Raw genomic sequence first — 288,358 nt, forward strand, 5'->3', positions numbered from 1 at the left:
TATAGACCTTCCAGTTCCCCCATCTCATGGTCATTCTACCTCCCTGCACCGTCCTAGAAACTGCAACTGCCTTGCTTCAGTGTAGGACCACAAGGCGCGCGGGGAGGGAGGGGGCAGAGGGGACTGTTGCCTAACAACCAAAAAGCACAGCTTTATCCAAGACAGGATGAATTTCTTGGACTTTCGTACTTCTCTAAGGAGGGGCGAGTAATCACTCTCCGTTAATCTTTATCCCTTTGTAAACATAACTTCGAGATGAAGACACTGACAACGCGGCTAAACAAGCTTTTGCCGGCCTTCAGCATCCCTGCGTGTTCTTTTGGAGACTATGATTGCCGCGGGGGGGGGGGACAGGTCCCTAGGGGAGCAGTTCTGTTTGAAGGCTGAAGTGAGGGTCTCTGGGCAGCAGGACAGCAGGGGGCACAGTGTCTGTGGTGAGAGAATGAAGAGAAGGCAGGAGGGAGCCCAGGCAGCCGGGGCTGGGTCTGCAGCTTCCACAGACTTCATTATTGTTCCGCAGGCTGGCGCGGCCACTCTGTGTCTTGGCTGGACAGGGCAATTAACAGCTCCCCACGATCTTAATGAGTAGCTTTCTTGAGGTTTAAGCTGCCTGCAGAGTTTCCCAAGGGAACTTGCTTCTGGAAGCCAGTTCCTCAGAAGTGGCCTCCCCTGGGTGCGCCCAGTCCTGAGCTACTGGATTTGGCCAGTTGGTTGGACGCTGAGACTTCAAGGTCTATGACCAGCTGGTAATTGTCACCAGCAGCACCATTCAGCTCTAACGCCAACATTTCTAGTGGGACCAGACATCCTTTTCTGAGGCAGCTTGGAAGTTTCTTCTGAGTCCCTCTCTCCACAAAGGTCCACCATGGGGATCCACCACCTTCGCTCACCTGGGGATGGTGATGGTCAAAACTCAAGACAGGGTTCCTATCTGCTCAAGACCCAAAACTCTGCCCTATATCAGAACCTGAACCAATCTGACCATCTCCTGCAGAAGTTCAGCTTGAGATGAAAGGAAAATTCTGTTCCTGGGAGTAGAAGCTAAGAGAAGCCAAGTCTGAAAGGCAGAGAAAAGGGGCAGAGCAGAGTTTCCTCAAAAGGGTCTCTGGAAGGACCCCACACAGAAAGGGCACAGTGAGTTTTCATCCTCAGCACCTGTCCTCACCTGAGATCCCTGAAACTTTGTTTGACTTTTGGAAAAGGACCCCTAGAAACAAGACCTCAAGAGGGATCAACTTCACATCAATCTTTGGAGTCACAAGGAGTAGCCAGGAAGACGTTTATTCGGTCCTGAGACCACAACGGAGGGGCAGAGACCCATGGAAAGCATCATCCTCCTTTCCAGAGGCACATTCCCTGGGTCTGCATATTTTAGTGTGGCCTGCAAAGTGTGGCTGGTCCTTGCAGTACGACGCCTGCCACCACCTTCTGTATGAAACTCCAGACACATGGTTGCTTCTGTTTCCTGCACCCATAGCTTTTGCTCCTCAAACTCTTCCTATCCTTAGCTGTGTAACCCGCTGTACCATTCTAGGATTCTTTAGGTTGCAAGATATAGATACTGGCTCCAACTCCTGGAGGTTCTGAGACAACTGTCAGGTAGAAGAGCTTACTGCATTTTAACGAGAACAAGAGAAGGTTGCCCTGGGATTCTGTCCTTCTGGAGTAGTTCTCAATTAGAGGCAATTTCCCACCCTCAGGCAGGGAACACTGACACCTTGTGGTAGGATGCTGCAAGTGTTCACTGGGTGGAGCCCTAGAGATGCTGTAAACATTCTGTGAAGCATACAAGGCTACTCTTTCTGTCCCAGTAACATGGACAAGCCCAGATGTCCACAGTGCCAAAGTCCAAAGCTGAGACACCCAGCACTAGAAGGCTCCTGCCATCATGACTGGGTTCCAATGACACCTCTAAATCTCGGCTCAATAGGAGGAAAATTTGATTGGCTCAACTTGAGTACTTACCCACAACCAGACCTATCAGATATGGCCAGAAGGGGCAAGTCATCTAATGTAGGCTTGAGGCGAGAATACCGTCTCTCCTATTTTAAATGTTTCTTTTTTAAAAAATGACTTCTTTGTCCCATTCAACAGATCCCAAATCATTGAGGTCAAAAGACAGATTAACCCCTGCTGGTTTGCCTCCCTACCCTATTAGGTGGGGACATCGCCTGCCTTTTGGGTCCCCATTAAATCTGGCATGCTTGGTTTCACCACATTTTGGCTTGTAGGTTCACGTGTGCATCTCTCCCAAAAGACTTTGACCTATGTGGATCAAAAGCGGGTCTTACTTACCCCTACCAAAACCCAGGTCAGTGTTCTTGTTACTTAACATCACTACGTGGCAAACAGTCCCAAACTTAGTCATTCCCAACAGCAGACTTTGCCCTTGATGATTGCATGAGTCAAAATGTTTCACACCATCTTTTGTCAGTGACGTGGTGGGGTTTGCAACTGGCCAAGGACCCTGGAAGTATGCACATAGCTAGACCTCAGTGGGAGAGATTCTTGACTGGAATCAGCTGCATTCTTCCTCTAGCCTCAAGTCTTCTCTGGGGAGGTGGTTTCCTAGGTGGCAGATCAGAGCTCCGAGTCCAAAGGTTGCGGGAAGACGTAGGCAGAAAATGAAAGCCAGTGAAGACCTTCTGAAAGTTTGTGGGCATCATGCCAGGTGCATCCCATGGGCTAAGCAAGTCACTAAGAATAGCCATATTGAAGGGAAGAGAAACTAGAACACTTCTCACTCGAGGAGCAGCATACAAGAGAAGAAAAGAAACTGATGGTCATATTCTTGGCGAGGGGGTCCCACACAGCCTGCTACAGTACCTATAAACATGTAACAGACCAATTTACTAATGGGAAAGCATATTAGGCCTACTGCATCTACCCAGTTGGCAGGACAGTTAAATAAAAATATTCTCATTAAAATATCTTTCACAACTATCAAATGCTATAAGAGAAAACTTAGTCTAATTTACACAGGAGTGGTTGCCTTTGCTGCTCTCTCTCTCTTCCACACAGAGAGGGCTGTGATAGACATCACTAATCAATTACAGCTCTTCCCCTCTGGTGTTGTACTCACTCGCAGAATCCTCCTCACCGAAACACTCTAGCCTTCTACTACTAATTGATCAAAGTTGACAAGAGGTTTGTGAGACCCACCGATTATTTGGAGTGTACTGCATAGGCTAGTGTGTTTGAACATCTAACCTCAGGTGATTGCACTGTTTGGAGAGGTTGTAGGATCTCTGGACCCATGCTGGCAGAAGTAGCTAGTTGACAGAGCATTGAGGGCTATACCACCTTCTGGTCCTGGTCTACATTCTCTGTTCCTTGCTTGCCACCAAGATGCAAGGGACCCCATGCACATGCTCCTGATTTCATAACCTTGACCATGCCGTCCCTGCCCAAAACTTCTGAAGCTCTGAGCAAAGGCTTCTTAAGCTGTGATGATGCCAAACCTTTCCTCTTTAAGTTGTTCCACCAGATATTCCATCACAGCAACAAGAAAAGTGCTTAATGTACTATTTTTGCCTAAACTTCTACTATTAAACCATCTTTGCAAAGCCCAGGTTTTTGGTTTCTTAAAACATGTACATACATAGACACAGGCAGCTTCTTCCTTCTTTCCTTCTTCCTTCCTTCCTCCTTCCTTCTTTCCTTCTTCCTTCCTTCTTTCCTTCCTCCTTCCTTCCTTCTTTCCTTCTTCCTTCCTTCTTTCCTTCCTCCTTCCTTCCTTCTTCCTTCCTTCTTTCCTTCCTCCTTCCTTCCTTCTTTCCTTCTTCCTTCCTTCCTTCTTTCCTTCCTTCTATCCTTCTTCCTTCCTTCCTTCTTTCCTTCCTTCTTTCCTTCTTCCTTCCTTCTTTCCTTCTTCCTTCCTTCTTTCCTTCTTCCTTCCTTCTTTCCTTCCTTCTTTCCTTCCTTCCTTCTTCTTCCTTCCTTCCTTCTTTCCTTCTTCCTTCTTTCCTTCCTTCTTTCCTTAGGGAAAATAACGTTGAAGCCCTAAGAAAGATGAAATGTCAGACACTGTCTTTCTCCAAACTCTGATTCTGGAATCAATTATGACAGGCTGTTCTACTATTGCAGATTACTTGAGAAGAAAACAGCCACATGAGAGAGTAGTCATGGGTCATCTCCTAAAGGAGAGACTCTGTCTACCTTACATGGCTTCCTCAGGAAAACTCCAACTTCATGGTGAGACGAGATAAAACTTGTCAAGTGGCAAGTGGGTTGTCCTCTGCCTCCATGTTCACCACACACACAACCCTCCATGCTCACCACTCACCTCCTCCCTTCTCACCCCCCTCCACCTCTATGCTCACCGCTCACCCCTAGGCCTCCCTACCACCCAGTCTGCGCTTGACATACAACTGTTAAGGGAATTTAGGAAATGGATGTGTGCCTGTGCCCATGTTCTCGTGTGTGTGTGTGTGTGTGTGTGTGTGTGTGTGTGTGTGTTATAATGCATACATCTTCATGATATATATATATATATATATATATATATATATATATCATGTGTGCAAATGCATATTGAAGTTGATACCAAATGTCTTTGCTACTGTTCTTCAGGTTATCCTTTTGGGGGAAGAGTCTCTCACTGAACCCAGAACTCATTGACTGGCCACACTACATACATTACCCACTGAGCTTTGGTGAGGCTTCTTTCTCTGATCCCTCAGCACCAGAGTTAAGAATTACACCTAGATTTTTGTTGGTGGTGATTGTGGTGGTCATTTCTTGTTTTGTTTTGTTTTGAGACAGGATTTCTCTCTGTGGCCCTGGCTGTCCTCCAACTGGCTCTATAGACTAGGCTGGCCTTGAACTCAGATCAGCCTGTCTCTATATCTTGAGTACTGGGACTAAAGGCATGTGCCACCACCATGCAGCTTTGTACCTAGTTAGCTTTTACACCAGTGCTAGGGATCCAAAGTCAGACCTTGATGCTCAAATGGAAGGGACTTTACTCACCATGCCATCTCCCGCCCTGGTAGATACAGACTAACTGCTCAACAAAAGTCCTAAAAAACCAAAACCACAAACACATATCTTTTAAAGGGGGGGAGGGGAGCTGGAGAGATGGCTCAATGGTTAAGAGCATTGACTGCTCTTCCAGAGGCCCTGAGTTCAAATCCCAGCAACCACATGGTGGCTCACAACACCTTAGGGGTGCTCCTTGGTGTCACAGGTCACTGCGTCTGTGTGTGTGGTGGGAGTAAGAACAAGGGTGACATGGGGAAATGGCCAAGTCAAATGCAGTGATAGGAACTGGGGGACCTCTCTTCACTGCTGTGCCAGGAGACGGCACAGAAGATGGTATAGAACAAGTGGACAAGTAGCTCTCTAGATGCCAGCCTTCCAGTTTGCTCCAACATGAGAGTCTATACAGCTGTGTGAGTCATTTTTTCTGTTTGCGTCAGTGTGAGTACAGGCATGTGTATGCAGGGGTACACGGAGGCCAAAAAAGGGTGTGAGATTCCCTAGGAGCTAGGGATGAATTTTTGTGGGACACCCAGGTGGTTACCTAGATGCTGGGATCTGAACCCCAATCTTCACTACTGTGACACAAGCACTCTTAAATGCTGAGCCATCTCTTCAGCCCCCTATACTCAGGCTTTTGCAAGAACTCTACAAGGAAAGCATGAGGCCATATTGCTTTGTGTTGCATACAAGGAAACAGAGGCGTGAAGTTAAGTAAGTGATCTAAATCTTCCCGGGTAATAGATAGCAGACCGGAGACCCGAAGCCACAGAATCTGGCTCCGGTGGCTTTGACCATCAGGCTATCCTACATCTCTAAAAATGGAAATGGCTAAAACGGGGGTCTCTCCCTGTGCTTCTTACACCTTGCAAAAAGATTTTCAGCCTTATGCTGCACAGGAATACTGAAGCAGAGCTGCTGAGAGTATTGGTAAAATTCAACTTCAACATCATTGGGTTGAGTGGAGAAAGAAGGATACATTGAAATGCCTCTACCTGATGTTTTTTCTTTCCATTCTTTCTACTTTTTGAAACTGTCTCACTCTGGAGCCTAAACTGGCCTAGAACTCATCACTGTGTAGGTCAGACTGGCCTCAGACTTGAGACAATACCCATGTGTCCACCTCCCTAGGGCTGACAGGCTCGGCCATCTGTCAACTCATATGGGAACTTACATACAGTTTTGTAGCACACAACGATGGACAGTGTTATGTAGAGGAGCTTACTTGTATAGACAGAGCCAGCACCAAGACATTCCTGGGAATGAGAAACATCACCTTCAGGATTTACCTTTGAGTAGGAGAATGCACTATGATTTGAATATGATCTGTCCCCTGTGGGCTCATACGTTTGTACATTTGGTCCTTAGCTGGTACTCTATTTAAAATGAGTATGGAACCTAAGGAGGTGAAGCCTTGCCGGAGGGGGTAAGCGGGCCTTAGGGTTTACAGCTGGGCTCTATTTCCTGTCTTTGGGGATGTGGGTCATCCTAGTCACATGTTTTGTCACCATGAACTCTGCCTTCCCAACCTCTGTGGACTGGACCTCCTCTAACTCTGAATCAGTAAGAAACCCCTCCTCTCATAGTTACAGTGATAAGAGAAACAAAATACAGAGAGGCTTACAAAAGGCTTCCAGGATCTCTATAATTCCGGCTGGATGGCAGGAGCATGAATATCTAGCAGATCTCTTTTGTCCTTTCTGTATGGCTAGAAATACTAACTTAGAAAATATTTTTTTTAATATTAGCAACCCAATGTTGACATCTAAGTAATTTGTCTCTTAGTTAACGTTGCTTCCATTCTTATCAAGATGTGGTGATACACATTTGTCAGGAAGCTATGACAGGAAGATCACAGATTAGAGACCAGCACGGACCACATAAAAATACCTTGCCTTGAAAATAAATAATTTGCCTGGCAATAGTAGCACACTCCTTTGATCCCAGCACTCAGGGGACAGAAGTAGGTGAATCTCTGAGTTTGAAATCATTTTGGTTTACAGAGTGAGCCACAGGACACCCAGGGCTACACAAACTCTATCTTGAAAAACATAAAAACAAAACAAAGAAGCAAAAAGACAAAAAAGAAAGAAACCAAATTGACTTAGTGACTTAACTAAAGTCTATCAAATACCACACTTTGAATAGATACATTGTATCATGTATGTCCTCTATATCAACAAAGCCATTTTGTCAAAGGTATTCTAGTTGCATATGAGCAGAAGTGGGTAAAAATGTGTCAGTTTGAGACCTAGGCAAGTGTGAGTCTGTGTGAGAAACAAAGCAACAGCAGGGCTGGGGGGCAGAAGCTGCAGCCAGGCAAGGGGGGCTGGAAGTCTCAGCAGGTAGGAAGTTGACCTAGAAGTGGGAAAGACATGAGAATAGAGCTTTAAGGGATAGGTCTGAGTGAAAAGGTTGGCAGAGAAAGTTAGGGGCCAGAGAAAAGCTGGCTCTCTCCCTCTCCCCTCTCTCCTCCCTTCTCTCCTCTCCCCCATCTCCTCCTCTTTCCCCTCTCTCCCCTCTCCCCTCCTCTCTCCTCTCCCCTCCTTTCCTCTCCTTTCCCGTCTTCTCCCCTCTTCCTTCTCCCCCTTTCCCCTCTCCCTCCTCTTCTCCCTTCCCCCTCCCCATCTCTCAAACACATGTGCACACACAGGAAGTGTGGTGTTACAACTCTTTCACAACCCATTGGCCTCATTCCTGTCTCCCTCTGATCTACCTGGCTCACAAACTAACCCACATAACTGTTATCATATGTATGTTCCTATGAAATCCTTTTGCCAGGACCCAAAAGGTGGCTGTGAATTTTGAAGATTGCCCGACCTCTCTATGAATCTGCCCATATTTATAGACAACCTAAGGTCTAAACTTTTTGACCAACTGTCTAGGAAAGCTGAGGCTCTGCCACCTCCCTCATCATGAGTGGAGCCAGGAAATATGGCTGCTCAGGTCATGCTCTAAGACCAACTTACCAGAGAAACAAAGTGCACTGAAGAAGGGTATCTCTGAAAGCCCCTAGGATCCATCTCAACATTCGACAGAAGAGGAAATGGGGGCTTTCACCCCGTTACTAGCTGTGAGAAGAGAAGGCCTTCTCCTGCTGGGGAATTGCACGGTGTGATCCACTGGCAGTTTGAAGGAGCCATCCAGGTCCATGCTGGAGACATTTCCAGGTCCTAGGATGGCTAAATTGGAATTCACCAAGTAAACAGTCCCCACAGCCATATTGCTTAGTCTCAGTCGATGAAGACTGAGCCCCCTTGTGATGCGGGTACCAGATTGCTGGTCTGGAAGGCTACCCTAAGTACAAAACAAAAACAAAAAGCTCTCAGAAGAGGAGGAGACCTGGAGAGGCAAGGGGCAAGGCTCATATGCCAGGAGCATCTGAATAAATGTGGAATTTCAGAATATATGAGGAAAGGCTGTGGGAGGGGTAAAATTATCTTGGTTAACAGTTCCAGAGTATTCCATCCTGGTTGCTTCGTTTCATGTGTTTGGGCAGAACATCGTGTCAGTGGAAACATGGGGCAAAGGAGATTCTTCGTCTCCTAGAAGACAACAGATAAAGAAATAGTTAAGTCTGGAATAACCTTCAAAATCCCAGTGACCTACTTCTAACAGGTCAACCTCCTGACTGTTTCACAAATTCCTAAAATACCACCACAACCTTCGGACCAAGCTTTCAACACACAAGCCTCTGTGTGATGGCTTATATTCAAACCATAACATATTCTTTTAAAGATCAGGTCCAGAAGAGCTAGAAGGAAGGACAGTAGCTTGCAGAGATGGAACCAGATGGTTTATTGAGAAAATGTAGCTAGTGTGCTCTTTGCCTCTGGTCAATGTTCCTCTCGGATCCACTTGAAACTCTGGTGCAGTGGGCTCTGCCCATCTCACCAAGAGCTTCAGTTATCAAGCACTGGTCAGTGCTGACATCCAGTGGTCACAGAGAGTTATCTGCCTGAAGCTTTGCATCTCTCTTTGTGTGTGTCAGTGCTCACATAAGGAGGGAGTGGTGAGTGAGGGCTACTAATGCTCTTCCCTTTGGAGAACTTGCATGCCTGTGGCCTAAGGCCAGGGAGCCTAAGCTTATACCCTGTCAGTTTGCAAGTTAAATGGATGCTGACCTTAGATTCACAGGAATACATGGGACTACTGCTGACAAGGGAGTGAGATCACAAATGATAAACACATCAGCTATGTGGCCCTCCTAAAAGACACACTCAACGTGGTCTTAGAAACCCTGATTCAGGATCTGGGGCCAGAGCTACACCAATCAAATCACTTAACTCTTCATTGTCTGGGACAGAACTGATGCACCTGCACCACCAGCCTCAGGGAATGCCAAATGAAATGCACAAAAAGTACATCATAAAGGCTGAAATGCTGAACAGTGGGGCTGCAGGCACTGGGATGAGGGTGCTGGTGTGAATGTGCTGGGATGAGGGTGCTGGGATGAGGGTGCTGTGCTGGGATAAGTGTGCTGGGGTGAAGGTGCTGGGGTGAGGGTGCAGGGATGAGGGTGCTGTGCTGGGATGAGGGTGCTGGGGTGAAGTGCTGAGGTGAGGGTGCTGGGATGAGGGTGCTGTGCTGGGATGAGGGTGCTGGGGTGAAGTGCTGAGGTGAGGGTACTGGGGTGAGGGTGCTGGGATGAGGGTGCAGGGATGAGGGTGCTGGGATGAGGGTGCTGTGCTGGGATGAGGGTGCTGGGATGAGGGTGCTATGGGGGTGCTGTGCTGGGGTGAAGGTGCTGGGGTGAGGGGTGCTGTGCTGGGATGAGGGTGCAGGGATGAGGGTGCTGGGATGAGGGTGCTATGCTGGGGTGAAGGTGCTGGGGTGAGGGTGCTGTGCTGGGATGAGGGTGCAGGGATGAGGGTGCTGGAATGAGGATGCTGGTTGGTAGGGCTGGACAAAATGGAATTTGGAAAGAGATACTTAGAAATACTGTGACTCTTGGGGCTTGGCAAGATGACACATAACAAATCTGGTTTCCACAGGATTATATTTAAGGACACCTAGAGCCCCACATTTTGCCCCCGTTTCAAGTACACAGACCACTCACTCTGTCCTTTTTTTTTTTCTCCTTTGTTGGGAATCTCTCCATTCAAAGTTTTCTAAATTGTATTGTTGGTGTTCTGCTGTCCCATAGATACATTGATTGCTTAGAACAAATCTTGTCTGTCTTGATCATGACAAGATCCTCAAACAGAACTGGCATGTGGTGACCACTCAGCAAATACTTATTAAATGGCATTGAACGGAATCTGATGATTGAAGAGCTGTCAGTCCATGTGGTCTGCTTTCACTCTGCAACAGTCATAGAACTTGAATTTAAAACTTTGTTTCCAATAAGTCCATGTATCCAGTATTAGCATTCTCCCTATTTCATAGATGACAAGATAAACCCTCAGACAGGCTCAGTGGTTTACCTGACATCATGTGACTAGAAAGGGACCCCAGTACTCCTCTATCCCAACTCAGTGTCCCCCATCCCAGCCTAGTGCCCCCCAAGCCAGCACAGACATGTCAAAATCAGATGAAGGGCAGCAGAGCAAAGGCTGCAACTTGGAAGTCTTCAGGAAAAAGTGGCTATGAAATATCCCAAAGTTATACTTAGTTCATTTGCTTCTGTGTGATCTATATACATACTTCAAAGTAGCTGAATCCACTGCAACAATGTTGCCTTCTCAGGCAAAGATCTATCTATCTATCTATCTATCTATCTATCTATCTTTCTCTCTTTCTTTCTTTCTTTCTTTCTTTCTTTCTTTCTTTGTTTGCTTCAAGATTCATTTATTTTTGAGTATATTGTAGCTGTCTCCAGACACACCAGGAAAGGGCATCAGATCCCATTTCTGATGGTTATGAGCCACCATGTGGTTGCTGGAAATTGAGCTCAGGACCTCTGGAAGAGAAGTCCGTGCTCTTAACCTCTGAGCCATCTCTCCAGACTGTAAAGGTCTTTCTTAAGGCACAGGTGGAGGCAGGCAGGTTGAAGGGCATTAGTGCCTGGTCTGTTGGGTACTTAGGAAAGGTTTCTCTGCACAGTATGCACAGTCAACACAGTGTGGTTTGGTTGTTGCTGTTTAATGTGTACAGGAGTTTCTTCCACCTTCGTGCCTAGTGCCTGTGGAAAAGGGGAGAAGAGTACATTGGACCCCCTGGAACTGCAGTCACAGATGGTTGTGAGTTCATGTGGGTGCCAGGAGTCTAACCTGGGTCCTTTGGAAGGGAACAATGGCTCTTAAACACTGAGTCATATCTCTTGCCTCTGTGGTTGGATCTTAAGTCCCCATATCAAAAGTTCATATGTTGAAAGCTGAGGGTGCTACTGGAGGTGGAACAAGATGAGTCACTGGGGTATGCCCCTGGGAAGGTTCAGAACCCAGTCCCCCCCGCCCCACGCATCCTTTCAGTCATCACAGGGTGAATAGCTTTACTCCACCATGTCCTCTTCACTGTGATTCTGCCTCACCCAAGCCCAAAACAATGGGGTTAAGGAACCAGAGACTGAAGCCTGTTCAACCCTGAGCCAAGGTAAGGGTTTTCTCCTTCAGGTTAACTTTCTGGGAGTTTTTTCACAACAGTGGAAAGCTGGTGAACAAAGCATACTTTAATCTGAAGTAATACAAATGCAATTTAAACAAGCTCAGACGAAAGGCATCTCACCCAAACACGGGAATTTGAGTAGCAGCTGGGCCATGAAGGAATAGGACTAAGGATCCTACTGCCTCTGCCTGGAGATTCCACTCCAGCCCAGTTTCCAGCCCAAAGCTCTTACCTCATCCCTTTGCTCCTCTTACCTCCAGATTGCTCCAACCTGAAACTTCGATCGGGAAGGACTCTGGCTGGTTCAGCTCTGGCCAGGTGCCCACTCATGAGCCAGTCCACAGCATTAGCATGGCATGAGTGTATGGGGTCTTATATCCCTGCCTGGGTTCTGCTCATGCATGTGTGCACCTCCCCCAGAGAAAGGGCAGGTGTTGTAATCTAACCATCAGAATCCCTGCATCTGCATGCCATGTTGCCTCTTAATTACTTTCATAATTCTAAGAGGTTCTCACTCTTTGCAAATGAATAACAACAAACCCTCCTGAGCTCTCAGCATTGTGTGGTGAAGTAGAAATGGTCCAGTCAGCCTCCCATGCTCTGCTAACTCCTACTAATCGCCGATGACAGCTTCTCTACAGTTCCAATGCTGACCTAGAGACAAGCCTACCTCTGCTCTCCTCACACCCAGACAGTTGGCCCAGAGAATAAACTTGGCAGGTTGGTTGCACAGTGGTCTGCAGGGGAAAATATCAGGACTACAAACACACCTCAGTGCCACTAGGCTATCACCTTGTGAGCCCAGAGTCTGACTGGGGCTTCTCTGTACATTTGCATATGCCCAGTCCACCTCTCCACAGAGGCACTACTGTCTACTTCTCCAGGGGGAACTCAGTTCTCCTCCAAACACATCACTTTCATTGGCTTGGAATGGACGTTTTAAAAGGTTTGGGCTCTACCTTTATTTCTGCCTTTTGCTGTGGGGAAGAGACAGGGATGATGCTAAGGAAGCAGTAGCTCCTTTCCACCAACAGGGGGCAGCACACAGAAGTTCCTGCTAGGTCTTAAACTGAAAACAAATAAAACCAATTTTTCTCCATGATTGTTTTGAGGCTCCGGAAGACTGAAACTCAAAACAGGTGCATCTGCAACAGGATAACAAGGTCAGAAATTGATCTGGCACTCAGGCACTCACCACTCCTAAGAGTTGTCTGCATCCCATGCACCTTACATTAGGCACTGCTTTTTGTTTATTTGTTTGTTTTTGTTGTTGTTCATGACACTGAGATGGGTTTAAAAAAATAGATGCTGGGGCTGCAGAGATGGCTCAGAGTCTAAGAATATTGGCTGCTCTTCTGGAAGACCTGCACTTGAATCCCAGAACCCACATGGGCAAATAACAACTATATGTTAACTCCAGTTCCAGGAGATCGAACACGTTCTTCTGTCCTCTATAGACAGCAGGTACTAGTGTGGTATATGGACGTGCATGCAAACAGAACACCCACAGAACACATGAAAATGAATTTAAAAGTTTTAAAGTAGATGCCAACAGATGAGCAATCAGAAAAACACTAAAGAATCTTGGCTTTGTTATGTTGATTTAAAAAAAAGCCAAGGTTAAAATCTGCTTCAGACTGTAAGTGCTGGGTCAGCCTCCTGTTTTCTAAGAGTAAACCCTTCACAAGAGAAGATAGGTGCAGGCTAGCAACCTTTACTTGCTATTTCAAGGGGCAAACAGAGCAGGATGTGGAGATGTCATGAGAGAAGGGTTCCCCAGAGGCAGGACAGGGAGGGAATGAGAGAGCTGGGGCTGATAGCAACTACCCAAATAGATGGGAAATTTCTGTACAAGCATAGACCATTCCAGAAAATTCCATCATAATATAGGCTGGAAGATCAAAGGCAAGTTCATGATGACTCTGGATGTCTCCCGAGGATTTTATATCTGCGGATCTGTGACAGGGCAAGACAGTGAGGAGGCTCCTCCATCTTATGTTATTGCTGAGGCCATTTCAGGTTCAACTAGAATTTGTTCTCCTTGATGGAGAAACCCACAGAAAATCACCCAATTCTAGGAACCTAAGGTTAAGATGCCACAGCTAACTTACCTTAGCTTCTGTTAAACTGCTTGCTTGCACAAAACCTCGCCCCCTCAGCTGCCAAGAGAGACGCCAGTATGTGGTTTTTGTCTTCAAAAACCCTCTTACCCTAAATACTCAGCTTGGGTCCCAAATACCTAAGTGTAGTCCCAGCTGGGTGAAAGAAAAAAACTTTCAGTTAGGTATAACCATCTGAGTGGTCATCTCTGGTGGGCTTCTCATAACAGATCTCTTTGTATAGAAATGTGGGAACCTCAAAGATCCAGAGCTTGTGAGGCACAGGCAGCCTAGACTACCCTCTTTCCCTCCGGGCATCTGTCAAGTCCAATGGGTCCCCAGTTTGTTCAATTGCAGCTTCCTTACCACAGTAGGCTGTGGCAAAAGGGGAAGATCAGAGGCCCTGGATGGCAAATCACCAGAGCATCCAGAGAGCAGTATAAAGGCTGGCTCTGTTAGAGCAGCTGGCAGGCCAACCCAAGATTAGAAAGAGGGACCAGAAAGTCCAGGGAGTCACATGGGCCACGGGGCCACAGTGATGACACTTGCACAGGGAGAAGCTCCTCCTTGCGGTCAGCTAAACTCCCCGTCTTTGGGGGAAAGTCTGGTGTGGTTGAAAATCATGCAGAGCTGCCTAGACACTTCCTCCTTCTTGGGAGCCATGAGTTCGCAGAAGAATCAGGCCCCGAATCAGAAGCCTCGTGCCCTGCCTCCACCCCTCTATTTAGCGGCAGGCAGCTCTCCTGATTAATTTCTGGGTGTCTGTCATTGTCTCAGCCCTGCAATCAATCTCCAGGTGTGTCGAGATGCTTTCCATTTCCTTAGAATCACTTGCCTAGGCCTGCAGAGTCCGCAATCCTATTAGCAGGATTTGTTTTTGCCGTGTTTGTGAAATGAAATACAATAGAAAGGCCACTCTCCAGTTCTCTGGGCCCCTGTGTCTCTGAATGCCATCATGCTACACACATCACAGGGTACCATGAGTCCTTTCTGAGGGGCCAGAGCCACCTTCTGTCTCTTTGGTGCTGGGTGAGCCAAGGCGGGTGCATTGCTGGCTCCTCTACCAGAGACAGGCAAGCCTATCTTGCCTTTAGTGAAGACAGAATTCTAGTGGCTACAAGGGAGAGGGCTGTGATAGGCTAAAGTAGAGAACTGCGACTGAGTCACAGCCAAGAACCTGGGATACAGGGCAACAGAACCCCCGTAGAGAGAATGGTGAGAGACACTGTTCTGCCTCTCTACCTGGTGACCTTGAGAAGTGACTTTCCACGAGTTTCATGCTTTTCATTTGTGAAGTCGGGGAACACTTCCTGCCTCATGAGGGAGGCAATGGGGTGCAATGAAATCTTGTGTCTTACGGCTGGAGTCTCAGCCCCCTCACCCTACCCCCACACCGCAGTCTCCCCTCTCCCACAGGGATTAGACCACACATCCTCTCTTTGTTTGTGGAGAGGGAAGGCACTCACGTATGCACATGGGTATGGGTGCATGCATGTGGAGGCCAGAGGATAAACCAGTGCCCTTCTTCAGGTGTTCATTTGTGTTTTTCCTTGAGACAGAACCTCTAATTGGCCTGAATGTTGTTGCCTAGCCTACACTGGCTGGCTGGCTGGTGAGCCCCAGGGAATCTGTCTTTCTCTCCCTCTCCAGTTCTAGGATTACAAGTACACCTCATCACATTCCCCCTTTTAAACTAAACATGAGTTCTAGGCATCAAGCTCAGGTCCTTGTGCTTATAAATCAAGCACTTAGCTGGCTGACACACACACACACACACACACACACACACACACACACACACACACACACACACAGGCCAGCCCAAGGTCCTCCCTTTTAGCTCTTTGTTTAGGGCGGGGGAAAACAGCTTGAAAACCTTGCAGTAGCCACAATACCCACCACGCTGAACAGAACAGTTATTTCTAAGTATCTAGAAAATATATATGTCACTGAAAATCCATTCCCATCCAAACAACCCTGTCCAGTGCTGTTTTAGGAACAAGCGATAAAGATGGCTCACTATCCTCTGGGGTAGGTATAAGGTTTGATTTCTGAGTACATTTAAGTGTTTTGAGTTATCTAGCAGCTGCATGGCCCTTACAGCTCATGAGACAAGAGAGCCATAATCGGGCGAGATTGATGAGCGTCTTGAAAGTTAACGGTTCCTAGAGAGTTCTCTATGCTGGGGAGGCTGGGCTTCCAAGGAGCAATCCACTCTTTTAAGTTTTTCTTCCTGTTTCCCCCAGGAGTGGCTCAGTTGGAGGTTTTACCTTCCTCTTTTTTTGTTCAAATATAGGACTTCTGTATTATTAGAACTCATCTGCAAATATGATCTGAAATATTAACTGAGTCTGTCAGATCTGTGTTCAGATGCATTGTCTCAGTGGGCATCCGGCAGTCTTCAAAAAACTGGTGTGCAGATCTCCATCTGTTTGGCCACTGAGAACTGAGGGTGGCCTTTCTTCTGTCTGTGGAAAGGCAATCCGGAAGCTTCCGGCAGCATCATCCAAAAAAAAAACGTTTGACTGAGCAAGAGCACTCCAAGGGGTGCAGCAGACTAGATGGGGTCTTTCCTGTTCCTCAGCAGCGGAAACCATGCGGGGAGCCTGAACCGGGAACCCCCACAGAGACAGGGACAGTGAACAGACCACACAGCTCTGCAGACCCAGCCTGCTCCCTCAAGACATTTCCTGGGGGACCTTAGGCAAGTAGTTCCCGTTCCCTGAGCTGGTGTGTTCCTCTGAAAGAAGGAAGTACCCCCTGAGGAAGACTACTTATATAATCACAAAACCATGATTATGTAAGAAAATGCCCATAACGTTTAGCAATACAGGATACACAAGAGATGAGAGAATCTAAAATCTGGGATTTGCTTTAAAAGAATTCAGCAAAAAATAAAGTGGGGGATGATTCCATTTACATTAAGTTCAAGAATAGGCAAGACTAATCCATGGTGATAAAAATAAGTAAGAACACCGATTGCCTTTGGCAAACAGCACCAGAGAACCTTCTAGTTTGGAAAGTACTCTACAACTCAAGTCAACTTGAATGAAAACCTTTCTCAGAAGTCACTGACCTACAAGGTGTCCAGAATAATAATAGCTCTGTATGTTTAGAAAAAAGTCACAATTATGTGTCTATAAAATACAAGATAACAAATGTGATTAAAAATGTTAACATTTTGAGGAGTTTTACTCTAAAAGATATGAGAATTCCTTGTATCATTTTTGTAGCTTTTTAAATTTTATTTTGACATTATATATATATATATATATATATATATTTTTTTTTTTTTTTTTGGTTCTCTTTTTCGGAGCTGGGGACCGAACGCAGGGCTTTGGGCTTCCTAGGCAAGCACTCTACCACTGAGCTAAATCCCCAACCCCGACATTATATTTTTAAAAGTCATCACTCTAGTCCCCTCAGGTTGACCCACTTTTCTGTACATAGAGTATATACAAGGGAGGAAGTGTGTATCTTGGCAAAGCCTTGATGACTGTGAGTATTGGCTGCATGGAGGTTCCTTATGCTACCTCTTCTTCCTTGCTTGACTATTTTTAGTATGTGTTAAGTATTGTTTGTTTTTGAGATAGGATCTTAGTAATCCACCCAGTTGGTAGAACTGTTTGGGAAGGATTAGGAGGTATGGTCTTGTTGGAGGAGGTGTGTTGCTGGGGTAGGCTTTGACTGACACTGACATTCCCAGTTAGTTCTCTTGCCTCACTCAGGCTTGTGGATCAGGCTATAAGCTCTCAGCTAATGTTCCGGCACCATGCTGGCCTGCTTGCCACCCTCCCTGCCCCTTGCTATGATGGACTCACTGTCTGAAACTATAAGCCCCTATAAATGTTTCTTCTTTAAGTGGCCTTGCTTATGGTATGTTAGCACAGCAATAGAAAAGTAACTAAGACACTCACTGTGACCCTTGAACTTGTATAACTTTGAATCTCTGATGCTTGCCTCTCTATCTCCAGAGTGCTAGGATGACAAGGTTGGCCACCATGCCTGTTTCATACAGATTGCATGCTAGGTAAGCACTTTACCAACAGAGCTATATCCCCAGCCCTATGCAAAGGTTTGTTTCTTTGATCTATAATTAAAATAATCAAAGACAGTGAGCATAGCTCCTAGCTCCCAGTTGGCTCCTCATCTCTCTGGGAAAAGCCCCACTGGAGCTACCAACACCTCTGTCTGGTACAGTCAAGATGCGACTTATGTGCTACGAATGCTGGCATTGCTTGTGACCATTGTAAACCCATTTCCTCTTTTTTTTTTTTTTAAGATTTATTTATTTTTCTTATATGAATGAGTACACTATAGCTATTTTCAGACACACCAGAAGAGGGCATTGGATCCCATTACAGATGGTTGTGAGCCACCATGTGGTTGCTGGGAATTGAATTCAGGAGCATTGGAACAGCAGTCAGTGCTCTTGGCCGCTGAGCTATCTCTCCAGCCCCCAGACCCATTTTCTCTAACCTTCAACTATTGTGAAAACAAATAGAAGATGAGTCTTTCATAAATGCATCCTTCAGTGAGTCCCCTAGGCCCAGCAGACGTCTTCCTCCCATAGAAGCTACTCTGGGCAGGCAACGGCACAGGAGAAATAACAGAGAATACATACATTCAAATTCTGTGAACGACAACTGGCCACCACTCAGGATGGAATCTCACTTTTTCCCCAGTAAACATCTGCCCTGACTGAGGAGGAGAATTAGGGCTGGTAATGAATGACCTTTCAAGCAAATGAAGTCTATTTCCTCACACAGCTTTTATTTCCTCCCCGGATACTGTTGGTTCTGATCCAAAGGCATGGAGACCTTGGCTCGTTTCTCACCTTTGTCACAGGTGACCCCTGTGACCTTGGTCTCATGCCTCTACTAACAAATGAGTGCTTATATCAGAGGAACTCATGAGGACAGTCCAGCTTTGTAGCTCTTTGAAACAAAATGGTGTTTGGTGGGGAAGGTCTCTAGGTCAAGGAGTAGGTGACAACTTCAGTGGTCTCTTATAGGATGAACAACAGGCCTCAATGAGGAAGCAGTAGCTGCCTCTGAATAAACATCAGGGACCTGCCTAGCCTCGGAGGCAACTTTAGCATGAGGACCTGATTGAAGACCACCTGAGGGCCTAAAAGATTGAAGCAGACAATGACAGCCAATTGGAAACTGCCTCGTGAAGACAAGCTTACTTGGAACCAATGAGACATAGGTTGGGGGTATAAATGGGTGTCCGTGAGGATTGTCTTTTGTTTGCTAAGGTGTTCTCACCTGCTCCTGGAGTCTGAGCCATTGATTCACGGCATCTCCAACCCCAAGGGCAAGTACAATTAGGTGGTTGGCAGTCCAGGGCAAAGCAGCAGTCTCTAGCACTGAGACAGCAGATGAATAAGGATACAGGTCAATTAGAGGTTGTTGACAGCTACATGTGTGATCAGATCTCCAAATCCTGGAAAGGAATTAAAAATCTAGACTCCCCACCCCCAGCCCCCACATCCAATTTCCTTTTACAAATGACAGAAATTATTTTTAAATAGTTTTGAAGTGTTACATGAGTCTAACAAAAATGTTAGTTCCCAGGCTGTCTTTGGTGTGATGTCATGGCCCCCACCCACCTGCCCACCCACCCAAGGCCTGTGAACTTTTCAGAATCAGAGTTTGGGGGACCTTACTAAGTCTCAGAGATCGCAGCCTCAAAGCTGAACGTAAACGTTCATGATAAACACTTTAGCCCATCAACTCTCATAGAAAGACTTTTGGAACATTTCCTTTGGCCCACGGCAGAAGGTCCTTTGAGGCTGCCCAAACCAGCACGGATGACCATTTTATCCACATCTGTGTGAGAGACACAAAGGAGAGACTAGCAGGTAAGCGCTCCGGCTACACACTATGTGTGCTGTGCTTTTCTGCTTCATCCCCCTTTGCCCCAATTCTGGTGGGCACACCCCAGTGAGCTGAGGTCACAGACTGAGGGGAAAGCATTGCTTTAGAATCCACATTTACTAGCTTGCCGTAGAGTTGTCTCTCGCGTTCCAAGATACGAACCTGTCATCTCCACTTCACAGAACGTAAAATAAATCTCAAGCTTCACCCTCTGGGCCCAGGGTTCCCTTCTCTCATTCTATTTATTTACTTATGTATTGAGATGTTTCACATAGCCCGAGCTGACCTTGTAGCTGACATGAACCATGGCATCAAGACCCTTGAGGTACTGGAATCCTAGGTATGCGTCACCATGCCTGTATTCTCTTTTCTCACAGAAAGGCAAGGAAGGAAGGAAGGAAGAGGACTTCAAGGGGCCATGATACAGAGGAGAAGTCCCAGAGGCAAAGCAGTTAAAGAGAACCTGGGGAACTAGGCTGTAACTCAAAGGTGGATCAGTTGCCTGGAGTGCCTGAGGCCTGATTTTGATCTCCTGTCACTGAAGAGACAGGAGAGGAGAGGAGAGGTGTGAAGGGAGTTTGAGAAGAGATAGAAACTTCTTGGAAAGACACAAAAATTCAAACAATGGAAAGATCCTCAGGAATGAAGGTGAGGACAAGAAAAAGGTGTTTGAGGAGGGAAAGCACAGCCAGAGGCATCCAGAAGAGTCCAGACTGAACCGGCCAGTAGATTAAACCTGGGCGGGAGAAGAGATTTGGAAGGCTGGGCAAGAGGGGGAGAGAAGACAGGGGAGGCAAAATGGCTGAGTTATGTAAGAATCAGAGAAACTGGGGCAAGGGAAGTGAAGTTCAGGGGCTGAGGAAGTTTAGGGTAGGGGTGGGGTAGGCCAATCAGGAGGATTCTCTAACAGGGACTTGTGAGTAGGAACTGAGGAAGCCTACAGGCTAGTGTAGACCTTGGTGTACTAGTAGCCGTCACAGGCATTGGCTAATGGAAAAGCAATATGTCCCTTTTGCCGGAGATAGGGAGAATGACTCCTTTGTTTGTTTCTCGGTGTAGGCCTGGCTGTCCTGGAACTCCCTCTGTACACCAGGCTGGCTTTGAACTCACAGAGATCTGCCTGCCTCTCCCTCCCAAGAGCTGGGATTAAAGGCATGCTCCACCACCACCTAGCCAAAAATGGCTTTTTAAAAATCTTTTAATTAACTCTTCGAGTTTCACATCGTGCACCCCAATTCCACTCATCTTCCCTCCCTTTATACCTACCCATGCAACCTCCCACCCAAGAGGAAAAAAAATCTCATTGTGGAAGCTGCAATGTGTCACAGTGTGTCCCACAGTATACCCTTTTGTCCATACTTCTTTACTTGTAAATGTTCGTTACAATGAGTCAATGATCTGGTTCTAGGCCTCTGGCTTCTGCTCCACCATCAATACTGGATCCTCACTGCGGCTTCTCTCAGACATCTTATTGTTGTCACAGGATCCTGCAGCTTAGGATCTGCAGGACTGGCCCCTTCACGTGCTCAAGCAGTTCATAGATGGGGTAGATGTTGGGGTGGCCAACACAAAGCCGTGGATCTGGACCTGGGTGGTAGCTCTTCTGCACCCACACCACCAGGGCAAGCTCTCCAACACTGCCCTGGCTGGCTCACCAGATGCACAGCCAGCTAGGAGCAGAGCCAGCTTTCCTGTTCTCATGCCCTTTGGACTGGCTCACCTCACCGGTGCACACACCAGCAGGACCAGCTCTATTGTGCTGCCCAGGTGAGGTGCAGGGTCTGCTCTCCTGAGTGCTGCACCAGGTGAGAGGCAGAGGCAGGGCCAGCTCTCCCATCTGCTGCAGGACTGGAGCTGGGGGGAAGGGGAAGAAGGGGGATCTCTCCCCTGCCCATACCACTACAGGGGTCATCTCAGGAGTACTAAGCCCCACCTGTGCCAGGTGGCACAGGGCAGGGGTCATCTCAGGTGTTGTCTGCCCTGCCAGGCCAAGTGGCCGAGAATGACTACTTCTAGTAAGTAGGAACTGTCTTCTCAAGTCCCCAAGGGAATGCTGGCTTTTGTCTAAATACCAGCGTTTTGGGAAAAGGATTTCTTGAAACCTAACAACTGAGACCAGAAGCTATGGAATAGGCAATGTGGAGGACCCTCTACCCTTTGTCTCTCTGCACAGTTCCTGTGGGGCTTTTGATTGACATCTTCAAGGAAGGGTCAAAGGTTATTTACATGGCCCAAGGATAGTCAGGGGAAATAAAGGTTGGGCCAAAGCCTGAAAGGCTGAGGTGTACAAATCAGTCACAAACTTTTATCTTCAGGCCCCAGACTTGTATGGTTACCGGTGAGAGGGAGTGGAGAAGAATCCAAGCCAAACCCATTTGATTTGGTCAGGTCAGAGCTGGCCTTGAGAAAGCCCATCACCAGATTCTACCACTCATTGTTACTGAAATGGCAGAAGCCAAGGCTCTCTCTGTGGGCAGAGATCGAGGAGAACAAGGTGAAACCCTTGGATGTCAGTGGACAATGTTTAAGGGATAAATTTGTTTTGTTGTTGTTGGTGGTGGTGGTGGTGGTTTGTTGAGATAGAGTCTCTACATGGCCTTGAACTTATGTAAATGAGACTGGCCTGGAACTCACAGAGATCTGCCTGCCTCCGCCTCCATTGTGTTGAGATTAAAGGTATGTCCTGCCTTGCCCGTATACATATTTTCTTTCTTGAGATGAGTGAGTGTGGCGACCAGTACAGAGTATAATGATATTGTTTCTAACCGACCTTGTTGCAACTGTTCTGGGGCAGGGAGTCTGGCATCCCAAGCATGGCCTCCCCTGAGAGCTCGTGAGGGCTATTCTGCCAATGGCTGAGTCTCTCCTTATCTCCTGTCTCTGCGACCTTTGTCTCCATGTTCATAAAGAGAGCCGAGGGAATATGGGGTGTGTCTTAAACCCCAGTGACGATTTCAAGCCCCAGCTCTAATGCCTTTTCTGTTCCCTTCCAAGTCACTTGTTCCATCTTGGCATAAATAACTGCTGGGTAACATGAAAAGCCAGCAAGTCTTAGATTAGCATCACAAAAGTCAATTAACAGAGACAATGTCTTCCCTTGATTTCTATTTGTATATTATTAACAACCACAAGAACTCCTGGTGCAGTAAATTAGTCTAGGTAACAAGGGATCAGAGTACAAACATATTTTTTTTTCTTTTAATGGCCCTAAAGATTCATCTCAAACAGAGAAAACTAGGGAGAACGTCCTGCACTTACAGGCAAGAAAGCATGTGGGAGCCCTTCTGATAAATAGGATGTTTGTTTATCAAAATGCTACAGGCAGGTACTGGCCAGCTGTCATTCTCTCTCACCCTGGAGCTCTCTTCATGACAGGATTCATTACGCAAGGAGGAGATATGGGGCCTCAACCGCATTTGCCGAAAGAGTTGCAACCTCGTTTTCTGGATGCTAATAATAGCAATAATAATAATGAGGTGGAAGAGGAGGAGGAGGAAGATGAAGAAGAGAGAACCAGGACCCTAACCTATGAGTGTTGGTTCCAACGGTAAAAGTCATGCCCTCCTTTAATGAAAGGGGTTATGGGCAAAGTCTGAGGCAGAGAGCCAAGATGGGCTAGCTGCTGTTGGACTTCTAGAGCCCTGATTTTAGGTTAGTTCCACACAGCCCTCTGGTGCCAGAACTAACTCTAGGGATCAGCATGGCAAGGGTGCCATGCTAGAACAGCTCTCGGACCGACTGGGTCTGAGAGCACTTGGGTGCAGCGTGGAGCCACTCAGATGAATTACTGTTAGTTCTGCGACCACCCGGGTCAGAGAGTACCAGGGTGGTCAGAGAGTACCAGGGGGCCAGCGTGAAGCGGTGACTCGCTGGAACAGGCCGCTGGTGAGATAAAGATACCCCGCGGTGCCATGTGGCCCTATGGTGCTGGTGCAGGCACTAGTGCGGGATAAAAAGTTCAGACTTTTTAAATATTTACCGCAACAGGTGTTTGTATATACAGAGAGAATGGTAATTTGAGACCGTTTCACTGAAATAACTACCTTGGGGAGGTCTGAATGCTGCCCCTCAGTGCTGCGCTCTTCCCAGAGGAAAAGCATTAAGAATGAAGTAGTGTCACAGGTAAGTAAGTTCCAAAAATGTTAGCAGGGAGACACTTACAGTGACTGTACAAACTGTATATTTAAATGGCTTCTCTTGTATATATGAGAACTGCCAGAGGCATCTGGAGGAGTCCAGAGCAAAGAAAGGGAAGGAGTTACTGGACGCCGCCCGCCAGCGGACTAGACCTGGCCGCGAGAGCATCAGGGTAAGAGCAGACACTGAGAGGAGGGGAGCGAGGTTAATGTTCTGCCAGTGAAATGAGCCAGTTTGATCCAGACTAGATTATGTTAAATGTATATTTATTTGTAAGCGGCTCTATTTTTAGTTAATTAATTATTTTTATATCCCAATTGCTGCTCCCCTTCCCTGTCCCCCTCCTCCCAGGGTCCCTCTTGGGAGGGCTCACTGGTCCCAAGGACAAAGGCCAGGGAAGTCACCATGGGGGTTGGGGAGAGAGAAAAGAGGAGAGGGAGGGAGGAAGGAAAGGAGGAGGGGGGAGGGAGGAGGGAGGGAGGGGAGGGAGAGAGAGAGAGAGAGAGAGAGAGAGAGCACAAAATGTCTGGATTATATAGGGAAGACCCTCCGAAGGAAGGGCAGCCCAGCTCCAGGGCTGGAAAGTTTAGAATAGAGGGTAGAGTATGCCAAATAGGGACTGAGGGATGCTGGGAGGACCTGGAGGCCTGGTCTGCTTTGCTATATAAAATATGCACCTCAGTTTCTTGTCCCCCAGGTCAGGAACCAACCAACTGGGAGATGGAAAGATGAAGATGGGGAGAGTAAAAGACAAAGAGTGGAGAAATAGCAGGGTTAAAAGGCTGAGTGTCTGCAGGGAGGAAAGCCCTTGAGCTGGAGACCCTAGGGTTGTGGAAGAGGTGAAGAGAGCTAGGTATTTGTGATACTGAGGGATCTTGGTGGCCAGCAATACTTTGGTATGCTAATAGCCACCACGCTATATGTCCCTTCTGTCAACGGTAAGAGAAATGGCTCCTTTAGTAGAGAGGAAGTGGCTTCTCTAGTTCCTAAGGAATGCTGGTTATTGTCTAACAAAGAATTTGGGGACGTTGGACCTATTCAGTAAGTCACTACTGGACTGTACCATGCACAAAGTAGTGGGAAAATAACCTGTAATCTTATAACTCCATTTATCTGTTTAAGGCAGCTTGGTTCAGGATCCGAAAGTCTGAGGATTAAAATAGAAAGCAAATTAATAAGGTATCTGGGGCTGGGCAGATGGTTCAGTGGGTAAATTGTTTGCCCCACAAGCATGAGGCTATGAGTTCAGATCCCTTGCATCCTTATGCAAAGTATGGGGCACATGCCCCCGATACCAGCACTTAGGAGGGAAAGGCAAGCAGATCTCTGTGAATTTGAAGCCAGCCTTGTCTACAGGGTGAATTCCAGGCCAGCCAGGGCAAAATAGTGAAAGCCTGTCTCAAAAAAACAGAAATAGATCCCCTAGAACACCCATGTAAAAGACAAGTGTTTTAGCATTTATATAACTCCAGTGCTGGTTGAGCAGGGACAAGGAATGTGGGGGCGGAGGCATGAACATAGGTGCTCTCCAGAAATCACTGGTCAGCCAGTCTAGTCAAATAGAAAAGCTCTGAGTCAGTGACAGACTCGGTCTCAAAAACATAAACTTCTGACCTCCACACATAGTTATACAAGCACATCAGTACACACACTAGCATGTAAATGTGCACACAACACACACATACACCATAAAAGATCTACATGCTTACTGCTTTAATAAGCATTTATTGAACACTTGAGATGTGCGTGCCAGATGCTAGGCACAAAATGAACTGAGTAACACAGGTCCCGAAAGAACCCTGCACCTGTTGGGGAGGCAGACAGGTAATTAGTGTTTAACTGAGCAGGCCTCGATGAGTTGAATGGCTATTTCCTCTAGATTGAAACGTTCCCTCCTGGAGGGAGAAGGAGGGCTCCTAAGACCTTGAAAGCTAAAGACCCACAAGGATCAGGGTATTCGGGAGGTTATAAGACTCAAGAAGCCCCTCCCCAAGACTTTATAAACTATACATAAAAGTGGCAAATAGGCAGGAGGACAGCCCTCTTCAGTGGAGCTGCCTGCAAGTTGAACAAGGAACTTCACAGGTGTAATTTTGTGAGTCAGTGAGAATGCTGTTGTAGACCTTAAGGTGACACACCTGCCCTCAAGTTACCCATGTGCCTGTAACTCAGTTCTCTGACCTAGACTTGGGCGGAGTCATTTGTTTGCTCAGTCATCAGCTTCTTGTATGGAGTAATTAAACATGTGCTCCCATCTTCCTAGGAAAGGTCACACATCATCAGATTGGGACATGAGCCCCTAGACTCCCTGAACATAGGGGAAAGAGTGGTTCATTCAGAATGGCCAAGATGATGTCTTGGGGAAAAGTCAACTGACTCCTACTCTTGGTCTCTCTACCTTTATCCACATTGATTCTTGTGCTTACGTGACAAACTTTTTCCTTCAGATGGCCTTCTGGGATGACTGACCAACCTTAGCATGGGTTTCAGATGGACAGAAGACAAGTGGAAAAATCTCAGCAGCACGTCTCTCTGTGCACAGAGTCCTACCTACATCCTCAGTGACAGGACGAAACGATAGGAGAATTACTTTTCCTTCTGATAAAACCTACTAGTTTCCAGTTGTTTGGCTCCTTATATAGTCTCTTCACGCATGAATAAGGCTGATCAGAGAGAGCTCTTGGTTCACTGCTGGTCCCAGGATTCCAGGACCACTTCAAATCGTCTAGAAAGATCTACATGTGATTAGAGGCAAGTGGAGACCCTCAAGCCCCTTCTACCTGTAGAAGCAACTGTCTGCTGTCCCATCCTTCACAACTCCTTCAGGGTCTTCAGGGGCAAGTTCTTACTAGTGGAACCATCTGCCTGAATGCATAATGAATGCCTTTATGCATGTTCCTTTGATTGGGACATCTCCTTCCTAACTCCCACCTTCTTCACCCAGTAAAACACCCACTCACCCTTCAGATCTCAGGCAATCATGCCTTCTTTGAGAAGCCTTCCTGCCCCTGGGGCTGTTGTCTATGGTATTTGCTCTCACCTGGCCCAGACTCCCGTCTGCCATGACCTTTTATAGCTTGCAATTATGCATTCATTTATGCCATTTCCTTTCCGCTCTCCTTGCCTTGTCTAAGGTTATAAGCTCCATGGGGGAAATACAATGTACAGTTGACTCATCTCTATGACCCTCACTTGCTACCTCCCTGTCTAGCACTTGGTACACACTCAGCAGATTCTCCTTGGCTGGTGAATAAACACTGAGAAATATCAGATCCCTCTCTAGTCTCCTATTGTGTCACACTGTCTTAGTCAGGGTTTCTATTTCTCACAGACATCATGACCAAGAAGCAAGCTTACACTTCCATGTTGCTGTTCATCACCAAGGGAAGTCAAGACTAGAACTCAAGCAGGTCAGGAAGCAGGAGCTGATGCAGAGGCCATGGAGGGATGTTTCTTGCTGGCTGGCTTCCCCTGGCTTGCTCAGCTTGCTCTCATAGAATCCAAGACTATGCTCAGGAATGATACCACACACAATGGGCTGGCTCCTCCCGACTTGATCACTAGTTGAGAAAATGCCTTACAGCTGGGTCTCATGGAGGCATTTCCACGACTGAGGCTCCTTTCTCTGTGATAACTCCAGTTTGTCTCAAGTTGACACACAAAACCAGCCAGTGCACACACCCACAACTGAACTGTATTTCTATTTGCTTTGATGATTTGTCAATCAAAAACATTACAGTCAAAGGTAAATTTCCAGTATTTGGGGGCCACTGGCCCACAAGAAGCTGAGGAAAAACAAGTGTGAAAAATAGTGATCCTAAATCTAAGTCCTAAAAAACAAGGCAAACATTACATCAATAGTGGCACACATGAGTTGTTCTTGGGAGAAGACAGCATAGGCAACAATCAACAGTTTTTCAACCGACTAACTTCACGTTTCAAGCAGGAGGAGAATCTAAATGGACCCCTTTCTGCTGCTCTTTACCCAAGATAGTGTTAATGTTAGACCAGAAAGAAGGACTCAAGTAGACAGAGGTTAGAATGCCAAGGACTTTAGCTAATTCAAGAATGAAGATTTGAGAAGGTTAGATTTTCCCTAACTCGTCAAGCTGGATACTAGAGGGTACTTAGCAGCAGGCTGGCTGCCCTTCAGAGCCATCTTTAGCATTCAAGAAGAAACCAGGAATATGAAGAGTCCCCCACCCACCCACCCCCCAACCCCAATACCCATGACAAAACCTTCAGACACAAGAACTTGTTCCTTGGGTACTTAATTGTTCCCAAACTAACCTACTGATTAGCTTCTCCCTGGCCTCTCTTCCTCCCTCCCTACTGATGATCCCCAAGGCCCTGGAAGTGACATGTGAAGGCAGGTCTGGTTGAAGGTTGGGCTGACTGATGAACTGTAGAGCTGATGGAGGGCGAAGGATAACAAGAGTTCAGCAACCACTGTCAACCATCACAACCTTTCCCTCACTGTCTAGGTGTCAGGTCCCCTCCCTAATAAGTTGTTGTGGTTTGAAACTGCTCATGTTTTGAATGCTTGCTCTCCCCCCAGATCTCAGTTCTATTCTGGGGTCTAAGGAGCCTTTAGGAGATGGGACATAGCTGATGGGACCAAAAGCTGGCCCTAGTTCTGCAGCTCTTTGCTTCCTAATGCTCTGTGATGTGAGCAGCTGCCCCCTTGTGCTCCTGCTGCAATGGGAGGACAGCAGTTGTCCTGTCCTTATCTGCTGTGATGGACTGATCCCTCCCTAGCCATAACCAAATGAGCCCCTCCCCACTTGCGTTGTTTCTGTATTTTTGGCCACAGTTTTTTATCTCATTTAACCCTTGTCCTGTCAGTAAAGGAAGCAGGCAGAATTCTTTGGACACAGAGGGATGGCCACGTGAGACTTTCCCATGCAGCCAGAGGATCTTCTATTTTTGAATCCATCACAATCTTCTCAGTCCTTCCATAAGTCACCCTTCCCCATCCGCCATTTTTCTTCTCATCAGCTTGGGTGTGTGCCTCTTCTCGCCATATGCCTTTCTGTAGCTGTCAAAACCAATTGTTACCAATCACACTGCTCAGGACAACAGAAACTTTGAGGTCAGGGTGTCAGCCGTCAGGATCCCTCCCAAGCCTCTAGGGTAACTACTCCTTCTCTGCTTCCTTCACCGTTGGTTGGCACCAGCATCCCTTGGCTTGTGGCTGCTCCATATCAGCATTTGCCCTTGGCTCAGACAGTCACTTGGGGAAGGCTTCCTTCCCCATCACCTCACTCTGGAGGTTCAGGAGTTCCTAGCCATCATTGGGGACAGCAAGCTTGAGGCCAGAGTAGGATATATGAAACCCTGTCTTAAAAAAAAAGATAAGAAAGGTATATGGCTAAAGTAGAGAGAAAGGAGCTATTGTTTTCTCAGACTAAGCACTATTCATACAAGCTTAGTGTATGATCTCTGAACTCTCTTAGACAAAGCCGTCTGTGGTGGTTTTTTAGTAGCCTCTGAAGGTCCTTTGCAAAGCAAGCAGAGGTTACCTAACTTTCACCGGGCACTGCAAGCGTGCTCATTGGGATGAACCAACTGTGTATAAAGTGTGGTAGCAATTATCAAAAAGACAGACAGGAAAGGACCCCCCAGGTGTCAGTCATTGCCATGGATGTTGAGGTCAGTTGAAAAACACAGCCGAGAAAAGTCTGCTTCGCTAAGCACTTTTATGGACAAGCCCCAACACCCACCAGCCTGGGGACACTCGTAATTACTCCCACGCTGACATGGGGATGCCTATAAAAAGTCACCTGATCTAAAACCGGCAGGATCAATCTTCTTCAGGCCAGTGCCAGGTCTCTTTTTAGCCCAAAGATATTTTGGTCGAAGCCAGAGAGAGACAGTGTGGGTAAAAGCTCCAGAACCCTCAAGTATCTCCAGCAAATGACCCAGAGATAGCAGAGGGCATAAAGTGCCCAGTGTGGCGTCAGGAGAATGACTTTGTGTAGAGGATACCAGAAACATCTGGAGAATGCGTATGAGGCTAGATCGATTCCTACAGAATTGCAGGGGAAAAGTTTCAACACCGGTTTATCTGTCCAGTGAATCCAAACATTCCAGAAATTTGGGTCATAGAATAGGTTTCTTGCAAGATGCATGTACTAAGCTACAGAAAGCTGTTCTTGATAAACCAGTGCCTGCCAATGCTCGCCAATTCTTAAGTTTTTAAAAGAAAATTTACCTGCTAAAGTACCTTTATGATTAATATTTTAAAAATTTGAGAGTATCTTCTTTCTGTAGGTCACATATAACAAAGTGTCCAGATTACACATGCAACATTATTTTTGTCCTTGCTTGCTTGTTCATTTGTTTGGAGGTACTGTCTTCTGCGTCCCAGGCTGAATGTACAGGGCCTAGAGCAGATAAATTTATTGACCCTGACCCGAGGAGCACAGTCTAGTTGAAGTGACAAGCATATTAGTAAACAAGAGGGTCCTGTGGAGGGACAAAGGTAAGAGCAGAGGCACACACAGAAGGATCAGATCCTCAGAATGCCTGGAGGGGTGGGGGTGGGGAGTGGCGGATGGGGGATGGAAGAGGTGAGGGGAGGTTGGAGGGGTGGGGGTGAGGGAGGTTGGGTGTGGGTGTGGGTGTGGGTGGTGGGGTGGGGGAATAGCCTCCTCAGAGACAGGGAATGAGAAGATAGCTTCATCAGGAAACTACTCCTCTCTCTCTGTTTCTCTCTCTCTCCCTCCCTCCCTCCCTCCCCCACCTCTCTTTCTCACACACAGTAAAGGGAATCAGTGGGGAAAGGATAATGAAATCTTTTATTCTTCATTTTAAAAATAAATGGTCATAAGAATCCTGGGTAAAGATTGGTCTCATGAACTTAATTCTCCTTCAATGCGTGCATAAAAAATTGTATATTCACATATGGTAGAGTATTATTGACCATAAAAGGAATCAGATACATGTGCAACATGGTGAACCTTGAAGACACTGAGCTAAGCCCAAGAAGACAGTCACAACCAACCACATAGATGGTGCATTTTACATGAAGCATCCAGATTCAGAAATGCACACAGACAGAAAGTTGTGAAGTACTTTCTGGGTTGGGAGAAACTAAGAAGCGACAATGTATCTGGGTTTCTTTTAAGGGTGTTAAATGTGTTTCTAAATTTAGACCGTGGGGATACAACTCTGAATATATTAAATACTAATGAACTGTACACGTTAAATGGGTGCGTTTTATGATACGTAAAAAAAGCCTCAACAAAACTGTTTAGAAATCTCATCCATAAGGAAGATATTGGTAAGACAGAGCTGCTGTTAATATTTTCGCAACACCACAACACATTTTCTCAACTTAGGATTCAAGATCCTTAAGTACTTTTTTTTTTTTTTAACTCAAAGTAACCTGCAAGGTATGCTGGTCAGAGGTGAAGGAAGCCAACACGTTGTGATTAGAGGTTCTCTGAAGTTTAGCAGTTGGTTTTCTACTCAGCAGGAGAAGTAGGCCAGCAAACACTGCTTTATGATGTCTTCTGGCCTGGCACCTCCATGCATGCTTATTAACTCTTCACACAGAGTTAATATGATTTATTTTGTTTCTTAAGGTGAATGGGAAGAATGGGCAGGGGAGAGTTGACTGCCCAGTGGTCCCAGTGAGTTTGGTAATCTTGATTATCTTGTTCCTTCAAAAATGAGATACAAGGGGATGAGTAACAGACGTGCTGCACTGAGGGTAAGGCCAGTGTCTGTGGGCAGGTAGAGGGCAGCTTGGGAGGCTCCTCCCACGGCTTAGTTGTATGACTTATGCAAGCCGTGAGCCGCTCTGTAAAATGAGAATTCTATACCACATTCACTCCATTGTGTAATGACAGCTTAACCTGTTGTCATGTACCTACAAATAGATCTTTATTTTTAAAAGGCTCTTTGTAGGTATTTATGAGTTGTCTATCTTGATTTTTTTCCTTGACTTTAAGGGAAAAGTTTGGAATGGGAGAGAATCAGTTGGTAAAGTGCTTGCTGTACAAGCATGAGATCCTGAGTTCAAGTCCCCAGTGAGCGTATGTGTAGGGTGTATATTAAGTTGCTTGTTAAGGTACTCATCTGTGTAGGGAAAAGAGAGACAAAGCAAACAACCTGTCAGTTCCAACCAGCCTAATTTTAGTATAGCGTGTGTGTGTGTGTGTGTGTGTGTGTGTGTGTGTGTGTGTGTGTGTGTGTGTGTGCTGTAACTCTAGTGTAGGGGAGCCAGAGACAGGTGGATCCCTAGGGCTGCCCTAGCCTAGTAGGTGAGCTCCAGGTCTCAGTGGAAGACTCAGTCTCAAGAAAATATAATTACTGGGTAAGGGAGAAAGCTCAGTGGGCAAAGTGTGACACATGTGCGACAAATTCAGTCAAAACCACAGGAACCCACATAGAAAACTTGTACTCCTTAGTGCGTGTCTGTAATACCACAATTACTACAGGGAGACAGAAGGTGGAGGCAGGAGAATCCCTGGAAGCTTGCAGACCAGCCAACCTGGTGTACACAGCAGTGAGTAATTAAGTGACTCTGCCTCAAACAAGGAGGAAGGACAGGGTAACATCCAAAGTTCTCTGACACCCACACGCTCACCTGACCTGTGGGAGGAGTATGTTTGCGGACACATGTGTGTGCGAACACACACATACACCATCACACACACACACACCATCACACACACACACCATCAAACACACCATCACACACACACACCATCACACACACACACACACACACACACACACCATCACACGCACACACAACACACAGACACACAGAGTTGGTGTTTTCTGGAGAACAGAATTTTTCCATTAGTTTGGTTTCATTTTGATGTGTGATTTTTATTAAGTTGCTTGTTAAGGTACTCATCTGAAACATTTATCAATAGGTCAGGAAGTTAAGGACTCAAGTTCTTCACTGCCAAGTGCTTTTCTTGTCAAGTGTGGCTGGACTGCTTAGCAAGTGCAGAGTCAGCTGGCGCTGCTGAGGTGCTGGACCATCTTGCCTGGATGTGTGTTGCTGAGTAAGGGGAAGCAAGAGGTGTTCATCTCTTCACCTTCAAATTGCCTCAAAGACTGTTCATCTGAGTCGTGGAGGCTCAGTAGTGTTTGTTTACAATGCACGTAGACACCTCAGTGGCCACCCTGCCTTTCCAGGGAGTTCCTTAGTAGGCTTCCTCAGGCAAGAGAGGAAACGAGGGGTTTCACTCATGCTCTGGGACTCCACAATCTCTCCATCTTGTGCTTCTGTCTCCCTCTTACACATACACACACACATTTGCACACACCAGAGATAATGACGGTGCTTTGTCTCTCCCCAACCTGCTAGCATAGGCATTCATTCCTGGATGCACACTGCTCCCGCCCCTAGGGGAGCTCCTCCATCTTGTCCACCAGACATGAATTCCAGAAAGGTCTGATGGTTAGTCCTGCTACTGTCAGAGTTGGACACTGTGAGAGGACATGGGCTGGGAGGTTAGACACCTTTAGGGAAAAGAGACAAACCAAACAACCTGTCATTTCCAACCAGGCAAATTTTAGTATAGTCCAGTATTATTCTGTGTAATTCTCAGAATTTCTCCCCTTTATGTGTGTTCCTTTTGCAGTTCCTAATGTGCTTAGGAATTAGCCTATTTATATAAGGTACACAAGTGGCCCCAATCAACTTCTGCCTGACCAGCCATGTAAGTAGCAGTCTGTTGGGAGCAAGATTTCCGGACCGCACTTTTGCTTGGCAACAAAGCTGGAGATGATGAGAGGAACACTGGAGGTGACTGGGCCAATTAGAAGAATCAGTAAAAATTTAGGAGCAAGATGTAATGGCTCAAACTGGTGCAGCTCCAGGATGTGGACAGAAATGGACCTGCTTGGAGAGCATTTGAAGAAACACATGAAAGCTAGTTAAAGCCCTCATCTATTTCAAGGGGATCTGCTTAGAGGTGTATGAAGTAGACGACACTCAAATTGACTCTAGCAGTCTCACAACTCAGTGATCATTTATGTTTCTGAACAGTAATGAAAGAGTCCACAGCCTTAAATGAAAGATAAGAAGTTTGGAATTTGGGTAGTGCAGTAATTAAAGTGCAAATCAGACTGAATTTAGTGCTATTGTTGGTCAGAAGCAGGTTTTCATTTCCACTAAGGAAGGGGAAACAATTCATTCTGTTCCTCCAAGGTTCCTTGAAGCATCCTGTGGTTCCCAGAGAAGGGGGGACCAAATCACCTTTATTTCCATCCATAAAACTATTGAAGGTGACAAACTTATCCTAATTTGCCCAGAATACACACACACACACACACACACACACACACACACACACAGACACGTGTGTATGTATATGTATATGTATATGTATATGTATATGTATATGTATATGTATATGTATATGTATATGTATATGTATGATTTTGCCACTGAGGAGTTTACTCCAAGAAATCCTCAGAGCACACTGGGAAGTTGGGCACCTCACATTCAGGACTCTGTTCAAGAAAGACTGCTTTCTCTTACTATCTCTAGACAGAAATGTTCAACAACTTTTAAAGGGGCAGTTTCATTGTTAATAACCAAGTAGAGGAAGTATGTCTGACGTCTGACCTTAGTTGGTATTCTGCACTGTCTTGTCTAGGGAAGGAGAGAGTTCAGGAAAAAGGGAACGAATGGTCCATACTGTCAGAGGGTCCCCAGAACTCGGAGGGAAGCAGCTACAAAGGAGTCTCCAAGAATGGGTTCCTGGAGGCGGGGTGCCCCAGTTTCATTTCTGTTGCTATGAAAAACCACCCTGATGAAAAACATTTCAGGGGAAGGAGGACTGGTTTGGCTTAAAATTCCAAATCACAGTCCGTCGTTTTGAGAAAATCCAGGCAGGGCAGCAATTGGTCCCATCACATCACCGTCAAGAGCTAAGAGAATGATGGATCCCTGCTTCCTAGCTTGCTGCTGCTTGGCCTAATCTGTTCAGGCATACAGTCCCGTGTTGGAGAGTGTTCTTGTGCACTGTATTAAAATGCTGATTTCTATACCCAGAGATCCATTTGCAGTCAGACTTCGGTGTTGTCATTACTATGTCTTTATGAGTCCTGACTCACTAATTTGTAAAACATTATTCTCCATCACCTTCTGGTTTGTTAAATAAAGGGCTGAACAGCCAATAGCTGTGGAGGAGAGGAAAAGACAAGGCTCCCGGGTTGGAGGGTAGGAGGAAGAGAGGGGGAGGGAGAAGGTCTCTGGTGGGGACCATAGAGTCACCATCAGGACTTGGATCAAGGAGGTGGTGCCAGGGCAACACTAAGATGGCAGGTAACAGGCCACATGGCTGGGAAGCAGGCCAGGCCAGGCCACCATTGCTGGGTTAGAATATCTGAGTATCTGCCCTGCTATAGTGCTCGAAACTTTTAATACACAGAAAGGCCTCCATGTTATTATTCAAAACAAGAGTGGGTTAGAAAAGCCCCGACTTTTACAGTCCAGGGCCCCAAACCAGGGACATGCTACTTCATACAGTGGGCTGGGATGTCTTACATCAATAATTAAGAAACACCTCCGGCTGGAGAGACTAAGAGAACTGACTGCTCTTCCAGAGGTCCTGAGTTCAATTCCCAGCAACCACATGGTGGCTCACAACCATCTGTGATGGGATCCGAGGCCCTCTTCTGGTGTGTCTGCAGACAGTGCACTCATATACATAAATAAATCTTTAAAAAATAAAAAGAAACAAACACCTCCCTCCCTCCACGTCCAACAACACAACCGCAGGGGACCTGATCTAGGTAATTGCTCACTGACTCTCTTCAGCCTGGTGACTGTGGATGGGGTCAACTGTGGACGGCTGGCACATGGGGTGGAGGAAGGAAGGGGAGTAGCCGTCAGGGTGAACTGGCTGATACTTTTAAGACTTGACTGTGGGTAAGAGAGACAAAGAAGGGAGTGGAGAGTTGAAGGCAGAGCTTTGGGGGCTGGGGTGTTGTGTTGTAAGCACGGAGGAAGTGGTGTGTGTGTGTGAGCTGCAGGTGAGAAGATGAACCTGCAGGAGCAGGACCCACAGCGGGAGCACAGCTTTGCTCTTGTGTTTGCTTTGTGTGCTGTGTGGGGGTTGGTGGGTGGTACATGGGCATGTTCATCTACATGCAGGGCATGTTCATCTACATGCAGGTGCACATGTGGGTACATAGGTATGGAGGCCAGAAGGCACCCTGGGGTTCATTCTTCAGGGACCCTCAAGGTTTTCAAAACTGTTTATGTGTCTGGGGGCTGGGGGCGCCTGGGGAGGTGTAGGTGCCGCAGTGGGAGTGTAGAGGTCAGAGGACAGCTTGTCAGACCTGGAGTCAGCTCTCCACGCCTATCATGTGCTGACACTTGACTCCAATCCCAGTACCAGGAGGCAGAGGCAGGCAGTAGTTTGAGGCCAACCTGGTCTACAGAGTGAGTTCCAGGACAGCCAGGGCTACAAGAAATCCTTCTTAAAAAATTAGAAACAAAACAAAACACAAGTTGGTTCTTTCCTTCCACAAATGGGCCTTCTCACTGCCCTTTTAATCTTGAGACAAGATCTTTTACTGGCCTGAAGCTGGCCAAGTAGACTAGACTGTTCAGTGAGCCCCAGGGATCTGTGTTTACCTCCTCAGGCTGGGACCACAACCAACTGTTTTTTTCAATCTATGTTCTAGGGGTTGCAAGGCAAGACATTACCAACTGAGCATCTGTCTATCCTGCATCTATATTTTTATCATGACTGTTGTTGCCACAGAAGAGAGGATTCCATTAGTGAGTTGTTGCCAGGGAAGTGTCAGGGTCCAAAAATCCATAACAACCCAAGCAGTCACAAGAGTCCAGCAAAGCAAGATCTTTATTTGAATCAGGCAGCAAAAAACTGACCAATCAGGAACAACAGTACAGATTGGAAAGCTGTGTCTTTAAATGTTCATTGTTAGTATTTAAGCAGATGACAAAAAGATCCACTAGGGCCACAGAACATTGATTATGTTACTTAACTATGGCAGGGCGACTTGGCTGGCATTCATGTCTCAACTTGCCAACTAGAATGTCGGTTACCAAGGGAAGTCTTGGAAACTTAAAAACTTATTCCTATTCAAAATGGAAGTTTTATTCACAGTGGCTTTGGTATGGTTGGTTAGCCAACAGGTCTCTTTTACTTCCCTGAAATGAAAGGCTATGTCTACCCTTGAACATGGTGGGGTAAAAGACAGTGAGAGGTGAGTGAAAGCCTGGTCAAGATTTAAGGGCACTTTGTGGGAAATGAGAAGAGATGCCGACTAGGAGAATGGAGAAAGGTGTGGGAGATGTGGTGAGGGCTGTAACCTGTGTAAGGGCCATTAGTGTACAGAAACAGAACAGGGCTTGTGATGACAGTTGGTTGGACTGCTCTGGGGTAGACATTTTGCTGGTGGGGGATGAAAGAAAATGTGTTGTTATGCTCTTGCTTAAACCCCTTTCAACACCACAGGTGGGCAAAATAGAACTGGCCTCTTCCTTATGCTCCATCACTCCCTAACTTGGTTCTCAACACTTTCCTACCTGGCCTTTGTCTTCTTTAAATCTGGCCAGCCCCAGCTTTTACTCACTCCACCCTCTTCCAGTCATCCTGCCCAATTTCCCTAAGTTACACTGGGAGGTTTTGCTTCTTTCTGAAAACTCCAAGTACCAACAGAAATGACGTTTGCCCCAAAGCCCCCATATTCCCCAGGAAAATTCGTTTCTCCTTCCCTATCAAACTACAATGGTTCATCATTTTCTTTTTCTGTTTTGGAGGGGTGACTTTGAGAAACGGTTTCTTTGTGTAACAGAGCCTGGATGTCCTGGAACTCGATTTGTAGAATGGGATAGCCTTGAACTAACAGCTCTAGGTGACTATGCCTCCTGAGTGTTGGGATTAAAGGTTGAACCATCATACCCTGCAAACCACCATTTGCTTAGTCCCTCATGAGAGAAGTTGCCTCACCCTGCATTGGCAAGCCCAGGGGCACAAATGATTTAGTGTGGGCAATCAATGATTCCCTCCTAACATTTAAGATTGAGTTAGAGGGCCACAGATGTAGGACTCTGTAGATTTGGGTCCAGAGCTAATGCTTTCTAAGCTCTTTGCCTGAGTCCAGGGTGGGCATAGAAACTAAGAGCAGATGGGTACAGTTGACAAGATAACAAGGTAAGGACAAGGTTGGAAGAAATGAGGCAGAAACAATCCTCTCAAACCTAGGGTTCTATGCAAGGCTGAAAGGAACATCTTGCAGCTGAGAACAGGGACATATTCCAATGCCATTACCAGGAATCACAGGGCAGTGCCCATAGCCACAGGCAGTTTCTGCTCTCTGCCCCTGAACCAGAAGACTCTGCTACTGCAACACCTCCATTATGCCTGTGCTAGAGCAGTGGTTTTCTTATCACTAGTTACCTGTGTGTCTGTCTGCCTGGGCCTGCCATCCCGAGGGCAGGGACTCTGTTTCCCTCATGTGTTACAGCTGTATATTGGAATTTTATTTTCACAGTTCACAAAATGATTCAATGTATCATTTCTTAGCAAACATTCTAAACTTCCTGTTTTGCCCTCAATTTTGCTACTATATTATTTTTCTAAGTTTGTGACAAAGACCAGATTAAGCAACCTAAACAGAGGATTAATTTTAGCAGAGGTGTCAGGAAGGGTGTGGCATAGCAGAGGTAAGCTCATATCCCTCCCAACCAACAGAAATTGGGAAGAAGAATGTAAGAAGAGGCCAGGACCTATCCCCAAGGATGCTCCCCTACTGACCCAATTCCTTCAGGCAGGTCTTCCCTTCCTGCTTCCTTCACCACCTTACAATAATGCCATCATATTATGAACCCATAAACCCCCACTCCTTATGCCAGAGTCCTCAGGCCCTAAATCATTTCTGCAAACGCCTTCAAAGACACTCCCTAGGCGTTTCTCAGTCAATCTAGTTGACAAGAATGCATTACTTTACATAATTTTCACCAATTGGCTTTTTATATGACCTACCCTACCCCCACTGCCAAATTTCACAGGCTTTGAGTTTCTCCTAATTTGAGCTCAATATAAAGGATTTAGAGTATAACAATACTAGAAAGCCCCACCTCTTTTGGTTGGTGATATTGTAGGTCTTAACAGAAAACCTGTCCAATTGTCTTTACCTCTGAAATAGATATTTCCCAGGAAAGCGACTGGAGCAGCTTAATTTTTCTTTCCTTTTTTCCTTTTATTGAAAACAGATTATTTTCTCATACAACGTATTTGATTATAGTTTTCCCTTCCTCTAGTCCTCCCAGTTCTTCCCCACCAACCCTGCCTTCTGGATACACCTCCTTTCTATCTTTCATTAAAAAAGAACAGGCTTCTAAGATAACCAAATGTGATTAAGTAAAATATAAGATAAAGCAAAAACCGTCATATCGAAGTCAGAAAAGGCAACTAAACAGAAGGAAAAGGGCAGGCACAAGCACCAGAGACCCACTCACTCACACTACATAGTCACATGAAAACACTAAGCTACAAGCTGTAATATATATGTGGAGGGCCTAGCTCAGACCCACGAGGGCCCTGTGTTTGCTAATTCAGTCTGTGTGAACTCTTAATGTGCTTTGCTTAGAAACTCAGAGAGCATTGCTCTCCCTGTATCCTCCATTCTCTTGAGCTTGTACACACTTTCTGCCCCTTCCTCAGTAGTTTCCCTGAACTCTGAGGGTAAGACATCCCATTTAGACTCTAACGTCTGGCTGTGGATTTCTTCCTCTGCTGGAGGAAGCTTTTCTGACGGTGACTGAATAAGACACTGATCTATGTATGAGTATAGCGGAGTATCATTAGGAGTTAATTGTTGACACGTTTTCCCCTTAAGACCAGTGGTATTGTTTTTAGCCTAGGTCTCTGGGCTATCTTGTCTATGTTTTTTGGTTACCCAAGCAGGGTCAAGTATAGGCTCCTTCTCATGGAGGGAGCCTTAAGTCAAATCAGACATTGGTGGTCTCTTCCCACTTGATCTGTATCACCACGGAACAGTTTAATTTCAATGATGCCATTGGAAACACATCAGCCAGTCAGCAGTGCATCTCCTTCATTTCTATCTAGAATCTGACTCTTAAGAGTCAAGGACAGTGGTCCCCAGACTTCTGAGCTCCTATGACCCAGCATTACTATTAAGATGCGGGTTGCTGGATTTATATTCTTCTAAGAATACCATGAAAAGCACCAAGCTTTATTTCTTTTTTCTTTTTTTTTTTTTTTCGGAGCTGGGGACTGAACCCAGGGCCTAGCAAGTGCTCTACCACTGAGTTAAATCCCCAACCCCAGCACCAAGCTTTAATTGATGCGGCATTATTTCATAAAAGTGCATAACATGCCCAAGTTATTGTGAGCACTAATAGCTAAATATCAAATATATTTGACTACAAAAACATTTTTATTTGTAAACTTTATATTTTAAAATGATAAAAGTATTTAACATTAGGCCTGACACATCAGTGCTTTGCTGTGTTAGTTACTATTATGGCAACTATGGCAAAACATCCAACAGAGGAGTAAAGATTTACTTTCATTACTGTTTCAGAGGGTCACCATCCATCATGGTGGAGAGGGAATGGCTGAGAATGCAGAGCGGCTCAGTCCTTAAGAGTAGGGGTGAGCATGGTTTAGTCTTATGGTAGCTGGCAGGAAGCACAGAGACTAGACAGAAATCAGGGTCCTACCCTAATGATCTACTTCTACAAACCAGGCTGATCTCCTAAATACTAAGTCTTCAAAATAATAGTTTATGAACCTGGGGATCCAGAGTTCAAAACATGAGCCTGGGGTAGTCATTTTAGAATCGAACAATCACATCTGTATTGTTTTTACTGGTGTTTACCATGTTAGCCTTTTTTCCGGATTTTTTTTTTTTTCTATTCTTCTTCCCTCAAGGTTTGCTGAACTCCTTTGTAGATTGGACTGTGCCCTTTGAAGATGACAGTTACAGGAGATTTGAGTGACTACTAATCTAATAAGGGATGCCAAGAACTCTGTCCTAGAAAGTAAGATGAAGAGATGGAGTGGGGTTGAAGGTTCATCCCGTGGGGCTCACCGACCTTGCTAGAAAGAGGGTACTAGGTGTAGGATGATTTAAAAACCACAGTAGATCAACACAGAGGTTTTTTGGGTTCAATTCTGTGCATGTGTGCATGCAGTATGATCATATACACATGTGTGTGTTTGTAGAGGCCTGATGTTGTCATCAGGTGTCTTTCTCAACTACACACTTTAGTTCTTGAATCTACATCTCTTGTTGAAACTGGAGCACTGTAAATGCCAGGAACCTCCTGTGTCTGCTGCCCAAGTGCTGGGATAATAGGATTATGCTACTATACCCAGCTTTGTAAGTGGATGCTGGGAAAACAACCTCAACTCCACATTTGAATGGCAACCATACTATTTATAGAGCCATCTCTCCAGCCTCACTGTTGCAAGATTTAATACTTTAGTGATGTGAAGAACTCCCAACCCCTGCCCCTTGTGCAATGTTTGGGACAGTGGTACAACATTTCTGGTGAAAACTGAGGAAAGGTTTACAGCTCTCACTTGGGTTTAAAAAAAAAAATATATATATATATATATATATTTTTTTTTGAGAAAGCAACACAAAGGAAGGATAACCATGAGCACAGACGTTATCTGAAATTTCTAGAAATGTTAGCTAGGTGCTCAGCAAACATCTGTTCTCACAGCTGCCTTCCTGTCTTAAAAGCCATTCTGATCTCAGAGATAAGATCAATTTGACCGAAGTTCTATACCTGGCTCAGCTGGGTCAGAACTCTGGTTTAAGGCTCCAGTCAGCCAGTCAAGACTAGAAAGAATCCCTGCACTGATGTCTCAAGAGCCAGACTGAATCCGCGAGAGTTTTTGTAGTGGAATAACCAACCTCCCTAGGGATAGAAAGGCTATGTCTGGGAAGAGGGATATAAGCTATGATGTAACAACTGAGTAGTCAGAAAGCACCGGAGGAAACACTGTTGCCAGGGAACACAAAGGCTTTATCCTACCCTGCTGTGCAAAATCTTCTGTTTTTCCCTGTCTCCAACTCTCCTTTATAGCCTACCTAGGGTCTGATCCCTGATCAGTTTCTTAAAAAAAAAAGAAAGAAAGAAAGAAAAAAAAAAAACAACTCCAGCATTCTCCATGTTATTTTATGTCAAGTAGAAACCAAGAACTCAGGGTCCCACGATGTGACCCTAAGCAATTTCCTTACTATGCTACTAGTATTCTGTGAAATGGATGGGCAATAGAAGCAACTGCCTGAGGAATGGACTCTGTGATAATGCCCTCAGCGAGGAAAGAAGGGAGGAGGGGGGGCGTGAACAAACAATTTGAATGGAGTCGCTAAGGCGCCTTTCAATGTACTGGCAAATTCACTTCAGCCCACCCACTCCTCCCAGACCTCTTATAAACTTCTTTCTCATTTAAATTGAAATTCCCCAAGGTGGGAAAGTTAGTCCCCTTCTTCTCGCGGTTACGCTCGGTCCCTTCCCCGGCCCAATCTGTGGACAAGGTCTGTCTGTCGGTGCGGGATAGCGATGGCGGTCCCTGATGCAGTCTGTCCTCTGGCCGGCTTGGGCAGTGTCCCAACCTCCTGAGCTCGGACTCTGCGGCGCTGCCCTGCAGAGGAGGCAGCAACACACTGCGGGATGCAGGGCGGTCGCTGCAGAGGTAACGGGGCAGGGCCCATGGCTGGCTCGGGGGATGGGTGCGGAATAACGGACGGCCGAACCGAGCCCGGTCCGCCCGACTACTCCAGGTCTCCCTCCATTACCTCCCGAGCTCCTGAGACGACAGACGCACCGACCGCCACGCCGCCGGCGACGGAATGCAGGCGTGGGGGAGCGGCGTTGGAAGCGCGCCGAGAGGCCCGGGAGGACCCACGTCCACGCGCGCCCCCGAGCCTGGCGCCGGGGGCGCGCACGCTCTGACGTCACGCTCCGCTCGCCCAATGAGCGCAGGCTCTGCGGGGAGGCGCCGTTCCCGCCCTCGCCCGCCGCCGGTCGGCCGCTCGGGCCGCCCCCGGGGGAAGAGTCTGAGGAGGCGCGGGGCCGCGGCGGACTAAGGCGCCGCAAGGCAGCATCGGGCTGCGGACGCTCGGTTCGGGCCCAGGGAGCTGCTCATTTGCGACCGATGTCCTCAAGATGGAGGCGGCGGGGGCGACGGCGTGAGGAGGAGGAGGGCGGCCCGGAGAGCGCGGGAGCAGGCCGAGGGGCGGCGGGGGCGGCGGGATGGGGCTGCTGCTCATGATCCTGGCGTCGGCCGTGCTGGGCTCGTTCCTCACGCTGCTCACACAGTTCCTGCTGCTCTACCGCAGACAGCCGGAGCCGCGGGCGGACGAGGCAGCCCGCGCGGGCGACGGCTTCCGCTACCTTAAGCCGGTGCCGGGCCTGCCCCTCAGGGAGTACCTCTATGGCGGCGGCGCCGAGGAGCCCGCTGCTGGGTCCTCCGAGGCCGGCGCCAGCACGACACCGACCCCCGACAGCCCGGCCCCGCCGACGCTGGAGACCTGCTACTTCCTCAACGCCACCATCCTGTTCCTGTTCCGGGAGCTGCGGGACACCGCGCTCGCCCGCCGCTGGGTCACCAAGAAGATCAAGGTAGAGTTCGAGGAGCTGCTGCAGACCAAGACGGCCGGCCGCCTGCTGGAGGGGCTGAGCCTGCGCGACGTGTTCCTGGGTGACACCGTGCCCTACATCAAGACCATCCGGCTGGTGCGGCCCGTGGTGGCCTCGGGCACCGGCGAGCCCGACGACCCCGACGGGGACGCTCTGCCCGCCACCTGCCCGGAGGAGCTGGCCTTTGAGGCGGAGGTGGAGTACAACGGCGGCTTCCACCTGGCCATCGACGTAGATCTAGTGTTCGGCAAGTCCGCCTACCTGTTCGTGAAGCTGTCGCGCGTGGTGGGTAGGCTGCGCTTCGTCCTCACCCGCGTGCCCTTCACCCACTGGTTCTTCTCCTTCGTGGAGGACCCGCTGATTGACTTCGAGGTGCGCTCCCAGTTCGAGGGGCGGCCCATGCCCCAGCTCACCTCCATCATCGTCAACCAGCTGAAGAAGATCATCAAGCGCAAGCACACCCTGCCCAGTTACAAGATCAGGTGAGACGCGGGGTCAGGGGAGCGGAGGCTGTTCGGGGAGGGTAGCCAGGGAAGGGCCAAGGCAGAGTCCCAGCAGGACGCTGGCCTGCAGTCTGCTTCCACCTGGGCGGGAGGCCCCCAGGTAAAGAAAAGCAGGTAGTGGGCACTTCCCGTGCTGAGCTGGAGGCCTGACCTCCTTGTCCCTGGCCAGTCAGTCAGTGCCTCTCCTGGACCTGTTGAGACACACTTGTGAGTGGTTGCTGCAACCTGGGGCCAGCGGCCGTGTGCGTGCCTTCGCAGCGTCTGCTGCACCACGTGGAGAAGTTGTTCGTGGACATACTGCAGACTTGAAGGGCGTACTCACAGCCCGAGTGTGCCGGGCCGAGGCAGGGGTTATTATTACAGCCCCGGGTGTGCTCTGTGTGGCACGGGCCTTGGCAGCCCTCCGGGCAGAGGCAGGGGTTGTTGTAGAGGGATGTGACTTGGAGGAGTTGAGTCCCGTGCCTGGTGGTCTTCTCTGTGAATTTGTGCTAACTGTCATCTGCCCTTGGGAAGTAGATTCTGCACAGACAGACCCAGACTCTACTTCTCAGGTGTCTACTCCCTGTGGCTGTTCCTTAACCCAATGCTCCAAGTCACCTTGGGGGCAGTATTTTAAAGACAGTGATTTGGAGTTTTATTAAAGTTCCTCAGTATCTGGTGACCTACTTTCGATTAATGCACGAGTTTCCTTTTGCTGACGTGGAAGTGGAAGGGGAAATGAGTATTTTGGAGGATTAGAGGTTTTATATGTGGGACTTGGAAGGTTTGTTGAAGTAGAAAGGCTCATGTTTCTTTTAAAACGACCAACCTCTCTTTCTATCCTCCTTTAACTTTGTGTTCATTAAATAGAACATTTTGGATTTTGTTGGTTAATGAGAAATTATAGTCTAGTATTGCCTTGCAATGCTATTGCTCCTTAGTGGAGATTGAATATCCCTGGGAATTCTTTTCTCCCACAGTCTCAAGGCACATAAGGCAGAAGCAGTGCAGATTTGGGGCGGAGTTTTGATTTGTGGATCTTGGACTTCATCAGTCACGTTTTGTTGGGCTGATAGAATAAACAACAGTTTAAACTTTGGGGTGCAAGAGAACTGCTGTGCGGGGCACATATTTCCATTTTCCATCCTTCACTCTGCAGGATTTCTAGTTCTAAAGCAAATGCAGTCTATGAAACCTACTTTCACAGGACTTCATTCGAGTTGTAGATTTTAAGCAATGATGTATTTATAGCAGTGTGTTGGTCAGAACATCATAATAAACAAAGGTTGTTACAAATTTTGATAATCACAGCTCTTGATCAATCAGAAACCACTGCAGAGTGCATCACTCAATATGTAGAGTTTTTATACATTTATTATATTCACTATCAGGGCTCAAGACTCAATACTAATCAGAAATAAATACTGCCTCCACCTTCATTAAGTTCAGAGTTTAGTGAGAATTGATTATTATCTACTTAATAACATTTAAACTCAGGTGGAGTTGATAGAAGGTTGAAATTACTAGAAAGCTGCTTTTGTGTTAGTAAATGGAAACTAGAAATGTGGGGATGGAAACACTGGCTGAGGAAGTGCTAGCATGTCTTGTTTGCTCATCTCCTTCTCCAGAGGTGTGCTACACGGTAATAGTGTGGGCCTGACTTCAGATAAGAGAATGGATTTTATAATGCATCTCAGACGTATCATCATTCTCACAAAGAGAAAGCAGCTAGTATCAATCCTGTTTTATTGTTGAAGGAATGAAGCACATGGTTGTTAAATAACCTGCTTAAGTCACTCAAGCAGTCAAGTGGTGAAACTCAGCTTGGGTAAAGTGAGGCTGCCTTTTTAATTTTTTTGTAACTGAAGGAATTTATTTCAACTCCATTTTTTTTTTTATTTTTGGACTGGGATTTATCCATCCATAAATGCTTATTGATTTAAATTTTTGCTTTCCTGTTTGCAAAAAAACAAAAAAAAACAAAAAAAAAACCCTTATAAATCATTCTAATGAAGAAATGAATCTTCTGATGAAGAAAACTACACAAAAAAGTTTCTTTAGCTTTTAGAATTAAAATAACATCTTACACAGCCCAAACCTTTAACCCCAAATCCAGAATGAAGTCCCTTAAGTGCATTAGAATGACTCCATTTAATTACCTTGATTATTAGTAATGCAAAAAAAATTATAATGTCTCCTAAAGCAGTACAGACTAGGAAATGGGGGAGGTTGTCTTCTCTGGGAGCACAAAGTTGTTGATAATTGTTAACATCACCACCCATGGTGCTCTGATAGAACCTGGAACCTGCTAAGAAAGCAGTCTGATACTGGTTTCACCCCTAGCAAATCCACCCCCACCTTTTTCTGGTTACTAAATGATTTTTTTCAAAGTATTACAACAGTAAGTTAGATATCATTCCAAATTAACCTAGAACTCTGAGTAAACTGTAGCTATAAAACTTCCTGACTTAAACTGGAAAATTGAAGAGGATCTTTTTTTTTTAAGGCTAAACCTTTTTCGGTAACAACTCTGTTCAACATTTCTTTTTCAGTCCTCCAGATTGTGTTTATCCACTTGAACATCTAATCTTCTTAGTAAGAGCTAAAATAGTAAAAGAAAATTATACTAAATCTCTGGGCTCTTTGCTGCTTTAATCGTTATGTAACAATTGTCTTGTTGGTGACCACTGTTGTCGCCTCTTTCTAAACTCCTGTATTCCCTTTTCATATTGCTAAAATGAAGTAGGCTTTTACAACTAACTGCCAGGTCCTAGACTTTGTCCTAGAAATAGTCAAGCTTCCTAAGGACTCAGGATAAATGCTTAAATTTAACAACTAAAGCAGTCATTTATAAAACACTAGATTTTAAGAATGAATTGTAATATGCTGAAGATATGTTCTCTGTTGTACTGGTTAGGAGTTCCTTTACTTAGCCTCATTGCTTTCATCTTTTCCCCCGTAAAATGTGTATTTAAAAATTGTGCATAACGTAGAAATATTTTTAAAACTTTCAAATTAGTCTTTATCACTGCATCGATCTCTCATACATGGAGAGTCTCTCTTCACTGTGAAGTCTGAGTTATAGTCATGGGGTGGCAGGGCAGGGATATCTAGGGTTTAGGAGTCACATATTTGAGATTCTTATTAATGTATCTGCTTTTAAAGCAATGGTTCTCAATTTCCTGAGGCTGTGACCCTTTAATACAGTTCCTCATGTTGTAGTGACCCCAACCATAAAATTATTTTCATTGCTAATTTATAAATGTAATTTTGCTACTGCTGTGAATTGTAGTGCAGATATCTGTGTTTTCCAATGATCTTAGAAGACTTGGTAAAAGGGTTGTTTAAGATAACTCCCCCTGTTTTAGGGTGTTGTCCTGTAGCCAGCACTGGTTACTCGTGGGAAGGGCAAATTCAGATTGTAAGCGCTGTTTATTTGACCTGTACTGGTTTCCCAATGGTAAAAGGTGAGAGATTTTACTTGAAGTCAATTTCTGGCTTCTGAATTTTATTTCTATATTTGCATTATACGTGACAACAAACAAAAGAAACTGTAGTGGCAGCTTTGGGGTAAAACTGTGTAAGGCTTATCCTGTACTTGAGAGTCCTACCCATCTGCCTCATTGAGCTGGTCCCTGATTGACTTGGAATCATGTGCATTTGAGGCCTGGAGTGGTTGCTGATTACTTAATGGCCGGTGATTGTTTTACTCTTTTTAAACTTTATATTTTTGAAAGAACTGCCATTGAGCAAATTTATTTATAATAGAATCTATATAATGTTGAATTTTAAAAAGTCATCCTGCCACAACTTAAAAATAAAAACCTTGAAATATTTCCACTTGGCTTGTTGAGTGGTAGTTGAAAATGGTAGGGTCTGCCTTTTGTTTGGAAAACGGTTTGTTTGAGTGGATTTGGTCAGTAATTAACAATTCTTGGGTACAAAAGAGGAAACAGTCACTTGATTGGCATTGTATTTGAGTTTATTGAATATGGAACATGTGGGGAAATCATTTATAGGTATTTATAGGTGTATAATAACTTTTGAGCATTAGTTTTTGTTGTAACTAATTGTTTTTTCTGTCTTTTTATTACTGTAAACATCCTGAAAATGTGTTCGTAGGAATTTTTATATATTCTCCGTGACTTGAAAGCAAAGACCACACTGTATTATCCTGCTAAGGTTGAGGGACAGGACAATAGCACCATTATATTAATGTGCACACCATTGATTTCCAAGAACTAAATTAGGCTTGGTCTGTCAAGCCTCCTACTTTATAATGTAGTTTATACATAATTTATTTCTTGGTCTAATGAGACGAAGAAGAGCATTTGTTCTTAATGTCAGTTATATTTAAAAGTTTTTTCCTAATTATTTGAGGCAAAGATGATTTTTAAGTAATATTCTCTTAGAAACTTCCAAAGTAAATTCACACACACACACACACACACACACACACACTCTCTCTCTCTCTCTCTCTCTCTCTCTCTCTCTCTCTCTCTCTCTCTCTCTCTCTCCACACACACACACAAACAAAACAAAACTGACACAACTGTTTGGGAGATGTATTGTACTTAACTCTTTCTTACTTTTTTGTGTGTACATAGATAACCTTAAAATTGTATGTTCTCTTTAAGGTGAGTACTAAAATCTTTAGTGGCTATAGTAATGGTTCACTTTACTTACTAATATTACTAGGAATGTAACTAACTGTTCATACATCCATATGCTAGAAACAATGGCATTGGTGTGTCATTCTAGCTATTCTCAAGTATTGATGTAATATAATAGCTGATTTTATCTGCTGTGCTTTTTTCTTACATTAAGGCTTAGAGGAAATATGTTTTCATGTCTCTTTGTAAATGGAATTTCAAGATCATTTTCTCAGAGATGAATCACGAAGCCGTTTTAGAAAGTCATTTATTTTTCAGTAAGTGCTGATTGCATACTGCGTATATCTAGTTTTTTGCTGGGTATGGTGGTGATAAAAATAGTCATAAGGAATTCATGCTGCCACACTGTTTGTTTTCTAGGACAAACAAATAATTAAATTAATAATAGTGGCATTTTGATATACCTAAGACTTCAGTTTGTGAGGAACACAAACAGATCAATATCTCTGCTTAAGCAATCAGATGATTACTTATATATAGTATAGTATGTCTAGGGAAAAACATTATATATAGGCCTCAGTACTACTCACTTCCACAAATCCACTGCAAAGAGTAACACTAGAGTTAAGTGTTCTCTGGTTTAATGATAGTTTTACTTCTGGCACATTGGGTTTCCTGAAGATGCTATTGTTATAGAAATGCATTGATAAATCTGCTTTAGAAATCTGAGGGTAAAAGTGTATGAGGAAGAAGTTAAGCTTTAATCAGTAATGTATGTGTGTATTTGGCTATGTCAGAGAACCACAGTTTATTCCTGAAATAAAGCATATCATATTGGAGGAGTGTTTGGATCTGACATTTAGTATTGATGTGAAGTATTAGCTAGCAGTTTATTAGATAAGCTGGACAATAAAATAACTTTCCTATAGGTGTCCGCAGGCACTCTAAGCAGTCCACACACTTGCTATCTCTCTCCCAAGCAAGAGAGACATCTTGTTTTTATGGACACAGAAACTCAAGGTTTACAAGGGATCGATGGCTTTCTCAGAGTCCCAAATAAACAAACGAAGTAATAGGAAGCATCCAGGAATCCCAGGTCACATGCAGTTTCAGTAGCAATAAACAATCATTACTCCAAGCACAGAGGGCTGCGAGGTCTGTGATGCTTTCAGACCTGTAAGCTTCAATTAACTTTTGTATTCTTAAATTTTAAAAGAAGGTGATGAAACTCTCTGCACCTGAAAATTCTGAACTAGTCCCTGCCTGGCTTTCTTCAGATATTTACCCTCAAAAAACAAAGAAAAAATTAATGATTCTAGCTTTCTACAAAACAAAACAAAATGCTTCTCAGATTTTTAAAGGGTCTTTTTAGTTTTGTTTTATGGAAAGCTAATGAGGGCTGTGGATAATTTCTACAGAAAAATAGAAGAATAAATTTTTGTTTAAGTTCATGAAATTAATTACCTTGAAACATATGTAGGGTTTTAAGACGTCAGACTGAAAAGTAAACGCTGACAGAAGACGATTTTGTTGCCATAAACTCAACTAATACTAATAAGCTGGCACAGAGCTGACACTTCACAGTCTAGCTTACCTTCTGTAATGCTCCCAAGAGTGTGTGGCTCAGGCATTTCTAAACAGACTTCTGTAGAACACAGTGCTGTCTCTCCCCCTCTCCCTTTCTCTTTCCTCCACTCCTCCCCCACACCCACTATCTTTCTCTGTCTCTCTCTTACCTCTTGGTGAGATTTCTCTAGCTTGTTTGAGGCATCTGATGCAATGATAGTTCAACATTGATATCTGAAGTCCAAGTTTCTACCCTTCAACACAAATATGATGCCATTAACTTTATTCTACAAATCTCATTGGGTAAGTGCTGAATTTTTTTTTTTTTTTTACAGTATTTTGCCAGTCTTTTACGGGTATCCAGATAGTGTTGAGTAGTTAAAAACCTATCCCTGCTATTCCCAGGAGTATATGTAAATAATCCAAGGTGCAGTTGTTTCGTGCACTGAGTGTAGATGCCTCTCAGTTCTTTCTCCACCTTCCTCTCTACACCTGCCCTCTCCTGTTGCTTCCTTAATAGCAAAGTGCAGTAGAAATGTGACTCCCAGGTGTATTTGCAACTAACTAGGTATCCCTCCCACAGTATATGTGGATCCAATTCTTCCTCCTTATCCCTTTATAAAAAAAAATAAAATAACTTAAGCAGTCTTTAATGAGCTTCTACTGTTCCTGCATCTCCTTAGATGTTTCCTTGTATTTGCCCTTCTTTCCTGCTTATTGAGACTTGGCTTTCCTCTCCAGGATCTCCCCCCAGCCCCCTTGGCATTTATCCAGCTTTAGCTTGGCGATGACCACATGGACAGTTATGCCATTAGGCTTTTCTTGCTGTGTTTGCTCATGTAGATGACATATTCTTCCTATACACCTGGCCTTAGTAATTTCCTCAGACAACCTGAACTTCATCATCCTTTCTGTTGGACATAGATTAAACATTACACTTCTGTCTCAGCTCTTTGGAAGAGGGGAAGACATGATCTCTCCTAGAATGTCTTTGTTTTTCTTTAGAGTTCTTAAACAGAATATATGGAGTGTGTTTAACCCCACCCTCTTTTTAAGGAGGGTGTATGTGTGTCTGTCTACACATGCATGCACATGTGTGTTCATATGCCTGTGCATGAGCAGTCTAGAGTTTGGTGTTAGGTTTCTGACTCAGTTGCTCTCCACTTTATTCTTAGAGACGAGTTCTCTTGCTGAACTTAAAACTTGTGACACAGCTAGATTGGCTGGCCACCAGCTCTGGGAGCTGTCTTGTCTCTGCCTTCTAGCTCCAGGATTACAGGCCCATGGTGTCTTATCTGTGGTTCCAGGGGATCAAACTCATTTCCCCATGCTTGCACCAACTGAGCAATCATTTCATCTCTAACTTACTTTTTTTCTTAATGGTTAAAGATTATTGTTGACTGATTTATAAACAAATATTTTTGTATAGTTTCTCAAGACATGTGCCTCCTCTCCCTGCACTGTTCTACAGATATCAGTCCATTACAAGGACTTGGTGTCAATCCTAGTCCTATATTGGGTACTAGTTCCTCTTTTCTACACAATGAAAAGACAAATATGGGTGTTTTGCAGCCTTCTCTACATTCCAAAAGCCTTGGTTTTTAATTTTACATTCCTAAAAAAGTCAATATTGATTAACTGTAGATCATTCTTTCCTTGAACTGATATAGAATAACAAAACTTATTTTCATTAGTCTAGTGCATAATTGTCAATTTTTGCAAAATCAGCAGAATGTTTTAGAACACATTTCGCTTTCTTCTGTGGTCAGCGCATTGGCACCAGAAATTCTTCATGTGGGAAGAGTAAAGCTGATTCTATGGTGAGTGGGATATTGAAATAGCTGGGCTCTGATTTGCTTTAGCAATATAGCTGGAAAACCTCTCTCTTCCCCAACATAATTAGTTCCTGTGTACTTAAAAATACTGTGGCTGCTGTAGTAAAAGTGAGCCAGGAGGCTTATCCTTTTGCATGAAATACTGTCTTCATTGCTCTTCTATTACTTTTATAAGACAGCATATCCAGAGGCTTACAGTTTCAGTGGGTTAGAGTCCATGACCATCATGTCAGGGAGCATGGCACGCATGGCATTGAAGCAGTAGCTGAGAGCTCATGTTGATTCATGACCAGATACACAACCACATGACCCAAGAACACATTTACTCCAACAAGATCAGACTTCCTGTTCTTTCCCAAATAATTCTACTAACTGGAAACCAAGCATTCAAAATATGAGCCTATGGAGTCCATTCATACTGAAACCACCACAAGTTCTTAACTTATTTACTAGAGTCATTGCTGTTGACTAGTTGAATGGGCAGTTGTGGCTTAGGAATGATATTAAAGGAAGGATGCTGCTCCTAGGGTCAAATCTGTAATTACCTCTATGACTTACAGTTATGTGACTACAAGTTTTTGCTGGAAAGTTTTTTATAGCAGTAGTAACTCTGCCTTACACATTTGTAATCCTAGCACTTGGGAGATGGAGGAGGAGGAAGCCATCCTCAGCTACATTGTGAGTCTAGGACATGAGTCCATGTTCAAAAACAAGCAAACCATAGGGGGCATGAATGAGCTGATCTTTTCATCAGAGACAGAGACAGAGACACTGACACTAACTGCAGTATTAAGGACCAGGAATCTCTATCTTGAAAATTAACTTATGCTCTGTTCTTAGACAACTTAGGCATGTAGATAAAAGTATATAGCAAATTACAAGTCTAGTGTTTGTGTTGTAGGCTAATGTTTTGTCTGTTTCACAAATGTGTTTTTTAAAGTTACCCCCCACTTGTGCGTGCGTGCGTGTGTGTGTGTGTGTGTGTGTGCGCGCGTGCGTGCGTGCGTGCGTGCGTGCGTGTGTGCATGTGTTGAAGGTCAAAGGACAATGTCCATACTATTATTCACCTTCCACTTTGTTTTGAGGTAGTCTCCTATTTGTCAAGCTAGCTGGCCTGCCAGCTTCAAGGATTCTTTTGTCTGTGCCTCCCATCTCACCATAGGAACATGGAATTATAGACAAGTGCTACTGTATCCAGCTTTACATGAGCGCTGGAGAACAAAACTTGGGTCCTCACCCTTGCATGGAAGTGTTTTACTCACTAAACCATTTCCCTCTCCTGTTCCCTGTAGGAGTTTGTCATACAGAGTAGTTACAGTAACACTCAGTATGAAGGATGATTATAGTTGCTGGCTACATATAGTCTTACCTTAGTCATTTGGTAAAGTAAGTTAACTCTTTCAGGTCTTCCAGTTCTCTGTAATTTGCTAGAGTAAGGTATTCTTACACAATTGAATGAAAATGATTTTTAGAAGGCACTGAAAGTCTCTTGTTCTTACTGTTGTTGACAGATAGAACTCTTCTGTAAGGTTTAGCACTTCAGTATTTGGAAAGATTATTTATTCTTTTTTTGAGACAGGGTTTGTCTGTAGCCCTGACTGTCTAGAACTCTGTAGATCAGGCTAGCCTTAAACTCAGATCTGCCTATTCCTGCTTCCCGAGCGCTGGGATTAAAGGCGCGCTCCATCACTACCTGGCAACTTTTTGATTTTTAAGCAGGTCATAGTAGCAAACTTTTGATATGGAGGAACTAAGCTAAATATGTGCAGTAAAGTATTTCCTTTTGTTTACTAATGTTGGGGTGATAAGGAGTATAAAGTTCAGATATTTGGGGATGAATAAAGAGAAAAAAATTGATGATCATAATTTGTAATAAACTTTACTAAGCACAGCATATCTACATTATACCTTTTTAAAAGTAAATTACTAAAATATCTAAATACTTTAAAATCTGAAAAAAACAATTAAGTAAATTACTCAAAACTTGAACTTTTTAATAATTTTAAGAATTAGGATTTGAACTTGAATCTGAGAGTCTTGGGGATTATGAGAAGTTATTGAACCAGAGTCTGTGGTAATAATTGTTGGAACTTAGGAAATATCTGTGTTCTTAAGGTTTTTCTTGAAAAGAAACAGCCTTTCTCTCTGAAATAGTAGCATTAGCAGATATGGTTCTGGTTTAGTTTATCCTAGGACAAACCATGCTGCTTATAGTTTCTGACACCAATTAAAGGAAAATCTAGATTTTAAGGTTGAGAGAGGAAAAGAATTATGTGAATATATGATTTAGCAATTGCTTCCCTGTTCTGTAGGCTGAACTTCTCTTAGAATAGATTTCATGTAGATTTCTCAAAGGATAGACGGGCATAGTCCTTAATCTTATAAGTATTGTTTTATTACTTACTACTTGAATGTGATTCTTTTAAACAGACATAGAGATAAACAGACAGAAGTATAGGTAATGTTAAAATCAGTTATACTTCAGAAAGCATTTTGCTTTTACTTAAGAGAGAACAACTGAAAAGCTAGACAGTTAGAACCTTTGAGTATAATTTCTTCCTCCTTGCTCTATTCAAATCTCTCTGCCTTCCAGTGGAGTAATGGCTTATTTTCTGTCTTGATGTGCCCAGACAAACTTTATATAGTCATACGTTATAGCCCCTGCCTTTTCCACAGTTGGGAGGCGATAACATTACTTTAGGTTGTTTTCTCTCCCCCATTCCACAAGAGTTCGATTTATTCAATAAAATTTAGTACCTTTTCAGGGATACTGTACAGTCCAGAAGTAATTTGTGGTAGAAGGACTAAATCAAAATAGTCCCCTCTTTGAAGTATTTTTTGTTTTGTTTTGTTTTTAAATCTAGTAGTGAGAAACAATGTAACGAGGTTAAGTACCTGTCTAGTGCAAGCATGAGGACTTGAGTTGGGATCCCTGACATCCATGTAAAAGCTGAAGTATTCAAGTACTTGTAATTCCAGTTCTGACCATGGGGTGTGTGGACAGGACTGGGAAAAGGGGGATCTTCATTAGTTAGCTTATCTTACTGAATCAATGAGTTCCAGATCTGGTGAGTCCCTCCACCTTATCTTTTCAGACAGTGTCTCTCACTCAGTAGATCTGCAACTCATTGATGACTCAGCAGTTAAGAACATTGTTTTTCCAGAGGACCATGGTTTGATTCTCAGCACCCATAGGGGCTCACAACTGTCTGTAATTCTAGTTCCAGTGCATCTGATCCAGGCCCTCGCTGGCCTCAACAGGCATTAGGCAAATGCCTGATAGACCTACATGAAGACAAAATATCCATACACATAAAATAAAATGAAACGACTGAAAAAGTAAGGTGGGGTTTGATAGAAGACACCTAACATTGACCTCTGGTTGCCACAGTCATGTATACCTGTACACAGACTCTAACACACAGAGTTATAATCTTTAATTCTTTTTAAAATGAAGTTGGGGCACCCTTTTGGCTGACTCTCTTAGATCCTTATAAGGGGGCCCTATCAAGTCAAAATTATACTCATAATAATGTAAAGTATAAAAATGTAATTTGCCTTTCCCATTTAGTCCTTTACAGTGGGGGTTCAAGAAGTCACATGATATATTATGATGTCATTACTGTCAGTTAATGGAATGCAAGCTTAATTTCTCATGGGGAATTAATGGACACCATCCCTAGAAACAACAGCTCTTTGGAGTCCTCAGTAATTGAAAAACATATGTGAGGATCCTAAGAAGAGAGTGTTTGCAAACCACTAGTTTAACTTGATGTTTATTTTCACTATATGTAAAGGAACTATTTTTCTTGTTTGTTCCTTTCTGAGTCACCTTTGATGAATATTGGATATAGACATTTGCAGTTGCTATTTAGAACTGCTAGTCCATATTGATATTGCAAGACATACAGGAATGAGAGTGGATCTGATGCATATTTAATTTTGCCATTTATTGTGTAACAGCAAACAAGATATTTGAGTGTCTCATCTTTAGTCTCCACCTGTAGAAAATGAGGTTTATTAAGTAAGTTCCATACATTGTTATGAGTTGTCAGGATACGTGTGCAAATATAGTGTGATTTACAGAAACTATAACATTTAATGGCTAGGAGTACTAAAATGGGGAGGGATACTGGCTATTGTTTTGTTCTCTTGTTAATTGTTAATAGATACATACCATGCAAGGTATATAGTTTTAAAACAGTTCCAGACACTGAACTCAGGGCCACCTGAAATCTAAAGCTGAGAGAAGAGAGAACTAGCCATGAATGTAACATTTGAATCAATGGAGGTTCTGAAATGCTTTATTGTGGAGGATAAGGAGATGTTTGCTCTCTGAGATATCTGTAGAAGGCCAGCCTTAATATGTACACAAAGTTTGATACGGCCTATTTCTAGAGTATATCCCTTTATGAGAAACTACTCATTTAATTCGTAAAACACGTGTCCAAGATGGACACTATTGCTGTCCTTTCAAATGAAGAAACTGGGCCTCTTAAAAGCTGAAGTAACTTGCCTAAAAGGTCTCAAATCTAGTAAGTATTAGAGCCAAAGTCTGAGACCAAGTAAACAATACTACTTTAAATTGCCTTATTCAAAAAACAAAAATCAGAAAGTTAGGGGGAAATCATAGAAAATGTTGGAGAAGGAATTCAGAGTTCTACAAAGATAGAAATTGTGGGCATTAAAATGGATATGGAATGCATCAGCAGGGAGTAGGGGCAGCTATGAGTAGAGAATTATTCTCCATTCAATGAACCCGACATGAAGTCATTAACCCAAGTTATGTCTAAGTTTTCTCCTTCTCTTTTGTTCCTTCTTGATTCTTACCCTCTACTTCCCAGATACCTACTGTAAGAGTACATTAATGGTAGAGTACATATTATTTTGTTATCACACTAGTCTAACAGCTTTTGCCAATACCACCTAAGGTGGGCAAGGTCATCAGGTTCAAATACACTTTATTTTGAAAGGAGCACTGGCCTTGGGTGTGAGTGTGCCTCTGTTCTAATTGGCCGTGTCTCTGTTCTCTTTAGTTTCTAATTTTCTCCTTTATATTACAGGATATTTGTACATTTATCTTTCACATATAGTGTTGTATAGAATAAGTATTTGGAAGTGTTTTGTTATTTTCATGATACTCTTTGAATTGTGTTACACATAATACATGCTGTTTTTAACCAGTTAAAAATAAAAGGGAGAAATGCTGTCACATGTGTGTTTAAGAGTTAAATAAGTTAATAACATAGACAAAACTCCTAGAACAATTCCTCCCACATAAATGCTAGCTGGATAAGAAGTGGGACAGGCCTAGTTGTTGTGATTATAGTTCTAATGAGCTAGTTGTGTAGGCAGCCACTTTGTTTCTCATTGCCTTTGCTTCCCTGAGGAAACAAGGAGTTACCACAGATAATGTTTAAGGTTTAAACATCTCTCCTCTTTGTTGACTGATAGTGTTCACAGTATTTTTGGTTATCATTTAATAAGAAGATGTTGCTCTTAAAATGTACTTTCTTACAGTTATGCACTGAGATCTCAGTATATGGGTGTAGAAGGCAGAGCATGTGTCCTTTATAAATATGGAACAGACTTTTAAAGGGTGAGGACAGGTACTTCAGAGGTGACATAAACACTTGAACACTATGTTTAGCAGTTAACGTCTATGATACCTTGCAGTTTAGAAAGTGCTAGCATTTAAAAACAAAACAAAACAAAAAAACCTCATCTCATAGACAGAGAATACAACCTCTCTGACTTTTAAATAAGAAATAGATGAAAAACCTGACTGAAATCATACTCTTTGTTACATAATGGAGTTGAGAGTGCTATTTATTTATATTGCTTTAAATATTGTGTTCTTTTCATAATACTTTGCTTCCTTGGCAAGTCCTCCATCCACCTTGCCTGTGTATTTCTAGAGGTAGAATTCTTGCTCTGCATTAAAGGTCTGTGTCCTTTTAAAAACTAATTGTTAGTTTGCCTTTTACTAGGCTGGAAACTCTAGTAAATTTATCATCCAGGAAAGAACACACAAGCTGATTGAAGTCGAGTAGCTCTAGACCTCAGCATATTTTTATACTAGGTTTGTAGTAAACCCTTCTCTAAGGACCACCGTGTTTGCAAACAGTTGTACTGCTGCCATGTGATGGAGATGTCACCAGCTGGCATTCAGGGTGTGTTACAGAACAATCTTGAAAAGACATCTTAGAGTAAAAACACATTTTAATGCTAAAATCCAATAAGAGAAGGAGGTTTAGCTTCTTCTGTAGGTATAAAATTTTAATTATACATTTTAATATATACTTAATTTACTAAAGTAACACATTTAAGGATACAACTTATTTCTTGTCCTTAAACATTAATTGAAGATTTAACTCGCTACATGAAAAGTTTGTGATTGTGACTGTTTAACTCAGAATATTGACAAGATGAGCAGTTATAAAACCAGAGTGAGGGCCTGAATTCAGTTCCCCTAAACTTAGCACATAACAGTGCTGGGGATGATAGCGTGCTTGTAATCTCAGTGCTGGGATAGGAGATGGGATGGGAGGATCATTGGGGCTGTCCAGCCAGTGAAACATACTTGGTAATGCCAAGGTGGTGTGAGACACTCCCTCAGAGGAAGTGGATAACCTCACTGAGGATGACACCCAGGGATGCTCTGTCATCCACAATGTCCACACGTATGTGTACCTGCACAGAAGAACACACAAGTAAGTGCACACACAGAGAGAAACATGTCATATATGTGTCGTCCTGCTTGGCCTAAAAGTAACTATTCTCCTGATTTTTGATTTTTAACACCACTTGTCCTATCTTTTAGCTTTATAATTTGAATCATATTATAAGTGCCTACTATTTTTTTGGTCTAGCTTTTTTGATTAAATGTTTATGCATATGGCTGTAATTTTATTTTCTGTAGACTATTCCACTCTACAAACATGCCTCAGTGGGATAATAATGGACAACTGCTTAGTGTTACACCCATTTTTTCTTGATGCACATTTCTATTAGATCCTGCTTGGGCAGGATTGTTGAGTCACAGACTGCTACGTGTCTTTTTAGAATTAATAGAGATTTTCTAATTAAGTCTATTCTAGCAGTTTTATATCCTATAACATTTGGTCCTATCTCTCTTTATTTTAGTTAATGCATGAAAGTTAAAAATAGAGCAGAAGGATTTAATTAGGTGCTGAGAATTTAACCCATGACTTTTATTATTGAGCCACAGCATAAACAGAAAGGTTTTATAAAAATTACTTGGCTGCCCTAAGTCTCACGGTGTAGAAGTGACCATTTGTAACAGTTTCTCTTTAACAGCTTTTAGGTGGTTAAGGCAATGGATTCTAAAGCCAGACCTAGATTTTGGCTCCACCACTTTATAGCTGTGAGTATTTCCCTTGACCAGGTTACTTAACCGATTTGTGTCTCAATTTCCTCATCTATACAATGAGTGCTAATTATATATTTATCCATCTCATAGAGTTACCATAGAAAGTAAGTTATAATACAAGGTAAGCGTTAACTGTATGCTTAGTTATGCTGTTGCATCCATGTTGCTGAGCAATGTAATAACTATAATGTTATCTACTGTTTAACCTTATAAGAAAGAAGACTTAACTAATGCCCTTTCTTACCATCCTTTTGACTTTTTCCAATATATTATAATCACTGCTTTATATTGATTACATCTATAGTCTGTTCACTCTCAAGCAGTTTGATTTTATTATTATTATATTTTCATTTTCATGCTATGTGGATCATGTTTTCATATTTGAGCTTTTATAATTTTTTGGGTAGAAACAAATTTTAGGTTAATACATTATAGTAATTCTTGGATACTGTTTTTACTGTTTTTTCCTACCCCAGTGCTTGTAACTGCTTTGTTTATTTTTGAGACAGGATTTTTTTTTTTTTTGGTTCTTTTTTTCGGAGCTGAGGACCGAACCCAGGGCCTTGCGCTTCCTAGGCAAGCGCTCTACCACTAAGCTAAATCCCCAACCCCGAGACAGGATTTTTTAAATGACATTTTCATACATGCTTGGTTTTGATTTACCCAAACGGTTTTGGGGTATGAATATGTGGATTCTTTTGACTGGTTTGTGGATAACAGCTTAATCCTGTTGAGTATATTCAACTTAAATAGAATACATACTTTTTTTTTTTTAGTTTTGATGTATTTTGTGCATAAACATTGTTTGCAAAACACTGTAGGCATTAATAAATTCAGGTTAGATTATATATCATATACTGTTTAACTGGTGCTCCTCTGAGAATTGTGACATGTTTTAACAAGAATTGATTGTTAGCTAAATGTTATTTAGCTAAGTAACTTACAGTACTAATGCTGAAGTTTCTAGAGATAATATTTATAATTTTTTAATTAATAGATTCTTATATGTTCTTCAGAAACTTATAAGACTTATATTTTTAAAGCTCTCAGATATAATAAATGTTGTTTTAATATCATAAATATAGTTTCTGATCTTTTTTTAATCTCCAAAAATTTGGAACATGTCTGAGTTAAATGGCTTCAGAAGCAAATCAGTATATTATGGCAATTCTGGGGGAATTTCTGCTTTCTATACTAGTTTAAAGTCAGGAGAAAACATCGAGCATTGTCTGTTCCCACTTTTCCTTTTCTAGTAGATTTTCCTTTATTCACATTTTCTGTAAAACAGGACTTTCCCTCCTGTATTAACATCCTTCAGAATAAACTGTAATATACTTCTGTTATCTTCCACATGTTTAATTTTTAGTGTTTGATTTTTATAAGTCTGCTCAACAGTACTGAAGTACTGGATGTGTGACACCTTGGCTGGTTTATGAGAGGCATGGGTGTTGTGAGATGAGGCCATACAGAGACTTTCGTGGCCAGTGTTTTAAATGACTACTAGATAAAGAGGAAAGAAACCAGTGTGCTTAGTTTGCTGTGATCTGAGAGCTAAAGCCAAGTAGAAAAAAGAATGATGAGAACTTCTCTCTTAAGGGAACCGGAGGTCTAAAGTCATATGCACACTACCTTCAGGAACATGCAGTGACTTCCTAGACAGAAAGGCGTGTTATATTAAGAGAATGTATGATTAGAAAGATGAACTGTGATGGCCTTTGTTTGTGAAATCTAGAATCTCAGTCTCAAAATCATACTTAGAATCAATGATATGTTACCTAGGCTGGTTTTAAACCCATGGGTTCAAATTATCAAGAGGCCTTAACCTCATTAGTGGCTGGGATCATAGATTTGTGTCACCACACCCAAATATTTGTTTTGTAATTTTTAAACCATAAACTTTTCTGCACAGGCAAATGTCATGGCTCATGTAGATTGAGAATCACAGAGCTTCAAGCCCGAGTTCTCTCATATTCTCTGTCTTTTGCTTTAATGGAGGGGTAGCAGTTGTGATTGAGTTAAAGTTTTGCTCTTTTTATACTCCTATAGTTTATAACTCAGCATAGGCACATCCATAAGAAAAGGGCTATTTTAATAATAACCACGGTGTGCCAATAAGTCGTAGATAGTTGAGCTGTTAAATAGTTTGGGCAGTGGTGAAGTCAGTATAGCTTGAATTCTGGTTGGACCATTGCTGTGTAAAGTTGAATCAACAAACGTTTAGTAACCTTTGTAAACTTTGCTATCTGGAGAAGGGGAAGTACACAGCAGCACCAGTCTGGAGTGTGAACATTAAGAAAACTCATGTAAAGCAATTCCCATTGCTAACAAATATCTTCAGTAGTAGTTTGCTACTGTTTATGTTATTATTATGTCCTAATCATTTTGTGTCCACTGGCAGTGCAGTCTAAATTTTGATCAGGTACAGGTGCTTCTCATCTGGTCCAAAAAATAAATAAATAAATAAATAAATCTGTCTTCATCCAAACTTGAGGGACTCCTGGATGCCTCTGGGTTCCCCCTTTCTGTATCTAAGTGTTCTGGGCTTGTCAATAAAGGTGTCCAGAGAAGACACCATTACCTTCCAGTGTACTATGGTTTGGTTTTGTAGAGGAAACACATAGTTAAATGTTTTGAGTCTTTTGGTATTCAGGTGGCTCTAAACTATGATCATTATTCAGAAATTTAGACTTATCTTTACTTTTATCAGGTTTAAGCCGTTTTTTCCATACCAAGCCTTGCAAGGATTTGAAGAAGATGAAGATCTTATCCATATTCAACAATGGGCACTTACTGAGGGCCGGCTTAAAGTTACATTGCTAGAATGTAGCAGGTATGTTCTTTGTTTCCTCTTTACTTTATGTGGTCAAGAAGGTATGATAGAAATATATTAAGGACTGTTTATGATTATTCTGCTTTAATGTTAGTTTATGTTGCATTATTTTACCTATAAATACTTTATACATACATTTAATGAAAACAGTCTTTTATCATATTTAGAAAGTCACTTGGAAGCATTTATTTTTGCAATAATTCCCAATTTTTTAGTGGGAATAGTGCTGTGCTGACATTTTTATCTTAACTTTGCCTATTAGAGAGCACTCCGAACATAGTAGTTTTGTGAGTTATGATTATTAAAAATTCTCACTGACTAAACAGACTATGAACACTGTGTTTGTAAGTAGTCTTTCCTAGCTCAGTATTTTACCACTGTATTCCAAGCTGTGTTCATTTCTTGCCTAAATTAACAGTCAGAATGACCTTTAAAATGCAATTTAGTCGTCACTCTTCTGCATAAAGCTCAGTGGCTTCCTTTTGCTCCCAGGATGGCATCCAGAGCTTCCTCTGACCTATGAGTGTCTTTTTATCCAGCTTCTTTTTCACTGCCTTCTGTTCATGCCTTAACTCATAGTGTGTCAGTTACACAGGCCTTCCTTTAGGAAGAGAGGGTTTGACAAGATACCCTCCAAAAAGCCAGGTAGTGAATATGGACTGACCTGGTGATTTCCCCTGGTGTCTGCCTCTTCCCAACTCTGCTGTGTACTGCAGAGCCAGTCACAGGCAATGCTTAAATGAACCGACTTAGCTTTGACCTTGAACTTGGTCACTTTCAGTTAAGTTTTATGTGTAATGAAGTGGTATTTCAATTATTTTTTAACCATTTAAAAATGTAAAATCATTGATAGCCCACATAAAGCAGGCAATTGCCTGGATTTGGACCATAGCCTGCCACTTCTCTGCCTAGACATCTTAAAGGACAAGCTCCATCCATCTGCCTTCTTGACCATCCTGCCTCATGCTTTTTGAAACCAGCCTGTCCTAGTACTTAACACCACCACCTTATTATCTGCTTCGTGTTCCAAATGCAGTACACTGTCCTCAGACTACGTTTCTTGGTGACAGTTGATTATACCACTAACTTCTTATAACTTTTAATCTTCATTCCTAACTCATGATATAGATAAATACTTGAGTAGTGGGGTTATATTTTGTACCTAATACATTTGAGTCTTTGCAAATAATTATGAGTATACTGATATTTCTAATTCATTTTTTAAAGTCTTGTGGTAACTGATGGTTATGCTTCATTCTGTCAGAAAGTCTTGACAAGAGACTTATTGAAAAAAAAAAGGCCAAATATGCTGCTATATCATTAAAGGAGCCATTGTGTAAAATAAAACAGATACAGTAGGTACGGGGCTAGGAATTTAGACAGAGAGTGACACCAGAAGGGTAAAAAGAGAAGAACAATAAAAATGCCCTTTAGAAGGCCTAGAAATGTATAATTTTACATTTTGGAAATAATATAAAGGCCTAACACCTTTCAAGATAGTTTTTACCATAATTATTTAGTAATATGAAAAAGTTTGTGATGAATGGAATAGACTCTTCAACAGTTTTAAAAGAATGAAAGACAACTAAAAGTTTCTGTAGACCACGTGCACATAAGTAAAGTTCTGAACTGGCTGGCTGTGATGAACTGAAGTTTACTGGAGTTATACTGTGCGCGCACACGCTTACTCACACTCACACACACACACACACTCACTCACACACACACACGCACTCACTCTCACACTCACACTTTTTTGAATATTTTAAAAACATGTCTATACTAATGTCATGTAAATAATTTACTGTTATGATTTTAGCATATTTTTATAACTATTACTATACTTTTAGAAATCTGACCTTGCATCAAGTTGGAAAAAAAAAACAAACCAAAAGTTAAGACTGAAGAGACGGCTCTGAAGCTAGGAACTTCCTTCTTTCCTAGTGCTCCTCTGAGATTTGTTTCCAGCTCTCTTACCAGGCAGCTCATCACTGCCTGTGTATTTTTTTAAACTGTTCATTTTGAAATAATGAAAAAGTTGTGTGTGAATAGTTCTTAAACATTTTTTGCTGTTCTGAAGTAATTTCAGATTTAAAAGCATGCATGGAGATTTTTTTAATCAAACTAATGTTAAAAAGATTTTGAGAGTGTCTTTTCCCAATGAAATAATGACTTTTTAAGATATATTTATTTTTTATGTGTATGAGTGTTTTGCTTGCAGTATGTGTGTGCACCATGTATGTGCCTGGTGCCTGTAGAAGTCAGAAGAGAGCATCCAATCCCTATGGAACTAGAGTCACAGATGGTTGTAAAACTCAAGTGTAGTTATAGTAAGAAGAGAAATAACTCAAAAAACACTGTAGAGATCAATTTTTCCACACCAAACAAAACTTAATGAATTTCTTAGTTTACACTTATTTTTTAAATTTAACTAATTTTTTAACTGACAATGTGTTTATCTTATAGCATGCTTTAAAATATGCATATATTATAAAGTTACAAAGTCCAGGTAGTCATCATTTTTCCAAGATTTCATTATTTTTTTTATAAATTATACATGTTGAATAGAAAATAATTTTGGCCCTAAATTCTAAGGGAGATTTATCATACTGTTCTGTGAAAGACTTGGGTGTTGTAATGGATATAGTGAGGGATTGATTTTATCAACCAGTTACACTTTGAAAAACAAGTTAAGAACATGACCAATAAAGTGGAGGTCGTAAGGTTTTGTTACTTGGGTTCTGTGCTCCAAAGCAGAACCTCAGGGTAGTCTGTGCTCACTGTAGGTGGGTGATGCTGATTCAGGTCACATCTTCACTGCGTCACCTTGATTCTGTCCTAACCCTGTGTTTTCTCTGCAGCTTTTAGGGTGTTGTTTTGTTTTATAGAGATCTAAAAGTACATCTTTAAAAGTTCTTGTTTTGTTTTGTTTTCAGTGTTAAGTATAATACACAGAAATCCACAGGCATTGACACGCTCAACCCCAAGTCACCTCCCTTTCTCCCATTTATTTCTTGTAATTGTAGCCTCATGACTTCTACTCTTCCCCAACAGTTACAGTTCCTTACTATCTGTACCACTTACCTTTCTTGTTGCTGTGGTAGGTGCCCGACAGAAGCAACTTAGGGAAGGAAGAGAGTATTTTGGTTCACAGTTGAAGGTACAGTACATTACAGTGAAGGGAGTATGGCTTGGTGGTGGGCATGTGTTGCATCGACAGGAGGGACATGCAGAGAGAGGAACAAAACTTCTCAGCTCCCTTTCTTCTTGTCCAGGACCTTTGATCTATTCGGTGATGCCCATATTTAGGGTAGGTCTCCCCTTGTCAGTTAACCTAACCTAGGAACTCCCACATAGGGGTGACCAGAGATTTGTCTCCACGATGATTCTAAATCTTGTCAAATTTAACAATAGAGATTAGTAATCACAAATCTACCGGTCAGCTTGCCATTCAAGCACAACACTTTTAAGCTGTAATCTTCCACTTCTGATCTACATAGGTTTCTGGTCATCTGTGCAAATGTATTCAGTCCAACTTCAAAAGTCCCACTAGTCTTTTTAACACTTGGAACACTGTTAACATGTCCAAAGTCAAATTCTCTTCTGGGAAATTACTAATCAAGCAAAAAGATCTGAATTTTAATCCTCAGCAACCACATAAAAGCTGGGCATAGCTTCATGAACTTAAAACCCGGCATCACATGTAGGGTGGAGACAAGCAGATCCCAAGAGTTTGCTGGCTCCTCAACTTAGCTGAAGCTGAAGAGATTCTGTTGAGGGAGAGACAGAGACAGAGAACAATAGAGGATACATCCATGTCGTGTGTGTTCCTGAGTATAAGCACCTGCATGCTTACACATGTGCAGCACACACAAAAAGGGAGAAAATATGAAAAGGCCACACTAATTCATCAAATTGCAGGCTCTAAACATATGCTAGGTATTTCTTGCTTTGGTTGGATCATTCCTTATTCTCTCTGGGCTTCAAAGGGCTTGGGCAGCTCCGTTTGAGTTCTGCTACCTGTACACATATAATTTCCCTCTTTGGTCAGTGCTACTCCTTGCCTGCAGCTTTTCTTAGCAAATGACTATGGCTCTGGCATTTCCAATATTCTGGAGTTATAATCTAGGCTTCCCCTTCATACCTTCAGGCAATATCCTCTTGGCAGATACTCTAACTGCCACATGTTGCCTGGCCTCTGCAAGTCTCTGGACCCTTGGTACAAGTTCTATACCTCCCTACTCCCCTTAATCTTACAGCTTTCATGTGGATCACACACTGCCAGGTTTTACATCCAGCTGGGGTGAAGCTTGGTCCCCTTGGACCACAGTTCCAATTGCCTTTGTGTCTGATCTGGGGAAACAGCTCCTTAAGCAGAGAACCCCTTTAGCAGTATATCCCCTTAAATTCTTTTCACAATAACTTATATTGACAGCCTTTGATGGGTGGACACCTTTCCTCTTGTCCCAGTTCAGAGCAATGTTTCTCTTTAATGGTGCTAGTAAGGCTGGTTTTGAACCTGCCTTGTCTATAACTTTAAATTTACTCACTGTATTCTTTACTAAATTACATTTTTTTTAAAAATACTGTTCTGCTTCACTTTTTCCTTTTTTTTTTTAATCAATATAAACTTGGATGAGAGCAGAAAGTAATAACCATGACACAACCTGAATGCTCTTCTGTCTTGACATCTCTTCTGCCAAACAAAATATTTCATTGCTTTTTAATTCAGCCTGGCTCAGGTTCTCAGAATGCAACCTCACTCTTTACCAGACCCTAAGACCTAAGGCCTCTAACCTGGTTGCTGATTAGGTCCTCGTTCCCTTCTGAATGAAATCTTATGATCTGGGCCTCTATGTCTACATTTTCCTCAGTATTCTGGTCTTCCAGATTCCTATCAGAATGGCCCATTTAACTCTGCTTATTGAATTCTTAAGGTATTTCTAACCCAGTGTTTCAAACTCCTCCAGATTCCTTCTTTAAACCAGTTACAAATGCCTGTGGACCACATAGTCCAGTTTATCATCACAGCAACAGCTCCACTTCCTGGTACCAGTTTCTGAATTAGGTTTCCTGTTGCGCTGATAGAATACCTGATCATGGTGAGAAGCATGGCATCATGTAGGCAGACATGTGCTGAAGGAGCCAAGAGTTCTACATCTTAATCCAAAGGTAGCCCGGAGTAGACTTGTCTTCAGCAGGCAGCCAGGAGAAGGGTCTGGATCACACTTGAGCATAAATATGAGATCTCAAGGCCCTGCCTCCACAGTTACACACTTCTACTAACAAGGCTACACTTCCTAGCAGTACCACTTCCATGGGCCAAACGTTATCAAACCACCACAGATAGTATTATGTATATAGTTATGGTAAAATGTTTATTTAGTTCCTCATAGAATTTCAAAGTCTGTTTACAAGGAGTGTTGGTTTAAGTATTAAAATTCTATTTTGCGTTTGTGACTCTTCCAAGAGTATTAAATAGAAAAATAGCACCTTTTATGGTTAAATTTTTTATTTTTATGAATGATGTTAAATGCTTATGATAATATCTTTCAATATTTCAATGATTTTTATTTGACATTTATTTAGCTCTATACTTTTAAATTAGTCTTTTATCTATGTCAGGTAATGATTACTTTATATTTTATTGAAATTTATCCTGTCTCAATACTAATGGAGCATATCTTTTCAATATTTGACACATCTTATGATCCTGTCTCAGAAAAGTTATTGTTATAATTTATTTTCTTAAAAACAGCTTTATTGAGATATAATCCAGATCACATGTAATTTATCATTCAGAGTATACAGTTCAGACCCTTAGCATATTTACATCCATCATTATAGCTTCAGTTAGTATACTTTTTAAATTATTATTTTATTTTCATCTCAAATGTTGCCCCTCCTCCCAGTGCTCCCCTCGAAGAGTTCTTTCCCCTCTCTCCTCTTCCCTTTGTCTCTAAAAGCACATCCCTCCCCCGCCCCTGGGCATTCCCTCCTCCCTGATCCATCAAGTCTGTGGGATTGGGCCCATTCTCTCCCACTGAGGCCAGACAAATCAGTCCCCTGCTACATGTGTGCCAGGGTCCATGGACCATCTCTTTGGTTGGTGGCTTCGTCTCTGGGAGCTCCCAGGGGTCCAGGTTAGTTGATACTGTTGGTCTTCCTATGATACTGCCATCCCCTTCAGTTCTTTTACTCCTTCCCCCAACTCTTCCATAGGGAGTCCCTGACTTAAGTCCAGTGGGTGGCTGTCAGTATCTGGATCTATCTCAGTCAGCTGCTGGAACTCTTGAAGATAGTCATGCTAGGCTGTGTGCAAGCATAGCATGGCATCAGTAATCCTGTCGGTCATTTGTTCAATCTCTGCTCCATTTTTGTCCTTGCATTTCTTTTAGACAGGAGCAGTTTGGGGTGGAAAGTTTTGTAGGTGGGTTGGTGCCCCCATCCCTCCACTGGGGGTTCTGTCTGACTTCTGGAGGCGGTCTCTTCAAGTTCCCTTTCCCCACTGTTGGGCATTTTGGCTAAGGTCACTCACACCGAGCCCTGGGAGCCTCCCCATTCCAGATCTTTGGGACTTTCTAGAGGTTCCCCCTTGCCACCACCCCTGGCAGTTGCATGTTCATTCTCCCATAACCTCATGCACTTAAGCAGTCCGTCTTCATTCTCCTCTACTGTACTCTTTCCTAACCCAAGTAACAACTTGTCAGAAAACAGAAGTATGCCAAGTGAAGATTCAGCTAGCTTTAATTTGCAATTCATTAACTCCCATTCCATAAAATAAAGTTTCCTCTGTGTGTGTGTGTGTGTGTGTGTGTGTGTGTGTGTGTGTGTGTGTGTGTGTGTGTGTGTATAAGAGGGAGGGAGAGAGAGAGAAGAAGGGAGAGGAGAGGAGAGGAAAGAAGGAGAGACAAAAGAATTGGTACTTTATGGAGACCCAAAGAGAGCATTAGATCTGCTGGAGCTGGAGTTACTTGATATGGGTACTGGAAAATGAACTTGGGTCCTCTGGAAGAGCAGCAAGTACTGTTAACCCCTGAACATTTCTCCAGCTCCAGGTTACTCTTCTATGAAGATTAAAGCAGAACGGGTTTGCTTATGCTGACAAAGATAGGTTGAAATCTGTTTTCAGGACAGATTGGTCTATTTTGGGCATTTATTTCCTTCCTTGAGGTTTCACATTGATTAGGTGGCATTGTGTTAAGGGGGAGAGGTTGGGTAGATGTTGGGTATCTTCCTCTGTTACTCCAACTTATTTAACCAGTGAGCCCCAAGGTTCCACCTCTCTCCCCTTCTCCCACCCCAGCACAAGTGATATAGGCACAGGCCTCCAACCCTGACTTTCTATGTGAGTGATGGGAATGCAACTCAAGTTCTCATGCTTTAGCAAGCAGCTTACCATGGTCTGTCTCTCTAGCCTGGATGATGAGGCATTTAACAGGAGTGACTCCATTTTTGTTTAATAGTCTATTCTGTTGGGGTCCAGAAAAGGAACCAATTTAAAACAATGCCTCCTATAATGATTCTACTTTTTGTCTACAAATTTACTTTTTCTAAAAATGCGAGTGGGGTTATATGTTCATCTGTGACTGGCTTTTTGTGACTTTTCATAGTTCGCCCATATTGCAGAGTGTTTTTGTAAGTACTTCATTTTGTTGTCAAATAACACCTGTCTGGAGCAGAATTGCTAAGACATACTTTATATTTTAACTTTTTAACCAATTGACAAATATTCACCAAAGTGACTACCATTTTACATTTTAATAGTAATGAATGCAAATCCCAATTTCTCTGTAGCCCTTAAAAGGTTCTTTTTTAAAGGTTATGCAATCTAGTGAGTGGGCTTGAAGTGGCTTGGGTTTGTGTTAGTCTTGTGGTTAATAACAAGTGCAGCCATGGGCATGTGGTGCCCTGGAAGTCAGAGGGGACTTGATCCTTTGCAGTTGGAGTTACAGATAGTTTTAAGCCTCTGTGTGAATGTTGGGAACCAAACCCAGGTCTTCTGCAAGAGCAGTAAATGGCCTTAATTTCTGATCCATCTCTCCAGTCTGTTCCTTTTTGTCTATTTTAAAATTGTGTTATTTTATGTTTTATTGTTATATTGTATCTTTTTCTTCCTCCTAAATAATTGGCTTTTATCAAATACATTTGAAAATATTTTCTTTCATTTTGAGAAATGTCTCATTTATGTGATGGTACACTTTGAAATAAAAATAATTCATTCTTTGGGGGTTTTTACTTGTTTTATCTCTGTGCAGGTTTTTGTGGCTCTAATTTTATAAGTCTAATTTTTCTTTTGGTATTTAACCCTTTGTATCATAATAAAGTACAATTTAGTCTAGGGCAAGATTTAATTTTTTCTTTGAGTTTTGTAAGTTTTTTTCATATCTCACATTTAATAATGTGACTGTTTTGAGTTAATTTTTTGTTATACATTGTGTTATTTTAAAAACATTTTGAAGTCACTATTAAAAATGTAGAATGATTTCAGGAAGAATTCCTAAGAGCTCTGCTTTCTGATTTTTGACTCCAGATCTGATCATTATTAGCATGCCTGCCTGGAGTCTGGGTCTGCAGCTAGTACAGAGTTCTTCCCTTGCTGGGGAAGCCTGAGGCAGTTCAGTCCCTGAACAGATGAGGGCAGTAGTGCTTTAGTGAATGAGAATTCTTACTATTCTAAAAACAGTATTTTAAAGCTATAGATTTTCTTAATGTGTTTAATCTGTCTTCTTTCTGGTGATAGATTATTAGGCACTAGTTTAAAGTGTTTGTAAAGATTCTTTAATATTTAAATTTAGGGACTTTCTCTACCCTCATAAGTTATTCAAGAATCTCAGTTTATGATCCCAGTTTGTAAGATGTGAATATGATCTGGGGATCAGAGTCTCCAAACTTAGGACATAATGTTCTCAAATTTCTATGGTGCGTTTTTCTATTTTTCTTTAATTATTTCATTGCTACTTGTGCTCTTTAAATAGTGATAAAGTAATAGAGTGACACCTAATAGGCTGGTAAAAGCCAAAACTATTCCTTAGCTTATTCTAGAGACAAATCGACAGGTTTCAGTCTCATTATGAGGGTGAGTAATGTAGAAGTTGGACACATAGTTAATACCCTTTCTTTTCTTCAATAATAAGAATTTTTATGTCATCTCAGAATTAGACCTGGTGTTTTTATTTTTTTTTATGGAATTGAATATTAAGCATGGATTAAGTGTTTCTTTTATTCTGTTATGGTTGTTTTCAACAAAAGGAAAGACAGTCTGGAGAGATGGCTCAATGGTTAAGAGTACTGGCTGTTCTTCCAGAGGTTTGATTCCCAACACCCATAGCTACACTTCCAAAGGGTCTGATACCCTCTTGGCACCAGACATGCACATGTTATACAGACAGACATACAGGCAAACCATTCATACACATTTTTAAAGGAAAGAAATAGCAAATATTGAACATTTGTTGTTTTATTTACCACTGTACTCATAAGTACTTTATGTATATTGTTTTCTAATTTTCAGTCTCCCAGAAAAGTAAGTAATGATTTTTTTTCTGCAGTTTCCAGAGATGAAAACACAATAGGAAAATAAAAATTTAATTAGGCCCACATTAGGTGCTGAAGTCATTATGTGTGGTCATATTCAATGGCAGTATCCTGCATATTACATTTTACAGAAATGGTATACCTGTATGGATCACTCTGCAGCTTGGTTTGGTTTTGAATTCAGCAGTATTTTGAAAATCTCCTTTTTTTAATTGGATATTTTCTTTATTTACATTTCAAATGTTATCCCCTTTCCCGGTTCCCCCTCTGGAAATCCCCTATCCCATCCACCCTCCCCTTTCTATAAAGGTGTTCCCCCACTGATCCACCCACTCCCTAAAATCTCCTTCTTGATTACTACTGGATAGAGATAATTTGGCCAGTTGTTTTACCTCACAAATATATGTTTTAGTTTATTTAACTCAGCTATGAAAACCGGCTGCCTAAGAAACCTCTAACTTGAGCCTTACTTGGCTTTTCCACTAGAGGGTGTAACAAATGGTTTTTGTTGTTGTTGCTATTAAAATATAATGTGTTTACTTCTTATAATTACCAGAGGGAAGTATTTATTGCATATAATTGGTTATTGCATATAATTTGTATAGTATCCTTCCTGTTCTCTTTTTTTCTACAGGTTACTCATTTTTGGATCCTATGACAGAGAGGCAAATGTTCATTGCACACTTGAGCTAAGCAGTGGTGTTTGGGAAGAAAAACAAAGGAGTTCTATTAAGACGGTAAAATGCATAGTTTTACATTTATGTAAGATTTATTCCTTAAGTATGCCTTTATTAGTATTTCTTTATTTCTAGGTTTATTGTTGGTCATAAATAAACAGTTACTATCTTTTTTGCTAACAGAGCAGCATCAATAATAAAATAGATCACCTGGAACTGGTAATGAGCAGACTGCATAAGAAGCAGTCTGTTCTGTCTTCTTTATAAAATGTCAACATTGTTCCAGTTAAGGAATCAGAGGTTATAATTTGTGCATGTGTGCAGGTGCACATGTGTGGGTCCACATGTAAAAGCCAGAGCTCCATGTAATTCCTCAGATGCCATCTACCCTTTCTTTTCTCAGATGGTCTCTCACTGGGCTGGAGCTCACCAAGTAGGTTAGATTGGCTGGCCAGCCAGCTGAGAAATCCACCTGTCTATTCTCCTTTCTAGTGCCACCATGGTTGACTTAAAACAAAACAAAACAACATGGGTTCTGGGAAGTCTAACTTAGATTCCTCATGCTGAAAAGGCAAACACTTTACTGACTGAGCTATCATCCCAGTCCCTAGGAGGGATTAATTTTCCTGAGTGCTCCAGATGCTTATAAGTTCACAGTGTTTGCTTTACTTACTCAGCGGGATTTTATCAAGAGTTACTTTTTCTGGGCCCAGATTCTGATGCTGGAGAAGCAGTTCAAGACAGAGGGGATACTGTCCCTGTGGGACTAGTGTCAGCTAGATGTGTGGTGTGGAAGAACACTGGGGTAAAGGAGAGGAAGCTGTAGTGAACCTGAAGAGTGAGAGTAGCTATCTCTGCAACTTGACAGCTACTACTCTGAAGAAAGCAAAATGAAAATGATGCTCTTAGATCTTACTGTTGGGTACATCCTTCAATTTAAAAATTGGTAGCATAAATTTTTCTTGGAGAAATAGAATAATTTTGACCCGAGTGAGAAATAGAAATGAAATTAAACTAACAGAGGAGGATGGTCTGACTCACAGAGCTTGGTTATGAGAAAGAAACAAGAGTTGTTGAAGATTGTGAATGTGGTAGAAGAGAGGTTTTAAGAGTGTCCTTGATGTGTCTCTGTGTATGTGTCAATATAATGTCTTTCTCTGACGTTTTGAGACAGGGAATCTTATTAAACCTGGTGTTCCTGTTTTGGCTATGCTAGCAGGTCAGGGACTCTAAGGGACCTGACTTTCTGGGTTCTATCCTGCCCCACCTCCCACCCCTTGCACTGGGGTTAGAGATTAGCATTGCTGTGCCCACCATTTCTTTAAGTCGCCTTTTTTTTTTCTTGAGACAGTTTCACTGTGTCACCCTGTCTAGCTTGGAACCCATTAATATAGACTAGGCTGGCTTGATCTCAGAGATCTGCCTGCCCCTGCCTCCCAAGTGTCTGGGATTGAAGGTGTGCATCACTCCCAGCCAGCTATGTGCAGCATTTATGTGGATGTTGGGAACATGAACTTAAGTCCTTATGCGTGTACAGTTATCTAATTAGCTATCTCTCTAGGCCAAGGTAAGTAGACATAGAGGTCTCTTCTGTCTGTTCGTCCATCTGTCTACGTCTTTGGCTTGCTCTCTCTCTCTCTCTCTCTCTCTCTCTCTCTCTCTCTCTCTCTCTCTCTCTCCTCTCTCTCCCTCTCCCTCTCCCTCTCTCTCTCCTCTCCCCCTCTCCCCCCCCCCTCCCCTCCCCCTCCCCCTCCCCCCTCCCCCCCCCCTCCCTCCCCCCTTCCCTCCCCTTTCCTCCCCCCCTTTCCCCTCTTCTCTTTCCTCCTGGTTGTTATTCCTGTACCACCTTAAAGTTTACATTTTCAATCAATTTGAAGTAGCTTCTCTAAGGAATGAAATAATATCTGGGTTTAGAGATTGTGCCAAAATACATAACTCTGAAAAAGATTATTGTTTTGTCTGGTTAAATTTGGCTTCACTTTGAGTTGTTCATAATTTACCATTGCTGCTAGCATCTTCAGTTTTCTTTATTTTATCTTCAAAGCTAAGAGATTGGACAGATTTAATATTTTATAGCAAAGGTTAGTAAGATATTTAATTTTGAATTATTATTTTAGATCCTAACATATGTCACAGGTAGTTGTCAAGAAAGAGTAATTTTACCAGGTGTTAAAAATGTCAACAACAGTGTCAACCAATAAATTGAAATTTTGTGAATTTAATAATTCTAAGAAGGCAAATTATATTGGCAGAATTGAGTCATATAGTATGAGAAACTCTGTGTGTGTGTGTGTGTGTGTGTGTGTGTACATGTGTGTACATGCATATGCTTGTAGAGGCTAAATGTCAATCTCTATTATTATGCTAGGGCTGGGGGGGGGAACCCTCTATTATTCCAGAAGGAAAACAGAACAAAACTTCTTTTTGTTCAGATGAGATCTCTCACTGGCCTGGAACTCACAGAATAGACTAAACTAACCCATTGGCCAATGAGCATTGAGCTCCAGAGATCTCCAGCACTGGAATTATAACGTGTGTGCCACCATGCCCAGGGGTGGTGGTTTTTTGGTTGTTGTTTTTGTTTTTTTATGTGTGAAATAGGTGTCAAATTCAGACTCTCCCTTGTTTTCACAGTAGGCACTTTACCAGCTGAAAAATAGAATTGTGAATGGATTTTAGATGGCTAGTTCATAAGAAAATAAACGTGTTTGACAGTTTCTTTTTAAGTTAATAGAAATAGAGGCAGTAGGGGAGGCACTCCTGAAGTGGGTGTGTGCTAATGAGCTGGAAACAGCATATACACAAAGCACTCACCAGCAGACTTAGGACCCATTGTAGGTTACTCACTAGTACTGTCTCCTAGCCCTTGTCAGTCCTAGGCTGCTTTTGTGTCTACTCTGTTGCTTGCATGTAGCCCACATGGGGAAATGTTTCCTGTCATCTGCCACTGTCTTCTTTTGTAGGCTAATCTTGATGTTGCTCTCTGCAGTTCCTACTCTAGCCACAACTCTTCCCTCGTGAAATAGCTATATAAAGATAAACGGAGGGGGGGGGGAGATTAGCATTACCGACTGACAAGATAGTGAGGCACGGAGAAGAGAAGTCTCATACCACTAATGATTAACGGTTGAGAAATCTGCTGCTGTCAGCTACACAGGTATTAATAAGTTTCTTAGACTATTTTGCAGTTTAGTGGCTGAATGTTCTGGAAGGAAAGAGGAGGCTACTGACCTTTAAGGTCTGATTGACAAAAATTATCATGCCTGTTGCTTGATCAAATCCCTGAGTGATTCCTTACTTCCCCAAAGATCAGGACAGGCTGTTTTATGTGGCCAGGAAAGTGACCTGGTGAGCTTGGTGCCTTCATATCCTCTCCCATTCTCAGCCTCAGTCACGCTAGCATTCAATACTTCTTATTGGCCTTATTGTGTACTATACATCTCTGATAATTGTATATCCTTCCTAAATTGTCCTAAAGTTCTTTCTTGAAAACTGTGACATGTGCTAACTCAGCTTGTTTCTCCATGTACATCTATATTCTCCAGACCTCTGCTTGTGCCAGGGCTTAGCCTGTTTCAGTAGAAAAAACGCTGCGCCACAGGTTCCTGCGCATACCACTCCGCGCTTCTGCCCCGGGCTCGCTCTCTCTGACCTGGCCGGTCACTCTCTCACTAGTTCCAGCTCCATCTGGCCCTAGGGACTAGCGACTAGCGCTAATTTATATCAGTGGCTCCACCATCCTCCCCCAAGCACTCTCTGACCCAGGCGGTCTACGGTCCGTTCCAGTTTGGCATCTCACCATGCTGCTTTGCTTTTGCTCACAGTTCCCTTGGAGGGGTTGTCACCACGCCAGGATCACACATCCCAATTCTGTAGCAGGCCTGGTGCGTCTGGCCACCGCATCTTCTCTTGCCACATGAAAGAACACACCACACAGTAACCTCTGATCCAATTGATAAGATATAATTTGCCCAACTAGACAGCACAAAATCTTGTACACACCCATCCCTTAAAAATATTCATAACAACCTGTATCTATGAGCAGAGAAGAATCTTAACATCTGCTGCCATGTTCTCCCAGTTCCTTCTCCTCTTTTTAAAACTTTTCTCCCACCTATCCTGTCCTTCCTTCTCATGCAATGACAGGTCTCATTCTATCCTATACTTGCCTTCTTGCATAAAGACATTAATCTACAGTTTGCCATTGTTCAGATATATTCATGGACTTCTTTCCTGTTCCATTCCTGGGGTGTCCTCTGTTATTCCATGTTCTCAGTGTCAGTAGTTTTCAGCTGTAGTTGATGGATGTGATACACTCATGGGAAATGAGAGTGGACTGGAGAAAGAAACCAGGGTATTCTTCCTCCTGCCAGCTGGTTTATCGTTTTTTTTAAATGCCCCCTGACGGATATGCATGTCTGAATACTTGGTCCCAAGTTGGTGGAATACATGGGGATGATTAGTTGGTGTGGCATTTTGGAAGCGATGTCTCACTGGAGTCCTGTGGTGGGCTTTTAGGTTTCAAAAACTACAGGCCATATGCATTGAGCTCTCTATTTCCTGCTTGTTGTTACAGATGTGACCTTTCCATGGCTGACCCTTGCCATCATATTTGGCCCACTCTCCTCACAAGACAAGACTCTATTCTTGTTTCCACTTGATGTTCAGCCCCAATAACCACTTAAGTCTATCCTTTAGGCTAAGGTTGATAGTGACCTCTTACTTTTGCTGGTATCTGAGTTTTCTCTTGTTTGGAATTCAGTTTTTCTCTTACCAGCAAGTTACTCCCATTCTCTCTTGCTTTCGATATTTCAGAATTTTTCACCTGCCATATCAATGTCAGCTACCTACAGTAGTCACTTCTGTGACCTTTCCTATCTGACAGACTCATGTGTTAAGTAGGTGTCACAGCTGGAGTTTTAGTTACATTTGTATAATTGTATAATTTGACCTATGTTGTTTCCAGCAGAATCTTCTGTTATAGTAAGTACCTTGATAGGTTTGGTTCTGCATATTCAGTAAGTGTTCTGGGAAGACTAAGTCTCACTATCTAGACATCGGTCTCCAAGTACTTTCCCAATTTTTCTTCCAGACTGCCATGATTTCAGCATGACTTTCAGTCATGCCTTGATTTCCTTTTTTCTTCCCTGGATATATTCCATCTCTTTAAAAAAATAAAAATATTTAGGATGAGGAAGTCTTCCAAATGAGATTTATTAATCAATGTTGCTTCTGTAAGGAGCTGTTTTTTCAGTGTGAGAATCTGAGTTTACAATTGTAGTACCCCATGATGCATTTTCTCTCTGGCAGGACTAAAAGCATCAAAAGAATGCCTCATAAGTATAGTTCAGCATAGCTGAAATAAACATCCTGATGTGATTTAAAATCGAACTATCTTTATTTTGTCTTAGTTTTGGACAATTTTAGAAGCCTTGTTGGGTAATAATGAGTAAAAATCTATATTTCCAAATTTCTTTACATATTACTGACAGTCCCTACAAATGATTTTAAAGGGCTTTCTGAAAAACTTTAATTTTAAGTAAGAACATTTGACTTCTAAATACATTAGACCAGATGCCTAGGACTTGGCATTTTGGTGTGTTTACTTAAGGCCACATGCCTGCCAGGTCAAATTTTGGTGTGCCTATTTAACCATTTGCCATTTGCAGTCTTAATCTTATCAAAAGGAAGAGAAAGATTAAAGCAAATAAAGCTTTATTTGAAAATGTCAGTCTTTTATGAAAACTTTGGTTTAGTTCAGCTTGATAACATTTGAGAATACAGTAGGGACTTGATGAAATTTTAACCATATGTAATTTATAATTGGTTTCTTAAATAAGGCAAATGCTCTAATAGTAAATTCTTTATAACATTTCCACTCTTAAAAGTTCATCTTAGTTAAAAATAACTGTCTTGGCTTTTTATACTCTGGTATGGTTGTGAAATTCTGAGAACAAGTAAGAATTTATATTAGAATAGTTTACTTTAAATCAAAGTAGTCTAGTATACTAAGAATGAGGAGTCTAGGACACTAAGACACAATATGAGGTGTGATCCATGCTGTGATCCTTCTTTTTTTTTTTTAAGATTTATTCATTTATTTTATATATAAGTACACTGTAGCTGTCTTCAGACACACCAGAAGAGGGCATCAGATCTCTTTACAGATGGTTGTGAGCCACCATGTGGTTGCTGGGAATTGAACTCAGGACCTCTGGAAGAGCAAGCAGTCAGTGCTCTTAACCGCTGAGCCATCTCTCCAGCCCGCTGTGATCCTTCTTGACAAGAACGAGAGGTCAGCATTTCTGTGTGCATCGTGTATTGCTGTTAGTAGCTCTGATCATGTCGGTTTCAGAGCAGAAGTGCCCTGAGCTTCTGATAAAGGAAAGTAACATTCTTTGTGGAAAGCTAGAAAATAATGTGTTAAAAAGGTGACAAGTGGAAGAAGCATCACAGTGTCCTTAGGGGTTTGAGAGACTATAGAGAACACTTCAGGGTGGAAGACATAAGACCCTTCTCTCTGAGTATCTGAGTATACTGAGTGGGTAGAGTGAGCTGTCCAAGTTCACTAAAAGATTATGGTAATGCAGGAAAATTATTCAAAACTAGAATAAGATCTTTATATAGAATCAAGACAGTAGAAACTGTGGAGGCTTTTAGAATAAAACATTTTTTTTTCTTTTTCTTTTTTCGGAGCTGGGGACCGAACCCAGGGCCTTGCGCTTGCTAGGCAAGTGCTCTACCACTGAGCTAAATCCCCAACCCCAGAATAAAACATTTTTAATCAGAATCTCTGTGGGTTTTTCTCTGTAGCCTCGGCTGTCCTAGAACTCACTCTGTAGACCAGGCTAGCCTCAAACAGGATCAAAGCTGTGTACTACCACAGCCCAGCACAGAATCTCTCTTTCGGGAAGATGAAGAGTGGCACTTGAATCTTAGCCAGGCCTTTTTGGCAGCATGACCATGTCAAGGTCTAAATCCATCTCATCTATAAGTACTTAATTATTCTGTAAATCAAACTGACACTGCACACAATCTGATGAGAGGTCAGGGCCTCTGCATTTATGAATGTCTGACGCAGCACTTGGCATGAAGTAGGTCATCAATTATGTGTTTGTTGAATCTGAGTAGTAGAGTCAAGAATGTGATCTAGCAATGGAAAAACTTGACATAGAGGGAATGAGCATCTAAATGAGGTTGGTGATAATGGACATGAAAAATGGGACCAGCATTGCTCTGGATAGCCCTGGAAATGGGAGAGTTTTAGAGAAAGGAAGCTAGAAGGAACAGCTTTGAGGAGGTAGAAGAAAAAGCAGATATTCTGGACAACTTAGTTGTGAACTGGTAGGGACTGACAAAGGTCCGTCCAGAGATGAGGTTTTCTTTTGATTTGCTGTTTATTTTGTTTTTATATATTCAGCCCTATTATTTCACCTTTCAGTGAACTTTTAAATTCAACAGTTTATTTGTACCCTATGCCCTCTATTTAAGTTTCAAATAGGATAGGAGAAATTGTGATTTCATAATATACTGATAAGAATTGAAATTCATTTTGTATTTTGGCAGTGCTAGGGATCAAACCCAGGACCTTGCACATGCTAATAAGTTCTAACAGTGATCTGCATCCCCAACTCTAGTTTGTCTGTTTGCTTGTTTGTTTGTTTGTTTGTTTTTTGTTTGTTTGTTTTTAAGGGCTGTTGAGGGCCTTGGGAAATGATTCAGTGGGTAAAGTGCTTGCCACGTAAGCAAGAACTGAGTGTGTAAAAGCCAACAGTGGTGGTAGCAATCTGTAATCTCAGCAGCAGTTGTTGGGGAGTGGTGTTGACAGACTGACCCCTAGAGCTCACTAGCATCCTATCTCTGAACAAATGGTGAAATCCAGGTTCAGTGAGATAACCTGTCTCAGAAAGTAAGGTGAAAATGAAAATCAACTGAAGACACCCATGTGACCTCTAGCCTGCACATATAAAAACATACACATAAAACACGTGCGAAGAAGAGCTGCTTGGAGAAAATTAAGGAGCTAATAGTCATGAAGCATAAGGAGCTAATAGTCACAAAGCATAAGCGTCACTTTAGGTTCTATTTTGTAAGGCATTTACTTCACTGTGAGCCAAGAGAAATGACGAGTTTAACCCACACTGTTTCAGGAACTCATCTTTTCAAAGTGTAGTAATACCTTCTCATAAAATCGTCCTTCACTAGAGAACTCACTCTCAGACATGCACAAATGCTGAATGCAGAGCTGACCACAGATGATTCAGGAATGTGTTGAAGATACTGCCAGGCCTTGTGCAGTAGGTGGAATCCACCTCACTGCCCACATGTTCTCAGTCAAAGGTAATCAACACTCACAAGGTACTATCGTGGGTGGCTGCCATGGAACATACATTAACCATATAATTCTTATTAATCCCGTAAGAATAGGCATATCATCATCATTATATATATAAAGAAAACAAGGTACAAAAAGATAAAATAATGCCCAATTAGCAGGTATCAGAGGCATTCTACAAACCCAGATTGAGTGTCTCTTGGCTGGTGCTCTGTTTTGCTATAACCACTCTGCTTCAGGTTATTCTGGATCAAATATGAATGGCTATGACCAGGAAACATGGGTTCAAGTTACTCTGAATGTATTTTGTTTTGGAAGTGGTTACACAAACTTTTACAGCTCCAGGATGAAAAAGGAAAGTCATAAATTAGCATAGATACCATTTACATTGGTAGGAAACACCAGGCAAGTAGACCACAACAAATTGGGGGGAAATTTCCTCTGTAGATTTTAGGTGTTATAGTATACTTGGCTTTTGGGTTGGTTGAGGCTAGAGCTCTACTAAATGTAAACATTCTGAGAAGTTTAAAATTGGTGTAATTTTGTAAAATTGGGAGACTATTAAGCCAGATATAGAAATTAAGACAGTTGGCTGAAAGGGGCTTGTAACATCCATAGATTTTTAGTTAAACACCTGCGGCATTTCATCTCCATAGTTAGGTTAGTCAAGCAAGTCCTCTGTGGGATATGTAACATGGATATAGCATCTTCAGAGAACATGATTTCACCCTATTATATCTTCTCCACTGATGGTATCCAGTGTGCCTGGGTTCAAGTCCAAATTCTTCCACTCTAGTTGTGTGATGGTGAACTTCATCTCCCAGAGAAGAGAAGTAAACAATGGTCTGCCTAGATCAAAAGGCTGTTAAAATAACGCCATCTGAATAATCAATAATGAAGTTTTCTTCTTTTTACATTTGATTAAAGCCTTTGTTGATGCTTTGATCTGAAATAAATTTAAGTTTTATATAACCATTCTAGTGAAATAAAAGGAAAGAAAAGCAGGCAAAGGCTGAGGCTGTGGAAGCCCCGCCCTTAGTCCCTCAGCCACGCCTTCTAGTTCTTCCTATAACAAGGTCAGGAGGGCAAGCCCATTGTTTCCTGGGCCATGACAGAAAGTGGTTTTCATTGGTACGAATTTCTTATTAATATAAAGTGGGATTGATATTGTTATTTTCTTATAGGCATTGTGTCTATACAACCCATTGAAGAATACAAGGCTTATACCCAGTCCTTTACTGCTATTAGAAAACTAATCCGAGATGATTAACCATAAGAGTTAAGGATCAGATAGCAAATTCATGGCTCTAAATTTATTGTTAGAGTGCTTTCAAGATAATTTATTAATATAATTAACAGTTCAGATTGCTTACATAGTTAGATGGTTTTCAGCAACATCAGAAATCCACAAAAAGTGACATTTATTATTTTTTTTAATCATTTGTTGATAGCTGTCTGCTCCTAACAGCTCCCATTTGGTGAATTCAATGAAGAAATTGAACATCACTACCTCCAGGTAGCCACTTCGCAGAAATTGCCTATTTTATCTACAGACAAAATACTGTTCAGAAAAGGACACATTGCAGAATAGTTGACTGATAATCTCTGCTGAGCCAGAATGATCAGCCCTTCATAATTCTGCTTTTCAAAAGTCTGTCAGGTGATCCCAGGCCCAAGGCTGAAGACTTGCTCTCACGTGTTGCTAACTGGGGAATGTGCAAGTAGACAATTGTCTCTTCAACCTGCCTCAGTTCAGGAAGCTGTGTTAGGCTTTCTATATTATCATACAATATTGGTCATTCTCAGATTTCTAACAGGGTTGAAACTAGTTATAGTCTCATAGCCTACCCAGGCTGTTTAACTTTGAGAAGACATATTTAATTGGATAATTATCAGAGTGTATACAAGCTAACCAGGACATAACATAGATTTTAAGCCTTTCTTAAGCTAGAATAGATAACTAAATGTTCTGTTTAACTGATAAAATGTTGGACTGGGTGTTAGGTGTATTTTATGCTTTATAAATTACAAATGATAATAGTTGTGCTCAGCTTACATTTGAGAGAAAAGCTTTTTTTTTGGTTTTGGTTTTTGTTTTTAATTAGACAGAAAGGGTAAAGTGTCGGTTGATGTCTATGTGCAGGTGAGGGCTGGCACAAGTTAGGTCAAGGCCATGATTGGACAGTAAAAAAATAAGGCCAGGACAAAGCTTTTGTAAGGGGGAAGAGAAGGAGGAGAAGAGAATCAAGATGGAGATGGAGAAGGACGACCCAGATCTGGGTGGTCTTGAATGGCCCTAGGTAGTTATGTATATTTCTTAAGGGATGGATCTCTGTAGGTCAGTAGGTGGGCGGTTTATATCCTTACCAGTTTGTTGTGAGTTTACTGTGTGGATGTATTGTGGATTGAGAATCTAACATATAAATCTGATTGGTGGGCTGCAGTTACTGAGTCTTGATTTCACTGGGTAGCTGGAACCAGAGAGAGTGAGGCTAGCAGAGAGCCGCCGGGAGAGATACTAACCAGAGACAAATTATGGTTAGTTCCATATGGTCCCAGGGTGCCGGAACTAACTCTAGAGACCAGCATGGCAGAAGGCTCTTGAACCACCGGAGTCTGAGAGTACTTGGGGTCAGCATGGAGCTTCTGAGATTAAAGTACCCCATGGTGCCATACGGCCCCGCTGGTCCCGGCAGTAGCGTGGGATAAAAGGTTACCTTTTTTTTTGTTTGTTTGTTTTTGTTTCTTTTTTTTAATATTTACTGCAACAGGGGTGCTTTTGTCTGTTTTTGAGATATGAGACCTAGGGCTGGAGAGATGACTCAGTGGTTAAGAGCACTTGCTATTCTTGGAGAGAATCTGGGTTCAGTTCCCACTACCTGATAGCCATATGATGGCTTAAAACTATCCGTAACTCCATTTCCAGTTCCAGCTATGTATGTCAGACACCCTGTTCTGCTTTCTGAAGGCAACAGATATATACATTGCTCACATACATATATGCAGGCAAAATATTCATAAAATAAAATGTTAAACATGAATTTAAATTTTAAAAACTATTTTTAAAGATGAGAAAGCCACGCAGGGTGTGGTGGCGCATACCTTTAATCCCAGCACTCAGTAGGCAGAGCCAGTTGGATGTCTGAGTTGAGGGATAGCCTGGTCTACAAAGTGAGTTCCAAGACAAGCTAGGGCTACACAGAGAAGCCCTCTCTCAAAAAACAAAACAAACAAAAGATAAGAAAGCCAAGTGGTCGCTCTAACATAAGCAGATAAGCAGGTTTACTATAAGGAGGATGGTTTATTTGAGAGAATGACTCTGTTAGGGAATACGTAGGTAGTTAGTGAAAAGGGGACTCGTGTCTGTGCCTTATTTTCAGATGATTCAGGAGAAAATATGCAGGAGGAAAGTAGTCAGGAAATATGGCGTGGGATAAGTAGGAAAAGTTGTAACTCTTCTGTTATTACTGAAATTATTTCAAGATAAAAAGTTATTTTTAGAAAAGTATATTTAAAAATATCTTTCTCTATGCTCCCCCACAGACTTTGTAATGTATGCATCACTTTGCAGGAGTTCATTGTTACTATGTGAAGGTGAAGGGAGGTTAATTTGGTGACTCCAATTAAGAGCTGTTTTTCTTTGACAAGAATTTAAAAGGACGTGAGTGTTCTTTGCTGTTGTTTCCATAACAACCTCAGCCTTTGCCTACTTTCCTTACCTTTTATTTCACTAGAATGGTTATATTAGACTTAGATTTGTTTCAGATCAAAGCATTAACAAAGGCTTTAATCAAATTTAAAAAGAAGAAAACGTAAGTATATTGATGGAATTATTTTAACATCCTTGAATCTAAGCAGAGGACCATTTTTTATTCCTTAGATCTCTTAAGTCATTTGTATTTATATAATGAAATTTTTGTTTTCCGTGTATGTCTATGCCTTTGTTGTCTCTGTAACTGAAAGATGCAGTCCTAATTTATCATTCAGTTACTTTAGAAACTAAGTTATCTGATGGCCAAGCTAGGGTTCTGTTTTGAGAGGCCTTGATTTTCAATCAAAAGGAACTCTTTCTGAGGAAAGATTATGGAGGTGCCTAATTTATATTTGACATTTATGCCCAGTTTCATTTAATCATGACAACCACCCAGTGTGCTAAGATAGTGGTCTCTTCTCTGCAACTTGGATATGGTTTGTTTCTCCTAAAGGTTAATGTGTTAAAAACTTGTCCCATTTTGGCAATATAGAAGATGGTAGATCCATAAAGCCATTGAAGCCTTGAGGGAAGTCCTTGAGTCACAGAGCTATTCTCAGAAAAGTTAAAGTAGCTCTCATAGGAACCCTGGAGCTTTGTAAAGGATATTATGAAGGAGCCCAGCTGAGTCCCTCTGCCTTCCTGCAATACTGTGTACTTTCTTTTATACCCTCCGCACTGCAGAAAGTAAGCAAGGCTACTTATTATGAGATCCTCAGGAGGGCTGAGCTGTACCAGCGAACCTCCAAAACATCTAAGTAAACTCTTTTCTTCACAAACATTCTGCTCCAGGCATTTTTTTGGTTGTAACAAATATGAACTAATATATTCTCTTTATAAATAAATCTTACAAGCCAAATGTGATAGCATATGCATTTAGTCCTAGCACTGGAGGCAGAAGCGGGTAGATCTCTGTGTAGGCAGCTTGGCTTACATGAGTGAGTTCCTGGGCAGCCAGGGCAATATAGTGACACCTACTGGAGGGAGGGAGGGAGGGAGGGAGAGAGGGAGGGAGGGACGGGGAAAGTCCTCTAGGGCTAAATCACTTTTCAGATTTGGTAAAACTAATATGTAGAGACAGAAATTCAAACCCCACTGTGTACAAAAGTATCCCAGCTAACAATTGTCCTTCAAAAAAATTTTTTTCAATATGCCATAACTATTTGGTAGGTTTTCACCTGTTCACTGGAAGTTAACTGCTAAATAGGTAAGCATCATTCCTGTAAGGGAAATATGTACCTGTAGAGTCCGTGTGCAGAAACTTAATTTAGAATTCATTCTTGATCCTGTACAGATCTGCCCACTTAAGCACCATGATGTGTGTGTCTCTGTGTGTGTGTGTGTGTGTGTGTGTGTGTGTCTGTGTGTGTGTGTGTCTGTGTGTGTGACAGAGACATCGAGAATGAGAGACTGAGACTGTAACTCTTAGAAATAGGTTAAACTGTAATGACAGGTTTTGAAGCTTCCATGGGTAATTTAATTCTGGATATCAGACTCAGACAGTTATCATTAGTATATTAAATACTCATCTCCAAGCTGTGAATTATAATTGAGAGGTCAGGATTTCTAAGATGAGGGCAGACAAGATGGATTTGTGACTAAAACCCAAGTTTGATCCCAGAACCTATGTGGTGCAGAGAACCAACTCTCCTTGTGGAAGTGCGGGAGACTTCCACCTGTGTATTTCCTCCACACACATATGAATAAATGCAGTAAAAGTATATTTTAAGATTTTAAAAACTAGAATAACTTTTATATTACATAAATTTTAACTGTTTGCAACACGTACGTACTTGGCAGATAAACGTGTTAGAAGTGTAACTATTTTACTGAATTGTCAGTTCAACTTGGTTATGATTAGGGAGCTCAGATAGCTTCCAGGCTAAGAACTACCTGCTTACTGTCTATCCATATAGAAAGCAGCATCCCTGCTGAAAGATCTACATGATTGATGATTTTTTTAATCATCCACGGCTTTTAAAAGTCACAACCATAATTGATGAACACACTCTGTCAGTACAGATCATAAAGAAGCATGTTCTTGCTTGTGTTCATGTTCTGTACCCCCAGTGCACAGGTGTAAGAGATACAAGAAATGTGATTCAGTTAGAAGCCACAGTAGTATTTTAAGGAGGAAAGCCTCATCTGTTCACAAATAACTGATAGAAGGACCTGTTAAGTTTATTAACAAACTGCAAACCCAAGCTGAGCAGATTTCTAACCCTCCACGGCTGCTAATACCCAGACAAATGCCCGTTACTTGCCAATCTAGTCTGGTTCTGGCTCCTTTTAATTCACATGTGATGACTCCCCAGGTACGGAGGATTGGAAAACACTAGTATCCACAGTAGGCATATAGAGAACATTTATTTTTATTTTAAAAAATCATAAATTAATATTCAAAAACATGCTTAGAGTAACTAGGTAGTAGATTTTGTATATTCCATATATTTATTAAATGATAATATATTATAGGATCTGGTCTTGGATAAACAGAATGTCCATGAAGTGTGCTACAGCTGTTCTCTAGTCCAACTCTTATAGTCAGGATTATAGTTTTAGTTAAGTCAGCTGGTGTCAGCTGGACGATTCTTGTTTCACATTGCACCTCTGTCACCATCTCGTCCCTCCAGTAATGCCATCAGCTGTAATCCTCAGTAGCAGTCCTAGCCGTACCAGCTGCTTATGCTTTTACAACATGAATAGCCAAGTGTCGTGCCTCGTGTGATGCCTTCCCTAGACCACCCACCCAGAGGCAGTCCTCCCTGTCACCCGCACATGTCTGTGCCACATCTGCTTCATCGTTGAGGTGCAGCTTAGTCCTAAAGCAAGGAACCACTGCTTAGGTTTTGGCTTTCATGCTGCCAACTCTGACAGACATTTGAGGCCCGAGGCCCTAGAGTGTGTATGTCTTCTGTCAGCACAGAATTGATGTTGAGGGGTTTGACCCAAAATTTCCAGACAGATTCCATGATACAGCATTCTAGTCAGGACAGGCTGTGGGGCCTCACTTATCACCTCCTGCTGCGTGTGTCCTGGTACTTGCTTGGGACAGAGGAAACTAGGCTGTCACAGTTTTCTAAGAGAAAAGTAAAAGGCAAACTTGCACAGTCCAAAGGGATGGTGAGCTAACTGCCTTGCTGCCTTATTTATAGTTTTATCTCTTGTCCATCCCTTGTCTGTCCTAAAACTCACCAATTGGGTTAGAATGTCCCTTGCCTCCCCAGGACTGGAATCACAAGCCACACCACCATGCTTCATCTTGTTCGTTTGTGCGCTCTTTCTTTCTTTCTTTCTTTCTTTCTTTCTTTCTTTCTTTCTTTCTTTCTTTCTTCTTTTTTTGGGGGGGTAATGTTTTGGGGACTGAACTCAGGTCATTGTGTCTACAGAGTGAGCACCATAGTTGAGCTCACTCTCAGCCTCACAGGTGCGTGCATGTGTGCGAGTATGAAATATGTATGTTAACCACATGTAGATGTCTTATGCACACATAAGTTAAAATAAATTCTTAGAAATTTGGAAGTTCAGTTCAATTATTTTCAAAGTAATAAAATAAATACTTGGAATGTATTTTTGTGGATTTTTTGCCTTGGGTACAGTATTTTTTTTTAAAGCTATATCTGATTTAATCCAGTATAAATTAAAGAAGTAAATTAAAAACCTAGGGCTCATCCAAAATAGTGCGCTGTGAATTGGGTACAATTGAGGAATTGGTACATTTGAGGAATTATTCATGTGTAAGACCTTGCTACCTGCACATGACAAGTTTCTCTTCTTCCTCAAGATGTGCACTCCCCTTTCTCTTTATGATGTGCAGTTCTCCTACACGGTGTTGAGGGTCATAGGAATGTTTTGTCATTCAGGCAGGAAATATGAATTCTCCCGTCTCTGAGCTTGGTGTTGTTGATAGATTCTTATAGTTTCTCATAATGAGGTTCCCTTGTAGTTCTAGCTGGCTGGGAGTTTTTATTATGAGTAGATGTTGGAGTAAGTGGGGTTTCTTTTCTTTCTTTACTTTTTTTTTATATATATATAAGGGAGGTTTATTTGGAGGAAGGGAGGAGCATGAGGACCTGTGAGGACAGACAGACAGACAAGCAAAGCCATGAGGGCAGAGAAGAGGGGACAAAGAAGAGGGAAGAGAAAGGTTGGCCTGGAACACGTGGAAACAGAGAGAAGAGAGTGAGAGAGCTGGGATTTCTTTTGTAGTTGTTTAAGTATTTATGGCTTTTCCCATTATTTTGTTACTGTAGTAAACTAATTGATTCCTGAATGGTAACCAGTCTCAAATTCCATTTATTTTTTTTTTTTTTTTCGGAGCTGGGGACCGAACCCAGGGCCTTGCGCTTGCTAGGCAAGCGCTCTACCGCTGAGCTAAATCCCCAACCCCTCAAATTCCATTTATGATTGTTATGCTTTTATATTATATACAGTTAGAACTGTAACGTACAGTTATATTACTGATGTGGGTTTAATCTCTTTATCCATGTTTGAATATTACAGATTAATAGTTTGGTTTACTTGATTTGTCTTTTTCTGTATTTGGGATTCATGTAACATTAACTTTAATATCTGATTTAGGTAAGCATGTTTTTATCTCTTAATAAAGAACTACCATTAGCTAGTATGTGCATACCTGTAGTCAGGTGTTCTTGGCCTGCTGTCTCTATATGGTTTGATCAGCTTGTGTTGTAAGAGATCCTATCTCAAAAATAAAAAAATTTCCAAAACTTTACAAAACCTATCAGCACAAAAACTAAAGATCAGTTTTAATAAGGTCTATTTTACCAGCTACCAGTCAACCAGCTAGGAAAAGTGAATGTCTAACTGAGCAGACTTTATATGTTAAAGCTCTAAAAACAGAAATGCTTGTATATTAGCAGAAATTTTAGAAACATATCCTTAAAAAGCAGGAGTGAGAGACGCTAGCTAAAGAACAACACAAGCATTCTGATTTCTAACTGAGCACACTTGAGGTACTACCATCTGGAAGGGTGTGGCGCCTTATGCGCTCTTCCTTTTTATTTTTTAATCAGCAAGTTGAATGGGAACAAGTTGAATATTGCTGTTATTTTAATTCATAAGTGTTAATCTGCTGTATTTATTCCTGATAAATTGAATAAGTGACAGGTTTAGTTAACAAAATGCTCTAAATGAGATAAGTGGCATTTCATTTATCAATAAGTCTTAGTAAAATATATTTGTAAACTCCCTTTACAATCCTTACAGAAAAGGAAATCCAATACACTCATCACTCTGCAGCAAATTAGTTCTTGCCTCTAACTTCTCACCCCTCTAGGTGTCCAAGTTATACATATTCCTTCATATACTTTAACTTTTATATGTTAAAGTGATCATTATAGTGTGTTGTTTAAGGAATAATGACGAGAAAGTAACTATGCATACCATCAGCACAGATGCAGTGTTTGGGTTTTTTTTAATATCTTTTAAATTTCTTCTTCCCTCCTCTCCCTCCCTCCTGAAACAGGCTATCTCTATGTAGCGCTAGCTGTGCTGGAGCTCACTGTGTACACTAGGCTGGCCTCAAAATCAGAGAGGTCCACCTGCCTCTGCCTCCCAGCACTGGGACTAAAGGTGTGCATCATCATGCCCAGCTTTAAGTATCTTTAAAGGTTTTATTTTATGTGTGTAGGTGTTTTTGCCTGCATATAGGTCTGTATACAACATTTCTACATTGTCTGCAGAGACCAGAAGGGGACATTGGGTCTCCTGAGACTGGTTACAGACAATTGTGAGCCACCGTATGGGTGTGAGGAGTCAAACCATGGTCCTCTAGGGAAGCAGCCTGCATTGATCCCATTACAAATGGTTGTGAGACACCATGTGGGTGCTGGGAATTGAACTCAGAACCTCTGAAAGAGCAGTCAATGCTCTTAACCACTGAGCCATCTTCAGGCCCCTCAATTCTTAATTTCGTATTAAAGTATAAGCAAATGCAAATTATAACAGTAGTTCTAGATAGTATGATTAGGAATGGTTTTCTTTTAATTTGTTTCTTTAATTCCAAAATTCGTACTATAGCTGTGATCCCTTTAAAAACCATGTTGAATGCACTGTAGTTAATGTTTTCACACATGTATGTATATATTTTTATGTTTGATGTATATATTTTGACCCTCACTTCCCCAGGACCTTCATACTCCCTTACCTCTCACAGTCTCATGTTCTCTAATTTCTTGATAGACTTGATTCTTTGAGAATTTTATACTTGTACCTTACTTTTGATCACATGCTCTCCCCACTCCCTCTAGTCTCCCAGACCTTCCCCGGCACATCCTTGCTCCCAATTTCATGTCATCTTTCCCAATCATTCATAGCTCACTGAGTCTAACTAGTGCTTACATAAATGTGGGCCCGGGCTATCCCCTGGAGCATGGGCAGACTTCCAATGGTGGCCACATACCCAGAGAGAAGTAACTGTCTCTTCCCCAGCAGCCATAGCTCCTCAGCCAGACTGCCCCCAGAGCACGTTTCTCTCCTTACTGCATCATCAGCTCCTCTTCCTCTTCCTTGTAAAGAATGGCACATGTCCAGTTGGTGTTGCCTGCATGTTCATGGGTATGCACCACACACACAGCATAGGCCAGGAGCATAGGCAGATACCTTTTTTGATGTTTTTATGACTACATTTAAGTCATCATAATCTGAAAGTATGTTCATTTATATTGTTAGTAATGGCTTCATTTCTCATATGTCTGTAATTATAGTCACAGTGATTTAAAAGTCATGTATTCGTGTTCTTGTGTATTACTTTATCTCAATGTTTTCTTTATTTTTAATCCTTTATCAAAGGTGGAATTAATAAAAGGGAATTTACAAAGTGTCGGACTTACACTTCGTCTTGTTCAGTCAACTGATGGCTATGCTGGGCACGTCATAATCGAGACCGTGGCCCCAAACTCACCTGCTGCCATTGCAGACCTTCAGCGGGGAGACCGGCTCATTGCTATTGGAGGTAATTACATGCTGTGCAGCATAGCTTATGTGTACAGAGGAACTACAAAATTGGTTGAAGAGGGTTTTTTTTCCCTCTCTCTTTTCCCTATTTCTGAAACAAGGGTCTGTTAGTTTTATAATGGAAAAATCTTTGATTCTAAAGAAAATTGTAAAAGAGGCCTTAACATGTTTGTAAAACACAAGTGCCAGTTTAGCCCTGGTCTTTAAATATATTTCAGCTTTAAACCACTTTACCAGAATTTTCTAATTTCCTTTCCCTTCCCACCTTCTCCTCTATGTATTTTAAATACAAAATTAAGAGCCAGATAATAGTTCCTTCCTGTATGTCCATTACCCATGACCCTAAATGTGCTGCTTGTGTTAGCACTACTCTCATCATTTTGTAGCACTAGAAATGAACAGGAGATGAATATTCCTTGCCTGAGAGGGAGGATCCACCTAATCCTATTCTGAGGCTTCATATTATATGAAAGACCTGTGGTTTGTCAGTATGCTGTTATTCCGAATCCAACCCCAATCTCTATGGTGTGGTGAAGACGGCATACCTTCCTAAACTGAATTGTTTGTTGTAAATAATAAAAATAAAACTGAGTTATCTGCTTGAGTATATACACATAATAACAGGAATCCACTGTACACAGCAGCACAGAAGTAACCCAAGAACACATGAAATTGGCTATAATTAATCTTAATTTTTTTCAGAATAGTATAGTGTATTCCTTTACAGCCGAGAAAGTAAGGTAAAGCAGTTTCCCAAAAAAGGAGTTATCGCTGGATATATTAGACTCTGCTTTTGGTTCAAATCCATCTTGATATTAAAATAATAAAAACAATTTAGTTAAGCACCTGGAGTTAAATTAGCATTTCATGTGGAAATCTCTCTGATTGTGGTATACAAAGGACCACACATTCCATAGTTACCCTGCAATAATGTTCAAAACTCATTCTGATTCGGAAAAACTGGGGTGGAGTCTTTTTATTTATTCATTTATTTATTTTGGTTTTATCAAGACAGGGTTTTTCTGTGTAGCCCTAGCTGTTCTGGAACACACTCTGTAGACCACCGCCACCAGGCAAGATCCTGCATTTCTAACAAGCTCCCCAGGTCATGCTAGTTTTCCTGGTTCATGAACACAGAGGAGGACTTAAAGTAAACCTCATCCATTACACACCTCTGTATATAAATATAAAAAGTTTGTCTTCTTCACCCAAACCATGGTTCAGTATAAATGTTTTTGCAGTAGTTTATTTTTTTTATTATTATTTTGACTTTTAATATGACTTTTAAGTTCTGTTTTCAGTTATATAAGTAGCAAATACCTAATACGCAAAATAAATAAAAGTCCAAATTATACAAATCTTTATAGAGAAAAAGCAAAAAATCAACCTGTTCAAGATATCAATGTTGGGGTTGAGAGTTTAGCTCAGTGGTGGGCGCTTGCCTATAGCGTATAAGGCCCTAGGTTAGGTCCCCAGCTCGAAAAAAAAAAAAAAAAAAAAGATATCCAATTTTTATAAAAGTACCACCAAGTTTTATTGATTAAAAATTCAGATATTGTAGACATTTGTTGTTAAAAGTTTCAAATATAACAGAAAAACTTGAATATGCATGTTTTCTTTCCATGAGTTTGCATGTACCACATGCACGCAGTGTCTGCAGAGGCCAGAAGCAGTAACCTTTCCTGGAACAGGAGGTACACAGGACTATGAGCCACCATGTGGATGCTAGGAATAAAATCCCATTCTCTAAAAGAGAAGCAGTGCTCCTAACTGCTAAAGCTGTCTTCTCAGCATGAGGAAGCTTTGTTTCCTCATGTCCTCCTCCTATATAAATAAATATATCCCTTGTCCCAACTCTGGGACATAAATTCAAGTCCTATGATATATTTTTAGTAATTCATTTTTTTAAATAAATTTTCCTTATGTTCATAGGTATTTCTTAAATTATAGTCATAGTTCATTTGGATTTACAAAAGTTTTAGTAATAGATTGGTAGTAGTAGAAAGAAGATTGGCAAAATATGTTCAGTTTCAATAATAAAGTTAACTTTGCTGTTTTCTAAATCTCTGAGCATGTTTAAAATATTCTGAGAGAAAAATCCAGATCCCCCACAGATGCTGGTTATCATGACCACCTCCAGAGTACCTGAGATGAGGACAAGTTTCCCGGAGCACAAATAAAGAGGTAGAGTTGGGGTGAGGCTTTTGCCCATGTATTAGCAGATGATATTTTATCAGTGCATATGTCATGCTACTGTGCTCCTGGGACATAGTACTCTTAGACAGAAGCAGTAGAAGTTGTTAAGCCACATCAGTCAGGAAGATCCCTATGAAGAAGCTCAGAATTCCACTGATGTTTTGAGCTGAAACTGGAAAATGTGGCCATGTGGGCATCAAAGCTGCAAAGGTCTGATGAGAGATGGTTAAAGGTATTTTGTGACTGAAGTTAAAGACCAGTGGTCAGGAGGAAGATCAGAACATCAAAGATCAAAGGAACAGAGAAAGTTATGACTGACACCTGTGGGAACAAGAAGTCAGCTGTCTCCAGAATTGCATTAAGAGGTAGCAAGTTGATTTACAGTCAGGACAAGACAATGTGTATTGTAATCAATTTGTAACTTTAAAGCAACTTACCTCTTACACTTTTCATTCTTAAAACAGTTGATCATTTATAAACAGGATCTGTGAAAGGGTCTGACATTGGTTTGTAAATGTAAATCAGTTGTTTGCCAGCACTGGACTTTTTTGAGAACTTCCTTCATTCAGTAAAAAGTCAGCTTTCCACCATTCAGAATGGTTTATCCATTCATGAACCTGTTTAAATAGTCTCTGCTCACTTCCATACTTGCTGGACATGAGGTTGTTTATGTCAAGAGGGAGTAGGAGGCCATTAGAATTAGAAGCTGCTCAGGGTTTTGTATCACCTAGGTAACAGTATTTCCAGGGTACCATGCGCTGATTAATTTGAAATTTAAATATTTTTTGAGGCTTCCTATTACTCTTTTTTTTAAAATTAAATAATCATGAGGTGATGACAATAGACGAGTTTCATTGCTGTAGTTTACGTTGTGCCCCTTTTGAATCTTAACCAGGTGTGAAAATCACATCGACACTGCAAGTGTTAAAACTCATCAAGCAGGCCGGCGACCGCGTGCTGGTGTACTACCAGAGGCCTGTTGGGCAGAGTAACCAAGGGGCCATGCTGCAAGATAGTCTGGGCCAGCTGGAAGAAAACTTTTTGTCAAGCTCCTGCCAGCCAGGTTATGAAGAGGAAGCTGCTGGATTGCCAGTGGATAGTGAGAATAGAGACCTAGATTCCGAATTTGAAGACTTGGCAGGTGATGTCAGAGTACAAACAGAGTTGAAAGAGGAGACACAACCGTTGAGTCACAGTCCCAAACGTACTCCAACAACACTTTCTATTAAACCCCTTGGCGCTATATCCCCAGTTTTAAATCGTAAATTAATTTCAGGAATCCACCCACCACCACAAAAACTTCCATCCAAAGAAGGAAATAAACCATCAACTCTAAAAACTTCAGAGGCCACAGAAGCAGCACAAGTGTCCAAACCCCAAGTACCCACTTTGAAACCACCTGTGCCCCCACGACCACAGGGGAGAGTGCCTCTGCCTCCCACTGACACCTCAGCTCAGGCAGACCCGGAAACCACAGAGAAGCCAGAGAAGGTGCTGCTCCCTCCTCCTCCTGCAGATAAACCTGCTGAGAAGCAAGTGAAGAGCGTGGATCACGGAGAAGATGTGGCAGCGGGTAAGCAGCCTCCAGCAAAGCAGGAAGTAGTGAAAGACGTTCCTTCAGAGAGCTCTGCTCCCACCAAAGACCCTTCAGATGACCATCGGATGTGGGAATCACCAGAGGTTCTGTATCGCAGTAAGGTAGGAAAGTGGTCAAGAGCCAGAGCATCTTGTGTGTTTGACATAGAAGCCTGCCACAGGTACCTGAACATTGCACTGTGGTGCAGGGATCCTTTCAAGTTAGGAGGTCTCATCTGTTTGGGGCATGCTAGTTTAAAACTTGAGGAGGTGGCTTTAGGATGCCTAGCTACATCAAACATGGAATACCTTTCAAAGTTCAGACTGGAGCCTCCTGCACCTAAGGCCATGGTCACGAGAACTGCACTGCGTAATCTGAGTATGCAGAAGGGCTTCAATGACAAGTTTTGTTTTGGTGACATTACTATTCATTTCAAGTATTTGAAGGAAGGAGAACCAGACCACCAGATAGTTCCTAGTGTAGAGAAAGAAAAAGAACTCCATGTGGTTGAGGAAGTTTCTACACTCCCTAAAGAGGACCATTTTGTGGGACAGATGAGTTTGTCAGAAAATAAACATAGTTTCCAAGATACTCAGTTCCAAAACCCAACTTGGTGTGATTACTGTAAGAAAAAGGTGTGGACAAAAGCTGCTTCCCAATGTATGTTCTGTGCTTATGTCTGTCATAAAAAATGTCAGGAAAAGTGTCTAGCTGAGACGCCTCTTTGTGGAGCGACTGAGAGGCGAGTAGACCGGACCCTGAAAAGCCTCAGGCTGGAAGGACAGGACCCACTCTTGGGCCTTCCTCCTCGTGTGGAGATGGAAGCTAACAAGTCAGTCAATAAAACAACAGGGTTGACAAGGCATATCATTAACACTAGCTCTCGCTTACTGAATCTGCGTCAAGTCTCTAAAACCCGCCTTGCTGAACCAGGAACAGATCTTGTAGAACCATCACCAAAACACACACCCAATACGTCAGACAATGAAGGCAGTGACACAGAGGTCTGTGGTCCAAACAGTCCTTCCAAACGAGGAAACAGTGCAGGAATAAAGTTAACGAGAAAGGAAGGAGGGCTGGATGACAGTGTTTTTATTGCAGTTAAAGAAATTGGCCGTGATCTATACAGAGGCTTGCCAACCGAAGAGAGGATTCAGAAGCTAGAGTTCATGTTGGATAAGCTGCAGAATGAAATCGATCAAGAGCTGGAACACAACAATTCCCTCGTTAGAGAAGAAAAAGAAACAAATGATACAAGGAAGAAATCAGTTCTTTCCGCTTCTTTGGCTAAATCAGGAGAAAGACTACAAGCTCTGACACTTCTGATGATCCACTACAAAGCAGGCATTGAAGATATTGAAACCTTAGAAAACCTGTCCCTAGACCAGCATTCGAAAAAGATGAACAAATACACAGAAGACACAGAAGAAGACCTCGACAGTGAGATAAGCCAGTTGATAGACTCTCAGCCATTCAGCAACATCTCTGATGACTTGTTCGGCCCATCTGAGTCAGTGTAACCAACAGACCATTTCAACTTTCACGTGGTTGGGGACAAGATGTATCTAAAGTGCCACGGGTACAGTCACGTTCAGTTCTCTCATGGTGCACTTTGGCCTGTTCTGTAGTTACTTGCTTGTATGAGAAAGAAAAGGTAGTTTTCAGCAGAAACATGACCAGCTCATCAAATTGGTTGTTTCGGGTTGTGCTTATAGCTATGAGTTTTTTGGATTTATACTGGGAATTGGGTTTTATTAATTTATTTTTAACCTTTTCTAATTATGTAAGCTAACTTTGTGTTTGTGTATGTGTGATGTCTCACTGTCACTTTTTTCTTTCCTCCTGGTTTTTTAATTAGTGTTGAATAAGATCCTGTCCAGATTCCTGAAATATTTTCTTTCATTTTCATCACGGTTATAACAACAAATTTGTTGCATGCCTAAATTGACAACAGTAATCATTGAGGGAACAGGTCTGAGTCTTCTCCCTTCCCTGTTTTGAGGTTTGTCAGCTGTAGTTCCTTGATGCTTTTGTTAATGGGACTTGGGGGACTTTTGTTTTATTTTGCTTTTGTTATTGCCAAATGTAAATGAAAGCTTACCCCACAGCTTTAATCTGTTATGCTTATATAGTTTAATTTTTTTACATATATTGCTTGCTTCTTATGCTTCTGTGATATTTTTAAAGCTTTTATGCAGTGAAAGTGTAGTAAAATTACAGTGATTAACTAGAAGAGGTTGCATTGAATAGAGAATAAATGCAAAGTCCAGTTGGTCAAGAATTTTGTAGAGAGGATAACAAGATTTTATTACTGAAGAACAGTAACCAGTAGAATTTTGAAATACCTTTCAGATGTTGATGCTTTCCTTTTAAGTGGAGGTTGTGGACACTCATAATGACTTTTCATCTTTGGTTCTCCCATAGGAGATAAAGCATGTGCAAGGACATTTAAAATCTCACAGGACTTATTCTGAAGATGACTGTATTTATAACTGGCTTTGTTTGTATGATGTGGAGGGCAACTACACAGACTATGTTTACTATATCACTGGTGTCTTGTGGCCTTAAAGGAATGTCGGTCATTCTGAGTACTTCAGTAGTTCAGACCATCTTCATTCATTGTAAAGAAAAGTAAAAACAGACAGTGTGCGTAGTTTGCTAAAGGGAAGGCCTGTGTGCTATTGGACCACCTAGTGGATGCTGGTAACAAACCACCGAGAGAAATAGATGAGCTCGACCTGAATTGCTATATTTTAAAAGTCTAAGCTTGTTATACCTATAGAATAGAAAAGTGTCTTCCCCCTTTACAGGTAACTACAGGTACTACTTTAACATAAACCAACTAAATTTAAAAATATATGAAACAGCTCTTTGGCTGCAGAAAAATGCATAGTATAATACACTGACCCAGTCTGTAGCCCAGACTCCAGCAGGAGTTTAAGGTCAAGCTCTTTAGTGATCTGTGCAGCCATAGGCAGGTCACAAAGGGTCATGCAGCTTCCCCAGCTCCAAAGGTACTCATTCTTCCTCACAGGACTGTTATGAGGAAAACAGGAGCGTAACTGCAAAGGCGCTTTGAACAGTAAAATGCTGTAAAAATAAGAGGTATTACTTACATGAGAAAACATTGTTGAGTATAAAAAAAGTTATTTCAATCTTAAACTTAATAGCTAACTCTCACTCCCGTTATTAAGTGAAATATTGGGGCGCAGACCTACTTTGTCAGGCTTACAGCAAGGCTACATCTGTGTAACCCCACCCCACCCCCACTCTTACTGTTTATTTAAGCATGTTCACAACTTAAAAGAACACCACATAGAAGGACTTCCCACTACAAATCCCAGAAGCTAAAGTGTTCCACATCTTATGCTTGAAACAAACGGTCTGCCCAAAGTATAGGCATAATTCATCTTGTAAACAGTAACCTGCCATTTTGTAAGCCTGCCATTGCTACCCTGAAGGCGCACGGCTGTAAGTGGCTGGTGTGTTCACAGATCACGCCATGGAAGTTTTAGTGGTGCCCAAGCATGCTCCTGCACTGATGCGTTTGAAAGAGCTATAGAAGTAATGCAAAGCTTTCGTTCTGAGAATCTACTCATGCTTTAAGGTATTTATCTCCGTGGAACCACAATCATGGAAAGCTCAACAGTGCTGCTGATTATGTTTGTAAAATATACCTTTGATGTAGTGCAATATTTTTCTATTGGGAGAGACAGGAGAGGCATCACAGTTGGGAGCTCCAAATACCCTTAAGCATAGTAAGGTATAAGGCTTCAATTTAAAAGATTGTGTTATATTACATTACTCATGTAATCTTGCTGCCATGCTATGTTATCAATAGCTAAAATAATAATAAAGACTACCACGAAAAATAAGAATATCTTCATTTGATGACATTTAAAACAGGTGACTGGTTCTTCTCTGGCATTATTACCTCGTATAATTTGGCCATGCAGACAAGCTAACAGTCCACTTTTACTAAACAAATATGTGAAAGCATTCAGATTTTACTTTTGCTTCTTTACCGTTTGAAACAGATATATGCATTTTCTTCTACTGCTATATAGTAATAATAGATTATTACTCATTGTGAGACCTGTCTCAGAAAAGAAAAATTAAACTATTTAAAGTGTACTCTTTTCATTGGTATTAAGTTGAAAGACTGGGTTAGGCAAAATGAATAACATTTTAGTATTATTTTGCAATCATAATATGCTATTTTTTAAAATTGTTTATTGTGTTGCTTTTTTTTGAGACAGAATCTCTCCGGCCTCGAACTCAATAGAGCTCTGCCTGCCTCTCTTCTGGAGTGCTGGGGTTAAAGGCTTGTCCCACCATGCCTAGCTGTACTTACTGTATTTCTTAGCATCCGACTTTGTTCAGTAATGCTAGAACTTACAGTGTAGATACTTTCTCATTCTAAGAACAGCCTAAAACTTTAAGAGTAAAGTCTAACTTAAAAATATTAAACATTTTAAACATATTTGGTTCTAATAAGACAGAGTTTAAATTTTTAAGTCCCCTAAAGTTTTGAAATTGCTTCAATTTTTAAAGAAATGTATTACTTTGATTTTTAAATTGAAGTGATGGCTTTCTTTAGCAAACAAGGGTGGAAAGAGGGGTTACTTTCATCCTTTTTGATCCCTTAATGTTCCTTAAGGTCTGAGTAAACCAGCAGGCCACCCTAATCCTGGAAACTGCCATGCATATCACATTCAAAACGATCCTTATTTCTAGGTCTTTCAGAGCCTGTTCTGTCCTGTGGCTAAGTATTACCGTTCTCTTCATCAGACAGTTACCTGTTCACAGCAATTAGAACAATTCATCTGAGTTAAAGTCCAGGGCAAGTCACTGTCTTTCTACACTGATAGGGTATAACAAGTCTTATATTTCATTTAAAGGAAGCAATGGGAAGCCAAAGAGGATGGTTCACCCTAGCCTGAAGTGACTTGCCTGATGCCTGCAAACACAGAGAATGCTTTTTGATTAAATATCTACAGCCAAAACAGCGTTACGTATTTTATTTCAGCCACAGTGTTGATGAAATGGTTTATAAAAGAATACAGGCAGGCACAGCAGTGTTGAAGAAGATTTATTAAGTAATCTCACTAAAGTGCAACCAGCACAGATACACTTAGCAGCCAAGCGGGAGTTGAGTATTACTACCTCACTAAGATTTTTGTGTCTGAGTTACCAAGTACAAACAAAAGCCACCTCTACTTTAAACATAAACATTGAGACAGCTGTAAGTTCTTTGTTCTGGTTCATGCACAGTATTTTTTAATCACTATTTTCAGTCTTGTGTACCCAGGATATTAATCATATAAATCGTCTTTCCTTTCCCCTCACAAACAACTTGTCCCTTCCTCTCCAAATAGCTGTGCAATTTTTCCTTTTTCTCTTCCCTGGAGAGCAGTAACAGGCGTGCCTTTGCTGGTCGTTTTTACTGAAGCTGAAGCCTCAAAAGCAGGAATGACAGGAGTCAGTCCTTGTATGTGGTATTATGGGCAGGGACAACTACAAGCCCTCTCTCATATCACATCTAAAGGCGTCCTGGGAAGGGTTAAGCCCTGCCCTTTTAGCCATGTAAGAGCAGCCATCTCTCAGAGTTGCAGACCTGCGACTGCCCAAGGATTTAGTGAGTAGGAACCCGATAGCCCCAAACATACCAGACTTCAGATCACCAAGGTCCCACAGAAAGCTTCATAAAGCAAAAGAAACATTTGCCACTCTTCTGAAGAATGTGTAATAGCCAATAAAATTTGAGGGGTTGTTATCCTAAAGTTCTCTTCATGTCCAGGGTCACACAGTTCAGCTTAACAAAATTGACAGTTTTTTTTTTTTTAATGATTACAGAACTGCAGAATTGATACTATATGTAAGACAGATCCCATACTGTGTTTGTATTCCAGAAGATTGTAATCTCATACAAAGCAATTATAGATAGTGTTCACTAACAGTATTAGCTGGCATACTGAAAAGATCTATCAGTGTTGTCATGCTTAGGAAAGTTGTTCTACCCAGCACACAGATGATGCAGTAACACATACACGTTTGTAGATTGTTTTCTCCTTCAGAAAGGGAAGGTGTTCCGACCACGCCATTATCTTTAACATTACTGTGTTAGACACGAACAGTTTCATTCCTTCATCTTTGCTTGAAATTCATTTCTACATTGATATAAACAACTTTTTAGGAGTCTAAAAAATAACAGCAACTCAAAATTAACAAATCTCTAGAAAAAACACTCGGATGCCCTGAAGCAGGTGGGAGATGTGCTAGTTTGATTTTTCACATTATAGCAGCTTGATAGCCTTGTTTTCTAGAACATGAGTCGGATTTGATAAACCACATCGTACTTAACCTTGACTGTTCAAAGTGCATAACGTTTTGTTCTCGCCCAAGAAGACTGTCAAGCATTTATATAAAAGAAAGCAGCATGTGGATTCTCTCCTCTGCCTTCAGAACATTCATGTTTTACCCCTTGTTGGCTTTAGTGACTGCTGCCGATGACATAACCCAGAAAATCATTTACAACCATTCAGGTGGGTGGTTACAACAGAAAACTAGTGCCAGCAAAGGTTTATGAATAAGTCTGAAAGATGGCTGATAAAGTCTCTTCCCTCTGCACTTAGGACGACGAGTTGTAAATTCCTAAACACATTGGTACTAGTTACAAGTTAAATAACAACACATTCAGTGTTGGTACATAACGCGCTGTCTTACATGGTTCTGTTTCTCAGACTGCTAGTTTTTTGTTGGAGAGTCTCAAGATAATGTGTGCTTTAAACACTCATTACCAGTATTCAGAAAAAAAAATAAGATTTTTTTGTCCAAGTGTTAATGAATGTAAGTTAAAAAATTATATTTAATTTGGATTCAAATATTTATACATTTACAGTATACCTATTTCGTCAAAATATATTGTATAATATTAATAAAATCAAATACATAAAATAAAGTTTTCAACACTATTTATACAAACCCCTAGAAAAGCTGCTTTTTCTTTATAAGGCTGTTGGCAGTCAATCATAACCATGGAAAAGAAAGTATCACCTTTGGTTGTTTTTACTCTTTGCCAGCAATGGATGGTGGGACTAAGACAGCTCTGCATAAGTCATCTCACTGGAAACACTTCTACACAGTTAAACATTTGGCGACGTTAGAGGGTCTCAGTCACTTTCAGATTCTTCATCATCACCGATGGGATATGACTGGACATTATTCTGAGTGTACATCTTTGTTTTAATGGGACAGTTGTGGTCCATGAGGATAGCCTGAAAGCAAAATGCAAGCACATTAACTTCTTGTTTTATAAAGATGAGATGGCTTTCACCTGCTGCGTTTACGGATCACTTCTCTGAAAGCTGTGTATAGTCTATTAAACAGTCATTCCTAGCAGTTGCCATCCCTTGACCTTGAAGGTCTGTCATGCGGTGAAAAGTTTCAGGCAATAGGCAAGAAGTGAAACATCTAGGATTTTTTCATTGTCCTTGTTGGAGATAGAAGCTGAGGTCCATGATCCAAAGGTAGGTTAGGTTTTACAGGAGTTAACCTGAGAGTTTTGTACGGGGTGGAACTGAGGACCTCGTTGCGTCAAACTTCCGTTTTATAGAGTACCACGACAGGGAACTTCATGAAGGTGTTTGAAGGGAGCTCTTGTTGGAAGTATAGGAGCGTCTGAACTAGAATCCACAATTAATTCCAGTCATGGACCCTTGCTCTAGTGCTAGCCATCTACACAGACTGTTTTACAATATGTTAAGATCACATTCTGCCATGGCCCCTTAGTTTGTTAGGTCAAACATCCCGGGGCTTTGTTCACAAATGTGAATTTCAGACATCTCTCTAGATCCCACGTTAGCACAAGTACATGCATAAAGTTCCTCTGCCCTCTTCTCTTTCTGAAAATTAATAAGTAACTGCAAAAGAAAAAGCATCAAAATTGATGCTTTCATTTCAGAGCATCCTTAACAAGAAGTACTTGCAGTTGTTCCTGCTGACAGTGTCCAACCCCCCAGTCGTCTGGAAGTTCAGCTGACCCCTCAGGAACGTGGCTGCAAGTCACTAAAGCTTTAGCTTTCAAAGTGAGAATAGATGGCGTTTTGAGAGATCGGGTAGAGGCTTAAAGAACTTAATCAAGGAGAGCTGTGGACCTGAATCAGCAGTTAAGAGCTTTGGCTCCCCTTCCAAAGGACCCAGGTTCAATTCTCAACATCCATATAGCAGCACAACCGTCAGGTAACTCCAGTTCTAAGGAACTTGACAGTCCAACACAGACACATGTAAGGGAATAAAAATTTAAAAAGAAAACAGAACCAAGGGATATATTCCCTGACCTGCAGGTGGTTAAGTCCTTCTAGTAGAATATTCTGTTGGCATAGAACGTATATCCATGTACATTTCAAATCAGCTTTAGGTCACTTACAGCACTGAACATAATGTAAATGTTCAGTGTAGCTAGGGGGTGATAGAGAACTACAAATTAGCACAGATACTTGGTTGTTTTGGATACATATTGGCTGAGTCTACAGAGCCAGAACTGGCCAGTAGAGAGCAACGGTGCAGCCATCATGTGCAGAGGAAGAAATCCAGGCAGCCTCAGGACAGACTCTCCTTTCTGCACATCCCACAGCGGCTGGAGAAGTGCAGTGTGAGGCATGTGCAAGCCAAAAGAATCAGGTATGCCTTGCAGTTTTTCTCCTTCATAGGAGCCATTCCCAGCAAGACTTTTTCCCTCTCTTTCTGTGCAGTCTGCAAATCTGAGCGAATTAAAATGTTCTGATAGTGCCTGTGGCTGGCTGTCTTGATGTCTGCTACTTAGTCTCAGCTCTTGTCCTCCAGATGTGATAGGACTCAACCCTTTTATCATTTCCAAGAGATTCTCAAATGATCTGCTATGTGACCCAAGAACTCTGTGACCGAAGTCAGGATGTCATCTCAAACTGCCAGCTTCAAACTCCTTTCCAATTATGCTGCTTAATGAGTGAATTGACAGTTGTACTTAAAAGGTTTGATTAGTAAAATAGTTGAGGCAACAGATTATACACTTGAACCATTCTCCCTGTGATATACAGAGATTTGCCATTGGTAGCTAAAGGTAATCTCCCCAGATTAATGATTCTTAAGGAAATGTGCCCAGAGGACACCGTGGAGATGGGCTAGGGGTAGAGTAGAGCAGGTTAAAAGTGAAATCCCAACTTCCAGAAACACTGCTTTAGTTAACGTTACATTATGTGAGACTAGAGCAGCCATCAGCCATGGGTTTCTTGGGCACTTGCTATGTACATGATCTTATCCTGAAGGTCCTATACCTGCAAGTTTTAACTCCAAAGGTGTGGTCATGTCCCCCAGGGCCACAGGTGGAAGACTCAGTTGAGTTTAAGGGTTAGCAAAAGCCTGCAGATGAAATGAGAGCTTAAGTGAACCCAGAAAGATGGGAGGGTTTGAAGAAGACAGGTTTGAACAAGCAGATCATAGATGAAGGTGAGCAGCAGGTAAAATACTAAACCAACCCAGCTGCCAGAGTCATATTAGGAGGCAACGGAGATGGCACTACCAAAGCCAGGGACAGGCATGAGCCTTGACCTGTACTTGGCCCACAGGCAGCAAGGCCACTTTGAGGAGTGGCCATTGCCTTATAACCACCTTCATCTATCCATCTACCGTTACACTTCTATAGCTAATTTTAACTGCTGGGCTGCACGCATGCGCGCGTGCGTGCGTGCGCGCGTGCGTGCGCGCGCGCGCGCACACACACACACACACACGGCACAAGCGCCCGCAGAACCTTGCACTACAGAGTTCATTTCAACTGATTATCTCTATCATAAAGACATAAGTGATCAAAATTCTTCAATACAGTCGATAGCCTGAGTGTTTCAGGCAGCTTTCTCCCATAAGATAGTTCATGGCTTCTACAACCCAGCTCTCTGTCCTCTCCCAAAAGCTTTACTAGGCAGTAGTTTTACTTTTTAAAAAAGTTATAAACGGTTAAGTCAGACGGTATGCCATGAAAAGAGACATACAGCACAGCAGGTAAGGCTCATGAAGCAGGCGGGGATTTATGCTCTCTCTATGTACAGCTGTAGAGCAGAACTGGAAAGAGGAGGCACTGGCCCCAAAGTCACAGCCAGTCCCCTGCTAAATACCTAGCTCTCATCACAGGACACAGAGCAAAGCTGGAGTCTCCAGGCTAGTAAAAACACCTGACCAGATGATCTCAGAAAGTAAAATATAATAATAATAATATAATAATAATAATAATCAGTGCTGGGTTGGTGAGACAGTAAATGCACATAGAGAGTAGGCTCGGCAATCTCAGATGTGAGAAGACATGCTTCCTAGTAGAAAAGCTCTGCTCTTGTTAACATAACTAGAAAAAACACCCACAAAACCAGCAATCTACTACGTAGGTACCCAGAAAGGGGACAGGTGTCTACAAGTAGATTATAGCGTTCACCTCACGTATGTTCTCATCTGTCGCTAGCTGCTCCATCTTTACCCAGCCCACGGCACCCAAAAATAGAAGTCCTTTTAAAATGTGTTTTATGTGTGATAAAGGGGTGGACATGCGTGTGTGTGTGTGTGTGTGTACAGGTCAGAGGTTGACCAATACGTTATATATTGAGGTATTGAAGGGTCTTTCATTTGAACCCAGAGCTTGCCAATTTGTCTGGTATAGCCAGTCAGCTTGCTCTGTCCCTTCCTTGCTTGCTGGGATTGCAGGTGACCACCAAACCTGCTTGAAGTTTACATGGGTGCTGGTATCTGAATGTGGCTCCTCTTGTGGCAAATTCTTTATTGAACTATCTCATCACTGAACTGGGGTCTAAGATAGAAAGGACTTTATATAGCCACACTTATAGGAGTCTGCTATCCACAGATCACCTCCTTCCCTGCCTTGATAACAGATACAGAATAAGACCAAGAAGCATGCCCTAGCTTTAAAAACATAATTATCTAAACCTTTAAAAAGCAAAACCTGGGGTTGGGGATTTGGCTCAGTGGTAGAGCACTTGCCTAGGAAGTGCAAGGTCCTGGGTTCGATCCCCAGCCCCGAAAAAAAAAGAAAGAAAAGAAAAAGCAAAACCTATCTTAGAATGCTTCTGTTCTCACCTGAGTGTTTTGAGAGGTCAGGGTGCTGTGTCATTCATTGTCTTAGGGAGCATTGTTCCTCAAATGGCAGTGTCGATATGCCTTACACTGGGAATCTTTCCTTTGCCTTTATCAGTAACATTATTTTAAAAGGAAATCTGACCGGAAGAAAAGCTGTAGTGCTCACAAGCAGTTCACAGCCAGCTGTGACTTAAAAATCCAGAAAACACTGTTGCAAAGGTCACAAACAGCCACTGCCAGCTGTGAAAACGTAGGCCACTCTCCTTCACACAGCAGCAGGGTGAGGACCCTGTCACCAGGAATGACTTGAAGAATCCTCTGCTGTCCCTCATGTCTCCACACATGGTGGTTGATGAACTCCCACCTCAGCACTTGTATGTTCTGAGGTTTCTCACATGTGTGCCGATCGATCCTTACTGCACACATCCTGCCACATGTACCTTTATCATGAGAGGCTGTTGGCTTCCACACAAATCTCTGTTCTGCTTGCACAGTAAACAGGCATCAGCTGCTGGGCGACACCTCGGACGTCACCACTATGCCAGCTTAAATGGCATTTCTCCAATTATGGGCATCAATTATAGGCAGAGAAATGCACATCTCAAGATTTACTAATTTAAGGATTTCATAGTGAAGTGGCTTTCTGGAAACCTGTCATTCTTTGCTTTCCACAGTTGTTTCCTCCACTTCATTCATCTTTTGGGTTACTTGATTTTTTTTTTTTTAATGAGCTAAAGCAGTGGCTTAAATGACGAAGAAAGACTGGTTTTCTACCCTCATTTTTCAAAACAGCTTCCTACCTCCACCATCTCCTCAGCTAGTCATCTGAAAATTTTCATTTCCTCTACTACCCAATGCTACCACCCAGCAGATAGATAACACAACAGCCACTAGCATCCGCTGTCTGGGTGAGCAATGCCCACCCAGCAGAGTCTGCTTAGCAAAAGGAATCTCTTGCCTTAAAGAGTGGAGATGCTTGGGGCCTACTGGATGGACAGGATAGTCCAGTACTTAAGATAAAGCAGGAAGGATGTGTGGGCGAATCATTTACTAGTTGCTGCTTGGAGTCTGTTTTAACTCTCACAGTACTCCTGTGAAGTGTTATCTTTTCCCAGTGCAATGGAGAAAACAGAATTGCATAGTCCTCTGTGGGGAGACAGTGTAGCTGCCCCCAGGCCCATGCCAGCCATTCACCATCCCTAAGAGTCTGTAACGGTCTCCTGGGTGGCAGAAACATTTACTGGTAATTCAATTTCTTTGGTCAAAAAGGTTTGGGAATAACCTTCATTCAGCCTTAATCAAATTATTGATAATATGGCCACAGAAGGACAACTTTCAAGTGCTGTGCTGAGAGTCTTCTAGCCTCCTCTGAAGGATGTGGGCCCGGGTCAGCCAAACAGTAGTGCAGCCAGGATGCACACAACCAGGTTAAAGCAGGAAGTCAGAGGAGGAAGGAGAGGTGCTTCCAGCCAAGGACTTCCAACCACCTGCCTCCTTTCCTAGGAGCCCAACCATGAGAAACTCTGAAGTCTCTAGTCATTATCCTGTATAGTTCAGGGCACAAAGTCAATGGCCAGAGATCAATGTGTTTCTAAATTGCAGTAAATGGGTAGGTGAATGTAAAGTGCTTCAGACAAACCTAAGTTATACAATCTAAATTTTGGTTCTGTCTTTAAATTCACTTTATGGGAAAATCATCAAAGAGCAGTTCAAGAAATGATAAAGTATGAAGACCTGCTCAGTGTCAGAAAGCACCATTGTGCTGGGCTTGTGGCACAAGCCTGTAATGCCTGCTGCTTCTGAGGCTGAAGGAGGAAGATCTTAACTTCAAGGCCTGTCTGGCTTCTTACAGAGTAAATACAAGGCCCACCTGGGCAACTTAATGAGGACTTGTTTCAAAATAAAACATTTTTAAAGGTAAAAAGAAGGCATGAAATGAAAGCGGAGAGCTTTGACTGGTGCACACAAGCCACATTATCAGAAGATGGAAAACCCTTCAGAAATCACTTCTGATCTACTCCAACAGAACATAACAAAGAAGCTCTCAGATCTGTCCCTGAACACAAGACTACCACGTCCCCTGGGTTCTCCATTCTCAGTCCAGACTGTCTCCTTTCAGCTAAACAATATCAGCACCTGATCTTTCAGTCTGGGGCACTGCTACCAGGACAGACTACAAGCAGAAGCAGGGAGCTCTTTTGTTGAGCAAGGTAAACACCTAAAAAGGGCACAGGACTCATACAGCTCTCACTTCAAATTTAGAGCCAACGATTCGAATGTGTTCAAAAACGAAGCACTTTACTCTTTATAGCTTACCCACAGCTGTGTTTCTAGACATGAAAATAAATAGTTCTATTTGCACACCGGTGTGCCCCAGGGTGTAAATATGATCTTTCACAAAGACCCTTACAAGTATCTCCAGAATCTTAGGTCTGTAGGACCAAGACAGAAGCTATCACTGAACAATGTGAGGCTAGAAGTAACTGGCACCATATCCTGGGGACTGGCACTGGGAGTCAGGACAACTTTCCAGAATCATAGACAATTAGATTGAATTGTTCCAGGGTTCTCTTTGATTGACAAGAGTTATACAATCTACGTACAAGAATAATTTTATTCTTCAAATTTATGAATGTGAGGCTTGAAAGAAATGGCTGTGTAAGTAACAATAAGAAGTTGCTGTCTTGTGTTAGTGACTAAAAAGGACATATTGCTGCTTTTGTTTGGCGGTTTCTATTGAAGAGCAGAAAGTATTTTAGAACTGAACTATGCAGGAAATATCCAGATGGCCATACGAAAAACGATAAAAAAGAGGTGTTCTTACCATTTTTTCCTCCTTAGCAGGTGGACTTCGAAGAAAAAAGCAGAGTGGAGCAAAAGCGATATCAATTATCCCAATAATTGTCATAAGCCAAGGAAAGCCAATTGCCTTTGCGATGGCACCACCAGCAGAGGGACCTTTGGGGAAACAGAAAATCAGCCCTTTCTCCAAACATCTTATCGCCAGAAAATGTAAAGATTCTGTATTCCTAGGAGGTTTTATCTGTACTTCATTAAGGTAAAGGTTTTCTTGAAAGCTAGCATTCTTACCGATAGCATAGCCCATACAAAAGGCCACGTCTGCAATGGCATAAACACTCCCATAGACAGACACATGCCGCAGGTCAACCAGGTAGCCCATGATAGGCATCATAGAGGAGTCCACCATCCCTGTGAATAGTCAAGGGTCAGTGTGTGGAAAAGTGGTATGAACCAGACGTAGGCTGGATGTCAGCGACTCTGTCCTAAACTCAGTACACTGCCAGCTCTTTCCCTCTGTCCTTGTCACATGGTCTTCCCTAACAAGACTCCCAACAGCAAACCTTTCATTGTGGATAGTCAGCAAAAGGATTCAGACAGGCCCTGAATTCAGGACTCTTGAGTCCTTGTTAGGCCACCATGTGTAGGTCGCCTGGCCTCACCTTGTCTTATCTTTGGGGTAAGGGAACAAAATGGTACCCAATCCTCTGGCAACTCACCTACCATTCTTCAGATCTAGTAGACTACGGGCCACTGGAACCTGGCCTACTAGCTGATGCCTTATTGATCCACTGTTTACTTGATTGCTTTTCCCTTGCCACTTAGCACGCACGCACGCACACACACACACACACACACACACACACACACACACACACACACATCTCAGCCACCCTCTTTCCCACTCACCCCAACATCAGGATGTAGACCATGAGAGTTACTAAGCAGAAAAGTGCCTAAGAGGGCCAGAGTATTCAAATTCAAAGAAGGGTAAGGGTGTCTATTCCTGCTCAGAAAACTAAAACCTGAAGGGCGTGGCTCACTAGTTAGCTGAACTGACAGCTAAGATCAGTATGACAAGCTGTGGTGCCTCGACTAGGAAAGGACAAGGACCAGAAAGAACACATGTGTTCTGGGTGCGAATCCCAATTGAATGAGCATGGTCTTGCCTGAGCACTGTTTGCCCTGTCTAAATGGAGTGATTTGAAAGTGGTTTTGGTGGCTGAACATAGTAAACCATTGGTACATAGCAGCAGTAGGAGAAATGGCTTTTTTTTTTTCTAGTATTGGCTAATCCTCTGGTTTGTGCAGCCTTCTGCAGAGAAAGAATAGATGGAGTGAAATGTAAGAGGTGGATATGAAGCAGAGAGTTGAAGAAGGAATCACACAGGACTGGTATTGTGAAGGTGCATGAGGAGACATCAGATGCCAGGGCCACCTAACCTCCCCTGGAGGGTCCATCCATTCTTTCTGCTATACTACTCAAAGACTAATTTCCTCATAATATGGTGTAATGGATTTGGCCTTTCCTTTCATCACGATCAATCAGTATTTCTAAGTGAGAGACAAAAGTCTAGCCTCAGTACAGAATTTTCTCTAATGTTTTATTTTCCTTTGCCTGTGAAAATCCCTCCAAGGCATGAGTGCACAGCATGGTACCTCACCGGCCAGTGTGTTCTTTACCAAGCCTCATCAAAACCCAAAAAACTAAACAAAACAAAAGACCGTAGGAAGTCTGTCCCCAGTCTCACTTGGAAAGGTCTGCTCAATCTGTCAAATGTGCTATGTATGAGGAAGCTGTGTGTTTGCTGAAGCTTGGTAGTGTAGCCAACAGGACCTGATTTTCAGCAAGCATCTTCATGGACTTGGACTATGGGGTGTCCCTGGGCTATTCTCATGGCAGCTTGTGGAAATCTGGTCTCTGTACCTATCTATAGTCTGTTCCCTCTTCACAAAGAGAATCTCCACCAGAGAGAGATTCCAGATTGAGGTACAAGGCCCCTGTGACTTACCAATTGCAAAACCAACTCCAAAGTTGGGAGCGATGAGTCCATAGATATTTTTTGCAAAGGGGATCTGTAAGAGGAAGTTAATGTGCTAAAATAAAAGATGCAGACCCTAAAAAAAATCATCTTTTGAAAAGCTTTAAAATATCTTTTATCTGGGCCTAATCGATCTGTTCCCCTTTGAAAGAAATGGGAGCAGAGACAGGAAGGGGGTTGCCCCCCTAATCTTTAAAAGCCAAAGCCTAGACTGAGGGTGTAATTCAGGGGCAAGTACTTGCCTGCCATACATGAGACCCTGGGTTTGATGTTCAGGGTAGCCAGTCAGTAAATGTATGTTAAAGCCTGTGATGTAAACTCTGGCTGCTGTGAGTACTTAATTACATGGCTCCCTGCCGTAAAGACTGCTTCATCCACCCTCAGCTTTGGCAGCCATATTTGAGGAGACATTGGCCAATAAACAACGTTTATTCTGGGGTAACATTTTGCTGCTTTTCAGCATAGTTGCCATTAAGTTTTTAAGGCACTGTAATATTTCATAGTTTATGTACTTGAGAGAAAGAGGCAAAGAGAATTGTGAGTTCTAGGTCAGCCCGAGTTCCATAATGAGGCCTTAAGAAAAAAAGTTTTTAAAGTAAAACGTTTAAAAATAACAGTGAGAAAAATAACTTGGTAAACTACTTAATAAAACATCTTAAATATACCCACTTGAGTCCAGAAATGTTTAAAATGACTTTTAAAAACTGGAGTAAAATGAAGGACACAATAAAACCAAATATTAAGAAACTCGAACTGTCAAAAATACGGCCTGTTGAGTCTCACCCAAGACAAGAGCCTCAGTCCCACATGCTCTCTCACCCCACAACTGCCTGTCAGGTGCAATCTTTTACTCACGCATAAAATGCTGATTCCAACAATTACCATTCCCAGAAGAGCACATAGCCACCTATCAAAGAAAGGGCTCATCAGTAAACAAACACTTACACCGTGTTTCCCAAGACACATCTTCAGTGAAAACCACAACAGTTACTTGTAACAGCTAAGACAAAAAAAAAAAAAAAAAAAAAAAAAACCACTGACTTTCTTCAGAGAACCACATCAGTCTCATAATAATTGAATGCTTCTGTTTAATCTTACCTTCCCATTTTGTGTGCAAGTATCCCAAAAATATTGGTTCCAATGAGATAAGAGATGCTCGCCGGCAGGAAAGCAACGCCTGTGGGTTTATGAAAAGGACACCTTATCAGTGCTGTGGGAGCCGCACGACAGAAAAACTAATAATCGCAGACACCACGGTGCTGATTCAAAACGATGAAAGGAAGTCTGGGGCCTGCACCCGAGCAGCTAATATCCGGTTTCAGTCTGGACCCCACATGGCTTATCCATCCCAGAAAGCTGCCTAGATGTTCCAGAAATGGAAACCATTTCTCTATCAGTGGCTGCATCTCCCTTCCATCTGTGTCTGATGGCACCATTGCATGTGGACCCAGACAAACAGCCCCCAACTATGGGAGTCGAGCAATGATCACCCGTGTGGTCTAGGCATTTACATGTATCCCCATCACGTCTGCAACTGAACCACTTTCAGCTGGCAAGGACAGAAGTTGCTTGAACATGGCCAGCACTGAACAAAAGGCCCATCGGGGCAAGCTATATGTGTACGCAGAGGTAATGTATCTATATGTCTAAGCTGGGATGATCTCTTGACAAGAGACTATTTTTCAACTTCCCAATTTCAGTAATTTTTTCCCTGAAATTAGATGCACTTGACTCGATTCCAAGCTTTGCTCTCAAATATTAAGAGCCACGCTGTTCTCCACCAGCTCTGTGTATACTAGCGATGCATGGTGGATGCTCAACCAGTGCTGGACTAGGCAAGCATGGATCTAACTTTTTGGACTGCAGACTGGTACAACCACTCTGGAAATCAGTCTGGAGGTTCCTCAGAAAATTGGACATTGAACTGCCTGAGGACCCAGCCATACCTCTCTTGGGCATATACCCAAAAGATGCCCCAACATACAACAAAGACACGTGCTCCACTATGTTCATAGCAGCCTTATTTATCATAGCCAGAAGCTGGAAAGAACCCAGATGCCCTTCAACAGAGGAATGGATACAGAAAATGTGGTACATCTACACAATGGAATACTACTCAACTATCAAAACAATGACTTTATGAAATTCATAGGCAAATGGATGGAACTGGAAAATATCATCCTGAGTGAGGTAACCCAATCACAGAAAAACACACATGGTATGCACTCATTGATAAGTGGCTATTAGCCCAAATGCTTGAATTACCCTAGATGCACAGAACACATGAAACTCAAGAAGGGTGACCAAAATGTGAATGCTTCACTCCTTCTTTAAAGGGGGAACAAGAATACCCTTGGGAGGGAATTGGGAGGCAAAGTTTAGAACAGAAGCAGAAGGAACACCCATTCAGAGCCTGCCCCACATGTGGCCCATACATATACAGCCACCCAATTAGATAAGATGGATGAAGCAAAGAAGTGCAGGCCGACAGGAAGCAGATGTAGATCTCTCCTGAGAGATGCAGCCAGAATACAGCAAATACATAGGCGAATGCCAGCAGCAAACCACTGAACTGAGAATGGGACCCCCGTTGAAGGAATCAGAGAAAGGACTGGAAGAGCTTGAAGGGGCTTGAGACCCCATATGAACAACTATGCCAACCAACCAGAGCTTTCAGGGACTAAGCCACTACCCCCAAAGACTATACATGGACTGACCCTGGGCTCCAACCTCATAGGTAGCAATGAATATCCTAGTCAGAGCACCAGTGGAAGGGGAAGCCCTTGGTCCTACAAGACTGAACCCCCAGTGAACGTGATTGTTGGGGGAGGCAGTAATGGGGGAGGATGGGAGGAACACCCCATATATAGAAGGGAGGGGAGGTTAGGGATGTTGGCCTGGAAACCGGGAAGGGAATAACAATCAAAGAAATGTAAATAAGAAATACTCAAGTTAATAAAGATTTAAAAAAAAAAAAAAGAATGAGACACAAAGCCGGACAACCGTGGAAGAAGCCATCAGAACCCCAAGCATCTAATGTAAGGGGGATTTCATGTTAATGGGTTCTATGATCAAAACACAAAACAGAATCATGCCAGAACTAGGGTTATTCCCAGCACACCTAGCAATAGCCAAACAGTCATTCGGTATAATCTGATCTAGCAAACATTTACTGACAGCCGTGTGCCCAGTACAACGCCAGCCTGCAGCAAATAATGACAGCATGGGTCCTCTCACCACAGTGTTGCTGGAGGAAAGGATCGGGTTGTGTTTGATTTGTGACATGGCTTGCTGAGAACATAAGATACCATTCGGAGAACCCTAAACCTACAGCTGGTCATATTCTCCAAAGCAGATGGTATTCAAACCTGGCCTGCACCCTGCAGACCAAGGTTGGATTGGGAAATAGAAATGGTGTTGACTCTTTTGGCACTATCAGGGGGGAATCAAGGGCCATGGAGATATAAACGCAAACTGTGAGAAAAACAGCAGCAGGGTAAACAGCCACCGACGTATGGCCTCCGGGTCAGAGAAACAAAACTGAAAGGTTCTATGGCGACCGGGGACCACATCCCATATGACAAGGTAGCTGGCACCTAACACCTAACATTGCAGTCCCAATGTTACAGGAAATATTCTGTAGAAAAGATGAAACAGATTTCTGCATGAAAATTTTGAGTAATATTCCATGAATATGAAATGTTAAATATTAAAGAGCAAAACCAAAACCCTCATGAATATCATTGCTGACTACACCAGCCAACCAAATAATCCACTTGACCTTGGCCCACAGACAGCCCTTGAAGAAGCCAAAGAAAGTATCTCAGAGGGCCCAGCTAGGATCCAAGGATTCTGCTATATCCTGCCTCCATCTAGAACCCCAGGTGGAACACACACAGAGACTCTTCAAAAGCCAGTGAGCAGCCTTACCTTCTCAACCTGAAAGGGTGTGCCATTCTCACACAGGCCTGAGAAACTTGGTGACCTGGTTTCCCATGGGAGCAAAGCCTCTACACTGGCAAATTCCATCATGATTTTCAAGTAAAAATGCACCAGATTAGAAAGCATGAAACGAGGTGTTTACTTGAAATTAAAACTTGCTAGCTAAATGTAGCAAGATTCCAGCCCCTTTAAAGCACCGTGAAAAGCCATTGGTCTCATTCTGCACACTGAGTGGATGTGAGGCTCGGATGACACATTGTATCATATGGCTGACAACAGCTTTTCCAGACTGATTTCAGTGACATGGTTCCATGCAAATCCAGTGTCCCCATCTCTGCCCTGACCTGCTGGCCTTCTCCACACCACATACAATAAGTAGCCAGCAAGCAGGACCCACCTCAGTTTCTCCATAGCCTAGCTCCATTGTGGTAGGCAGGAGGTGCCCCAAAGCATGGCTGACCACTAAAAGAAATGGGTTTGAGGTAGATGTGGTGGTGAATGCCTGTAATCCCATTACTCTGAAGACAAAGAAAGAGGCAGCGTGGTGAGTCTGCTCTAGGCATCTGGAGAGACCATTGTTCCTCAAAAGCAGGGTTTCCGCCAGGACGTCATGAGTGGCAGGTGGCTTTTCTATCATCAGCAAAAGTGACAGTAACTCATTCCAGGACTCTCCTCACCTGAGCGGAAAGTATTGTTTTCTCCTGGCCTATATACAGCATCCAATGTCATGCATGTCACTCTGACAGAAGTCCCCACATGCTCCCATCTCCCATCACACCAGAAAAATTCACCACAGGGACTAGCCCACCTCCCCCCTGAGCAGCAAAACAGGGATGGGCTTGTGATACCAGGAGGCACCACAGAAGTTGATGCTGGACATTTGGTCTGAGGAGCCAGTAGTAGTGACTGAGAGGTGATCCTTGTCTGATTGTTCCTGGAACTAGAGTGAGACAATCAGCCCTTGTTGCCCTGACCTAAGAGAAGCCTGCTGGCTCAAGTCCTGGCATCTGAGAAACACCAGCGGTCAGCAATCCATGTGTCCCTTATCTTTTTACCAGGCTAGCACAGGATGTCCCATGAAGTCACAACTGACTAGGAGAGGATGGGCTCCCTGCCTGGCAAAGCCATGTCACTCCCTCCCGTCTGTATCGTCACATCGTATTCAAAACAGACATGTCGGAATAACCAGCAAGAAGAGCTCGGCTCCAGCCTTGTCTTTCTGTTAACCAGGGCCTGTTTCCCTTTGGTGGTTACGGGCCTCGCCTTAGACTCTATCCCTAAGCACCAAGCTGTCCAAGAGAATCATTTGCCTTTGAATTTGATGTGAAAAGGACACAACAGACAGATTCCTCAATAGCTCAACTCAAGACCCGTTCGACGTGTGATAGAGGAGGTGCTGGGAACAGATGCAAACCAACGCCTCTGGAACAGAGGCATCTGCCCTCTCTTCCTGCCCTAAAGCAACAGGCAAAGCCTTTTCATGAAAGCAATCACATGTCACTCACATAGCTGATAGGACTGCTTGGCTCTGACTTCCAGTCTGTGGTGATTTGAATATGCTTGGCCCAGGGAGTGGCACTATTGGGAGGTGTGGCCTTGTTGGAGGATGCATATCACCGTAGGGGTGAATTTTTGGGGTCCTATGATTAAGGCCCACCCAGTGCAAAATAGGTAGCCTCTCCTGGTTGCCTTCGGATCAAGATGTAGCACTCTAGGCTCCTCCTGTTGCCATGCTTCCTTCTATGATGATAATGGACTAAACCACTGAAACTACAAGCCAGTCCCAATTAAATGTTCTTTTTTACAAGAGTTACCTTGGTCACAGTGTCCCTTCTCAGCAATGAAGCCTTAACTAAGACAAAGTCTTTCTCCAAAGACGACAGGGAAATAGCACAAACCCTTGGCCACCAGAGGCCAGATTTTTGAGGCAGCTCCAGGACAAGGGCCACTGGCTCATCCATGGTACCTTGTTCAAGATCATGGTGGTTGCAGGAGCTATGGAAACCACTAACAGGATCTGTTTTTCTAGTACTGAAGCTGAGTCAAGAGGTAAAATTAAATTCCCTCCAGACAGACAAACCTACCTTTGATGTGAATGGCAGGCAAAGCCTTAGGCAGAAGTGTGCAGTGTGGGTCAGCTAAACACTAGGCGAATGACAAGCCCGCCTGAAATGATCTTTCACTGACATCAAGGGAGCCTGAGCTCTATCTGATATGGCCCTGGGGCTCCTGGCTGACCTTAAAGACTTTTTAAAAAGAAAGCCTGAGGCTCTGTCTGGAGAGGCCATGTGCAGAGCCACCTGAGTGCCCAACACATGGCCAGGACACATTCGATTAGGGTCATAAGGCAGATAAGTGGAGACACTGGCATCATTGGAAAGCTTCCAAGATGAGCCAGGAAGGAAATGCGTGGGGCTTGACCACGTGGGACAAGTGTTCTTGAGGACACCTGAGATGCAAGGTGCCAAAAAGGAGAAGCCAGAACCTCCCCAAAGGGTCAGCTGTATTCTCCACAGGAGGCAGGAGTGTCACTGTCTTTTGCCTGTTCACTATAAAGTGAATAAAAGAACACCTCACAGTGGCTTTCTCCAGGAGCACAGAAGCTCCCTTGGACTTTCTCTTCTGTCCTGACCAGGAAGGTCAGAACTATAGCTTCTATGTAAGAAACACCCTGAGTTTAACTCCAAGAATCCTTCCTCCACTAAAACCACGTACTGTCTGTGTCTCGTGTTTCTAGTTGGGTGGCCTTCAGTATATTCCCAAGGCTACGCAACCATCATCATGAGCAGAATCCAGGTCTCCTTTCCCCAAAAAGAAACCTCCCACCTGCTACAAGTCCCTCCGTACCCTTACCCCACTGTGGGTTGTTTGAAGACTTTTAGGGACTGCTCGATGAACAGACACAAGCAATAGGTGCAGAACCTGAAGGGGCTGCAGCGTACTTTATTGAGACAAGTGTCCTGAGGCAAATGAAGCACGGGTAGGGGTAAGGGTTAGGTTGAGGGATGGCTGTCTGACAGGCAGTAAAGGCGCCTGGAGAAAAGCAGGAGACACCAAATGCCCACTAAAGTCAGAAGCAAGTGCTGGGGAGATGGCTCAGTGGCTAAAGGCACATGCTGCCAAGCCCAGTGACCTGAGACCTGAGACTGATCCCTGGAGACCTACACAGTGGAAGGAGGCAAGTTGTCCTCTAACCTTCTCAAGTGCACTATGGGGTGTGTGTGTGTGTGTGTGTGCATGTGTGTGTGTGTGTGTGTGTGTGTGTGTGTGTGTGCGCTTGTGTGCACCTACATCCATGCATGCAGAGTCCACATAATGAAACAAGAGCTAAGCATCTCCATATGAGGTTATCCATGTAAGCTAAAGGAACTAAGGAAATAAGCATCTAAGACAGATAATAAATTATTAAACAAACTGTATATGTATGGGGACAAGCTTTCCAGAATACTGTAAAGTTGCAGTGATTGGAGAAGGGATCATGACGCAGGGTCAATGGCAGATCTGTGAAAGAGAAGAGAGAATCCAGAAAGGGGCCCAAGAACACAAGGCCATTCAGAGACAATGGAGATGGGAGTCTCAGAGACATCCCTAGAGACATGGCCCTGGGTGATGGCTGGCCACGTAGAAAAAAGCCGTCACAACCCTGTCTAAAAATCACAGTGAAATTAATTCCCTGCAAACCTAACATTCTAAGGGGAAAAAACATAAATTCATTAAAGGAAAACTGGCTACTTAATTTCTAAATGATCTTGGCAAAGAAGCCACCTCTCTGAGGTAGGCAACAGCATACAAATGGAAGCGTGCTAAATCTGACAGGCAGCATTTTAAACGTCCTGAGAGACGAAACATCATCCGTAAAGTAAAAGGACACAGCAAAGTGAGTGCACTGTTTGCAAAACTTCCCATATGAGATCAATACTTGATATACAAAGAACACTATCAGTAAGAAAAGTGTAAACAATTCAATACAAAAATTAATAGGGAATATCAGCAGGAATTTCACACGAGCCAAATGTGGTACACTCCTGTGATCCTGGTACTCAGCAGGAGGCAGGAGGATCAAGAATTTGAAGCCAGCTTGTGTTACCTAGTGAGAACTCTCTCTCCCTCTCCCTCTGTTTCTCCTTCTCCCTCTGTCTCTGTCTCTCTGTCTCTCTGTCTCTGTCTCTCTCTGTTTCTCCCTATCTCTGTCTCTCTCTCTGTCACACACACACACACACACACACACACACACACACACACAAATTAAATCAATGAAAAGAGGCTCCACGCTTACCTATTTGATTCTGGAAAAAAAAAAAAAACCTACCAGGTATTAAAACAGTAGCTTGGCTTTGGGAATGCACTCTACAGATATCTGTCTAAACATGAGGGGAAGGCATGCACATTTTGCCCAGATCAGTGGCAAAATGAACTATCACATCCTTCAATAGGGACTGCTTGAAAAATACGTATCACTGGGATGGGGTCATGGATCAAGCCATAGGGTGCTTGGGGCACAAGCATGAGGGGCTGAATTCAGTCACCACATATAAAGTCGAGCATGGTGGGCTACACCTGTAATCCTAGCACTGGGAGGGCGGAGCCAGCCTAACTGACCCAATGAGCTCTGGGCTTAGTGAGAAGCTTTATCACCATGGCATTGACCTCTTGCCTTCACATGCACACATGTGTTCAAATATCTGCACAGGGAAGAAGGGCAAAGGGAGAGAGTCAAAGAAGATGCCCAGATGATGGGGAGGAGACCTAGAATGTGCCATGTTTAGACTGGAGAGTTAGGACAAATGTCCACAATGAGCAAAAAAAAAAAAAAAAAAAAATTCAGTTCAGATGACAGACAACAGACAGGAGCACCACCTGGAGCACCATACATCTCTGCCAGAGACCCAAGGAATATATTCACAATGCTACACAGGAAAATGAGAAACGAGAAAGACAATGGCAACTCAAGGAAAAAAGGTAATCAGTCATCGTTCAGAACAGAGTTCAGCTTGAGGGCAATATCTGCAATCACAGAAATATCAATTATAAATGCCAGCCCACTGAAGAATGGCAGTGCGACTCTCCTGGTGAATGTGGAATATTCATTCCAAGATCTCAGTGGATGCCGAAGGCTGGAGATAGCACCAAACTCTATACCCTTGTACCAACGATAACATAATTTATAAAGCAGAGCCTAAGAGGTTAACAGTAACAATGAAATGTAACAATTCTAACAATGCCTTGTAGCAAGATCAATGTATTTCCCCTCCCTCCACAATATCTAATTTTACTTTCCCCTTTCACTTGAAGAGACTGTCAGGAATGATTTAAAAAAAAAAAAAAAAAAGAAAGAAAACCTGGAGCTGAAACTGACTCCAAGTCCACTTCAGGCACGGACTCCATGAAGAGGCAAACAGAAGTGGTCTCTTCATCACCTTGCTGTGGGTGGTTTTGTGGGCAGACACACAGAGGGGACCCACCCCAGTCCTTACCCAGCTGCCACTTTCGGGAACACATGGTCTCCATCATCCAGATGGGCAGGGCGGGCTCCAGCATGGCTATCCCCATGTTTGCAAAGCAGATGGAGCCTGTGTAGAAGGAAGACTGTCAGGGTACTTGCACCTTCATACCGGATGTCTGTGGTCACTCGAAACGCAGACCCTAAGTGCCCCAGCTCAGAGATTCCCTCCCATAAGATAACAGCTATACAGTGAGCCAAGAGGATGGCAAGGAGTGTTACTTTGGCTTTATACAAGATCAATCTCAAGTCATCCAGTCTGTTACTGGAGGGAGCTATCAATCTCTTTTGGCTTAATCCTATCCACCTTACAAATGAAGAAAAAACCATTCCAGTTCACTAAGGAAGAAGGCTACATGTGGCAGGCAGCAAGCCAGCCAGCAGCCAGCAGCCAGCAGCCAGCAGCCAGCAGCCAGCAGCCAGCAGCCAGCAGCCAGCAGCCAGCAGCCAGCAGCCAGCAGCCAGCAGCCAGCAGCCAGCAGCCAGCAGCCAGCAGCCAGCAGCAACCAGCAGACCACATGCAACTCAGGATACTCTGAAGCTCTTATAGGTGGGTTTTATTGTACAGTGGATGGATATTTTTTTAAGGTTCCTAAGGGGCCATGGTGAACTGTGTACAAACGTGCTAGGGCGGGTGTTTTTCTAGCCATGTGCATTGAGTATCCATACAAGTCTTCATCGTTGATCTGCTAACCAAGCTCTTTGTAAATATAGAGCCATCTGAAAAATGGATACACAGAACGGCCCTCCATCATTCTAGGAACTTCCTGTGCTGGGCTCTATGGAGCCTGCAATTTTCTAGAACAAATTCAAAGAAAGCTATGATGATGATGACGACAGTGTATGCACTTCATTCCTGGTGACATTTAACGACAGAACATAGGAACGATTGGACCCTCTTCCCACTCGCCTTACTCCTAACTCCCTCCACCACTACCAGTGACCCAGAAACTGTGGCTGATCTAATAGCATTGGGTGCCTCTTTGATTTTCTTCACATCAGGAAGGTTCTAAGAAGCAGGAAGGGCCTAGGTTGCACCCATATGTGCTCAGAGTTCAGGGAGTCACAACTCTAGGACACCACGCTCCTACACTCCTATTTTCCACCTCACCTTGGCTCTAGACTTTTCCTTGCATCTATAGAGCCCAGTGCATAAAGAGGATGGGGCAGTAGCTCCCCACACCTTAGCCTGTGTGCTGCCCGGGCTAAATCCCACAGCAGAAGGATCCAACGAGAACAGCCCAGAGCTTTGATTTATTTTATTTTAGACATAGTGTTGTGTAGCCTGGGCTGTTTTTTTCTACATAGCCAAGGATGACCTTATACTGGGATTACAGGTGTGGATCACCAATCTCAGTTTATGCAGTGTTGGGGAACGAATCCAGGTTTTGCGTGGGGTAGGCAAGCTCTATCCACTGAGCTGCATCAGCAGCCCCAAACTTGGAGCATTGAAAACGGCTGAATATAAATGCACAGAAGACCCAGACAAGACCCAGTTGCCTCAAATACTTTTACAGCTTTCCCGTAGTCTGGGAGCACTGCTTAGATAAATCTTCCCTTCCAAGGTTGAGCTACACTGTAGGCTTGGCCCCATGACAGGCAGCCAGGACCTTTCCCTGCCTGGCACCACAGCTACTTGCTACTCTCAGCCTTGTGTCTAGGCACTGGGAAAAGAGGGCCAGGCCCAACAGAGAAGCGAACTGTGTCCTCTGGGACAGAACCATGGAACCCCAGAGTTTTCTTTTACTCTATCAAGACCCCAGATCCAAAGTCATGACTTCTCACTCTGCAAGCAGAGGTGTCTTCTTGGTCTCGTTTCTCAGTTCCTACTCCTACACCCACCTGAGACACCTGATGTGAGGCTATCAAGCCCTTCCAGAAAGTTCAAGGCCAAGCAGTGATGGCCTTTAATGCAAGGTCAAGAAACAAAAGAGACTGGTGCAGGACATCCCAGGTCTCTGACCATGGATTTCCACCAATCCCCTTAGAATTTCCCTTCACTTCCAGGACTCAGGAGCCCCACCTGCAGCGATGAGGATGTATGGATCCTTCAGCAAGGTCGTTAGAGGTGTCCCCTTCTGACTCTGCCAGGTAAAAAATGGGTTAGAAAGAGTTACCTGGACCAATCTTGGACCCTCACCTCCCAGCTGCTTACCTCTGGCTGTACTCGGGACGGCTGGAGCACAAAGAGCTGAATAGCTACAAGGGAGAAACACAGATGACCCTTCTTGGAGAGCAGATATGGCCAAGCACGTGCCCCTGTGGAGGCCAAGGCCATAGCCACTTACCCCCATCCAAGAGCACCAAGGCAGCTAGCACCAGGAAGGGAGCTGTCTTCCCCACAAACTCATAGAGCACACTCCCGAAGGGGGGTCCCACTGCAGGAAGAGAAAGATCAGCAAGACACCCACGTTAGATGGGTGCCTCTCCCCATAGGAGATCAATCGCCTGATTCTTAAGTTTTGTTCCCTAAAAGATCTGGGGTACCCACCCTACATTCATCTTAATATCATGCTGAGCTTCTCCTGAGGGATGTTTTCAGCTAAGACATGGGCGGAGCACACAAAAGTATCCTCAAAGACCAAGGGCCTGAAGCCAAACAGCTGCGTTCTGTACAGGAGGGTCTACAGATCCATTTCTTTGCTACCAGCAGACATAGGAACCATTGACTCCAGAGCAAAGGAAAATGTGAAAGACGGGACAAGAGACCCAAATCTCCTTCGGGAAAAGTACCTGTCCCCCGGCCTGGGACGTCAACTAGGACAGGTGTCATGGCAGACACAGAAGGCTACACACTTGTCTATTATAACTCAGAATTTTTAGAGGAAGAGATCTGGCAGATCATCCTACCCATTCCAGTGTTTTACACTGGAGCCTAGGAAGTTTGGAGACTAGATCCTCCCTGCACGGGACTCTGCCCACCATTTCCCAAAGGCTCCATGGGGACAAAAACCACAGAGAGGAGGGCTGGGTGTCTGTTCACAGGAACGCGGACATGGGCACAGTGTGGCCAGGACTAATGGGCAAGGGCCATTGTAACCCAATGCCAACCAGGTCTCACCTGCACAGTGACTAGTACATACCTAAGACTCCCATGGCCAGGCCGCCCAAAGCAATGCCCATGGCGTTCCCCCTCTCTTCATCATCTGTGTACACGCTGGCCAGCATACCCATCCCTCAACAGAAGAAGGTTCAGTTAGTGCCCATGCTCTGGGGAGCCTCAAGAACGTCATCCAAGATATCCTCCCCCACGCCCCAAGCAGGCTAACTATCTTCCCGAGCCAGCCAAACTAACTGAAATATGAAGTAAAGTAGAACCCAACAGGAAGGGTGAGCACAGTCTGCAAAAATCTCCCTCCACCCCCCACCCCTTCTCCCCATTCCCCCCGCTACCCCCATCTACCACCAATCCACACAAGTGCCCAGCTGTGCTCCCCACCCACTGATGTTCTCATGCCTACCAGCCACGGATGAGCAGGAGGAGCCAATTCCCTGAAGGGACCTGGCGATCAGCAGGAAGGCATAGCTGCTGGAGAAGGCAAACACTGCCAAGAGAGCAGGCCCAGGCCCTCATATCAAGGCCGTGTCCCTGCCCACAGGACAGGGATGCCCCAGCTGTGTGATTCTGGAACCCTCCCTTAAACCATGAGTGTATCCATACTTGAAGTTATGGGCTGATCCATGAAGCTCCCCCCACCCTTCCTGTACTGTTGCCAGCACACCCCCCTCTTCCCCCAGGTCTAGCCTGACTCCCAGCTCACTGGAGACAGGGATCCTTCCAAGACCCGCACGCAGAGGGTGAACAGCAGATACTTACTAACTGTTGAGATAAACATGATGCAGAAGCCGGCAAACATGGGAATTGGATAGCCAATTCTGGAAGACAGACACAAAGAGAGTCTGGTGGTGGCCGGCTGTTTTTCTAAGGCTTTATATTGATTTACCAGCCGTTATCCATGTGGGATCAGCTGGATGAATGTTCTGTCGACCTGCCTGAAAATTCATATACTCAGTGCTTCCTACGTGACCTTTTTGTGTTTGACCGTCTTTGAGGATGAATATACTTACGGGCCGCCACTCTGAATGGAAATTTCCCTGGAATAAATGTTAACACAATATTGGCAAGTAACCCCAAACGTAAATCTTAAAAGACAAAGGCCCCATTTCTGCCGATATTGTTATTATCATTATTGTAGTATTTGCTAGAACTTCCCCAAAGGGACAATTGCAGTCAAATAGCTTTGATAAAAGGCCACCAAGTGAGTCACCGAGCAAGAAACACAGCAGCACCATTTCTAAGACAAGTTAGAAATCAAAGGGTTAAAGCCTACCTTCCTGTTGACCACGCTGAAGCCAGCCTAGAAGGTCTTGTGCCTTAGACCAAAAGTCTAAGTCCAAGTGGCTTTGTAGGACCAGTGTCCACTGAGGATTCTGGTACCAGGACATGTTGTATCAGGATGGCATGAGTCTGGTTAGACACCTACCCTTCCCCACCCCCTAAGCCCCAGGCAAGTCTCCTTTGGTCTCCAAAGAGAGACAAAGGCTACACCTTGAGCCTGAATATAGAAAGGTATCTATGTGTAAATGTCTACCAGGGAATGTGGAAAAAAAAAAAAGCTTCAAATGCTTCAATTGCTCCCTCACGTGTGTGTGTGTGTGTGTGTGTGTGTGTGTGTGTGTGTGTGTGTGTGTGTGTGGTGTGTGCTCACAGAGGACCCAGAGGAAGATGTCATGCATCCTGTTCTATCATATTCCCCTGAGACAGAGTCTCTCGCAAAAGTTAATTCTCCACATCTCTGTTAACCTGGTCTTCCAGTGAGCTCCTAGGATCTACCTGCCCTTTTTATGGAGCCCGTGGGTCCCCATAAGCATCCCTGCAACCACTTAAGACATCTGTGGCCTCTGCTCATTGCAGTAGTTGTTCTCGGTAATATCAGGTCAAAACCCAAGAAAACAACAGCCTTTTCTGTGGCCATTAGACCACGAGTGCTATCACACCAGTCTACACAGTCTATCCAGCCACCCAGGTCACCTTTCAGGGGATGGGAACCTGTGAGATCCTTCTTCTGGTGACTGCACCCAGGGAACCACAAATCTGGTGGCCTGAAGTTCTCGGTGCATTCAAGTAGCTGATTTATATGTGTACTTCTTAGACAGCCAACACCAGTTCAGAGAAGCTAAGAAACAGGCTTACACTGACATGGTGGGTATACAGAGGCAAGATAGGAAGACCGGGGGGATGACACAGATGTGAGGAGAGAAAGAAACCCTTAATTGCAGAGTCCAGTTGCAAGTCCAGTTGAAGTCTCTCACCAGCTGAGAGTCACTTCCACCACAATTAACGTTTGCCCTGAAGGTTGCTCTCATAGAGAAAATGTTCTTTCTATATAAAGGAATCTCAAACAAGAATTCAAAAGCAGCAGTGGTCTTACTTGGTTTCCAGACATAGGCCTGACATTGTCTAGGAACCTCACACACACGAAAGGTGATAAACTTACGTTCCCAGTATAAACATCTCACCTTCCTGTGCAACACTGGTGAGCTCTTACCCTAGCCAGGGTACCTGAAGAACCAACTTATCACCCCCTACTTAAGTGTATCTTATCTTTTCCATGACCACCTCTCTTTCTATTGAGCTTAAATCTATGTTACAAATTCTTCTTAATAAATCCCAGTTCTGATGTATAGCAGCTCATTCTGAAATTCTTTTGTGCGTCCAAGTCAAGAATCCCAACTCTTCCTGAGTAAATGTCTGGGTAGCTCTTGCCCAGGATGCTGGGACAATACAGAGTGATGTTGTCTGCACTCATCCCACTGCTGCTGACAGCCTCACTGCTGAGCACTGAAGTCCGAGAGACAGTGACTCTCAATGGCTGCCTGGATGGCGGGTAGAGGGTCTCATAACAAACCTCACTCAGGGCTGCGTGCCTATACCTTAGTCTTTTCTCCAAGTTTGGAGCTACTGTGTTGTTATGTTTGTTTGCTTGCTCTCAGCAACATTACAGCTACTGTCCATTTAAAATTCCTCTGGGATTTTAGCTAAGCAGTAGTGGGTGACAGAATGGTCAAGCAGCAAGGAACCACAAAAGCCAGTTGTACACTCCAAAAGCTGTGTACATGCCTGAGCTGGGGTGCTCTCTTTTCTTTGCCCAATACACGTGTGCTCCACACTCTACACTGGCCAGGCTGCTGGCAGAGTGGCCAAGTGGTCACCTTGGCAACATCCTTTACTGGTGCTCAGTCCCAAGTTCAAGAAGATTGAATGATTGAATGAGCACCTCGTGGGCCTCCGCCCTCAGACTTTCTCAGCCTTCTGTCCACGCACACGTCCGCCCTTAGGGGAAGAGCTGTTCTGAATTCGTGGCACTGAGCAGAGAAGGCGACACAAGATCCTTCCTCCTTCCCCACAACGTCTCTGATACAGACAGGGACTCAAGTGACATTAGTCACAACTGGCTGAGTTGGCTCTCTTGTCTCAACTCAATGCCATCCCAATTAAGGTATCGCTAGCAGGACTAGATCTGATTCAGCAAGCCTAGAGGCCCCCTATCAACCCCTTGTGAGTCACACCGTACCACAGTCATCCTCTACATAGCACCAGGGAACAATTAATCCAATTTGAATGTGACTAAAAACCATATATTGATTCCCTCAGAACTCATTTATATGTGATCCTGGCTGTCAGAGCTGTTGAATAGAGAAACCCCAAATGCCCCAGTTTGCTTTCTAGGGGCATGTGACACCATGATGAAAAGCAGAGTGGGGTAGGGAGGGTTCATTTGGCTTACAGGTCTCATTAATCTTCCATCATGGACGGAAGTCAGGGCAGGCACTCAAGCAGGAACAGAGACAGAAACCATGGAGGAACATTGCTCACTGATTTGCTGTCCTTGGCTTGCTCAGCCTGCTTTCATATCCAACCCAGGACCATCATAAGCTGGGTCCTCCCACATTGATCATTTATTAAGAAAATACCCCCACAGAGATGATCACAGACTGCTCTGATGGAGACAATTCTACCTAGGTTCCCCTTTCCAAGGTAACCCCAGTTGGTGTCAAAGTGACAGAAAGTAATGAGCACATCCCTCTGACAATTGATGTGTATTCTGTAATGCTACTCAACTCCTTTTTTTACCAGAAAAACTAACACAGGCCCTCTTCTCGGTTCACTGAGATGACAGTGTGGTCCCTTCAGTCACTGTAAATGACAGAGAGGACAGATATAAATAAGAATCCCATAGAGTTCGATCTGTCACCAGCATCAGCTCAGCCTCCCTTGTAACAATCTCTGCACACCCCTAACAGGCGCAACAGGAAATTAATGTCAAGAAACAGGAATATCTCAAATCCACTCTGCTATAAACGGGAAGTTTACTCAGTATTTAGGAAATGAAATGTAATTCTTAAGTCTAGCCCTTGCGTCAGCTGGAGTTTGGGCTAGATGTGTGCAAGGACCCATGTGGACACCACACACGCTGCCTGTGCGTGAGTCCCTGTGCTCACGGGAGAATGCTCTAATTCCTGGCTCCTTCTGGTTGCTGTGTGACCCACGCCAGTGATGTCTAGGATGGGAGATCCCTTTCCCAAACAGCTGGTTTCCCTGTCTGCAGATGAGCTGAAAAGGTCAGCGATTTCTACAAAGCCTACTTCAGCCCAAGTGGCTGAAGCTAGTAGAGAGAGAGAGAGAGAGAGAGAGAGAGAGAGAGAGAGAGAGAGAGAGAGAAGAGAGAGAAGCCTCTCATGCCCCGTGGCTTCCTGCTTGTCATTCAGGGTTAGCTAAGATCTGGGAGGAAAAGCAACCGCTTTCAAATATACTAGGTAACTATGGAAATCCTAGCTTGATAAAAAGCAGACCACCCAGACCATGACAGGCTGAGAAGGAAGTGAAAGGAGCCCCTCCCAGGCACGGGGTTGCTGCTCCCAGGCCATCTGCTGGCTTGAAACAGCGCTTGGTTCTAAAGATGCAACTACTATTTAAACTGGATGCTGAACATGTGAAGTCAGACCATGTACACTTGGACTGAGGATGAAGCTGAGTGGCCACTTGTGCTTAGCATCTGAACTTAAAACATTCTCTCATAAAGGATAGGGGAGGAGAAAGAGAGAGAGAGAGAGAGAGAGAGAGAGAGAGAGAGAGAGAGAGAGAGAGAGAGAGAGGCAAACAAAAACCATACCTTTCCTGATTTGTGAGGGAAATGTAATGTTTTCATACCGTTTGTCTGTGTAGCGCATTCATGTGCACACATGCGTAAAAGTTACTTAGCACAAACAATGACAGAATTCACTCAGAGAATCCTGCTGTCTCCTTTGATACACAGCTACTACTGTGGAACAAACAGTTCAACGAGAATTATAAAATAAGTCAGATAAGCCTCCATGAGAGAAATGGACCAAGCTCCTGAGATGCTGGACAATGTTACTGGATATACAAAAGCACGTACATGTTCCAAAATGAAGCATCCTTCCTTTAATATCCTGTCACAAAATGGCGGCGAATATACAATAGCCCAAAGTATAAGCAAAACGAGAAAAAAAAGTGTAGCCAAGGCTTGCCCAAAATGGTTCTTAAAGTGTTCTTAAAGTTCAGTATGAGACAGTAATCCCACAACTTCAAGCAATAGACAAGCAGCCTGTTATCTGGTCTCAGCACATAAAAGCCACTGTACTTGCTGCATTTTGATCATGAATACAGAAGTGTGAGTGGACTCTGTGCAACATGGTACCTGGGCTCACAGTGGGTCCCTCTTAAGCTAACACAGGTAGGTATTAAAGAGGAGGGCTCCTACCAGCCAGGCTGGAGAGGGCCCCCACATCTTTAAGAATGTCTAAGCCTGGACCAGCTCACACTGGAAGCTGAAAGGGGGCTATTTTTCAGAGCTGGGGAAGGCCTAGGTGGAAAAGACTCAGGTTGTCTTAGTTTTTAAGTTCTCCACTCACAGATTTTTTTTTAAAAAAAAAATGAGCCTTTACTGATTAAGAGCAACACTTTTATACCCGTGTTCTGTCTTTTTAGTAGCTAAAACTACACACTGTATCATAGCAAGCAGGAAAGAATTGAAGGGAAGAAAGGGCATCTTAGAAACGAAGCCTCTCTGTGTCTGACCAGCACGCTGTTCACGCCATGGTTGTGTGCGAGTGCTGTTCCCTGCTGTGTCATAAGCCCCCTTACCTCTAAAATCCTAGGAGGAGCACAAAGGCTTCCGATAAAGCCTGCAAACTGTTCTAATGGCCTTCTAACCAGGAATCTAGCAGCTGCCATTCAATGCCATTTAGGCGTGGGTGCTTACAACACAAAAGGCCAGTTACCGATGACATTTAGTCAGAAACATGTCTGTCAATATTAAAAATGCAGGTTTAGACACATTTGTTTATAGGGCCCAAAATGTGACTCATTCCTCTTGCTGGTAACTGAAATCTGAACAAATTACATCAAAACTGTTTGCAGCAAGCCTTGCAGGGAGACTGGGAGAGTCACCAAATGAACTTGCTCTTCTTTGTTAGTCAGAACCATGGAGGAGAGCAGAACCTGTGAGGGTGGCCTGAGGAGCAGCAAGTCTCTAAATCTGCACCTCCTGGGCTTAGACAACACTCAAAAAATGTACAAACCACAATCATTTCGAAGGGAGAACAGAGTTCACCTGATTGCCCCGAGTCCGTCAATATTAAAAACGTTTGCATTTCCGTGTTCCCCAGGCAACACCAGAAACAAAAACAAATAAATAAATAATCGCTCTTTAAATTTAATGCATAGCTAGGGCAAACGGGGGTTTTGTTCTAGCTAATTTCCAAACTGGACCTCTCACCCTAAGATCATAGGCTACAGTTCACAATCTCCAAAGCAAAATTAGGATTTTTTTTTTTTTTTTTTGGTGGGATGGAGAGTCACAAGCCTAAAAAGCCTCAGCTGTACAGCCCTAGGGAATATTTAAGAGGGAAAGGTCTCGCTGATTAACAAGCTGCTTTTTAGAGATGCAAGTAAAACATTAAAAACAAGATTGGGATTTTGAAAGAGCGGCTTGTCTGTGGCTCCCATTTGGAAGGTTGGAATAGTCACCTCATTTCAGCAAGTTGGCTAAGTATTACCCAGTGACTAGTCACATTCGCGCCCAAGTGATTGGCAAGGCATTATTACGATAATGTCCTCAATTTTCCCATATAGCATTCGAGCTGTTTGCTCTGTCAGAGCACAAAACCCCAAGCCGTTTTTCCGTAATTATACCAGATGCATTTAAAGAAGTGCTCTCGTTCTTGAAAAAGGAAAAGAAACAAGCCTCTGACTCCTGAGCTCTGTTTGGTTTTGTGCTGGAGAACAGAGGAGCAGCAGAATGTCACCTCCATAATGGGGCTTCTCTGTGGGTGCACAATCAGCCATGCCTGGTTCATTTGCTTACCACACTTTGTATGGAAGCCGTGCAATATTGCTCAGAAGACAGGAGGACTGTCTGAAGCCTGTTGTTAACACAGGCTCAGTGGAAGTACCCAGTCCACAGGGAGTGAGCACCCTGTGCCTTCCTGTGAGTAGACCAGCATCAGCCTACATGCTGGTGTTCGGGGGGGCGGTCACTAGACTTCCTATACCCTCCCTGATTGTTCTGAGGTCACCCTAGGGCTCCTTAGTGCACGATCTCTGAACCCTGGAAAAGCACAGGGCTCTTCTATCTCTGTGCCTTGCTTAGCTTCATGCTACAGTTCATATCTTAGATATTTTGTAACATTTCAGCATGTGGCCCACACTTTCCACTTACAAAGTATCCCACAAACTATCTAGCCACACCTGCTCCATACCGCTGGGCTCTCAGACTCTTCGTTATGGCTCTAGGATCTGAAATAACTCACTGGCCCCACAGTGAAACCCAGTTGTCTCTGGCCTAGCCTTGGGACCTCGCAGCTTCACCTTGGGACCCTTTCCGACCATATCCCTGGCCCTGCTCTTAGCATCACCTCATTCTCCAAGCTCTTGTCCTTGCCTTTCCTGGTTTGTGTTACAGCTATGGGTCTGAAATGATGGCCACTCCCTTGTCTACCATTTAAAAAAGAGACAATCTTGCTTATGTAGCTTAGCCTGGACTACTATTTCCTGTGTATCCTTGACTTGTCTTCATCTCCTCCTGGATCAGTCTTCTAAATGGTGGAATTACGACCTAACTCTACTAGCTCGCACTCCTCACAGCTGACATCTTCAGGAATTGCCCATAAACCCAGTACCCTGAGCTTGGAGTCTTCAAGCACAAGACAGACCCAGGCCACCTTTGCTGGAGAACACCTGCTGGACAGCAGCCAGCAATAGAGACAAAGATGCCAAGCAATTCACAGCCTCCAGCTTAACTCAAACTAAGGTCAGCCTCTTGAGCTCTCAGACAACAGTTTCCATTCTCTTCCCTTGGAGCATGTGGGAAAAAATGGAGTGACCAAGAGTGGGGAGAGGTCCTAGCCCTGAATCTCCACATCAGCTCAGAGTTGAATCCACGTGGCAGTGATCTCTCCCACACTCTGTCCATACTCAAGCCCTTCATCATGCTAGTCCTAAACAAAGTATCTTCCCTTTTACCTTCCTTTTTCTTGTTTGCCCTGTGTTTGTTTATGCTTTTTCGTTTTGAGATAGGGGTCACATTGTAGCCCACGCTGTGTAGCAAAGATGACCTGGAATTTATTATCTTCCTGCCTCTCTCTCCTGAGTGCTGAGATTATAACCATAGTGCCCAGTTTCTGTAGCATTGAATACTGAACCCAGGGCATCTTCATATATGCCAAGCGAGCACACACACACACACACACACACACACACGTATATACACCCACACATATACACATACATACACACACACATATACACACATACACACTCATATACATACACATATGTATAGACACTCACACATATACACACATACACACTCATACACACACACATACACACATGCACTCACAAACACATACACATACACACACACATATACTCACATATATAAAGAAACACACACACACTCACACACACACATATACTCATATATATAAAGAAACACACACACACACACACACACACACACACACACACACACACACACAGAGCCCCAGTTCTAACCTTAATTTTCTCTAAGCAATAGCTAAGGTAGAAAGCTACCCGATCTTGATGGCTGGGATCACTGAAGAACTTCTGTTACCCAAGAGTGACCATTTCAAATGTACGTATAAGCCATACATTTAGAAGAACCTACGCTTTCTTCCTTCTTCTGTCATGTTTCCTATCTTAGACTGTTAGAACAATAGAGGGAAAGACAGATGGAGTAAACGTGCAAATCTGTTACTGAGGATGAAGATATCAGGCTCAGGTGACTGGTTTCCCTGGCCAACTGCCCACCAATTCTCCACACTAAGACAGATGAGCAGACATCAGCATATGGGGGTGTGAGCTCTCCATCTGAGGAGGCACATTGCCTACCTGTTGGTCAGAAGTCCTATGAATGGGTTAGTGAGGAGCTGGACAGTGGCTTTGGAGGCAAACAGCAGCCCAACTTGCACATTCTCATTCAGAAGGTCTCTGTCTTCACTGGGACAGTCAGAAGGGACAGTGGTGTTAGCCACAGTGTGCTGTGTGCTGGTAGCCTTGTGTGACTGCCCTCCTGGAAGAGTCCCAGTGGCATTCCCGGTGATCAACACGGTAGAGTTGTTATAGTAAGAGAAGATGCTTTCAGAGGTGGAGACCACGAGCTCTGGTCTGGTGGTCTGGATTTCCGTAGAGTTTTTCTCATGCTTAATGCTGTACAGATAGCTGGGGATGATGGGAACTGGGGACAAGGGCAGGGAGAGAAGAGGCATGCCATCAAAAGTAAGGTTATGTGAAAAACCAAATGAGACCCAGAAGCTGAAACATGCTGCAACAGTTTCACACTGCTGTGTGTGTGAGGGGGGATGGGGGGAGGGAGGGAAGGAGGGAGAGAGAGGGGTGGGGGGAGGAGGCCAAGGTCCTGCCTACCATGCCCATGGAGTAGCAACTGTGCCCATGTGAGTGGCCACAGAGATGCCTGTCATTTATATGGTTTCTCATTAGAGCATTCTCTCAGAGGAATACTATACAAGTCAAAACACTGCCTGAAGTAAGTCAGTGCTGACCCAGGGTCGGAGAGGCTCAACTGCCTTCTAAATGGATAAAAGCAAGGAAACTGACATCTAAGTTCCACTATGCTCTTTGGGGGGGGGGGAAGACAAACTGGACATTCTCAACAGAGCAACAGAGCAACTCTATGTGAATGTGTCCTGCAGATTTCATGGGATCCCGTAGACTTCTATCACAGCAAAGTGGCAATATTATAGAAGCTTGGGCACACGAGAAACAGATAGGCCAACTGGGACCCCCAGCTGCCTGTGAGCCCCACAGCTGACTCTCCAGAGCTGAAAACAACAGTAAGAGGATCTCAGACTCTGCAAGTGAGGAGGAGGAAGTGACTCACCACTTTGGGGGTCTGAGGAAAACCAGTATTTGTGTGTGTGTGTGTGTGTGTGTGTGTGTGTGTGTGTGTGTGGTTGCTCATGGAAAACTGGTTTCCGAGAAGAGCACATGAAATACCTTTCAGTTTGTGGGACTAAGGGGCCTGTTTTGAGCCATCTGGTCTAACGTTTTTTTGGGAGATTTACAGTCCTAAAGGACAGCAGCAACTCAGCACACTGGTCCATTCTGACAGAAATCTTTTTCATCTCAGTGAAAGTGGATGAAGGGGAGCAGGCAGTTATCAGGAGGAAACACGACTTCTGGGGCTTATCGGATGTCATGGGGTTTGACCTGACCTCCAGGAAAACGAACCCACAAGTTGCAGCTCCCAGGAGTAGGGGCAAGGCAGGCTTGTGTTCAAAGATGGGTTTTTATTTTGTTCTCTGTACAGCGCGGTTCTTCAACTTTTTGGGCGGACAGAGCTGTTCAGATAAAGTGGGGTAAGTGGGGTGCAGAGGACAGGTTTTATGTGGTCCTGATGGTGGGCAGGAGATGCTGGCACCTGGACTCTAGATGAGCACAAGGTGTTGGGCGGGGACCCAATGCCAGGGACGGGCTCCTGAGGACCTGTGCCTGGTGCTAAGGATGAGGTGCTAGTGACCCAGCGTCACAGACGGTGATCGGATGGGAAGGCTGGCACTCCCGAGCCATACGTACCCACGACGGTGAGCAGCATGTTGTCCAGCAGCAGCGCAAGGAACACGATGAACAGGATCAGTTTGCGCGAGTGGCGGCTGTCCCGCAGCCATCGCAGCAGCACCAGATCGCTCAGGGCCATGGCTCTGCTGCACTGAGGGAGCGGGTGCGGTCAGTGGCTGGGACGGCCAGGAGTCCCGCGCCACCCGGAGCACAAGGAGTCTTGTCCACCAGCGGTGGCCCGGGACGACAGAGAGTGTCCCGCTCCCCTCAGGCGCCGGAATAGCGTTCCAGCGTCCCCACAAGCGCGCCTCCATTGCCGTCGGGGACCAAACCTGGGACCCGAGGACATTGCCCCTCCCAGCCGCGCCCTGAATCCCGGGATCCCCGGAAGCCCGCCCGCTGCCTTAGAGGATCCCCAAGGGGTCTCTGTCCTCCCCAACCTCGCGTACCTCTGGCTCGCCTGTGACTGTCTGCGGGGTTATAGCGCCACACAGCCTGGGTCTCTGTCCGTGCGTCCCGGCTGCTCCAGGTCGCCTTCTCCGCCCCAGCGCCCCAGAGCCCTGCTCAGTTTACCCAGTCCGGCTCTGACGTCACGGACAGCACTGAGAGGGGGCGGAGGGGGAGAGCTGGGACACTGGCCTCCGCCCACCCAGAGCCGCCTCTGGTCCCCAGCCTGGGCTGCCGTCACGCGCCCACCCAATTGGACTCTAGGAACGTCTGCAGGGGAGGAGGGCGAAGGGGAGTTGAGAAGGAAGCCGCAGGGGCTCTAGAACACAGCCGCAGGAGCCCAGTGCAAGGAGTCAAAGGTCCTGACAAGAATCAAGGCCAAGGGTGTGCAGGCACTCGGGCTTTCTTCCATGCTCAGGCGTGGCCAGAATGTTCAGAAGAAATTGTGTGGGTCTCTGAGCTGCCATGTTCATAAAGTGGCCCAAGAAGACATGAATGGAGGCTGCGGGATTGTGCCCCAGGAAAACCAGGGCAGACAGTCGCATCTCACCACGATCCCCTTTCCCACTCTATAGACTGATCCAGGGTCAGAATGCACCTAGGAGGCTGGACACCTTCGGGTGAGAAGGAAACAACGGGAGAGAAGGACAAAGATCAAACAGGAGTGGGGACTGAAGACTCTCAGAGTCGAGAGCAGCCTGCTTGGGACTGACTCTGCAGGCTCTGAGAGCATCTGTGGGTAGGCAGGAGAGCCTGGAACTAGGCGAGTGTGTGGCAAAGTGTCCATGATGCCTTGTCAAGGGAGCTTTCTGCTCTCCGTGCTATGTCTGGGGAGTGAATGAGCTAGTTAAGTGTGGCAGTGCACCTGAGCAACCCACCTTCTGCAACCGATCTTCTCTGCATAATATCGTCTGTTAGGAATGTTCCTGTGGGGTTGGGGATTTAGCTCAGTGGTAGAGCGCTTGCCTAGCAAGTGCAAGGCCCTAAGTTCGGTCCCCAGCTCAAAAAAAAAGAAAAAAAAAAAAAAAAAGGAATGTTCCTGTGATAGACAGTAGAAAAACACACACACACACACACACACACACCACCCCCCCACACACACCACACACCACCACCACCACCACCCCACACACACAAAGAGGGGGGGAGTGCTTTCCGAGGCCCTTCTGTGGGGTCAGAGGGGTCAGAGCTGTTCTTAGCCAGAAGGTTCTTAGCCACTTAACATCCCTGTGACTGTCACAGGCTCTCAGCAGAGGGGTCTGGCCTTGATTTATTAATGCTCGCCTGGTGTCAGCAGGAGCCTGCTAGGAGCAGCCTTGTGGTGTGTGCTCCTCCCTGATCTCTCCGATTCTCTTCTTTTAGAGAGAGACACACCCCCCCCTGCGCTTCCCACCATCCCTCCCCCTCCCCGTGATAAAAGATGTGTAGATGGGAAAAGTAGGTCAGTGACACAGGTCTCTGATATCTCAGAATGTGTGTAACTTAAATATTAAACAGGAGGAGATGGAGACCCACTCGGGAGGAGAAACACATGGCAGAAAACTAAGGTGGCTGTGGAGAGGTGGAATTTATGGGCTGCTGCCCTAGCTCATTGGCTTTGGAGCTTCAGAACCCAAAGGCTCTGGCTTGAGACACAGAATCAGTGATTTATGGCACGTAAGCACCCTCACCAGATGCTGGGACCCCAGTCTGATATTTGATTACTGAGCTCTGGAGGGTTAAACAGGCTTTCCTCACTTTGTTTCTCCTGGCTCTGAGATGTGTATATCCGTTGAACAGCCTGCTGGGTAGCAGTGAGAATTAGTCTGAATAGCCCTCAGCACAGTGTGTGGAACACACAGAGAGAGCCCAAGCATCCATTCAGCTGGTTGAGTGCTACCAACTCCAGCCAGCAGCATGGTGGGTGTTCGTGAAACATTAATGACCAGAGGAGACCACATCTTCCCACTCAAGTATTTATAACTAGTAGCCACTTCATAATGGAGGAGGAGGCACGAGAAACAACACAAAACTCCAGCCCGGTGAACTGGAGAGATGTGGCTCCAAGGAGCACACCAGACCCACAGAGCTCCACCTACATAGGGGTTTCAAACTTTTCTGGTATCCCCCAAAATCTGTGTTTAAATATTTAAAATGCTTTTTTCTGTGTATGAGTGTTTTGTCTACATATGTGTACCACACACCTGTGGTACCTTAGGTGACCAGAAGAGAGCATCTGATCTCCTGGAAAGTAAGCCACCATGGAGGTGCTGTTGAGCTCTACCCAACGAAACCCCAAGAAAATTCTTTTTTAAAAAAAAGTTGTCTTATCAGTTTTAAATCAGTATCTGAAATAGTTTCTGCAATCACAAATAAAAATATTTCAGGATATATTATAAATACTAGTATGCATATATAAAACTATCAAACTGATTTTTTAAATGTATCCAGTAGGATAAAAATATTATGAAAATGCAAAACCACTCAATAGGTTTTTAAAAAGCAAACATGTTTCCCTTTAGCAGTTAAAAAATGTACATTGTGTCCTGTGCTGGTTACTTTTGAAAGCTTGAGACAATGTAAAATCACTCCAGAAGGAAATCACAATAAAAAAAATCTCAACTAGGTTGGCCTTGTTGGTATGTGTGTAAGGATTGTTTTGATTGTGTTAACTGAGGTGAGAAGATTTACCTAATGTGGGTGGCACCATTCCCTATATTGGGGATGCTGGTTTCATTGCTCTTTGCTTTTAACTGAGGATGTCATGTAACAGTTGATTTAAATCCCTCTGCCTTGACTTCCCCACAATGTGAACTATAAGCCTTAAGTTGCCTTTATTAGAGTGCTTTGTTACAGCAACAAGGAAAACTAAGGTTAGCATTTGTTTTACAACTTCAAAGCATTCTTGCTTAGCTCCCAACAAAATTATATCTTACTTTGATGTTTCTGAAATTTAATTCCTTTGTTCACCTCCTCATCTATTATGTGAACTGAAATATATGAATAATACATTAACTTTAAATTTTTTTTCTTATGGCCATAAGGGTCTAAACATATCAGTTCCCTTTAGGATGGCATGATTATAATCATTAGTGGTTACTGATTACCAAGGACATGGTGAATATAATATGAATTTAACAAATAATTAGTAAACATAGAAAGAAAAACTGAACTACAGGTATACTACTCTAGGCATGTGTGGTACCGCACCTCTGAACTCCCAGGACTTGGGATACCGAAGCAAAAGGATCAAGAGTTCAATGACAAACCTTGCTAATTTGTGAGATTATACCTCAAAAAACAAAACAAAACCATGACAATAATAAATAAATAATGTGTACTGTCTTGATTAATAAGACACCAATATTGTCCTTTTTATTTAATGTCCATAGTTCTTTTCTGACTTAGAGAACTTTGATAGTAAGATCGTCAGAGTTAGATCAGGTGAGGGTAAGCCTTTATTTCATCTAGGAGAGACAGTGGATGGCTGAGAGGAAAGATGACAAAGGAGCACCCTGTGTCCTCAACTGAGTAAAGCTGATCTCAGACAAATTTCAAAACAGAGGACACACAGAGATATAAGGTGATGTGTATACTCTTCGTATATCAGAGACCAGGCATTGGAAGCTGAGGAGCTGGAAAAGCCCTGATTTGTCTCATCCATCAAGTCTTCATACCTCCTCCTATGCTATTCAGGGTCTGCTTTCCCTTCCTGTGGTGAATACTTATTATCAATTACTTAGGTGTATCTGTGCCACACCTTGGTGTGTAAGTGAAGTTTCCAGGAAGGTTTTTAAGTAAGAAGGGATGATCCAGTCTCAGTGTGGGTGATACTAACCCATGGTTTGGAACCATAAACTAAATTTATAAAGATAAAGTGAATGGAGCATCAGCATTTCTCTGAATCTATTCCCCATCTGTGGATATACTGTGATCAAGACTAACTGCTTCTTGTTCCTGCCACCACATCTTTCCCATCATGATGGTCTGAACATACAGACTGTGAGCCCAGACAACCCTTCCTTCCTGAAGTCACTTTTGTCAGGTGTTTTGTCACAGTAATGGGAAAGCAAATGCTAATTGCTATCAGAAAATTGGTATCAGAAGTGGGGTTATTTCCATTATAAACCAGGATGATGTGGTTCTTAAGCTTTTGGAACCCTTTGCAGGAAGAATGTGAAAGAACTTGAAATTTCAGACCAGTAAAGTCCTAGAATCCTGTAAGCAGAACTTAAGGGTCCATTCTGGTGGGAATCCCAGAAGAGCAGAATACTGAAAGAAATGTAGACAAGTAACAGGATAAACTAGGGAGCTTTTTGAAAGAACAATTATTCTACTAGACAAGAGACTAGGGAACATTCATATTATATGCTGGCAAAGAATCTAGATATGTTCTTCCCATGTACTAAGGAATTGACTGATGCTAAATTCTATCACAATGGTCTAATTATTTACAATTACTACTTCTTACTTTTATCTGGGTTTCAGTGGGAGAGGAGGGCAAGTGGAACAGAAATACCTGGAAATGTGAAGCTTAGCAAGGAAAGGAGTATGACTGAATTTGAAGTCACTGATGATAAAGGCTCAGAGAAATAGCTATAAGTTAGAGATTGACCCGGAGCTCTTCAATGGGATAACAGGAGAAGTACCTTGAAGGAAGAACCCCCCATTAAGCTTCAACATGTAATCAAGGAAAGTAATTTCAAAGGGGAGAGCCTAAGCCAAGACCAAAGAGATTCCAGTTCCAAAGTGACCACTAAGGCAGTGCTTTCCCATCTTCAGCTACTGCAAGCCTTCTTCAGACACAGAGTCTACTACAGCTGTGATAGAAGGGCCAAGTTGCATTCTGAACCAGCAGCATAATCTAACCGTATCATCACAAGGTAGCATTGTTTTCAGGCACACAAAATGAAGGAATGAAAGAATCCTGGAAGTTTAAAGGAAGTTTCTAGAAAGTCCCTGAAGGAAGGCAATGGTAGCCTGCAAGGAGGCCTTGAAAGGACACTGAGTCTAAGTTGTGATGGGGATTGCAGGATGTTGAAGGTGCCAAGACAATGTCCACCAAGGAAAGCTACATACAGACATGGAGTTGAGCTGGCTTAAAACAGAGATCTCATGTGCTGCAGAAGGCAGAGATAGAAGGGAGGGATTGCCCAAGGCCATTGGAGCCCAGATGATGCCAACAAGTACCCCAGATATTGTTCATGGAACCGTGACATTTAGTGTTTGCCTTAGAGACAATCAGACCATTTTGGTGCACAGTTCATAAGGATACAGTTCACCATGGTGGGAAAGACATGGTGACAGCAGCAGCAGACAGCTTGTCCTGCTTTGGGCCAATCTTTCCTTTCCATGTCCCATTCATCTCTTGTGGGGCGGGAATGCTTCTTCTGTTCCATTGTAGTCTGGAAGTATGTGACTTGTTTTATGATGTCTTTGAGGCAGTCAGGGTCTCACTCTAGCGCTGTCTGGCCTAGAACTCATTGTGTAGGCAAAGCTGTCCTGCAGATCTGTCTGCCTCTGCCTCCCAAGTACTGGGATTAAAGGCATGTACCGCCATGCCCAGATTTTTTTTTATATTGCATGTAGTTGTTTAGTCAGTCAGTCAGTCAGTCAGTCAGTGTATATATAGGGTATACATGCAGCCACAGTGTACATGTGAAGGACAGAGGCCAATTTGCAGAATTCCATTTTCTCCTTCTGCCATGTGGGTTCTAGTGATTCACTCATTGGGCTTGGCAGCAACTGTGTTCACCCACTAAGTCGTCTCATCTTGTTTTGAAATTTTGTAGGGACCCCAATATTTGCCTTGAGTTCTGAAAGAGATTTGAAGTTTGGGCTTTTGAACAATGTTAGAACTGCTAAGACTTTTGTATTAGTTAGGGTTCCCATTGCTGTAAAGAGACACCATGGCCAAGGTAACTCTTATAAAGGACAACATTGAATTGAGACTGACTGACAGGTTCAGAGGTTCAGTCCATCAAGGCATGAACATAGTAATGTCCAGGAAGACATAGTGTAGAAGGAGCTGAGTGTTCTGCATCTTCATCTGAAGGCTGCTAGGAGAAGACTTGCTTCCAGGGAGCTAGGAGGAGGGTCTCAAAGCCTACACCCACTGTGACACACTTCCTCCAACAAGACCACACCTACTACAACAAAGTCATACCTACTCCAATAAGGCAGTGCCTTCTAATAGTATACTCCCTGGGCCAAGCATTATCAAACCACCACAATTTAGAGAACTTTTTCAGAAGAACCAAATGCATTTTTTTATTAAAAGATGCATATGAGCCTCAGAAGACATTGTGATTTTAAAAGCTATGTGTCTGGTAGCAAGTTAACAAGAAGTCAAGCTGTGATGGCGAAGCTTCATTGTGAACCTTGATGGATTTAGGTCACTGGGAAGCACACCTCTGGGAGTGTCCGGGAGGGCATCTAGAGACATTTCATTCCCAGAAGGCTTACCCTGAGCTTGGATGGTACTGTCAAAAGCAGTGACTTCCTGAATAAATAGAAGGCAAATGTCAATGGTCATCTCATGTCTTCCGGTGTACGGATGAATAGATACTTCAAGTTCCTGTCACCTCACCTTCCCTATCATGGTGGACTTTGTTCCTCTGGACAGAGATCCAGAATAAACCTTTTCATTCTGTATTAGTCAGGGATCTCTAGAGTCACAGAACGTATGGATAGTCTCTATATAGTAAGGGGGTTTGTTATGATGACTTAGAGTCTGTAGTGCAACCCCCAACAACAGTCAGCTGTGAATCTGAAGTCCAAGGATCTAGTAGTTACTCAGTCCCACAAGGCTAGTAGATGGCAACAGATTTGCTGGCAAGTAAATGCAAGCAGGCGAAGAAGAGCAAGTCTTCCTTCTTATGTAGGTCTCCAACAGAAAGTATGGCTCAGATTAAAGGTGTGAACCACCATGCCTGGATCTGGGACTTGTTATGTCCCAGGCTGACCTAGAATTCAGAAATCTCCTTGCCCTAGTCTCCTGGAATTCATTCATAGCCAGTATGCCTTAGAAACTTGGATCTCCCAGCCTCAAGATCTGGATCACAGGTGAGCCTTCCAATTCTGGATTGTAGTTCATTCCCGATACAGTCAAGTTGACAACCAGGAGCATCCTTAAATTCCTGTGTCAGACATTTTATGAAACAATAGGAAGTAGGACTATCATACTTCTGAGCCTCCCTGGTTCTTCTGTTTCTCTGCCTCGGGACTTTGCACATCCTTTCCCTCTTTCTAGGAAGTTCTTCCTCCTTTCCTTGTTGCCTTCCAACTCTCTGTTACCAGCCTTAATGCCACTTCTCTGGAAAGCTATGCGTTCACAGACAGTCCTCCAGAAAAGACCCCTCTGCAAGAAACCCTTACAATACTGCTCCTTCCTCTCATGAGGAACTAACTCTCTCTCTCTCTCTTCCCCCCCTCTCTCTCCCTTCCCCCCCTCTCTTTCCCTCTCTCCCTCCCTCCCTCCCTCCGTCCCCCTTTCCTCCCTCCCTCCTTTCCTCCCTCCCTCTGTCTTCTCAGGTGTCATGTCAGGGGACACTTTGCCTTTTCACCTTTGATGTTCCAGAGCATGGTCCTTGCTTTTAAGTACCCACGAAGAGGCCTGCTCAGTACCCCACTTCCGCCCCAACCTCTCTCTCTCATCCTCTTACCAGGTGTTAGAGACTAAGAGGGCACAGAAGTCCCACCAGCATTGGCTTCTCCATTCAAATCTCGAGATAGTGCCAACTGGGACAGCGTGTTTATATATTTATTTTAACCAGACATTATTTGAGTTCTAACTGAACCGACTTGAAGCTGGTGCATCAATGTGTATGAATGACCTTGCACGTGCCTCAGTTCCCGATGCTGCTCAGAACTGACAGAGAACTGCAGAGATCTGAGTAGGCATGTTCTCCTGCCTGTGTCCCCACAGGCTTCCATAGCATATTAGTCATTTTCCCCATATTGTGATCAATAAATAAAAAGAAGCAACTTAGAGGGTGAGATGTTTATTTCAGCTCACAGTTTGAAGGGATACGGTTCATCACGGCAATGGGCAGCTCTGGCCCTGGGAGCTTGGGTGGATGCTTGCTTAAGTGTACAAATCAGGAAGTAAAGCGAGACAGGAAGTCAGGCCAAACTCAAGGCCTGCCTCCGGGCACCCACTATATACCAGGCAGGCTCTAGCTCCTCAAAGTTCCACAAACTCTAAAAACAGAGTTGCCACCAGAAACCAAGGGTTCTCATGCATGAGCCTGGGGGGGCCAGAGGAGCCCATTAAATAATGTTCAGGCTACCACAGGGGACAGTGTGTGTGTGTGTGTGTGTGTGTGTGTGTGTGTGTGTGTGTGTGTGTGTGTGTATGGAGAGCTGAGCTAATTTTAGTTTCCCTGACAACACATGTAGGGGTCCCTCCAAATGCAAGCTACTTTTGTGGGGTTTTAATTATCAGTGGCCAACTGTGGTCTGGAAAGAAAAGTCCAGTGGAAATTTCCAGAAAGAAGCCACTCATAAGTTTTCGGTTGTCCGCCACCCCGAGCAGCTTGATGAAGTCTTATCTAGTCAGAGGCGTGAGTCATCTCTTGCCCAGCATATTTATGTGAATACACTGTTCACCGGAGGGCCAACCACAGAATAGGCATTCAGTCGTCAAGTGGACAGAAGCAGCCTCATAGAATGTGAGAATGTGTATTTTATGGCCCCAGGGCTCAAGAGCAGAAGTTTCAAATATGCCACAGAGAAGCCACCAGGCTGTCCCCTGCAGCAACATCTACTATCGTCATAAGAAGGACGTGAATCTGCAATAGGATATTTTGAGATGATGCATGATGTCATTTGTCTGGATGGTTGGTTCTATTCCTCATGAGTTGTTAGTATCTTACTGTGCTTAATTTATGAAAAAAAATTAAACTTTATCACAGGCACGCACAGAGAAGAAAAGACTGTATACTGAGCATATCGCTTTCCTAGTCCCCTCTATTCTTATCCCCATGACCAAACACACATGGCTTAAGTGGGTAAGAATCTATTCTGGGTCACAGTTTGAGGGGAAGACATAGATTTGGGGATGTGACCTTTGCAAGAGAGGGGACTCTTGGGAATGAAATGAGACGCTCACTGAGCTCACTGAGGAGCCAGGAGAAGTGATATGCTGGACCCACACGTCTCTGCTGCAGTTTAAACTTGAGTGTGAAGGAAGAAAAGGAGCAAGTTCTTTCATGTCGGGGACAGGAGTCCAGGGGGAGCCTCCCCAGAGGAAGCCAGGCAGGCACCTGTGACACACACAAGGTGCCACTGCACAGATGGATCAAGCTCACAGGAGCCTGTTCTTGTAGGAGGGGCAGCAGGATGAGAGTTTTGAGTGTGAGAAAGAATGAATGTAGATGAAGAAGCAGGCATTGGTCATGGTGGACTTGGAACTGAGGCCGGTGGTCTACTCAGCTGTCTGTCTGTCTGTCTGTCTGTCTGTCTGTCTGTGAAGACAGCCACAATGCTTCCACCCAAATAGCCACTGACTCTGGATACCCTGAAGGGCATTATGTGCAGAGTGGGCAGTGCTAAGCACAGGAAAAACAGAGGGAAATCTCCATGGGGCAGACAGGCGTTGAGGGGTCAAGCCAGACTATAAGGACAGCAAGCAAAATCAGGTCTGTATTTGACCAAAGGCAAAAGACTCTTGGGTAGAGTTTTTTCTTTTCTTTCTTTTCTTTATACACCTTTACTATTTAGAATAGAGATTCTGTCATTATCTGGAAAGTTCTACCCAAGGCAGCTGTCTGAAGAGAGAAACAACAATTTGAAGGAGACTCTACCAACTGGCTGGGACTCTCGTAGGGACTTGCAGACATCAGGGAGCCTGTAGGGGTGTGACCTAGGTCCTTGGCATATATGTTATGGCTGAGTAACTTGGATTTCTTGTGGGACCCTGTTCCTCCTACTGGGTTGCTTCCTTTTGGTGTGATAGTATGTGCCTAGTCTTGTTTCAGCTTATCGGACTATGTTTGGTTGATATCTCTGAGAGGCCTGATCTTTTCTGAGGGGAGGCAGAAGGGTAGATCTGTGGGGTGGATAGGAGAGGAGAGGGACTGTGGGGGAAGGAGGGTAAACAGCAGTTGGAATATTATATATGAGAGAAGAATGAAAATAAAAGGAGAATGTTATGGGCTGTCAGGTAGCTATGTTTGTATTGCATGTGTATGTGTGGGTTACTATGTGGATATGGGTACATGTGTGGTAGTGGGTACATGTGTAAGTATGGGTGTATGTCTGTATGTAAAGGTACATGTCTGTGTATGGGTGCACATGAAGGTATGGGTGCAAATGTGGGTGTATGTGTAGGTGAGGGTGCATGAATCAGTATGGGAACACGTGTGGTTATGGGTACATGTGTGGGTACGGAAACATGTATGGGTACAGAAACATGTGAGTATGGAAACACATGTAGGTATGGGTATATGTGTGGGTCTGGATATACCTGTGGATGGTGCATTTGAGGAGACAGGAAAACAACCTAAAGTGTCAACCAGTCTCCAGGGACCTTCTACCTTTCATTTGGGACAAAGTCTCTCACTAGTCTGAGTTTTGACCATAGGCCAGCCTAGCTCGTTTATGAGCTTCCAGGATACATCTCTGTCTCTTGCTGTCACATGCTGAGATTATGGGTGTTAGCCGTCTACGCAGCTGGTCACGTGGGTTCTAAAGATCCAAATTCAGGCACTCACTCTCGTGTGGTAAGTGCTTTCTGACCACCACATCAGGCTCCCTGTTATACAATTTGGTTATACTAGATGCTCTAGGGACTGTATTCGCTGTCCTCAGCCTTCCACCGTGCAGTCACAGTTTGCAGATAGCATCTCACTGAGTATAGAAGCCACCTGGGCCCAGGTAGAGGCCAAACCGTCTAGGAGGACAAAGAGAGTTCCTCCTCCACTATGGAGAGGAGGAATGGATGGGAAAGGAGAGGTGCATTATGGGGGGGAAATGTTCAAAGCATACTATATACTTGTACAAAAATATCTTATGCAATTTAGTAGTTGTATAATTCAAAATATAGAGCAAAAAAACTATTTAAAAATAATTTCAATGTTATGCCGTCTCTAGGAGACATTCTTTTTAATAATTTTATTTATTTTGCATGTATGGAGGGGTGCTAGCATTCCATGAAGCAGGTGTGGAGATCCTAGAACCGCTTCTAGGAATTGATTCTCAACACCAGTAGACTATCAGAACAGAAGATCCACCTGTGTAAACAGAACCAGTAGCACCAACTTCCTTGGCTTGAAGGAGTTTACTTCTGACAGTGGTCAGCTTCATTTTCCTACCAGCGGGTCTCAGTCAGGCTTGGTCCCATTTAATAAGAGGATATTTTGTTGTTTTGTTTTGTGATGCCAACTCGAAACATTGTTTAATATAAATAAAGAGACTTAAAACTTTAAAGAGTGTATTTCATGTTCTTCTGCTTTTCTGAGGCCATTACAGGGGGAAAGCAAATCCTGTGTATAAAAGTAACCAAATCAATTGTTCTGACTTTAAGAGGGACTGGTGAAGCAAATGTCAATTTGCTTGACGGATGCCTCGCTGACGGCCAATGAAATTAAGTCACAGATGCTGTAACTTAATAATCCAATCATTGAATCCACCTGCTTCTTGCATTATCTGCAAACTCCGGTCTCCAGGTTTGGTGACTTTAATAGCATCACTAACCTGTCTGAGGATATTTGTTGGAATTGAAATCTGTGAGGGGCCACACAACACCCCCTGGGCTGTTGGCTCCCTCCTCCACTCTCCAGAAGCTGCTGCAGTCTCCCCAGAGCCAGGCACCCATGCTTACCCAGCCAAAGAGCAGCATGACCTCTGGTAGTGAAGCCACTGACTAAACCCTCTCAATGGCTTCACCTGGGACAGTGTTGGAACTCCTGGCCTGCCTACTGTACATCTTAATCTGTCACCTGTCCCTGTCTCAACTCTGATCAGCTCCTTGGGCTCCACAGGGCTTCAGGTGTCTGTACCCCAGGAACCTAGCATGAGGAGCTCAGGCCTGCCAGCCTCCATTACCTCTTGCCCACCCGACCCCGAACCCCCCCTCCTCCCATCCCCAACCCCACCCGCACCTATGTTTTCAGCTTGCAGTCTCTTGTTCTCCTCTGGTTCTCACTCCTGCACGCCTATTTCTGCACCCTGTGCTTTTCTCCACCCATCCCCCAGACCTTTTTTCACGCTACCGACTTCCTGTCAGCCTTGTTTCCCCTCCTTGCCAAACCGACCGGCCCTTATCATCTCTGTCCTAGATTTATACACAGGTTGAAAGAAAACGGTGGACATGTATTTCTTCCGGGTTGAAGTGTTCCCCGCCCTCTCAGCACTTGGCCTGGGCTGTGTTGACATGCCCCAAAACTACTCCCTGGCTCAGCGGGGGCCTGGCCTCCTGCGTGTCCTGTTCACCTCTTCGTTCCCAGGGCCGTAGGGTACCAGGGACAGAGTAAAGATTCTAAATGTCACTAATGACTCAAGTTCCCTGTTCGCTTAGACAGGACATTTGCCATTTGAGAGTGACTCACTGCATTGCTGCCCCCACCGGTCCCTCCTCTCTCGGAGGCTGCCATAGCCACTCCATCTCCTCCAGCTTTCAACCCTCGCTACTGCTCTGTTTGGTCTTAGAAAATGTCTCCTACGGTGCTGCTGTGGACAAGAAGCCTCTTCAGCGGCTGAGGCTCCCAGCATTTCCAATTGCGTTCGTTAAAGCCCTGCAAAATGGAGTAGCCTACAGACCCTCTTTCTGCAGGTTGCAGGTCGCAGGTCCCGGCAGCCTTACCCTGCCTACACCAACCTTCCTGACTCTGGATTAGCGATGAGCTGACTGCCTTCCAAGGATGTTTTCCTGCCCTTGATCACAGGAGCACTGCCTGAGGCAAAGTCCTAGATGCCATCTCCTGCTCATAGTTTCCTTGTCAAAGAAAGGGTCACGACAGTCACCTTGGTGTCTGCCATGCTGAATGGCTCCTCCTTTCCCTCCATCTGGGTCACCTCCTCTTGTACCAATGGCTGCTAAACACAGTGCTTCTCTAACCCATCAGAGATGCAGGAACCCTGTACATTCCCGGCAGTGGACTCCACTTTGAGAGCCTGATACGGCTTCCCGATATCTCACGTAAATTCTTCTAGCTGATTTTCAATATCACCTGCATGCACCCACTCCAAATTCATAACCTCGGCTCTATCAGACCGGTACCCTTATGCTCAGGAACAATCCTCATTCTCGTGATTTTCCTCCTCCCCTCTCCCCCTACAAATCCTGTTCCTGACTCTAGAGTCCAGCTCAGCTACAAAACTCCAAGATATCACAGGCCTGCCTGGGTGTGTTGCACTAAAGCATCTGACAGCTGGTACTGCTCACCACAGGGGCATCTGGACACACTTTTCCTGTCTTCACCAACCCCCACCAGACCAGCTTTGTTCCCCGAAGGCAAAGGAAACGGTGCCTACCCCCCGCTGAGCCTCTCCTGAGATCGAAGGCTGTGGTGCCTACAGAGCAGACACATAGATCTGTAGATTCAGCTTGGGACAGGCTGGTGGAACCCTGGGACAAATAGAACCTGCCTATAGGCTTGGCACACCTGATGGGCTAGAACAGGAGCAACTTGACCCTGAGACCAAGAAACCCTTAACATACAAGAGGGTAGCTCAAGGTTCACCAGGAATAAAAATGACACACTGGACTTCAATGACGTAGTTAAAAAAAAAAAGTAAAATAATTCAACATTTTTATGTTACTCGTGCTTAAACAATATAGAGTTGAGTTAAGCAAAATATTATTAAAACTGGTTTCAGCAGCTTCTTTTTGATTTGGGGGTTTATTTCCCCCCCTCAACATGCTCAGGCTTGAACCCAATACTTTGCTCGTGTTGAGCAAATGCTCTACAACTGAACTACATGTTGTACTCTTTTTGATTTTGTTTTAAATGCGGAATCCAAATGTGCTTTTTTAAAAATGCCTCATGCTTGTATTTCACAGTATACTTCCGTTCGACAAAGTTATAAGCCTCCACGATTATTTTTTTTTACCACAAAAATGCAGACCTAGAAAGAAGAGTTCTGGGTCCCCGGTGAACGCAGGGTGGTCAGAGCCAGTCTCGGTGGCCTGACAGTTCTTAAGGCATCTTTGGTGCCTTTTGGAAGGTGTCAGCAGGTAGATGTCAGCCTCGGGCCCCTCCTATGCCGAGGCTCCCACCTCCCTTCCCCCCTCCCTCCCTCCCTCCCCACTCAGAGCTGCCTGTCTTCATCCTCTTGCTATGCTGACCACACACCAGACATCTGCAGGGCAGGAGATGGTTACAATCAATAGTCCTGCACGGCAGGCTGCACGACCCAAACCCAATTATATTGTTCAGAAACTTGTCTGTAACTAAAAGGCGTCTGAGAAATCACTGTCACCATCTCTGAGGGGGAGAGAAAGCTGGTCATTATGCCCAATTGGATTTATATTGACTGTCGCCTATTGTCTGGGGGCAGCAGGGCCGCACGGGCATACGTGCACACATGCACACACACACACAAGAACACAGCCCTTATTTGCTGGGACATATGCGTCACCTGTCTCACGTACGTAGCCTGAGATTCTGTAATTAGCAGGCTGACTTCCTGTGTCTCATCCTAATGTTCTACCTTTTTTTTTTTCCTTCAAGACAGTATCTTGCCATGTCATCCCATGGTCTGTCCTCCATATAAGCCTAGGCTGGCCAGGAACTTACTGTGTAGCCCACACAGGTCTTGAACTCCTGGCAAACCTCTTGCCTCTGCCTCTCAACAACAGATATGTGGTTCACCTGGTTTCATCTTAAACTTTTAGATTTCCCAGATCCTTGGAAAAGCACAGAACTCAAATCTCAAAGAGGACAGTAGATCCGACATCTCCTTTGACCCCACCCAGACTCTTAGCAGACCCCACACGAGAGAGGACACTTTGGCATGAGAAATCACTTGGGAATGCCTGCAGGTGTCTGTACATCTGACACACGAGACTTCCAAGTGGCAGTGGGGCAACCTGGGAGCCTCCCAGCCATCTGTGTGGAAGGACTTCAACAGTCTACAATGGCCACCTGCACTGGGGACACTAGGAACTGCTGGAGAGACCCAGATACCTCTGCATTTAGTATGGAAAAACTGGAAACGAGAAGGAACCCAAAGCTCATGGGACAGCACGCCAAAAGAATGACCCATTTTCAGTGAACCCAGCCACTCACTCAAAAGGCTCACAGGCCACTGCAAAGCACAGGCAGGTGAGGTCTTCACGGACCCCTCCAGCTTCTAGGGCGCCAACAGCTATTCTTGATCGGTGACTTCATGAGAGCGAGTGGGAAGGTAGACTGCTATATTCCAGTCGCTGTTTTTTTTCTTTTTAAAGACTTGTCTGCAGCAGACTCATGTGAGGTTTTTCATATTTCCACTATGAGGTAGATTGTATGCACAGAAAACAGCAAAAACATCTTGACCATGTGAAGAATAATTGTGCTATGAGTACCAGGGTGACCCTTACCCAGCTCAAGGTACAACCTCCAAGGAAATCCCCAAGGGGCCCTTAGGGGGTCTGCCTTACCATAGTCACCCTTGCTAATGGAGTTGAATTTTGGTAATGCCGTACTTTTCTGGCATCCAATAATTAATGGGCTAGGAATTCCTGGCTTTGTTGGAGACTCAGTTGTGTCCTGTGGTGTTTTTCTGGAAGCTGTCTGGTGAAAGGGCATGTGATGTTTTGCTGGAGTGAATGCTTGAGGGACACGTGATGTTTGGAAAGAGCATAAGTCTAGCCCAACCGACAGTGGATGATGCTCTGACTTTGGTCACCTTGCTGGTCTTCCTTGGGCTTTGCTGATGACGCCCTGGCATTTCTGTGACTTGCTCTCTTTGTTGATCTTCACTTGTCATGGCGTCATAGGAAGAAATGCACCAAAGGACTTCTGGAGGTAGTCTGGCTGCTTCTTGCTGCTTCAGCAGACTTTCGCTCGTCTGTGGAGCCTTGCAGTTTCTTCTGGCTCTAGCCGAGGCTGCTGATTCGAGGGGATTGGGCTTGCTGACAAAGATTGTTACCTTGCCCCAAAGAACTAATTCTAAAAGGTCTACATCCCCCTTGACCTATTAGCCATTTTCCTCCTGTAGGCTATAAGGATGCTTGAAGCATTTAAGAACCTTTATTAAAGTAGGTTTTTAAAAAAAAAAAAAATTTAAGCCCACAAGTTAAAATTTATGTTTATTGTGCTTTTTCCACTACAAAAGTAACCGGTGTTGGTTGTAAATGTTTAACTTTCATGGGCGGGGTGGGGTGCCTCAATGGTAGAGCCTACTTTAGCTTCAATGAGGGCCTGGCTTCTTTCTCTCCTAAGTAGCACAAAAACCAGACAATTAAGATTGCTTGGGTCAGCAAAATGGCTCGGCAGGTAAAGGCATTATTATACAAGCCTGAAAACTTGGTTCTCTGTGGTCTCGGAACACACAGTGGACAAAGAATTAACTCCTGAAAGTCATTCTCTGAACTCTACCTGTGGTACCCGCACTCGCACACATACGTATCATGCAATAGTAACCATTTTTATCTCACTCTCAGTGGTAAGCGCTGTATTAGTCTCATTGATTGGCCTCGTTCTCTTGACAGACATGCCCATTGTCTGGTCTTCGTAGACAATACCACAGCGAGAGGGCCTATGACCATATCCGTGCTCCCCTCATAGATAACACCACAGTGAGCAAGCCCTGTGACCAGGCCCTGTGGCCCTCTGAGCATATCTGTGCACTCTAGGGATCAGTGATCGACTATAAGTGGGATAGTGCATCAGAGAACAGAAGACCTTCCATAGTGGATAGGGCCCATTCCAAAGGCTTGTGTCCCTGAATCCCACAGCCATGATTGGCAGGGCATGTGGAGGCACGGACCAGAGTGCTCATTCATATCTGTTAGATCCAAGACCAACAAATCATCACTTCTCTTCCACCCTTGAGCTTTCGGGTTTTATCCTCTAAAAAGGACATGATGGCTCAAACCCTGTTCTGGGTGCTGGGGGTGTAGCTTGGCAGTTAAGGAGTAGGTTGAGGCCCTGGTTCAATCCCCAGCACCCTCTAAAGTAGGGTTGTTAGAAGCACACAAGCTGTAATCTCAGCCACTTTAGATGCAGAAGGGGTCAGGACTCCCCAGTGTCTTCCTCAACCTCAGCCAGCTAAGGGCCCTCCTGGGCCACATTAGACTCTGTCTCAAAACAACAAAAGAGAATGTAGTTGTGACCCTGCCATAGTGGCACAATGTACAGGTTTTGGGGCCCCCTGCTGGAAAGCAGACCCCACTGCAGCTATGGTCTTGTCAGCTACCCATGGTTTCAGAGCCCTGAGGAGCTCAGCCTTGATGGGGCTAGAGCAATGAGTCTCACTACCCCTTTGCGGGCAGAAAGACCCTTTCATGTGGTTGTCTAAGATCATCAGAAAGCACAGATATTTACATCACAATTCATAACAGTAACAAAATTACAGTAATGAAGTAGCAATGAAAATAATTTTAATGTCGTGGGTCGACACAATGTGAGGAGCTGTATTAAAGGGTCACAGCATTAGGAAGATTGAGAACCACTGCTCTAGAGGAACACTGGGACTTAGGAGAATGACTACCCCAGCACAGGTCTGTTCTCTTCTCAAAGGCGTCCTCACCCAGGACTTTCCCCAGGCACAGAGTGGGTCCTTCCAACCCCAGCTCTGGCTCAGCCTTCAGCCCAGGCATAGAGGTGTACTTAGTTCTTGGAGGCTCTCTTGTGTCCCATGATCAGTTTCATAATTAAGACCTATCTTGTCGGGGGGGACTGGAGAGATGGCTCAGCGGTTAAGAGCACTGACTGCTCTTCCAGAGGTCCTGAGTTCAAATCCCAGTAACCACATGATGGCTCACAACCATCTGTAATGGGATCAAATGCTCTCTGTTGGTGTATTTGAAGATAGTTACAGTGTACTCATATATATAAAATAACAAATCTTTAAAAAACAGACCTATCTTGTGGAATCTAATATTTATTAATTAGTATTTACTAAGCACATACTATGTGCTAATAGCTGTGCCAGCTTTGAAGGACTCAGTAATGACTGGACCAGTTTATACTTTATGGAGGAGACAGGCATCAGACCTGGCCACTAAACAACGTATAATTAGAATGGAGTCTAGGAAAGTCTGACATCCAAGTCCACACAGCTAGGTGGCACTTAGAGAGCAACAGAGACTGGGTTTTGGGACACTAATACCCATTGTGCCTTGTGCAAGACAAGTAGAAAGCAGAAACTTTGGGCTTTCATTGTTATGTGGCATAACATAGGCCATAACATGGGTGATGATTACCTCACCCAGTCCCCTAATGCTTTCCTACAAATACTTTTCGAAGAGATCTACCTGGGCTTAAACCTCAGAAAGACTCTTTAATGGCCTATGGTTTTAATTTATAGTACTCAAAAGGGTTTTACTCTCTGATCTAGATTGCAAGGCTCAAAGCAGGGCAGTTAAAGGAGGATGAAAAGAAACCATAATGTGCATCCAAGACAGGGATGTATGTTTGTTGTCCTGCATGCACATCGGCTTCCAAGTTCTCATGTGACTAGAGGTGAGCATCCATCACCATGGCAACAACCAAGGTAGTCAGGCTACCCCACCCTAGATATATTTTCTGCCCGCCTGGTTGGATGTCAGATTCCAGACAGCAGGTGGGAGACAGAGTGGTCACAGTAGGCCCAGCATTGTTCCTAAGCCAGGGGGAGCTTATCTCAAGGGTTCTGATTCCTTAGGAAAACAGGAGTTTGGATCACTGTCCTGAAAGGCAGAGCCGTTCACCGGCAGACATAATATAACAGCAGATACTATATGCTGAATATTCCAAGTTTGCTCTCTCTTTCCTTTGGGGTCGTGGGGAGTATGAACCCTGGGTACCAAGTGAATGAATGCCACCAGACTAACCCAGATGCCAGATGTACTTGGAGCCAGCTGCTTGGGAGTTTTAGGAGAGAAACTGAGGCCGGGAACTCACATCAGAACACACAAGACCCCCCAGAAGCAGAAGAGAACCAAGGGAGACAGCTTAGGCTGCTGGCACACTAGATCTGCACTCAGATGGAGAGATGAGAGGAGAGGAGAGTCAGGAGATGTTGTTGGGGGTGACGAGGGTAGAGCCTAGAATGCAGGGTGGGAATGAGGGATGTAGGAGGCTGTGTTTACTCCTCCCGTGCCATGCAGGCAGAGTGGAGTGCACTGGTTCCAGGGTACAGGCTTGAAGCATCCAATATAAGGCAAAGGGGAAACGACAGTCAAACAAAGCTGATGCTAGAGACCCACATACATGGAAAGCAAGTGTGTCGGGGTGCTACAGTGCCTCACCTTGCTTTCCGAGCTGCCCAGGCTGTGGAGACTTTTCTTCCACCTGGAGCTTCTTCAGGAACCAAAATCGCCAAGAGGAAGCAAAAGGTGAACGCGCCACCTGCTGGCCCTGGATTGCGAGGTCGACACGGTCTGGCGCGCCACCTGGTGGCCACTTGAGGACTCGCATTCTGCTCCTGGTTTGGCCTCACCAAGGTCCGACAAGAAGGTTCCGATAAAGCCAGCTCTGCAGTATCCGGATTCCCCCACCCCCTCACTCCCACCGCCACCCTCACCCTTGCACTGGATCTTCCAAAGTCGTCGCCATCTGTTTCCTCACCGGCTGTGCCATTTGAGCCCACCTCTGAACTCACCCGAACTTAATCTTTTGGTTAAACAGTGTCAGGCTGCGGGACAGGGTGGGCAGGATGATGTCATAGACTCTGGACTAGAGTGGCACCCGGGCCATTGGTCCTGGAACAGGGGAGGTTGCGTGAGAAACACAGCATGTGCTCCTCCACTCCAGGGCCCAGGAAATTATGGGTAAGTTGAGACCCTCTCACGGCTCCCACAGAGCAGTCTAAGAAGAGACCCACTGAGTTCTATGTGTGGCTGACAGTGCAAAGGACACTGTCGTTTTGCTCAGGTGGTTCCTCGTTTAGACAGGAGACCGAGGACTAGACCCTTATTATAGTCTGGTGACCGGGTGCAGTGGGAACACGCAGGGGACAAAAACAAACACTTTCAGTAATCTGGGCACTCCAAGGAAAATACAAGAAACTGAGCCTAGAGAGCAAGTTTTCAGTCGAACCACAGGGAAAGGGGCATTTGAAGCTCCGGTAGAGCAAATGGCCTGTTCCTCAACCCTGGCTGCAAACTGCACCCATCAGAGATGTTTGAAGACACCACTGCCTAGACCAGTGGTTCCTGCCAGTTGAATGCTAAGGACTGAATGTGTCACCCAGAGTCACGTTTTGAAACTGACTTCCAGTGGAGATGAGGCTGTTAGGGTTAGCTGATGTCAGGAGTGCGGAACACTCAGGATGGGATCAATGCCCTTCTGAAAAGAGGAATCCACACGAGATCTCTGCATGTCCATCACCAAGAGAGGACATCCCCCAAGAACTCTACCATTCTGTTTGCAGACTTCATGCCCACAAGAAATGAAAGCGATTAGGTCATTCAGGAAACCCCCCTCCCGAAGCTGGTAGCTCTGCGCAGAGGTGACTGGATCCTAGCTGGACCCCAGCTGATAGAGCTGTGCAATGGTGACTGGATCCCAAGGCTCTGACTTCATCAATTAACCCATTGATGGGGTTCCTAGGTAAATATGCTTGTAGGAGATAAGGCATGGTGGGAGGAAGTGAGTCACTGGGGTGGGGGTGCATGGGGGTGCCTTTGAATGGTACATCTTGTCCCTGACTCCAACACCAACTCCTCTTCTTCCTCCTCCCACTTCCTCCCCTGTCCACCTCTTCCTCTCTGTCACATTATTCTGCTTCAGCACAGTCCCAAAAACATGCAGCCAAGAGACCACTAACTTGGACCCTCTGAAACCATGAACCCAGGCAAACCCTTCCATGTTTTTGTGTTCTTAGGTATTTGTCGTGGCAGCGTAAAACAGAAATACATAGTCTGGATCAATACGACAGATAGTAGGGGCCAAGGGGCAACAGAAAGTGCAAGCAAGGAGTAGAGCCATTGAGGAAAGGCTTGGAGTCATGAGTTCATATTCTTGAACCTGGAGAGTCTGTTTTCTGGAATACACATGTAGAAATGCATCGCCGTGGGCTGCACGACTCGAGGGTAGGAAGTAAGGGGCAGGGAGACACACAAATGCACATCTTCAGAATCATGAAAAGTTTCGTTGCTAGCTAACTGGATAAGTGGATGGGCAAGGCATTTCCTTTATTTAATTTGCATAATGTGCATTCCCAACAGTCTCTGTATCATCTGTCTTTGTCCCGAGAAGAATGTAGCAGGGGTTAGGGGTGTAGCTCAGTAGGTAAGGTGCTTGACTAGCACGCATGAAGCCCTGGGTTGGGTCATCAGCTTGGAGTGAGCTAGGTGTAGTGACGGACTCCTATGATCCCAGCACTTAAGGAGGTGCAGGCAGAAGGATCAGAAATTCAGGGTCATCGTTGACTATGGGCCACATCCAAAGCTGCCGTGGACTAGATGAGAGCTTGTCTCAGAAACAACAGACAGCCAATGAGATGTCTCAGTGGGTAAAAGTGAGGGCCACCAAGCTTGACAGTTTGGGTTTGGTCCCCAAAACCCACATGATAGAAGATTAGCAACTCCACAATTTATCCTCTGCTACCTGGCCCCCATACACACCTTGGCACATGTGCACATGCACACAGACAGGTAGGCAGGCAGGCAGACAGACAGGCATAGATCATAGATAACCAAAAGAGAAAAGTAGAAGTTACTGAGGAGTTCGTGCCACCTGTCATGAAGTCACTAATGCTCTGAGGATTCGCTTGGTTTAGCTTTGCTTGTGCTGATCTGGATGAACAGCCAGTGTTTTCTGGGTGTCTGTAGAACTTCTAGGCATCCTCCAGCCCCATCATGAGCCCCCTTGGAGGGGGCAGTCTTCAATAGATTTGGGTTTTCGGGGCTTTGCCACACCTTACCGGTACTAGCAAAGCTTGAAGAATGTCAGTCGGCAAAACCAGGGGCGCTGGCCTGAAATTTCACCTTGGTGCCTTTTGTCTCTGTAGTGGTTCTTGTTCACACCTTGTTGACCCCATTGCCTGAGGTAGATCTTCAAGGACTGACGGAGAAAAATTCAAGGATTCAGGGAAGAGGGAGAAGGATCCAGAAGGAGAAACCGAAGACCTTCCGAGAAGCTCCCTTTGGCAATGGCTAGAATCTTCTAAGATAGTGAGCTTCTAAGGCCCAGTGCAGTGTTTCTCTTATGGCTCCCCTCTGTAACACCAGCCATCACTTAACCTAGGAACTAATTTTGCTAATTGCAGGACTCGGGTTTCTGAGCTTGCAAGCCTCCCAAGGAGACAAGATGCAGCTAAGAGGTATTTCCAATAACCTCAAAATAAAGGAAATGGGACAGGTGTCCTTCCCCAACCTTGCCAACCAGGTCTCTATATCATCTGTCACTCATCTTGGTCCTTAAAAAGCTGCTTGGAGACAGATGAGAATTAAGGTGCGTTTTATAGGAGGAGATCCCAAAGATCCTGGTAGGGGAGGGGTTGATGAGGAGGACCAGAGACTAGAAAGTCCATTTCAGAGTGTGTTAATGATCACCTGAAGCTGTTTGTGAAGAGGAAGATGGTAGACAGCATAGCCTAGAGCTATTACATAGGAAAGGCAAGGCAACCAGTGCCATCTGTCCACCCATTGTCCATGGATGAAGGTGGCTCCCTCTGTGGCATTTCTAGTTGGTCCAGCACAGGCTCACACCTCACTGGCCAAAGATAGTCCACAGAGAGGGAGTAAGTTGACAAGACACAGGTGGCATATGTACTACACATCGCCATCCAGGGGCAGCTCCTGAGTGCCTCTACCCAGTGGGGACCAATCCATCCCTGGCGTGACAACAGTGTCACCATTGAATTCACACAGGTGGCACCATCCATGGGCTAAGCAGTGAGACAGAGGCTCTACTAGAATCCAGTCCTTTAGACTTCTCCCAGGTGACAACTCTGCTTGGCGATGTCAGTAGCCCAGGCTGGAGTAGGTGTCAAATGCATCCATGCAGTCATTCAGGGGAAATGGGTTACCTAGATACACTTCAACTCATCAGGGGAGGCTGGGGACACTTGGGAAGATTTTAACTCCCCTCAAAGTACAAATGCCAAGGTCCAAGGTCAATTTTTTTTTCTTCCTGTAACCAAAAAAGTAGTGACATCATCAGTTCTTTCATATTTTTAAAATGGTGTCTTTCAGGCCGACAGGGACGCTGATTGAACTAAGAACAATGGAGATGACCTTTCCTCTTGTGGAAGGTAACAGTGTGGCCAGGTTTCTGAGGGACCTCAATGCTGAACTTGGCCCTCATGTAGGTTGTTTCCCAAGCCTCAGTAGCTCAAATAGTAGATTACCACAGCCCAGGTTCTGTACACACAGCCCTGTACAAAACCAAGATGGAGGAAGCCTGCGGGCTCGCATCTGTCACAGAGACGCCAGAGCCCTCAGGGTTTTTGTTGTTTTGTTTGTTTCTTTGTTTTTTAGCAAGGTAGCGAAACCTCTCTTTGGCAAACAAACAGCATGAGGGTTTTGTAGGTGTGCAGGAGCCGGTTCTGCATCAGTTTGAAGGCGATGAACAGGATCTCCATGCCCACGATGATGTAGATGGAGAAGAAGAGGAAGAAGTGAGGGTGCACTAGCACGATGTCCCCAAACCCAATGGTGGTCAGTGTCACAAAGCAGAAGTAGAAGGCATCCTCGAAGCCTAGGTCGGTCTCCCAGAAGGGCAGGATAGCAGCTGCACAGGAGATGTACGCGAAGATGACCAGCGCGATGACGGGGAGAGGGATGTCCAGCCTCTCCACCTGCTGGCCCACTTCATCCAGATTGCTAAGAATAGAACAGGACAGCCGCCCCAGCACCAGCTCGGGACACGAGTTGCTCCTCTCGACCGGCCGCATGGGTGGTTGCAGCTCGTTCTCTTTCTCTCGAGCAACCAATCTCTCAAACAGCTCCACATTGCAGCTAGGAGATGCAGGCTCCCTGCTGGACTGTGGGTCTAGGAGCTCGTCTGCACCAGCATCAATGACAATCTGAGGGATGGCTTCATCCGCGGGTTTGCTGTCAGTCTGCTTCCGGCAGAGCAGAAGCGGGCGCCACTTGGAGATATCGCGGGGGAGGCAAAGGAGAGCCTGGAACCGGCTGTAAGCCCTAGATAAGATGGCGGCCAGGATGTCCCCGATGTCTGTGAGGACCAGGAACATTAAAGGGATTCCAAAGAGTGCATACAGCATGCACAGGAACTTACCCAGCCTGGTGACGGGGTACATGTGGCCATAACCTGAGAAACAAGACAGCCTGGTGTTGGTATCCATTTCCCATCATGCACCAGAGGTTCAAAAGAAATCTCTTTAACATGAAACTTTTCTTCTCTTAACCACTGAGCCATCTCTCCAGCCCCCAAAACTTTTCTTCTCTTTAACATGAAACTTTACACAACAAAAATATTTCTCCTGGGTGAGGTGCATAACCATGGGGAAAGTTGCTGCTTAGCAAGCATAAGGCTGCGAGTTTAATCCCCGTGCTGAAAATAAATGTATGTATGAATAAATCATCTACCATGTGTGTGGCATGTGTTTTGACAGAGGGGTAATATATGTTTGTATATGCTTGTCCCAGGAAGTGGCGCTATTAGGAGGTGTGGCCTTGTTGGAGTAGGTGTGTCACTATGGGTGTGGGTTTAAGATCCTTATCCTTGCTGGCTGGAAGTCAGCCTTTAGACGAAGATGTAGAACTCTCAGTTCCTCCTGCACCATGCCTGCCTGGAAGCTGCCATGCTCCCACCTTGATGATAACAGACTGAACCTCTGAACCTGTAAGCCAGCTCCAATTAAATGTTTTTATGAGAGTTGCCTTGGTTATGGTGTCTACTCACAGCAATAAAACCCTAAGACAGGCAGATAAGAAAAAAGAGAGGTAGCTAATATCCAGACTGAAAATGTCTTTGGCAGGGGACATGCTGGGGACAAAGTAATTGTCCTCCATTTTACTGGGGCTATTTTGATGTGTTCCCCTGAGGCTGGGCTCTGCACATCCAGAGGAGCCGCAGATGTGAAGTCACAGTTCTCACTGCATTTTCCATCCTCCCAAAGTTCTGGCTTCTAAGAAGCCACCCTTGCCCTTTTTTTAGGGTGTCTGGACCTCTTAGTATATTTGCTTTTCTATAGCAAGCATTTATTACATGCCAGTGGTGTAGACAGCAGTGAGCATTGCATTAAGGAACAATGGAAAGAAGCCAAAGTTACAACCATGTTGTCAGAGCTGTGAAGATTCAGGTGAAGGAGCTGCCCATGAGTGACAGGGAGGTTGTCAGCATGCAGCGCTCACACAGAACCTGGAAGACCTCCGTTTGACTGCTTACACTTTTTTTGCACTTCAGCTTGGAGGTGGGACAGTCCTTCTTTTAAGCGACTAGCTGGGAAGATCCCCCCCCCCCAGGCTGGGACCTGTGACACTGTAGGCTAGTCTATGTGACGCCCTGAGAGCGAACATACACTTGGTGAGCACCTGTTGTGGGTAGTGAGTAGCCAGCTTTCCCAGAGAGTTGTTCTCACCATTTACAAATGGGGAAACTGAGGCAAGGGGCAATGAAGTGGCTCAGCCCAGTGTGCATGTCTGATAAATAGTGCGATTCAAGAGTCTAATCTACAAGGCTCTTCAGGCCTCAGCAGTGCTTGGAGTCTTGGGACAGAAATCTCGTCCATCGAGACCTGACTGACCAGGGCCCACCAGGGTCTGTTTTCCTGACACTCCTATGCCACCACTCCCTACTGCAGGAGCAGGGCCAGCAGCCCCTCAGAATGGGCAACCGGAGCTTTTATAGCTATGGACAAGCAGAGGAAAAAACTCTGTGGTGGGTACTTGTGCTTAATCTTTGACTAATATTAGAAAAATGCACCCATCGTGTAAATTAAATTGAAGGTGATTCTTTGAAGGCTGAATACCGGTTTCCTCTCTGCTTATGGCTGGCTCCCTGTTGGAAATTTGGCCTCCCAAGTGCAGACTGTGGGATGCCCACCTCACCAGGGTCCTAGGGAGGGAGAGAATGGAGTCATGGCAACCTCCCTGTCACATGTGGTCCTCAAAAGTTCTCATCAGACCCCTTTCATCTGTCTCTGAGCATCAAATTCTTCCAGGCCAGGGGCTGGGCAGGGGCCATGTGGTATCAGGGTTAGTTAACTTGTGTGTTCATTCATCTAGCGAGTAGTTACTACATGCTTAGTGGATTCCTTCCCGAGGACACATGAGCATTTACAGGGTCCGATCTCGCTGAGCCTCTGGTTCAGGGGAAGCCAATGTCAATCAAATACCCACCAAAGTGACTGTCACTGTTTTAGATGAGGCCCAGGCTCAGAAGGAATAGAGCAACTGTTATAAATGGGACTGAAACAAAGGCTTGCATTTGGGATTTAGGCTCAGGGAAAATTTCTTGGGGAGGTGATTGGAACAGAGATGGAAAGGGGAACTACCCTGATTTACTTTTGACACTGACCAAAACCATTATGGGAGGAAAGGAGTTGTGTGGTTTACAGGTTACGGCCCATTGTTGAGGAAAGCCAGAGCAGAAACTTGAGGCAGGAACTTAGAGGCAGAAACTGAAGCAGAGTTGATGGGAAACCCTTCTTACTGGCTTGTTCTTCTGCCCATGTTCAGCTCCTTTCTTACACAGGCCAGACTGTGAGGATCATGCTGGGCTGGGCCCTCAATTAGCAGGCAAGAAAAGGACCCATAATTGTAGAGAGAATATCTTGTGTATTGTATGGAAGCACCACCTGTCAACTAAGAGGCCTATGGCCTATGGCTTAGACAGGAAATGGGAGGCGGGACATCCAGGAGGAGAAAGAATTCTGGGATAGAGCCAGGCTCTATGGGAGGATGGGAGGAGACAGCTGCATGGTACCGGAGAACAGGTAGCCAGCCACACGACAGAACGATTGAACAAGAATGGCCCTGTTAGGCTCACATGGTTAACGTTTGCTCACCAGGAAATGGAGCTTTTTGATAGGATTAGAAGTATTAGGTGTGGCCTTGTTGGAAAGGTGGGCCACTAGAGGTAGGCCTTCAGGTTTCAAAAGCCCAAGTCAGGCCCAGACACACACGTGCTTGTATGTGCACATACATACACTCTCTCTCCCCCTTCCCCTCCCCTTCCTCTCCCCTCCCCCACCCTGGGTGTGCCTGTCTCTCCCTCTTCTTCTTTCTCTTTCCCTCTCCCTCCCTTCCCCCCTCTCTCTCTTCCTGCTGCCTAGGATTTTAATGTAGAAAGAACTCTCAGCCACTTATCCAGCACCATGTCTGCCTGTATGCTGCCATGCTCCCGCCATAATAATGGACCTGAAACTGTAAGCACACCCTCAGTTAAACGCTTTCTTTTCCTTTTTATTTTTTTAAAGAGTTGCCTTTGTATGGTGTCTCTTCACGGCAATAGAACAGGGTCTAGGACAGCCAGTGTGGCTACCAGACATTGATCAGAGGGAGGGTAGTGGGGTGACTGGAGAAAGAAGAGGGATCTAAGGACTTAAAGAAGGTATACCAGCTGGGCAGTGGTGGCAGCGGCACACACCTTTAATCCCAGCACTTAGGAGGCAGAGGCAGATGAATCTCTATGAGTTCAAGGCCAGCCTTGTCTACATATCAAGTTCCAGGACAGCCAGGCCTGCACAGAGAGATACTGTCTTGGAAAAAAGGTGGAGGGGGATAGCTTGGAGTCTAAGACAGATACTAGGAATTAGAACCCAGAGCCAGCATATTGAATCCTCTCAAATACGCTGATTTTTGAGTGAGCTCCCACACGGAGAAGTTTGGCAGAGCTAAGGGACACAGAGGAGCACGTGGTTGAAGTGAGGGCCACCTTACTCCAACTCATGGGCTCTGGGACCTGAGCCAAGACATTTTCTGAATTGCTGCCTAGATTTCCCTGGGTGCAAAATCGAAAGGCAGCACTTAATCCCCAAGGAACTGGAGCAGGGCCTGGAATCCCCATTGTGTGGAAGGCTGAGGCAGGAGGATAGGAAGTTCAAAGCTGACTCTGAACCTGGAGCATCAGTAAAGACTCTATGCCCAAGCTTCATGTGGGCCCCTCAGAGCCATCACAGGCTTAAGGATGTCACAGGCTATGAACAAGTCCTCCACATAAGAAACACCTCATTTTCCAGATAGGGCACAAGCTTCATGTTCTCATGCACTTCAGGAAGCTAACAGCAGGCTCTTCAGAAGTCACTGCCTCCCCTCCAAAGCTTCTAAAGCCAGGGCATGGAGTTAAATTTATTTCCGTTTAAAGAATCAAATCTAATATTGCTCGCACAGTCTGTAAAGTGCTTTTTAGGATCAAAACCCCCTGCACAGCAGAACTTCTGGCCATCTCCATTACTGACCAAGTTTAATGGACAATAAACAGACAAGGCATACGACCTCTGGCGGGGCCACATAGCTGCATCCCACAAGAGCCTGAACCTTTCGCCTGAAGACCTTACCCAGGAACATGTCCAACCCCAGGTGGGCTTCCTAAGACCCTCTGAGTGAGATGGGTTTACAGTCCAGAAGATCTGAGGCATTCCAGAAAAGAACCCTGGAGAAAGGTCTCTGAGGGCACACAGCCCCATGTGGGGAATGGGCTATCTGCCCCAATTACCGAATGCTGAAACGCAGAACGGGAAACTATCGCTTCCTATAATGCATCCGTTATTCCAATACCATCACTCCGTTGCACTTAGCCTGCCAAGTATTTAATAGCCCAGCATTTCTCTTCCTGATTCCAGGGGAGCTGAGCCAGGTGAGAAGGGACCAGCCTCACACCTACCGGGTGTCTCTTTGGAAGCATTAGGGCCAGGTGTCTTTCAGGTGAGTTGGAGAGGCAGGGCTGCAGAAGCATTGCAGAGGGACTGTTGTACCCAGCAGCGGTCACAGGCAGTACCAACACACCCCACCATCCTCTATCAGGGTACTTTTGGGCACAGGCTTCTCTAATTGACTCCCACAATAGGGAGTGGCTTGATGTTCCTGAGATTTAAACCAAGCTAATGTATTTCAACTACACCAGGGATTTGAGGCCTTGACTCCCATTAGAGACACCTGAAAAACTCATACTGCTGCCTGGGCCTGGATTGTAATAGGTCTGGGGCAGGGCTCATGGGGCCTTATGGGAGATAGGGAGGAGGTTAGGATATGCAGCTGGGCTAAAGGCCCTGTGTGAACAATGTCTCCAATGTTAGTGTGTCTCAGCCGGGGCAGGGATGTGGCTTAGCTGATAGAGTGCTTGTCTAGCATACACAAAGCTCTGTGTAAGCATTGTGGCACATGCCTGTAGTCACAGCACTTGGGAGGTGGAGGCAAGAAGATGAGGAACTCAAGGTTCTTCAAAGGTGGTTCTAGAAAGGCTGACTGGTTAAGACCAGAAGTTCTCAACTTGTGGGTTGCAACCCTTTTTGGGGTAGAAAGACCCTTTCACAGGGGCCGCCTAAGACCTTTGGAAAACAGGGACATTTGCATTTGATCCGTAACAGTAGCGAAATTAAAGTTACAAAGTAGCAATGAAAGTAATTTTGTGGTTGGGGAATCAACACAATGAGGAACTGTGTTAAAGAGTCACAGCCTTAGAAGGTTGAGAACTGCTGGGACAAGGAAGACACTGCAGATGCCATACCTGGTGGCGCTGAATGTTAATCTGCATTCCTCACATACTCCTCAGTTGTGCGGACTCAACGTGTCCAACACGCCTTGATCTGTTACACTAGGCTGGTGGTCCTCAGCAGACTCCATCTGGGAAAGCCTGGAGACAGCTTGGGGGCAGTGTGAACCGTATTCTGGTAGAGGTCAGAGATGGTGCATAGCTTCCTACAAGGAATGGGCTCCTACAAGTTCTTGAAGGAGAGTAAGAAGACAACCGAAGCCTGTTCTCTCAGCCCCCTGCTTCTCCCCAGTATCTTACTCAAGATGGCTTCTACCCTGTCCCACAATTCCTTCACACTGGTCTCTAGACTTAGCTTAGGGCTTCGGATGATTAATCTCAGTTGTCACTGTTTCCAGATCACCATGGAAACAAACTTCTGAGCATGGCTGAGGGATTTCCTAGACTGGGTTTAAGGGAAGATCCACCATAAATTCACCGAGCTGGGCTTCCTTACCAAACAGAGGAAGCAAGTTAAATAGCAGCTTTCATTGTTCTCTGCTTCCTGACTGGATGGCATGTGGCCCTCTGCCTCATGCTCCTGCTGAAACAACATCCCCACCAGGAGAGACTGCACCTTCTACTTGTGAGCCAAAACCAACCCTTCCTTCGCTGAGCAGCTCTTGTCTGGTATTTTGTCTCAGCAACAGAAGCAGCAGCTAAGAGAGGGATTGATCACTGCCCTGCCTGCCCTGGCCATCCTGAGGACAGGAACAGTCATGGGACCCACTCGTGGGGTTAACGATAATGAATAACGATAACGGAGGTGATCGATCAGTTGGCCCTTGCTGTGCTTTGGTTCCTGTGCTTTTCTACCTGTTACCTACATCACCCACCCTGCCTGTCTGTCACACAACCAGACCCATGGCTGCGAGAGCCCTTTTGGAGCTTGTGAGGTACACGAGGCATGGAGACAGAAGCTGAGGTCTCAGTAAGCAGCCATTCTCCCTGGTCCTTCTTAAACTGCCCTCCCCCACTTAGGAGTAGATCCATTGGGTATTGGTCACCCAGTGAGCTCATCTCTTGCTAAGGCCATTTGGGAGATGGACAGAGATAAACGGGAAGCCTCTAGAAGAATATCTCTGCTGTTGATAGGGAACCCAGGGAAGGAAAGGAATAGTTAGCCCTTTTCAAATTACGTGTGTTTATGTCTAGAAGCGATGTGGACCCTGTGGGCCTTGTGGGACCCACTGAGCAAGAGGTGAAGGAAGCCTGATATTTAGTGCCACGGGAGCTGCATGTCTGCTCTGAACTCTATGTGCTTTCCACCAACCTCTCCCCTGGTGCATAGGGGGTAGTGGGATGACATAATCTTCTTGCCCACAATTGAGTCAGGTGGTTAGGCAGCTGCTGAAAGTAATGTGGCTGAACACTGACATGTGGTCTCAACCTACCCTCCCAAGTGCCCTAGAGATAAATCTGGCAGGGCTGTAGGGCATCTATGAGTCCCCATATCAGGCTCAGAGGGCCACATCTCTTTAGAGGATACCCAGCTCTGAGTCTTGGTGGCCAGGCTCTGAAATCCACAGCTGACCACTACAGTCTGCCACCCTGGGACATGAGGGGTAGAACTCAATAGCATTTCTGTGTCTCCTGGTGGCCCAACCCTCCTTGGATGGGGACCTGCTCCTCTGAAGGACAAGGGCATCAAGCCTTTGGCTACCCAGGAAGGGGAGGGACTAAGCAAAGGGCCATGCTCTTGATGAGAACTCTGACTGACCTAAGAGCTCCTGGCTTGGCCTTCCCAGCAGGCCTATCTGCTACACGGCCAGATGGAACACTGTCTAACTTGGAACCTGCCCTCATTGCTAGAATCCTCTCAGAGCTGATCTATCACATAGAGTCCAAGTTTCTCCCACAACCCTGGAGGCTAGCTCTATAGAAAGACCCGAGGACTCTTCTCCTAGAGGAACTTCTCCATAAAGGGGCTACTATGGTTGGGGTTTTACAGGGATCATTTCTCCTTCCCGGAAGCTCCCTGTCTTTGATCTGTCAGACTCCAACTCACAGGTCATGTCCACAAGAAGCCCTCACCCTGCCCAAGACAAGCCAAGGCCTGTCCCATCTGTGTCACCTGCCCCTTTCTCGACTGTTCCTCTGTGTGTTTCTTAGTGGGTTAGTGACCCGTGGGTTGTTCTCTATTGTCCCTGTATGACATCAGACAGGCTTCCCGGGGAAGGAACACTCAACCTGTTCCTAGTGCTGGGGAGACAAGTGGGTTACAGGGAGAGAAAGCAGAGTGGACTCAAGTGTACATGAGCTGTGTGACTGAGCCTCAGTTCCTCCCTCTGGAGAATGGGGATGATAACTGTACCTGTCCGGTTTGGGCATGAGAAGAACTATATGCATGAAGAAGTTAGGGCTGGGGATGGAGTTCAGTGGTGCAGGACTTGTCTCGTCTGAGCAAACCATGGGCTTGCACACACACACACACACACACACACACACACACACACACACAGGAACAAGGACATCTTAATTGCAGTCATGCATTTGTGGGACAACCGGAAGAAAGAGGTGTGATGCAGGAAAGACCACACCTACATCCCATGTCCTCTGTCACTCAGGATCCTGGCCTTTGTGTGACCCCTGAGAGGAGCGTGTATGGCTTTGAGGGATCTCAGAGTCCGTCTTTAAATGAGTGGCTGTTTATAGCACTTTTTCCAAGGCAGGCAGTCTTTTTTCAAGCCCCCGCCCCTCCCTGGTTCTAAAGGAGCCTCCTCTGAATGACTGTCACATGACAGTCACATGACTGTCACACGAGGAATCTTTTCTTATCCTGGGAACAGACAAGTCAAGTGCAAAGACCAGATATGGCCAGCTCTGTCCTCTCTGGGATGTCTGCCCTTCCTCGGGCCACCGTGTGCTCTGAGTTCCATAGAGAGGTTCAGGAATCTGAGTTAACTTGTGCATAAGCACAGCTTCCCGAGCAGAAGACAGAAGGCTGAAGCACCTCACAGACCTACAAGGTCAGCCCCCTCCCTCCTTGAGGGAACAGTAGTAGACCAAGTCTTAAAGTCCATCTGTGGGCACCAATGCCACTCACGGCATGACCTTGGCCTGTGACTGGGATTGCTGGGCTCAGAATGTGGAGTGCAGATCACCCCATTCCGCTGGCACCACTGTGAGAACCAGACGTGGACATGGCCTGGGTTGTGTATTAAGTTTTGCAGCCACAGAAAGTGCATTATAATGCTTGGACACTCGGCTTCATTCCATACCCACACCACACCCTCCGGCCACTCCCCACGAGTCACCTGCCACCCGGATGCCAAGGGTCTGAAACCCACTCTCCAGTCCCAGCCCTCAGCCCAGCTCCAAGCCCACATTCACGGCAGCCCTGGGCATCCAGCCCCTATCCTCTCTACTCTCCCAGCCTGCCCATCCTAGCCATAAAGGCCAGAAACCCCAATACTAGCCTGGAGTCTCTACCCCATGTTCCAAATCTTCCTCTAGGCAGCCTTCCTACCCTCCAATCACAGCTGTTGTCCTGACTTAGATCACTATTGCCCACATGGGCTTTTGAAGAAGCTTCCCGTGGCCAGTTTCCCTCCTGGTCCTGTGCTGAAGCTGCAGGGGGTCTCTGGGAGGCTGAGCTACCAACTATTTCCCTGCTGGAAGTTGACTGCACAGGCCCCTGTCCTAAGGATGAGAAGCATTTTCAGCCCCATGACCTGGCTTCAGTCTCTGTCTCTCCCTCTCCCTCTTCCTCTCCCTCTTCCCCCCTCCTTCCTCTTTTCACTCCTAATCATGACATACCTCCCTATAGCACCAGGTATTTATCTTCTCTCTCTCTCTCTCTCTCTCTCTCTCTCTCTCTCTCTCTCTCTCTCTCTCTCTCCCTCCCTCCCTCCCTCCCTCCCTCCCACCATCCTCTCTTCACTCCTGATGTACCTCTTTATAGCACCAGGTATTTCGTTTGTTCTCAGGCCTTCGATTGCACTGTGTGATTGCACCAGAATGTCCTCATCACCCAACCACCTCACCTCTCTGCCTTTCCATCCAGGAACCCCAGCAGGCTCAGCAGACTGTCACCCCTAAGAGGCCTTTAAACCATTCTCATGGTTGGATGCCCCCGCCCAAGGCTGATACAGCTGCCCCTGTTCTCTACTGTCAGGGCCCCTTGAGCACATCACTGTCATGCACAAATCCTGCGTGATCACCTGTGAGCATGTCAAACTTGCCCAGGAGCCCGTGGGCTGAAGCCATGTCTGCCCTCTTCCCAGCCGATCTAGGCATGCAAGGTGAACCAACTGCTTCATGCATGGGCACTCGGTCAATGGTACAAGAAGGGCCACAGTCTGGCCTGTACCTTGCTCACCAGGGTCCTTGCCCCGGCATGGGGCTGCAGCCACTGAAGAGGGAAGAATGCCATCTTCTGACGTGTCCCCCACCTTGAGACCGGAAGACAAGCAGCAACCCCCCCTTGCAGCTACACCCCTTATACCCCTGGCCTAGGAGAAGCTCCCGAAACCACTCTTCCTTGTATTAGATGCCTCAACATACCTGCTAGCACATGCCCCATGTCTCTCCCAGGCAAGCTGTTATTTGCAGCAGGACACTTACCCACTGTGCTGAACACTGTGCAGCAGAAGAAAAGAGCACTCAGGAAGGACCAGTCCTCGGGCGCCTTGAACCACTGGGGCTTGAGCTGCTGTAGATGCTCACACAGGTCCTTCCTGCTACCTTCAACCACTGGGGAGAGACCACAGTGATGAAAGGACTGTCCGCCTAGACAATCCCACCCAGTGAGAGGACCAGGGACAGCATCCCCATCCCACCCCCATTGTTCCCAGCAACACTGCAGTGTGGACATCAAAGCTGTCCCTGCAAATGCTTCCACGGCTTAGATCCAATTGCTGGTGCCTATGGAGACTGAGAGGGCTGATAGTTCCATGGGAGCCTGGCTGTGAGCTCAGCAGTCTTAGGGGTTTTCTTCCTTCCTTCCTTCCTTCCTTCCTTCCTTCCTTCCTTCCTTCCTTCCTTCCTTCTTTCCTTCTTTCCTTCCTTCCTCCTTTCCTTCCTCCTTCCTTCCTTCTTCCTTCCTCCTTTCCTTTCTTCCTCCTTCCTTCCTTCCTTTCTCCTTCCTTCCTCCTTCTTTCTCTCCTTCTTCCTTCTTTCCTTCCATCCTTCTTCCTTCCTCCTTCCTTCCTTCTTCCTTCCTCCTTCCTTCCTTCTTTCCTTTCTTCCTCCTTCCTTCTTTCCTTTCTCCTTCCTTCCTTCCTTCCTTCCTTCCTTCCTTCCTTCTTCCACAGTCCTAAACTATTTTTTTTTGAGACAAAAAGAGGGCCCAGGCTGACCCCAATGCTAAAACAACCAAAGATATCCTTGGGTTTCTAATCTTCCTGACTCCGCCTCCCAAGTGTTGGGATTACAGGCATGGGCCATCACACTGGTTTATGTGGCATTGGAGCTTTATGCATGCTAGCCAAGCCCTCTACTGACTAAGCTGCAGCCTCAACCCCTTGAAGGATCTCTTAGTGTTTGAAGCATTTCTCTCGCGTTTTGCTTTGTTTGTTTTGTTACTGTTGTTGCTGTTGTTGTTTTTTGAGACAGGTTCTTGCTACGCACCATTGGCTGACCTAGAATTTGCTATGTAGGGCAGGCTGGCTTCGCATGGTACCAATCCTCCCACCTTTGCCTGGTGGGTACCCAGATTACAGTCTTGTACCACCAAGTCCATCCTTCTTTATTTGTTTTCAAGAGGAATAAAAGCCTCTGCTATCTCTTTTATAGAATTTTAAACCAGAAGCAAAGGGCTTTCAGCAAGGCCGACTGTGGTAAGACGCCCTGGCTCCTGCAGTACACAGAGCCACCAGCTTGATGAGCTCACGGAGCTCCCAGCTCAGCCTACGGCTGTCTCTTGGGATGGAAAGCCTTGGTCCCTGGGCTCAGACCATGGCACAGAGCCTGGCCCACAGCAGAAGCCACTACTCATTTTAATTGAATGGCACCAGCCTGGGAATCTGGCATCTAGACTCACCTAAACTACTTAAAGTTCTAGACAAAAGGCTGATTTCTGAGCCTCAGTTTCCCCATTTGCCAAGCAGTGTGGCCTGGTGGTAAGAAGTTCAGACTCTACAGTGCCTGGGATAGAATGTCTCATTGGCTTGTATGTGAACTCCGAAAGTCATGTGACCTTCCAGGGGCTCCATCAAAAGGGAGAGAATTCTTATCCAAGGTAAGGGTGCCTGGGGAGGGTTGATGAGAGAATGCTCTAACTAACACTTATCAGCCCTTGACTCCCCAACGCAGACTCTGCTGCCGTGAGTCCAGGGTTCCTTTACAAATGAGATTTCCTGTCCAGCCTCAGGGATCCTGATTGTGTGGATCTGGAAGAAAGCCCGGAGGTGTGCGCTTTAAACAGATCCCCGGGGTGAATCTGAGGCGGGGGCTGGTTCAGGGAGCCTTGAACTTGATGGAGACAGGAGTGTTAGGACAGCCGCAAGTGTCCCAACAGCATATGAAGCATCTCCCTGGCCACTTAGTAGAACAGTCACTAGGACAAACATGCAAGAAAAGGCACCCTCCCCAGAGTGGGATTCCCTGGACCAGCTCTCACTAAGTCCCAGACAACAAGGCTCCCAAACCATATCCCTGGGGAGTACCAGCATGCAAAAGTCATGCAGGACTGTGAGAGGAGGGAAGTCCAAACCGTCTTCTCCTGTTTCTTTTTCTTAACTTATCTCTTATTCTATTTTATTTTCCCTTGCTCTGATGATTATCTTTCATCTCTGCTCTTCTCATGCTCTGTGATTATAACTTTGCAGGAACCAACCAAGGGATGAAATACAGAGGGACAGGCACTAAGGATGCCTGTTGAGCATCTTCAGCCTTGCAGAGACCTAGAGCGTCCATCTCTGTTTCAAAGGGGTTCTTACTATTGGCAGGTCTCGGAAGGTGGGTCCCCCTTCTCTCTGGTAGACTATGGTCCTGCTGCCAGAGATCTCACACACTAAGCTAAAACAACAACCTGGCCATCACCAGTCCCAGCCCCTGACCATACCCACAACAAGCCTTCTACAAACTGAAATAGGAATCAATTTAGTTCATCCTGGGGAAATCCAAGCCCAGTTTGGATAGTTCTTTTGAAACCTCAAAGAGAGTTCGTTGCACCACTGATCCCGCCCACCCCACCAAATCTCCAGTGATTAACCCTCTCCTAAGCCCCAGGGGTCGGGTGGGGCTGATGGGAGCCTGAGGCCCAGAGCAACTGCTTATGGCTTTGTCTTTCCTCACTGATCCCCTGGGTGGACATCTGTCCATCTCTCCTCTGCTCGGAGAACAGAAGTGAGACTCAGGGAAATCATTTGCCTGGATTCTCTCAGGAGTGAGAATGTTACTGACAAAAAGCAGCCTCCTACCAGGGCATCTCTGAGACAGTAACTGCTCCTTGGCACCTACCTGTCAGGTTGCATTTCAGGATGTTGCACAGCTTGTCCAGGAACTTCTTCAACTCAGGGTTCTCCTCTGCTTCTGGGTCAGGGCGGCCCTCGACAGCGGAGAAGAGAGCAGCACCCACCAGCGCATAGGTTACCAGGCAGCAAAGGAAGCAGAGGCCGGGCAGAAGCTTGCCCAGGGCTTCAGGACAGCATCCTCTGGCCTTCCCCAGGGCCTCGGGGCAGCATCCTCTGGCCTTCCCCAGGGCCTCGGGGCAGCATCCGCTGGCCTTTCCCAGGGCCTCGGGACAGCGTCTTCTGGCTTCAGGTGGCTCCTCAGCCTCCATCCTCTTGATGCATCTGAGGATAGGATGGGAGGAATGTGTAGAGGAGACTGGAGCATTCAGTCTGGGAGAGGAAGGTGGGAGTGGCCGGAGAATGGCCAGGCTCCAGCCTTAAGTGGATGGTGCGTGAGCTTCCCAGAGGACTCGGAAGCAGCCGGAACCCATCATGTTCGGCTCATCCAAACAACTGGGATGGCGCCCCTGTTAGCGCCCCAAATTGCTATTGATCCTCCTGACCAGCGCCAGAGTTTCTGGCGGGGGCTTTGGGAGGACCTCAGAGATTGTTTTGTACTTTGCTCTGTCTTTCCCGTTCTGAAACTGCAGCTTCGGCTGCCAGGTACCAAATTTAGCATTCAGTATTTAGTGAAATGACCGTCCTTTCCGAACACTGTTCAGGCACCTCTTAACCCGGCATACCTGGAATATTGGGCAACAGGAGTAAGAGCAAAGCATAGGCCCACTGTTTCCAAAATGCTGGAACCTGTCTGCGTCTCTTACTGGCCTGGAACTTGCCAAATAGACCAAGCTAGCTGGTCAGAAACCCGTTCACCTGTCCCCACCTCCCCAGGCTCCGCCTCCCCAGGCTCCTCCCCACGCTCCGCCTCCCCACGCTCCGCCTCCCTAGTACTGGGATTATAAATAGGTGTGTTAGGAGTTGGGGGTTTAGCTCAGTGGTAGAGTGCTAGCCTGAACTTAACTATTTGTTCAGTTTTTCCTCCTCTATATGAAAGCAAGTCTTTCTAATCCAGGGCGAAAAAAGTGTTTTGGCTTGAATATAGTTGTCTTCCTAAATTCTCTGTTGGAGAATTCTGTCTTTTGGGCCCTGTGTGGCTAATGCTAGCTGGAAATCAGAGCATCGGTGACTACCCACGTGAGACATCCACAAGGGTCTCTCATTTCTGAGGATACATCAGAGGCTGGGGAGAGGGACTCTTCTTGGGCGATGCAGCCGTTCATGGGCTGCATCACCTCTGAGTGACTGCCAGGGACTGGTATTCACCAAGCTGGACTTGGGTGGAATTGTCTCTCTGCCGAGTCACTGTCTGTCTATCTGAGGTGACTAGAAAGAGAACCCACTCTTGGCTCAGCAGGTAAGGGTGCATGCGGCCAGATTTGACAACCTGAGTTCCATCCCCCAAATCCTCGAGTGAAATAAAAAAGCTGGCTTGTGCAAGTTGCCCTCTTACTTCCACGAGTGTTCCGTGGTATGCGCACGCATGTGCGCATGTGCAGATACACACTGACAAATATAAAAATTATGGTGGAATAAACTCCCGGGGTTGGGTAGCGATGATGGCTGAACAGTTAAGACCGCTGGCTGCTCTTCCGAAGGACCCACAGTGGTCGGTAACCTCAAGGGATCCAGCAAGTCTTTCTGTCCTCCACAGGAACTATATATACACGACACACAGACTTCCATGCAGGCAAAACATCCATATACACAAAATAACAATAAAAATTGTTTTGAAAAAGAGTTTTTAGAGTTTATTACTTCTCAGTAAAAATAATTGGTCACCGTCACGTAGGGCTTGGAAGAACTAGCTCAGCAGGTAAGGTAAGCAGCTACCACATGAGGATACTGTCACATGAGACACAGGAGGATGCTTTCAGCACAGTAGACCCTCACCGGATGCTGACACCTTGACTAGTGTCACGCCGGACCGCTAGCTCCAGAATCGCACGAAATTAACTTCCGCTCTTTATAATTACCTAATATGGGGCTTTGGATACAATTAATATGAATGGACCAAGATGGAGGGATAGCACGGTTCTCCTGAAGACCCTGGCCTTATCCTTCACCACTCCCTTCCCCCCAAGTCCTCCCACCTCTCCTATAGGCATTCGGGGGCCAAGCTGCTCAAGCACAAATAACCCACCAATTCTTTTACAAGTAACGAGAAGCCAATTACACGCCTACATTAAGCGTGGCATTGATTCCTAAAGATCAAATTGCTGTGCTACAATCAAGTAGTCCAGCCAACTTTATATTTGTACCCTGCAGGTTTAATCACTGCAGGGGAGGGTGTGGGAATGGAAGGAAGAAAGTCTTCATATAAAAGGTTGGCAGGAAGAGGGTGGGAAAGAGAGCCAGACCTCCAAGGCTTGCTTATTTGACCCCACCTACCCACATGTGCAGCCTCCAGAGAACTACTTCTCACTTAAATTTCTACTTGTAGCCCTTTGATTCTGCCCTGAGGAGAGGTCATGTGGTCTTCCACAGGCTTAATAAGAAAAAGACACTTCTTCCATTAAGACAGATGGAGATATAGCTGAGATGGCAGAAAGCTTGCCTAGGATGAATGGAGCCCTGGGTCCTGTTTCCAGCCTTGCAGAAGCATGGTGTCCTGGCATATGCTCACAACCTCAGCACTTGTGAGGTGAATAAAAGAATAAATCCAAGATCATCCCTAGGATCCTGTCTTAATTAACAAGTAATTACGTAAAATTAAAAGACACAATACCTTCCAGAAAGGAAAACTAAGGCACTGACAACCTTTGCACATGAATACCAGTTCTTTACCTAAACCAATATGCCGCTGGATGGGAAAATCAGGCCAAAAATGCACACGCCAGTGCTCTCAGAATGATGCAGGTCACGGGATTTGAATATGAAATGTCTCCCATAGCTCATGTGTTCTAGCACTCTGGTTTTACACTAGGTCTCTGAGCTATCTGGTCTTTGGTTCTTGGTTACCAAGAGTGTCGGGTATGGGTTCCGTCTTGTGGAGTGGGCTTTAAGTCAAATCAGACATTGATTGGCTGCTCCCACAAGTTCTGTGCCACTTTTGCCCTAGCATGTTTTGCAGGCAGGCCAGGTTGTAGGTCAAAGCTCTTTGTGGCTGTGTTGGTGTCCACATTTCTCTCTTGGTAGCCTGCAGAGTACCTTCCCACACCAAAGAGACTAGAACATAGGGGTGAAGTCCTCATGGAGGCACCAGCTCAACTTCTTTATGTTCAATGAGTCGTGTGGGTGTTAACCTTGGCAGTGGTCCTGCAGTCAGTTTGCAGAGAGCAATCTTGTTTCTTAGCAACATCCGGGGTTGTTTGGTGACTTCCATGGAGACCCCTTGAGCAACAACTCAATGGACTGCTCCCAGCCCACCTGTGGAAGCCTTGCCTGGCTACAAGAGATGGCCAGTTGAGACTCTGTATCCCCCATTACTGCAAGTCCTCTTCAGGGTCACCATCATAGATTTCAGGAAGTTCCCACTGCACTAGATTTTCACACCACTCCCCAACACCCCCTCAATTTGAGCCACCTCTCCCCATACTCTCTCCCTCCCCCTCTCTCCCTACCAGATCCCAGTCACTTCTATTCCCACCCACCCCAGTTCACCTATAAAATCCATTCTATTCCCCCTCCCAGGGCGATCTCTGACCCTCCCCCAGACTCCTCTCTTTGCCTAACCTCTCTGGGGTTATAGCTTGGTTATCATTTACTTAAATAGCTAATATCTACTTTTGAGTGAATACATAGCATATTTGTCTTTCTGAGTCTGGGTTATGTTACTAAGGTTTTTTTTTTCCCTAGTTCCATTTGCCTGAAATTTTCACGATGTTGTTTTCTTTAACAGCTGAGTAATATTTCATTGTGTAAAGGTACCACATTTCCTTTATCTATTCTTCTGTCGAGGGACATCTAGGCTGTTTCCAGCATCTATGTATTAATAACTAAAGCCATAGAGAACATGACTGAGCAAGTGTCCTTGTGATAGGATGGCATGTCACTTGGGAATATGCCCAACAGTAGTATAGCTAGATCTTGAGGTCGAGTGAGTCCCAACTTTCTGAGGAACCACCATACTGGTTTCCATAGTTGCTATACAAGTTTGCACTCCCTGCAATAATAAAGGAATGTTCCTCTTGCTCCACATCCTTGCCAGCATGAGCTGTCACTTGTATTGTTGAGCTTGGTCATTCTGGGAGATGTAAGACAGAATCTCGAAATGTGTGTGTGTGTGTGTGTGTGTGTGTGTGTGTGTGTGTGTGTGTGTGTGTGGTAAAGCTCTGTGCCCCACACACAACTGGCTGACCTGGAGAAACCAGGAGAGAACAATTGCCTTGTGGCATTGTAGTCTTAGCTACATCTGTGCTCCAGCCATGAGAATGGTATCTCAAAATAAGGACAGAATAGAGGAGTTAGGGGCAGGGTGTGCTGATAATAGACTTTCTTCAGCCTGTGAAGTGGAAACTGCACACATCTCTTCCCACACATTTATCTGAGAATAACAACCTGCTGACAGCCACACTCAGCCACAAGGACCACCAGGAAATGCAACATCTATCAGATGTCTGCTGCCCAGAAGAAGGGAAGAACCGATTTTAAGGGCACCAGTGACTGTCTCAGCGAGGGAGCTCTGAGTAACCTGAGGCTGCTTCTCCTGTAAGCTGTTTTGTCAGCCATCATTGGCCGTTTTATCATAACAACAGTAAAAGAAATCAAGGCAACCACTTTAGAGAGTAATCGTATCCTTAAAAATTAAACACAACCCAGCAACCACACTCTATTGATATTTATTCAAATACGTTGAAAGCCTATATCATATAAGTGGATTGTTTCGGGGCCTGGAATATAGGCCAGCAGTTAAAGCCACTTTCTACCAAGCCTGACCACTAGAGCTCAATACCTAGGACCCCACATGACTGAAGGAGTGAACTGGCTCCCAAAAGTTTTCTTCAGAAGCCCCCAAAATGCTAAGGCACACAGGCACACTTAAACATACGCACACATATACAAATCGATGATAGATACATACATACACACATGGATACATATTACAAAAGTAAGCAGGTGCTTACAACAACGTCACATAATTGCCAAAGCTTGCAAGCCATCCAGAAGTCCTTCAACAGGTGAATGAATAAATAAATCTTGGTACATTCAGATAGTAGAATATTATTTGGCACCAGAAATGCCAGCAAGCTTCACAATGAGCATAACTGCTATGCAGCAGAAGCTGGGTAACCCTTTGAAAAAGGCGAAGTTATAGAATCATAAGAAATCACTGGTTTCTAGGGCTAAGAGTGGAGAGAGGAATGGGTTGGTAAAGCGCAGGGGTTTTTAAAAATATATTGACATTTTTGAGTCTATGTGAGGACACGTACGGTCCCTGAGGAGGCCAGAAGAAGGTGTTGGATTCCCTTGAGCTGGAATTACGGGTGGTTGTGGAGAAAGCTCTTAACCATCAAGCCATCTTTCTAGCCTGGAGCACAGTGATTTTTTTTTTTAAACTGGGACTATTTTGTGTGGTATTGCATGGTACGTGCATATCACAGTTTACTTCTCTAAACTCATGAACTCTACAAAACATACATGAACCCTTCCGTGGATTCTACATGGCAGAGGCGTGTTGAGGCAGGCTCAGCGACTGTCACAGGGGCACCTACAGTGCAGAACGTTGGCCATGTCTCCACAGCAAGGAACGGAGTATAATGTAACAGTCTGCTCTCTGCTTAGCTTTGCTGTGAGCTGAAACTACATCTTAAAAATGAAGTCGGGGGCCAATGAGATGCTTAGAAAACACAGGTGCTGCGGCCTGGCCTACCCACCTAAGTTCGATCTCTGGGAGCCACGTGTTGGGAGGAAAGAACCAGTTCCCACAAGTTGTCCTAACTAGAGCTGACTGGCTGGCTGCTTCCTGCCCATTTCAAGTGTGTGCAGTGGTTGAGCACCAGGACAGAGCTGGGTGATTCCTTTCTCAGGGAGCTGCCTGCTGAGAGAGAAGGCATGGGCTTTCTCTTTCTTTTGACCCCTGTGTGATTAACCATGTTGAAAAAGAAAACAGGAATGAGTTGAAATTTCCACATAAGTTAAACTTCAGACCTAAATATTTAATGTTTTCATATTAGTGAGAGAGAGACAGCCATCGAGGAGGCAAGCAAACATCCAAGCCCTGTGTAGGCTGAACGGGCTTCTGCCATGTCTCCAACCCATTGCCCACTTCAGAGTGTGAATAACTGATTCACACCTTTTCCCCTATTCACATGACATCCTGATCGAAACCCCAACTCTCCTCCCAGCCCCACCCTCACATACCCCTTCCCCAACTACCCCTCCCCTTCTCAGAGAAGGGGAAGCCCCATGGGTACCAACTCCGTCTGCCACATCAAGTCCCAGCAGGACTTAGCTCATCCTCTCCCATCTAGGATAGCAGCCCAGCTAAAGGAAGAGGACCTGAAGACAGGCAACAGTGTTAGAGACGGCTTCTGCTCCAATTGTTAGGGGATCCACATGAAGACCAAGCTGCACATCTGCTACAAATGTGTAGGGCGTCTAGGTCCAGCCCATGCATGCCCTTTGGTTGATGGTTCAGTTTTTGTGACCCCTATAAGCCCAGGTTAGTTGACTCTGTAGGTCTTTTTGTGGTGTCCGTGAGCCCTCCGGCTCCCTCCATCCTTCCCCCCACTCCTCCACAAGACTACCCAAGCTCCACCTCATGTTTGTCTGTGGGTCTTTGTATCTGTTTCCACCAGCTTCTGGATGAGGCCTCTCAGAAGATAGTTATGCTAGGCTCCTGTCTGCAAGCATATTGGAGTATCATTAATAGTGTTGGGGGTTGGCTCTCTCTCCCATGGGATGGGGCTCAAGTTCGGCCAGTCATCGGTTGGCCATTCCCTCAGTCTCTGCTCCATCATTATCCTGAATCCAAAAACACACAAAGACCTCATCCACCATAATAAAGTAGGCTCCATCCGAGGGATGCAGGGGTGGTTCAAGATAGGAAAACCCATCAATGTAATCTACCATATAAACAAACTGAAAGAAAAAATCACGTGATCATCTCAGTTGATGCCGAAAAAGCCTTTGACAAAATCCAACAACACTTCACGTCAAAAGCCTGGGGTACAAGGTGCACACCTGAACACAGAGAAGGCAATAGCCGACACCGAATCAAATGGGGAGAAACTTAAAGCAATCCCACTGAAACCAGGGACAAGACAAAGCTGCCCACTCTCTCAGTATCTATTCAGTACAGTACTTCAAGTTTTAGCTACAGCAATAAGACAACTAAAGGAGATCAAGGGGATACAAGGTGGAGAGGAAGAAGCCAAAGTATCGCTCTTCATAGGTAATATAGTAAACACAAGTGACCTCAACTCACACTCTTTAAGAGGCAGCAGTGAAGAAGCCTGGATTTTTCCACCAGGTGGGAGCCCAGTGTCCACAAATGTACTTCCTTCGGGCGGGAGTTAAACCTCTTTAGAAACACTTTCACAGGCTTTCCATAGTGATTCTAAATCTAGTCAAGTCGACTTGAAATACGTGCCTGTGCATGTATATGTCTATGTGTGTATGTGTGTTTGTCCATATGTGTTCGGGTGGCAGTGTGTACATATGAGTACTTCTATGTCTCCATGTATTTGTTTCTATGTGTGTATGAGTGCGCTTGTGTGCCTTTGTATACGTGTGTGTATGTGTATATGCTTATGTGTGTGTGTGTATATGTTTATAGGCGTGTCTACATATGTGTCTGTCTATGTGTATGTGTATGTCTATGTCTGTCTCCGTGTGTTAAAGATAATAACCATGGAAAAGGATTTTTGGAAAGCCACCTTTCCAGCCATTCTATTAGACAAACATAGTGAGGAGATCAGAGACATCTACACAAGCCCAGAGCCACAGAGCTCAGCTGGAGACCTAGGCCTGGCCCTTGCCCAGCAGATGTCTGTGAATAGCCTCTTGCTTCCTTCCAGTTCCCTGAGCTTTAGACAAGAGAAGCTTCTGACCTAAGCAGCACAGCTGGCTGCTACTCCTTATTGCCTGATTGCCTCCCCCCTACTGCCAGCCCCCATCTCCCAGTCAAGAGCCTTTGCTCCTCTGAGCTTAGACTCTCAAATCACAGCTGATCCCCCTGAGAGCAGTGTGGCGAGTGTGCATCCACACAAGGCTGACAGGAGTTCAGAGCTGCCATTGTCTGGGAAGGCTATGAGAACACACAGGGCTGGTTAGGAGATGTAGCTGGTCACCCAGTGTCAGCTTCAGAGGTGACCTGTGCTTCACATTGTGACCTGCCATCAGTCTGGAGTTTCAAGCCTGCTCAGATGCTAGATTGATCAAAGAAAGGAACAGGAGTATCCTTCGAAGATAGCCAAGGACCATCCGATTGCGCCAGGACGCAGATACGCACGCACGCAGAGCAGCCAGACATCGGAGGACTTCAGTTCTACAGAATTTGAGCAAGCAGCTGCTTTACAGAAGGGAGAGCTGGTCCCCCGTGCCATACTCTCCAAAGGCAAGAGAGTCTTTCTTCCTCCTGTTCCTTAGAGTCCTCAGAAGGCCTCTAGCAAGACGAGCTTCCACCAAACCCAGAACCAGATCATTTCCATCTTTTCCACCAGAGGGAGCTCCAAGAACAAGTCTGGGACTTGCTTCCTCCAGTAAAAGGAAGGCGGTACCCACGCTGCTCCCAGCTGTCAACAGACCAAGGTAGAATCCCCAGCATTTTGCTCTCACTTCTGGCTTGTGAGAAGTACTGTTGAATCTTCAGAAGTACAGGATAGCTGCCCCCCCATGTCTGTCTGTCTGTCTGTCTTTAAATTCCGTTTCCTCTGTTCTTTCCAGGGGACTTTCACTCTGTCTCCCTTCTCCAGCCAGGACTCAGAGGTAGAGAACTGTTCTTCCAACAGAACTAAAGCCCACCACCTCCCGTCGTCTACAAATATCAAAGGAGATCTGGCCCCCAACCCAGCCTCTGTCTCTCCCAAGCGACTGATGGAATAGTGGTCCCAGACAGGCTGTGAAATTAAGTAAAAGCAGCTTCCAACTGCTGGATTGTACAGCCCTCTTTGACTGCAGACCCTCATCCGGGTGTGGGATGGTACAGAGTTTACTTTTAATCAGAATCACACGGGAAGAGACTCTTTAACGAGGAACTTTGTTCAGTCTGGCTATGGGTATGTCTGTTAGTTATCTTAGTTGCTAATGGATGCAGGAAGACCCAGCCCACTGTGGGTAACACCATCCGGCAGGCAAGGGGCCCTGAGTACTACAAGAGCTAACGGAGACCAAGCAAGCAAGCAGCCAAGCAAGGACACGTACATTTGTTTCTCTGTGCTCTTGACTGTTGGTGTGATGTGCCTTTCTTTTAAGTTCCTGCCTTGACCTCCCCTCAGTGATGGACTGATATAACCTGGACTGTGAGCTGAGCAAACTTCAGCTCTCCCCTGTTTCTTTTGGTCACCGCAACAGAAACAAAACAAGAGCGGATGGGATGCTTATCAAAATGACCTGTTGCCAAAGATGTAAGGATGGTGTGTGGTACTGCAAGGAGAAATATCAGTGTTTTTTGCAAAATCATGGCAACTCCCACCCTGAATGATTCACTGTTAGCCGGGATGTAGGCTTAGATTTTTTTAAACCTATTTTAATAATGGTCCTCAAATGCTTCAGGCCCCCTACCCCTGCTTCTAGCCCACTGTCCAAAGATAGGGGAGGAAAAAAATGGATAATGAGACAAAGGGGAAACAGAACTGTATAGAAGTAGTTCTTTGGTGGAGATTCAAATCTTTGTTGTCAGGATACCAGCAATCCAGTTCAGTAGTGTCAAGACACCAAACTTGAATTGGAGGCAGTGGCATGATCCAGCAGAAACCACCAGGCTTCTACCAAATTGGCACGAGTCAGCAGAATCAATCAGGACCAGTCAGAGTGCCCTGGCCATGCCTCTCAACAAAGTGAAGATCAGCGTAGACAAGAGACCAACAAAGCATTGCAAAGCTAGCTATGCAAGCGTGCCGTCAATGTCTGTCGAGTTCTACTTATCCTTTCTCCAGACATCACGAGTCCTCTCACTGATCTGCTTCAGCAAAACATCACATGAGTCTGCATCACCTAACAAAGCCAGAAATTTCCACATCCCCAAGGCTAGACAGTTTTTCATGCTCATTACCATACACGGAAGCAAAAACCATCTTTATTTGTAGGGTTATTTTACTCCTCTAAAAAAACTTTTTTGTGTAAATGTATGTTCATGTATGTTTACACATGTATGTGAAGACCAGAGGTCACTATCAAGTGTCTTCCTCAATTGTGTTCCCCTAACCCCCTCTGAAACAGAGTCTCACTGTGCAGCCCTAACTTGAACTCTCTTTTTATCCCAGATATGCTTGTCTCTGCCTCCCAAGTGCTGGGATGAAAGACGTGCACCAACAAGCCCGTCTCATCCTATATTTTGAGACAGAATCTTGTACTCAGCCTGGAGTTTGCTTGTTTGGTGAGACAGGCTAGCCAGCAGGATTCTTTTGTCTTGATGTTCTTAGATTGGAATCACAAGCAGGAACTGCTATAACTTTTTTTTGGGGGGGGTGGTCGTGCAGTAGTGTGGCTAGTTTTTATTTTAGTTGGTGTTTGGTTGGTTGATTTGGGGTGTGTGTGTGTGTGTTATGTGTGTTTGTGTTGTGTGTGGTTTTTGTGTTATGTGTGAGCGTGTGTGAGTATGAGTGTGTGTTATGTGTGTTTGTGTATTGTGTGTGTGAGCATGTGTGTGAGTGAGTGTGTGTTATGTGTATTTGTGTGTTTGAGTGAGTATGTGTTATGTGTATTTGTGTGTGTGTGTGTGTGTGTGTGTGTGTGTGTGTTATGTGGTTTGGGGGAATCTAATTCAAGTCCTCATTCTTGGATCGTAAGACGTTTCTATCTTCCCAGACCAAAATGCCCTTTTGTTGTTGTTGTAGATAGCTGTGAAATCAAGATGTTTCCAAGTTCATTGGCCTTTTTGGTTTTCATGCAGAGCTCTAGTCTTGATCTATTAGAGTAAGCAGAGGAAATTAATTGGGAGTTCAGCAAAGATAACCTGTTGCTATGGGTCCCCAGACTCGGAGGCAGCCAACTGGTCACAGGGAGAATGAACAAGTTACTGTGGCCAAAAACATCTTGCCTGGCCAGAGGGAGGAAAGGAAGGAGAGGGAGAGGAAGAGGAAAAGGAAGAGGGAGAGGGAGAGGGGAAGGGAAGGGGAGGGGAGGGAGGGAGAGGGAAGGAGGGGAGAGAGGGAAGAGGAATGAGAGAGAGAGAGAGAGAGAGAGAGAGAGAGAGAGAGTTCACAGCTCCAGAGAGCTCTCTCTCTCTCCTCTCCTCATGAAAGGCTCAAGCTCAACCTCCCTGACCCAGGAAAAGCAATGCAATCCTTTGGGTTGGGTACCATCTCTTTTACTAAGATGTGGAAGCTCCTCAGAGTCTTCACTAAAGCAGGAACCAGATTCCAAATCTGCAGTACAGACAGCCCCAAGACCAAACCAGTAAGTTCACAAGCTAAGGGCACCACCAGGCTGGGACACTCCAGACTGACTACAGGGCTGAACTTGGGCTCTGAGGATATCTAGGTAAGTATCTATATTCTGGAACTTTATGTTGAGGAGCTGCATCTGGTTGGAGAACTCTAAGCAATATTCTGAGTCATCTTGAGTGTTGTCTTTGGCAAATATAAGGTTATAAGGTCACAGTGCTCCTACAGTTGGGAAGGAGAGGTGGGAGAGGGAAGGAGGGAGGGAGGGAGAGAGGAGGAAGGGAGGGAGGGAGAGAGGGAGGAAGGAGGAGGAGGGGGAGGAGGAGGAGGAGGAGGAGGAGGAGGAGGAGGAGGAGGAGGAGGAGGAGTACTGGTGCTCAGCTCCTCTTGCCTTTATTCATTCCAGGACTGAAGCCTAAGGAATTGGAATCAAGCCACTTGCATCAGGGTAGGTCTTCCTAACAGGCCAATATGGAAACCCTCACAGGCACACCCAGAGTTTGTTTCTTAAGCGACTTTAGAGATTTTTGAGTTGACAATCAGATTAACGAACATAAGATGTAACTGCTCAATACAGTCAGAAGCATGAGACGCCTAGGAATGTTCAGAAACAAGTGCTGTATTTCAGGACTTACACCTTGGAGGACACAAGCCTAGAGCAGCAGTTTTGTCACCATGAGAGAGTTAAAAGACAGAGACTGGGTGGATAGATGGATGGATGGATGCATGCATGCTGCCATCAGTGCCAATACTCAGCTGAGCTTGAAGTCAGTGGATCATCCAACTGAGGCCTTCTTTCCTCTGGACCAGTTCTTAGGTGGGCTCCAAGGTCCTAAGCAATCAACACCAGCTTTCCTGTTATAAAGCCCCTCAACCATTTCCACAGTGAACTTAGTCTTCGTTTTAGTCTCTCTAGAAGCTGATCCCAGATTCCGCCTTTGCTCTTGTAGAGACAAATCGATCCCTACCCAAGTTACAAATGTTGCATTTGTTTTGTTTCTCATTGCTGCAACAAAATACATGACAAGACAATTCATGGAAAGAAGGGTTTATTTTTGCCCACAGTCCATCTGCCTGGGGAAGACAGCAGGAGTGTGAGGAAGGTAGTCACATTGTATCCTCAGGCAAGATACACACACAGAGTGTTGTGCTTAGCTCCCTCTTAATTCAGTCCAGGGCCTCATTCCATAGGGCAGTGCTCCCACATTTAGAGTAGTGGCAGTCATGAACTGCAAAGCCCATCAGAAAGCAGCCAGGTCTCTTGCTGATGTCCAGGTCTGTTTCTGTGTGGTTGTGTAAGAATGTGTGTGTTTTCACAGTGCCTCTGAGGTGATTCTTCTGGGCACTCATTCCTCATCTGTAAGATCAAGGGCTTGAAACATGCCATCCCCAAACATCTACACCCTAACATTCATTCTTCAACAAAATACAGAAAGATAGCGGTATCAAGGATGTGTGGCCTGTGATCCCAGAGCCTTAGCAGTTTGAAAAGCTTGAGGTTTTAGAAAGACAGCTTTGATGAAGCTGTGTCTGAGGGCTGTATGACATTCATTGTCTCTGTGTAAGCTCCATCCAAAAGTGCAAAATCAAGCACATTCCAGGAAAAGATTTCTCCCCATACCTGGGTTTTTAGAAAATTGCCCCTGGAAACTGTTGAGCATAGGCCGTGAGGTGTTTTTTTTAAAAAGCTCTGTGAGCGGGTCTGCACTGTGTCTCTCATTCCACTGGAGCCAAAGGTGGTGTTTCTTTTGTTTATAGTATTAGTGTTATATTATTGGTGATCTCATTGTTCTTGTTTGTGACATGTTTACCTCAGTAGGACAGTTATTGTAGGAGGCAAGTCGGGGGCCAATCTGCCCACCGAACCTGCAGAACTAAAGAAAAAAGACTCCAATCTGTCCCGCAGGGTGCACATTACTCCTCTCTTGAATTGTTAAATTCTAATTATAGGCTGTTGGTCCCTGTTAGAGGCGTTTATAAGCCTAAATGCTGTTGCACACGGTCCTTTGCCAATAGGTGTGTTTTCGCTGTTGTTGTTGTATAAAACATGTTTGCGCATTTGAAGGACCAGAGCAGGTGAGTGTTCTCTAACCTGATGGAGGAGAAATAGGTGGACTTTGACTCAGAACTGAGGGGTGGCAAAGAAAAAAAGGTCTACTTCATCTTAGTGTTTATTTAGGAGAAATTTCTGGAGCTCTCTTCCAGGTCTCTGAGCAGTTGACACCTTCTTTTTTTTTTTTCTATTTTTTTTTTCCGGAGCTGGGGATCGAACCCAGGGCCTTGCGCTTGCTAGGCAAGCGCTCTACCACTGAGCCAAATTCCCCAACCCCCAGTTGACACCTTCTTAAGACACTCCTCTGACCATCCAAGATCTCCAGATCCCACAGCTTTCATTGTAATTGCCCCAGTCAGCCACCATATGGAGCTGTAGACATCATTGTCAACACAGAAGTCTACAGAGGAGTCATGTTGGACCTGTCAGTGCTTAGCACGATGCTCAGTGCACATGAGGTGTCTTATTATGTATTATGTCATAATGTTGTATTTGATAGTAGTTAATTATGATACAGAAGTCAATAAAAGCAGGAAGCAAGCCAGAAGGTCATGAGACATAAGGAAAATGCGCAGGGTGTGTCAAAGTAGAGCTCAGGAAACACAGTGAACCTCACTGGGAAAGACAGACAAAATAAACAGAATATGTGGTAGGATAGACCAGAGTACACTCACTTGTACAGGAAGAGGAAGGGACAGTGTTATAAGGTGCAAACATCTGCATTAGGCTGAGAGCCGGTCACTTGGTGATGCCCTCTGTGGTCCCAGATACATTCTACAGCAAAAGCAAGAGGAAGCTTGTTTGTATCCAGTCCCGGGTGTGCTTTCGCCAAAGAAGGGAGCAGATTTCTAAAGCAAAGTAGGTGCCGTTGCCACAGAATCCCTCTGTCTACTGCGTCTTCTCCTTCTCCCTCAGATACGGCTTTTACAGTCATCACATCACTAAGGGGGAAATCAATGTGGAAAGAGACATGGCAGGGATTGGAGATAATTCACGTCTAGATTCGCTCTGTTGCTTTGGCAAAATATCCCGACAAACGTAATTCACAGACAAGTTTATAATGGCTCATAGTCTTAGGGTCCAGCATGGTGGCAGGAGCTCAAGGCAGCTGGTCACATGGCACCCACAGTCAGAAAGCACACAGTGATGGGTGGGGGTTTTCACCTTGAGCCTCCTTTTCATTCAGTCTGTAACCCCAGTCCAAGGAAAGACACCACCACCTTAATTAACCTGATGTAGACAACCCCTCACGGACTTGCCCATGGCTGTTTCCTCCATAATCCTGAATCCCATCAAGATGATAATAATCACAGTGCTAGAGACTGAGGTGGAGACCAAGGTAGGAGAGAGAGTGAGAGGTCAAGAAAGGGAGCGGGGGGGAGGGGGAGGGGAGGAGGAAGAAGGGAGAGAGAACCAAGTATTGCTAACCCAAAACGTAGGTCCTGTCTCTTTCCTCTTGTATCTTATTGTGCTTTAAATTTATTCACTGCACCATACAATCTAAGCATCCAGTGATCCAACTTGATCTGAGCCCTTCTGTCCCATCACCCCTAGAACAGCTCATCCGGCGGGGCACACGGAGGTCAATTTCACACACAACACATTGAAATGATGCATTGTGAATTCTTTGCAAGGACTACTGGTTAGGGTGAAGTGAGGGTTAAACTAGTTTCTAAATCCAGCTTCCAGTAAAAAATAAACCATTCGACAATTCTTCATTGTGCGATGGGCTGAGAATACACCCATGAGAAAGCAGCCGTGGCCTTTGGCCCCATGCAGCTTACAGAGGCAGAAAGGCAGTGGCAAGTCCTGCGTGATGTGGGAATGCGATCCATTCAAAGCCAGTGAGCAATGAATCAAGTGAAAGTCATAGCTGCTGCAGGCAGAGGGTCCCCGCAAAGACCATGTGACCCAGTGATGTCAACCTCCATCGGCACTGTTTTCTGTGTGAGTCCTTCATTCGATGCAGGAATGTAGACCTGACCCTTGACAAGCACAGAGAAACCAAGAGCCAGGCGTATCCTTGGAGAAACATGGTGTCCTAAAAGTGACTTTGTTTCATTCTGGCTGTCTTCAGCTTCCACCATATGCTAAAGGCACCACGGAGTGAGGATTGAAAGCTGACCACACACACGGCCAGGACTATTTCTTAGTAATAGATGGTGGCCAAGGAGACATGAAGCCCTAAGTTTGGCCCCCAACACTGCAAAAGGTGGGCAAAAACTTTCCCTGGTTCTTGTCTTCTCCTAGAACTAATCTGAAACTCAAAAGAAATAACTCAAACCCAGCTTTTAAATCTTCACAATTTATTTAAACACTTCACTGAATTCCAGTCCTGGGAGAAATAGTCAAGATACCTCTTCGTTGGCCTAGGCTAAATTCTGCAGGAAGAATTTTCATCTTCATGGCAACCACATGAAGTAACATTAGTACTCAGAGAGGCATATGAATACCATGCCCAAGTCATCCAGCTAAGTGAGAGAATTCAAGCCTCCAGCTTAAGTCTCATTAAAAAAAAAAAAAAAAAAAAACAAAGGATCCTCCAGGAATCTGGGTACAGACAAAGTCTTAGTGAACTGGGTAGACCTCCATGATGCTAATGCATACCTTCTCGGTTCTGAGGTTGTGTTCTTGGTGTTTGCACTATCCCTGGAGAGGACATGAACAAGTACCTACTTCCCTCACATAGGGAACCCATGACAGACTGAAGTGTGGATACCACCAAAGTCCAAACTTGGTGAACCCATGCATTCTATTGGGGTTACTTGCAGGAATATGGGCAAAGGGTTGCTTGCAGGAGCACAAATGACTTAAAGACAGCTAGCTACCATCATCTAAGCCCACCCAGTGTGTGTGACAGCTCATGAAAACTGGAAGCCTGGAGCACACTGTATAGTGGGCAAGTAGTTCAACAGATTAGAGGATATCTCTTCCTGGCAGCTTATCTGATCTCTGCCTTTTCTAGGCAGTGTATCTAGTTCAAGCCTCTTGCAGGCAGTTCTTCTTGCCTTAGAATGTCTCTCAGCAGTCCTTCCTGCTTATATAAGCTTGGTAGAGAGGAGCTAGTGCGTCTGGTCGGTTTCAGGGACTTCCTGGAGCTTCTGAGTTGTTTCTACCCTTAGTCTTAAGGAACCTCTTTTAGAACATCAGGAATCCTAATGAGCTTCCCTCCAGGTTGTACGGAGCAAATCAGGAAACTACTGTACAACAGGTGGTACTAAAATTTTGGTGAGGGGGTTGTCTCTTGGGAACAGATTGGCTATGATTTTGTTATTTGACACCCAGGAGCTCGTTATAATCCTGTTTTGTCTTTTGGTAACATTTGAATCTACCCATAGGACGTTTACTAAAACAAGTGCTGGGCTAGGCTCTGTGATCTATTTCTTTACCCCCAGCTCTCCGAGAAGTTCATCTCCACAGGTAGATGATTGAGGGTCTGCTTTGAGAATGTGAAACACAAGAAGTAAAACCAGAAGTGTGCTTTACCCGGTTGGGCCACTGCATCAGATTTCAAGGTCATGTGTTCCCCAGGACAGTCCTCACAGTCATTATGTCCTCAATACTGCAGTGGACCCTGGCCCCTGACTTTCTAACTGTGTAGCAGACAAGTGACCAAGCCTCTGCCCTCCCTGCGAAAAGTGAGAAAAATGGAGGACATGGTACCATCCTAGTGGAGGTAGAGAACAAGGTAGCTGTGCCCTGCTGTACAAGGCTGGAGTAGACCCAGTAGGCAGGCTAGATGGGTGTCCCTGCTGTTTCCTAGTTGCAAACACCCTCAGTACAATTTTCCCCTTGATTTTGGTTTGGAGGAACCCTATCTCTCTGAAGGGGTTTTCAGAGCATAAACAGCGGTATATATGTAGCCTTAGGCATCTGGGAACACTGCATGCCAGAATGGTTTGCATCAAAGTTGCCTCCACATTTCATAATTCAGGCCTGAGACGTACAGGTGGACCAGTGGGTGGGAGTGACACCGTCTCTTTAATAATCCAGGTAGATGCAAACATTTCTCCTTTATTTCTGACTTGGGAGAAGGGTTTTGGAAAGAGAAGTGTGTGTTTGTGTATGTTTGTACATGTGCAGCGCGTGTTCCTGTTCTCAGACTGACATTTACCTCGAATCTCCAAACAAATGGAGAAGTTATAGGGAGGTCTCTGGAGAGCCAGGCTGGTGGTAAAGACGGCAAAAAGAGGTGTGAGTCTAAATCCAGCCACCAGGGGTCGCTAAGTCCCTTGCACGTTCTGCCGATTAAGCCTAGACAGCTCTGTGTCCATCCAGATGTTTACCCCTAGATCCATGGTGGCTATGTCTTGGATCAGAGTTAGGGCCAAGTGTTTGGTCCTTAGGTTCTAAGTCGACCCACAGTGTGGATAGTGCCTGGAGAGACGGCTGTGTTGGGGCAGGGCCTGGCTCCTGGGTTTACACCGGCCTGCTGAGGAACCCAGAGGTAACCATAGGGAGCCAACTGCAGGGGGACCCCCACCAACCCTACTTGGTGATGGTATCTTACCACAGTGACCTAGGCCTCGGTCTATGATAGGAGATGGTCGGGCTTTATGCTGTGAGAGTCCAAGTAGAGTCTGGAGGTGTCCCTCTTCAAGTCCCCTCTCCACCTCTACGGCCTTCCAGGGGACTCAACGGACTTCCTCCATGACCGGCGCAGGGGCAGCCTCTGCAGAGGATAAAGTAGGGGTTCCTTGCATGTGATGCTCAGATTAGTCAGGGTAACCTAAGTACACTATGGGGACCAGAGAAGGGGTTTCAGCAAGAGGGCTTCAAAACACCCCTGGTAGTTCCACAGCTGGAGGTTTCCGCCTCCGCGGTTTCAACAAAGTAGAACAGGTGGAAAACAGAAAACGCTGGCCACTTTAACTGTTACACAATTTGGTGGCTCCTCCAAGCTTTGGTCTTTCAAACAGAGGCGGGTTTCAGGCCATCCTCCAGTGTGTGCTAGCTGTGTAATCTGGAGAAATTACTCTGTTTGCTGAGCTTGTCGCTCGTTGTATAACACGAAATTTTAAAAACTGGAACGCCTGAAAAGGTGATTCGGAGCTTAGGAGCATGTACTGCTCTTGCAGGGAATCTGAGTTTGGCTCCTGGAACTCGCATCAAGGGACTCATGGCTGCCTTTAATTCCACTTCAGGAGATCCGATACCCTCTTCTTGGCTTCCTGGGCATGTCATACTCATCTGCACGCTTATGCACCCATATCTACACATGAGTTAAAAACATATCTTAAAAACAAAACGAAAAACAAAAGCCTTGGGGGCTGGAGAGATGACTGAGTGGTTAAGAGCACTGACTGCTCATCCAGAGGTCCTGAGTTCAATTCCCAGCAACCACATACTGACTCACAGCCATCTGTAATGGGGTCCAACGCCCTCTTCTGGTGTGTCTGAAGGCAGCGACGCTGTATTCACATACATAAAATAAATCTCTTTAAAAAGGATATTATATCAATTAATCTTCATCGCCACTGTAGAAAACCACACAAGGAAACCCGTACACAGGAAGGCGAAGTGACTTACCCACAGCCAACCTGTCTCTCCTGGTCTCAACACACTCTCCTCTATCTGGGTCAGTCTCAGAGCTTTGGAGCAAGCAAACTATCCAGTAGGGCTGCACTTTTTAGGAGGTTAGACAAAGCAGACAAAGATCCTCCCACCTGGCACTTCCAAGAAGCCAGCGGCAGACCTACTGTGTGGTTAGGTAGAGGGGAGGACAGGAAACTTCCAGAGAGATGTCTGAGCTCCAACCAAGTTTGTCCTCAGTCAGGCACATTTTGACTGGGTCACCAGGAACCTGTGCTTCTGTCCCCTCCTGGATGGTGATCATTGTTTCCCTGCAGTCCCTCATCTCCAGCTCATGGCACAGCCTGGATCCTGGATCCGTTAGGGGAGGATAGAACTGAGGCTCTGAAGAAGAGTTGGGGACCTTCTTCAAGCCTCTGAAATGGCTTAGGGATGTGATCTGGAAAGGATTAGGCTGAGTTCATCCAGTGGGCAAGAAAGAGGCCCCGAGGCTGAGTTTGGGCGCCAGATGCCAGGGGGCAGTGCTGCGCAGCGAATGCAGAGCCCAGGCTACCACCACCACTAAGCCACTCTCTCAACGAAGCCGCAGAGGTCCTCCCAGAGCTCTCCTGACCCCAACAGCCCTATTCGCCTCAGCACAGGCACAGAACCCGCCATGGTCCCTCTCTCTGATCGCTCGAAGAACTCAGCTTGGCTGTCTTTGGTGGATAAAAATAGCAGACATCGAGTGGATTTCCACCACTAACTTGGCCCCTAGAGAAGCACAAACTGAGGTGACAGGATACTCCGTTTCTTATAGGCCTTGCAAGAGAACAGTAGAGTGACTTCAGGGATGGTGGTGGAGAGGGACTTTCTTTTTTTGAGCCTCCTGAAAATGCAGAAACCAGAGACCACTTTTGAGAGTAAAGGGGCAGGGTGGACCACCTGCTTTCGGTGGCTTTTACCAATGTACAAGCTCTGTCTGAGAAATTTTCGGGTGGAAAGCACAGGTCCACCATCAGCCAACTGAGAGATTCCCCCAAAAAGACAAATGGAGTTTGAGGGTGACCCTGGCCCTGGAATTGTTTTTGAGAAACCTTCTTTCCCAAATTTTAGCCCAAGAGTTTGAGCACAGAAAGGAATCTTCAGAAGCAGAGGGCAGACGGGACCTGGTGATGCATAGGGGTTTTCCTCCCAAAGGGGCTGAAATCTCCATTCCAAGTCCTGCCATCCCAGAAAAAAAGAAAGAAAGAAAGAAAGAGAGAAAGAAAGAAAGAAAGAAAGAAAGAAAGAAAGAAAGAAAGAAAGAAAGAAAGAAAGGAAAAGAAAAAAAGGAGCACAGAACGCTTGGGAAATATAAACCTCGCATGATTCTTTTTTAACTTTTTATTCTGGCTGTTTGTTTTGTTTTCCTCCCTTCACCTCCACTTTGCAATAAATAAAATCAAAGGGTAGCTGCCTGTCCGTGTGTGAATGCTGAGACTGCTCTTTGAAGAATCCACATTTCTAAAATGGTATTCCATGAGCTCAGAGGAAGAACCAACAAACTGCCGTGATGTAATCTGAAACCGTCAATAGCCCCTCTTAAGGTTGTCTTTATCGCGGGGAGTCAAGGTAATGGTTTGTCGCTGTCTATTTTCATCCTGATGTACAGCGCAGCTTTTACAGCCTTACAATGAGAGGTGTTGATCTGGGGCCCTTTTTGTGGCCGATAAACAGTTTAAACTGGTTTCCTAACCCTGTCACAACCATTGGTCTGATAAAAATAGTTTCTGCGGGAACATTCGAAAATCTGTAAATAGTACAGATTTTTTAAAAATCGGCCAATTCTGACCTCCTCTGACAAAAATTAAAAGTGGAGCGGAAAGGGTTGTGTATGTCTCACCTCCAAATACAGGTTGGCACAAATGACTACGCAAGAGCTGTTTGTTTCCTGGTTCTTGTCACGATGTTGTTGCCATCATCTTCGGAGAAAGCGTGCAAGTAGCTGGGGGCAGAGCGGGACACCACTGTGCTACTGTGCTTGTGAGCAGTAGTGGACAGTGCCTCATGTAGATAATGTCCCCTCTTTAGTCCTTGGCAGAATCTGCCACAGCCGCCTCCTTGGACCTGAACCGTCCAGACAGGAGCATTGAGTTTTATTGCAAGAGTTCACAGAAAACACATTTCATTTGGCTCCTCTTGGACCCGGGGAGGATGAGACGAGGCAAACTAGATACCAACCCAGAAAAACCCTTTCCCCTCTGCACTGAGGGACCATCAATGTGTCAATATGGAGAGAGAGAGAGAGAGAGAGAGAGAGAGAGAGAGAGAGAGAGAGAGAGAGTCAAATCAATCAATTTGTGTGTGTGTGTGTGTTGTGGTGTTGTGTTGTGTTGTGTTGTTTTTTAAATAGATGTAGGCCTGGAAGTATTTTGGCGTTGCGAAGTTCCTTTGAGGCAGAAGACCCTCTCTAGCGCTTAGCCGCCATGGCTCACCCAGCGCTACCTTTGGGTGAAGCTGCCCCTTTCTCCAAAGGGAGGGGCAAAGCGAAGAAATTACAAGTAGCAGTGGCGGTGTTAAGGGGCCCAGACTGGTACCCACCCTCGCAAGGTGCTGGGGAGGTAACCCTCGCCCCTAGGGCCTAGAGAGCGCCCCCAGGGACTCTCCGGCGCGGGAACGCGTAGGTAGAGCCTTTTTGCTTTATCTCCGGAGTTCGGGGAGTTTGAGGTCCCTGTATTGGGAGAGAAAGACTTGAAGGCTCATCTAGACTTGAGTCCTGAGGCTGGGCCAGTCGCCGAGGTAAGGTTCCCAGGCCAGCAGAACACCGAGATCTTGTCGGTGCGCGGGTCACCAGCTCCTCGCCTATCTCCAGGAGGTCGTCGCCTGAGAGACAAGGAAAAACCTCCTGGCCCTTATGGGTGTGCCGCTGACTCGTGCCGAGCGCAGAGCCGTACCCGGCCCTCAGCTTTCCAGTCGGACCCCGGGGACTTCGCGAGGTTTTGGGTGGTGCTGCTGCTCCCTCTCCCCGCATTACCCCTTCCCCGCAAACGCTATTGCAGGACGTGTGTGTCCAACCTGACCTGTCCCGGACGAGCCTCGCCTCGGGCTTCGACCTTCTCTGCTCTGTCCCTATCTGAGTCCCGGCAGGCTCTTACCTCCCCTGACCCGGGACACCCGAAAGCAGGGCCCGGAGGAAGTTGCCGAGTTTCAGGCCCAGTCCATCTATAAGCCCCGCGGCTCGGGTTCCTGCTGGCACAACCCTTCCGCTCTTTTCCTCCCCTAGTTTTTCCAGCCGCACGATTCCTATCTGGGTCATTTTCTTTCCTTCTTTTGGTGCTAACCCTGCGGTTCCCCTCTCTCACACCCTTCCCGGAGGGACACTCTCCTCCTCCACTTTGTCTTTCACGCCCCCGCTCTTTAGTTTAAATCTGAGATGACCTCCCAAAACCTTTATACAGGCAATAAACCAAAATGCCAGTACCCTCACTCAGACCATGTGTGTGTGTCTCCTGTGGCTTCTAGAAGGCAAATTGACTCGGGAAAGGTTTGGACCTGCTTCTCCCCACCCCAACCCCACCCCGCCCCAAAGGCCCGAGAACTTGCAAACACCCGAAAGTCAGGAGACACTGGGTTGTTGATACCTGGGGACACTGTCCTGCCGCGAAGCCCCCAGCCCAAGCCCATTTCACAGATGCAAGACCAGAATCTAGGAGGTAACCCCCAGCCGTCAGAAATGTCCTTTTATTTATGTGGAGGATTTCAGCCTTAAGAAGACAAACGCTACCTCTTGTTTTCCCTGATTATTTGATTTCTTGATGTGTTTTTTTGGAAGACTGGTTTAAGCGTCAGGAAGAAGAAAGGGGCAAAGATAACCACGTGTCTTTCAATACAGTGAAATAGCAGCCTGGAATTACAGCCACCGAACCATCAAAAATGAAACTGTTTGCAGACATCTGTAACCCTAGCTACAGATTTATCAACAACAACAACAAAAAAAAAGGGATATTGCACAGGTGAAAGAGATTTGACAATTGCTTCCGCGTTTTTTAATATTTTTTTCAAAATTGTAGAGAGGACTTTCCTTGAATACAACAGACTGAATGTTTCAGCTCTGAACGTTCAGTATAGCCTTAGTCACTGCAGGCTACAGTTATCATAAATCACCCTTAAAGTGTGTATTAAAGTGATTGAAATTTTGTTCTTTTTTTTTTTTTTAAGAAAAAAAAAAAAAACAGTCTCTGAAGTTGTGCACTTCCTAACCTTTACAAATAGACTTTTGCTGCTACTTGAACGTGGTTCCCATGAACTTTTTCTTGCAGAAATTTCACATTATTTGTATGTTTCTAAGACTTCTTTTAAAAATAAAAAGAGAGGTTAAAATCACAGACATCAATTTTTACTGCAGAATTCTTAGAACGGCATTTCTCCCTGTGTGCCCATACCTTACTCTGGTGTAGGCAGGAGTGTGTGTGTGTGTGTGTGTGTGTGTGTGTGTGTGTGTGTGTGTGTGTGTGTGTGTGTGTGTGTGTGTGTGTGTGTGTGCACTGGGGTGCATTCCTGAAGAAGTCTGCTTTAAGACACATACTGAATTAACACTGGTTCAGGCACCCCTAGCGTGTTTGGATGGCTGGGATTTGGAAGGTTGAGACCCCAGCCCATATTCTGAGTATCCTAAGGAGGTTGTAAAATCTCTTGGTCAGGATCATGGAGGTGGGAGACAAAATCCAAAGCTGTTCATCGTCTTGGCAGAAAAATCCACTTAGACTGAGAAAAAGGGGCGTTGGTATCAGCATTGCTCAAAGTCGTGTGTTCCTTCACATTTGTTGGTCCAGGGTTTTTCCAGCTCGGGGCACCAAGTGCTCACCAAGGACGACTGCTTCAGCATTTGGAACTCTTTGTAAGGGTTTATTTGCTTTGATTCTTCCCGGGTTTTCAGTAACCATTTGAACCAACGCTGAAACCCACATTGCTTTACTTTCATTCTACTGTTTTCCCAGTTCAGCCGCTGGCCTTTCCAATTAAGGTTCCTTGCCCTAAAACATTAATACTTTTTCTGCCTTAACTTCATCCGCAAATGTGCTCCCCGGTTAGCTTTTTTTTTTTTTCTTCCTGTCAACCACTAAGGATTTCTATGACAGCAATGTCCATTACGGACCAAATCTCCAAAGCTGTTCACCTACAATGTAGCTTTTAGCCAAAGAACCATTAAGTCGGTCCAGAAAGGGAGGGAGGGTGGATTTTCAGAATAATAAATACAGGTATTAAAAGAAAAAAACCCAACAACAACATCATTTTCGTCTGACAACTGGGGATTTGTTTGGTTTTTTTTCAAGTAAGTGTTTTACATCAAAAATTTCAAAATAATTATTGTAATAAAAATGTAAATTGTCAACCTCCAGTGAGTGTCCCAGGCCAAGTTGCTGCTCCACTGAGGGCCTGAAGCTTATAAACCATCCAAGGGGCTGTATGGCCAGCCTCAGCCTTGAACCACCCTCCCTCCACCATCCTTTGCAGACAATCTGACCTTAAGGGAGATGGCAAAGTGCAATATATGGTGGTGAGTGCTCTGTGAAGCACAACTTAACATCCCCATATCTGACCACAGTCCCCAAGGAGACAGACTCAGAAATGCAAGGGGACAGAGCAGTTACTAAAAAACTAAATGCTCGGGCAGAGAGGATTTTAAGCAAGTTAGTCAGTAGCCCACACAGAATGTTGCTGCTATTTAAAACCACTTCCTATGTGTTTGAGGTCATTCGAAAATGTTCTCCCAAGGAGGAAACACACAAACTTGACTAATGTCTCGTTAACTGCAAAACTAAATTGGACCTGAACTTTTGGGTGATCTGTTTCTACCCAGTCCTGAAAGAACACTGCCAGCCCTTGTTCGGACTCCTTTCTGTCTATGTGGTAGGTTACTCTGGATCATCTTCAAAAGCTGCGGAGGACTGAAGCATCAGTTTGGCCCTGAATTTTTATTCCGTTTTGTCTTAATAAATGTTGGTTTAAAACAAATCTGTGACTCCGCCCACAGATCTGGATTTAAAATAAGTTCTTCTCACTTTTTATCTGATTCAAGTTTTCTTCTGAGGTCCAGGGGAAAGAGAAAACAGGCTCTGGTTTGCTGATTGGAAGGACTTGCTGGTTTCATTCTCCAAGAATCTGTAAAATCCAGGTTTTCCTGCTGTACAAATGCAGGCGGTAAAGAGCAGGTGAGCCTCACTGGCGATGTAAAATGGGTGGGTTGTGGCAGAAGAAAGCTCTAGCTGAGACCAAAGCTTGAGGCTGCAATTGTGTTTTTGTGGAAAGCTGCTGAAATTCAAAATGGTCCCCAAGCTTAACTCACAAGCCAGCGGTTCCAAAGCAGCTCTCTGAGTTTGCAACTTTGGGGCTCAGGACACCCCAGCTTTGAGCGCCTCCAGAGCAAGACACCTATAACAGAAAGGAAGCTGCTAGGGTGAGAAAGATCTTTTGCTTTTGCTTCCAAAAGAAGGTTGAGCCCCTGTTTGTTTTTGCCTCAGCATTTCCCTACCAGCAGGAGACCATTACCCGGGACAACGTTCTATTCCTTCGTCATTATCTCCCACAGAACTAAAACAATGCTCTGTTTGGCCTCCCAGGCAGGGGGGGTTGTTCTGCTTCTGCTTAAGCAGAGTTACCGGCTGAGTTTCTGACCCTTGTCACTTGGACACCCAACAGGGATACCTGGTGACAATTTTTTTAAAAAAATCTGCTATCTTGTGTTTTGTTATTTCATTCTCTGAGAAATAGCCCAGAAACTCGATTTTGAATCAAGAGGAGTCTCACTGTGGTCGGGGAAAGGGTCTGCTCAAGCAGCATGGGTCCTTTCGTTTAAATCAGCTAGATAGAATTTGTTTGTAGTTGCTTTAGTTTTTATTTTGTTTGGTGCTACTGAATAGCAAAACTAAAAGGTTTTGTAATACTGTGTTGCTGGATATCTGACCCTAAAATTTAGGCCCCTTAAGGTCTCAGAACTTTCCGTTAGACCCTGGTCTTTCTCTCTTTTTAAATACATATGTGAATTAGATAGGCACACAGATAGATAAATGATAGGTTATATTGATAGAATATGGGAGAAGGGTTATAAGGGAAGGAACAGGGATGGATTTGACCAAAATAAATTGCAGAGTAGACAGATAAGACCATATTAACAGACAATATATTAGCTAGATAATGATTATATTAGATCACTAGGTAGCTAGATGATAAATTAAATAGATGATAGAAAGATAGTAATAGAATAGCTAATTAGATTAATAGATACATGACATTAGATAGGTATGTGATAGAGTAGATAACTAGATTAGATTAATAGACGATAGATTAGATAGATGATAGGTAGATAATAAAATAGATAGACTAGATTAATAAGGGATAGATTAAATGAATAAAACATTAGATTGATAGCTATATGATAGATTGCATGATGAATGGATAGATAGATAAATAGATCGATAGAGGTTAGGTTAATAGATACATAATAGCTAAGTAAATGATAGACTAGATAACTGAATTAGATTAAGAAGATGTAGGTCAGATAGATGCTAAGATAGAAGGAAAATAGACACGTTGATAAACACAAGGTTTTATAGGAAAGCAGGAGGCTCAGGGTTCCATCCAGGGCATTCCCCTCCTGTCAGACTCCAGCACTAAGTGCTGTCCTCCAGAAAAAAACATTCCCTGGTTTGAACAGTGCTAGCAACTGAAAGCTGATTTTTGTTCTAAGGTTGAAGAGTCAGTCCACACTTTGTTTCCACCCTTGAACTTGAAGCAAGTTAGCCACACGATTGCAGTTGCTGCCATCACTTTCTGACCCTTGTTTAGCTATGGGTAACTTGAGAAGTCCAAATGTAACAGCTGCATATAATAAAAGTGTAATTGGCTACCTGAGGCGATTAAGCCCTATGCTAATGAGGCCAAGGTCTATGCTGATTGGCCCTGGCTCAGTCCTACCCGCTAGATGGCTGGCAGAGAACAGTTCACAGCTCAGGTCCCACTGGGAAGCCTGAGAGTAGGTAGTAGAGATGGCAGAAGGCTGAAGTTCTGGGTTTAGGGAAGTGTATAGGCCTGTGCTAGAAACCCAGCTCAGTGTGAAAGAAGCTGAGCAATTTGCCAGCGTCTCTGAGTTTCTATGCCTTGCTCTAAGGATAGATGAAAGAAAGGTAACAATGTTTCATTGTTGTTGTTTTTTTTTGTTTGTTTGTTTCATTGTTGTTGTTGTTTTTGTTTGTTTGTTTCATTGTTGTTGTTTTAGAAAGTGCATGGACTGCAGCCTTTGCTTGGTGGTATGATGTGTGCACATATGAACTGAACTCTCAAGAAAGATGGCAGCTTTTCCAGGGCCACCCCTTTCCCACCAAGTCCTCTCACCATAATGTCTACCCTGTGGATGTGGGTTGCAGAGTTTACTCTTAGATCTTGGGACAATCATCATTCTGCATGAGAGAAGCCCGCTTAGTTGATAGGAGCTACATTGATGATACACGCTGTAAGTCACAGTGCTCGCCAGCTTTGCTTAAGTCTTTTATAAGAAGATAAACCCTGAAGTGTTCAAGTGTTCCAAGCAAGTCTGACTGACTGAGATGCTGAGATTAAGGAGCCCACCATATTTTATGTTGTCCTTAAAGATCAAACTAGCTGAAATCCCAGCATGGAAGGGGGAGGGGGCTCAAGATGTCTCACCCTGGTTTGAGAAGCTATTGACTGTTGGTGGCTTTTTAGGGGAGGGAGGGTCAGTCATTTCCAGGGATTCAGACCTTAAGAGGTTTCACACCTGAGAACGTATGGACAGCACTGAATGGATTCTGTGGGGGAAAACAAAACAAACCCAGAAGTTGGGAGGGAAAAGTTGGGGGTGAGGATGAAGAGGGGTTGAAGAGAGAATGGAGAGGTGGATCTGATCAAAACACATTGTATACACCACGTTCAAAAGTTCAAACAATGAAAATAATAAGTACAACTTTGAAAGAAAACTGTTTTAAGAACCTATTAAACACCAGGCTGGGGTCTGCAACTCGCTTGGCTAAGTGTTCATCTGGATGCATTTGCTTAGAGCCCTAGAACTGCACAAACCCAGCAAACCTGTAAATGGAAACTAGAATGGTAAGATTGCCTCTGATACCTAATGAGCTAGAGGCAAGCCTGGGCTACATGAGACCTTGCTTCAAAACAACCAACCAAAACAAAACCATGCCAAACCTGTCACAATAGATATTTGAAATTGGGGCAGTCTTTTGAAGCAAACATCACTGTGTAAGTTAATGGGTGACTTATAAATTCTTACTAGCCAACTACTGGGCTTGTGCTAGCCTACTACGGGGCTGGTACTCCATGAACCCAAGGAGTCCCCTCTGTTTTTTGTTTGTTTGTTTGGGTTCTGGTTAATTAATATTCTTTTTGCTAAAGCTCTCTTTTCTATATCTACCACTTCTGGTGGGGTAGGCAGTACTTGAAGAGCTGTGATTCAGTGACATTTGCATGGGTGAGAGATATTATCTCACTTTGGATTACTAGTCTTTCTTATCCTTAAAGACTATAACAACACTCATAGTATCTTAAAACTACTTAAAAACCTTCCTAGTCCTGCCTTCTCAGACTTCAGAGTATACTTGATTCCATCATGTTTTCTTAGGGGTTCTGATCCGTGAACCATCATGGCTACTCTGCGAGACATTGTTTGTTCTAGACACTTTTTAGAGCCAATCAGTCCCTTCATCCTTTGTTCTGGGCGTCTGTGGCTGTAGACAGCAGAAGCCTCCCCATCACATGGCTGCTGGCCCCACATCCTATTTCTTGGACCGATGCCCATGCTCTGTGACATTGCCACACTGATCATGCATTTGGGATAAGAAGTGGACTTTCAAAAGCTGCTGTACTAGCTAGGGGTAAAAACACGGGTGATTTCCACAGAGTGACTAACAGAAAGCAAGTGAGCCAGGTAACAGAAAGGGTAGGACGGCATCATGTGGCACAAGTCCCCACCCATATCAACGATCAAATGAGATTCAGTCCCCACCTGCAGCGATGATCAAATGCAGAGATGGCATGCAGAGTTGTTTGTTTGTTTGTTTTGTTTGCTTATTTTGCCAAATCCAACTAAAACAAAACCTACCAAAAGCTCACAAGAATAGTGAGTCAGGGAGGTGGCTCAATCAATAAAGTGCTTTCACGGTGGCCTGAGTTTGGACCCCCACCCCACAAAAAAAGCTAGGCACTTTGGAAGTCTTGTGCTGGTGGGCAATGGAGTTTAACATACTGGTACACACCTTTAGTGCCAGCACTTAGGATGCAGAGGCAGTTGGATCTCTATGAGTTCAAGGTTAGTCTGGTCTACAGAGAGAGTTCCAAGAAAGCCAGGGTGTACAGAAAAACCCTGTTCCCCCCCCCAAAAAAAACCAAATAAATAAGATTGAGAGTTGTAAAGAAAACACCTAACATCAACCTCTGGTCTCCACATTTACACACACACACACACACACACACACACACACACACACACACACACACACGCACATTGGTGAATATATATAACAAGCAGGGGGCCTTGTTAAATCATAAGATGCAAGAAAGTATCAGAATGATGATTTAACTCAGAAACAAAGTAGCTTGGGGCAGGGAGATGGTTCAGTTGAATCATGCTGCTCTTCAAGAGGAATGGAGTTTGCTTCCCAGCATCCACAGCAGGCATCTCACAATTGTCTGTAACCCAGATCCAGGGAGATCTGACTCCTCTGACATCTGCACGCACCTGCACTATGTATGCATGCGTACACACAGACACAGTACATGCACATACTTTAAAATAGCCTTTAAAAAAGCCTGAGGACGAAAAGAAAGAAACGCTTCCGTCATGATGAACAGTAGGCTCTGAAGCAGGGTGGCTTGGTGAGAAGGAAGGTGAGTGCATAGGAGCAGGCACAGAGTGGGCCTGGCTTTCTGTGGTGCTGTTCTGCTGCTGCTCTGTGGTGACCGTACCAACGCTCGTCTCATTTGGCGAGCATTAATTTATTACTCATTAAATATTGTGACACACATGCAGATATGGCTTTACTTTGGAGAGGTCCTTAAATCTTTGGTTTACAGTTAAAACTGAGGTCAATGGGGGGAAATGAATGCCGAGAGTCAAACGACGTCATGGGAACTGATTGCATGTTCCCTTGTTATATCTTCCCCATACCTGTGGTGGTTTGAATGAGGACAGCTCCTGCAAGCTCTTATTGGAATGTTTAGTTCCCAACTGGTGGAACTGTTTGGGACAGACTACAAGAGGTAGCCTTATTGGGGGAGGTGTGTCACTGAGGGCAGGCTTTAAGGTTTCAAGAGACTCATCCTATCCCCATTGTCCCTCCCTTTGCCTCAGGGTTGTGTCCTCAAGATGTCTGCTCTCAGTTGTTGCTCCAGCACCATGCCTATCTGCCTGTTGTCATACTCCCTACCATGATGGTGATGACCTACAATCCTCTGAAACTCTAAGCCCCCTGTAAACTCAGTATTCTATAAGTTCCCTTGGTCACAATGTCTTATCACAACAATAGGAAAATAAGACACCCTGTCCTCATCTTTGTATTTTTTTTTTCTGTGTCCCCTGGCCACCCTCCATTCCTCTCCTTCCTGCCTCCTGTCTTTAGTAGCAGATTCTGCCAGCAATGCCTTCTTTGTAAGCGTGTCTCAAGTCTGCCCATTTCTCCCTGTGCTGTGACTGAGGTGCCCCGCATTTCCTTAGCAACTCTTGACCTTGGGTAGAAGGGCAAGCGTAGAGATGTCCAGGGTTGTGGGCTAGGTTTCCTGGTTGGGTCTTCCCTGAGGGAGTATGTCTTCATGAGGCAAGCATAAGAAAGCTTTACCTCTGTCACGGATATCTCACAGGGCACTTACAGGAAGGTACTCCGGCATATGAAGTGTTCTTCACGCATGCATGTATGCTTAGGAGGTGGGTGCACACATTGTTTTCTGAAGCCATTGTTATAAATAGCAGACACGGGCCCTCTTCTCAGGCAAGTGTTTGCTGTGGATCTCTTATGGAAAGATTCACTGTCTGAGGTGGGATGGTTCACATACCCCTGCCTGACCCTCCTGTGGTCAGAAGCCTTCCTGTGGGCAGAAGCCGCTTGAAAGTGGAGCTGAGACTGGCTTTTCTTCTGGTCCATTGCAGAGCCTGGAGTGCTAGGCAGAAGACACACCCTGGTAATGTTTAAGTCTTGAGGAGACATTTGCCCAAATGTGTGTACCAAATCATCTACATTGCCATTGTTTTCCATTCCCCCAGGATGAAGGATGGAGGTCACCTATGCTGGTCTCGAGTTTCCAGATTGAATCCTGTATCTTCAAAAGAGCCACATTTCATATACCAGCTCTTGCTCCAATCAGCCTGCCCTTCATTCTGGAGTCCAAACCCACCAGAAGCCTAGACCACAAAGCTCAGCCCTTGGGAATGTCTTGACCCACAGATGCGCTAAGGCACATTACAAGTGTCCCGCATTGGGAGGCTCCTCTTATGATTCTGAAGGTTCTGTGATCCATCAAAGCAGGTGTCTACACATCAGCTGGCAGACAGATGCTCAGTAAATATTTATGAGGGGAATGAAACACCTCTCTGCTGAGGCCCCTGTTTGCCCTGTCTCAAAAATAAAGAAAGAAAGAAAAGAAAAAGAGAAGAGAAACAGGAAAAAGAAAAAAATAGAAAAAGCAAAAATAAAATAAATTATGGGATGAGAGAAAGCCCCCCTTTCTACATGAGCACAGAGGGAGGTCAGGAAAGGACACGACTAGAGGCAACCATTTAAGGTCAAGAAGAGAGCTCCCAACCTGAGGGCACCTTGATCTTGGACTTCTAAGTCTGTGGTATTTCACAGCCCCGCAGACTGGGACAGATGCCAATCACCAACCAGTTGGCTGGCCTTGAACGGGTCACTGAGCCCCTGCCTGCCTACTCCTGAAGCTAATAAAAGTCTGTGCTCATAGAATATAGCCAAGGACTGAGTTAATATGCACACAGACCTTATAATAGTGTACTAATATTAGCTATTTATATCAGCGTAAGTGGAACAGGCCCAGTCACACTTAGTGAATGTCAGAGCAAACGATGAGAACTCCTGAGTAGGAAGCTTGAGAAGAAAGCAGTGCCTGGAAGGGGGGGCGGTGTGGGGCAACGCTGATCTAACGGGCAAAGTGTGAGGATAAGGACAGGCATGCTGGAGAGGCGGGCACACAATGTGCTCAGCGAGCAGAGTCTTCCAGCTCGGGCAAGGAGTTTGGAGGAGGAGAGGTTCTCAGGCTCTTTTTTTAATCTCTGCACAAAAATCCACCAATATCAGGGATCGGAGTAGACAAGAAAGAGCACAGGTTGCTCATCCAGAGGACATTGGTTTGATTCCCATCACCCACATGGAGGCTCCCAACCACATGTAACTCCACTTTTCAGAGGATCTGACACCTTCTTCCGGCCTCCAAGGGTCCCAGGTGCACATAAGAACACCCCTGCACCTCTACGGACATATTTTTGCAGGCTTTGCTCCCCAGCCAGGCAGAACATGTACCACTCTACAATGTCTGCCTCCAGTTCTCTGAATACAGGCAAAGAAACACAGATCCTGAGGTACAAGACATAGGTTGTTGCCTGGCCATTCCGTACCCTGAATGCACACTCTCCTTGTCCATATAAAATGGCCCAGGTAGTGGAGAGATTAACATGAAATGTCTTGTTGTCCTAGGTGACTGTAGATGGTGACATTATATCCATGAGCCCTCTGTCTTTTGTCGTATTAGCTGCTTTTCCTGTTGCCCTGTTCACATGACTGGTAAAGCGCAACTGAAGAGATGGCTTACGTTGGCTTGCGGGTTGAGGAACACGATCCTTCGTGGTGGTAGAAACAGAGCCTCAGGTGAATTGAGGGGGTCTGCTTACATCCAGACATCTTGGAAGGGCCAGTGGATCTGAACTACAGACCCATCCCCCAGAGACCCACCTCCTGCAGCTAAGCTCTACTTCCTAAAGGTTCTACAGCCTCTCAAAAGAGGTCCACCAGTCAGGTGTTCAGATGCACGAGCCTGCTGGGAACATCTTGCACCCTCTCCCTGACCCCGTGGTGATGCAAAGAGGGAGATGCAAAATCTGAGTCTCGATTGGCTTCGGGGTTCTCCAAAGCACAGTGTCTCCCTGATAAAGCTTGGGTTTTACGTACTCCATGGATGGCCCAAACCCAAGGGGATAACCCCGAGAATATTTCTCATGGAACCGCAAGCCCAGAGAACCCCAGGCGGATGCTGGCATGCCCATGGCCAGTTTCCTGGAGAGAAGGCACCTTCCACTTCCAGGTTTTTGTGTCGCTCAACTTGACAGTCATATGTAGAGTGACTTCCCTTCATGGTATTGTCTTACATGGCCTGTATTAACCTATTTTCTGTTGCTGTGATAAGGAGTCCAAGTCTGGCTAACTCACAAAGAGGAGTGGGTTATTTAGCTCCCAGTTCTAAGGCTCAAGAACAACAACCTAACAGACAACAACATTGTCTCTGCTCAGGTGAAAGTCTTTGGCAGATAGAGTCAGGATGGTGAGCGAGTAACAAAAGCCATGAAGGTAAGACAGGAAGCCAGAGAGCAGGGAGGGGCCAGTCAGCCCTCAAACTAACCCATGCACTGTGCTCCAATGGCCTACTTATCAGCGACCAGACCCCAACCTCTTAAAGGTTCCACTACCTCTTAACAGGTAACGTAGGACCACATTTCCTGTAGAAAACCTCTGGGGGACGAGGCATGTCCAACCCACAGTCAGGCTCCAGGACCAACCCCTCCAGAGGCATCTGCCACTTCTTGCCTCCTGCTGGCTACTGATGTGAAAGAATGAATCCAGGGCATCCAGATTATCTAGTTCAAGGTTTCAAGGTAAAACCTATTAAAAATCTTGGAAAGTAGGTAGCTGGGAAGACAGCTGAGTGGATAAGAACATTTGCTGGTCAAGCCTTAAGCCTGGAGTTAGAATCCCCAGCACCATGAAGAAGGAAACAGGAAGATTCCTGGGGCTTACCGGCTGCCAGCTTAGCTCCAGGTTCAGTGAGAGACACTGTCTTTTTTTTTTTTTTTTTTTTTTCCTCCTCCCCCCCACTCCCCCCCCCGCCCCCGAGCTGGGGACCGATCCCAGGGCCTTGTGCTTGCTAGGCAAGTGCTCTACCACTGAGCTAAATCCCCAACTCCCGAGAGACACTGTCTTAAAACAGGGCGTCCAGCTTCCTCCTCTGGCCTTTGCCTGCCTACATGGGCATGCACACATGGGTATACACCATACACACATCATCAGACACACCATCACACACACACACACACACACACACACACACCATCATACACACATCATCACACATACACCATCATACATACATAACACAAACACCATCACACACAGACACATACACACACACACACCATTACACACATACCATCACACACACACTATCACACACACATCATCATCAAACACACACACACACACACACACACACACACACACACACACACACGACTTGGTAATTGGTGAGAAATAAATATAGACTCAGGAACAACCCAAGACCATGGAATAGCTTAGTTTCAGGTTTCCAGCCTCTGCTTTAAAGGATACATGTTGTCATAGTGGGTGGTAGATTCTGATGTTAGGGCTATTTGGAACTGACTTAAATCTCTATTGGAGTCTCAGCATGGCACTCACAGAAAACATTCTGTAGTGCAGAAGGGAGCTATCGGCCACAGCACAGGGAACATTACTTATCACATTTCCGACCAGACTTGTCTGAGAGAGCAATCGGACCACCACTCCATGTAAAACAGGTAGTCTCTACCTTGGCAGACTGTTCCCAGGCTCAGCCACAGAATGTGAGACTGGAGACCAGGAGAACAGGGAGGACCCTCAGGATCACCCAGCCTCCCCCAGCAATGAAGAGTGAAGGCCACGTTGGATGAGAACAGGCTGCTTGGCTGTTTACACGTGTATGTGCGGAGGACAGAGATCTATGGCATGGTGTCTTCTGCTCTCATTTTCCGCTTTTATTTTCTTGGGGTGGAGTCTCTAATTGAACCTGGAGACAGATTGGCAATCATCATGGTCTTGGGGTTATGGTGCATGTGTGGCAACAGTGCTTTTCACACGGGTACTGGGGAATTGAACTCAGGATCTCATGATTGCACAGGAAGTGCTCTTATCCACTGCGCCATCTCTCTAGCTCAGTGGTTCTCAACCTTCCTAGTGCTGCAGTCCTTTAATACAGTTAATATATATTTTCATTGCTACTTTGTAACTGTAGTTTTGCTATTCTGTATCATAATGTAGTTATTTTTAGAGATAGAAGTTTGCAAAAGGGGCCCTGGCACACAGATTGAGAACTGCTGCAATGTGTGGTGTGTGTGTGTGTGTGTGTGTGTGTGTGTGTGTGTGTGTGTGTGTAAATATATACATACATTCATGTATGTATAATGTTTTAATTAGTTCTTTGAAAATTGGATACATGCATACAAGCTACTCTGAATGTCACCTCCCATTCTGTCTTTTCACTCCCTCCCAACTTCACATCCTCATTTGCTGTTCTGAGGGAGTAGGAGTGTAGCTTAGTTGGTTGGGTGCTTACTATATAAGCACAAGGGTCCCCCAGCACTATATAAAGTGTGCAAGGTAGAGCCAAGAAGACCTGAATCTCAAGGTCATCCTAGCTGAGTTCAAGACCAGCCTAGGATACTTGAGATCGAGTCTCAAAATAAATAAGTAAATAAACAAACCAATGGAAATGGGGCTGGTGAGATGGCACCAATGGTGGTAGTCATGCCACCAAGCCTGGCAGCCCAAGTTTTATCACCAGAAATGACAGCAGAAAGAGAGAACTTACCTTCAGAAGTTGTTCTCTGACCCTCACATGAATACGTGGTTTGCCTGACTTCTCCAAATAAATAAATGTAAATTTTTAAATGAATAAACATTTTATTTTTAAGTATTGATTTGTGTGTGTGTGTGTGTGTGTGTGTGTGTGTGTGTGTGTGTGTGTGTGTGTGTGTGTGTGTGTATGCACATAGAGGTCAGAAAAGGGTATTGGATGGATCTCTTAGGGATGGAGCTACAGAAAGTTGTGATCTGCCATTTGGGTGCCAGGGGAATCAATCCTGGATCCTCTGGAAGAGTCTGTGCTCTTAACCACTGAACTATCTCTCCAGCCCCAAATTAACATTTTGAAGGGGACAAAAAGAATGTGTAGTAAATAGCTGGCCCCAGGAGACAAAAGCCTATAAATCTTAGCTGTTAAGGAGGCTGAGGAAAGAGGATTGGAAGTTGAATGCCTGCCTAGGAAAGTTGGTGTCTCAAAATAAAACAGTAAAGACTGATGGGTTTGCATCTTGTTGGTGAAGTGCTGGTTTAGCAAACTTGAGGCCCCAGAACTATGGAGGGTGGGAACTAAGTTGTTGAAGGGATTTATGGCAGAGTCTCAACTGAGCTGTGGGTATTTTTTTTAAAACACTGTGTATCAAGGATGTCATGCTCTGAACCAGATGTTTGGTGTCTGGTGGATGCCCCGGGAGAAGCATTTATAGTCAAGATGCTGGAAGAATCTGACTGACTCATGAGGTGGCCTCCTGCTACTTCCTGATTCCAGGGTTTAGAAAAGCCTGTGGACAGGGAACCACAGCAGGCTGCTGTAGAGAGACTCTCCAAGGTCCTTGCAGCTCAGCCTTGGTCTTCAGTGGTCCATACTGTGGAGAGGGGTGAATGTCTCCATCCACAGTATCTGCAGACATCAAGCCACACTAAATACTTAATCCTTCACAAACGCTGTTTCTGTTCCTATCTACTCCTCTTCAGGAACATTATACCTTAATTTTATTGTTTTTTTTTTCTTCAGAAAATTCAGATTAAAGGGGCTCAATTTTGCTTTGAGAAGTCACGCTGGTTTAATTAGCCTATGTTTACAAAGCATTTTTCTTTGTTTTAAAAGAGGGAGTGTGATGTGAAGAAGAACACAGCGCACCAAAATATCCCCAGACCCCTCCCCTTTATTCGCTGGGCCTTCATTCCATGGAGACTAGTTTTGCCTTGTTTTTTGGTCACATTGGGCCACAGGTCACTTCCAGTCCTTGGTGGCTGTAGGGCCCAAACCCTCCATTTCTTTTACAGGTGAGCATCTCTAGAAAACTCAAACAATCTTGTCTTTCACGAATAACTGTGAGTCTTCCCATTTCCTTTTCTTCCCGATACAAATAGAAGTACCCATAATGCATTAGGCTCCCATAATGCTTTAGGCTCGCTCTTCCTTCCACTCCACTTTCCTGTCCTTCATTCTTTTGGTCTGTCTTACAAAACAGAAAATAGCTGGGGACAAAAACCGTCTCACACTCAGTTCTGTAGCTCCAGGCCACAGACCTCTCCTCTCCGCATGTCAAAGGAAGGACGTCCTCTAGTGTCGTGTTCTGCATCCACGCTGGAGCAGTTTGGGCATCTACAGCGACAGTGAGTTCTGCCTTATTTTAGAGAAATGAGCTATGGCACAGGAGCAATTTCGTGTATTTATTTTTATGTCAAAGCATCTCTCAAATATTGTTTGGGCTTCTTTGCCTTCTCAAACAACATATAAATGAATCCCAGAGGCCATCGGCCTAGATATCTACTGCCTTCAGGTCCTCAAGAGCACTTGAGGTTGTCATGACTTGACTTGTGGCTCTGGTGTTTATAGAATTCCCAGGTTTACTTTCTATCCTTCTCCAAGGCTTCTTGTTGGCGGGCACTCTCCATCACCAATGCTCCTGCCTGAGCCTATAATCTCATTTCCCTATACCACCTCTAAGTGTCTGATGGCTCAGAAACTGTGGGGGTGGGGGATTAAATTCCTTAGAATTGAATTTATGGGAGGAATGTGTTGGTTGTGTGCATAATCTCAATGCTCAGATATTGGATGCCAGTTAAATAGCAAGACCCTCTCTTTAATAAAAAAAATGAAAAATTAAAAAAAAATTAAGTAGGTGTCTGCTTGATGGAGCGCTTGCCTAGCAGGCAGAAAACCCAGGATTGGTTGTGGTGATGCCCACCATATTCCAGCATAGGAGAGGTAGAAGACCAAAGATTTCAAGTTCAAGGAAAGCATATTCCATTTTATAGTGAGTTCAAGGTCAGCCTGGGATAGAGGAGACCCTGTTCCAAGATTAGTAAATGAGTAACAGTAAAACAAAACCAACGAGCACCGCAGGCGTTGAGTGGGGAGCTGAAATGGTCTTGTCTGAGCACACGGAACAGACAGCATCTTCTTCCTTTTCCAGTTACAGCTGAATGGAGTGAGCTGTATAGAAAGAGACTCTAGGTGAGGAGCTGTCCTCGCTTCACCCTTTTGACACGGGACCTCTCTGTGGCCTTAGGATCCAGGAGCCTTTCATGCAGAAGCTGTTACTACTGAGTAAACAACCCCAGCTGTTTTCCAGCCCGTAAGGTAGTTTAGAAAAATGATGGGTTTAAAGATGCTTTGAGACACAAATGTACCCTGTTAGAAAGATACAAATTTTATTACCAGGCTTCCTGGAAAACCTTTAAGTTCTTTGTGACCTAGAAAAATGCTTAATAAAAACCAGCCTTCCTTTTCCTTCTCCCAGAATACATCACCTGGAGAATTTCAAGGAGCCAAATGACCACCTGCTGTCACTTCCCATTTGCTGTTAGACTGTCTCTAATCTCTTAAAGGTGAGGGCTCAACCTGTCCCTTTGTATCTTTTCTTGTTTAAAGAGAAAGGAAGGAGCGAGACAGATGGCTCAGTGGTTAAGAGCACTGGCTTCTCTTCCAGAAAACAAAGTTTTGATTCCCAGGCTCACGACCATCTGCAACTTCAGTCCTAGGGGATCTGACACCCTTTCCTGGCCCCTAGGCAAAACACCCATACATATAAAATAAAAGCTTGCTATATCTATCTATTTATCTATCTATCTATCTATCTATCTATCTATCTATCTATCTGAGAAAGAAAGAAATACAGAATTGGGGGGTCTGGGATCCAAGGAGATGCCCCCCTTCACTTTTCAAGAGGAATGTCTTGGCAGATATCGCCCTTGTTATAATTAAAATCTTCTTCGTTCCTTTCATCATCAGGCTAACAAATGAGTCCTTTCATTAGCCCATCTTAAGGAGGTCACTCTGAAATATGGAAGGATAAACAAGAAATGTATAACTATCCCTTAGAACTGGGTGATTCTGAAGGGGTTACTAGAGTCCTTTAATTACCACCACCACCACCACCACCACAGATTTTGGTGCTGTATGATTCTGGTTAACTCAGGTCTGTGGTATTCTTTAGCCGAGACTATGGACAAATGGCTGAGCTTTGGTTTCCCCTACATCCTATGGTTTTGTAGTTACCTGCTGAGGCCTAACAAACACACCCAAGGCTTAGCAATTTAAAGCAACCACCACTTTATATTTTCTCAAGACTGTGCTTTGGACAGGATTCAGTATCAATGGTTCATGCCAAGATCTCTCATAAAACTATCATGAATATCGCATGGCCTTACAAGCTCACCTCCTGCTCATTGATATTTATATCATATTCTGAGCACTGAACTTGCTCCTTTTCCCTAGGCTGACTTCCTTTCAGCAGGACAGCTGGATTCAGAATCTGACCACATTGCTTTAAGGCCCTCAAGGGACACAAGACCACATGCATAGAATTTTGTTGACTAAAGCATATGACAAAGCTACCCAAGATTAGCAAAGAGGAAATAGACCACAGCTCTTTATTTTATTTGATATTTTTTATTTACATTTCAAATGTTATCCCAGTTTTCCTGCCCATAAACCCCTTATCCCATCTCCCCTCCCCTTTCTTCTATGAGGGTGTTATCCACCTACCCCTTCCCACCTCCCTGCCCTGGCATTCCCCTACACTGGGAGGTCTGGCCTTGGCAGGACCAAGAGCTTCTCCTCCCATTGGTGCCTAACAAGGCCATCCCTGCTACTACGTATGCAGCTGGAGCCATGGGTCTGTCCATGTGTACTCTTTGGATGGTGGTTTAGTCTCTGAGAGCTCAGGCTGGTTTAGCTATTTATGGGAGGAAGGGCAACACATGTATGGCTAGGGAGTTTAATGAGATCATGGCAGCCCTTAAATCCTGGATATTCATTATTGTGTGGTGCTCAGTCCGCCCACCTTCACTACACATTCCCAGAACTAGACACTGATCCTGGCTGGCTTCTGGTTCTTTCTTGGTATCTCTTGTTCTAGCTACATGAGGTGCACAAGTAAGGACACTGATGGCAAATATTTATTGACGGTGCTCATGATCTGACAAGCATCATTTAAAGCACTTTATTTTAGTTATTCAATACTTACAGGTGCTACATACAGCAAAACTTATTTTTCTGACAAAATATCGAGGCACAGACAAAGAATGTAACTGTTTAAAAATGACCGTCTAATAGCGAATGGAGCTGGGAGTTGCACACATGAATTATGTAACCTGACTGGCTACAGAGTCCATATTTGCTCCATTTCTTTGTTTGGTTTGTTACATTTAAAAAAAAAATAACTGAACCTATAGAATTACTGAGCAATCACTCTAAGATTTCTCTAAAATTGAATGCTTCACATTCAAACTATTAATTCACTGACAAAACTTAACTCCCTGATACAACATGCAAGGCTAAGAAGTGGAAGCCAATGGAACCAATTGCTTCATAAAGACTAACCCAGAGTTTGGCTTTCTGCACACTGGCTGGTTCTTAAGGGAAAACAGGACAGAAATACCTGGATGGACAGCTACATTCTCCATTTTAGATGTTCAATAGAAGCTTGTGGTTCATTTATTTTTCCATTACCTCAATGACTTCCAGCAGGATGGGGGCATTAGTAACTAGACAAGATGGAGTGCTCCACCTCTGGCAACTTTGTAGATGAAAGTTTGTACAAATGCCAGTTATCCTGGCTGTTAATTGATTGTATTCAGTACCCTACTCACAGAAAAGACTTCCTTTCTGTTTGCCTCATCTTCTCTGATGCAGTGGACTTTTACCTCTTATTTCTCCTGGAAATAAAAAAGGGAGGGGTGTTGGAGGACTGTGCTTAGCACCATCTCCCCCGGAGCTGGGGACCGAACCCAGGGCCTTGCACTTGCTAGGCAAGCACTCTACCACTGAGCTAAACCCCCAACCCCTGCTTAGCACCATCTTCATCCTACTTTCTAATGCCTGAGTGAGAGAACATGAGCAGAGGCATAGGCTATGAAAGACATCCCCATGGCTCAAGTCAACGTTTAATTCATTTCTGTAGCATCATCTCACCCTGTCCCAAAGAGTGCATTCTCTTGCCAACTCTAGGAAGCTTGGGCAGAGATGAGAATGCAGCTTTGAGTCAGGGGTGGGGAGGGGACCAGGACTGCAGCCCAGAGGCCCCCACTAACTAGTTGTCTAATCCTTAATAAATTGCTTTGTCTTTCCCGGCTCATTTTCCTCATCTGTCAAGTCAAATGAAGGTTCTGGAATGGATGATCTCTAAAAACCCTTCCAGCTCTACAGTTCTATTCTGGGTCTCTCTGCACCTGCAGACAGACGTGTGGGGGCAGGAAGGGCAATGGTTGGGGGAAGAATGTAAGCAGGGGAGTAAAACACTTTCACCTGGAGCAGCCCTATGTCCTCATGTGTGTGGCACAGCACAAGCTTGTCTCAGATTATCCAAATAATTGAGCGGATCCCCCTCCCCTTTCTTTTGCCAATGGACACACAGCTTTCGTTTGGCTGAGAGCAGCAGCTGCTTTTCTGAAATTTCCATCCAGGCCGTCCATCCTCCACAGTGTCCTCTGGGAAACCTGTCATGGTTTTTCTGGATGGATGCCCACAGAATTTTAAACCAGTGAGGGAGGGGGGGGAGACAGAGAGAGAGAGAGAGAGAGAGAGAGAGAGAGAGAGAGAGAGAGAGAGAGAAAGAGGGGAGGGGAGGGGGAGGCACAGAACACTGACTTTTATTTAATTTTGCTATTTGAAATGCCTGAAGCCTAGGTGGGCATCTGGTAATAGTATTATTAGTACTTCCACGATGGAGCTATGATTAAAGTCAGTGAGTTCCCATAGCTGATTGGTTTGTTCTAGATCCTGTAGAAGACAGCCTGCATGTGTGCTGGAGACCTCCTGAGTGCTACCTTGCTTTTGACATTTCCAGAGCTTGATAAATCTCTACATCATCAAGCCAGATAGATAGTTCAACTGTCTTCCTTTCTTACGAAAGCATTTTGCAGATTCAATAAGCACTGAATGGTGGTGTGTCTCTGCCCTTAGAACTAAGGGCCCCCAACTTTAAAAGGTACAATTTTTTTCCAACAAAGTTGTTAAAAGAGTCACCCCCACCACCCCCAGCCAGCAGAAATGTGAATTCTTGGATTTTGATCCCAGTCATCAGACAACTTTGAGACACAGAGAACTGGATTTTGTTCACCTCAGATCATGTCGGTGCAGGGTGATGGGCTTCCGAGAAGCGCTCCTGGCTAGTTAAAAATAGTGAGACTCAATGTTTCTGTGTCTGTCTCCTGTTATTTGGGCATGAAGTGAAACAAATGTCAAATACTCAAAATGTTTTAGTATTAATGTTAAGGGCACAGCTATGTGTCTCTTTGAGCACTTTGCATCCCTTGGGGATTCTGGGGAAAACTCAAAGCAGGGAGTAGCTGGGAACTAAGCCAGAGCTCCAAGAAGCTGGACGACCTGGAACACTTCTGAGGTTAGCCAGAGAGGAGTTCAAATTTTGTATACACTAAGCTGAGATTCGGACAAGTTATTGAATGTCTCAGCTTCTCTACTCATTTAGCCCTAGCCTGGGATGTTGTTATCTTCTCAAGAAAGAGCTTAAGAATATTTAATGTGATTAGACACCCAATATACCAGTGCTCAAAACAAACAAACAAAAACAAACAAGCAACTGCTCCCCGGTTCAAGTGAACAGGCGCTCCCCAGAAATCTGAAAGAAATGGTGAGCTGGCCCACTTTTATTTTTTAAAAGTCTTCCTTCCAGGTAGTAGGTGTCCTCCTGGTAAGTAGGAGGCTTCAGAGTCCTCAGGCCTAGGGGCCTGGAACCATCTAAGATATCTGACCCGTTGTTGGGGTCTCAATGATTCTCCAAGGTTTTTGAAAGTCAAAGTGGGAACTCCAACTTGCCCCTAAGCAGAAGTCTGAACACCTCACGCTGGTTATTCAGCCCACCGATTGGAGCTTGGTGTGTGTGTGTGTGTGTGTGTGTGTGTGTGTGTGTGTGTGTGTGTGTGTGTGTGTGTGTGTTTGGGCTGGAATTCCAGACCTGCACCAGGAGCAGTACTAAGCAGAAGTCCGAACACCTCACGCTGGTTATTCAGCCCACCGATTGGAGCTTGGTGTGTGTGTGTGTGTGTGTGTGTGTGTGTGTTTGGGCTGGAATTCCAGACCTGCACCAGGAGCAGTACTACGAAGGATCTTAGCAAGGGCACCCAGACAGTAACATCCGAAGCCTCAGAAACCCTCCTTCACAGAGTCGTCGGGGCCAAGACGGCGAGGGCAGAACTTCTAGAGTCGGGCGTGCTGGCTCGCCAAGGAGAGACCCTTTTCTTCTTTCTGTTTCCTTGCGTTCCTGCTGGGTGGACGTTCTAGGCACTTGCCGCCAGCTCGCACGGAGGCGTCCGGTCTGAGGACAGCTCCCGCAGAGATCTATATCTTTGGGCTCTCAACCTGTTCCCGGAATGCTCCCCGCTCAGTGAACAACACTCAACAGAATTACCCCAAGTATCCCCAATCATATAAAGTCGAAGCCCGAGGTCTGCCTGTGGTGCGACAGATACCCTGGGAACCGACCAAAGCGGTTGCCCCTAAGGGACCGGCCGGAGGTGGCTTGGAGAGGAGTGCGGTTACCCGGATGGGCCCACCCCCTCCACGTCCAACAGTCCCGAGGGACCGCGGCGGTGGCCGGGAGGTGACAGCCGGACTGTGGGGGCGGGCGCAGAGCCCCTCGGAGGCCGCCACACACACTCGCTGTCCTCGCCACTCACTCTGTGCCTCCCACCCTCTCGCCCAGACCCCCGCCCCTCCCCCGCCCGCCTCCGCCCCATTCTTGGAATTGTGTGGAAAAATTCTCAGCCAAACCTCCCACCTCTCCTCGCCTCTCCCCCCCAACCCCACTCCCTTTTAAAAACCCCCTTTCCTCCGCGGCCCCTGCACTCTTTGTGAATGAGGGCCGGGAACACGGCCCTTCCCCCGCCCAGGAGCCACGCCAGACCGCCGCACTCAGAGGACTGTTTGTTAATAGTCCAATTAGATAATTGCCATCTTTCACTCCTTTTGCTCCGCATTTCCCATAAAGGAATGAATGGGGAGAGCGGCGTGGAGAGGGCTTCTGCCCCGGCAAGGTGACGAGAAGGGCTGGAGCAAGCTCCTTGCACAAGGCCATGCGCTTGAATTGAATCATTGTGGCCTAATCAATGCTGTTATTGGATTACTGGCTGTTGCTTTTCTCAAAGACATTGTAGCAAGACAATGAAATAGCTAGGGGGAAACTTTTTTTTTTTGAAGCAGATCTCACAGTTGAGATTTTTTGCTCTCTCTCTCTCTCTCTCTCTCTCTCTCTCTCTCTCTCTCTCTCTCTCTCTCTCCCTCTCTCCCTCTCTCCCTCTCTCCCTCTCTCTCTCCTCTCTCTCTCTCTCTCTCTCCCTCTCCCTCTCCCTCTCCCTCTCCCTCTCTCTCCCCTTCTCTCCCTCTCTTCCTCTCTCCCTCTCTCTCCCTCTGTCTCCCTGTCTGTCTTCCTCCCTCCCTCCACCCCCCCACTCTGAGTACAAAGCTGCCCTTTGAATGGGCTGCCTCAGGGCTGCTGGAGGTGCAGGCATGAAAAAAAATCCAACTGGGGCTACAGGAAGAGGGGCAGCAGTTTAAGATGGCTGTCAGCGTCGAGGTGTGTTAAGGAGTCGCTTGGGGAGAAAGCTTGGCCTTTTTGGAGTGTGGGGGAGAGACTTTAGGGGGAAACTTTTCTCCTCCCTCCTTTCCCCACCCAGAAGCAACTGCTTTCTTCAGCTACAGAGACTGAGGGGGTAACCCCCCTATCCGGCTCTCCCTGGCGAGTCTGGAGGAAACCCCCTTTAGCCAGTATGTGAGCAGGATGGTCAAAGGCAAAGAGAAAGTTCATAATGCCTGCTAATGGTGCTAACAATTCAGGATGAATCTTGTCAAAAGTTTTTCTGGAAGTGTGGGTCTTTGATTGTGTTTCCCGAAAGCAAGACCAATCATTTCCGTTTATTCACTGGCTAAACCCCTACTTGATTGGGGACAAGGACAGAAACCATCCATTACGATCTGATATATTATCCAAACAATTTAGTGTATTCGTGAGGTAACTGAAACGTGGGGGCTGCGAAATTACCCGTAATCAATTGCAACAGCGAGTGTGCGTCCCCCCGGGTGTCGGACAACCACAACTCGGCCGTCTCAGTAACAGGCGGAGCCGCAGCGTTTCGGAGTTGCGCTGTTCGCTACCTGATCGCCAGGCTGGGGACACTGGACGTGCTCAGAGGACGCGGGCGCTGACGAGGCGGCCTCACCACTGTTCCACCCGGATCCTGGACAAGACCCGCCGCCTTTCTACCAGAGCGCCACTCTCCTGTCTGAGCTGACCCTCTGCGGCCGCCGAAGCCACCCCGCAGGGACATTCATTCTGGCGGGCGACTCAGCTTAGGTGCTGCGTTTTAGGGGTTTTGTCCCCTTCTGCCTCTTTTTTTTTACCCCCTTCTTCTTTTCTGTGTTTTTTGTTTTTCTGGTTCTTTTTTTTTTTTCTCTTTTTTTCCTTTTTTTGCCTATGTTCGGGAAAACAGACAAAATGGACGTCCGGTGCCACTCGGACACCGAGGCCGCCAGGGTATCGAAGAACGCGCACAAGGAGAGCCGAGAGATCAAGGGCGCCGAGGGGAGCCTTCCCGCTGCCTTCCTCAAGGAGCCGCAGGGCGCCTTTTCGGCGTCTGGCGCTTCCGAAGATTGTAACAAAAGTAAATCCAATTCCTCAGCAGACCCAGATTACTGCCGCCGGATCCTAGTCCGAGGTAGGGATGGGCAGGGCTCTGGGGCGCGTTCTTTTGCGGGTAATTCTCCTGCCGCCGTGGCTTCGCGTCGCCGCCTAGGGCTGGCGAGGACTTGGGAGAAAGTTGTTGGTGGCCCTCTCTTTCTTGGGTCCGGTCGGCCGCGGGAACCGGTGCCTGGGGCTCCTTTCAAAGCGCTCTCTCAGAGCCTGGGCCCTAGCAACCCGGAGGGGCCCCGCAGCACGGCTACCCGGAGGAACCCAGGCGCTGTGGACCGGCCACTAAACTGGGGCTCGGACCCAGCTCCTCTGGGGGGACGTGCGCGCGACCTTCGGCCTGCAAGTGTCTGCGCCCTGGAGGGCAGAGCGCACCTGATGGAGCACTGAGCGAGGACCGGTAGCCTCGGGCCGTCGGCCAGCGCCGGCCAGTTAGCTGGCGGGGCCGAGGGCCCTGGTGCTGCGCTCCTGGCCTGGCCGCTGTCGCCAAGAGGGACTGCGGAGCTGGGCCGCAAGGCTGCGGATGCTGCCTCTTTGCTTCTCTGGTCCTCGCTCAAGGAGCGGCGTGCGCTTCTCCCGGGCAGTGGTGGCGCCGAGGCCCGGCTTCAGCCGGCGCCGCCCCCGCTAGCAGATAGCCAGGCCCTGCAAGCGGACATTCGGTCCCTCCTCCTTCCGCTGCCTGGACTGGAGCAGGCCAGAGACCCGGGGTGGGGGTGGGGACCACAGGAGTGCAGGCTGCCCTGGTATCTGGGACCATAATGGGGCTAGGGTTATCGTTAAGAGCCCCTTTGGGCTACTGGTGACTCGGATCACACACCAGAGGCTCCCCAGGCCGGAAGGAGCATCCACCTATTTGGAATTCAGTTTTGTTTTTTTGTTTGTTTGTTTTTGCTCTGGTTCCCCCCCACTCACCCCCCACTCCAGTGTCTGGGAGAACTCTTCAAAGACAGTCTGGTTACTCTCCCAGTTCATGGTATAAAGTTAGACTCCTTGGCCTCCATCCACCCAGAGTCTCGGCTTTATGACTACAATCACCACGTACACCCACCGCAGCCTACCAGAGTCTTGTCCCTAGCTAGCTCGGGTCGGGGACGGGGTTCTGGTGGCTGACATCTACCCTTCCCTAGATGCCAAGGGGTCTATCCGAGAAATCATCCTGCCCAAGGGCTTGGACCTGGACCGGCCCAAGAGGACACGCACATCCTTCACCGCGGAGCAGCTCTACAGACTGGAGATGGAGTTCCAGCGTTGCCAATATGTAGTGGGCCGCGAGAGAACCGAGCTGGCTCGGCAGCTCAATCTTTCTGAAACCCAGGTACCCAGCTGCCAGTGCTCACACCACCAGGCTTTCTCTCCCTCTCCCCAGCGCGGCAGCTTGCCTTTCCTCGCTATCTACCTTGTTTTGGACAGAACCTACCAGGGACGTAGAGGAGATGGAATGAATGGGGACCAAGGTCTTAGGCTCCCTCCTCTTTCTTAAAATGCCATGTCCTCTCCTCATCTCACAAATCCACCATAGTCTAATTTCTGCATATCTTGATTTGGCCCAAGGGCCCCGTATTCCGTCCTTCTGGAATTCTTTTTGGCTCTTAAGAATTTTTGGATGGCTTCTGATTTTTAAAAGGCTGTTTCCCCCACTTGGATACATACCATCTTGGCTATATTCCCAGTTAACACCCCATGTCAGTGCCTTTAGCTTTACTCAGCACCTAGATCAATTCTGCAGGAAGTAGGATTAGAAAGGGGTGCCAACTCTCAGAAACCTGCCTGTGCAAATCTGGCAGCGCCCACTCCTTAAACAGTCAGCCCTGAGCACCACTCTGGGGTCCTAAAAGGCACTATCTTCTGTGCCAGTGACAGGGAGAGTCCGGTGGGTAGCAAATCTGGTGACTTGGGTGCCTGCAGTGTATATAGTGTCTTCTGCATTTTAGGTCCTCTACTTACCATAAACAAAGTCCCATGCTGCTTTGGAGCTGACCCTGTGAGCTAAGGGTCCAGGATGCTAGAGGGAGGTTTTGCCCCTTCAGGCTGTTGGTCACTTCTCTTTCTAGTTTCTTTTTCTATGTCCAGCCCCAAAGCAGGTAGGGAGCATTTTAGACCTAAAAATCTAGACTGAATACTGGAAACGGAGGGCCGAACAGATGGGGAAATCTGAGTTTAAGTTGGCGTTGTAATGGTTTTTTAATTGTCTGTGCTAAACCCCTTGAGCTTTCAAAACCTAAATAGGATGGTTTTTTCCATATAGCCACTACCCTCCACTCTAGGCCAGAAGAGGCAGAAAGAGAAGAGGTGTGTGTGTGTGTGTGTGTGTGTGTGTGTGTGTGTGTGTGTGTGTGTGTGTAAAATTTATTTAGTCTCCTTCAGTCTCCTATCTTCCTCCCATGATTCCAAAGTTCCCAATGGAGTGCAGAGGGAGGGATAAATGAAAAGAAACGTTCAGATCCTTCAAACCAGCTGGTGAAGAGAGGTGGCGGAGAAAGCTTGACTTGTGAAGCCCACCCTGCACAAATGTCTGCTTCCCACCCAGACCTTCCCTGTCTGCTGCTGATTCGCGATCAGTCTTTGGTCTAACAGGCAGAGGGCAGTTCTTCGGAGCCACTAAGAGGCACACATAGATTTTTCTGGTGCTAAATTTGAAGTCACCGGACTAGGACCTGAATCTAGGAAGCCTGAGACACCGTTCCCCAGTCACTTCAACTTTCTGCACAGCTTTGCTCTGACCTTAAGCTCTTACTTAGCCTGTGCCGATTCACCAGTTTGTAAAACCAAAACTGCTCCATGGGTATCGCAGCAGCACACTGAAATAGCTCAGGCTTTTTCCCTAGTGGCGTGGACATTTTTATTACTTTGCTTTTGTAACCTGCGCTGGCCTGGGCCTGCTTGCATGACCCGGAAGCGTAGCCTAGTGGAATGGTGTCCCCCTCGTGGTGGCACTTGATCCGCTAGCGGCTAGCAGCCTTGGAGATGAGACCCTTTGCTGCGGGGTGGGGCTGCGTCGAGGGCTGAGGTTGGGGGAGGGTCTCAGCAGCTCAGGCACACACCCCCGCCCCCCAAACCCTGCAGCGTTTGACCCTGCTTTTTCCTGTTGCTCTCTCCCACTTTTCCTCCTGCCTCTGCGCGCAGGTGAAGGTCTGGTTCCAGAATCGGCGGACCAAGCAGAAGAAGGACCAGGGTAAAGACTCGGAGCTGCGCTCGGTGGTGTCGGAGACCGCCGCCACGTGCAGCGTGCTGCGGCTGTTGGAGCAAGGCCGCCTGTTGTCGCCTCCGGGGCTGCCCGCCTTGCTGCCGCCCTGTGCTACAGGAGCTCTGGGCTCCGCGTTGCGTGGGCCCAGCCTCCCGGCCCTGGGTGCAGGCGCTGCTGCGGGCTCCGCCGCTGCGGCCGCCGCCGCCGCCGCCACTGCCCCGGGTCCGGCGGGCGCGGCGTCCCAGCATCCGCCAGCCGTGGGCGGCGCTCCGGGCCCCGGGCCTGCAGGGCCGGGGGGACTGCACGCGGGAGCACCGACAGCCAGCCACGGTCTCTTCAGCCTGCCGGTGCCGTCGCTGCTAGGCTCTGTCGCCAGCCGCCTGTCCTCCGCCCCGTTGACGATGGCTGGTTCGCTAGCCGGGAATTTGCAAGAACTCTCAGCCCGTTACCTGAGCTCCTCGGCCTTCGAGCCTTACTCCCGGACCAACAATAAAGAAGGGGCCGAGAAAAAAGCGCTGGACTGATTTTAAGTGTTACCCTGTATTTATATTTATAACATCTCTTGTGGTGGTATTTATGGACTCGCGCGCGTTAGGCGCCCAGTGCTCTTGCACTGGCCTTCCTGGCCCCCACCAAGCCTCTGACTGCCCCCCTGACCCCCACCCCACCCCGGCACAGACTATTGGTTTCAACTCACTCGGGCTGTTTTGTTCTCTCTACTTTTCCTCCCTTCCTCCAACCCCGGCTTCTTTCTGAATCCAGGAATGATCCAAAGAATTGGGGAGAAATACCCGAATTAGCCAACCCCCACCCTGCTAGCCAGGGAAGGAACAGACTGAGCCTAAGTCCAGGCCCCGACACCTGCTCTGGATAGGGGCGCTGCACAGTGCTCCTATGAATATTCGAAAGAGGAACTATGTTCGCAGGGCGCCAGGGACTGAAAAGGCTTCTTGGGTTTTTTTTAGACCCCAAAAGAAGGGCCCATCCCCTATTGTCAGAGAAATCAGGGCTTTGGGAGAGTTCCTGGTCCCGATTTTTAGACCTCTCAGGATAATTGGTGCATACTCAGCTCCTGTCCAGAACAGAGCTGATGAGTTTTATTTCTTTTAGGAAAACTATCACAGGCGCCCCGACCCTGAGAAACGATCCAGCAGACGTCCTGTTAGACAAAGGTGGTGATAAATTTGATCCAGCAGCAATAAAGCAAAAGTCATTGCTACATAAAACCGGATGAAGTGTTACCTGTTTTTAAACACTCAAACAGTTGAGTTTGAAAGATGTACGAAATTCGGACTAGAGAACGCACCATGGAACGTGCGAAATTAAAATCCTGAGCGCTGTGACTTTAGATAGGAATTTAAAGAGGAAACGGAAGGAAAAGCCAATGACAGAAGCTTGAGAATCTTCTTTTCAGGGCGGTGGCCCACGGCTTCCTGCTCCTCCCAGGAGAGTGCGCGGTGGCTAGTGTCAGTCTCCTGTCCTGGGAATTCTTTTTAGAGGCTCCCAGAAGCAAAGCTACAGAATAGCGGGGGTTGGAACTAAATCAACACCCATTATATTTGCTTCATCTTCTAAACTCCGATATCTACAAAGGCTTTTCACCAAGCAGGAAGGGCCGGGACTTTTTGATCAGCTGCTTTCTGAAGGACAGGTTGGGTGCCCGGCTTGGCCTTCACCGTTCCTAGTTTCTTGGTGCCAGTGGCAGTACAAGCACTTCCTCTCCCTTCTCAACCCTAGGGTGTCAGACGTCCCATCCCGAGTTAAAACCCTTTCCACCACGCAGGTGCAGCCCCAGCCCTTGAAGCAACCTTAGCCCCCAGAGCCATCGCCACTCGCATTTTAACCAAAACCACAGGCCCAGAGAGCGAGGTGCCTCCGTGTCTAGAATGTATTCACCCATCTGAAACAAGCGCAAAACATTTTAAAGAACAAAGTAACTTTATTGTAAATTATTTACATCCGAAGTTTTTCATCTTTTTTCCCATTTTCTTTCTTGTTTCGTTTTCTTCTCTCTCTCTCTCTCTCTCTCTCTCTCTCTCTCTCTCTCTCTCTCTCTCTCTCTCTCTCTCTCTCTCTCTCTCTCTCTCTCTCTCTCTCTCTCTCTCTCTCTCGGCAAATAACGAAGAAAATAACGAACGAACGATTCAAACGCGGGTAGGTGTCACTAAATCCTGGCTACTAATTGTGTTCTGGACGTCTTGGCTCTTTGGATGTTTTTGTATTTATGTGGTGAGAGTGAAATATATATATCTATGATGATAAAGTGTATTTTTGTCTTATATTTGAAAGATTTTAAAAAAAATCACACACACATACAACCCCACTCCCAAGGGAAGACCCAGCAAATGGTGAGTCTCAAGGTTAGGGTGTGAATCCTGAAGTGAAGGGAGGACGGTGGGCACATCCTGTGCTGCCAGGGTTGAGGGTGGTCCCTGGAGAGGGTGTTGTTTTGTCCCTAAGAGGACCTGCATTTGGTCTTGAGTTCTTTCTGGTTTCCCCCTTCTTTGTCCGAAGTATGGGTTCCTCAGGGTCATCCTCTCTGTCCTGCACAAGTTTCTGTCTCCTAATGCTTTCTGTGTTTCTAGAGTTTTCCAGCTGCATCTACTTTAATCATTTTGTGAAAATACAGTCCTGAACAAACAAAATTTTAATTACTTTATTTTAACTTGAAAAATCTTTTGGCCGTTAAACAGAACCTTTTAGGGCAAAAGAAAATGAACTAGATATTAATTTCTCTCTGTGTTCCCGTGTGCGTGTCTCTCCTTCATCCTTCCCCCAGGACCTAGGCTGTGACTCTGGAAGAAGGCATGGCAGTCTGGACTTGGGGGGATGTGGGAGTGCCTTGGAAAATGGTGGCAGTGGGCATGGTCTCCTCAAAAGCTCAAGCAAGTGGTGCACACAGGGTGACATCTCCACAAGTGGGAGTCACTAGTGCATGGATCACAGTTTCGCAGTGGTGCAAGCCAGTCCCTGAACCCCAATTCATATGCTGCGCCTATAGTCCCCAGTGGAAGAATCCAAAACGCAGGCAAAGATGTCAGCAAGGACAGCAGAATGTTGAAGTGACTAGGAGGGCCTGGGGGTGGGGTACGGTGGGGGCGGGGAGTGTCATGAACTCTGGGTTCTGCTGACATCAGAGCAGCAGCCCACACACAGTCACTCTTTGGTTTTCAAGTCGGCCATACACCCTCAGTTCTCCCTCTCTCCCTCTCTGTCTCTACCTCCCTCTTTTCCCAGATTCCATTTTCTCCCTACCCTGGCTACCCCAAAGCCAAGGCTGTGTGGGTGGGTTGCTCTGTCAAAGCTGGTGGCTGGGGCCCTCCTGGGGTAAGAAAGGGGGAGAGAAGGTGGCATAATCTTACAGAACAAAAGAAACCTCAAAATCTCAGCCTTAGGGTCCCTAATATGCTTGGCCCCTCTGCAACAGAGGCTTGGGAGATTTCTTCCTGGCTCTTTCCTTCCAGCCCCACCCCCTACTTCCCACTTTGCTTTCTTCTCCCTAGAAGGGGAAGTACCCCCACTCATTGCCTTTGGCTGTCACCTCCCTTCCCTCTTTGGCTCTGGGCAAAGCTGCTAAGCTTGGTGCCCGCCACTTAGGAAGCACAATTGTTCTTAGAGGGCCTCTTCTCTCCTGAAAATGAATCACAATTTTAATTAAAAAACGTTTGTAGACAATCCATTTAATTTTAGTTCCTGTCTTGTTTTCCCTCCTTCTGCAAGGGCCTCCAGCAAGCTGCCGTACTTTCTGGAGGCCTCTGGAACTGGAGACTCATAGGCCAGGGAAGAGGCCTCATAGGCAAGTGGCTTCTGTGACAACAGCTGGCTCCACTTGGGAGAGGTGGGAGGGCTCCTGGGAATATAGGAACAGCTGGGATGAGGGCCTAAGAGGAGTGTCAATCTCAAGCCTGCACACTGCATCACCCATGGTTGTAGAGCAGACAGGAAAGGAAAGAAATCCTTCCCCCAAACAGCTGTGTTTGCTGGTCAGGTCTTTAAGGCGCTTAGGGAATTGTCCACTTTCGGTTGTCCACAGACTTGTCCACTCTTGCAGTAGGTCTAACCCCGGCCAGATGTCCTGTTTCTCATAGGCATCAGTTAGCCAGTCTTTAGGGCACGCACTCGCATGCACACACACACACACACACACACTCCTGACTTGTTCTAGTGAAACCCCTTTGCTTTCTTTCTCTTCTGACTTAGATCATTTGTCTTTTTCCTGATTGGAAAGAGTCCTTAGATCTTACTGCTATGTCTCCTGCCCATTCTGAGAAGTCTTCCTAAGGTTCCCTAAAGGAGACAGGAAGGAAGCTGAAGGAAAGAATGGTAGGAAATGAGGCCAGGCTCTAGGAGGAGCCTATGATCCGATGGTCCTGAGGAAGTCCATTGCTCCAACCCTGCATTTGAATCTTTAAAATGGGGCTGAACTTCCCTCCAAAAAACCAGTGTGTTCAGCCTTCACATGCTTCCTTCTTCCTTCTCTCCTGTTATCTAGAATTTGTAACCTATCTGTCCCCTCCCATTTCCAGTTTTGCAGCTGAGGTGCTCTTAATGAAGGAAGGGTCTGAATTTCTTCCTTCTTTCTCTACTCTTTTATGGCAGTATACCAGCTTGTTCCTCTATTTCTCTCCGGAATACCTTCCACGGCACTGGCCTTAAACTGTCTTTTAAAATTTGTTTTAAAATTACAGTCAGACACCTATAAAGTACATGAAGCTTGAGTATATGAGTTAGATGAATTGCACACACACACACACACACACACACACACACACACACTCCTGACTTGTTCTAGTGAAACCCCTTTGCTTTCTTTCTCTTCTGACTTAGATCATTTGTGAACACTGTGTCCTTTTCCTGATTGGAAAGAGTCCTTACATCTTATTGCTATGTCGCCTGCCCAATCTAAGAAATCTTTCTAAGGTTCCCTGAAGGATTTTCAAGGCACATACTTCTAGCTCTCCGACATCCCAAGTCTCAGGAACTTGATTCCACAGCTGACCGGAATAAACACTTGACTAGGTTAAAGTTTTCCAAGATTCATTACCACCAGTTTCAACCTCTTGTAGTGACTCTTTTATATATAAATCTGTTTTGAGAATCAGAGGTTTAGGATTGTGCTCTGCATGCGCGTGCGCACACACATGCGCACACAGAGGCCCACGGTTACTGTCGAGTTATCTTCCTTTCTTGCATCCCACTGTACTTTTTTTGAGGTGGGATTTCTCACTAAGCCTGGAGATTATAGATTGAACAAGATTAGAAGACCAGGGTTCTCCAGAGATCTTTTTGTCTCTATCCCTGAAATGCTAGAATTGCAGATGCTTGTCACCAAACTAAGTTTTTGACTCAGGTCCTAGGGATTCAAACTAAGGTTCCCGTGCTTGAGTGGGCCATCTCCTTGTGCGATTTCAACAAGTCTCCAGTGAGATTCTTACACATACTAACATTTGAGAATCACTGCGTTAAATGGCAGACTCCCCATCACAACGGTCTCCAGCGTGTGGCCCGGGGACTAGGAGCTGGCGCAAATACAATGAGTGTCGGTTAAACAAACTTAACCCTCCCTTCCTGGCCCAGCATAGTTTTTTGGGCTACACACTATAACATAATACTGTTTTATACACAGAAATTGTTACGTGTCACACAGTTTTTACTTCAATATGCGTCGTGTCGATGGAACAGGAGAGGAAGAAGGCGCCACCTTTGCTGGGCTCTAAGCCCTTTGTGAGGGTCTTTTGTAAGGTCAGCCCTGACCACCTTGCTGAACACATCCCTGTTCTCTTCCGGGACCGGTGAATTAAAAGAACAGAACAGGATCCATTAGGTCTGTTGAACTTGTCCTTGTTGAACTGACATCAGAGCATCTGGCTACCAGAACAGAAACTCTGATGGGGCTCATTGGCTTATATCCTCCTCTTCTGACTTGGAGTCCCCTGGGAGGTCTGCGTCACACCCAGGGTATCATGCATGCAAGGCAAACATCCTAGCCCTGAGCTCCACTCCAGCCCTTCCCCTTATCCAGAAAACAGAAATGATTGTGCTGGCTGTAGTAACGCTTGCCTATTCTTGGAAATAGACCACTTCATATAGGAATAAAATTTGAACAGAAAGGCTTTTTCTGTATACAAAACCGTATATGAAAAAACTTTCGTCGAAAACGTCCATTTGTCCATGTAGAACTGCAAGCAGCAACGACATGCATTCCTCAGTATATCCCAAAGCTGATGACTCTGGCTTGATACACAAAGGAAAAGCAATTTGTGTCGTTGATTACTACTTGTGACTTTGGAGTCGGGTGGCTTGAATTCAAGTCTGAGGTCTATCAGGGAGTCGTTAGGACCCAGATGGAGCACTGAGCCAGCTGTACTTAGCACATGTCTCTATGTGCCAAAATGAAGAAAATAAACAGTCCCTTCAGCTCGGCACTGTCCTGGGCGATCGCTTAAGGCAGGGAATGTGTCTAGTAAAATCCTCCGTCCAAGCCTTCACTCAAGGCTGGAGAGATGGCTTTGCAGTTTAAACCCCTTGCTGTTCTTGCACAGGGCCTGGATACAGTTGCAACTAACAATTCTCTGTAACTCCAGCTCCAGGAGATCCCATGAAGACCAGGGGCACCAAGCACATACATGATATATATCCATACACAGGCAAAATACTCATACATACAAAATAAAAATAAACAAATCTTAAAAATAAGAAATAAAGGTGTTTGAAAAGTCTATACTCAAATATTAGCGATTTTTTTTTTAAAAGCCAGGGTGACTCACTCTTGGCTTCGGTTTACCCATCTGTAGAATAAGTGAGGGCAGCAAGTGTGGTTGGCCCATTCATAAGCTATTTCACTCGAGCTTTCAGAGTGAATACCACACACATTAGTGAGCACAGCCCTTGTTACTCCAAATTATGGATAATTGTGGCAGTGACTTGGCAGACAGACCTCAGCTTCAGACCCTTAACTATCCATCCGTTGGAGATTGATTGCCTGCACTAAAAGAGCATCTTGCCAAGCCGTGCCCCACTTGTGAGGAGTCGCCAATGACTTATGGACACAGTGGATATGTGTGTCTTACACTTCAACTTTCAGTGGTTTCCCAGGGCCATCCCTTCCTTCAAACTCCCTGAAGTGTTGGATGAGGTTTCTGTTGAGAGTCCAACGATGTTTGACTCACGGCTAACCCTGCTTACTTCTTTCCCTTCCACAGTTGTTGAACTTGAATCTTTGCGGAGTGACCTTCCTGTGTGCTCATCTCTTACACTCTTCAGGAAGTCAACTTCAGGACCCACGTTGCAAGGAGCACAAGGAGGCAGCAGTGAGAGAGCCCAGGGGCTTAGAGTGTAGGACAGACAACAGCCAATAGAAGATAAAAGCAGATGTATAGACAGACAAAGAAAACCATGGAGGTGACCTTTGGAATCTACCCAAGGTAGCCAAGGAGTCGCTGAAAAGTCCTTCCAAGGAGATGGTGGAAGCCTAGTCTTACCTCTCAAAGGCCTTTCTGGCATTTTGGGGAAAAGTGCAGGGGAGGTGGTGTGGAAACATCAGGGTGAGAGTTTTGAGGCAGAGGCCTATTGGTGAGTCTACTCCTACAGAGACATGAGGGGGAGGAAGTGCTGCTCTGCTGCTGAGGGTCAGCGGGTCCAGAGGCAACAGAGAGACGGATTCAAGGCATTTTACCAAGGATAGAATCCATGTTTTAGTACCAGACAGCAGGTGACTGGTAGCAGGATTGATAGATCTCAGGATTGGGTCCTAGTAGAAGTTTGAAGCCATTTCCCTGGCACCACAATGGGAATTAAAGGTGGAGTGTGACGCTAAGAGAGGGCTGGGTTCGTCTTCTTCACTTCCATTTTACTGGCAGCCCGTGGCCTTTTTCACTTCTCCTCGAGTTTGGTTCCTGTTATAACCTAACCTATCTTCCTTTTCAGGAGGTCTCTTCCCTAGAACACCTGCTACTTTGGGATTCAGCTTCAGCTTTAGTTGACTTTTCCCATTTCCTCCCCTCCTCCTCCTTCCCTTTCCTCCTTCCTTCCTCCTCTTTTTTCCTCCTTTCTTTCCTCCCACCCTGCCCATGTAACTTACAGCCCAGGCTGGCCTCAAACTCACTATGTACTTACCACACCGGCCCCAGTAAGGCTTCCCGATTCTAGATGGTAGCTCCTCTGTGTTTTAAAAGTTTTTAGTGGTTTCCTGTTAACCACAGGACAGATTGAGCTTCCTTCTGCGGTTTACGAAGCCATTCACCACGGAGCCTTGCCTGTTGCTCTTTTTCCTACACATGAATTCATCTTCGTTGTTGTGTGTTATGGTTTGTATGTGCTCAGCCCAGGGAGTGGCACTATTAGAAGGTGTGGCCTTGTTAGAGTAGGAGCATCACTGTGAGCATGGGCTATAAGACCCTCATCCTAGCTGCTCGGAAGTCAGTATTCTGCTAGCAACCCTCAGATGAAGATGTAGAACTCTCAGCTCCTCCTGCACCATGCCTGCCTGGATGCTGCCATGCTCCCACCTTGATAATGGACTGAACCTCTGAACCTGTAAGCCAGCCCCAGTTAAATGCTGTCCTCATAAGAGTTGTCTTAATCATGGTGTCTGTTCACAGGAGTAAAGCCCTAACTAAGACATCGTGTTAGTTTTCTGTTCGTTTTGAGACAGGATCTCAGTATGTTGCCTTGGCTAGCCTGGCAGTCTTCATGTAGAGTAGGCTGACTTCAAACTCATAGAGATCCTCCTACCTGCCTCTGAAATCCTGGGATTAAAGACATGTACTACCATGCCTGGGTTATTTACTAATCTTATAACCGAGTCTTAGTTAGGGTTTCTGTTGCTGCAATGAACACCATGAGGGTTTATTTGGCTTACACTTCTATATCATTGTTCATCATTGAAGGAAGTCAGGACAAGAACTCACACACAGGGCAGGAACCTGGAGGCAGAAGCTGGTGCAGAGGCCGTGGAGGGGTGATGTTTACAGCCTTGCTCTCCATGGCTTGCTGAGTCTGCCTTCTTATAGAACCCAGGACCACCAGCCCAGGAATGTCACCACCCACAATGAGCTGGGCTCTTCACCATCAACCCTCAATTTAAAGGCTGCCTTACAGATGGCTGGATCTCATGGAGGCGGCTCCTCAGTTGAGGTTCCCTCCTCCCAGACAACTCAAGCATGTGCCAAGTTAACGAAAAACAATGTGGCGCAGCCTCCAAACTTGCTTGATTTGTTAATTCTTGGGTTTTATTTTGTGCGCTACTATTTTTCTTTTCCCGGTTTTCAAAGATGAGTCAACGCACCTTAGGACAAATAATGAGCCTCGCTGGAACTTGTTGGAAACGCAACGAGCTTCCTTTTGTTTGGATAACTGCTCATTCTTCTGGCTATTTAGTGAACATTGCTGCCAGGTCCCTCTGGGACCTCGGGAACCCGTGTTTACAAACAGGTTTATGATGAAGATCCCACCTCTGTGATTGGAAGAAGGGCTGAGGGAAAACGCCATGCAGAATGAGAAGTGTCCTGAACAGCAGACTCGTGGCTTGCCCTCTGTGTCTCTGAACAGGAAACATCCGTTCATGAGCTGTTCCCTAATTCCCTTCTCACTCATCCTGGATCACTGGGAACGTCTAACTCATCTCTGATTTCTCTCCCTTACAAGTCACCTGGTTCCAGCCACACTGGCCACAGTAAGGCTTCTCGGCTTTGGATGATAGTTCTTTACTGTTTAAAAGTTTCCAGCGGTTTCCTGTTAACCACAGGACAAATTCAGCTTCCTTGTGTGGTTTACAAGGGCATTCATCGTGAAGCTTTGCTGCTGCTCCATTTTTCCTACACACTAGAGTGTTATGGCTTAGTGTCAGCGCGCTTTACACGTTCTCATTACCCCCAAACCGACCCTCCCTCAGGAGGCTCTAACTACGACAAACAGATTCCTCACAGTCCTGACCCACACTGACAATTTCCAGTCCTCCTTCAGGACTCAGTTATGTCACATCTGTTGAGAGATGTCCTCAGATCTTCCAGGTCAGAACCGATGTTTGTGTTCTCTCGGAAGCCCCAGCTTTCGGTTGCTTTCATGCGATGATCAGCTTCCTGGCCTGTCTTCTCTAAAACCCTGCAGGTGCTACCACAGCAGGAATTGGGTCTACAATATTTACCTGAGCTCTCCCTTAAGAAAACACAGGGGTCACAATTGGTTTTAATAAGTATTTATGAAAAGTCCCTCGTTGTCAGGGCTGGGAGGATGGTTCAGTGTTTGGGGAGAGGACAGGAGTTTGGTTCCCAGAACTCACAGCCAGTGCCTGGTAACAACTTTAGCTGCAGGGGATCTGATGTCTCCCATTGGACCCTGAAAGGCATCCACATACATGTGCTCATAAGACACACACACCCATACACGTAACTAAAATCTTTTTTTTTAAAGGACTACTAGCTGTTCTTCCAGGGACCCAGGTTCAACTCACAGCACACACAGACACAGCAGCTAAAAACTGTTCATAACTGAAGTTCCAGGGTGCCCAACACCTTCTTCTGGCTTCCTCTGGCACTGCTCACATGTGGTAGAGAGACTTATAAGCAAGCAAAATACCCATGCACATAAAATAAGAAAAATTTAGAGAAATAATTTTTGGTGTGTGTGTGCATCCATCCTAGATTTGAGAACTAGAATGCATGTTAACATTTGCCGACTGGCTACCTAGAATCATATCACCCCCTTTATATACATGTACATGAGAAAATCAGCAAGAAAAGCAGCTTTAACCCTATTTTAAACATGTAGACTCTGACCCATGAAAAAAATCAGAGTGCCAGTGAGGGAAGGCACTTTGAACTTTATCTCTTTTTACCCTTGGGTCCTGTCTTAGTTAGGGTTGTATCACTATAAAGAGACACCACAACCAAGGCAACTCTTTAAAGTAAACATTTCATTGGGGCTGGCTTACAATTTCAGAGGTCCGGTCCATTACCATCATGGTGGGAAGCATGCTGCTGGAGGAGCTGAGAGTTCTACATCTTCTGCAGGCAGCCAGGAGTAGACTAACTTCCCCACTGGTTGTAGCTTGAGCATATCTGAGACCTCAAAGCCCACCTCTACAGTGACACACTTCCTCCAACAAGGCCACACCTACTTCAAGAAGGCCACACCCACTCCAACAAGGCCACGCCCACTCTGACAAGGTCACGCCCACTCCAACAAGGCCACACCTCTAAATAGCGCCACTCCCTATGGCCAGCATTCAAACACATGAGTCTATGGGAGCTAAACCTATTCAAACCACCACTGTGAAGAGCAAGTTTAACTCTTGGGTTTTTGCCTATGTCCATGCGTGTTCTGCCTTCAATATTTTCCTCAGACTGGTGTCATTTTCTTTCATAGTCCAAGGCCCATTAAACGTCAAGATCGAGCCAAGGCCATGCATACTGCAGGAGCTTAGCAATGTTTTCACCTCTGTTCTCTGACAGGATACTTGGAGCAGCAACCTGGCTACTAGGCTTGGTGTTGTGCAAAGAATCTTCCTAATAACTCATACAGCACTTGGCACACGGCAGATACAAACCAGGATTCTATATACATACTTACTACGTATAGAATTTAGAAAAACGGGTAATCCACATGTAAATTTAAAATACTAGGGCTGGAGGCTGAAGGAGAGTGCTGATTACCTGCCATGCACAAAGCCCTAGGTTCCAGCCCCAGCACTAAACAAACCAGGTGTGGTGGTTTGAATGAGAATGACTCCCATAGACCCATATATTTAAACGCTTTGTCACCAGAAAGTGGAATCTGTTGAAGGGCTAGAAAAATAGGAGATGCGACCTCCTTGGAGGCGTGGTCTTGCTGAAGGAGGTGTGGCCCTGCTGGAGGTATGACCTTATTGGAGGAGGTGTGGCCTTGCTGGAAGAGGTGTGGTCTTGTTGGAGGAGGTGTGGCCTCGTTGGAGTTGGTTTTGTCACCTGGAGTAGACTTTGAGGTTTTAAAAGCCCATGCCAGGCCCAGTGTTTCTCTCTCTCTCTCCCTCTCCCTCTCCTTTTCCCTCCTCCTTCTCCTTCCTCTGTTCCTCTCTCCTTCCCTCTCCCTCTCCCTCTCTCTCTGTGCCTGTTGCCTACAGATCCGAAAGTAAAGCGCTCAGTGCCGTGCCTATCTGTTTCACCGTGATGACCATGAACTAACCCTCTAAAAACTACAAACAAGCCCCCGGCTAAATGTTTTCCTTTAGAGGAGTTTCCTTAGCCCACGTGCCTCTTCACAGCAATAGAACAGCGACTAAGACACATGGAGGGTGCCAGAGGTCTGGAAGCCCAGCTCCGGGGAGGTAGAGGCAGGAAGATCTGATGTTCAAACTCCTCCACAGAGAGTCCAGTGCTGTTCTGGGCTATATAAAATCTTGTTTCCAAAATATGTCTATAAAATGTGAGTTGGCATGTTGTGTGTGGTTTGGAAATCTGTATACTCACCTTTTGTCTTTATGATATCTCTCTAAGTCATTTCGTTTTTAAAAACTTTTAATTGATCTTCGCGAGTTTCACAGCATGCACCCCAAACCCACTCATCTCCTTGTCCCTCCATATCCACCCTCCACCCTTGCAGCCCCCCCCCAAAACAACAACAAACAAACAAAACTTGCTACCTCCACCACCACTACCAGCATCTCATTGTGGAATCCTCTGGGTGCTACAGTGTGTCCCACGGTGTACCATTTTGTACACACATCTCTTCTTACAAACATTCATCGCAACCAGTCGTTGGTCTGGTTTGAGGCATCTGATTTAAGCTGCGCTATCATATTGGATCCTCAAGGAGACTTCTCTCAGATGTCTTGTGTCATGGAGATCTTGAAGCTTTGGTTCTGTAGGACAGGCCCCTTCCCATGGTCCAACAGTTCATAGATGGGATAGATGTTGGGACAGGCTAACTAAAAGCCCTGGATCTCGGCCTATGTGGTAGCTGAGTTGTTCCACAGCTAGCTCTCCCCCATTACCCGGGCAAGGGGCGGGACCAACTCTCCCACCTGAGGCAGCAAACAAGGAGCAGGCAGGACTATCTTTCCCTAGGGGTGGGGTCAGATCTCAGTGCCTCAGCCTGTGAAGGGAGGGGCCAGCTCAGACAACAAGATGGCCCCAGGAGGCAGCACAGACCAGGGATGCTCGCATGGCTTTTGGTGTTATATGGCTCACGGAGGTCGGCACGGGGTGGAGCCTCGTTAAGGCCTCAGATGGCAGCACAGGCTACTCATATCAGGCTATTCTAAGCCACCCTTAAGTTTCCAGTTCCTCCTCTCTTCTTAGTGCACAAACCATTCCTTCTCTTCCAGCTTTCCTCGTGGTGCCTGCCCGCCCGCCCACCGCCAGACAGTGGCCTGTGTCTCTCTGGATGTCTTCAGCATATCCACCACGACCGACCGGTGATTGTCACACATCTGTCCGTCACCTCTATAATCACCTTCACCCTACAGAGGAGGGCACCAGAGGGCACGGAAGTAAACTGATCTGTGTACAGTTAGAGTGTTAGACCTGAGAGAGAGAAGACAGATGCTGTAGGGCCTGGCCATAGTCCCACTAAGTGGGACAAGTGGTGCCTTCACCAGAGAGGATTGTCTGGATTTTACAGGATGCCTGGAGTGCACAAATATCTGTTGCTTGGTGTAGGAAAACAGACAAGGAGCATCCTGAACATGGCAGGCGACGTTTCTTTCTTTACTCTCACAGAACCCACTGCATCCTCAGGAACTGGCACGGCAGAGCCAATCTTTCGCCCTCTTAATACTGCAAGATGGGTGACATTGGTGTGATATTTTATTTTCACAAGGCTCAAAGATAAGAGAGAAAGGGAGGAGGGGGGAGGGGGAGAGGAAGGGAGAGGGAGAGGGAGAGAGAGAGAGAAGTGGGAGGGGTCTGGGGCCTAATTTTAGATCTGGCTAATTTCATTTTGAACTGAGAATCTTGGTTTGAAATTTAGGATTTCCATGAATGTTATTGGAGAAGATGGCCACTCCAAACAGATTCTCAGAGAATCTCTGATCCCAAAAGAAGGAAGAGCTATTGTGTCCTGGACTGATAGAAGAACCTGAGATACCAAAGGCACAGCCTTCACTTCGAATTTAGACAAAGCTGAGGTACAGAAGCTGCTCCAAGAACACAGAGGCGGGGCCAGCACTGGAGCTTGGTCTTCCTGATCCTGCAGTCCTGTCTTCTATGTTGATGTCCTGAAAGGCAGAGGACATCTGCAGTAGCCCAGAACAATCGCAGCCCTGGACTCCATGTCCAGTGAGACCATCTTGCCAGGGAGCTGACTAGGTTCCTCTTCTAGGACATAGTATATACTAGTACCCATTGGTAAATGACTCCCACTGTTGGGCGCCATCTTACAACATGGTTCACAGTGAGCAGCCATAGCAGTGGCCCAGACACTTTAGCTTGCTTCCTCCCCAGACACAAGAAACTGTACACGGTTCTATAAGTCAGTTTCCCTTGAGGAGTTCATCTAGGAAGTGGGAGGGGAGAGACAGATGCTATGAGTACCAGCCAAGGCCCTGGGTGCACACAGAAGGGGCTTGTATAGAAGGAAGTCTCATTGAGGGTCACTTCCTTCCTCTGCATATTTTAACTCATGTGAAGCTTCGTTCGATGATACCCTCCCTCCCTCTCAACCCCTCTCCTTTGCCTCGGTAGTGTTCCACCCAGTACTGAGGACTGAACTTAGGACCTCATGCATCCTAGGCAAGCACTCTACCACTGTGCTACACTCCCAGATCATACTTACACTCTTGATCCTCATTTATAGTCGGCGTCCTACTGATTCTACATCAGTGTTCATTGACTAAATTAACAAAATCCACTCGGTGTCAAATCTTGGTTTATACCATTTATCATCTGTACTGGTCACACACACACACACACACACACACACACACGGACATACACATATACATGGATACACAGGGATATACACATGCATATATACAAACACGCACACATGCATACACACATATACACACACAAACACACATACACACACAAACACACATACACACATATACACACACAATCACATGCATACCCATACATATATACACATGCATACATACAAACACACATACATACATCCACACACATACACACACACATACATACATACACACACATCCACACACATCCACACAAACACACATACACACATATACACACACAACCACATGCATACCCATACATATATACACATGAATACATACAAACACACATACACACATCCACATACACACATACACACACATACACACACTTACACACAAATACACAACTTACACACAAATACACATATGCACTCACACAACACATACACATGTGCACACATGCAACATACATATGTATGCATACACACAAACACAGACATACCCACACATATACACACATGCACACACACAAACACATACAGACATATACATACATACACACATGCACACATACACAAACACACACATACACACATGGATACATACACACACAAACACATACATGAAACCTCTCTCAGCAGTAATAGATATAGCTGCCTGTAAAATGGAAGATAGAAGGTTCCAATGATGGTTGAGAGACCCTCTTAGACCCAGGAGAAAGGATCAGCTGGAGCTGACGTGCACTTCTGGGGAACTGAGTACCTTAGTGACATCTCTTTTTCAGCTTTCTTCCATGGGTGACCTGTGCTTCTGAAACCCAGTCTCGAGTCTAATTCAGACCTTTGGGTCAGAAATGCAGGCCTTCGTCCTCATTCTCTGCCTGACTCACTTGATGGCCCTCACATCTTCCACAAGGCAAGGCCAGATCTGTGCCACTGTGATTCTCTGAGGACTGTTTATCTGGAAAGGTTCCTCCCCAAAGCAAGTGATGGTCAAGAGGTCTTGAGTTTCTCAAAGGTTGGCCCCTCCCGAGTTTCTATGACTTAGTCTAGAAAATGTGGATTTTAGATAGGCCACTGAAGTTTCAGACAGAACCATGAGCAATCTGCCAGGGAGTGAATGCCTGTCTGACATTAGACCAATTGCCTCTATACCATGACACTTATAAGAAACAGTCAGCTCTTTATTGGGATGAAAACAAAGCATGCCAGGGCCGATTAAAAAATACATTATTTTAATTTTTAGGGGGGAAAGAATTCTTTAAAGGGAATTGCCAACGATCAAAACTGGTTGATAAATCACGAGTGTAGCTATGTAATTAAACATTCCTACTCACAGCCCTGTAATTAGGTTCGTCGTCTACTGACTCATAATGAGCCCTTCCTCCTAATATGCTAAGTGCAGAAGGGAGGCAGGGAGAAGAATTTTAATTTGGAGTTTTCTGCTATTTGGATCGAGAGGTAGTAGAGATGTGTCTAGCCCGGGCATCTGGAGATCCCAGGAAGAGTTAGTGCCGAAGTTGTGCCGCTCACAAACTTCCAGGGTTTTTATCAAAATCACCATTGTGCTTAACTGAACCGTTGTGTCGTCGAACGGGCAACAGGGTGTTGCCTCTTAGAGTCCCTTCTGAAGCCGTGGTGAAAGCTTGGATGTGGCACCATTTTGCAAATCTTAAACCAGTGCCAAGCCCTCATCTTTACCTATAGGACTTTCAGCTTCTTGTTACAAGTCAGGCACTCTGTGGAGGAAAAGACTTTAAGATGCACTATTAGCCTCCGTGGAGCACAGAATAAAAGGCGTAAAGAACCAGAGAACTGTGCTGGACCAGTCTGTAATTTGATTGACAGTGCCGTATGGAATGGCAGAGATAGGCTGGCAACGTGGGCGGTGGGGGAATGTTTAGGACAGGAAGAGGCAGAGGAGAGTCTCATCCACAATAGGCAAGAGGTGGAGAGACACGACATGGAGGCGATCCAAGGGACTGTTTACTTTTTTATTTTAATTAAATCTATCTGGTTGGGGCAGGTGCCACCATGCGAGTGTGGAGATAAGAGAATGTCTTGTGTAAGTCAGTTCTCTCCTTCCATGATGGGGGTCCCACAGATAAAGCATGGGTTGTCTGTCTTGGTAGCAGACACCTTTACCGTGAGCTCTTTCCCTAGCCCGTGAAATGGCTGCTTTCATGGCCAGCAGGGCAGTGTTTGAGTGTTGCCGTGTTCTGGAACACTTTAGGGGATCACCATGGTTAGCAAGTCTGGCCTTGAGGGGACAGTGGTCTTGCAGAGGCTGCTGTCAATCTTTTGAAACGGCACCTCAGCGTGGGTGTGTGATAAGCAGTGTGTCTGTACAGCAGTTACTCCAGAGGCAGAATCTGGCCACAGGTGGAAATGCTTCGGTCTCTATGAGCCTGCTTAGTTGCTCTAGTGAGCTGTGCTCTCCTGGTGTCCTCCATTCCTCCTGACTTCTACACTCTTTCCTGGAGCTCTGAGGGAAGGAACCTGATGGAGATCTCCAATTTAGACTCTCTGCTTAATGTCTGGCTGTGGGGCTCCACATCTCTTCCCATTTACTACTGAGTGAAGCCTCTCAGAGACGATACTGGACAAGGCACTGATCTGTAAGTATAGCAAAATATCATTAGGAATCATTTTATCCATATTTTTCCTCCTCTTCCTTTTCCTCCTCTTCCTCTTCTTCCTTCTCCCCTCACCCTCTTCCTCTTCCTTCTTCTCCTTCTCCTTCTTTTTTGCCAGTCTTGTTTGGTTCTAGTCTAAGTTTCTGACTCCACCACTGTTTCAAGGCCAGCCTGGCATGGTAGGTATGAACCACCACACCGGGTTTATGCAGTGCTGGGCATCAAACCCAGAGCTTCCAGTGTGCTAGGCGTGTGTGTGTGTGTGTGTGTGTGTGTGTGTGTGTGTGTGTGTGTGTCTGACCACAATAACCACCAAAGGAAGTTGTTCTAGAACACTGCTACTCTAAAAGCAGAATCAGACCTCTTAGGGGTGGCTATTTTTTCTGTGGCACCACACCTTCCAGATGTCCTTAAAACACAGGTAACGGGGTTGGGGATTTGGCTCAGTGGTAGAGCGCTTGCCTAGCAAGCACAAGGCCCTGGGTTCGGTCCCCAGCTCCGAAAAAAAACAAAAAAACAAAAAAAAAAACAAAAAAAGAAAAACACAGGTAACATGGTCAGGCAAGACAGCTCAGCCGTTAAAGGTGCTTGTCATCAGACATGACAGCCTGACCCAGACATGACCCTTCAAGACCCAGATGGCAGAGGGAGAAAGCTGACTTAGAGGAGGAGTCTTAGACCTACATGAGTGCACCAAGGCACACTGTTGTACACACACACACACACACACACACACACACACACACACACTAAAATTTTGAAAAAAGTGCAATGTCATTTTGGTACATAATTCTCTGCATACTACTCTAAGCGCTTAAAATTTAAAAATACAAGTTGCAGGCTGGGGATGCAACTCAGTAGAGAGATGTTTGCCTAGCATGCTGGAAGCCCTGGGTTTGATCCCCAGCACTGCGTAAGCCTGGTGTGGTGGTGCATACCTATCATGCCAGCATTCAGAAGATAGAGGCCGGGGGACCAGAAATTCAAAAGTGTTCTGGATCACATAGCTAGTCTGAGACCAGTCTGGACCACATGAGACCCTGTCTCTAATAGATCAATAAATGGAGGTGGAGGGATATCTTAGTCATGAGCATGAAGACTCGGGTTCAAATCCCTAGTCCCCAAATAACAAGCTGAGTGTGCTGGCATTTAACCATAATCCCAGTGCTGCAGAGAGAGACAGGAAGACAGAATGATCTCCTGTAGCTCACTGGCTGTTAGCCTTGCAAAACTAGGGCGAGACCTTGCCTGGAAAATAAGGTGGAAAACGGCAGAGCCCCTGTGTCGACCTCTGGCTTCTACATGCACACACACTTGCAGATATCATGACCTCATCTTCAAAACACAGGACTACACATATGCCACACCCACACATGGAGTAGGTAAATAAATCTGAGCTTTATAGTGAGGCTTGCTCTTCCTCGGAAGCATCGATGTGATGGCAGCGGCTGGCAGGGCTGTTGAAGTGTATGTGGAGTCTGATTGGTTCCCTGAAGATGATGCCTTTATGTAGGAAGGCAGGTACAGGATAGAACGAGGCCTGTCATTGGACGAGAAGGAAAGATGGGCGGGAACAAAGTTTTAGAAAGAGGAGAAGGAGCTGGATTGAACAGGAGCTGGGAGAACATGGCGGCAGATGTTAAGATTCTCCTCTGCTCATAGATACGGGTTGTTACGAATATTTTTAAGGGGTGGGTGTATACAGGATTTTGTGCTGTCTAGTTGGGCAAATTATGTCTTATCAATTGGATCAGAGGTTATTGTGTGGTGTGTTCTTTCATGTGGTGACTTAATTGAGTTCAAGAGAAGGTGCGGTGGCCAGACGCACCAAGCCCACCATGGAGTTGGGATGCGCATGCCTGGCATGGTAACAACCCCCACAAGGGAACTGTGAGTGAAAGTGGTGTGGCAAGGTGCCATGCTAGAATGACTCATGGACCACCCGGGTCAGAGAGTACTCAGGGATATCAGGGTGCCTCTGAGATAAAGATACCCCACAATGCCATGTATCCCCATGGGTGCCAGTGCTAGTGTGGAATAAAGGTTCAGGTGTCGTACCCCACAGTGCCATATGGCCCCACAGGTGCTGGCAGTAGCCTGGGGATAAAAGGTTTAGCAGGTTTTTTAAACATTTACTACAACAGTTCCCAGTGTCTGTCCTGTATGAAAATAGAAGGGAACTTAGAATAAATCAGATATCGCGCACGCCTCTCCAGCAGACTTTGAAGACTTTGAAGTTGGGTAGCTGGAGAACCACAGACACTGGTGAGAGGAGGTGTGAATACACATTTACTTCACTGTTCCTCTCTCCCGAGTAGCTCAAGGTACCTCCGAGGGGGACAATGAACTCTGTACTGAGGATGTGAGAGACACCTCATCCAAGACTTCTCTCTCGATGGTCATGGTCACATAGAACCCAGAACAAACTCAGGTGCAGCTGACGCCTACTATTTAGTTCTTTCATCTGTTAAGTGAAAAATAATAGGATTTCCACAGGGACCAATCACAAGCTAACATAATCACAAGCTAAGAGCCTCCGAGGAAAGATTTTCTCTATTAAGATTTGCAGTCAGAGCTAGCAGGGTGGCTCGGCAGGTAAGGATGTTTGCTGCCAAGCCTGACAATTCAAATTCGATTCCCAGATGGTAGAAAGACAGAGCTGACTCCACAAGTTGTCCTCTGACCTTTCCGTGTATGCTACGGCATGTGCATGTGTGAATAAATAAACTTTAAAAGTTTGAAGTGAAAAAGAAAGATTGAGCTTCATTGATTTTTTGTGATCCAGATGTAATTCGTGTCCAAACTTCAGAAGAGGATAAACAAGAAAATGCAAAAGCCAGCCATAATCGTGCCATGTGGAGAAAACCACCTCAGTCAAGGTGTGGGTGAAGTTCCTTTGATCTGAAACCAGAATGAAAAGAGCTAGGACTCAAAGCTGCCGTCGGTTGGAGGAGGCACACATGCACTCCTGTCTTCTGTGTGCCGTGCCTATCTCGCGCCTGTGCTAATCCTGAAGACACGTCAGTCGATCCTGACGTCAGCCGATCCTGAACAGCACTCCGACACACGGGCTTCAAGCTTGACTACATCCTGGAGGCACCAAGAGCATCATTTTTGTTCGGTACGGTGTCTCGTTAGGTAGCCCTGGCTAACCTAGAACTTACTATGTAGACCTGACTGGCCTTGAACTCAGAGACTCACTTGCCTCTGCCTTCCGAGTACTGGGATTGAAGGTGTGCACCTTCGGAGTACATACTTGAAGGTATGATTTAGAAATCGGAAGGCATCGGTGTTGTCCAGATGAGGACAAAACACAGTCAAAAGCTGAACATTTGCCATGAGGTAGACCACTGGTCCGTGCCCTCTCTCCCTCTGTGATCTTATGTAACCTTGGTGACTTTGAACTCCAGATTCTCCTGCCTTCGCCTCCTCCGTGCTGAGATTATAGGCATGGGCTTATTTGGTATTAGGGATAGAATCCAGCATTGTTATGTTTGGTAAACAAGTACCCTATCAACTGAGCCAGACCTGCAGCAGGTTAGTGGCTCTCAAACATTGCTGTCACCACCATAATGGACACACCACATAATGGAAATACAGACAGCTGGGAGCTCCCCCAGAGCCCCTCACTTAGTAGTCTGCAGCAGGGTCTGAGAAACCGTATTCCCATCAAGTACCTAGGTATAAGGATGCTATTGGTCTAGGGAAACCTTAAGAATCATTGGGGGAGATTATACAGAGACTGCTTTCTCGGTGTGGGAAGGAAAATGATAAGGCTCAGGTTCAGTAATTTGGCCGAGGTAAAAACCCAAGCCAGAATGTGAATCTGTGTCCACACAACGCCTAAACTTTTCCATTCCTCTGACTCAGTCAGTGCCACTAGGCTTATGCCCATACATCTGAAATGAGCTGTAACCATGGCAACACAGACTTTCTCAACACTCTCATCTCTGAGCACTTTCAAACAGTGATTAAGGGAAAGGCTCCTGGTTTAGCCTTTGCCACAAAATAGTAATCATAAATGCAGATTTTTGCCTGGTTCAACCTACTACCTGTAAGTAACTAGCACCGGGCAGCTGGAGGTAAAAATTATCCACTGAAATTCTTCTCAAGATTGGGGGTGCGGCTCAGTTGGTGAAGTGCTTGCCTAGCATGCTCAAAGTCCCGGGCTCCATCCCATGACTGAATAAAACCATGCTTGTGATGGTGCACACCTGTAATTCCAGCTCTAGGAAGGCAGAGGCAGAAGGACCAGGATCGGTTCAATTTCAATATTATTCTCAGCTGCGTAGTGATTTTGAAGCCAGTTTGAGCTACATGGGACCCGGTTACAAATCATCAAGTAACAACGTCAAAAGCCACCTCTGAGATTTGCTGAGGGGAAAACTTCTTTTGTGTTTGACCCCTAACTGTGATCTCATGGCTGTGGACTCAGATGTTGCAGAATGGGAATCTGAGGTCCCAGCCTTCTGCCTCCTATCTCGCCTTTCCGATCTGTTGCCCGGTCAGTGCATTCTATGAAATCTCCCAAGATGTGGTAGCGCAGAGGTCTGCCTTAGTCCCAGCTCTTGTCAAACACATTCTGACTCACTCTCAGTCTTTGCCTCCCACTGTGTTCTGACACTGCATAAAAACGCGTTGACCTACATATCCAGAGTAAATCAGATAGGTAAGGACACTTTATCACTGGATTTTGAAGTCGCACGGGGGCCAGGCAATGCCTGTCTTACTCCACATTTCACCGGAGCCACACTTAGTCATGTGGCCTGGATGCATCTTCTCACCTTTCTGAGTTCCCTTCCTCATACATAAATGTGTAGACTGATACTCTCCTTTTTAAGAGTCACTATGAGGACCACGTGGGAGTTTGGCACTATGTTAGGCATACAGCCAATGCTCAATTGATTAATAATTTGATTGTCTCTGGCGTTGCTAGGGATAAGTCAAGGCTAGAGAAATGGGTAGAAGTTTGCAGTTCTAGTACTATACTTAAAGACACCTTAAGTGTGAATATTTGACTTGGGGTAGGGGTAATTTACTGGTGTGATCCGCTGTATCTCTGCCCCTGTATGTAGTGTTAGGGAATCAAACCCAGGGACTCATAGTTGCTACATAAGCACTCTACCAGCTGAACCCCACTTGGGTTTCTGAGAACCAGGCTAGGAACCTAAAGACCAGGCTTATTCCGGTTGTTGACACCAGCCCTGGGACTGTGGGCAAGCCACTTGACCCTTCTGTCTCTGCTTACTTCATCATAGCTAAGAATAATGAATGATTCCTCATTTGCAGGGGAAGAGTGTAGCTCAGGTTGGTAGAGTGGCTGCCTAGTACCTCCCTAGAGGTAGGGCTTTGAACACCAGACCCAAATACACTGAACATGGTAGCAGGACAAATTCTTGTAATGCAGCACTTGATGGGCAAAGGCAGGAAGATTAGAAGTTCAAGACCATTCTTGACTGTGTTCTAGTAAGTTCAAGGCTAGTCTGGGCTACAGTGTGAGTCTTATTTCAAAGATAATTTTTCATTGTTGTTGTTTTTTGTTTTTTTGGGGGGGCATTTGTTTTGTTTTTTGACACAGGGTTTCTCTGAGTAGCTCTAGTTGTCCTCTAACTCACTCTGTAGATCAGACTGGTGTCCTCAGAGATTCACCTGCCTCCGCTTCCCAAGTACTGGGATTAAAGGCGTGCACCACCATCACTTGGTTCAAAAATAAATAATTCTTAATTTGTTTAGTTAATACAATTTTCTGGAATATTGAGCAAGACCATCTAAACCCCTTTGTTTACCACAAAGCACACAGAGGTGGATATAATTATTCCTGTACCATTTTCCTATTGTGCCCTATGAAAAATTGGGAAACTTTTATTTTCCACCTTTTAGTTTTTATTAGTATACATCACTGCTTCTCACCCTTTCTAATACTGCAGTCCTTTAATAGGGCTCCCCGTGTTGTGGTGATTCCTAACCGCAGAATCATTTTGCTGCTGTTTGTAACTGGAATTCTGCTACTGCTGTGCACCGTAATGTAAATATCTGAAACTTGACCCTGTGGAGGTTACAATGCACAGGTGATATGCGTTAGTTAAACACAGCAATGTATTTCTATTAAAATATTTGCATTTATTTATTCGTGTATGTGTGTGCATATGTATGCATGGTTGAGCTCATGTGCAAACCTACACATGCTTGGGTGCGTGTCTGCATACATCAGAGCACCACCCCCTCAGGTGGGTCCTGGGGATTGAACTCAGAATGTCAGACTTGTATGATACCTTTACCCCCTAAACCATTTCAGCGATGTTTGTTTTCTTAATGGTCGCATCTGACTGAGATGGCATCTTGGCGTAGCTTTGATTTGTGCTTCCATGTTGATTAAAGATGCCGAACACTTCGTGTGTTCATTAGCTCTTTGTGTTCTTCCTTCTGATGTGCCCACTTAGTTCATTTGCCCACTTCTTGGTTAGAGTATTTGCTCTTCTGTTTAACTTTTTGAGCTCTTCATATATTCTGGGTGTTAATCCCCTGTCGAATATCTAGTTGAGGGCTGTCTCCGCACTCTGACTATTAGCTACACAGAAGATTTTAGCTTGATGGGCTCCCATTTATGTTCTTACTATGTCCTGTGCACCTGCTAGATGACGTTGTGCTAAGTGATGCCGAGGTTTCTGAGGTAGACGATCAGACTCTGCCTCTGGGAGTTGGCTGTGCAGTTGAGGTCATGGCTTGTTGACATTGCTGTTGGAACAAGCTTTGCAGTTTGGCCTTCCCAGTGGATTTGGGTGGTCTTGGTGCTCTCTGGGCAGGGATATGGATCTGGACTGTGAAGGCTGGAGAAGCTGGTTGTGTGCACCTGAAGTTGTGAGAAAGGTGGATGGTGAAGCCTGGGGCAAGAAGACAGTGTTGGAGAAAGGGGAGTCCAGCCTGCCTGAAATCTAATCCAATTCATGCGATTGCCAGACACAGCAAATTTTTACTCTGGAGGCTCATTATAACAACTCATTCAGGCTACCAGTGAACAAAAAACAATTAGGAGGCCATTGATGACAAATCGTTTCCGTGTTAATTGTGAATTAATGAGCAATTAATAGTACTAGGGTTGGGCTTGAGGCTTTCAGTAACTTCCTCGATTACCACACTTACTTCCTCAATAGCCATTTGAAAGAAATATTTTCATTCTCATGTGTGGGGGCAAGGCAGAGGCTTGCTCTAGGCACATGTTTGGTCAGAACCAGAAGTCAAATCCAGATTTATCTGGCCTCTAGTCTACCATTTCTACCACTACTATGAAGCTCTTTGCTTTTGTTTTTTAAGTCTACCCTTCCCTTCCTCCATCCCTTCCTTCCTCTCTCTCTTCCTCCCTCATTTTCTTCTTTCTGATTTTCACGGTGGGGGTGGTGGTGAAGGGGGGCACAATGAAACTGCCTCTTTGTGCGTTCTGCTCATTGCTCTCTGTTTTACTCTATACCCAATTCCCTATTTTCTGTATTTATTTCTGTCTCCAGGATTGTGTTAGAGGTCATTTCAGGTAATCATCAAGTGTCAGTGGAGATCCTAAAGTCCTATATCCCCAGCAGGAGTCACACTTTCGAAGCAACATTCCCCACTTTCTGGTCAGTATCTTAGTAATTTGGTTCTGACCATGTCTTTTCCGAGCACTTTTGCTAATAATCACATACTAGGTCCAAACACAGGAGTTCTGAAAACCCATAACCACTAAGGGAAAGCACATGCACAAAATTCACACGGTTCCTTAGGTTCGCTCTATTTCCACCAGGTGATAGAACAAAGACAGAGGAAAGAGGTTGGCTGCGGGGCGGGGGCGGGGTGGCAGGCAGCAGGGGCGGGGGTGGGGGCAGGGGCAGGGACAAGAACAGCAGCGGGCAGGGGAGGGTTCAGGTTTTTGTTTTTTGGTTTTTTGGTTTTTTTTTTACAAGATGTCATGGAGGAAGCAGGTGAGAACAAATCCAGTGTAAGGATCCTCACTGGTCTGGAAGCGCTCTGATCGCCTTGCCCTTTAAACAGATAGCTAGTAGGAGAGTTAAAAGGGTAAAGGGCTGGTGGTCACTCTGGGGCCATTCTCCCGCTGATGCCCTGGGGAGTTGGGAGGTGAGTCCCGCTAATGTTAATGGAAGTTACATGTGTAAACCCCCTCCCCGCCTTTTTTTTAACCCCGGAGAGAATAGAGCTTTATACTACTTGGGTAATTATGGTACTGGCACTGTTTTGTTTTGTCTCCTTTTTTTCCCCTAGTTAACTTTTTCACCTGCTTTTCCTGCCTTGGACTCTTAAGAAAAGGAACTCAATTCTTCTTCCCTTGGAAAAAAAAAAAAAGGAAAATTGCCAAAATATCCGAGAGGCTGAACAAAAGTAACTGGATCTACTCGATGGAGGGGAGGAAAAGCGAGAGAACACCAGGGCAGGAAGCTGGGGTGCTCCCCTGCTAATTTTCAGAGCCCAGGAAGCAGGCCGAAGAGCGGATTTGCTAACAATGAAGGGCTTTCGTGGGCTGCCCATTTCCTCAGGTATTTGAGGTGAGAGGAAAACAATCCTAGAATCTTCCGCCGAATTAAGTGTAGCAGGGAAGATTTAAGCAGCATTGCCTCAGCATTCACGGAACCGAGTAACTAAATAAAGAGTTTGGTATCTGAGAGTTGACTTATGGGAGGGAAAGGATATTGTATTAAGGCTTCAATTAGCAATGTAAGTATTTGGGCATTGTCACACCAGGAACATTGATTATAGCACTCCATCTTTCATCCAGGTCGTGTGCGTGTGTGTGTGTGTGTGTGTGTGTGTGTGTGTCTCTGTGTGTGTGTGTGTGTCTGTGTGTGTGTGTGTGTGTGTGTGTGTGTGTGTGTGTGTGTGTGTGTGTGTGTGTGTGTGTCTGTGTGTGTGTGTGTGTGTGTGTGTGTGTGTGTGTGTGTGTGTGTGTGTGTCTGTGTGTGTGTGTGTGTGTGTGTGTGTGTGTGTGTGTGCGTGTGTGTGTGTGTGTGTGTGTGTTTGTGTGTGTGTGTGTGTGTGTGTGTGTCTCTGTGTGTGTGTGTGTCTGTGTGTGTGTCTGTGTGTGTGTGTGTGTGTGTGTGTGTGTGTGTGTGTGTGTGTCTGTGTGTGTGTGTCTGTGTGCGTGTGTGTGTGTGTCTGTGTGTCTGTGTGTGTGTGTGTCTGTGTGTGTGTGTCTCTGTGTGTGTGTGTCTGTGTGTGTCTCTGTGTGTGTGTGTGTGTGTCTGTGTGCGTGTGTGTGTCTGTGTGTACATGTGCTGTGTACGACCTGGGGACTGACCCCCAACGCATTACATGTGCTGGGCAAGTGCTCTACCACTGAGCTATACTCCCATCCCTGGGCTATAAGCACTTCACCAACTAAGCTGCCTCTCCAGACCAAGGTGTGATTATTTTTAAAAGGAGAAAAGCTCTCTCCCTGGTGGCTTTATTTCCATCACTTTAGAATAGCTTTTTGTTGTTGCTTGTTTCTGTAATTGAAAGCGAAGGAGAGGTGTACTTTGGTATACGAACATCTGTGGGTCTGTGATAACCATCAAATCTAATCCTGGAAGGGGCTTTGTGGTCACTGAACTCAGTGTTCAGGGTTGAGGGGACTGCTTGTATTTACTGCTTAGTTCTGAATCCAGGGGAAGCTGAGGGATTTCAGCCAGCATGCTGGTAACACGCTCCTGTCTTCAAGCTCCTCTGCTCTGGAAAGTTCTGCTACACGTTAGGAATAAAATCCCTGTCTTCTACATTTCCTTACCCCAGGAACTCTGCTCTGCCTGTCACTCACTGAGCCCTCATCCTGGCACCTTAACAAATGGTTCACCTTCCCCTTCTGTTGAAGACTCACCACTCACATCTCAGCATTAAACTCCGAGGCATTAGCTGGGTTTGGGGCCACAAGCTTCACCCCTGCACTCAGGAGGCAGAGGTGGACAGATCTCTCTGAGTTCCAAGACCAGCCAGATGCTCCCACAAAAACAAAACACATTTCATTGGCCAGCTTCCTCCATCCTCCATAGACCACACACCCTTCAGCTGTCCTGTGAACGTTGACTCCGATTTCTCCAACTCAGTTCACTTCCTGAGCCCCATGACAGAAGTGTAATGCCTGGTCTTTTAATAGTTACAGCTACATCACTGCTCTGGAGTTGCCTGTGGCTGAAGGCTCATTCAGATGATCAAATTGTCGATGCTCGCTTGGGAGAGGACTGAGACCCAGTGTTACATAAACCGCCTTCTCGAAACAGCCCAGAATACAAAGGGTATCAGCAGATTTGGGAGACCCGGATTTTATTCCTTTCTCAGTCATGGAGACTCCTTATTCCAACCCATTGTCCTCTACCCAGTTCACTATTTAACAGATGCCTTTACGTAGAATTGCACCGTCTCACTTAAAACCCTTCAGTGAGTTCACAATCTTCTTAGTCCTTATTCTAAATCTAGATTCTTTACTGTGCACTAAGGGCCCAGAGGGTGTGGTGCCATCACGCTACCCTCACTCTTCTCTGTTTATCCAAACCCCTTTCTGTGTTACCACTCTGCGCTGATCTGGTGTTGGAAGCTTGGCTCCTGATATGAAGATGTTGACCTCAAGGGGTGGAGCCTAGGAAAGGGGTGGAGCCTTGGGAAAAGGGCAGCAGTGGGAGGAGCCTGGAAAAGTAGTGGAACCTGGGGAAGGGGTGGAGCCAGTGAGAGGGGTGGAGCCACGAGAGAGGTCACCCTAGTTCCCGTTTCCTGTCTCACTCTATTACCATTCCTCTACATTACTGTGCACTCGAGCTGAGCAGAAGTCATACTTTGTCCTTGCACCTCAAATGCTTGGAGTCTCACTTTTTGCCTAGCTAACCCTGAATACTCTACGTTTTAGTTAGTTAACATTTCTGCAAAACCGTCTTGAGGACAAGCATAGTCTAGCCTATAAACCAGTGTTTTCTTCGTTTGTGGGTTTTCTATCTGGCTGTTAGTGATGAAATCTAGAGACAGAAACCAAAGGAGCCTTGAGCATGTCAGGCCAACGCTAAGCTCTAGCCCGGACACTGACCCGTGCATCAGGTTATGTATATAGCTCTTCTCTGGTTCTTGCCTGTATGTTCTGTAAGGTCCAACTTCATGCAATCTGGCCATGTAGGCCTTTTGCTAGTACTGTTGCACCTGGAGCTTCAAACACTGGAAAAATATTTTTTGGTTTATTGAACCCAAAGCCACCACTGTCAGCAAAGAACAAGGCACAAGGGAAACATGTGTATTGGATACCTGCTTGAGGATTCAGCTCCTGTTCGTCTTTGTTGCAAAGACTTGATTGCCACTGTAGCAAGAAAGTATCCATAAGGCAGGCACAGAAGATGAGTCTGAGAATCTAATAAAACTCTATTGATAAAAACAGAGCTGGGGGCCAGGGTTGGGGTAGTGGGGGGAGATGGCTCATTGGTTAAGAGCACTGATTTTAATTCCCCGTAACCACATGGTGGCTCAAAACCATCTGTAATGGGATCCAATGCCCTCTTCTGGTGTGTCTGAAGACTGTGACAGTGTACTCACATACTTAAAATAAATAAATCTTTTTTTTTAAAACCACAACAACAAACAAACAAAAAAACCAAACAGAGCTGGGGGTTGGGAGAGAGATGGCTCAGCAGTTAACAGTACTTGAGCAGCTAAGAATTGATTTCCCAGCAACTAACATTGGACAGCTCACAACCACCTGTAACTTCAGATCCAAGGGAACCAACACACTCTTTGTCTCTGCAGATACCAAGCCAAGGGTGGCTGGGAATGGGGGCCAAAGGTACAGTTCAGTGGGAGACATAGCACCTGCCTAATCTGTAAGGCTGTGTCAGGTCTTGGATTCAATCCCTGGTGTTGCAAAGCTAAACTAACAATGAAGATGGTGGTAGCCAGCTGGTCAAACCCCCTCCCCGGGCTTGGACCTGTGCGTGCCCAGATTGCACGTGTATTTATTTCAGAACAACCTGATGGGTAGGAGAGATAAAGTAACTGTCTGAAGCCTCTCCCCCTGTTTAGGGACAGAGTTAAGCTTCTAATGTACACAGGAATGGTCAAAAGTTTAATTCAACAAACATTAATTGAACATCTACTATGGACTACACTTAAACATTTGAAAACACTAGTATCTTTATACTTTGCCTAATATATAAAGATTTCTTTTTAATTTTTATCATTTCTAGTGTGCGTATGCCTGTATGAACATGTGTCCACACATGTGTGGAGGTGTCTGGGAAGCCAGAAGAGAGCACCTGATGACTTGGAACTGGATTCTTAAGCAGATGTAAGTCACTTGCTGGGGATGCTAGGATCAAAACTCTGGCCCTCAGGACAGAGCAGCCAGCACGTTGAACCTTTAGGCCATCTCTCCAGCCTCCATGTCATTTATTTTTGGTCATCTGGCATGATTTTATAATGTGATATGATTTTGTAATGGTATGGTGAATGTGAGTGTTACAGTCGCACATGAATTTTTACCTCGCAACTCAACAATGCTTTGAATTGGTAAATATATTTAAATTCTGTCTTTGACAATCGGACACAAAAATATAAATGACGTGGTGTGGATGATGCTCATCCTCCAGCAGACAATTCTGAAATAGTTTCATATGGAATGACTCATATTTAGAGTAGAGTTTGGTTTGCTCAGTATTGATTATGGGTGGTGACCGTTCTTAAACATGAATTGTTGTTGTATCAAGGACTGTCTTTATAATTTAATACCTCTAGGGCTGGAGAGATGGTTGAGTAGAGCAGTAGCTGTAACTTGTAAGCCTTGCTTTGACCAGCAAAGATAAGCAGCTCCAGATCAGCCGGCCTAGCCAAAAGGCAAACTTCTGGTTCACTGAGAGATCCTGTCTCAAGGCAATGAGGTGGAGGGTGCTACAGAAAGATACCTGGCTTCCTCGTGTGTGCACCCATATATTCTTGTGCATCACACACACACACACACACACACACACACACACACACACACACTTTTTTTTTTCACTTACGCATTGGGAAAATGCAAATCAAAACAACCCTGAGATTCCACCTCACACCAGTCAGAATGGCTGAGATCAAAAACTCAGGTGACAGCAGATGCTGGTGAGAATGTGGAGAAAGAGGAACACTCTTCCATTGCTGGAGGGATTGTAAACTGGTACAACCACTTTGGAAATTAGTCTGGAGGTTCTTCAGAAAATTGGACATTCCACTACCTGAGGACCCAGCTATACCACTCCTGGACATATACCCAAAAGATGTTCCAACATACAACAAGGACACATGCTCCACTATATTCATAGCAGCCTTATTTATAATACCCAGAAGCTGGAAAGAACCTAGCTGTTCTTCAACAGAGAAATGGATACAGAAAAGGTGGCATATTTACACAATGGAGTACTACTCAGGTATTAAAAATAATGACTTCATGAAATTCTTAGGCAAATGGATGGAACTAGAAAATATCATTCTGAGTGAGGTAACCCTGTCACAAAAGAATACACATGGCATGCACTCACTGAAAAGTGGATAATATCTACTTTTCCCAAAACCTCAGAATACCCAAGATACAATTCACAGATCATATGAAGCTCAAGAAGAAGGAAGACCAAAGTATGGATGCTTCAGTCCTTCTTAGAAGGGGGAACAAAATACTCATAGCAAGTAGAGGGTGGGAGGGACTTGGGAGGAAGAGAGGAGGAGGAGGGGGAAGAAGGGGGTCAGGATCAGGTATGGGAGGAGACAGGGATGATATATGGAGGGTCAGAAATTTGAACAGAGGTGTGTAGCAATGGGGGATGGAGAACTGGGGGTAGCACCAGCAAGCCCCAGATGCCAGGAAAGTAAGAGGTTTCCAGGACCCAATGGGGATGGGATTAGCTGAAATGCCCAACAAAGGGGAGGGAGAACCTGTAGAGACCATATCCAGAGGTTAGGCAAGGTCCCCAGTTGGGGGATGGGGCCACCCATTCATCTCCAATTTTTTAACCCAGAATTGCTCCTGTCTAAAGGAAATATGGGGACAAAGTGTGGAGCAGAGACTGAAGGGAAGGCCATTCAGAGACTGCCCCACCTGGTGAATCCATCCCATATGCAGACACCAAACCCAGACACTATTGTGAATGCCAAGGAGTGCTTGCTGACAGGAGCCTGATATAGCTGTCCCCTGAGAGGCTCTGCCAGAGTCTGACAAATACAGAGGCAGATGCTTGTAGCCAACCATTGGACTGAGCATGGGGACCCCAATGGAGGAGACAGAGAAAGAACTGAAGGAGCTGAAGGGGTTTGCAACCCCATAGGAAGAACAACAATATCTACCAACCAGACCTCCCAGAGCTCCAGGGACTAAACAGTCAACCAAAGAGTACACATGGAGTGACCCATGGCTCCAGCTGCATATGTAGCAGAGGATGGCCTTGTCGGACATTCTTGGTCCTGTGGAGGCTCAGGAGTGAGTGGGTGGGTGTAAGTGTGGGAGAATAACCTCATAGAAGCAGGGGGAGGAGGGAAGGGATGGGGTGTTGGAAGGGAAACTCGGAAAAGGGGATAACATTTGAAATGAAAATAAATAAAATATCCAATTAAAAAAACTAAAATAAAATAAATTTGAGTATGTTGCTGATGCTGGAGACAGAACCCAAGATGAGCATGTCCGTCAGATAAGGGGTTCATTGCATTAATCACTGAGCTGCAGCCCAGACCCCAGTGATACTTTCTGAGTCCTACATCACCTCACGGCCCCGGCATCTCTCTTTTTAAAAAGTCGTTTTTTATTTTAAAAATGTTCAGATGATATATTTTGATCATGTTCTTTCTCCTCCCCAGCTCCTCCCAGCTCCTCCTCACCTCCCCCTACCCACCCAACTTCTTTCAAAAACAAAAGCAATACCAAAAACGTGGAAATCAAGACAGGCTTTAAAAAAAGACTAATTATACAAAAACAAAAGCAAAAAAAAAAAAATCCAAAACAAACCACCCAACAAAACGCACACGCGCACGCACACGCACACACACACACGCACATGCACAGCACAGATTTCATTTTGTTGCCCAGCTTTACTCCCGCACATGGGGACTGCCCTGGCATATAGCAGAGATCCCCAGTGACCCTCCATTAGAGGAATGGCTCTCCCTTTCCCAGCAGGCATCAGTTACAAAGAGTTTCTCCGTCGGGGCGGGACTTTTGCCCACTTCCTCTTCTCAATGCTGGGATTTCCTCTGCTTTGAATCTGTACAGCTCTCCTGTGTACTCTCACAGTCTCTGTGAATTCACCTGTACATCAGTCCTGTTGTGTCTGGGAGACACCGTTTCCTCGGAGTCCTCCTCTGGCTCTTACAATCTTTCTGTCTCCTGTTCCACATAACACTCGAGAAGCGACTTCCGGCTCTTAGAACCGGAAACGTCTGCCCTCCTCATTCCGGGTTTGGAGACAAATCCTGAAGCACCTTCTAGCCTTCCCACTAGACCCCACACCCTGGCCCATGTTGTCATCTGCATCTGCTGGACTAATCGGGGGAAGAAGGAAGAAGTTCAAAAATCAGTGTGGTGGTTATAAATTGGGTCGTGACTGAAAATTTGGCCCTTGGTGTGTGCAATTTTAGCCGTCTGTCACCTTCATGCCCTTCAGCTTGCACTAGATGAAAGACCTGCTCCTTTCACCCAAGAAGTTGATCTGTGAACTCTGTCAAAAACCTCCCAACCTCACGGTTGTCCATCATGCATTCCATTAGCATAATTTGCCACCCAAGGTGTGAATGTGTAATCTCTAAATTGCTGTGTAGAATAGTGCCCCGCGCACGTCAAGACACTGTTTCTTTGCCATTGTAGTAGAGGGAGTTAAAAGTTGCCATTAAGAATTACTAATTTCTTTTAACCTTTCTCTTAAGAGGGACCTCTCATAAAAATTTAACTGACGCCATTGAGTTAGATGCTGTCCTTCTGCCAAATGAAGCCTCCAGCAGAGTCCTTGGGAGCTGGAAAAGATCCGAATCTGATTTTCGTAAGCTTGTTGGTCTGTTCAGCTGGGGTGAGGATAGCCAGACACTTCAGAAAATTACATAAACCGCATTCACTTTTCCAACTGCAGCAAACTGGTCCATAAACTAAAGCAATAAAGTGGAGAAACTGAGATCCTGAGTCCTTCTTTGTCCCTATTTTGGGATCTCTCTCTCTCTCTCTCTCTCTCTCTCTCTCTCTCTCTCTCTCTGTGTGTGTGTGTGTGTGTGTGTGTGTGTGTGTGTGTGTGTGTGTGTGTGTGTGTAGCCTGTGTGTTTATAGGACTTACTTCACCAGCATTAAAGCTTTGTGAAATTTCTCTAGGGTCTCCATCATGATCTTCCTCCTTTTTAATTCCTAAAATTAAAATGTGTTGGAATGCTCTCCTGCCTTTCACTCCCTCCTCAATGGACCCTTTAGTTTTCCACACCAAGGTGTCCTTCTTCAGGGTGCCAGGTCAGGCTACCAAAACAGCTTCTACGAGGGGATTAGCACCAATTAACATCTTTGTACACAAAAGCCACTGGCAGCTGAACACGCAGGCTGGTGGTGGCTGGGGGCTGCATTTTAAACAGGGGCCTTCTGTACTTGCTTCGAGTAGGAAGAGGTGGAGAAAGTTTTTATTTATAATTGGAAATGCCGTTTTTGGGTAAATTCTAATGAAAAGCAAAGTAGAACTCAGAAGTATCTACCAAAGACCAATTGCACCCTGGTCTCCATTGTCTGGGGTCCAGGAAGATGCTGACACAATGTAACTTGTTCCTGTGTATATTGAGATGCAAAGATGTCCCTCCCCTAACTATTTTGTTCTTATGTTTCTCTCTCTCTCTCTCTCTCTCTCTCTCTCTCTCTCTCTCTCCTCCCTCCCTCCTCCCTCCCCTCCCCCTCCCCTCCCTCCCCTCCTCTCTCCTAAAGCACAAAAAGGAGCCCCTGAAAAGTCTATATGGTCTTAAAAGCCTTTTCAAACGGAATCTATCATGTAGGTACCTGCACCACAAGGTCTTTGTTTCAGGCAGAATAAAGTAGAGAGTGAGTGGTATTGTGCAAAGCGTGCTTGCTCCATAGTCCTTAAGTTAGAGTTGCAGTCACTGTCATTTCAAGTAGACCTACCAACTGCTGTGTTCTTTGGTTTTGGGGTGTGTGTGTGTGTGTGTGTGTGTGTGTGTGTGTGTGTGTGTGTGTGTGTGTTTGAGAGATAGTGTATCTTGTATTCAGAAATGCTGAAGTCAATAAAGACTAGTGTTAAAGAGAATGTCAGGACCTAAGCAATTAGGCAGACTGAGATGTGGTTGGCATCTTCTGAGAATAGTATTGTTAAAGCTGTTAGGGGATGTTTCTGCAGTTGGACTGTGAGTTTGGGGGCTCATTTGAAAGCTGGAGGGTAATCTGAGTGTTTGTGGTCTGCTCGATTTTGCATCTTCGTGGCTTTCTGGACAGCATGGAAGAGACATTTCTCTGCGAATGATAGTACTAGACTGGACAATGCTGTTTGCAGCAACGTCTCCAGAAGACGACAGTGGGAACCCATGGAAAACCAGAGGTCTGTAAAAGAAATTAATTAATGCATGGTAGGTTACATGATGATTGGGGATTACAGACTTCCTGAGTCAGGATGGGGAGGGTTGGAAACAGGGACATGCCATACTCAGTCTCGGTTATCTTTTGTGTTTTATGAACAGACGCGATAAATAAAATCACATGCATTTTCTCTCCTTCAAAGACTGCACCGGAAAATTATTTTTGTTTGTTTTGTTTTGTTTTAAGTCAGCCTCTTGGTACCTAATATAAATTATGGTCATTTTCAGTTTCCTGGGTTTCATACATAACTCGAGATTCTTCTTGGTGTAATATTTTTGGAGCAAACCTTAATACAGTCTCACTGTGTGGTTTTCCCCCCTGGGCTCAGATTTCAGATACTGTATTGTGAGTCTTCAGACATGTGGAGTACCCCTAATGTTACATGGAAATTGCCAGAGGCATAGGTGGGATGGAAACATTGTTATATTTTGTTCATTTTTCACCCTTCAGCAGTTGCTCCTTTCTCCCCTCTTGCTGAACGCTTATTAGGGTATGAAGTGCAGGTGTGTGGGAAATGGCTAGCGGACATTGACAGGTTATTTTGTTGGTCACTGCCTAATTAGAAGAATAGTGGATGCTCCCTGCTAAGCTTTAGTGTGGGGCAGCAGAGCTGGTCCGGTCTAATTTCCTCACGGCTTTGATACTCGCCAAGAGATTGACGGTTTACACAAAAAGCCAAGGCCCGAAGGAGGCCTGTGCAAACAATGAGCCTTCTTGCTTGTAGACACCACAGATGTGAGAGAAAGCTGGCGAAAAACAATCGGCTGACACTGTCTAATTGTCTCCGATGTCAGCGTCATTAATGTTTTCCCATGTAAACCGGAGAAGGCCAAGGTTGTACCCTCCCTTTATTTCTAAAGCACATGATTATGTAACTCACCAAGATTCAGATTAAGCGTTAATTGTATTTGTGCAATAAAGAATCCAAAGCTACCTTGGATTTAATGAATATGTGTTTAATTAATTTTGACAGCTTTTATCTTTATTACCTTTGGAGCGATCCTTATCAGGATTAATCACATTTTTTTCCAGTAATTAAAAAAAATTCACAGCTTGGTTCACGATTTACATTTATTTACATTGCAGAATTCAAACCAAAGGAAAACCAGGAAACTTTGCCGATCTTCTTCGGGGGAAACTTCTGAAATGTTTGCCATCATCGGGACAATTGTTCGGGATGTCAATAGAGTTTCTTAATTAGGTGACAGACCTGAGTGTTCTAAAGAGACACGTGTCAAGAGATTCGGTTTTCCCAGGTTACCCCTGAGAAACACCAAACCTGGTTAAAAATAAAATGTTTTCCCCTACTCTGGGGAACACTGGAAAAATTAACAGACTGGACTGAAATTCTATTACTGTTGTTGTTGCTATTATTATTATTATTATTATTATTATTATTATTATTATTATTATTATATTTTGGTGAGGTAACCCATAATTTCTTACAGGGCTGGCGAGTCCTCGTGAGCTGAAGTAAACTGCAGCAACACTGCAGATGCTCAAGTCATCCAAGGATGGAAGCATTTCCTTGTTCTCTCTTTCCCTCCCTCTCCCCCTCCCCCTCCCCTTCCCCTTCCCAGCCCCTCCCCCTCTACCTCTCTGACTACATGTGGGTGAACTTTTTCCCACTGGGGCAGTAGAGTGCCCCAGAGTAGTAGTCAAGGAACAGAGCTGTGTCTGGGGCCATGCTGTATTTGTGGTCAGAGAAGTCCACATATGCAAAGTCCTTTATAGAAGATAATGTATTGACTTTGGAGTTTTAGGAGAGCTCAGAGGAAATATGTGTGGTTAGCATGTGTTTAGTCCCCAGAAGTAAACAACACCATTTAAATCTAAAAAATAGTGCCTAGAGAGATAGCTCAATGGCTAAGGTGCTTGCTGGAAGTGTCCTGAGTCCACTACTCAAATCCCTATCCTTCAAAGAGCTGGGCAGCCTGTGCTTGTAAATCCAGTGACGGGAGGACCCCAGAGTTCCACTGGCAATAACCATGTTATGTACAAAGACAGCACTTTACACCATTTCTCTGTCCAGCTCTCACAGACTTTCTGGATTTATAGTTATGCATAGAAAATCATTTTGGGTTTTAGCTTTCTATTCACCCCTTATTTGTAGAATATCATCTCTCAGCATCCACAAGTGAGGGCCCAACGCGTCTGAGCCCCAATTTGTCATCAACTGTGGTTTCGTAGAGAGGACTAAAGAAATTCTGCTTTTGGGGTCAGGAGACCTGAGTGAGAATCTATTCTCAGCTCCATATTAACCAGGAGGCTTTGGGTAGCTCCTTCAGAAACTCCGTGTTTTTGTATTTACTTTTCTTTTTTAAGATTTATTTTATTTTTAAGTGTGTGTGTGTGTGTGTGTGTGTGTGTGTGTGTGTGTGTGTGTGTACGCGCATGCTTATGAATACAGGTGCTCACTGAGGCTAGGGACGTGAAATCCCTTGGAGCTGGAATTTCAGGCAGCCTGCCCAACATGGGTTCTAGGAAACAAACTCTGGTTCTGTGTAAGAACAGAGCATGCACGCTCTTAACTGCTGAGCCATCTCTCCCGCCCAAACCTTTGTATCAAGAAGCGGCAGTGATACTGGTTTTCGAGACTTGTCATTAAACATAACAAACGTGAAGCAAAGACAACAAAACAACAATCCCGGTGCTTGGGTGGCAGGGGCAGCCGATCTCTGTGAGTGTGAGACCAGCCTGCTCCACCTGGAGAGAGTTCCAGGCCAGCCAGGGCTCTGTAGTCTGACACCGTATCTCAAAACAAAAAGATAGTGAGGTGGGTTTGGAGCAGTTGAGAGTGCTTGCTCCTCTTACAGAGGATCCCGGTTTGGTTCCCAGCACTTACGTCAGGGGACTCACGATGTCTCTACTCTTGTTCCTCTGTGGGCATCTGCACACGTGTGGTACACAGGTGCACACATGTGCACATAAAATGGCACAGAGGTGTTTGTGGCAGGTCTGGTGGGTGCCGCTGCTTTAGAGAAAAAGCCTCTGCACAGGGGCAGCCTGTCTTCCCTGCCTCCGTTTTGCGTTTGTGTCTGCTTGTGCGAAACACCTATCCCGCCTGAGCTTAGAGTCTCGAGTAAGACATGAGATGACACCATCCGTCCTCACAGTGGTACCGTGGGGAATGAATGAATGAATGAATGAATGAATGAATGACCAGGGTCAGCATAACAATGACACTCACAACGTGAACACCCATGTTACATTGCAGCAGCAGGCATTGTGTGAAATTTTGTGTGTACGCTGGGGCAGCACTAGCTGCCCTTTCGGAAGACCCCAGGCTGATTCTCTGCACCCACGTGGCAGCTTCCCACTGACTGTAACTCCAGCTCCAGGGGATCCTACACCCTCTTCTGCCCTCTGTGAGCACCAGTCATGTGCATGATGCACACACACACACACATGCAGGAATCCCCTCCCCACTACACACATATAAAATGATGTTTTTAATTTGAAAATAAAAATGCTCATTATCTTATGTACTTTGCATCACATGGAGTCCGAAACACAAGCTTTTTTCTCTTTCTTTTCCTCTTTTATTTTTAAACTTTTTGAGACAAGTTTTTTTTTTTCCTTTTTCTTTTTACATTGCCCTAGCTGTTCACTATGTACACAAGACTGACCTTGAACTCACAGAGATCCACCTGCTTCTGTCTCCCAAGTTCTGGGATTAAAGGTTGGCAAACACCGCCATGCCCGGCTTCCTGAGCACGTTTAGGTTAGCTGTCAAGGATGCATTTGTTGTCAGCCCTTCCAAGTCATTGAATTTTTGCTCAGCAAAATCCCTCACATCGTGTTACAGGAGCCGGAAGAACCTGCTCCCAGAGGAAGAACCTGCTCCCAGAGCATGCTTTCCTATGGAGGAGGTTAGAGAGAATTTTACACAAGTCCCTGCCCTTTGAGATCCTTCGGTCTGTGTTTCCCTCATTTGAACCGCGCTTGTAAGATTCTTTTCTCCAAAGGCAGCAACAGGGGGACGCTTACCCTGAACAAAGTCTACTCTTCCCCAGAAAATGGTAATTGCCTGTCTTGCTTTCTTCCAGTCTATAGGCTGTGTGCAGCTCTTTGCTCAATGCCCCAGACCAGCTGGGAACTGGTGCCCGATGATTGGCAGATCCTACACTGGGCATAGCCAGATGGGCCTAGAAAACGCCCTCTTCCCCTTTGATTAGTTAATTTGTCCCCAAAGGAGATAAGTTTTACAGTTTTTAAATACTATGCCTACATTTGCCTGGATCGGTTTGTTTTAAAGACAAAGGAATATTTTACTCTCACAAACGACCTTATTTGTTGAAAATTCTAAGCATAGGATGAGGGGTATGGGAAGCAAGAGAACCATAGCTTCTCATTTACAGAGGAAGAGGCATCTTTTGCAGGCTGGTGTGACTGCCACAGGCAGAGCTTGGTGGCTGGAGAAGGCCCAGGTCACCAGCTAACTTCCTGCACACACATCCGCATTGTGGAACTTGGAAGCCAATGGCTTCACGTCAGGTCAGCAGTGTGTGCTAACTGTGAGTCATGTGTAAGCTCCTGCACCGCGTACAACATGGGAGTCGTGTGGGGAAGTAACACAGTGAGGGATCTAGGGTCCTTCTCACAAGCCAGAAAAGGAGGATTACTGAAGAGGACAGCACAGGGCTCTGGTCCTGATGTTCACAGAAGCATCCTGTGGGGAAAGTAGGGAAGAAGGGGACTGTGTTCCCAGTGGAGAGGCCAACATGAAGGAATGAACAGTGAGGGAAATGTGACCTGGGATAGGAACTTCTAAACCTCTAGTGTAGGCCAGGGACACGGCTTCATAGGCAGACAGCTTCTGCTGTGTACGCACAAGGACCTGAGTTTGGATTCCAAGCACCCACATAAGGGGTGGTGCATGGTATCTCAGACCTGTAACCCCAGCTCTAGAAGTTGGACACAAATAGATCCTGGGGCTCTCTAGATAACAAACTGAATTAGCAGGCTCTAGGCTCAGTGAGAGACACTGTCTCGAAAAATAAGCTGGACAATGATTGAGAAAACATCCAAATATGATGTTCCACAGGTGCACACATACACACGTATATACATACACATATGTATACCCACACGCACATGCACACATGTACATATACATGCACACACATATAGATACACACATGTACATACACGCACATACAAACACACACACACACGAGAAGGGGTGGAGATTTTGAGATTATATTTATTTGGGGTGTTTCAGGATATGATTCAGTCCTCGATATAGAAGAAGATCCTCAAAAATCATAGGCACGTTAACTGTCAATGGGGTGTTCCCCCCCACAAAGAACACTCAGAAAATGACTGGTGGGCTTGTTCTGCCTGAGGCTGCTAGCTGTGTGGGACAGAGGCCAGCGAGAGAATGAGAAAAGCAGTCCAGGCTTCCCCTCTGTTCTTCTTCAAAGTCCCTGCTCAGCTTCAGGTGCCAATTGAAAGGAGGCACCGACCCCAGGCTCTCGAAGGGAGTCTCTCAGAGGCTGATGCTTTGCAAAAAAAAAGCCCCCCCAACACCTCCCCTGGCAGAACTTCCTTCCGTTTCTTTAAAAAATGCGTTTACATTTATTTGTCATTTCTTTGTATATGTACATGGGTTTGCCGTGGCACATGTGGAGAGGATAGAAAGGAGAGCATTCCTCCTGAGTGTTCCAAGAGGAGCACTCTCTCCGCAGTTACCGTGTCTATGGCTTTCAAGAATCTCCTTTTATATCATGGACTGGGTTATATCCTAAAGTATCCCAGATAAATATTATACTCTCGAAATCTCTTCTACTGTGTAGGTTCTGAGAATTGAACTCAGGTCCTCAGACTTAGAAGCAAGTGCCTTTTCATGGAGCCATCTGGCCTCCTACCTTCCCTCCCGTCTCTCCTCCAGCTCTTCCCCTGGCTCTCCTGGCTTACCCTCCTTCCTTTCTTCCCTTTGTCCCTGTCCACCTGAAGGACATTATTTGGCTTAGAGAACAGATGGTAAATTGGATCTCAAGCCCATGCTTCTTCCTCAACATACAAGGCAACAGACACAATAATTACGTGGGATTTCCTCTATCCTCTTCCGAACTCCGAGCTCCCAATTGAACCCATCTAATTGTGATCGTTTTAATTGATCAATAATTTATTTGAGGTATGTTGTATACATCCCAGGCTGTCCTCAAACACAAAATGTAGCCAAGGATAACCCTGAATACTTGTTCCTCCAGACTCCCTCTCCCAGGCACTAGGATTACAAATGAACGCCACTACACCTAGCTGTGTTTGTTCTAATTGTGGTAAAATACACATAAAGTTTATTGCAAACCATGTTTACATTTCAATACTGTCACACATACTCCTTCTGATAGTGGGGACTGAACGCAGAACTTCATACATGCTAGGCAGATGCTCTACCTTTGAGCCATACCAGCCCTACTCCTACACCACCTCACCCTTTTCACATCCTATTTTAAGATAGGGTGTTGCTTAGGAAGGCCTTGAATTTATGATCTTCCTGCCTCGGTGTCTACTACACCAATAGCAATGCTATTGTGTTTTCATGATGACTCTACTATCTTACATTCCTACCAACAGTAGCCAAGGTTCTAGGTTCTCCGTGATTGCTAACACATTGTTTTCTCTTTGTTTCAGGTTTAATAGGAGGTCATTCTCGTACCTTGCCTGACTGTAGCTCTGATTTGTATTTCCCTTAAAAGCAGGGGTGATGACAAATTTTAAAATGCTTTTACTGCTACTTATCCTTCCTGGGAGAAATGCCTCGTGCATACTATTTTTTCTTTTTTTTTGTCTTTTAAGATTTGTGACTTTTTGCTCCATTTAAAATTTTTGTCTAACCAAAAATTGGTTTCACAAAAGGTGTGACTATAAGTAGAGAGGTTTGTAATCTTAGCTACTCAGGAGGCTGAGGCAGGAGGATCACAGGTTCAAGGCCAGTCCGAGTAACTTCAAGAGACCCTGTCTCTAAATGAAACCAACCAACCAAACAAACAAATAAAAATATAGGGTCAATGGTAGGGCTTAGTGGCCTAACAAGGCCACATTGTTTCACATTGTTTCACTGAGAAATTTTTGTTTAGCTCTTTAAAGTTAAGTTGTATCCATTTTGAGTAAACTTTGTTCTATAGTATGAAGTAGGAGCTGCTCCCTGCTCCCTATTTCCCCCTCCCATCCCCACTGCTTCATTGCTATTTGAAAAAACTGTCTTTTAGCCATTACCTTTTCCTGGCTGAAAATCAGTTGACAATTGGTGTGCATGGGCGTAGGTTTGGAGTCTGTTCTAATAAGTTGAAGTTTCAGAGTTACAGACTTCTGTGACCAGAATTCCTGGTTCTGTTGATGAAACTGAATGGACTATTGTAGACACTTCACATTTCTGTGTAGACCTTGGAGCTGTAAATCCTGAGGGTACAATAAACCCGTGTGTTCAAGACACTACACAGTGAATGGTATAGTCTATCTCCATTTTTGCTAACTGACTGCTGGGAATGGTTTGAGTCAGTAGGATTCAATTCATTGAAGTCTAGATTTTTGGGGAACACTCAAGTGAAGATTAAGATCATTTCATTAAATAGATGACCTTGATCTACTTGTCAATCAGATAGTAAGTCAGGATCAGTTGGGCCCAGAACTCAGATCTTCTACCTACATGTGTTGGTAGACCCGTTCAATCTTCTTTGTGTACCAGAGATAGAATTCCACTGTGCCTTTAACACAATAATGTGCACGTCAGAGAGACTGATAACAACATAGTACTTACATTGTCATGGTCTATTAACATCCCCGTTGTACTCTTCACCTGAAGTGCCCCAGACAAGACCTGTGTGTGTGTGTGTGTGGTCTAGGAAACGTGCCTGAAAGTAGACCTTCGGCACCTGTGTTTTAGTGTCGGACTTACGACAAGCCCATACCTGAGTGAATCCCATCAAAGACTTCCCAGACACACAGCAGTTCTGCCGTACAGGGAATTCTTGCAGAGTAAACAGCCTGCGCACTACAGGTGCTGCCATCTGCACACCTGTATTGGAGGACTTGCTGAGCGAAGACGTTCTGACTTCTTAATGGATGGCCATGAAATTGACAAATTAGGGGGGAAGGAAATTGCCTCTGTGAAAGTGCACAGCTCATCTTCCCAGGAATGACTCAGGGCCTTCTTCCCTCTAGGCTATAATTTTAGTTTCTTTTCTAATGGAAGCATTCATATTTTTGTGCTTTTCTCTCACCTTACAGCCTACTGAAAATTTCCTTAAAGGGAAATGAAGTTAGGAGCCACGGTTCAGAAAGTAGCTTTTACCTGAGCCACCTCTGCTAACATTAAGATTTAGGCAACTCCTTATAATGGAGCATTCCTGAATTTTAATGAGCTATGAATCAATGTTACCATCTCACTAGGATCAAGACAATGTTTTATTCTTCTAAAGTACCTTTAGCTACGGTTTTAAAACAATACAAATGTAAATTGCCTTTAAGGTAAAAGCATTATTGAAGAAATGTGCTTCCCTCATGTGTTGTATTTTTGTGCTTGAGTAAACAAACTTAGATTAGTTTAATGAATATGAATTTAGTGCATATTTAGTACATGAGTTAGGAATTCTTAGAATGTGATTACTCTGCCCACGTGGTGGCTTCCCGTTATCCCATTTTTCTGTCTTTTGCAGAGGCAACTGCCATCTTGAATTTTTTTCTTCATCGTTACACGGGTCTTGTTTTTTAAATGTTAAGTTATACTGGAGGCTGAAGAGATGGCTCAGTGGTTAAGAGTGTCTTTCAGAGGCCCCAAGTTTCCAGCAGCCACATATGACTGCTCCCAACAGTCTGTAACTCGAGCTCTGGGGATTAAATCTAATGATCTCTCCTGGTCTCTTCAGGTGCCCAAACCCAAGCGCATGCACACACACACACACACACACACACACACACACACACACACACCCCAAAACCCAAAACATTTTTAAAAGTCTTTAAGTTGGCCAGGCATGGTAGCACACACTTTTAATCCTAGCACTTGGGAGGCAGAGGCTGGTAGATCTCTGGGAGTTCAAAGCTGGTCTAATCTACAAAGAGAGCCTGGGGCAGCAAGGGCTTTGTTACACAGAGAAACCCTGTCTCAAAAAACCAAACTCAAACCAAACAAACAAAAGTCTTTAACTTATAGCACACACATATGTGCATACATTTTAAGCAGCGCATTATCTGATGTTTTCAATGCACCCCACACCATCTTCTGTGATTTGTCTTTATTTTTGCCCCAAAGTCATGCTTTTCACTTCATTTCATTCATTTGTTTGTTTAGTTATTAAAAAGTCATATTTATTTTTATGTTCATTGATGTTTCACCTACATCTATATCTGCCTGAAGGTGTCAGATCCTCTGGAACTGGCATTATAGACAATTGTGAGCTGCAGGGTGGGTGTTGGGAATTGAACCCAGGCCCTCTGGAAGAGCAACCAGTGCCCTTAACCTCTGGGCCATCTCTCCAGGCCTCGTTTTATTTTTTTATTTTTTTGTAGAATAGTCTATTGCACAACATCCTATTCTCTTTTACTACCACACTGCCATTAGTTGTTTGTTCTGTTCCTTCCTTAAATATTTGTGCTCAGAATGTCTGTGACCATGTCTCCTGCTGCAGCTGTCTACATTAGAGTAGAATCACTAAATTACAAGGCCAGTGTCCAGCTGCCCCCAGAAAGACCCAGTTCTTGCCTGTGGAAGTGGGCACTGGATGTTTGGAAATAGCATAAGCCTAACCCAACAGACAGAGGACGACGCTCTGCATTGGTTCACCTTGTTGATCTTTCTTGGGTTTTGCTGACACTGGTCTTCACTGGTGACATTCTGGCCTTGGTTCACCTTGCTGGTCTTCATTAGGCTTCGCTTGTTGTAACTTCATAGAGAGAAATGCACCAAAGAACTTCTGGTGGTGTTCCGGCTGCTTCCTGCTGATTCAGCAGAATCTTGCTGATCGGCAGATAAAATTGTGCATAGCTAAATGAAAATTTCATATTATGTGCAAATAACTTTTTAAAAATTCATTTTTATTTGTGTGTGTGAGACTCTCTCTCTCTCTCTCTCTGTGTGTTTAGGTTGAGCATGGGTGTGCAAGAATAGGCATTAGTGTATATATCTGAGTGTGGGTAGGATGTTTGTGAGTGTTTATATGAGTGAATGTGTGATGTATAAAGACTCACAAACATGACAGTTCAGGTGTGAAAACACGGGGTATGAGTGTCCACATGTGTTTCAGTGTAGGTATCTGGGTGTGTATTTTCGAGAACTTTAATGCGTGAGTGTATATCAGTGTGTGGTATATGCATACACGTGGTGTGCACATGCATAAACCTCTGAATGTGCCCCTGGAGGACATTAGGTATCCTGCTCTGCTCTCTCTCGAGGCAATGGCTTTCACTGTTTCTGTAGACACCTCCAGTTAAGCACAGACATTCCGCACCTTGGCCTTCCTTGTGAGAGAGCACTAACTGTATGTCAGTACTGCCTGGTTCTTTCTACACTTCTACTGATCACTTTCCCAAACTAGACTTCGTCACCCACTACTTCTAACCAGCCCCTCTGCCTTTGTTCTTGGCTCCCTGGGCCCGTTTGTCTGCATCATCCAAAGTTACTTTTCTGGACTGTAGCCTGGCCTATGTCTACCATGCCTGAAGTCCTGCTACATTTTTCTTTTTATCTCAGAAAAGGTCCACATGCTTTAGTACAATTCACACAGGCTTTGCAACAGAGCCCTCTCTGCCTTTGCCTGTCTACATAGCCCTGCAGGCTATTCTAACACCGCTGTAACATTTTGAGTCACCAATCATTTGCGCTTGCGTTTCTTCCTCTGACTCTTATTGACCAAGTTCCATTCCGGTCTCAGGTCCCAGCTGAACCCTCACTTCCTCTGCCGTCTTCCTGATGGCTCCCAACAAGGTCAGGTATAGGTTCCCTTTTAATGAGGCCTCCAACTCCTGTTCCTCCGAAACATTACGACCATAGTACTTAGCACTTTGTGTCATACTTCATATGATGTACTAGATTGGAAATCCACAAATTGCCAGACCAGTCTCGTCTTGGACATCCTTGTACTCTCAATGCCTAGTGAAATATTAGACATGGAGGTGTCCCATGCTCATCAGCTGACATTTAAAGGAATCAAATGAAGCCTTGTAACGGTGCCCCAGAACTTCAGTAATTCTAGAATTGGGAGAGCTGTGGCTTCTGAGAATCAGTTGAAAGTTACGGATCCTCTCCCCAGAAAGATGGGCGTATGTGCAAATTTGCATGCAGTTCCAGAGGGCTCATGTGTTAAGACTCTCTGCTAGATGTGTTTGCTAAAGTACTCTCATCAGTTCTGAGACCCGAGTACCACAGGATGAGAGGTATGAGAGATGTTTACACCCGTGGGTTTGCTATTAAGAATGAAATCGAAATCTGAGGAGTGCACCCATCACTGAGCGTGATTGTCTGCATTGACACAGGTTTTGACACTGTCAGCGCAAAGGCTGTTAGGACTGCAGAGCAAGGTCATTTGGTGTGTGTGGAGAGTGGTTTGAGACCATTAACTTTCTAATGAAAGCACATGGATGTGCCATTAGAATAAAAGAGAATTAGCTAAATTGAGCTAAAAGGGGGTAGTGGTGGGAACTATGTGCTTTAAACTAATATTTCCCAAACCCTGGGACTTAAAAAAAAAAGTAGGCTGGCCTTCCTCCTTCACCCTATCTACCCTATGACTTCCTCTGCCCTTCCCTACCCCATCACCAAATTTTGTTCTACTGGGAAATGACTGCAGGGCTTGTGGGCTGTCCATACCCAGGGATGCAAAGTACCTTCTCTGGTATAAAGGCTATAAATGGGTAAAGAAGGGAGAAGACAGTCCTTCTACTTAATGTTTTGTGTGTTTATGCACACACATGTGTGTATGCATGTATAAATGTATGTATGCAATTTGTACATTCACAAATGTGTGCATGTACACATGTGTATATGCATGTACAAATGTGTGTGTGTGTAGAAATTGTGTGTACACATGTGTATGCCTGTACAAGTGTGTATGCATGTATACATGTATATGTTCAAATGTATGTGGATGTACACATGCATATGTTCAAATGTGTGTGCATATACAAATGTGTATATGTATGTATATATGTGGGTATGCATATACAAACATATGTGCATGTACAGATGTGTGTATGCATACATAGATGTGTGCATGTACACATGTGTGTGCATGTGCAAATATATAAACATGTACAAGTGTATGTTCATGTACACATGTGTGTGCATGTATACGTGTGTGAATGAATACGCACATGTGTATGCAGAGGCCAGAAAAGATAACTCTTCAGGGCACAGTCGACCGCTCATCATTGTTTGGTTTTGAGGGTCTCTCACTGGCTGGAACTTGCCAAGGAGGCTAGGCTGGCTGTGAGCCCGAAGGATTCACTATTCTCAACCTCCCCAGAGCACACCACCATGTCTAGATTTTTACTTTTAATGTGAGTTCCAGGAATTGAATTCAGGTCCTCATGTTTGGAAGGGAAACATTTTACTAGCTGAGGTGTTCCCTCCATGCCCCTCTGGTTAATTATTGCTCCAATGCTGGCTAGAGACACACCAATCCCTCGAAGCTTCCTGTGAGAACTCTCCAGCATGTGCATGTCAGGCCTTTGGGAGAGGGCCTGCCATGGAATAAGGGATCAATATACTTCTCTGTGGGAGATAAGGAAAATATTTTCCAAATGAACAATGCAGGATTGTTTTGTTAATTGGCTCTATTGTTCTATAAAAGGTATTGGGATGTGTGTTTGCTTTGCGTATTATGACAGGCTGAGGACACCCGCATTTAGGGAGAAATTGAAGATTTTTCTGTCCAGAATTAAGCAATGGGCACTAATTTCATAGGATGACACCTTTAGAGCATGCTTACATCATTCTTGAGCTGACACATTGTGTTTTTTTCAAAAGAATACTGCAGAGAATTGAAGTATAGAACTCTGTGATCTCCTCATTAGCTCAGATATATTTGAGTGACATGTGTAAAAGCCAGGGTTGTTAAAAACTTGTGTGTATGCATGTGTGTGATGACTGTGTGGACAACACGTGTGTACGATGCATGTGTGGACATGAGGAGGTCAGAGAACAACTTTGAAGACTCAGTTTTCTCCTCTTACCTTTAAATGGATCCCAGGGGTTAAACTCAGAGCACTGGGCTTCCAAGGCAAGCACTGGGCTTCTGAGGCAAGCACCTTCACGTGCTGAGCTGTTTCACAGGCCCTAGCAGTAGTTTTTGATGCAAAATCCCAGGTCCCATAAAATCCCCATTAGTTTTCTGGCAGGAAGACATTATCACAAGTGCTTGGCTACTTGGCTGCTGCTATTCTCTTGTCTGTGTGGGTTTTTTTTGTGTGCTAGGGACTGAACTTAGGGCCTCTTAAATGCTTGTTACACCTGACCTACATCCCTAGCCATATTATATTTTAATATATATATTTAATAATAACAACATATTAATATATCATATATAAGATATAAATTTAAAGATGTAACAGTATATTTAATATGTAGTATATTATTAATAAACTATGTTTAATATAATGTATTAATATATTATCATACATATATGCACATATATACACATATATTATATACTACATAATTATATATAGTATGTATTTCACACACACACACACACACACACACACACACACACACATACTCATTCATTCTGAAACAAATTCTCACTAAGTTGCCTGGTCTGGCCTTATACTCACTCCATAGACATGTTTGAACTTGTAATACTCTTATTCTAGGACTATGGCCTGAGTCACCGGGCCTGGCCTGCCTTTATTAACTGAGTTTACCCCAAAGCCCATGCCTACTTTCATAATGCAAATCCTAAGTTCACCGATAGATGTGGAAAGATGAAAGACTGTAAGAAGAGGAGAGGGATAACCTCACTTCTGGTACCTATGCATGCCTGGGAGGAATAACCCCACTCCTGGTACATACTACCTATGCCTGCCTGGGAGGAATAACCCCACTCCTGGTACATACTACCTATGCCTGCCTGGGAGGGATAACCCCACTCCTGGTATACACTACCTATGCATGCCTGGGAGATGTCTTCATTTTTTGTGCCTCCGTTTCCTCATCCACATGAGAGAGACAATCACACCCACAACATGGCCAATAAGTGATGCTGTTAAAGAGTCCACCATCCTTCCTGGCACTTGGTACACTGTGATGTCAGTCATCACAGGAAGGGCACAAAGCAGCTGCTTCTTGAAGGCATTTGTTTTTTTTTATTATTCTTATTCTTATGATGATGATGGTGATGGTGGTGGTGGTGGTGGTGGTGGTGGTGGTGGTGGTGGTGGTGGTGGTGGTGGTGATGATGATGATGATGAATCTCACTATGTAGCTCTGGCTGGCTTGGAATTTGCTACATAGGCCAGGCTAGTCTCCAACTTATAGACATCCTCCTGCTTCTGCCTTCCTGGGTGCTGGGATTAAAGGCATGTGCCACTGTACCTAACTTATTTTTTCTCTTATAAACAAATACTTTTATTTGTGTTTGCTTGTGCGAGTATGTGCTGCATGTGTGTGCATGCCTGACAAGGCCAGGAGAGGGTGCTAGAGTCCTTGGAGATGTCTCATGGAGATCAGAGGGCAATTTACAGGAGTCAGTTTTCTAATTCCACCACGCAGGCTCCAGGCACTGAACTCAGGGCCTTTACCTGCTGAGCCATCTTGCAGGCCCCATGGAACAGATTTTTGTTTTGACTGTAGTTAAAGACAGGACACTGAGCACACACTTTCAAATCCAATAACATGAATCATTTCATCAATGCAAAGTGCCAAACAAGAAGAAACAGCAATAATTGATACCAAGAGAGCACAGCGGACTACTTAGAAAAATGAGTGAGTCTTTACAACATTCATTCTGCTTAAATTTTTCTTTTTTGTAACATGTCACTTTATTAAGTGACATTTTTATTCACAAGAGATAATTGCTGTTTGTTGTTATAGAAGGGCGGAAAATGAAAATATAATGCTTTAAAAAAATAAAGCCAAAATATTGTTCTGCTTTCTCCAAAACTCTTTAGAGAGAGAGAGAGAGAGAGAGAGAGAGAGAGAGAGAGAGAGAGAGAGAGAGAGAGAGAGAGAATCAGAGACACAAAGACAGAGACACACAGAGAGAGACACAGAGAGAGACAGAGACACGGAGAGAGACAGAGACACGGAGAGAGAAAGAGACACAGAGGGAGACAGAAACACAGAGGGAGACAGAGAGACAGAGACATACGGAGAGAGAGAGAGAGAGAGAGAGAGAGAGAGAATGTCATCTGCCTTCAGACTCCTGTATTGTCGGAGGGAGAAGACAAGCGACTCTTAAGAAAGGGTTCAGCATCCAGAAAATCATGACCAAGTGTGATAAGACTGACACTCTTCAGTTTTTGGAGGTCACATAGCAGCCAAGTAACTCCAGGGCAACAGCAGAGAGAGGGGCAGCCTCCAGTAACAGAAACTCAAAAGATCATCACTGCGGCTTCCAACTAGAACCAGAGATTTGAAGTTTTGACTGCAGCTTGAGCAGGGGCCAACAGCACCCAGCGAAACCCCTGCGCAGGCGTGAACTCTCCGCACCTTCCTCCGTCTTCGTGGAGGGATGAGCTGGGGAGGATCGGAGGACAGACTTCAGAGCCCATTATGGACATCAAGGCGGCAGCCCGGATTTTTTTATTTTTTTATTTTTTGACGGTTTGATATTCAAGACTTCCCCATGAGCTTTTAGTATTTTTTTTTATTCATCCTCATTAAGGATTTTAAAAGCAGAGGTCTTTTGCTTACATTGAGAGTGCTACTTTCCTAGCGCCCTGGCTCCTTGCTAATGGGTTTCTGAATACCATTCTGATTATTTCGTTTTTATAGAACTCCCCTTCCTTTATTATTGCATTTGCCTTTGTAACGTGTACAATCTGTTGGCTACCTATTACTAAGCTTTAAATATGTTTCCTGTTTATTGCTAATAAACATTTGCTTTGCTAAAGACATCACTAGGTCCTATGTGCCCAACAGAAAAATGGCATGAATTATCTCCTGATTATGTTCACTAGCTATTTTGCTCAGATCTCCCCTTTTTCCTCTACATTAGTTACTGTTAGGGTCGCAATAAAAGCCCATTAAGAAGGAAAAAAACCCTCCTCTGGCCAAGAGAATGAATCTTTGGTCTGGGTAGAGACCTAACATTCCATCTGCCCGGGGTCGATCACCTGGTCGAGGACGCCCTTGGGAAGGTGGGTTCACCTCCCAACGCGCTAAAAGAACGATTGGTCCTTCAATGAGATACTGTATTTTCCTTCCCAGAATCCCCTCTGCTAACCCAACCACAGCTACACAGCTTCACAAGTCTCCGTAGCCATGCAGAAAAGCATGCATTCTCTTCCTTCATCATTTTCTAAGCATGCTTTCCCTAGCATTTTGGCTTTGCCCAATATTTAATCCATCCTTCCCCTTTCCTCTCCATCAGGCAGGTTCTTCTCCTCCACCATTCCTGTTAACGTGACATGGCTTCTTCTCTATTCCATTCTCCATTCTCTTCCACTAGGAAGCTGCCGTCCTGTGTTTTTCAATTTTTGCTTGTTTGTTGTTGTTGTTGGTGGTGGTGGTGGTGGCGGTGGTGAGGTGTGTGTGTGTGTGTGTGTGTGTGTGTGTGTGTGTGTGCATGTCTGTCCATATGTGTGTCTGTATGTGTGCTGTGTGTGTCTGTGTATGTGTGTGTCTATGGTATGCATATATATGTCTATTGGTATGTGTCTGTGTCTGTATGTTTATGTATTTGTGTTTGTATCTGTATGTTTGTATGTATGTGTGTATGGTGTGTGTAAATGTCTGTCTCTCTATGTGTTTGTATGTATGTGTGTGTGTATGTCTATCTATATGTGTGTTTAGATGTATGTGTGTGTGTGTGTGTCAGTGGTGGTAGTGGTGGTGGTATGTGTATGCTGTTGTTGGGATGTGTATGTGTGGTGTGGGTGTGTGATGTGTGTGTGTGTGTGTGTGTGTGTGTTGGTGGTGGTGGTGAATGAATAAGTTTATTAAGTGTACAGTGAATCAAAGTAAATCTATAGCAAGAGACAGACAGACAGACAGGCAGGCAGGCAGGCAGGCAGACAGAGAAACATGAACCAGTCAGGAACTTACAAACATCCAGCACTAAGAGCCTAGTTAAAGAAGCTGGAACTCCCTCGCCCCCATAAGAAAAAGTATCAGATAGAGACCGTAACATCAAACCTGGTGCTCACAACATCCAGTGACAACCAGTCGGGGAAACGGAGGCAGTCAGCAGGGCTGGAGCTTTCTCTCTATGCATGAGATTCCATAGGCGAACTTCCGGCTGTCTTTCCCACTGCAGGCACTTCTATATTTGGGGACAATAGTAACCCCTGTTGGAATACAGGTCTGCAATGCACCTGTTACTCGTAAGCTGTCACATGCTGTTTGAGGCCACCGAGAAGCTGGCTCTAGAAGGAAGCCTGTTCCCTTCATTTTGGGTGTTGAGACCGACACGCTTGGGTAACATGGCAGAGCTCCTGAATACTGAGGCTAGCCCTTCTATCCTTCGATCAGACTCATCTCAGTCCTGTGAAGAAGCCATATCCCTTTCCCAGCCTCACATCCCTCTTCCCCTCATACCTCAGCTCCCTGGAGCCTCCATCAGTGGATGCATGTAGGGAAGGTGGTTGCTTCAAACCAGCTGTTTCCTCGGTGTGGTGGACTCTGGAGCCCTTCTTCCACCCACTTTGGCTCAGCCACTGGACATTCCATTTTATTCCTGCCTAAAGTCTTGAAACTCCACACTGGTCTCTGGGACTTCACCCTCCCTGGGGGGTCCCTCCAGTGACTCCTGCTCCCACTCCCTTTCCTTAAATCTCAAGATTTCATATCTCTTCAACTCCATCTCTCTCCCTCCCTTTCTTCTCATCCTGAAGAAGTCACAGCCACTCTCATCCTTTCTTCTACAGTGAGTTGCTTTTTTAAAAAAAGAAATCTGGATGTTTTCAAACGTAAGGAAACTAGAGGTGCTAGTTGAGCACATGGGCCTCCACCCCTCCCTCAGCTGCAATCCTTAGCAGTACAGCGCATACCCCCTGTTCTTCCATACACATCCCAGTGGGGCTTTTTGAATGGCCACATCATGTTTGCATTTAAGCAGCATTTGCAGCAATCACTTAATAACATTAAGTAATGGCATCGAATCCAGGTTAGAACAGGGGGTTGATGGCGTTTTGTTTAAAGTCAGGTCTTCTGGTCTTATTTCACCCCATACTGGACTCGAACTCCTGCCACCCCAGTACTCACACCTTACCCTTCTCAGAGCTGATGCCTCTTGAGCATGCATCCATGCATAGCCTTACCCACCCAGGCCTCCTTGGGCTCTGTACCAGTATCTGAGTGCTCATGGCTGAGCCCAGAAGCCTCAGAGGTCCTCAGAATATCTCTAACTTCACTCCCTTTGGGCTCAAAGTGACTTTGAAAAAAAGTCTTATTTATTTATTTTATGTGAGTACACTGTCTCTATCTTCCGACATGTTAGAAGAGGGCATCAGATCCCATTACAGATGGTTGTGAGCCACCATGTGGATGCTGGGAATTAAACTCAGGACCTCTAGAAGAGCAGCCATTGGTCTTAACCGCTGAGCCATCTCTCCAACCCTCAAAGTGATTTCTTAACTGTGCTTCCCTCTCAGCAAATGACACACTTGACCCACCCAATTCTCGCACCAGAAGTAGGGATTCATCTCTCTGTTATCATTTTCTCCCTCATCTCCTGCACCCACATCATCACCCAGTACTATCGGTTCCATTTCCTGCACACGGATCTAGTCCATCTTTCCATGTTCCAGCCATGGTTCAGGTCACCACATTTTTCTCTGGGCTAAGTGCTCCTGCTTCTAGATCAGTCTTTTCATCAGCTCTAGCTCCAGCATTTAACAGGGTCCCATCGGATCCCTCCTAAAAGCTCTTCAGAGGCTCCTCTTATCTTCAGGATGGCCTTGAACTGATAAAGCCTTCTGCAAACCGGACCTGCTCATGTCTCCAGATACCTGTGTGGGTATGAATTTTCTTCCTCTCTTCCTTTACATTTTTGGTTACATTTTCAGTGCATGGGTGTGCATGTGTATGTGCGCACATATGTGTGGAGGTCAGAGGACAACTTTTGGGAGTCAGTTCTTTCTCTCCACGTTGGTCCCAGGGATTAAACTCAGGTCGTTGGGTTTGGTGCCTTTACCCAGAGCCATTTCTCTGGCCCTGCACTCTTTCTTATCTTTTATGCATTTGCTGCTCCCCCTATCCAGAATGTTCTTTCAGTTTTTCTCACTCCCTCCCCTTGTTGGTTTGTAGCCTGCTCATCTTCCTTGCCTTGCTCACAGCTCTGGGCATCTTCCTCAAGGTCCCAAGCCTGAGAGAGGTACCTAGAAGGATCTGGTCTTACCTCCTTTTGTAGCCTGCTTTCCACAGTTTCATACTTGCTTATCTGTTCCCTGTTTTACGTACGGTTGTTGTCTTAGTGTCAAAACTGGCCTCTGGCCCAAGTGTTATCGATCACGCTGATAATCTCAGCTCTAGGAATGTCAGGCAGGAAAATCACCACCAGTTCAAGGCCAGTTTGGTCTACTGGGTAGCCTGAACTACACAGCAAGAATCTGTTTTCAACGAGAGAGAGGGAGAGAGAGAGAGAGAGAGAGAGAGAGAGAGAGAGAGAGAGAGAGAGAGAAAGGAGAATGATGTCTGCTGAGAAGCCTAGTAAATATTTGAATGATCCATACTCATTATTTTATTATTTGAATGATAAATACTCATTTAACGATGCATCCAGGGCTTGGGAAATGGCTGAAGCCTGATGACTACATTCAATCCTAGGGGACCCTCACAGTGGAAGGAAGGAACCAACTTCACAATTTGTCTTTTGACCGCCACACGTCATGCTGTGTGCACATACATGTATGCGCACACATAGATAAATAAATAAACAAATATAATAAACATGAATCTAATGGGCATCTGGACCTTAAAATCCAGTTGCATTTTCAGAAAAACAGTTCATAATGATAAGATGATTGTGGTGTGTGTGTGTGCATATGTTTCTGCCTGTGAATATGCATGTGTGTGCATGCATGTATGTATGTGAGTGTGTATGCTATGTGTGCCTGTGTGTATGCATGAGTGTGTGGATGCAGGCATGTGCATGTGCATATGCCCGTGTGTGCATGTGTATGTGCCTGTGTATCTGCATGTGTGTGCATGAGTGTGTGTATGTGTATGTATGTGTGCCTGTGTATGTGCATGGGTGCATGTACATGCATGCATGCATGTGTGTGTGCGTGCGTGTGTGTGTGTGTGTGTGTGCGCTATTCTGTGTCCTGATGTCTTGTATCACCACCTGGTTGGTGTCTTATGATTTAGACTTGGGTGGAATTATCACCCCTGAGGAAAGGTGTTACCTAAGGGTGCTCCCTAACCACACAATCCAATGTACTCACCTATTTAACATCACCTGTGCTGATTTTAATTCTCTGTGAAGCTCTTCTATTTGTTAGTCTGTCTTTCTCCAGCAGGGAGAAAAAAGATCATACCTGTCTTGTTTATTCCTGCATGGTGTGCACTCTATACATATTTACCGAATTACTGGAAGAAAAGTGAAGAATCAGTGACTGCTACAGATACTAGGCGATATGGACCTAGGACAGGGGAGGAAAGACTGCAAGCTGCCTTTCTCTAAAGTGTGTGTGTACCCCTGTGTGTGTGTGAGTGTGTGTGTTTGTGTGTGTGTATGAGTGTGTGTGTGTGTGTGTGTACATGAATATGTGTGTGTGAGTGTGTGTATGTGTGTGTATGAGTGTGTGTGAGTGTGTGTGTACATGAATATGTGTGTGTGTATGTGTGTGTGTATGAGTGTGTGTGTGTGTGTGTACATGAATGTGTGTGTGTGTGTGTGTGTGCATGAGCACATGAGTACATAAGGAGACACCTGTAGGCCCATTACTCATCACAATTCTTTTTCCGAATGGCGATGAAGGAGAGGCTGAGGCTGCATCCTAGTTGGTAGAGGTAAGCGCTTTACCAATGAAGCTTCCTCAGAGGCCCTGGCTGGACCAGTGGGCCTGGTGGCACACACCAATAATGTCAGTACTTAGGAGGCTCGAGAGTTCAAGGCCATCCCAGCTACAGAGTGAGTTGGAGGCTAGCCTGGGCTACTCTCTTAAAAAAACAGTAAAGATAAAAACATGGGGGGGGGAATGTTGTTAAAGAGTTTTATTCTTACTTTTGCCTATAAATAAATTAGTTCTCCTGGCAGAAAGGGCCTAAAATTTAGCTCACCCTTTATGGGTTGGCCTCTGGCCACCACATGCTCATATACACAAACTAAATCCTGTAATTATTACTTTGAAAGAGCTTACAGCAGAGCCATGATGATATTTAAGAATGGTGTTCTGAGAAGTGGAGAGAGAGAGAGAGAGAGAGAGAGAGAGAGAGAGAGAGAGAGAGAGACTGACTTTGGAGCACTCAGCTCTAAGTAGGATGCCTTCCTCAAACCCCTTTCCTCCAGGCTAAAATCGCACCAAGGGTCAAATTTTCAGTCACGACCCAATTTATAACCACCACACTGATGTTTGAACTTCTTCCTTCTTCCCCCGTTTAGTCCAGCAGATACAGATGACAACATGGGCCAGGGTGTGGGCTCTAGTGGGAAGACTAGAAGGTGCTTCAGGATTTGTCTCCAAACCCGGACTGAGGAGGGCAGACGTTTCCGGTTCTAAGAGCCGGAAGTCGCTTCTCGTGTGTTACGTTGAACAGGAGACAGAAAGATTGTAAGAGCCAGAGGAGGACTCCGAGGAAACAGTGTCTCCCAGACACAACAGGACTGATGTACAGGTGAATTCACAGAGACTGTGAGAGCACACAAGAGAGCTGTACAGACTCAACCCAGAGGAAATCTCAGTCCTGAGAGGAGGAAGTGGGCAAAAGTCCCGCTCCTAACCAAGAAGCTCTTTGTAACTGATGCCTGTTGGGAAGGGGAGAGTAGTTTCCTCCAGTGGAGGGTCATTGGGCTTCTCAACCACATGCCAGGGCAGGCTCCGTGTCCAGGAGTAGTTTGGCTAACGCAAAGCAGACACCATGGTTTTGTGTAATCTTTTTGTTCATTTTGTTTTAGTTTTTGTTTTGTTTTGATTAAGTGAGAGAACATGAAGTTGGATAGTTAGGGGAGGTAAGACAGATCTGGGAGGAGTTGAGGAAGGGAAAGAATATATTCAAAATATTTCTATGGAAAAAAATTAACTACCTGAGATTTAAACATGAAGAGAAGAGAAGAAGGGGAGGGGAGGGGAGGGGAGAGGGAGAAGGATGACGAGGAGGAAATGTTGGTGGTTTTGGAATCACATAATTTGTGAACTATCCCCCTGTCCCAGACTAGTAAATTTAGAATTATTTCTCCATCTGTAGAAAGACAGGAGCAGCTGCATTTAACACGGAATTTAGGAGACTTCTAAAAATTAATAAACTGAACTGTCGTGCCTTCCTACCCCTGTCTGTCTCTACCCGAAGGGTGACAATGAAGAAGACAGCAGAAGCATGCACAATACCCAAGAACTTCACCTTGGGTGGATAACACGGAGTACAAAAGGCTTCAAACCTTGAGCAGATGGAACTGTTCTCCTGTCTGCCTTGAAGTTCACCGCCTGGCTTAGGTCTCAGACATTGATGGGACAGAAAGTCTGCAGCGTTTTAAACTGTGAGAAGGAGGAAAGAACCTTAGGAAGAGGACTGACTTCACAACCCGACATTGCCCAAAGCAGATACCTCTGCATAGACAGCTCCGCTAAGGACCTTGACTTCTAATTTTAAAATATGAAAAATACAGCAAGTGCTGGACGAGCATAGGAATCCGGTTTGGAAGGAGGGGCAGGTGGTCAAGGTCCTCTGGCATTGTTCATATTGTGTTAATCCACTATTATTATGCATATTCAAGACAAATCCCCCGTTATTATATCCCTGAAAGTCTGTGTCTAGATAACCGTTCTCTTTTCAATAGAGTTTTCTATGGAAAGGGCAAACCACACCACTTAAGTCTCAGAGAAACACAACCATCAGCACCAACTGATTGGCCTCCTTCTGCACAACACGGTCTCTGCCTCAATTTAAACAGCACCATCTTACTAATGCATGTGCCTCTCTCTCTCTCTCTCTCTCTCTCTCTCTCTCTCTCTCTCTCTCTCTCTCAGTTGAACTGAAGGGAGAATATAATGGTGTTTTGCAGGTTTGCTTCAGATTTAAATGATTTTGAAACACTATTTAGCTTTTACGTAGTTATTAACCTCAAAAAGGGGTCAGATAGGGACTAATTCTCCTTCCTGGAGATTTCTTTTCCCTTCCTGGCAAGGTGGCCTCCTCTATATTGTCTGTATAACTTTTTGTACTGTTCTGTCAACAACGTCTCTGGTTCTTAAAATCTTTCTGCCTCCTCTTCCACACAGAATCTAAAAGCACACGGGGAGTGACTTCGGCTCCTAGAACCAGAAAAGTCTGCCCTCCTCATTCTGGGTTTGGAGACAAATCCTGAAGCACCTTCAGCCTTCCCACTAGAGCCCACACCCTGGCCCAGTTGTCGTCTACATCTGCTGGACTAATGGGGGAGGTGAGCTTCAAAAATCAGTGTGTGGGGACTATAAACTGGGTCGTGACTGAAAATTTGGCCCTTGTTGTGATTTTAGGCTGGAGGAAAGGGGTTTGAGGAAGGCATCCTACTTAGAGCTGAGTGCTCCAAAATCCCTCTCCTCTCCTTCTCCCTCTCCCTCTTCCCTCCCTCTCCCTCTCCCCTCTCCCTCTCCTTCTCCCCTCTCCTCCCTTCTGCCTCTCCCTCTGCCTCTGCCTCTCCCTCTCCCTCCTCTCCTCCCCACCTCCACATTGCAGAACACCATTCTCAGATATTACTGTGGCTCTCCCATGAACTCTCTCAAAGTAATTAATTACTAAATTTAGTTTTTGCGTGCATGCATGTGGAGCCCAGAGGACAACCAGTGGGAGTTGGTTCTCTCCCTCCAGCACACAGGATCATACTCAGGTTTGTGAGTCCTGGTGGCAGGTGCCTGCCTGCTGTGCCCTCAGATCCACAGCAGCTTTTCTTTATGGGAGTTGTTGTTATTAAAGCTGTTCTCCGAGCATGACAGCTACTGCTGTCTCCACAAACCAGGGCAGCTGTAAGGACCTGCAAAGATCCTTAAGACTGGGCCTGTTGGTACCCCTCATAGAAAGGTGCTCACCTGGGATCTTGGTGTTTTGCCCTCCCTTCCGAGCTGCACATAATTCTGCCCCAGTGTGGGCTCAGAGGTGCCAGACTGAATGACTACCGATGAAGAGCTCCGCCAACGTGGAAGTCGTCATGGAGGGTGAGTTTTTCATTCATGTGGCTGTTCTGGGGTCAGCCATGCTCTTAATGGGTAAACTCATCCATTCATCAAGCAAGACTTGGAAGAATCATTACTTTGGTCTGTCATTCATGTCCTGTCTGGGTAATTAGATATTTGTTCATGTCTCCTTAGGAAAAGTTAACATCTCTTTGTCTAACAACATTTGGTTGATTGGGAAATAAAATGTTTTAAAGGTAAAATATTTATTTATATTTATCTTATTGAAAATTGGTGGCAATAATCATACTAAATATAAACATAAATCAGAGTTTTAAGTGAAATTTTTTTATTTTGAGGTAATTGTTAAGTAAAGTAAAATAATACTATTTTCTGGTTCCTCTCAATGGTATAATCTTTCAAAAATCTAATATAATATTACATTCAGGATTCTAACATGTACATAGGTAAATATAGATCAGTTTGGTGACTGACGATTCTGTTGTCATTGCCCCTTTTGAGCCTCTTTCCTTCGGCCTCTATCACAGCCCCTAGCAACCCTTCTGCCTCTGTCACAGCCCCTAGCAACCACAAATCTGTTCTCCATTTCTATATATTTTTTTAGGAACTTCATAAATAGATTGTCATGGTTTGTATACACTCAGTCCAGGGAGTGGCACTATTTGGAGGTGTGACCTTGTTGGGGTAGGTGTGGCCTTGTTGGAGTAGGTGTGACCTTGTTGTAGTAGGTGTGGCCTTGTTGGAGTAGGTGTGTCACTATAGATGTGGGCTTTAAGATCCTCATCCTAACTGCCTGGAAGTCAGTCTTCTCCTAGCAGCTCCTGCACCATGCCTGTCTGCATGCTGCCATGTTCCTCCCTTGATGATAATGGACTGAACCTTTGAACCTGTAAGCCAACCCCCAATCAAATTCACAGCCATAAGACCCTAACTAAGACATGGACTTATACAGTGTGTGATATATTGGGATTGGCTTTTTTTTTTCATCTGAGTTATAGGGTGTGCAGATCTGCTGAGCAAATGGATCTCCTTGTATCTACAGCTCACCTATGGATGCCTGGGGTTAGCTTTGCTATTACAAATATTGATGTTATAAGCTGAGGTAGTTTGAATATGCTTGGCCCAGAGGGAGTGGTACTGTTAGGAGATGTGGCCTTGCTGAAGGAAGTGAGACACGGGGTGTGTGTGTGTGTGTGTGTGTGTGTGTGTGTGTGTGTGTGTGTGTGTGTATGCGCTCTGGAAGTGTCCTCCGATGCTCAGGCTCCACCTGTTGCAGAAGAGAGCTTCTTCCCAGCTGCCTGAGGATGCCAGTCTCTCCTGGGTGCCTTTGAATCGGGATGCAGAACTCTCAGCTCCTTCTGCAGCACCATGTCTGCCTGCATGCCACCATGCTTCCCGCTGTAATGATAGCTGACAAAACCTCTGAATCCGTAAGCCACCCCCAATTAAACCTTGGCCTCTGTAAGAGTTGCCTTGGTCATGTTGTCTCTTCACAGCAATGGAAACCCTAAGTAAGACATGAGGTGAGTGGGTTTTTCTGTAAACGTAAGTTTGGTTTCTCTGCAATAGATACCAGGAGTGCAAATTGCTTGGTTATGTGATAGTTGAAATAATTTTGTAAGAAGCAGCTAGGCCACCTCTCAGGACGGCTATACTAGTTTACCAATCCACCAGCAACTTATGAGTTCCACGTTCTCTGCATCCTCACCAACATTCAGCGTTATCATTATTTGGAAGAGACCTTTTTCTGTTGTTTTTTTTTTAAAAACTTAGGTACATGGGCCTTACTGTCTTGACTATCCATAGGTGTACTCTTTGGTGGTATTAATCATCTCTACATTGTTATGCAACCATTACAGGTGCATTTATTTCCAGAGCTCTTTTCATCTTACAAAACTAAATCTTGAGTTCAGGATGTAGCTCAGTTGGTAGAGAAGCTTGCCTAGATTACATAAGCCTGGGGATTCAATCTCAAGCACAGCATAAGCTGAGCATGGTAGTGTATACCTTTGATTCTAGCATGGGGAACGGAGGCAGGAGGATTAGAAGTTCAAAGGCTGGGTAAGGGCACTTGTTCCTCTTTTATGATATAGGGTCAGTTTCATTCTCATAGCAGGCAGCCTCACAAAGTTCTGTAACTCCAGTTCCAGGGTATTTGATGCCCTCTTCTGGCCTCCACAAGCACTACACACATGTTTGACATGCACACAAACAGGCACACACATAGTGCACATGCACACAAGCAAGCCACACATAATATACATGAACACAAGCTGGCACACATACATAGGGTACACACACACACACACACACACACACACACACACACACACGGTACACATGCACATAACCAGATACACACACATAAATAAAAATAAAAAATTAAAATGAACTATACACATTATCCCTGCCTGTATAGTGAGTTTGATGTAGATCTGAGCTTCATGAAACTCTCAGAACTAGCAAGACTGTGTCTCTGTATCCATTAATCAGTGGCTGACACACTCTTTCCCTCAGCCTATAGTAACCATGTGCTACTTTGTATCTGTGAATGGGACTCTGTAGACATCACTTAGAAGTGGAACCAATTGTATCTCTTATTCCCTGGCTTTACTTAGCATAGCTAATCAAGGTTTGTCTGTATCACAGCATCCTGTTAGAATTTCCTTCTTTCCTTCCTTCCTCCCTCTCTCCCTTCCTTCCTTCCTTCCTTCCTTCCTTCCTTCCTTCCTTTTTTAAGGAGTGATATCCCAGAGTACTTGTTCATCTGCCAATGGACAGGTGGCTTACCTTTTTTCTCTCATGAACAATAGTGCCTGAGTTTAGAAATATCTCTATGAAACCCTGCTTTCCTCTCTCTTGGTTGTGTATCAGAAGTGTAATCGTTGGATCCTTGCAAGGCCATGGGAAATCATGGTGTGATGATTAAGTCTACATTGCCAACATATCTAAAGTGACACAGGAGTGAAGAGTTGCCCTCTGAGTGTGTTGTGGCAATGTTTCCAGGGAAGATTAACTGAGTGGGAAAGACTCTCCCTGTATGTGGGCAGCACTGACCCAAAGCCTGGGAGAAATGGACAGAAGGAAAGGGAGAAATGAAAAGCCATCTAATCACTGGCACACCCTTCTCCCTGCTCCCAGTTCACCACACCTCTGCTCTGCTTCCTCCGCCCTCCCCGCCATGGGGGATGGTGGAGTAGTACCCCATGAGTCCAAAGCAAACCCTTCCTTTGTTTCTGTCCAGGTCACATCAGTGTGAAAACTAACAAATACAGATGGGTTTCCTCATTGCTGAGAAAGAGGTAGCTGGGGGTTTTAAAACTAGTCAAATGACAGTTAAATATGTAGACAGTCCAGGGATGACTGCTGTCTTAAGGACATTAAGTTTAGGACATAAACATAGATGGTTCTTAAATTTCCATTTAGAAGTGTTGTGTGTACAAGCCTAACTATATGCTGGTGAAATGCGCTAAGTATATCCCCTTAAATCGTTCATTGGTTTGTTTGTAGCAGGACGAGAGTTTTTTGTTTTGTTTTGTTTTGTTTTATGTTGGCTTTATGTCATACAATGCTTATGAATTCATTTATCACCTCCAGGAGTTTTCTTTGTGGATTAGTTTAGGGTTTTCTATCTACAGAATCATGTTATTTGAGGAAAAGACCGTTGTCACTTCTTTTGCTCCAACTTAAATAATGTTTGTTTCTTTTTCTTATCAAATTGATCTGTTTTTCTAGGGCTTCTAGTGCAATGTTGAATAGAAATTGTGAAAGCTATCAGCTTTCTTTTAAGTTGACTATGGAGGAAAACTTAAAGTTTTGTGCCATTAACTTTGAAGGTAGTCTATCCTCTCTCTGTCTCTCTCTCTCTCTCTCTCTCTCTCTCTCTCTCTCTCCTCTCCCTCTCTCTCAAAATCTATCTTACTTTGTACAATTTTAAAAACATTTTATTATAAAAAATTTATATACTCTACTTTGATTACATTATGCTAGGTTTCTGTTTAAAAGCACAACAGAGTACCATTAATAGTGTCAAGGACTGGTTCTTGCCCGTGGATGGGTCTCAAATTGGGCCAGTTATTGTTCGGCCATTCCCTCAGTCTCTGTGATATCTTTGTCCCTGCATAACTTGTAAGAAGGACACATTTTGGGTCAAAGATTTTGTGGGTGGGTTGATGTCTTTATTCCTCCACTGGGAGTCCTGCCTGGCTACTTCAGGTAGGAGGCTCAGCTAGAGCCACCCTCATAGACTCTCTGGGACCTCCCCCATTCTGGGTCTCTGGCACATGGTAGAGATACCCTTTACCACCACCCCCCCCCCACACACACACACCACCAATTGCCATTCACTTTCCAGGCCATCCTTCCATACTCTGGATTTCCCCCTTCCCTATTCCCTCTCCCACCCAGTTCCCTCCCTCCATGACCATTTTATGGTCCCTTCTGCATGGAATTCAAGCATCCTCCCTTGGGTCCTCCTTGTTGTTTATCTTCTTTGGGTCTGTGGGCTGTAGCATGGGTATCCTGTAATTTATGGCTAAAATTCTGGAAATTGATCTTCTTAAAACTCTCAATAGCTGTATTTCCTAGGGTGTGTCTTTAAGTACCCTCAAAGATATTGAGTCTTAGATGGGATATCAATGGTGTACTGATTATTTAGCAATTAAACATCCATCTAAATATATTGACTTATGTGATGAGTATCAAACTCTATTTGTTATTTTAATTTTAAAAACATCAAACAAAGCAAAATGAAACAAAAACTCCACAGAAATAGCACTGAGGTTTTTTGTGTTGGCTGACTATTCCTTGATACTGGGGCTGCCCTGAGGTGTGATGGTAAATGAGTGAGACTATACTGGTGAGAACTGATTTTCCCCTTTCTGCAAATAGCTTCTTGGCTGGAGGTGGGAGCCCATGTCTACTTATCCTTCTCAGCACTGGGACTCCATCTGGCCTGGACCTGTGCAGTCCTTGTGCGTGCTACCACAGTCTCTGAGGTCATATGTGAGCCAGCCCTGTTGTGTCTGGGAGACGATGCTTCTAGGGAGTCATTCATCGCCTCTGTCAGATGTGTAATTGGTAAATATTTTTTTTTAATTCTGTAGCTGACCGCTTTGTCCAAATGATAGTGTCCTTTGCTCTGTAGAAGCTTTCTAGTTTCATGAGTTCCAATTTATTAATTATTGACTTCAGCGCCTGTGGTATCGGCGTTCTGTTCGGAAAGTCTTTTCCTGAGCCAACAGGTTCAAAACCAGCCCCCCGAAAGGAGGACTTTCTCCTTTCAGATTCATGCTTCAAACCTTATGTTTAGCTCCTTGATCTGTTTGGAGTTGGTTTTTGTGCACCATGATAGATATGGATTTATTTGCATTTTTCTACTCTCAGCCACTGGGCCTCGGGACCATTTGTTAAAGATGCTGTCTTTTCTCCAGAGGGTAATTGTAGCTTCTTTGTAAAAAAAAGAAAAAGAAAAAAAAATCAGGTGTGAAGGATTCTGTTTGTATCTTCAGTTCTATTCCATTGATCAAATGTCTGTTTTTACACCAATATCATGATGCTTTTATTACTGTTGCTCTGTAACACAACGTAAAACCTAGATGGTGAAGTTCTCAGCGGTTCTTTTTTTCTTCAGGTTTAATTTAGACATCTTTGTTGCTGGTGGTGGCTGTGTTTGTTTTTGTTTTTGGTTTTTTGGGTTTTTGGTTTACAGCAACTTAAAAAACATTTAATTGGAGCTGGCTTACAATTTCAGAGGCTCAGTCCATTAGGGTCACTGCTGGAAACATGGCAGCCTGCAGGCAGACATGGTGCTGGAGAAGGAGCTGGGATTTCTACACCTGGATCCTCAGGCAGCAGAAAGAGACTGTACCACTGGGCATGGCTTGAGCATATACGAGGCCTCAAGGCCCACTTCCACAGTGACACATTATCTCCAACAAGGCCACACCTCCCCATAGTACCAGTCTGTATGGGCCAAGCATTTAAACACATGAGTCAATGGGTGGGGGGCAATACCTATTCAAAACACCACAAAAGGATGGCCATTTTCATATTAGTCCTACTGATCTATGGACGTGGAAGATCTTTCCATCTTCTGATGTCTTCTTTAATGTCTTAAAGTTTTTATAACACAAGTCCTTCCCTTGCTTGGTTAAAACTATCCTTGATTTTTTTTTTTTTGAGGCAGTTGTGGAAGTTACTATTTTCCTGATATCCTCAGCCTCTTTTGTCTTTTGTATATATAGATACATACTGTACCTCCGTGTTAATTTTGTATCCCAACACTTTACTAAAAGTATTTGCCAGTGGCTCCAATCTTCAAGGTCTTTCATGTATAAAAACAAACAAACAAACAAACAAAAAAAACCCACCAAAAAAGGGTGGAGGCAAGTTCATAGCCCTAACAGTCTATATTAAGAAATAATATCTGCAAATGGAGGTATTTGACTTATCCCTTTCCCATTTGGAGCCCTTTGATCTGATATCTTGTTGCTCTAAGACTTCAAGTACTATATTGAATTGGTATGGAGAGAGTGTCTCATTTGATCTTGATTTAACTTTGATATATCATGTATATCAAGAAATTTATCCATTTCTTTTCAGTTTTCCAGTTGGGTAGAATACATTTTTTAATTTTATTTAATCTTTTCTTTTTACACTCCAAATTTTATTCCCCTCCTGGTCTACCCTCTGACTGTTCCCCATCCCACACCTCCTCTCCATCCCCTCTGTCTTCACAAGGCTGTCCCCACCCCCACCCCACCAGACCTCTAAACTCCCTAGGTCTCCAGTCTCTTGAGCATTATTTCTCCTTGTTGTACTGGAGTTTTCAGGCATGCTGTCAAGTTACTAATATGAAATCTCATCAGTTTCTTTTTTTATTTTTTTTTCTGGAACTTATCTTGATTCATTCTGTCAAATCTTTTTCTGATTCATCCATTTGACTGCCCCTCAGTTAGATGTAAGTTTTAAACATGGCTGCTTCCTTCTATAAACTAAGTTTATCTTTTTTTAAAATTTATTATATATAAGTACACTGTAGCTGTCTTCAGACACACCAGAAGAGGGCATCAGATCTCATTACAGATGGTTGTGAGCCACCATGTGGTTACTGGAATTTGAACTCAGGACCTCTGGAAGAGCAGTCAGTGCTCTTAACCGCTGAGCCATCTCTCCAACTCCCAAACTAAGTTTATCTTAAAGGTATTTACTAGGGGCATGTCCCAGTCAAAGGGATTAAAAGTGTGTGGCCTGTCTGCATTCTCGCTGGATCACACAGACCTAGGTCTTTGACTGTGATTCCTTGCCAGAGTAACCATGCTGCTGGATTCAAATACCTCTACTTCCTAGAACTGCTTTTATTGTGTCCCATAGGTTTGGTTATGCTGTATTTTCATTTTCATTCATTTCTCA

General features: G+C 45.0%; 4 protein-coding genes across 5 annotated transcripts; 2 read left to right on the top strand and 2 right to left on the bottom strand.

Moving 5' to 3' along the window:
• The first annotated feature begins 42,658 nt into the window (after positions 1 to 42,658).
• Positions 42,659 to 102,030, top strand: Pdzd8 (PDZ domain containing 8). The gene is made up of 5 exons (XM_032892228.1): positions 42,659 to 43,759; positions 61,874 to 61,996; positions 72,168 to 72,270; positions 91,110 to 91,272; positions 94,366 to 102,030. Exons 1-5 carry the CDS (start codon positions 42,891 to 42,893, stop codon positions 96,564 to 96,566), a joined length of 3,459 nt encoding a protein of 1,152 aa, XP_032748119.1. The 5' UTR covers positions 42,659 to 42,890; the 3' UTR covers positions 96,567 to 102,030.
• Positions 100,126 to 134,717, bottom strand: Slc18a2 (solute carrier family 18 member A2). The gene is made up of 15 exons (XM_032892229.1): positions 134,591 to 134,717; positions 132,887 to 133,232; positions 124,265 to 124,323; positions 123,909 to 123,992; positions 123,531 to 123,623; positions 122,736 to 122,825; positions 122,603 to 122,646; positions 122,471 to 122,531; positions 120,422 to 120,517; positions 112,104 to 112,182; positions 111,861 to 111,912; positions 110,976 to 111,039; positions 109,255 to 109,374; positions 108,989 to 109,122; positions 100,126 to 102,323 (listed from the first exon to the last, which is right to left on the bottom strand). The coding sequence occupies exons 1-15, from the start codon at positions 134,709 to 134,711 to the stop codon at positions 102,219 to 102,221; spliced, it is 1,548 nt and encodes a 515-aa protein (XP_032748120.1). The 5' UTR covers positions 134,712 to 134,717; the 3' UTR covers positions 100,126 to 102,218.
• Positions 134,718 to 158,493: 23,776 nt separating this feature from the next.
• Kcnk18 (potassium two pore domain channel subfamily K member 18) lies at positions 158,494 to 172,490 on the bottom strand. Of its 2 annotated transcripts, XM_032895549.1 has the most exons (4): positions 172,418 to 172,462; positions 172,141 to 172,384; positions 169,303 to 169,431; positions 158,552 to 159,351 (listed from the first exon to the last, which is right to left on the bottom strand). In XM_032895549.1, exons 1-4 carry the CDS (start codon positions 172,460 to 172,462, stop codon positions 158,552 to 158,554), a joined length of 1,218 nt encoding a protein of 405 aa, XP_032751440.1. The 2 variants fall into 2 exon arrangements, with proteins under 2 accessions (XP_032751441.1, XP_032751440.1); XM_032895550.1 differs by lacking the exon at positions 169,303 to 169,431 and having other exon boundaries at positions 158,494 to 159,351; positions 172,418 to 172,490.
• A 45,556-nt stretch (positions 172,491 to 218,046) lies between these two features.
• Positions 218,047 to 223,139, top strand: Vax1 (ventral anterior homeobox 1). Its single transcript, XM_032895551.1, has 3 exons — positions 218,047 to 218,287; positions 219,387 to 219,574; positions 221,383 to 223,139. Exons 1-3 carry the CDS (start codon positions 218,047 to 218,049, stop codon positions 221,965 to 221,967), a joined length of 1,014 nt encoding a protein of 337 aa, XP_032751442.1. The 3' UTR covers positions 221,968 to 223,139.
• The last annotated feature ends 65,219 nt before the right edge of the window (positions 223,140 to 288,358 follow it).

This window comes from Rattus rattus, chromosome 2, assembly GCF_011064425.1.
Source record: "Rattus rattus isolate New Zealand chromosome 2, Rrattus_CSIRO_v1, whole genome shotgun sequence".
Lineage (NCBI taxonomy): Eukaryota > Metazoa > Chordata > Mammalia > Rodentia > Muridae > Rattus > Rattus rattus.

Bases quoted from the DNA above. Each gene is read 5' to 3' on its own strand.
- Pdzd8 (XM_032892228.1), top strand. From the start codon at position 42,891: ATGGGGCTGCTGCTCATGATCCTGGCGTCGGCCGTGCTGGGCTCGTTC. The intron at 43,760-61,873 runs GTGAGACGCGGG...TACTTTTATCAG, and splicing joins CTGCCCAGTTACAAGATCAG to GTTTAAGCCGTTTTTTCCAT. The intron at 91,273-94,365 runs GTAATTACATGC...AATCTTAACCAG, and splicing joins CCGGCTCATTGCTATTGGAG to GTGTGAAAATCACATCGACA.
- Slc18a2 (XM_032892229.1), bottom strand. From the start codon at position 134,711: ATGGCCCTGAGCGATCTGGTGCTGCTGCGATGGCTGCGGGACAGCCGC. The intron at 124,324-132,886 runs GTAGGCAATGTG...TCTGTCTTCCAG, and splicing joins ATAGGACTTCTGACCAACAG to AATTGGCTATCCAATTCCCA. The intron at 123,624-123,908 runs GTAGGCATGAGA...TCTTCTGTTGAG, and splicing joins CTCCTGCTCATCCGTGGCTG to GGATGGGTATGCTGGCCAGC.
- Kcnk18 (XM_032895549.1), bottom strand. From the start codon at position 172,462: ATGGAGGCTGAGGAGCCACCTGAAGCCAGAAGACGCTGTCCCGAG. The intron at 172,385-172,417 runs GCCCTGGGAAAG...TGCTGCCCCGAG, and splicing joins CCAGAAGACGCTGTCCCGAG to GCCCTGGGGAAGGCCAGAGG. The intron at 159,352-169,302 runs GTAAGTGTCCTG...CTTGTTTCTCAG, and splicing joins CACAGTGTTCAGCACAGTGG to GTTATGGCCACATGTACCCC.
- Vax1 (XM_032895551.1), top strand. From the start codon at position 218,047: ATGTTCGGGAAAACAGACAAAATGGACGTCCGGTGCCACTCGGACACC. The intron at 218,288-219,386 runs GTAGGGATGGGC...ACCCTTCCCTAG, and splicing joins CCGCCGGATCCTAGTCCGAG to ATGCCAAGGGGTCTATCCGA. The intron at 219,575-221,382 runs GTACCCAGCTGC...CTCTGCGCGCAG, and splicing joins TCAATCTTTCTGAAACCCAG to GTGAAGGTCTGGTTCCAGAA.